Genomic DNA, 217,832 nt, shown 5'->3' with positions numbered 1-217,832 from the left:
TGACCAAAGACAGAAAAACAATAATTCAAATATTCCAGATTTATAATCTGAAATGTTCCAGGAATCTTCCTGGAGGAGAAACTGACCACTTCTCCTCCCTCTGCTACTTTCTCCTACTACTCTCCATCCTTGCTCCAGGTTTTCCCTAGAAAACTTGCTGCGTCTGGTTTTCGGGGCACTAAGACGGTCCACCGTGTTTTTGTATTAAAAGAGAGGAAATGTAAAAATATTACAAGGTAATTAAATGTTACAGGAAACATCGGCAGTGAAATGCTATTTAAACCCACAACTATAGAGTCTTAAAAACATCAAATCAAAAACTACGATTCAAATGAATATCAATTATTTGCTCTTCTGTTTAATCCACAGTCAGCCTGCGGCTCCATAAGGCCCCCAGGGCTTCGGTGGCCCCAGAAATACTAATATTTTAACACAAACACATAAAGGTAACATTTGTTTATTAATCAAAGCTGCTAAATTTAATAGTTTCAACATAAATTAAAAGATTTTAACTTTAAGATGTTAAAGTTTACTGTGTAAAAGTTTAAAGAATAATATTCATAGTTAGATTGTTTTGTTCCCATGTCAACAATCTAGAGATGCTGATGTTTCTAGCAGCAAGAGGGGCCCCAAAGTCAAACTCTGCTCCAGGCAGAGGGGACAAAGCATTTGGCCTGGTTTGATGCATCGTGTGACAGGAAAAATAATAATAAATCATTTAAAACCAGCGTGATGCTGGGCTGAACCGCTTACCCAGTAATGCACCGTCCAACTGGGACCAACTGGGACCAACTGGGACCAACTGGGGCCAACTGGGACCAACTGGGGCCAACTGGGACCAACTGGGGCCAACTGGGGCCAACTGGGACCAACTGGGGCCAACTGGGACCAACTGGGACCAACTGGGACCAACTGGGACCAACTCGGACCACCTGGGACCATCTGGGACCAACTGGGACCACCTGGGACCAACTGGGACCAACTGGGACTAACTGGGGCCAACTGGGACCAACTGGGACCACCTGGGACCACCTGGGACCAACAGACATAAACTTTACAGTGCAGAGAGAGAACTGGTCACTGGGCGGCGCACCGGGCCGGGGGCGGGGCTAAAGGCCAGGGGGCGGGGCTAAAGGCCCTTTATACCAAAATAATAAAGCCCATGATAATATAAGTTTACAACATAGACAGAGGCAGGCGCCGCATGCGCAGCGTGTCGCAGAACCTCCTGCACCTCTGCATGTTCGTTGCGTATCGAACTATGTTCACACAGACTGGAAGATGCTCTTCCAGGCGACTACAATCTAAACCTTAACTATAGTCGCCATCCTGCTGTCTTGGCTCCACGCGCTCAACCCCAACAGTTGAGAGCGACTATAACTCAGCCTTCAGTCCCTGATGTCACCGCTGTTCCACTGATAGAGAGAAAATGGGATGTAATACGGCTTTTTCAAAACAAGAAAATGAAATATATTTGTTTTGTTTTCCTGGTAATATAAATAAGCAACACTTAGCCTGGCGGAGGAGCCAGTAAATCCTGGCGGGCCTCCAGGCTTATCAGACCCTGGGGGAAACCCTGCTTGCATTTTCTGCAGTTATTGCTGACATCAGGTTTATGTTCTCTCTCTGTTTCTTCTCTTCATAGCAGCAACACCTGGGCTCAGTTCTGCTCAGCAGTGACTCCTTCCTGCAGGGAAGCTGAGCTGCTGCTGCCAACAACATCAGGTTCCCCTTCAGTGGATGAAACACACCTGGATCCACTCCGCCACTTGCAGAACAAGCACTGACCTAAACACAGGAACAACAGAGACTGGTGAAAGCCTGAATCCCAGTAGGCCCAGTATGAGCCCAGTATGAACCCATCTTCACCATGAGCTCCTAGGAAGGAGGCGTTTTCTCTGAAAGCAGCCAAAGACGTGAACTGTGACGTTCAGGAAGTAGCAGATAAAACAGCTTAAAGTAGGAAGTCTTCAGAGTCTGGAGCCTCATCCTGATCACATCAAGAGACGAAGCTTCGCTCCACATTCAGAGGAAACATGGACCAAACAGCTCTGATGCTGCTGCTGTGTCTCTGCAGCTCAGGTAGGACTCCACTTTCACACAAAACTCTGATATTCACTGGAGTTCAAGTTCAAAACGATCGACTGATAAACATGTTAAATTTTACAATCAAAAACCTGGAAACTGTTTCTGGTCTCAGATCGTAGAGCTGCTGCTGCAGTTAGTGATGTTTATATTGTCTACTTGCTGCTAAGGAGCCAATAACATCAACAGTTGTTGGTTTCAGTGTTTTGATGAAGTAAAGCACTTTGAACTGCCTTGTTGCTGAAATGAGCTATAAAATTAATCTGATTGATTGATTGATAAGGAGAAGCTGCAGAAACTCTGCAGCGGCGCTGAATCTGCGCAGTAAACAGGTGGAGCCGCATAAAATGGCTCCTTCTGCATGAATCCTCTCATCTTCCTCTTGGCTCCACAGGTTCTCTCTGAGGTTCTGGTCAGGCCCGTTTGCTGGCCAACCGAGCCCAGTAGCACCACGGTCACTGGACCAGCTTCTGGTGCCGCTGGTTGTGCTGGTGAAAACGTTTGGGCTCCGTCTGACGTGGGAGCGTCTCAGGCAGGATGTGGATCTGGCCTGCTGCAGATTAGAATCAATCAACCAATCAATCAAGTTTATTTGTAAAGCACATTTCAGCACCAAGGCGGTTCAAAGAGCTTTACGTCATAAAAACACAAAAATAAAAAAAGACACCAGTTTACAGTAAACCAGTAAACTGTACATTTGGTCAAAGTGTCGTCGTTACACATCAAATGTTGATCAGTTTCATTGATTATGTTTCTAAAGCAAATCTGACCTGCTGGGTTTTTAGTCCAGATTTAAAGGAACTCAGTGTTTCGGTTGTTTTGCAGAGTCAATTATTGAAACGGCTTTTCAATCATTTTGCCGATGAATGAAAGGTTGGAGATCGGCCTGTAATTCTGCAGCAATGATTCGTTCAGATGGTTTTTATATCAGCGGTTTGAAAACTGCTGGGGGAAACACCTGATGAGAGCGAAGAGTTTACTATTTGAATCGGATCAGATGAAATGACAGGCAGGACTTCCTGAAGAAAAGTTGTGGGTGTGACATCAAGACAGCAGGAAGAGGAGCTTCATTCATTTATTATGTCTTCTGAGTTTTTAGAGTTGAGTATTTAAAATTGAGTCGTTTTTTCTGCATTTGTTATGTTCAGTATAGCATTGATATTGGATTTAGAGAGGATGTGCAGATTAATCCTCTAATTGTGGTGATTTTCTCTAAAGAAATGTGCAGGCCCAGTTTGGCTGCAGCTCAGGTGGTTTGTGAGTCTGTCAGCTGTAGCAAATGAAGCTCAATCATTGTTCATGTTCTGCTTTATGAGCGTTTCCCTGCAATGTTAGTGCAGACGTTGGAGATTTCACCATAAACGTGACGTTGAGTTTCACTCCGTTGACGTTCGGCCCCAACAGAGTCGTCTTGCAGATCTATAATATACATCTGTGGTTTCAAAGGTAACAGTGAAACAATCAGACGGGGCCACATCAGTTACAGAGACGCTGGAAATATTCACAGCCTGCCTGATAAGCAGGTCCATAATGTGTCCTTGATGACGTGTTGCTGGGTTAACATGTGAATTAAAGCAAAATGATCAACAATATCACAGCTTTTAATCCCCTCTGTCTTCAGGCTCGTCAACATGCTGTTGAAATCTCCCACAATTATTTAACTGTCGGAATCAATGAATATAACAGATAAAAACCCATTAAAGTCAATAGAGATGTTTTTCCACATATGATGGGATTTTGCATAGAGTTAGCATCAGAGCTCATTTATGGACTTTTACACAAAAACAATAAATTTGACTGGTTGGTCTCAGTAAAGACATAAAGTATAAATGGGTAGAAAAGTAGAATAATGGGAAACATTTCAGGGGTTACTACAGAGTGTACATAACATTTCAGTCTGGGCTTTAACTAGGCCACTCCACTGCTTCCAACTCCACTTTAAAAATATTCTCACTTCCAGCTCAGTCTGGGCTTCTTCCCCTTCACCTGGATTCCCTCTGGTAGATTTTCTACTGGATCAATCAGTGAACAGAAGAAGTTTGAATGTTCAATCAATCAAATCAATCAAATTTTATTTGTATAGCACATTTCAGCAGCAAGGCATTTCAAAGTGCTTTACATCATAAACACAAGAACACAAAGTCATGCAACATATAATAGACAATACAATGTTACATATTACATTTCAAAAACAATTCTAAACAGGTGTGTTTTTAATTGCGATTTTAAAAAAGTCAGCGTTTCCGCTGTTTTACAGTTTTCTGGAAGTTTGTTCCAAATTTTTGGTGCATAGATGCTGAAAGCTGCTTCTCCTCTCTTGGTTCTGGTTCTGGGGATGCAGAGCAGACCAGAACCAGAACCTGAGAGTCTGGAAGGTTGATACAACAACAGCAGATCTTTGATGTATTGTGGTGCTAAACCGTTCAGTGGTTTATAAACTAACAACAGTATTTTAAAATCTATTCTTTGAGCTACAGGGAGCCAGTGGAGAGACTTTAAAACTGGTGTTATGTCTCTATCTTCCTGGTTTTAGTGAGAACGCGAGCAGCAGCTTCTGGATCAGCTGCAGCTGTTTGATTGATTTATTGGACAGGCCTGTGAAGATGCTGTTACAATAATCAATGCGACTAAAGACAAATGTATGGCCAATCTCCCTCCTTCAGTCCTCCAGGGGGCGCTCTATGGAGAAGCAGAGGCTCCAGTGGGGAGCAGAGAGTTCCTGTGTGAAGGCAGTGAGTCTGCTCTGCTGAACTGCAGCAGCAGGAAGAGTTCAGGTAGAAACAGCTGCTCACCTGGTCAAGCTGTTGGACTCACCTGTTCAGGTAGAGGAGGATCTACAGACCTGCTGCTGTTCACTGCTTCACTTCCTTCATTAATCAACTCTCTGTCTCTGCTCAGATCAAGACAACATCAGGTTGGTGGGAGAGGCCAGTCGATGTGCCGGGAGACTGGAGATGTTCCATCAAGAAGAGTGGAGACCAGTGGCTGTTTTCTATCATTACTGGGACATGAACTCAGTTGCTGCAGTTTGTGCTGCACTGGACTGTGGTTCTGCTGTTTCAGCAAGAAATTCATTTGAAGCCTCAAAGAGAGCAGTTTGGGGGATCAGGTCTGACTGTTTGCAGTCAGGATCTGCTTTAAAAAACTGTTTACCTGATGATAAAACCAGTGTTAAAAGCCATGAGATCATCTGCTCAGGTAAATCTGAACTCATATTTATATATTTTAAAATGTTTCTTCCATCAGGTTCCAGATGTCTGCAGAGAAACCGTCACCTTTAACTCAGAACCTGAAGTCTTGAGGGAAACTAAAATACTTTAAATATCCAGATAAAGTTCTCAGTTTATTTCAATTGATAAACAAAAACTCATCATTTTAATAACTTTTAATCTCTGCTGCTTTGAAGTCGATGCATAGAAATCCCAGGAGTTCAGACGTGTTTAAAACCTGAAAATCAACAGGAAATGACTTTTGATCCAAAATGGTGGACTTCCTGATTTTAGTGGAAATGGCAGAAAAACCTTTTGTTCTATTTCATCCCTACTGTCCACCAGAGGCGGTGCTTCAAGCACTGAATGATCATTCTTGCGCATGCGCAGGTCGAGTACTAATGACAACAAAGTCACCTGTGACCTGCTGGGGACCCACGTGACTCTACAGTCATAGGCACCTGGCGTTCAATCCCTTTGTTCTTCTTGCACACAGGTGTGTTGAGAACAGGTGTATGGTTGCTTTTATGTACCACTGTTATCCTAGCTGCTTGTTGCTAGTTGCCCCGTGACCGAGTTTGTTTACAGCTGCAGTTAAGTCTCCCCCTCCAGGGGCTGCACAAGCTGCTTCAGCCCTTTACCAGATCTGCGGTTGCCGCTGCGATGACTAGCAAGTTCTTTGTGGTTCCTCCCTCGGAGGAGTATATTAGGGAACTACATGCTTGCTGGTCGGATACCAAGGCACTTTCACGTCTGACAACAGATGGCAGGGTCCTGGTGTTCTTGCAGGAGGCACCCAGGGTTGGCTTGGGGCAGATGCCTGTGGTGGAACCGGGCATCGCCTCTCTTATTATCCCCCCTGATGAGGCTTTGCGGCCCAATGCTCGTTGACCACGGTCTCAGTGCCGTATTACTGATGACCTTCTCTGCAAGGCCTATGACTCTGGGGCCATCATGGGCCGGATTGGGAGCTCTCTCTCCCATCTTTTGCTGGCCCTGTCTTCCTCATTGGAATCTGTTCCATTGGACCACACCACGCAGGGCCTGGTTGATGCGTCTCTGCAGGCCTTTGCTCTCATGACGAGGGAGCTTGGGCGCACACTCTCGACACTGGTTCACGCTCGCCGCCAGGTCTGGTTGGTGCAGTCACCACTTACTGAGCCTTGTAAGAGGATCCCCCGGACCCGAAAAGTTTCTGGGGAACTTTTCAGCTCTGTGGCACTGGATGCCTTGGACCGAACGGCTCAGACCTCTTGAACACGGCAGCAGCTGTGAAGCAGAGCTTCACAGACGTGATCGCCTACGGGTTGGGTTGGCATTTCCGGGTCCTTCACGGAGGTCCTCGCGCCCACCTCCTTCCTTCATTGAGTCCCAGGGTCTGGTGCCGTGTCAGGGATCCGTCCAAAGACCTGCTCCAGATCAGGGGAACCGGGCTCGAGTCCGACCTGGGTCTGGATCGTCTCACCCCTTTTGAGCCACGCAGTCTGGCCACTGTCCTCCCAGGCCGTCTAAGGGCCGGGGGGGCCCGCAAGTAATGCCTTGGGGCCGGCGGTCGGTTATTTTACCCCGGGACAGCTCGACTACTGGGCTGCCCACACACCGGACTTGTGGGTGTTGTCCACCCTGTCTGAGGGGTACCATCTTCAATTCCGCCGCCGGTGGCCCATCCCTGGCCGGGTCAGGATGTCTGTGATCCACAACCTGGTGAAAGCACAGGCACTGAACCAAGAAATCTGCACGCTGCTGGACAAGGCTTCCATAGTGCCTGTGGAACCCCTGCTGGACTCAGGGGGCTTTTATTCCATGTATTTTCTGGTTCTAAAGAAGACTGGGGGTCTACGTCCGGTCTTGGACCTCAGGGGCCTGAATGTGTACTTGAAGGTAATGCCCTCTCATATGCTGACCACCAAGGAAGTGTTGAAAGCAATTTCCCTGGGCGATTGGTTCACTTCCATAGATCTCAGGGATACTTATTCTCATGTTCTCATTGCTCCGCCCCATATGCGGTTTCTTCGCTTTGCTTTTCAGGGGAGGCACTTCCAGTTCAGGGTCCTCCCCTTCGGACTTTCACTTTTCAGGCACGGCATGGGACCGCCTCTTGTGCGGTATCTTCGACTCCTAGGCATGCTTATGGCGGCATCCGCCGCAGTGCCCTTTGGGCTGCTGTCATTGCGGCCCCTCCAGATGTGGTTGAACACCTTGAATCTGGACTCCACAAGGTATGCTCATCATTGCAGGAGACTTCGGGTGGGCCCTTGGTGTCTTCTGTCTCTGTCCCAGTGGAGGGTGAGGTTGTTTATGACACAAGGGGTCCCGCTCAGTTCCCTCCCGTGTCATCAAAAAGTTGTGTTAACGAATGCATCCTCCACGGGCTGGGGTGCAACATGGCAGGGTCAAATGGCACAGTGATATGGTCCCAGCAGAAGGGCCAGGAACACATCAACTTCCTGAAATTGCAGGCTGTGCTTCTGGCTCTCTGGAGCTTTCTTCCAGGCTTAAGGGGGAAGCATGCGCTGGTGAGGTCAGACAACACCTCTGTGGTTTTTCACATCAACCTCCATGGGGGGGACCAGGTCCAGGAAACTGTTTTACTTGACTCAGCGGCTCCTGACCTGGGCAGCTCCATGCTTAGCCAGCCTCAGGGCAGCCTACATCCCTGGGCCACAGAAGGTGCCGGCCGATTTTCTATCCCGTCAGAAGCCAATTCCGGGCAAATAGAAACTTTACCGAGAGGTGGTGGAGTACATCTGGAAGGCTTTCGGCAGGACGAATGTGGACCTATTTGCCTCGAGGGACACGTTTCACTGTCCTCTTAGGGTTCTCCTTGGATGACAGCGGTCCTCTGGGCCACGATGCACTGGCACATGACTGGCCACAGAACCTCCTATATGCCTTTCCACTGTGCAGCCTACTTTTCCAGACTCTCCTGAGGATTCGTCAGAAAGAGCACAGGGTTCTGCTGGTGGCCCCCTTCTGGCCAGCACGGACTTGGTTTCCTGTCCTGCATGAGCTCAGCTCGGGCTCGCCAATGCGTCTCCCCTCCAGGAGGGATCTTCTTTCCCAGATGGGGGGGTCGGATTTTGCACCCCAAACCGGACCAGCTCCAACTCCGGATTTGGCCCCTGCAAGGCCGGGATCCACTTTCTCCAGATACACTGGGTCGGTAGGGCGTACAATGGCTAATGCATGGGCGCCATCCACGCGAGCTTTCTATGCTAACAAGTGGGCGGCCTTTGCAACTTGGTGCCATGATAAAGGGCGGGAGGTCGGTTGCAGTATGTCAGAGACTGCAGTGTTCAGTCGCTGACATACTGACCTTCCTGCAGGAATTCCTGCATCGGGGAAGGTGTCCATCTACCTTGAAAGTGTACATGGCTGCCTTTTCCTGCTGGCATGTCAGGCTGAATGGTTGTTCGGTGGGCCGGGACAAGGATGTTGTACTATTTTTGAGAGGTGCTTGGCATTTGCACCCACCCAATGATCCTGTGGCACTGGCATGGGACCTTTCTCTGGTGATTGACACTCTTCGGTCCCTCCCATTTGATCCCTTGATCCCTTCAACCTCAAATGGCTCTCAATGAAGATGGCGTTCCTTTTAGCGATGGTTTCCGCAAAGCGTGTGGGGGAAATACAGGCTCTCTTGATAGCTGAGCCCTGCTGCCGGTGGAATCCGAATGGCTCAGGTGTTACACAGTGGCCTGATGTAGCATTTATTCCTAAGGTGCCACTGGCAGCAGCCAGTACCCAGCTGCTCCATCTTGCCCGGTTTCACACTGGTGGCTCCTGTGAGCCACTGTGCCCTGTTCGTGCCCTTGAGGCATATATCAATGCCACGGCATCCTTCCGAAATACTGATAGCCTTTTTGTTTGCTATGCTGGCTCACGAAAGGGTCAGGCACTTTCTAAGCAACGACTTGCACACTGGGTGGTGGATTTGATCTCCAAGGCTTATGCCTTGCAGGACCAGAGACTGCCGGCAGATGTGACGTGCCACTCCACTCTACGAGGAGAATGTCGACCTCGTTTGCAGCCATGACTGGGGTGCCATTGTACGTTATATGCCGTGCAGCCTCGTGGAAGTCACCTAGTGCCTTTACTCAGTTTTAAAGGGTGAATGTGGCTGTGCTCCATCCCGTTCAAGGAATTCTGGAGCAGCGTACCCCTACATCACATTGAGGTGGGTAGTGCGGTGATTATCCCTTTGATGTTACCAATTCCTTGTGACCATGTTGATATGAGCCATTCAGTGCTTTAAGCATCGCCTCTGCCGGTCAGTAGGGATGAAATAGAACAAAAGTTAATGCTGTAACTACGGTTCTATGAATCCCGGATGACCGCCAGAGTACTTAGTCCCTCAGAATCCTTGCTCTTCGTGGGAGATTGAATGCCGGGTGCCATGTGACTATATAGAGTCACGTGGGTCGCCGGCAGGTCACAGGTGACTGTGTTGTCATTAGTACTCGATCTGCGCATGTGCAAGAATGCTTGAAGCACCTCCTATGGCGGTCATCCGGGATTCATAGAAACGTAGTTACAGCAGTAACTTTCGTTTGTTATGGTTGTTGGTCTGGCTGAACTAGGGGGCGCTGTTCAGCCATATTGCCACATTTATTTGTAATTCCACAGAAATAGTAACATTTTCACAGAGATTAAAGTTTGTTAGACATTTACTGAGTTTATGATCATCTTAAGGCCCAAAAATGTGATGAATTCAGCAGAAATAATAATGAATTATAAACTTGCAGGGACAGTCGGTTTCACTTCACTTTGATGCTCTGAGTTTTTCTAGTTTGGTTTTTTTGACATTTATTTTTATTAAACTCACATATGTTTCCATGAGTATCCAGAAGATAAAGTTCTGAAATATTTTACAGCTTTTTTCTTTCTGCATCCACAGATTCAGTCAGGCTGGTTCCAGGGACTAACCGGTGCTCAGGCAGACTGGAGGTGAAGACCAACCAGTCGTGGTCCTCAGTGTGTGAAAAAGACTTTGACCTGCAGGATGCACAGGTGGTCTGCAGGGAGATTGGCTGTGGGCCTCCTTCAGTCCTCCAGGGGGCGCTCTATGGAGAAGCAGAGGCTCCAGTGGGGAGCAGAGAGTTCCTGTGTGAAGGCAGTGAGTCTGCTCTGCTGAACTGCAGCAGCAGGAAGAGTTCAGGTAGAAACAGCTGCTCACCTGGTCAAGCTGTTGGACTCACCTGTTCAGGTAGAGGAGGATCTGCAGACCTGCTGCTGTTCACTGCTTCACTTCCTTCATTAATGAACTCTCTGTCTCTGCTCACATCAAGACAACATCAGGTTGGTGGGAGAGGCCAGTCGATGTGCCGGGAGACTGGAGATGTTCCATCAAGAAGAGTGGAGACCAGTGACAGTTTGGAATCCTTACTGGGACATGAACTCAGTTGCTGCAGTTTGTACTGAACTGGACTGTGGTTCTGCTGTTTTAGGAAGAAATTCAAAAGAAGATTCAAAGAGACCAGCTTGGGAGATCAGGTCTAGCTGTTTTCAGTCAGGATCTGCATTAAAAATCTGTTTACCTGATGATAGAACCAATGATCAGAGCCATGAGATCATCTGCTCAGGTAAATCTGAACTCATATTTATGCATTTTAAAATGTTTCTTCCATCAGGTTCCAGATGTCTGCAGAGAAACCGTCACCTTTAACTAAGAACCTGAAGCCTTGAGGGAAACTAAAATCATTTAAATATTTAGATAAAGTTCTCAGTTTATTCCAATAGATGAACAAAAACTCATCATTTTGATAACTTTTAATCTCTGCTGCTTTGAAGTCGATGCATCAAAATCCCAGGAGTTCAAGGAAATCAGACATGTTTAAAACCTGAAAATCAACAGGAAATGACTTTTGATCCAAAATGGTGGACTTCCTGTTTTTAGTGGAAATAGCAGGAAAACCTTGTTTGTTATGGTTGTTGGCCTGGCTGAACTAGGGGGCGCTGTTCAGCCATATTGCCACATTTATTTTTAATTCCACTGAAATATTCACATTTTCACAGAGATTAAAGTTTGTTAGACATTTAGTGAGTTTATGATCATGTTAAGGCCCAAAAGGTGATAAATTCACTTCACTTTGTTTTCTTGACCTTTATTTTCATCAAACTCAGAGATGTTTCCATGAGTATCTAGAAAAATAAAGTTCTGAAATATTTTAAACCTTTTTTCTTTCTGCATCCACAGATTCAGTCAGGCTGGTTTCAGGGACCAACCAGTGCTCAGGCAGACTGGAGGTGAAGACCAACCAGTCGTGGTCCTCAGTGTGTGAAAAAGACTTTGACCTGCAGGATGCACAGGTGGTCTGCAGGGAGATTGGCTGTGGGCCTCCTTCAGTCCTCCAGGGGGCGCTCTATGGAGAAGCAGAGGCTCCAGTGGGGAGCAGAGAGTTCCTGTGTGAAGGCAGTGAGTCTGCTCTGCTGAACTGCAGCAGCAGGAAGAGTTCAGGTAGAAACAGCTGCTCACCTGGTCAAGCTGTTGGACTCACCTGTTCAGGTAGAGGAGGATCTGCAGACCTGCTGCTGTTCACTGCTTCACTTCCTTCATTAATGAACTCTCTGTCTCTGCTCACATCAAGACATCAGGTTGGTGGGAGAGGCCAGTCGATGTGCCGGGAGACTGGAGATGTTCCATCAAGAAGAGTGGAGACCAGTATATGTTAGGGATCCTTACTGGACCATGAACTCAGGTCCTGCAGTTTGTGCTGGACTGGACTGTGGTTCTGCTGTTTCAGCAAGAAAATCAATGGAAGCTTCAGAGAGACCAGTTTGGTTGATCAGGTCTGAATGTTTTCAGTCAGGATCTGCATTAAAAAACTGTTTACCTGATGATGATGGAACCAGTGATCAGAGCCTTGAGATCATCTGCTCAGGTAAATCTGAACTCATATTTATATATTTTAAAATGTTTCTTCCATCAGGTTCCAGATGTTTAGAAACTAAAACTGGTTTAAATATTACTGACTTTACTGAATCATAAAGTTGTTAGTAATCATGTAGAAACATGCTAGTAATCATGGTAACCAGTCTAGGATCAGCCATCTTGTTTTCCACCTCAGATCAGATCCAGTTGTCTCTGTGTTTCCTCTGCGTTGCCAGGTCTGCTGGTTGAGCCGCTCATCTTTCTCTCTTCCTCCACTGACGGGTCTCCACAGGCAGAAAGCAGGGGTCTGAGCTCCTCATTGGCTCAGAGTTCAGCATCATGTGCTCCATCAGGCCTCAGTATGCAGGCGGCTCCTTCCAGCTCATCTTCAGCACCTCTAACTACACTCAGAACCAGACCCTGCCAGCTGTTAATCACTCCGCCCTCTTCCTGTTCGCTGCTGCTGGCCACGCCCACCAAGGAACCTACCGCTGCCTTTACCACGTCTACGTTTTCTCCCATAACTTCTGGTCTATGAGCCAGCCTCTCAACCTCACTGTCTCAGATAAACTCATGGAGTCCATCAGGAGAAGTTCTGCTTCAGGTGAACCAGCAGCTGTCTGCCTCATTCATGAGGTCAGAGAGGAGGATTGATTATATTAATGTTCATGATCTACAGGCAGCATGAAAACCAGGGTCTATATGATTATTGTACATTTCTAGCTGGACTCATCTGATGAAAGCTGATCCTGAATCTGTTTCATTCATTTTCAGCCCATCTCACTGCTTTGATCATCAGACTGGTTGTCGTCCTGCTGGGAATGCTGGGATCCGTCCTGCTCCTCTACTATAAGGTACTGCATGTATCATGCATGATGTGTTCAGTTGGGAAAGTTGTTGCCTTGCAGCTGAACCATCCTCTGTTTCCAGGCCAGGAGAAACCAGAAGTCTGGACCAGAAAACATCATGATGAACGTTCTTGATGAAGGATCCAGAGCTGAAGGCGGCTTAGAGGAGGAGGCTGCAGTCTGAAGGAACCAGGAGAAAATCATCTTGGTTTCACATCCACAGGAAGGAGCAGAGACACGTTTCAGACTCCTGGGAATCTGTCCGTCTATGTATCTATAATAAAATGTCTCTGAGCTCCTGCAGCAGGAAGGAAGTTCAACATTCAGAAATTTGTATCTGGACTAAACCTACAGAAGTAAAACTTATATAAGAAGGGAAAAGAAAACATCCACCAAACAAAATATAACAGAAACCCACTTGATCAAAATCTGATCATCAACCTTGCAAGGATAGCATATGATAGGACATTTGGGGTCAAAGGTTAGGCAGCCATTTCCATTCAGGCCCTGAATCCAGCTTGTGTCCTTGTCTTGGTTGGGGTTATGAAGCTATGGCAAGCCGTTTCAACATAAATTTGGTTTCGTCTGACTATCCGTAATTAAGTTCTAGATATCTAAAAATGCATTTTGACTATCCGGAATAATAATTCTAGATATCTGCATTTACATTCTGACTGGAGAGAATAATAATTCAAGATATCTTTAATTACATTCTGACTGATCAAAATTCATTTCAAGATATCTCAAATTGCGTCAGTGGATCTGTAATTTGATGAGACATGAATCCGGAATTACGATTTCAGATATCTGAATTAAGAATGACGGAAAAGACCCTTTGTGGTGTCCAGACAGTTGCCTGCATTATTTTATATTTCCTGCACAAAATTGTCCATAAATGCCACAAATTAGAAAAAGCTCAGCAATGTTGGAAATGTGGAGAACATAAAACTTCATAAACTATAAGACTGCTAATGATATCTGTAAAAAAATCCTGTGTATTTATTTCCGACGAACCGAATTCACTTAAAAACAGCTTTGAAAAGCTAAAATTGCTGTCAATCCATTTTCAAACAACTTTTTTCATTTTTTGTGTTTTTTATTGTTTCATTAAACTTTCAAATTTCCACGTAAATCAGTGACATTTTGACTAGACCGAATGTTCATTTAAGATATTTTAAATAGAAAAGTTGAATAATTCAAGATTTCTCTAATTTATTTACTTGTAAGATATCTAGAATTTAATTTCCTCTAGTCAAAACGACATTTCTTCTATCCAAAAATACATTTAAGATATCTTGAATTATGGACTAAATAGAGATATCTTTGATTTGAATTATGACTAGTCAAAACTACAATCCAGATATCTTGAATTTACTTTTTTGACTAGTCATAATTAAATTGTAGAGATCTGAAATGTGTATTTCAGATAGTCAGTAATTCATTGTAAATATCTTGAATTGAAGTCTCCATACATCTCAAAGGTAAATCTGACATAATTTCTTCTAGTCAAAATATAATTAGAGATTTCTTAAATTGCTAAAACGTCTAGTCATAAAACTATTTGAGATATTTGGAATGAAAGGCTGGAAAACTGAATCTTCTTTAGCTGTTTCTCTGAACTCTGTATAATTATAAAGTTGTAGAATATTTTCTTTTTTGCATTCTTATGACATCCTTAAATGTTTAATATGCTTTATGAAAGAAAATGCGTTTGCTTGCAGTCTGTTTTGTAGCTCAGTAGATTGTTAAACTGTGAGGATGGAATGAAACCTTTCCTATCAAACAGTTTGCTGTGTTTTGCTCGAGGCTCTTTCTCCTGACTGTGTTCAGTGAGCAGAGACTCCAAATGCTGTAAAGCCTTCAAATAAATATTGACAAAGAATTGATATATTCTCTCTGGTTTTTGATCGTTTTTCCTCAGTGTGTTAAAGATCATTTCAACCACATACAGGATCCAATGAGGTTGAGGGCAACAGGAGATCAGATGCATCGACCAGCCTAAGTAGTTAAACTTCAGTCCACTTCCTGGGTCAGGTGTGGGCAACTCCAGGCCTCCAGGGTCTCCTGCAACTTTTAGAGTTATCTCTACTTCAACACCTGAGTCAAACAATGAGGTCATTAGCAGGATTCTGGAGAACTTGCCTGCACTTAGGAGGTGATTGGCCCATTGGATCAAAGTGTGTTGGGTGACGTCTAAGAGTTGCAGGACACCGGCCCTCCAGGACCAGGATTGCTCATCATGTCCTGGTTGAATGAGGGGAGCCTGAAGTCTCGTTCCCAGACCTTCTGACTGACAGGATCCATAAGAACCTCAATAATTTGCATCACTGGGTGAAAAATTGTTTCAAACTTTTACTGGGATCAGCTAAATGTATTATTTTTACAAGGACAGGGTCAGGCTGTGGTTGAACCAAGAGAAATGTTAAAAGTTAAAATAAACTCCAGCTGGGGAGCAAAATATAACGATCTAAAATGTAACTACTGGCTGGTTTTAGCGTTTCTGTACCTTTAAGGAAAGAAAGCTCCTGGAGAAACATAAAAGAGCCTTCCATTGGGCTATAGTGTCAAGATTATAAGAGGAAGAACTGGATTTTGCTCATTGATTTAATCCTCTCTTTTCTTTCCCGGATTCTTGAGTCTTAGCGTGCGCAGGGAAAAAGAGCAATCATACGACATCAGACTTCAGATATCTAGAGCTTTATCCAGAGAATTCAATGCATACAGAATGTTACAATAAGCATCTCTCCCAGAAATCAAAAGTCCACAAAATGACAAATAGAAAATACCTGCAACGAGTTGAAAAGAGAGAAAGAACAGAAATTAAGAACAGAAAATGCATTTTCCGGGAATTGCGGACTCAGGCAGAAAGCAACTCGTATTCTCTGTTTCAAACAAATTTTTTTTTATAAGACTGTGTATTTAAATATTATGCATTAGAAGGTGTTGTAGCGTCCAAAATCCTCTATTTTAGAGCTACTGGTGGTTGCCTCTGGGGTAGTTTGTTTTTACGTGCGTTCAGATTAAGTTTCAGAATACCGATCTTCTTTTATACCGATCTTCTTTTATTATAATTGCCATTTACAGTCATATGAAAAAGTTTGGGCACCCTTATTAATCTAAATTATTTTTATCTCTAAATATTTGGATGTTTGCAATAACTATTTCAGTTTGATATAACCAATAACTTATGGACACAGTAAAATTTTAATATTGAAACAAGGTTTATTACACTAAAGAAAATGTGCAGTACACATAAACACAATATTTGACAGGTGCAAAAATATGGGCACTGTTAAGAATTAAAGAGGAATAACTTGATTTAGCTCGTTAATCCATTCCTTTGATCCCGGACTCTTGAGCCTCAATATGCACAAGGAGAAAGAGCAATCATACGACATCAGACTTCAGATATCCAGAGTTTTATCCAGAAAATCAATGCAAGAATGTTACAATAAGCATCTCACCTAGATTATTAAAAAGTCCAAGACATGACAAAACAGAAATAATTGCACGAGTTAAAAGAAATTAAAGACAGAAAATGCATTTTCCGAAAATTGCGAACTCGGGCAGAAAGCAATTTGAATTCTTTGTTGCAAACAAAAACTTTTATAAGCCTGTCCCTTTCTCTAAATTTTAAATATATGCATTAGGAGGTGTGACTTGCCTCCGTGGGGCCTGTCTTAATGTTACTTTTATTACCTCTGCTAAAGAGCCCCAAAGGCAGATATATGGATTGTCAAAATGGGTCTTTGCCATACCAGGCATCTCCTGCAAACTCTCCATCATCTAAATTTATGACCTATGTCTGTTTTGGTTTTCTGCCTCAATGATTGAACTAGAACGTATTTATGTTTCACTGAAACAAAATTTAATTCTAAATACTAACTATAAGTTTGGATCTAAAACTAACTAATTCAAAACATGCTTAAAGAAATAGATTTAATTCTAGTATGGATAAAATTATTTATAAAAAGTTTTAAGATCCTAGTGAACTTTTGAACCACACTAAGGAATTTGTTAATTGCCTGGCAGACAGACTTCCTGTCTATAGAGATTTAAGGAGTCTAGGTCTCTCTTTTTCTGTAGAATACTCCCTATAGAATTTATGTAAGTTCAGAGAGTGAGCAGTTGTTTAATTTGGGATCTTTATCTAAGTTTGTCTTAACATAAAGGTTAGCCTGTGTACTATTGTGCTAATTTAAAATTATATTTCAACAAACTCTAAACAGGTGTGTTTTTAGTTGAGATTGAAAATTGTCAGTGTTTCAGTGGTTTTACAATTTTCTGGAAGTTTGTTCCAAATTTTTGGTCCATAGATGCTGAAAGCTGCTTCTCCTCTCTTGGTTCTGGTTCTGGGGATGCAAAGCAGAACCAGAACCAGAAGACCTGAGAGGTCTGGAAGGTTGATACAACATCAGTTGCCACCACAGGTTAGTGCTGTAGTCATGTGGATGAGACTGGGGGAAGAATGTGTCTGCTTCTCTCCTTATCTTGTGGAGACTGAGGCAGCTACCACTCCAGAACAATAGACATACTGCAGTTACAGTGCAGCAGAGATTCCACCTGGCCTGTCAGAATCCCATTGCTGCTCAGATTATAGAGATGTCAGAATTTACCTAGGACTCTATAGAACAGGGGTTCGATGATTTCTTCACCACCTTTGAGATGAATGACCTAGAAAGTCAGACCACATTCATCACCTCATGGGGGAAATCAAAACTCCAAGGAGGGGGTGTCAAGAGAAGTGGAGTTTTGATGACTTTACTGAGACCTTCGGGACAACTGAGGATGAAGAATCTGCATTTTCACATCCCAGCATCCCAGATGAACCTCTTCTTCTCTCCAGGGAATGAGGACGCAGAAATGCAGGAAGGTTTTGGACACCAGCATGGGAAAGGTCTGACCTCGAGGAGGGGGTGTCAAGAAAATCCGAGATCATCCCACTTCCCCATGCTGGAGAGTTTAGTTAAAAGTAACAACAAATAAAGTTACCTTTAAAATTAGTCACACAAGTGACATCTAGATTCAATAGTAGACCCAGACTGCAATAAAATAAACCTGGTTGTGTGTGTTGTTTTTTTCTCCTGCAAACTTAACTTTAATTATTCTTATTTTTCTTTCTAATCATAAGAAATCATAGTCAGAGAGAAAGATGAGACAGGAAGAGCAGGTTTCCTGGAAAAAGAGGAAGTAAGTTTCCAGCTTGCAGCTGTATAAAAATAGCTGAGACCAGTCCTTGTTTCAAAGCATGAAAGTTTTAAAGGATGAAATCTAAACATTTTGAGTAATTAGAAAAGATTTAAAGTAAAGTACTTATATTAGTATTGGTTTACTTATAACAATCCTTAACCTCACTTGAGGGAAAACCTACAAGTAAAACAATTAACTAACTTTGGTATCAAATAATAATTAAAGAGTAATAAGTTGTGGTTATCATAAAATTATAAATTAATGCTAAATCATAGAAACTAAAAGGGTTATGAATGTGATTTTGACATTGAACTTGAAATGGTGTAAAACATATAACTGCTATTAAAGATCACTGTCATGTTCTATGTTCTTCTGTGTTTATTTCTGAGTTTCTGTGTCCTGAGTTCTTCTCATTGTCCTTTCTTCCCCTTGATTACTCCCAGGTGTGTCTTGTTCCCTTGATTACCCTCAGTGTATTTAGTCCCTCCTTTGTCCTTTGTTCCTCGTCATATTTTTGTCATTGTCAGTTCTTGTCAGTTTTCTGTCGTCGTGTGTTTCTGCCTTTAATACCAGTTGCTACCGGTGTGAGCCCTGGCTCAGCCATGCTGCCTGGCCGCGGACTACTGTGTTTGACTGTTGTTTTCTGGACATTATCTTTAATTAAATTACCACTATTCACTTTACCTGGAACTCTGCAGCTGAAGAAGAGCTGGGGCCACAGAGCCGAAGACTGTCCTGCGCATGGGGACCACCCCATCAGCCCCACAACATATGGCTTCAAATCGCACTTCTCTCATCGGCTGGGTTCGATGCCAAAGACAAAGATGAAGACCCCAAAGGAAAAGATGAGGATCAAGGCAAAGATAAAGACCCAAGTCCTGTGTGACCTCACCATCCATGCAGAGATGGCAGCTCATCAGACCAAGAGAGATCCCTGCCTTCATCAATCAACCTCCTTCTCCTGCTGCCACACCTTCTTCATCATCGATCCAGTTCTGGGGTTCGAAACACCAAACTTCGTCTGTCTCTCTCAAAAGGTTCCCTTTGTAGTCCTTAGTATCAGCGTTATGAAATGATAGGCTAGATGATTGATTTTACTTGTTTGATTATTTCTGCTACTTAAGCTGTACTGACCCTTGCAAAAGTGCTTTACTAATAAAAATATTTAGCATAAGAACATTTTTTAATGTGTTAATATGTATCTTTAGTTGTCAGAATCTTTTTTAAGTAATGTATACATTTTAAGAGCTATCTCAGATGTGTTGGAAACCAGCCACAACTGAATATCCTGCTGCTGAAACACTTCACCCCATTTCAATAAAATGTTGATTCATAACTGTTCAATTTAACTGCAATTAATATTATTTCATTTATTTCTTATTTATTTGTTTTTAACATTCAGATATATTTAATTTTAAATCCGCTCTAGCATGTATTACCAGGATAGTCCTTTAAAAAAGGGAAAATGAAACTTTTGCAAATCATTATTAGTTTAGAATCTTTAATAATTTTTATTTGGTGTAATTTAGTGGCATAAATTCCGTTAGTTCTGTGCTAAACTTTTAGCGATTGCAGTTTTCCCTTCACGGTTTCCCAACCTGTGGCTCATGGACCCTAAGAGGATCCTTAGCAGTGGTCCTGCTGTTCAGACTCAGAGTTAAAAGGCACAAACTGGAGAATGTGTCTATCATTGAACATAAAAGCCGCTAAGACTTTCTTTTCTGGCTAGATAATATGTGAACATAATATGTGAACATAAGATGTGAACAGGGTTATAAAGCAAGCAAGTCTTCATTGCAGTCGCAGTGTATAACATGTGTATGTGTATAACACTTATCTTGGAAGAGCTCACTTCTAATAATAATACATTTTATTTGTAACGCACCTTATATTTCAAAGAAATCTCAAAGTGCTACAGAGACAAGAATAAATTGTAGAGCTTACAATAAAACATACAAAATACATCTCACATCAAGTGGTACAAAAATAAAAATCTCCCTCCTCCTGCTGCTGCTGGCGTCGCTGCAGCGCAGTCCTCTCCTCCTCTCTCTCTGCAGTTGCCTGTCAGTCCAACTGGTTCTGTATTGGATCTTTGAGTTGTTTTTAACTGTCCCTCACTCAATGTCCATGCTGTCCACAAATGAAACAAGCGTCAAACATTTCAGTTTGTTGTCTCTGAAGCACAATATCCTTCCTTCTCCAGGCTGATGTCAGGGAGAAGACCAGCGGAGGTTGTAAGAGTTCAGTTGCATCCAAACACAGGAATGTAGTTTCAGTCCAAATGTCCAGCAGGACTCCATGCAGTAGTTGCTCAATGACAGTTCCTGGTGTCAGGAAATGAGGATCAGCAGATCTCTTCTTTGTCTTTCTGATCTTCTTTGTCTTCTTGATCACTGTCATTAGCTGGTGACAGGGGAGGGATGTCATCTCGGCCATGGCAAGACAGGTTTGAGTTGAGGTCAGAGGTCAGACTCAGCGCGAGGCTCAGACAGAGGAAAACGAAAGAAGCAAATAGGATTCAATTAGAGTTTGTCTTTCTTTCTGTATTTTTTTAAAATTTCTTCTAATTATTATTATTAGAATTTTTTTAAATTTCTAAATATATATATATATATATATTTCATGTCTATATCTCTTTTCTCTCTTAAGATTGTATAGTTTTAGCCACTTTTCACCCAACATTTTCATTTAAAGTCATAAGTCATTTACTTATTCAACACATTTAAACATGAAACATGTTCAAACCCAGAGTCTCTTTTATCCTTTGTCATGTTAAATTTGAATGTAAGTCAATTTAAATTTAAATGAACTTAGTCTGAGTAAATATCTTATCAGAGGTCAATGAATTACTTGAAGTTTGTTGCTGAGGTGTGAAGTCAGCGAGCAGCCCTCCTCTCATTTTAAGCCTAAGTGAGATATGAGGCTGGATGATCTCCAGGTCGGTACCAAAACTCTGATCACTGACCCCCAAACATAGAACCAAAGGATCACAGCACCAAGTTGGTGTCATGTACTTTTCATCCCTGTGGGATCCTCAACAAGTCAGGAATTACAAGAATTTTTATTTCCCATCATTTAAGTACTCTGCAATTTAGCTTTAGAAATGACTTGATATTTTGTGCTCTCTGTCAAGTAGGTGCTGGAAGTCAGCGCTTCGTGTCCCCTGAAGAACAGGCTTCTGACGGAGACTCGCCTCAGTCCGGTTCTTCACTTAGGATTCTAATTCCGAGGACAGAAAGTTTTACTCACAGAGAGAGATGAGCACCACTCACACACACACACACACACACACACACACACACACACACACACACACACACACACACACACACACACACACACACACACACACACACCAGAAGCAATGACAGCAATAAAAATCACAGCAACTAACAGTTTCCTATCAGTGCGAGAATTCTTCCTTATGGGAAGTCCTCATAAAAACAGGGGCTCTAAAAACATCTTTCTTGTAGGTTTTAGTTGAAACAACTGGGATTCTAAACCCTCTGGGACTTTAGTCAAGTTGTTCTGACAAGGACTCCAGCCTGGGAATTTAGCAGAAAACCTCAGCTGGGCCTCCAACCCAAAAAAAAACAAACAAAAAAAAAACACTGATTACCTCACGCCTCTGTCGGCTCGTCCTGTCCGGTCGGATCTCGGCAGTCCCGCTGCTGGCAGACAAAGTCGGACCAAAGACGCTGGCCTGGTGAGGAATTCACTTCCCAGGGTTTTGTTTTCTCTTTCTCCGACCGGGCACGGGTTTCAGCGCGTCGTTCTTCATCTGTCAGCGAACAAAACGCGAGATCTGGGTCACGGAACCAAGATGATAGGTATTTTCTCAGCCTACATAAAAAGAGAACCACAGACAATGTTTGAGTTTTCAAGCAGGTCTTTTGCAAAAGGAGAAGGCATAGCAGACCACTTTCTCAAGGAGTGTGCCATGAGTTCTGACTCTCTGCATCAGAACTGGTCTTTTATTACAAAGCATAGCAGGAAAGGAATGTGGAGGGAGGACGAAGGAAGCTCTACACACAGGCCGTGTAAAGAATATCCCAAGATAAGAAATGGCTGCAGCTTCAAGGTCTGACAAGCTCCTTTTCTCAGGAATGTGAATACTAAATCTATTAAAACTACAAATGTAAGAATGAGAACAAAACATAATTATTCTAACAAAGTTTACTCTGGTTTCGAGGAATGTTTGTGTTTTATATCTGCAGCTTTGTGAAAAGTTAAATAGGATTAAAGAGAATTTAAAACAACAACATGAAGTTTTTGGTGTATTTTCTGTTTAATGATGATGTTAGTTTTAAAAATCAGCATCAAAAGCAAATATTTTGTTTTGGGTTGTTACTTTTCTTCTGCAGAGCATCAATGCCCCTCCCCCACCTAATGCTGTAAGTCAGGTTGACTGATTAGAAATATTTAAACTCAAACAAGAAAGATGATCTTTTCTTTTTTGTTTAGCTTTAATGTTAAGCTAATAATTAGCTGGACTAATAGATTAGTGGAGTTAATTATTACAGAAAAGAATAAAAATTCATCTCAGAAGTTGCAGTTTAATTTATTTGGGGATTTTGAAGAGTCAGTGGCTTTTTGCTTAGTGACGGATATTTCATCATTCAGTATATTGAGTCGGCCAAAGCAGATGGAAACTGTGATACTATCAAAAGATGATAAACATGCAAAAACATGTTTTATGTGAAATTATGAAGGTAAAAAATGTAATTAGATCTAAAGTTTAGATTCACCCTGAAAAACCTGGTTATGTTGCAATAAAGCTGAAAATGTTGCTGATGCTTCAATCCAGATTAGCATCACTCAGCAAGCTCACGGCAGCACACAGAGGCTGAACACCCAGATTAATGTCTAGATTTCTCTCTGTTTCTTCTCTTCATAGCAGCAACACCTGGGCTCAGTTCTGCTCAGCAGTGACTCCTTGCTGCAGGGAAGCTGAGCTGCTGCTGCCAACAACATCAGGTTCCCCTTCAGTGGATGAAACACACCTGGATCCACTCCGGCCACTTGCAGAACAAGCACTGAACTAAACACAGGAACAACAGAGACTGGTGAAAGCCTGAATCCCAGTAGGCCCAGTATGAGCCCAGTATGAACCCATCTTCACCATGAGCTCCTAGGAAGGAGGCGTTTTCTCTGAAAGCCAAAGACGTGAACTGTGACGTTCAGGAAGTAGCAGATAAAACAGCTTAAAGTAGGAAGTCTTCAGAGTCTGGAGCCTCATCCTGATCACATCAAGAGACGAAGCTTCGCTCCACATTCAGAGGAAACATGGACCAAACAGCTCTGATGCTGCTGCTGTGTCTCTGCAGCTCAGGTAGGACTCCACTTTCACACAAAACACTGATATTCACTGGAGTTCAAGTTCAAAATGATCGACTGGTAAACATGTTAAATTTTACAATCAAAAACCTGGAAACTGTTTCTGGTCTCAGATCGTAGAGCTGCTGCTGCAGTTAGTGATGTTTATATTGTCTACTTGCTGCTAAGGAGCCAATAACATCAACAGTTGTTGGTTTCAGTGTTTTGATGAAGTAAAGCACTTTGAACTGCCTTGTTGCTGAAATGAGCTATAAAATTAATCTGATTGATTGATTGATAAGGAGAAGCTGCAGAAACTCTGCAGCGGCGCTGAATCTGCGCAGTAAACAGGTGGAGCCGCATAAAATGGCTCCTTCTGCATGAATCCTCTCATCTTCCTCTTGGCTCCACAGGTTCTCTCTGAGGTTCTGGTCAGGCCCGTTTGCTGGCCAACCGAGCCCAGTAGCACCACGGTCACTGGACCAGCTTCTGGTGCCGCTGGTTGTGCTGGTGAAAACGTTTGGGCTCCGTCTGACGTGGGAGCGTCTCAGGCAGGATGTGGATCTGGCCTGCTGCAGATTAGAATCAATCAACCAATCAATCAAGTTTATTTGTAAAGCACATTTCAGCACCAAGGCGGTTCAAAGAGCTTTACGTCATAAAAACACAAAAATAAAAAAAGACACCAGTTTACAGTAAACCAGTAAACTGTACATTTGGTCAAAGTGTCGTCGTTACACATCAAATGTTGATCAGTTTCATTGATTATGTTTCTAAAGCAAATCTGACCTGCTGGGTTTTTAGTCCAGATTTAAAGGAACTCAGTGTTTCGGTTGTTTTGCAGAGTCAATTATTGAAACGGCTTTTCAATCATTTTGCCGATGAATGAAAGGTTGGAGATCGGCCTGTAATTCTGCAGCAATGATTCGTTCAGATGGTTTTTATATCAGCGGTTTGAAAACTGCTGGGGGAAACACCTGATGAGAGCGAAGAGTTTACTATTTGAATCGGATCAGATGAAATGACAGGCAGGACTTCCTGAAGAAAAGTTTCTGCATTTGTTATGTTCAGTATAGCATTGATATTGGATTTAGAGAGGATGTGCAGATTAATCCTCTAATTGTGGTGATTTTCTCTAAAGAAATGTGCAGGCCCAGTTTGGCTGCAGCTCAGGTGGTTTGTGAGTCTGTCAGCTGTAGCAAATGAAGCTCAATCATTGTTCATGTTCTGCTTTATGAGCGTTTCCCTGCAATGTTAGTGCAGACGTCGGAGATTTCACCATAAACGTGACGTTGAGTTTTACTCCGTTGACGTTCGGCCCCAACAGAGTCGTCTTGCAGATCTATAATATACATCTGTGGTTTCAAAGGTAACAGTGAAACAATCAGACGGGGCCACATCAGTTACAGAGACGCTGGAAATATTCACAGCCTGCCTGATGAGCAGGTCCATAATGTGTCCTTGATGACGTGTTGCTGGGTTAACATGTGAACTAAAGCAAAATGATCAACAATATCACAGCTTTTAATCCCCTCTGTCTTCAGGCTCGTCAACATGGTGTTGAAATCTCCCACAATTATTTAACTGTCAGAATCAATGAATATAACAGATAAAGGCGGTTGCTCCCAGTTTCAATGATTGGTCATATTAATATTATCAAAATTGTTGTACTCCCTTAATTTATTTATCTTTTCCAAAATATTCCAATTTTTATTCCTTCTTCCTTTTTAATACATTGGATTTAATTATTATGCCATTCATTTGGGCATACAAACCTTCTCGTATCTGAAGCGCATTTGCAGAAACCGAGAGGGGAGGGTGGCTTGGGCCTACCGATTTTTCGGCACTATTACTGGGCTTGGACATTCTGGACGTCATGCCCTGCCGAGGCGGGGACTCCTTCCTGTAAAACTCCTCGACGGTGTAACTCTAAATCCGCGGATGTGTTTTGGATCAAGCAGGAACCACATGTCAGTTTAACCAATGAACAGCGTCGGGCATCGGGCTGCCTTCAGGGACAGTCGGAAATTACAGTTTTCCTGGCAAATCTTGGCCGATCTCATAAGTATTATATTTTAAAATTACCATTTCCAGTGGGGTGGCAGTAGGGGTGGCCAGGGCTCTGTTGGGGGTGGCAAGTGCCACCCCGGCCATCCCTCTGGCTCCGCCACTGAATAAAATATTTCCAAGTCATTCAAGTGTGACAAGGAAAAAATGTGACAGGTGTGGGCACCCTAAGGCTACTCTTGGACATCAATGTTGGCGCTGCCATTATTTAACCTTTTGGTCTGACGTATTTTGTCTCTACCAAACTGCGTAGAAACAACAGATACCCTCGGACTGTCTTCTGGCGCTGTTCGGGGCGTCTGATCACTGTTCTGCTCTGCCCTCGTCCACTCGAGAGGCTCTTGGTTTTGGGATGGTTGTGGCTAAACGTGTCATTCTTACACTGCCTCACCTCCCTCCTTTAAATGTTGGCTGAATAACATGGCTTCTTGCTTACACCTTGAAAAAATTCGCTACACTCTCAATAATAATGCACCCAGATGTAACCCAGTGTTAAAAACACAAGTGGAAGTTAATTATGTTAATTTGATGGGGTTTTTTTTTTTGTTGTTGTTGTTTGTTTAACAAGATTGGAAAGTATAAATAGATTTTGTGTTTTATTTTGCTTAGAAAGATATATCCAAACTTGCTAAAAAAAATCATTAAAAACTGTGAAATAGGCCTTTAATGTTTGTTTTGCTGATGGATTAGGCAACCAATGGCTGGCGTGGTCTGACATTACATCAGCCAATGGGGTTGATTGTCCCGCCTCTTTCATTCTACTCAGAAGGCGTCAGACGCGGTTGAGACTCACAGCTGACCGTTGTTTTCGTTAGAGCCTGAGAGAGATTATAAAATCTGGACAAATGTTTCTTTGAGAACAGCTGAGACTGGAAAAAAAAATCCCCGGTAGAGTCAGACATCGTCAGAGCTTTGATCAGGTTTTGTTTTGTGTTTTTAATTACGGTACACTTTTGGCCTGAAGTGCCCTGAGACTTCAAGACCCACTTCTGAATTTGGATGGCGAGCCCCAGCCCCGAGAACCCAGTGAGATAGTGACCCGACTGGTCACTATCCTTGAAATACTGAGAGGATCGACTGACCCATTGGAACGACTGTTATTTATGTTATTTTCTGTTTACAAAAAAAAAAAACAAGCTATTTTGTTACAATTGTATATGTGGATCCACAATTAATTATTGGGAACCAGTGAAGCATTGGAAAAAGAACTGGACCTTTACATCAGCAGCTGGATTTTGCAGACAGCTCCACTGTGGATCTGTGGTGTCAGTACGAAGAGTTGAGAGCGGCAATGTAGAGATCGTCTGTTCAGGTGATTTCATATCCTGGCCAGTGTCTTCCTGTTCTGCTTCCAACTCCACTTTAAAAATATTCTCACTTCCAGCTCAGTCTGGGCTTCTTCCCCTTCACCTGGATTCCCTCTGGTAGATTTTCTACTGGACCAATCAGTGAACAGAAGAAGTTTGAATGATGACCTTGATTTGCTGTTATTGTAGAAACACAGTCTGTCTGTAGTTTAATCAATGGCAGTGGAGGAAGTTCAGTCCATGTTGGTCACACTTTCAAATATTGAATGAACATCAACAGTCGCCTCATTGGGCTCTTCTCTGTTTTATGGTGGACAAATTATTGTAAGGTAATATCTGCTGGTTGTATTGTCTTCATCCTAAATGCCAGTGAACTCTCACCAAATGAAGCTGTTTGGTTTGCAAGCACAAGGTTGGGAGATGTTTTCCTGCAGCTGCATGAGAACCAGCCTTGGTATAAAACTCCTGTTGTCTCTGCCTGGGGAGTTTTCAATGGGAAATGTTTCACTATAGATCGTCTGATCTGCTCTCTGTATTGAGCACAATGTGCCAATAAACCTGATTGAGTGATTTCATATATCAGTGCTTGGTAATTGATTTTATCTGCAACATGTTTGCAGCCCAGAAAACTTCCAGTAAACTTAGTGTGGATCTGGTGCATTGCATGTCATGGACAAACATTAGACACTGGGTGAAATTTAAAACCTCAACACAGTCCAGACTCTCTGGATGAACCAAAGTGTGGAACAGAGCGGCTGGTTTTTACCAGGTTAGTGACTGAATGAAGTTTGATTAGATTAAAGGGGAACCAGTGGAGCAGATTCAGGGCTATAAAAACCTCAATGTCACTGAGAAGAAGCTGATCAAATGTTGCACTTCCTCCACAAATTAAGTTCAGAGAGTTAAGATGATAGTTTTCTATGATTCTGTGATTAAATCTGTCATTTGCTTTGTAGAAAACAATGATAAAATATTAATAATTGATCATTCATAGGTTCTTTGTGCTGTTCTAGTGTAATTTTCTCTGTTTGTCTTCAGTTTTTTCCATTCATCTCCAGGCCTGCAGTAAAGGCAGATGCTAAAAGTGCAAAGAATATTAAACATGAGATATAAAAATAATAAACTCTTCCCAGCCCCCCTCTCCGCCCGTTCTCCACTAGTTGGTTTGTTCCTCCACAGAGTCTGAACTGGATTGTAGCTTTGCTGAACAAACTGGAACCAAATTCAGTGAAAATGTTGAAGAAACTTTTTTCTTTCTGCATCCACAGATTCAGTCAGGCTGGTTCCAGGGACCAACCGGTGCTCAGGCAGACTGGAGGTGAAGACCAACCAGTCGTGGTCCTCAGTGTGTGAAAAAGACTTTGACCTGCAGGATGCACAGGTGGTCTGCAGGGAGATTGGCTGTGGGCCTCCTTCAGTCCTCCAGGGGGCGCTCTATGGAGAAGCAGAGGCTCCAGGGGGAGCAGAGAGTTCCTGTGTGAAGGCAGTGAGTCTGCTCTGCTGAACTGCAGCAGCAGGAAGAGTTCAGGTAGAAACAGCTGCTCACCTGGTCAAGCTGTTGGACTCACCTGTTCAGGTAGAGGAGGATCTGCAGACCTGCTGCTGTTCACTGCTTCACTTCCTTCATTAATGAACTCTCTGTCTCTGCTCACATCAAGACATCAGGTTGGTGGGAGAGGCCAGTCGATGTGCTGGGAGACTGGAGATGTTCCATCATCAAGAGTGGAGACCAGTGGATGTTTGGGATCGTTACTGGGACATGAACTCAGTTGCTGCAGTTTGTGCTGAACTGGACTGTGGTTCTGCTGTTTCGGCAAGAGATTCAATGGAAGCTTCAGAGAGACCAGTTTGGTGGATCGGGTCTTACTGTTCTCAGTCAGGATTTGCATTAAAAAACTGTTTACCTGATGATGTAACCAATGATCAGAGCCGTGAGATCATCTGCTCAGGTAAATCTGAACTCATATTTATATATTTTAAAATGTTTCTTCCATCAGGTTCCAGATGTCTGCAGAGAAACCGTCACCTTTAACTAAGAACCTGAAGCCTTGAGGGAAACTAAAATCATTTAAATATCCAGATAAAGTTCTCAGTTTATTCCAATAGATGAACAAAAACTCATCATTTTAATAACTTTTAATCTCTGCTGCTTTGAAGTCGATGCATCAAAATCCCAGGAGTTCAAGGAAATCAGACATGTTTAAACCCTTAAAATCAACAGGAAATAAATTTGATCCAAAATGGTGGACTTCCTGTTTTTAGTGGAAATAGCAGGAAAACCTTTTGTGTGTTATGGTTGTTGGCCTGGCTGAACTAGGGGGCGCTGTTCAGCCACATTGCCATATTTATTTTTAATTCCTATGAAATATTCACATTTTCACAGAGATTAAAGTTTGTTAGACATTTAGTGAGTTTATGATCATGTTAAGGCCCAAAATGTGATAAATTCAGCAGAAATAATAATGAATGATAAACTTGCAGGTACAGTCGGTTTCACTTCACTTTGTTTTCTTGACCTTTATTTTCATCAAACTCAGAGATGTTTCCATGAGTATCTAGAAAAATAAAGTTCTGAAATATTTTAATTTTTTTTTCTTTCTGCATCCACAGATTCAGTCAGGCTGGTTCCAGGGACCAACCGTGCTCAGGCAGACTGGAGGTGAAGACCAACCAGTCGTGGTCCTCAGTGTGTGAAAAAGACTTTGACCTGCAGGATGCACAGGTGGTCTGCAGGGAGATTGGCTGTGGGCCTCCTTCAGTCCTCCAGGGGGCGCTCTATGGAGAAGCAGAGGCTCCAGTGGGGAGCAGAGAGTTCCTGTGTGAAGGCAGTGAGTCTGCTCTGCTGAACTGCAGCAGCAGGAAGAGTTCAGGTAGAAACAGCTGCTCACCTGGTCAAGCTGTTGGACTCACCTGTTCAGGTAGAGGAGGATCTGCAGACCTGCTGCTGTTCACTGCTTCACTTCCTTCATTAATGAACTCTCTGTCTCTGCTCAGATCAAGACAACATCAGGTTGGAGGGAGAGGCCAGTCGATGTGCCGGGAAACTGGAGATGTTCCATAAAGAATGGAGACCAGTGGCTGTTTGGGATCCTTACTGGACCATGAACTTAGTTGCTGCAGTTTGTTCTGAACTGGACTGTGGTTCTGCTATTTCAGAAAGAAAAACAATGGAAGCTTCAGGAAGACCAGTTTGGTTGATCTGGTCTGAATGTTTTCAGTCAGGATCTGCATTAAAAAACTGTTTACCTGATGATGATACCAATGATCAGAGCAATGAGATCATCTGCTCAGGTAAATCTGAACTCATATTTCTATATTTTAAAATGTTTCTTCCATCAGGTTCCAGACGTCTGCAGAGAAACCGTCACCTTTAACTAAGAACCTGAAGCCTTGAGGGAAACTAAAATCATTTAAATATCCAGATAAAGTTCTCAGTTTATTCCAATAGATGAACAAAAACTCATCATTTTGATAACTTTTAATCTCTGCTGCTTTGAAGTCGATGCATCAAAATCCCAGGAGTTCAAGGAAATCAGACATGTTTAAAACCTGAAAATTAACAGGAAATGACTTTTGATCCAAAATGGTGGACTTCCTGTTTTTAGAGGAAATAGCAGGAAAACCTTTTGTTTGTTATGTGAAAAAATTAGAACTTGAACTTGCTGGTGTGAATATTCAGAACACTGTGGTGAGTCGGTCAGAACTCCAAAGAACGCAGAGTCGTACTCCAGGTGATTCAACTCGTACTTGCAGTTTATTTCTTTATTTAGGTAATTGTGTGTGGTTCTAGAAAATAAACAATACAGCATCAGTGTCTGTATAACATGACTGAAATAACATCACACATACTGAATAACTGCACTCTCAATGATTCTAAACACGTTTCTACAGACACGCCACAAAACCCATCGTGTATAACTCTAAAGTGTGCACGTGAACAGAGCATGCTATTAATTAAAGTTAAATCTGAAATACTCCGCTAAATATTATTGACAGCTAACATCACTTACTTGTATTTCCACGCACACACATCAAGGAAGGTAACCATAAAAAACAACCGGTTAAATAAACAAATGCGAAGGTAACTATACTCCTTTTTCACTCTCTTTTTTTTCTCTTTCTTCGTCTGCATGCTGCAGCTGCTCTAAGCCCCGCCCCTTAATGGCTCAGCATGACAGTTTGTTATACAGCCTTTTTCACATTATGGTTGTTGGCCTGGCTGAACTAGGGGGCGCTGTTCAGCCATATCGCCACATTTATTTTAATTCCACTGAAATATTCACATTTTCACAGAGATTAAAGTTTGTTAGACATTTAGTGAGTTTATGATCATGTTAAGGCCCAAAATGTGATAAATTCAGCAGAAATAATAATGAATGATAAACTTGCAGGTACAGTCGGTTTCACTTCACTTTGTTTTCTTGACCTTTATTTTCATCAAACTCAGAGATGTTTCCATGAGTATCTAGAAAAATAAAGTTCTGAAATATTTCAAACTTTTTCTTTCTGCATCCACAGATTCAGTCAGGCTGGTTCCAGGGACCAACCGGTGCTCAGGCAGACTGGAGGTGAAGACCAACCAGTCGTGGTCCTCGGTGTGTGAAAAAGACTTTGACCTGCAGGATGCACAGGTGGTCTGCAGGGAGATTGGCTGTGGGCCTCCTTCAGTCCTCCAGGGGCGCTCTATGGAGAAGCAGAGGCTCCAGTGGGGAGCAGAGAGTTCCTGTGTGAAGGCAGTGAGTCTGCTCTGCTGAACTGCAGCAGCAGGAAGAGTTCAGGTAGAAACAGCTGCTCACCTGGTCAAGCTGTTGGACTCACCTGTTCAGGTAGAGGAGGATCTGCAGACCTGCTGCTGTTCACTGCTTCACTTCCTTTATTAATGAACTCTCTGTCTCTGCTCAGATCAAGACAACATCAGGTTGGTGGGAGAGGCCAGTCGATGTGCCGGGAGACTGGAGATGTTCCATCAACAAGAGTGGAGACCAGTGAATGTTTGGAAACATAACTGGGACATGAACTCAGGTCCTGCAGTTTGTGCTGGACTGGACTGTGGTTCTGCTGTTTCAGAAAGAAATTTAAATGAAGCCTCAAAGAGACCAGTTTGGGGGATCTGGTCTTACTGTTTTCTTTCAGGATCTGCATTAAAAAACTGTTTACCTGATGATGATACCAATGATCAGAGCAATGAGATCATCTGCTCAGGTAAATCTGAACTCATATTTATATATTTTAAAATGTTTCTTCCATCAGGTTCCAGATGTCTGCAGAGAAACTAAAACTGGTTTAAATATTACTGACTTTACTGAATCATAAAGTTGTTAGTAATCATGTAGAAACATGCTAGTAATCATGGTAACCAGTCTATGATCAGCCATCTTGTTTTCCACCTCAGATCAGATCCAGTTGTCTCTGTGTTTCCTCTGCGTTGCCAGGTCTGCTGGTTGAGCCGCTCATCTTCCTCCCTTCCTCCACTGACGGGGTCTCCACAGGCAGAAAGCAGGGGTCTGAGCTCCTCATTGGCTCAGAGTTCAGCATCATGTGCTCCATCAGGCCTCAGTATGCAGGCGGCTCCTTCCAGCTCATCTTCAGCACCTCTAACTACACTCAGAACCAGACCCTGCCAGCTGTTAATCACTCCGCCCTCTTCCTGTTCGCTGCTGCTGGCCACGCCCACCAAGGAACCTACCGCTGCCTTTACCACGTCTACGTTTTCTCCCATAACTTCTGGTCTATGAGCCAGCCTCTCAACCTCACTGTCTCAGATAAACTCATGGAGTCCATCAGGAGAAGTTCTGCTTCAGGTGAACCAGCAGCTGTCTGCCTCATTCATGAGGTCAGAGAGGAGGATTGATTATATTAATGTTCATGATCTACAGCAGGGGTGTCAAACTCCAGTCCTCAAGGGCCGCTGTCCTGCAGTTTTTCAATGTGCCACAGGTACAAAACACAGGAAAGAAATGGCTTAATTACCTCCTCCTTGTGTAGATCAGTTCTCCAGAGCCTTGCTAATGACCTAATTATTCTATTCAGGTGTGGTGCAGCAGAGGCATATCTAAAAGTTGCAGGACGCCGGCCCTCGAGGACTGGATGTTGACACCCGTGATCTACAGGCAGCATGAAAACCAGGGTCTATGTGATTATTGTTCATTTCTAGCTGGACTCATCTGATGAAAGCTGATCCTGAATCTGTTTCATTCATTTTCAGCCCATCTCACTGATTTGATCATCAGTCTGGTTGTCATCCTGCTGGGAATGCTGGGAATGCTGGGATCCGTCCTGCTCCTCAACTATAAGGTACTGCATGTATCATGCATGATGTGTTGAGTTGGGAAAGTTGTTGCCTTGCAGCTGAACCATCCTCTGTTTCCAGGCCAGGAGAAACCAGAAGTCTGGACCAGAAAACATCATGATGAACGTTCTTGATGAAGGATCCAGAGCTGAAGGCGGCTTAGAGGAGGAGGCTGCAGTCTGAAGGAACCAGGAGAAAATCATCTTGGTTTCACATCCACAGGAAGGAGCAGAGACACGTTTCAGACTCCTGGGAATCTGTCCGTCTATGTATCTATAATAAATGTCTCTGAGCTCCTGCAGCAGGAAGGAAGTTCAACATTCAGAAATTTGTATCTGGACTAAACCTACAGAAGTAAAACCTATATAAGAAGGGAAAAGAAAACATCCACTTTTGAAAATGGACTTATTTTGGCGGTGTGTATGTCACTTTAAGAGCTTAGGGAGCCATATAGGTGGGCTTCGCTCTGATTGGTTCATTGTTGTTATCGCAAGCTACAGTTAGTTGTCGACAGAGCACATGTTCAGTTTTCGTTGGAAAGTAATGTTTTGAAGCCGTTCTGAGCTGTTGTTTCAGAGATTGGAGTGCGTAATAAATAAAAGTAAGTTGAATCATTATTTAATCAAGATTTGTTTATCTGTACACCTTAAACATATACATTACAGTAGTTTAAAGAGTTACGGTTATGATAATGTGATTTGTAGTTTGTTTGTTATCATTTGCTGCCATCTACTGGACAAATTCGTAATAGCCGTTTGTGATGAGCGAAAATAATAGCTTCTATTTGTTTGTCCTTTGTATTTTGTAGACCACTCTCATCTCTATTAAAGGAACTCAAGACCTGAAACGTTTTTATCATTCCTTACCGAATGCTCGTGGTGGCTGTCCTATTTAAAGAACAACAAGTACAGGGAGCACAACATCCACCAAACAAAATATAACAAAAACCCACTTGATCAAAATCTGTTCATCAACCTTGCAAGGATAGCATATGATAGGACATTTGGGGTCAAAGGTTAGGCAGCCATTTCCATTCAGGCCCTGAATCCAGCTTGTGTCCTTGTCTTGGTTGGGGTTATGAATCCGACTTTAGCTGTTTCTCTGAACTGTGTATTATTATAAAGTCGTAGAATATTTTCTTTTTTGCATTCTTATGACATCCTTAAATGTTTAATATGCTTTATGAAAGAAAATGCGTTTGCTTGCAGTCTGTTTTGTAGCTCAGTAGATTGTTAAACTGTGAGGATGGAATGAAACCTTTCCTATCAAACAGTTTGCTGTGTTTTGCTCGAGGCTCTTTCTCCTGACTGTGTTCAGTGAGCAGAGACTCCAAATGCTGTAAAGCCTTCAAATAAATATTGACAAAGAATTGATATATTCTCTCTGGTTTTTGATCGTTTTTCCTCAGTCTGTTAAAGATCATTTCAACCCCAAACAGGATCCAATGAGGTTGAGGGCAACAGGAGATCAGATGCATCGACCACCCTAAGTAGTTAAACTTCAGTCCACTTCCTGGGTCAGGTGTGGGCAACTCCAGGCCTCCAGGGTCTCCTGCAACTTTTAGAGAATCTCTACTTCAACACCTGAGTCAAATAATGAGGTCATTAGCAGGATTCTGGAGAACTTGCCTGCACTTAGGAGGTGATTGGCCCATTGGATCAAAGTGTGTTGGGTGATGTCTAAGAGTTGCAGGACACCGGCCCTCCAGGACCAGGACTGCTCATCATGTCCTAGTTCAGACCTGGGCATCTTACGGCCTGCGGGCCACATCCGGCCCTTTGTGAGTCCCTATCCGGCCCGCGTGAGGCCAATCATAAATTACAAAATACATTTTAAAAAGTATCTATGTCGAGTGTGCAATACAACGGTGCCGCTTTTGTTTTGAAAAGCGTTATTTGCATTACTTCCGTGGACGTATGCTCATGCATGATTGTGAGTTAAGGTCAACAGCAGCAATCACAAATTACAAAATAAATTTTAATAAACATCTATGTTGTGCGTGCAATACAACTGTTCTGCTTTTATTTTGAAAACTTATTTATGGACGTATGTCTGTGCATAACTTGTGAGTGACAAGTGATGCTTGGTTAGCCCCAAGATGTCCGCTCACGCTAAAAAAAAGAAAAGTTGATGAGGAATGCCGTGTTTTCAATAAGACATGGACTGCCAACTATTTCTTTACAGAAATTAAATGTAAAGCCGTGTGCTTAATTTGTGGTACACAGATTGCTGTGTTTAAAGATTATAATTTGAATCGCCACTACACGACGAAGCACGAGCCGACACACCGGAACCTGTCTGATGAAGAGCGCGCGAGGAAGCCTGATGCATTGACGGTAAAACTGCAAACCCAACAAGGACTTTTTACCAAACTCCATACATTCAGAGATGCAGCCGTCAGGACAAGTTTTGTAATTTCTCACAAAATCACCAGAAAAAGTAAAGCGTTTTCTGACGGAGAATTTATTAAAGAGTGCTTATTGGACTCTGTCGCGCTGATATGCCCGGAGAAGAAAGGTGCATTTGAGAACGTGTCGCTCATCGCTGGAAACCTGGAGCTTCAGCTGAAGAACAGAGCGGCCGACTTGGACTGTTTTTCTCTGGCTTTGGATGAGAGCTGCGATGTACGTGATGTACGTGACACCGCCCAGCTGCTAATCTTCTTAGGTGGGATAACTGCAGACTTTCAAGTCACGGAGGAGCTGGCAGCCATGCAGTCAATTAAAGGGACAACCACAGGTAGTGACTTGTTCACAGAGGTAAATGCGTGTTTGGACATGTTAGGACTGAAATGGGACAAACTGGCAGGTGTGACAACAGATGGTTGTCCAAATCTGACGGGGAAAAATGTTGGACTTTTAAAGAAGATGCAGGATAAAGTGACAGAAATTAACCCAGTGCAGAAACTGATATTTTTGCATTGTATTATACATCAGGAAGTATTGTGTAAGACAGTGTTAAAAATTAACCATGTTGTTGATGCTGTAACTAAAACAGTTAACTTCATCAGAGCGAGAGCATTAAATCATCGACAATTTGTTGCACTTTTAGAGGAAAATGAGAGTGAACATGGTGACATAAGCTACCACAGCAACGTCAGGTGGCTCAGCCTGGGGAAAGTACTGAAAAGTGTCTGGGACCTGAGAGACCAGATTCAGGATTTCTGTGGGAAGAAAGGACATGCCATCCCAGAACTTTCAGATGAAGACTGGGTGGCAGACCTCGGATTCGCTGTGGATGTGACAGCACTCATGAACCAACTGAATGTCAAACTGCAGTGCAAGGGCCTTTTTGTGCACGAGATGTACAGTGCAGTGACGGCTTTCATGAGAAAGTTGCAGCTTCTTTCAAGCTAAGTGAAGAACAACATTCTGATCCACTTGCCAACACTAAAGGAAGCCACAAGATCAGCCGATCACCTCCACAAGTACTCAAGCAAGTTAGAGGGACTTCATGGAGAGTTTTCGAGACGATTTCAAGATTTCAAAACTATTGAGTGAAATGCACATGGTTTCTTCTCCCTTCAACTGCAGTGTGGATAATGCACCAAGCGATGTTCAGATGGAGCTCATTGACCTGCAGTCTGACCTGTTTCTGGCAGAGCACTTCAGGTCAGTCTCACTGCTGGACTTTTACTCCTCCCTCAAAGAGGAGAACTTTCCACACCTGAGGAGGCATGCTCAGAGGATGCTGGTCCTCTTTGGATCCACCTATGTATGTGACCTGACATTTTCAGTGATGAAGTTCAATAAATACAAACACAGATCCTCTATCACTGATGAGCACCTCTCAGCTGTCCTTCGCATAGCCACCTCAGACATTCAACCAGATTTTAATGCTCTTGTTCAGGCCCAGAACAGACTGGATTATTCTCACTGAAGAGGTAAAATGAGGTGGAAAACATAAGTTACTGTTTGTTGTATTGCAGTAGTTCTATTAACTTGATAAGTTGTTTGGTTGTTTTTTTCTTGTTTGTGGAACAAAGTTAAAGTGTGAAATATTTTTCAATGTGGCCCTCCAGCTGTGGTCGGTTTGCTCATTCGGCCCCCGGTAAAAATTAATTGCCCACCCCTGTCCTAGTTGAATGAGGGGAGTCTGAAGTCTCGTTCCCAGACCTTCTGACTGACAGGATCCATAAGAAGCTCAATAATTTGCATCACTGGGTGAAAAATTGTTTCAAACTTTTACTGTGATGAGCTAAATGTATTATTTTTTACAAGGACAGGGTCAGGCTGTGGTTGAACCAAAATTAATGTTAAAAGTTAAAATAAACTCCAGCAGACTTCCGGTTTGCCATGCGGTCAAGGTAGACGTAGCAACGGACGGCTCCGGTAAAATCCAACCTTTTAATTAAACTCACCCCACAGAAAGCTAATCTTACGCCTCCAATTAATATAAAAACATTTTGGCTAGTGTTTTGATTATTTATCCACTAGTAATGGCCGGTAAGAGCATGAAAGGAAGTAAGAAAGAGGACGCTAGCTTAACGCTAGAAGCTATCACCGCACTACTTCAGCAGCACGGTGAGGATCTGAAGTCTGAGTTCAGGTCCTCTGTCAACATGTTAAGCTCCAAGCTGGATCAGGTGCGCCGTCTGGCAGCGAAGCGGCCCGCAGGACGTCCACCTCGCCCGGTGATCCTCCGCCTGCATCGGTACCTGGTCAAAGACCTCATCATCCGGGAAGCCAGGAGGAGAGGAAATCTCGACTACAAAGGCGCGTCTCTTCGTATTGTGGAGGACTACAGCCCAGACGTGCTGGCCCAGCGGGCAGAATATAAGGACGTCATGGCGGCTCTTCTCTTCCCAGCCCGTCTTCGCATAACGCAGCCCAACGGTGTCAAGAAAACTCCTCGGTTCGGTGGAAGAGGCTCAACAGTTCATCAAGAGGCCAAAACCACAGGAAGTCCAATAAAGGAGCTACACTCTGCCGAGGGTTTACTCCAGAAACAGGGTGGGCTGCTTATCTCGGGGCACAGCAGGTACTGTAAATATAGCCTGTTGTCATTTAACCCTACTCATAATGGTGGTTTGGGGTCTGACCACCGTTTAGCTGTTGCTGGACTTTATGAATGGAGGTGTAGCTTCATTAATACCTGTTTGTTATGTCCCAACAGTTTTCAAAGCCTTTTTTAATACCACTCCCTGTGGTTATTTAAGCCTTAAACTTTATTGCATTGCTATTTTTTATAGTGTTCATGGAGGCCAGTGAAAGGTGTCTTCAAAATCTTCATCACTGTGGGGGGTCTACACCTACTCCATGCCTACTAGGAGCAGGGGTTAGTTTGCTATTGTTAACTCTGTTTTTTCTAGTTCTTATTCTGAGGTTGTTGGCTACTGGAAGATTGGGTCTTTGAGAATGTTAAGTTTGAAGAGCTTGCTGCCACATTGTTGTTTTTTGTTTGGCAGCTGTTTAGGTTTGGGGGGGATGTTAAGAGGGAGGTTAAGGTCACCATCAGAGGTCTTGCAGGTTACTGTAATTTTTTATTTTCTTTTTCATCTCTTTTGTTCCATTCTCTGCCTGCCATATTCTTATCGTACCTGTCGAAGGAAGGTAACACACAAACTTTGAAATCATGAGTCAACACTTGCCATTTTTAAGCTGGAATGTCAAAGGTTTAAACCACCCAGTGAAGAGAAGGAAGGTTTTTTCCCATATTAAACGATTTAAAACGGATGTGGCGTTTCTGCAGGAGACTCACATCAGGAGCTCAGACGGGGGTCGTCTCCTGACATGTTGGAAGGGACAATGTTTTCACTCCCATTTTCAGGTAAAGGCACGGGGGGTCTCCATGATCAGCCAGAATACTCCATTCGAGGCCGATAATGTGGTAGCTGATAAACAAGGCAGATTTATTATAGCTTGTGGGAAACTGTACAACACCCTGGTCGCCTTGGTCAATGTTTACGCTCCTAATACAGATGATGAGAATTTTTTTAAACAACTATTTTCTTCCCTACCTGACCTTAATAAATATTCATTGGTCCTAGGGGGTGATTTTAACTGTTGGCTGGACCCAGTTTTGGACCGCTCGTCTCTTAAAAGTAATGTCATAAGCAAGTCTGCATCAGTCATCCAAACCTTTTTATCTGAATATGGGCTGTGTGATGTGTGGCGTACTTTAAATCCAGACAAGAGGGAGTTCTCCTACTTCTCACATGTACATAAAACTTATTCGAGAATTGATTATTTTATCACAGATACTAAATGGCTACAGCAGATCCGTTCCTGTGACTATCAAAGCATAGTTATTTCAGACCACGCCCCACTTACTCTGTCACTGTCCCTTCCTCACTTCCCCCTAAGAACTGGACCTTGGCGTTTCAATTCAACCCTGCTGTCGGATGAAAACTTTATACAGTTTATTCATGATGAGATACGTTTCTTTTTGCTACAAACTCCTCCCAAGAGATCTCCAGTCTTGTGGTTTGGGATGCTTTTAAGGCCTACATCAGAGGCCAGATTATTGCCTATTCAGCAAAAAAAAGTCCACCCATGAACAGAACAACCTAATTCAACAAATCAAAGAGATTGACGTAAAATACGCTCTGAATCAGTGTCCTGAACTGTTTAGAAGATGTATTGAACTTAAAACAAGGCTTGACCTACTGACAACACACTCAGCTGAACGCCTGCTTTTACACAACAAATCCAAATTTTATGTGCATGGCGACAAACCCGATAAACTATTAGCAACCATGCTTAAGGGCTCTAGAGCAAAGCAAACTATTTCTAGAATTCGAAAACAAGATGGCCATGTAGTCACAGATTATTGTCAAATTAATGATGCATTTAGAAACTTTTATGAGGAGCTCTACAGCTCACAATCACAAACCAATGCTAACATGACTGATGATTTTCTAGCTAAACTTCACATTCCAGGAATTTCACCAGAACTTAAGAACAGGTTAGATGAACCCATTTCCCAGGCAGAAGTCTCCCTAGCAATAGCTTCAATGCAATCTGGTAAATGCCCAGGACCGGATGGTCTTCCCTCAGAATTTTTCAAACAATTCTCAGACTTACTCTCAGTGCAGCTCAGCTCCACTCTTACTGATTGTTTTAAACACGGATCCCTCCTTCAATCATTTTATGAAGCTTGTATTACACTGATTTCAAAAAAGGCAAAGATCCTGTGGAATGCGCCTCATGTAGACCAATCTCTCTCCTAAATACAGATGGTAAAATTTTAGCCAAAATTCTTTCCCGTAGACTTGAAACTGTTCTACCATCAATTATTTCTAAAGACCAAACAGGATTTATTAAAGGTCGACACTCGTATTTTAATGTTAGAAGGTTGCTTAATATCATGTATTCCAGTGCCACCGATTCGGATGAGTGTGTTGTCTCCTTGGACGATGAAAAAGCCTTTGACCGGGTTGAGTTTGACTATCTTTTTGCTGTTCTTAGTAGATTTGGCTTCGGAGGAAACTTCATTTCATGGATTAAACCATTATACCCGCAACCGTCTGCCGTGGTTCGTACCAATTTTCAGACTTCAAAACCATTTAAATTACAGAGAGGCACCCGGCAGGGCTGTCCTCTTAGCCCCCTGCTTTTTGATCTGGCTATAGAGCCCCTCGCCATTGCACTTAGGACCAGTAAAGAGATATCCGGCATTTGGAGGAACGACATGGAACATAGAGTGTCGCTTTATGCAGATGACCTTTTACTTTTTATTTCCAAACCATCAACCTCACTGCCTTTTGTTCTGGATGTATTAAGCCAATTTGGTCAGATTTCTGGATATAAGCTGAACCTTACTAAAAGTGAACTTTTTCCCATAGGTAATAAAGCTAATACGTCAGAGTTGTCAAATCTCCCGTTTAGAATTGAAAAACAAAAATTCACATACCTTGGCATCACAGTGACAAAAAAACATAAACATTTGTTCAAGGAGAATTTGATCCAACTGTTGAACCAAGTGAAGGGATCCCTTACAAAGTGGACACCCTTTTCCATGTCTGTTGTGGGGCGTATTAACTCAATTAAAATGAATATACTACCCAAATTTTTATACCTCTTTCAGGCATTACCTATTTTTATTCCTGGTACTTTTTTAATGAGCTAGACTCAACTTTTTCGTCCTTCATCTGGCGGGGTAAACGCCCAAGGCTCAATAAATTACAACTCCAAAAACCTAAACAACAAGGGGGGGTTTGTCTTCCCCAATTTCCGGTTTTATTACTGGGCCGCCAACCTTAGATGCTTAGTGTTTTGGTATTTTTATCATAACCAGGGTGACTGTCCTGACTGGGTGGCTATGGAGCTGCGCAGTGGTAATGATATATCCATCCCGGCTGTGCTCTGTTCCCCACTTCCACTCTCTTCGTCTAAACCCATTTTAAACCCTGTAGTGAAACACTCACTGAAAATATAGGCCAGTTTAGAAAATACTTTAAACTGCATGATTTTTCCCTCCTAAGTCCACTTAACCACCTTTTTAGACCTTCTGTTCAGGATGGGGTGTTCTTGGAGTGGCACCGGAAGGGGCTTACTCATTTTAAAGACTTTTTCATGGAGAAGAGTTTGGCATCCTTTGAGGAACTTGGCAATAAATATGGTTTACCTAAATCTCACTTTTTTAGATATTTGCAAACCAGAAACTTCATTCAGTCTCACTTATCAGACTCAGTTTCCCTGCCAGAGGACACTTTATCGGAAACTATCTTATCATTGAACCCGACTCGTAAAGGTATGGTTTCGTGGCTTTATAGTAAAATGTTGAGTTTGACGGAGACCTCCTCATCTAATCTTAAAACTTCATGGGAAGAAGACTTGGATATTACTATACTGGATGACACATGGGACTCTATACTTAAACTAGTGAATACAACATCTTTGTGTGCACGCCATTGTCTCATTCAGTTCAAAATAGTACACAGAGCCTATCTTTCCAAAAGCAAACTATCTCGTTTTTTTCCAGAAGTCACCCCATACTGCGACAAATGCAAAACTGCCGTAGCCACACTGGTTCATATGTATTGGTCCTGCCCCGCTCTGGGTCACTTCTGGACAGATGTCTTCCGTACGATGTCTAGTTTGGCCGGAGTGGTGGTGACACCTGGCCCTCTCTTGGCCCTTTTCGGTTTTAGTGGAAAGGAGTTGCCTTTACCGGCTTCTAAACAAAGGCCACTGGCATTTTGCTCACTGCTAGCGAGGCGCACAGCTCTGACCAGGTGGAGGGGTGCTGCTCCTCCTACTCATAAACAGTGGATATGTGACCTTATGTCATGTCTGAAACTGGAAAGAATTAGATGCTCTCTTCAACACTCAACTGGTAAATTTGAAGAAACATGGGGGCCCTTTCTCAACTCTTTTCAAAGTATGTAATGATGTTCCAGATCAATTAGGTAAACAAATTTTATCAAAATTTGTTCCATTCTTGACAGGGATGGGAACGTAGTGCATTGGCCTTCTGAGCAATGACCTGGGTGGGCTGAATGGGATTAAGTTGAGGGATTAATTAACCTTTTTTTTTTCATATACTATTCTATGTCGGATAAACACTTCTTTGTATTCGCAAACTGTATGTATGAATGAAAAGAAAAAAACCTCTAAAAATACAGTGATTAAAAAATAAACTCCAGCTGGGGAGCAAAATATAACGATCTAAAATGTAACTACTGGCTGGTTTTAGCGTTTCTGTACCTTTAAGGAAAGAAAGCTCCTGGAGAAACATCTCATGAAATAAAACAGCCTTCCATTGGGCTATAGAGACACAAATGAATAAGCATTTATTTCTATGGCTCTACAAACTGGTCAAGAGTTTGTTACTCCTCTCATTTATCAACAGCTATGTTTGTGCTCCAAACATAGGAGTTATACATCTGGGAGACCAAGTACATATTCCTGCTCATTTCACATGATGCAAGTCATCCCTGCTTGGAGCATCACCTGCATTTTGTACAACCAATGCACACATAAGTAATGACATTTGTATAAAACAGAAAAGTGAACTGCTCTAGAAGACAACTCTTTCACTGCACCAGAGAAATACAAGGAAGCAGATTGTCACCTAATGGGGGAACAATGCTGCACTTTTATTCCTGTAACAGTTTGAGCAACATTCACCACGAATTGGGTCAATTATTAAAACAACAACAAAAGAATAATTCTAGTTCCACTCTGTGGGGACGGTTTTGGTTGTGATGTTGTCCTTGTGGTTAAATCAATGGTGACCAATCTGATTTCAGCCACTATGATAAACCTGCTGGTTTCTCCATTAACCTCATGAAACTGATGATTTTCTCAAGGAAGATGAAGATAGTTTCTAGGAGTAAATCCTCTGAAGTGATGTGAAAACTTAAACTGTGAGGAGCGTTTCTGCTGATGAATTATATCGGCTGTCATTAACTATGGTGTGGTAACTACATCTGAATATTGTTTTAAGTCTCATCACATTAAATCAGTGGCTTCATTGTTTGACATTTGATGATTTTCCTTGATTTGTGTTTCTTCAAATAAAAACTTCCCCGTTTATTTGGCAGATTATTGTGCATCATTTTCTTGATCCTATTTTTTATCATTATTTTAGGTTAAACTTTTCTAATATGAAACGAGGGGAAATATGCATCAATGCATAACAGTTTTATGATTCTCGTGTAATACAGGCGTATTCTCCAGCGTTTTCTCTGACCTCTACATGACAATCAGCTTATTAAATTGCTTGTCTGTGTTGGATGCTGGAGTTGTAGGGAGCTGTTTTGTCCACCAGAGGGAGCCATGGGGAGCCTTCTGGAGAAGGGTGGTTCCCCGCGCCACCTGTACCTTGTTGGCCTCATCAACGCCTGCATTAGAGGAGCGGGTGACCGGTTCTCCAGCGCCCGAGTGTTTACCGACTTTGGTACCCAGAGCCCACTAAGTCTATTTTCTGAGAAATTATCTCCGTTCCCTGCTGACTCAAGTTTTTTGTTGTGATTCTCTCTGACCTCTTGCAGCATCTGGAGAAGATCCGCTCCTGACTGCCAGCCCGCCCTCCGACGGGTGATCTGTCACCCCTGATCCCTTCGGCTCCCAAAACCCGGACTGCACCTCTTTAGTTCAAGAACCCAGGCTCCCGCATCCCAACCTTTCCCTCCATGGCGGATTCACTTCATCTCCCCCAGTAAACCCGTTCCAGTTCTCGTTTCTCCTGTTCTCACTCCCCACTGACCTTTCATCTTCCCCAGCCCTCAGATCACAGAGGATCCAGATCCCGTGGCCCTCAGAGAGACATACTTTCACCCTATCACCACTCTGTCTTTTAAAAGAAAGAAAATAAATTTTTATTTATCTGATTCCTCCCTCTCTTGTTTGTGTTTCTGCATGTGGGTTAAGCGAGTGGCCTCCAACATGACAGTCTGCTATGCATCTTCATGTTGACCTTGATTATTTAATTTGCCTTATGAAGGAAAATACATATATTTTCAGTCAGTTTTTTTTTGGACTAACTAGATTGTCAAACTATGTGAATTGAATGAAACCCTTCCTATAAAACTGGACCCTGTGTTCTGCTCCAGGCTCTTTCTCCTCACTGTTGTTAATTTCCACAACACAAGGAATAAAGATTATTTTACTCTCCCACCATGCAAGAGGAAGGACAGAAAAATATATATTTTTAAAGAAATAAAATGTAGAACTCATTTCCTTAATCTGTTATAAATATTAGAGCTTTTAATAGTTTAATTATTTTATTACATAGTCTTCTAATTGTGCATTTATGAAATAGTATGCTATGTTTCTAATATCATGTTAAATGTGTGAAACCATTCTTATTACATACATTTTCTCTTTATCATGTGGCTTTAAGCAAACATTCAGTGTGAGATTCTCTGCCAGGTGGAGGTTGAGCGGCGGTCCAATAGCGAGAGCAGATCCCAGCGTCTTGCACTGCCAGCTCAAACACTGAGATTATTAATTCAGATTATTTGCTGAGCTTTCTGACCGTCTTCCTGTTGAGTGTTTGAGAAAAAAACAACCTCCAGATGTCTTTTTTTCCTGCATTGAGCCTCGATGTTGCAAAACTCCGTCACCTGTTTGTTTTTTAAATGCTTCATTAGATTCGTTGTGTTGATGCATTTTGACCTGCTTCACCCCAGAGGTAATTTTCCTCATTTACTCAGAGCGTTAAAGTTTCACACGACATCGTTTAGGACTTGCTGCTGCTGCTGCGCTTCAGCTGTGTGAAGGAAAGAGGAGATAAGCTGAACACGCAGGCTGCAAAGTGAGATAAATGTGGTCAGTTTTGCTGATCGGCGATTATACACACGGAAATCGGCCGATTATGATCGGTGGCCGATCGACTGGCTCACCTCTACCTTACACTCTTATGTGAGCATTTCTCCCTGATCATCCAAACTGAGATCAAAATGGCCGCTGTCCTCTACAAGTAAGATACTGACTGCTCATTAGTACTTAACATAAACTCAGCAGTGTGTTTGCATTGTTCTGAATGTTGTGATGATTATTCTGTGTTTTCTGCTCCTCAGTCCAGCCACCTGATGGACAGTCGAGGCCTGAGCTGCAGCACGCAGAGCCTGAACAGACGGGGATCGCTGGGTGGGACCAGCTAACACAAAATAACACAAACCATTTAAATACAAGAGAAACTGATGGATTGTTTAAAAACTGGACTCCAAAATCAGCATCAAGAAGATTCCCCGCCATGAGTCTCCAAACGATGGTCGCTGCAGAGTGTGGGGTCCAAGGTCGACTTATCCTGATCAGCAACAAGGTTTAAGTCTGTCTGCAACATTTCTTTTTCTTGCTCCTGTTTTCTGAATTGTCAGAATCAAGTTTAACAATTTTACATGCTAAATCTCTAAAACAAAACAAAATAATCTATTTATTATTTTTATAACTAAGGAACAATCTAGAAATCTCAAATAGTTTCATGAGAAACGTCCAACAAAAAGAAAAAAAAGTACAAATTTGATGTCTATAAAGTAACATATCTAAGAATTATCAAGTTATTTTTTACCTTCGATTTGGGAGCAAAATTGCAACATTTGTTCCATTTCCAGCTGGTGCTTTTCTTTTTCAAACTGCACTGAATCAAACCCTTTGAAAAATCTGTTTCCCTCCTGGCCTGTGGGGGCGCTGCACCAACAACCACTGAAGGAAACGACATAAAAACCTCTGCAGAAGACACTGAGCACAACTTCCTTCGTCAGGAAACGTAAACAGATGGAGTAGCGTCAGATTTAGAGGTTGGAGGATTTCTCTTGTTTTCGGCTAAAGACCTCGAGCCGTTTCTCCTGCTAGCGCTAGGCTAGCATGTTTGTTTTGGCTGGATTTACCCAGAATGCCCTGCGCTGTTGTCCACTGACTAGGCAAACAAACTGGAGTAAATTACAGCGGATCAAACAGGACTGGTGTGAATGTTTAACATTGTATTTTATTTGTTAAACACTAAAAGGTTGAAACACAGCTGGTTAATAGTTTCTAGCAGGAATGAATATTTGAAAAAGTTCCTTAAATTGTAGCTTTATTGTGTTTTAGTGAAGTATTTAAAGTTTAAAGGTCTGTTACGGCCCGGCTCGGAAAGCCGCAACAAAATTAGAGGGACACGGCATTAAGCCCATGAGAGACGCTTATTTTTAAAAGAGTCAAGTTGTCTAGGAGACATCAAATGGACGGCCCAAAGGATGATCAATCCGCGCCCCTTCAGTCTGGTCCCTTCACACCAGGAAGCCCTGGTCTCATCCTGGACTGGATCTCAGGGTCGTCTGCGCATGGTGGCTTCTGACAGTCTCACACACGAATGGAACGGCGCTCCTTATATACCATCCAGGTGTCTGATGGAAGCGCCTCCCACATTGAGGACCTTAATTGATAGTAAATCACATGACACACAGGACTGCACAGCAGGGCCGTCACAAGGTCAAACATGATTTTCTTGAAGATGGAAGTATCTGAACTCCATGTTCTGATTGTCACATTTCTTTTTTTTGAATGATTGTATATTTGCTGTTTGTTTGGGGAGTTGAAGTCATGCTGTTGGTTACCATAGAAACCCTATTCTTTTGCGTATGCTTACTGTGTGCCACATTTTTGCCTGTGAGCTGCTGGTAACTATAATTTCCTGAGGGAGTCTTCCCAAGGGATCAATAAAGTCAAGTCTAAGTCTAAGTCTAGTCTAACAAAATAAAACACATTTAGGGTTAAAACTGAAGAAGTTTACTCTGATTTAGAGGAATGTTTGTGTTTTATATCTGCAGCTTTGTGAAAAGTTAAATAGGATTAAAGAGAATTTAAAACAACAACATGAAGTTTTTGTTGTATTTTCTGTTTACTGATGATGTTAGTTTTAAAAATCAGCTTCAAAAGCAAATATTTTGTTTTGGGTTGTTACTTTTCTTCTGCAGAGCATCAATGCCCCTCCCCCACCTAATGCTGCAAGTCGGCTGACTGCAATGCAGTTTTTCAGATTGATTGTAAATATTTAAACTCAAACAAGAAAGATGATCTTTTCTTTTTTGTTTAGCTTTAGTGCTAAGCTAATAATTAGCTGGACTAATAGATTAGTGGAGCTAATTATTACAGAAAATATACAAAATTTATCTCAGAAGTTGTACTTTAATTTATTTGGGGATTTTGAAGAGTCAGTGGCTTTTTGCTTAGTGACGGATATTTCATCATTCAGTATATTGAGTCGGCCAAAGCAGATGGAAACTGTGATACTATCAAAAGATGATAAACATGCAAAAACATGTTTTATGTGAAATTATGAAGGTAAAAAATGTAATTAGTCCATCAGAGCAATTAGAAATGCCAGAAAACCTGCTGGTTTATTAAAAATGCACCGCAGAAGCCCGACCCGACTATCAAACTCAACTTTGGACCAACCGGCTCGAATTTTGGCTCAGAGCTGCAAAGGTTGAGATAATAGTTTAGATTTTCATGCATGCATGTTGCTGCAGCAGCATAAAGGGCTGGTAGTGTTTAATATGCTAAATAATAAATGTTTTGAGTTAAATGGGTCTAAAATATCTCAACTCTTTGAAATAAACAACTTTTTCCAGCTGAAGATCTAAAGTTTAGATTCACCCTGAAAAACCTGGTTATGTTGCAATAAAGCTGATAATGTTGCTGACGCTTCAATCCAGATTAGCATCACTCAGCAAGCTCACGGCAGCACACAGAGGCTGAACACCCAGATTAATGTCTAGATTTCTCTCTCTGCCTCTATGAAGCCTTTCTGCTCTGATGACCAAAGACAGAAAACAATAATTCAAATATTCCAGATTTATAATCTGAAATGTTCCAGGAATCTTCCTGGAGGAGAAACTGACCACTTCTCCTCCCTCTGCTACTTTCTCCTACTACTCTCCATCCTTGCTCCAGGTTTTCCCTAGAAAACTTGCTGCGTCTGGTTTTCGGGGCACTAAGACGATCCACCGTGTTTTTGTATTAAAAGAGAGGAAATGTAAAAATATTACAAGGTAATTAAATGTTACAGGAAACATCGGCAGTGAAATGCTATTTAAACCCACAACCATAGAGTCTTAAAAACATCAAATCAAAAACTACGATTCAAATGAATATCAATTATTTGCTCTTCTGTTTAATCCACAGTCAGCCTGCGGCTCCATAAGGCCCCCAGGGCTTCGGTGGCCCCAGAAATACTAATATTTTAACACAAACACATAAAGGTAACATTTGTTTATTAATCAAAGCTGCTAAATTTAATAGTTACAACATGAATTAAAAGATTTTAACTTTAAGATTTTAAAGTTTACTGTGTAAAAGTTTAAAGAATAATATTCATAGTTAGATTGTTTTGTTCCCATGTCAACAATCTAGAGATGCTGATGTTTCTAGCAGCAAGAGGGGCCCCAAAGTCAAACTCTGCTCCAGGCAGAGGGGACAAAGCATTTGGCCTGGTTTGATGCATCGTGTCACAGAAAAAATGATAATAAATCATTTAAAACAAGCGTGATGCTGGGCTGAACCGCTTACCCAGTAATGCACCGGCCAACTGGGACCAACTCGGACCACCTGGGACCATCTGGGACCAACTGGGACCACCTGGGACCAACTGGGACCAACTGGGACTAACTGGGGCCAACTGGGACCAACTGGGACCACATGGGACCAACTGGGACCAACTGGGACCACCTGGGACCAACTGGGACCAACTAGGACCACAGACATAAACTTTACAGTGCAGAGAGAGAACTGGTCGCTGGGCGGCGCACCGGGCCAGGGGGCGGGGCTAAAGGCCAGGGGGCGGGGCTAAAGGCCCTTTATACCCAAATAATAAAGCCCATGATAATATAACTTTACAACATAGACAGAGGCAGGCGCCGCATGCGCAGCGTGTCGCAGAACCTCCTGCACCTCTGCATGTTCGTTGCGTATCGAACGCGCCGAATTACGTTCACACAGACTGGAAGATGCTCTTCCAGGCGGCTACAATCTAAACCTTAACTATAGTCGCCATCCTGCTGTCTTGGCTCCACGCGCTCAACCCCAACAGTTGAGAGCGACTATAACTCAGCCTTCAGTCCCTGATGTCACCGCTGTTCCACTGATAGAGAGAAAATGGGATGCAATACGGCTTTTTCAAAACAAGAAAATGAAATATATTTGTTTTGTTTTCCTGGTAATATAAATAAGCAACACTTAGCCTGGCGGAGGAGCCAGGAAAGCCTGGCGGGCCGTCAGGCTTATCAGACCCTGGGGGAAACCCTGCTTGTTTTTTCTGCAGTTATTGCTGACATCAGGTTTATGTTCTGTCTGTTTCTTCTCTTCATAGCAGCAACACCTGGGCTCAGTTCTGCTCAGCAGTGACTCCTTGCTGCAGGGAAGCTGAGCTGCTGCTGCCAACAACATCAGGTTCCCCTTCAGTGGATGAAACACACCTGGATCCACTCCGCCACTTGCAGAACAAGCACTGACCTAAACACAGGAACAACAGAGACTGGTGAAAGCCTGAATCCCAGTAGGCCCAGTATGAGCCCAGTATGAACCCATCTTCACCATGAGCTCCTAGGAAGGAGGCGTTTTCTCTGAAAGCAGCCAAAGACGTGAACTGTGACGTTCAGGAAGCAGCAGATAAAACAGCTTAAAGTAGGAAGTCTTCAGAGTCTGGAGCCTCATCCTGATCACATCAAGAGACGAAGCTTCGCTCCACATTCAGAGGAAACATGGACCAAACAGCTCTGATGCTGCTGCTGTGTCTCTGCAGCTCAGGTAGGACTCCACTTTCACACAAAACACTGATATTCACTGGAGTTCAAGTTCAAAACGATCGACTGATAAACATGTTAAATTTTACAATCAAAAACCTGGAAACTGTTTCTGGTCTCAGATCGTAGAGCTGCTGCTGCAGTTAGTGATGTTTATATTGTCTACTTGCTGCTAAGGAGCCAATAACATCAACAGTTGTTGGTTTCAGTGTTTTGATGAAGTAAAGCACTTTGAACTGCCTTGTTGCTGAAATGAGCTATAAAATTAATCTGATTGATTGATTGATAAGGAGAAGCTGCAGAAACTCTGCAGCGGCGCTGAATCTGCGCAGTAAACAGGTGGAGCCGCATAAAATGGCTCCTTCTGCATGAATCCTCTCATCTTCCTCTTGGCTCCACAGGTTCTCTCTGAGGTTCTGGTCAGGCCCGTTTGCTGGCCAACCGAGCCCAGTAGCACCACGGTCACTGGACCAGCTTCTGGTACCGCTGGTTGTGCTGGTGAAAACGATGTGCAGATTAATCCTCTAATTGTGGTGATTTTCTCTAAAGAAATGTGCAGGCCCAGTTTGGCTGCAGCTCAGGTGGTTTGTGAGTCTGTCAGCTGTAGCAAATGAAGCTCAATCATTGTTCATGTTCTGCTTTATGAGCGTTTCCCTGCAATGTTAGTGCAGACGTTGGAGATTTCACCATAAACGTGACGTTGAGTTTCACTCCGTTGACGTTCGGCCCCAACAGAGTCGTCTTGCAGATCTATAATATACATCTGTGGTTTCAAAGGTAACAGTGAAACAATCAGACGGGGCCACATCAGTTACAGAGACGCTGGAAATATTCACAGCCTGCCTGATAAGCAGGTCCATAATGTGTCCTTGATGACGTGTTGCTGGGTTAACATGTGAATTAAAGCAAAATGAACAATATCAAGCTTTTAATCCCCTCTGTCTTCAGGCTCGTCAACATGGTGTTGAAATCTCCCACAATTATTTAACTGTCAGAATGAATATAACAGATAAAAACCCATTAAAGTCAATAGAGATGTTTTTCCAGATATGATGGGATTTTGCATAGAGTTAGCATCAGAGCTCATTTATGGACTTTTACACAAAAACAATAAATTTGACTTTGGTTGGTCTCAGTAAAGACATCAAGTATAAATGGGTAGAAAAGGAGAATAATGAGAAACATTTCAGGTCTTACTACAGAGCGTACATAGCATTTCAGTCTGGGCTTTAACTAGGCCACTCCTACATAAAGGTGCTTTGATCAGAACCATCCATGACAGCTCTGCCTCTAAGAGAAGATAAATAAACACCATCAACAGGATCCTGTCATCACATCCTAAATCAATCTGTCTTTGCTTTTTCTAACCCAACATGTAAATGTTGTTTCTTCCAGCGCTGGCTGATGAACTCAGACTGGTAGCAGGAAGGAGTCGCTGTGTTGGCAGACTGGAGAAGAAGGAACTGGGAGACTGGGAACCAGTGAAGTTTTGGAACAAGAACTGGAACTTTACAACAGCAGCTGGATTGTGCAGACAGCTCCACTGTGGATCTGTGGTGTCAGTACGAAGAGTTGAGAGCGGCAATGTAGAGATCGTCTGTTCAGGTGATTTCATATCCTGGCCAGTGTCTTCCTGTTCTGCTTCCAACTCCACTTTAAAAATATTCTCACTTCCAGCTCAGTCTGGGCTTCTTCCCCTTCACCTGGATTCCCTCTGGTAGATTTTCTACTGGACCAATCAGTGAACAGAAGAAGTTTGAATGATGACCTTGATTTGCTGTTATTGTAGAAACACAGTCTGTCTGTAGTTTAATCAATGGCAGTGGAGGAAGTTCAGTCCATGTTGGTCACACTTTCAAATATTGAATGAACATCAACAGTCGCCTCATTGGGCTCTTCTCTGTTTTGTGGTGGACAAATTATTGTAAGGTAATATCTGCTGGTTGTATTGTCTTCATCCTAAATGCCAGTGAACTCTCACCAAATGAAGCTGTTTGGTTTGCAAGCACAAGGTTGGGAGATGTTTTCCTGCAGCTGCATGAGAACCAGCCTTGGTATAAAACTCCTGTTGTCTCTGCCTGGGGAGTTTTCAATGAGAAATGTTTCACTATAGATCGTCTGATCTGCTCTCTGTATTGAGCACAATGTGCCAATAAACCTGATTGAGTGATTTCATATATCAGTGCTTGGTAATGGACAAACATTAGACACTGTGTGAAATTTAAAACCTCAACACAGTCCAGACTCTCTGGATGAACCAAAGTGTGGAACAGAGCGGCTGGTTTTTACCAGGTTAGTGACTGAATGAAGTTTGATTAGATTAAAGGGGAACCAGTGGAGCAGATTCAGGGCTATAAAAACCTCAATGTCACTGAGAAGAAGCTGATCAAATGTTGCACTTCCTCCACAAATTAAGTTCAGAGAGTTAAGATGATAGTTTTCTATGATTCTGTCATTAAATCTGTCATTTGCTTTGTAGAAAACAATGATAAAATATTAATTTGATCATTCATAGGTTCTTTGTGCTGTTCTAGTGTAATTTTCTCTGTTTGTCTTCAGTTTTTTTCCATTCATCTCCAGGCCTGCAGTAAAGGCAGATGCTAAAAGTGCAAAGAATATTAAAAACAAGATATAAAAATATAAACTCTTCCCAGCCCCCCTCTCCGCCCGTTCTCCACTAGTTGGTTTGTTCCTCCACAGAGTCTGAACTGGATTGTAGCTTTGCTGAACAAACTGGAACCAAATTCAGTGAAAATGTTGAAGAAACTTTTATTCTTTCTGCATCCACAGATTCAGTCAGGCTGGTTCCAGGGACCAACCGGTGCTCAGGCAGACTGGAGGTGAAGACCGACCAGTCGTGGTCCTCAGTGTGTGAAAAAGACTTTGACCTGCAGGATGCACAGGTGGTCTGCAGGGAGATTGGCTGTGGGCCTCCTTCAGTCCTCCAGGGGGCGCTCTATGGAGAAGCAGAGGCTCCAGTGGGGAGCAGAGAGTTCCTGTGTGAAGGCAGTGAGTCTGCTCTGCTGAACTGCAGCAGCAGGAAGAGTTCAGGTAGAAACAGCTGCTCACCTGGTCAAGCTGTTGGACTCACCTGTTCAGGTAGAGGAGGATCTGCAGACCTGCTGCTGTTCACTGCTTCACTTCCTTCATTAATCAACTCTCTGTCTCTGCTCACATCAAGACAACATCAGGTTGGTGGGAGAGGCCAGTCGATGTGCCGGGAGACTGGAGATGTTCCATCATGAAGAGTGGAGACCAGTATATGTTTGGGAACTTTACTGGACCATGAACTCAGTTGCTGCAGTTTGTGCTGCACTGGACTGTGGTTCTGCTGTTTCAGCAAGAAACGCATATGAAGCCTCAAAGAGACCAGTTTGGGGGATGTGGTCTAACTGTTTTCAATCAGGATCTACATTAAAAAACTGTTTACCTTATGATGTAACCAGTCATCAGAGCCGTGAGATCATCTGCTCAGGTAAATCTGAACTCATATTTATATATTTTAAAATGTTTCTTCCATCAGGTTCCAGATGTCTGCAGAGAAATCATCACCTTTAACTAAGAACCTGAAGCCTTGAGGGAAACTAAAATACTTTAAATATCCAGATAAAGTTCTCAGTTTATTCCAATAGATGAACAAAAACTCATCATTTTGATAACTTTTAATCTTTGCTGCTTTGAAGTCGATGCATCAAAATCCCAGGAGTTCAAGGAAATCAGACATGTTTAAAACCTGAAAATCAACAGGAAATGACTTTTGATCCAAAATGGTGGACTTCCTGTTTTTAGTGGAAATAGCAGGAAAACCTTTTGTTTGTTATGGTTGTTGGCCTGGCTGAACTAGGGGGCGCTGTTCAGCTATATTGTCACATTTATTTTTAATTCCACTGAAATATTCACATTTTCACAGAGATTAAAGTTTGTTAGACATTTAGTGAGTTTATGATCATGTTAAGGCCCAAAATGTGATAAATTCAGCAGAAATAATAATGAATGATAAACTTGCAGGTACAGTCGGTTTCACTTCACTTTGTTTTCTTGACCTTTATTTTCATCAAACTCAGAGATGTTTCCATGAGTATCTAGAAAAATAAAGTTCTGAAATATTTTAATTTTTTTTTCTTTCTGCATCCACAGATTCAGTCAGGCTGGTTTCAGGGACCAACCGGTGCTCAGGCAGACTGGAGGTGAAGACCAACCAGTCGTGGTCCTCAGTGTGTGAAAAAGACTTTGACCTGCAGGATGCACAGGTGGTCTGCAGGGAGATTGGCTGTGGGCCTCCTTCAGTCCTCCAGGGGGCGCTCTATGGAGAAGCAGAGGCTCCAGTGGGGAGCAGAGAGTTCCTGTGTGAAGGCAGTGAGTCTGCTCTGCTGAACTGCAGCAGCAGGAAGAGTTCAGGTAGAAACAGCTGCTCACCTGGTCAAGCTGTTGGACTCACCTGTTCAGGTAGAGGAGGATCTGCAGACCTGCTGCTGTTCACTGCTTCACTTCCTTCATTAATGAACTCTCTGTCTCTGCTCACATCAAGACAACATCAGGTTGGTGGGAGAGGCCAGTCGATGTGCCGGGAGACTGGAGATGTTCCATCAAGAAGAGTGGAGACCAGTGGATGTTTGGGATCGTTACTGGGACATGAACTCAGTTCCTGCAGTTTGTGCTGAACTGGACTGTGGTTCTGCTGTTTCAGCAAGAAATTCATATGAAGGTTCAAGGAGACCAGTTTGGTTGATCTGGTCTGAATATTCTCAGTCAGGATCTGCATTAAAATACTTTTTACCTGATGATAGAACCAGTGATCAGAGCCTTGAGATCATCTGCTCAGGTAAATCTGAACTCATATTTATATATTTTAAAATGTTTCTTCCATCAGGTTCCAGATGTCTGCAGAGAAATCATCACCTTTAACTAAGAACCTGAAGCCTTGAGGGAAACTAAAATACTTTAAATATCCAGATAAAGTTCTCAGTTTATTCCAATAGATGAACAAAAACTCATCATTTTGATAACTTTTAATCTCTGCTGCTTTGAAGTCGATGCATCAAAATCCCAGGAGTTCAAGGAAATCAGACATGTTTAAAACCTGAAAATCAACAGGAAATGACTTTTGATCCAAAATGGTGGACTTCCTGTTTTTAGTGGAAATAGCAGGAAAACCTTTTGTGTGTTATGGTTGTTGGCCTGGCTGAACTAGGGGCGCTGTTCAGCCACATTGCCACATTTATTTTTAATTCCACTTAAATATTCACATTTTCACAAAGATTAAAGTTTGTTAGACATTTAGTGAGTTTATGATCATGTTAAGGCCCAAAATGTGATAAATTCAGCAGAAATAATAATGAATGATAAACTTGCAGGTACAGTCGGTTTCACTTCACTTTGTTTTCTGACCTTTATTTTCATCAAACTCAGAGATGTTTCCATGAGTATCTAGAAAAATAAAGTTCTGAAATATTTTAAAACTTTTTTCTTTCTGCATCCACAGATTCAGTCAGGCTGGTTCCAGGGACCAACCGGTGCTCAGGCAGACTGGAGGTGAAGACCAACCAGTCGTGGTCCTCAGTGTGTGAAAAAGACTTTGACCTGCAGGATGCACAGGTGGTCTGCAGGAGATTGGCTGTGGGCCTCCTTCAGTCCTCCAGGGGGCGCTCTATGGAGAAGCAGAGGCTCCAGTGGGGAGCAGAGAGTTCCTATGTGAAGGCAGTGAGTCTGCTCTGCTGAACTGCAGCAGCAGGAAGAGTTCAGGTAGAAACAGCTGCTCACCTGGTCAAGCTGTAGGACTCACCTGTTCAGGTAGAGGAGGATCTGCAGACCTGCTGCTGTTCACTGCTTCACTTCCTTCATTAATGAACTCTCTGTCTCTGCTCAGATCAAGACAACATCAGGTTGGTGGGAGAGGCCAGTCGATGTGCCGGGAGACTAGAGATGTTCCATCAACAAGAGTGGAGACCAGTGAATGTTTGGAAACATAACTGGGACATGAACTCAGGTCCTGCAGTTTGTGCTGGACTGGACTGTGGTTCTGCTGTTTCAGAAAGAAAAACAATGGAAGCTTCAGGAAGACCAGTTTGGTTGATCTGGTCTGAATGTTTTCAGTCAGGATCTGCATTAAAAAACTGTTTACCTGATAATAAAACCAATGATCAGAGCCATGAGTTCATCTGCTCAGGTAAATCTGAACTCATATTTATATATTTTAAAATGTTTCTTCCATCAGGTTCCAGATGTTTAGAAACTAAAACTGGTTTAAATATTACTGACTTTACTGAATCATAAAGTTGTTAGTAATCATGTAGAAACATGCTAGTGACCATGGTAACCAGTCTATGATCAGCCATCTTGTTTTCCACCTCAGATCAGATCCAGTTGTCTCTGTGTTTCCTCTGCGTTGCCAGGTCTGCTGGTTGAGCCGCTCATCTTCCTCTCTTCCTCCACTGACGGGGTCTCCACAGGCAGAAAGCAGGGGTCTGAGCTCCTCATTGGCTCAGAGTTCAGCATCATGTGCTCCATCAGGCCTCAGTATGCAGGCGGCTCCTTCCAGCTCATCTTCAGCACCTCTAACTACACTCAGAACCAGACCCTGCCAGCTGTTAATCACTCCGCCCTCTTCCTGTTCGCTGCTGCTGGCCACGCCCACCAAGGAACCTACCGCTGCCTTTACCACGTCTACGTTTTCTCCCATAACTTCTGGTCTATGAGCCAGCCTCTCAACCTCACTGTCTCAGATAAACTCATGGAGTCCATCAGGAGAAGTTCTGCTTCAGGTGAACCAGCAGCTGTCTGCCTCATTCATGAGGTCAGAGAGGAGGATTGATTATATTAATGTTCATGATCTACAGGCAGCATGAAAACCAGGGTCTATGTGATTATTGTTCATTTCTAGCTGGACTCATCTGATGAAAGCTGATCCTGAATCTGTTTCATTCATTTTCAGCCCATCTCACTGCTTTGATCATCAGACTGGTTGTCGTCCTGCTGGGAATGCTGGGAATGCTGGGATCCGTCCTGCTCCTCAACTATAAGGTACTGCATGTATCATGCATGATGTGTTGAGTTGGGAAAGTTGTTGCCTTGCAGCTGAACCATCCTCTGTTTCCAGGCCAGGAGAAACCAGAAGTCTGGACCAGAAAACATCATGATGAACGTTCTTGATGAAGGATCCAGAGCTGAAGGCGGCTTAGAGGAGGAGGCTGCAGTCTGAAGGAACCAGGAGAAAATCATCTTGGTTTCACATCCACAGGAAGGAGCAGAGACACGTTTCAGACTCCTGGGAATCTGTCCGTCTATGTATCTATAATAAAATGTCTCTGAGCTCCTGCAGCAGGAAGGAAGTTCAACATTCAGAAATTTGCATCTGGACTAAACCTACAGAAGTAAAACTTATATAAGAAGGGAAAAGAAAACATCCACCAAACAAAATATAACAAAAACCCACTTGATCAAAATCTGATCAACAACCTTGCAAGGATAGCATATGATAGGACATTTGGGGTCAAAGGTTAGGCAGCCATTTCCATTCAGGCCCTGGATCCAGCTTGTGTCCTTGTCTTGGTTGGGGTTATGAAGCTATGGCAAGCCGTTTCAACATAAATTTGGTTTCGTCTGACTATCCGTAATTAAGTTCTAGATATCTAAAAATGCATTTTGACTATCCGGAATAATAATTCTAGATATCTGCATTTACATTCTGACTGGAGAGAATAATAATTCAAGATATCTTTAATTACATTCTGACTGATCAAAATTCATTTCAAGATATCTCAAATTGCGTCAGTGGATCTGTAATTTGATGAGACATGAATCCGGAATTACGATTTCAGATATCTGAATTAAGAATGACGGAAAAGACCCTTTGTGGTGTCCAAACAGTTGCCTGCATTATTTTATATTTCCTGCACAAAATTGTCCATAAATGCCACAAATTAGAAAAAGCTCAGCAATGTTGGAAATGTGGAGAACATAAAACTTCATAAACTATAAGACTGCTAATGATATCTGCAAAAAAATCCTGTGTATTTATTTCCGACGAACCAAATTCACTTAAAAACAGCTTTGAAAAGCTAAAATTGCTGTCAATCCATTTTCAAACAACTTTTTTCATTTTTTGTGTTTTTTATTGTTTCATTAAACTTTCAAATTTCCACGTAAATCAGTGACATTTTGACTAGACCGAATGTTCATTTTATATATTTTAAATAGAAAAGTTGAATAATTCAAGATTTCTCTAATTTATTTACTTGTAAGATATCTAGAATTTAATTTCCTCTAGTCAAAACGACATTTCTCCTATCCAAAAATACATTTAAGATATCTTGAATTATGGACTAAATAGAGATATCTTTGATTTGAATTATGACTAGTCAAAACTACAATCCAGATATCTTGAATTTACTTTCTGACTAGTCATAATTAAATTGTAGAGATCTGAAATGTGTATTTCAGATAGTCAGTAATTCATTGTAAATATCTTGAATTGAAGTCTCCATACATCTCAAAGGTAAATCTGACATAATTTCTTCTAGTCAAAATATAATTAGAGATTTCTTAAATTGCTAAAACGTCTAGTCATAAAACAATTTGAGATATTTGGAATTAAAGGCTGGAAAACTGAATCTTCTTTAGCTGTTTCTCTGAACTGTGTATTATTATAAAGTTGTAGAATATTTTCTTTTTTGCATTCTTATGACATCCTTAAATGTTTAATATGCTTTATGAAAGAAAATGCGTTTGCTTGCAGTCTGTTTTGTAGCTCAGTAGATTGTTAAACTGTGAGGATGGAATGAAACCTTTCCTATCAAACAGTTTGCTGTGTTTTGCTCGAGGCTCTTTCTCCTGACTGTGTTCAGTGAGCAGAGACTCCAAATGCTGTAAAGCCTTCAAATAAATATTGACAAAGAATTGATATATTCTCCCTGGTTTTTGATCGTTTTTCCTCAGTCTGTTAAAGATCATTTCAACCCCAAACAGGATCCAATGAGGTTGAGGGCAACAGGAGATCAGATGCATCGACCAGCCTAAGTAGTTAAACTTCAGTCCACTTCCTGGGTCAGGTGTGGGCAACTCCAGGCCTCCAGGGTCTCCTGCAACTTTTAGAGTATCTCTACTTCAACACCTGAGTCAAATAATGAGGTCATTAGCAGGATTCTGGAGAACTTGCCTGCACTTAGGAGGTGATTGGCCCATTGGATCAAAGTGTGTTGGGTGATGTCTAAGAGTTGCAGGACACCGGCCCTCCAGGACCAGGACTGCTCATCATGTCCTAGTTCAGACCTGGGCATCTTACGGCCTGCGGGCCACATCCGGCCCTTTGTGAGTCCCTATCCGGCCCGCGTGAGGCCAATCATAAATTACAAAATACATTTTAAAAAGTATCTATGTCGAGTGTGCAATACAACGGTGCCGCTTTTGTTTTGAAAAGCGTTATTTGCATTACTTCCGTGGACGTATGCTCATGCATGATTGTGAGTTAAGGTCAACAGCAGCAATCACAAATTACAAAATAAATTTTAATAAACATCTATGTTGTGCGTGCAATACAACTGTTCTGCTTTTATTTTGAAAACTTATTTATGGACGTATGTCTGTGCATAACTTGTGAGTGACAAGTGATGCTTGGTTAGCCCCAAGATGTCCGCTCACGCTAAAAAAAAGAAAAGTTGATGAGGAATGCCGTGTTTTCAATAAGACATGGACTGCCAACTATTTCTTTACAGAAATTAAATGTAAAGCCGTGTGCTTAATTTGTGGTACACAGATTGCTGTGTTTAAAGATTATAATTTGAATCGCCACTACACGACGAAGCTCGAGCCGACACACCGGAACCTGTCTGATGAAGAGCGCGCGAGGAAGCCTGATGCATTGACGGTAAAACTGCAAACCCAACAAGGACTTTTTACCAAACTCCATACATTCAGAGATGCAGCCGTCAGGACAAGTTTTGTAATTTCTCACAAAATCACCAGAAAAAGTAAGGCGTTTTCTGACGGAGAATTTATTAAAGAGTGCTTATTGGACTCTGTCGCGCTGATATGCCCGGAGAAGAAAGGTGCATTTGAGAACGTGTCGCTCATCGCTGGAAACCTGGAGCTTCAGCTGAAGAACAGACTAAGTAGTTAAACTTCAGTCCACTTAGAAATACTCATAAAGCTGCAAAATCTGTTAAAAACTGTGAGCTACACTGAGGCAAGTAAAAGAGACAAGTTCAAAGACATGCCGAGAATAAAAAATCCTTCCTAAACATGAAGATATATTACTGATTTCACAAGAAAATAGAAACTGGAGGCCGCGGATACTATAGGAAATAGCGCCCCCTTCACTTCCGGAGTGCAATGGTTCCATTTCCAAATAAGGTATGTGACAGACAGCGGTGCATCCCCGCCCCTCTCCGTTCAATACCTGGTTTTTGACTTGCTGGAACTTCATGAAGCTGGAAGTTTAAAGGAATAGAACCGAAACCAGAAACTTTGGCATGTTTCTGTTCAGTTCGAGCTCATTTTACTAGCAGTGTTCCTTCATTCGGGCCACGGCTTTCAGGTAAGTTCTCTTCCTGTGCTCTCATAACTGCCCTTCATTTTAAACGAGTTTCCCTGTGGACGTGGACGCCTCTTCTCTTGCTTTTCTTTTTAAAAAGCATACAAAGTGGGTAAGAAATTACTCATTTTAACGATATTATTTGTTTCTTTTATGTCATAAATTATAAATTGTCCTGTGGTTAATGTATTGACTGACGCCATTAGGTAACAGTATTGGTGGTTTTATACTGAAGTCCGACGGAAATGCCTTTTTTTGTGAGATGGCGTAATCATTCAGGAATTACTGTTCTGCGAATGACATCATATCCAACTCTTTTTCTGGAACAGTGACGATTTAACGGTTTTATAAACAATATTCATATTAACACTGATGCTGTTCCTTGTATAGGATGAGGAAGTGTCACCTTAGCTGGTTTTGTAAAGGAAAAACTCATCTGGTGAAATGTTACGCAACTAAACTCCATTACCCAGAATGCCTTTCGACAGCCAGCCTCCAACTGTAAAGCGACTGGCGTGAAACTCAAATCCCGGGCGGGAGCTTGCCGTTTTAGTTCCAGTCGACTCCGCGCTCCGGCACAGTTTGAACGTTTTTCCACCCCCAAAAGAATCCCCATTTAAATTCCCTTTCATTTTTTTTTATCTTTGGTTACATAAAAGCGAAGTTTCCCCGGTCGTCCTTTTAGCGAAGTGAAAAATCGCGACGAGTTTAAAAGTTAAACGGCAGCAACGAAACTCGCCGAGGGAGGAGAGAACTACTCAAACAGGTCGGTTTAACTGTCTTTTTAAACTGCTTTACATGTTCACAGCTGGGGTTTCCGGCCACTTAAAGTGGTAATTTCTAAATAAAATGTTAAAGTTGTTAGTTTAAATGCTGCTATGAAGCGTTTAGCCGGTTAACTTTTTTCCCTCCCACACGATGAACCAAACGTTACATCAGCAACCATCTTGTGTCTCAAAGCAGGAGCTCACAGAGGGTCAGAAATGTCTCTAAAAACCCAAATAAAACAAAAACAAACGTGATTAAACCACAATTTATAATCTGAACTGTTTCTGCTAGCAATCCTTTTCAATTCTGAACTTTAGGTTTTACCTGTAATTAGATATAATGTTTGGTAAACTTTCACTTATTTGACACTTTTCAAATTAAATGATCACAACCATTAAAGTGTTTCCGAATTAGCTTATATTTGTCCTGAAACTTGAAAACCTTAAGAAAAACGAGACATGAAGAATGTTGATTAGGAAGAAACCAACAGATGACTAATTTCTGTCCTCCATTAGGTTGATGGCATTATTTAAAAATAAGAACATGTGATACTCTACACCAATTGTTTTATTTCCTCCATTCATCTGCCCTGAGAAGAGGGTTTTTATTTTATTTGTTATAAAACAGTGTTCAGTCTTAAAGTGTTTGATTTGATTGTTTTTCAATTTTTCTAAGCAAAAAGCAAATAAAATCAGAAAACCCAAATTTAGTATATTTGGGTTTTTGGGTATATTCTTATTGTCCTGTGGTTAATGTATTGACTGACGCCATTAGGTAACAGAATTTATAAAAAATTTAAAGCTTTTCCCATCGATTTTATGTTAAGGAAATGATATTTCTGATCTTAAATGGCAAATTCAGAATCTTTTTTTGATCCCTTTCAGTTTCTGTTAGTGGATTAAGTTTTCCTGACACCAGAAACAAAACAAAAAACAGCTTTACTTCAGAATCCCAAAGGCATTTTCAGCTCAAACACCCAAAATATCACAAAAGCTGATGGAAAAATCTGAATACATTTAGTCTAGAAAACCAAGAAATGCTAACATGGAAAATTAGCATGTTATAAAAAGGGTGTAATGATAAAAAAAAGCAAATTTTTGTTTTCACAATTGGAGACAAATGAATATTTTCTGAAAACCTGTATTCAGTTGCGTCCTCAGGTGCTGGTGTCCCACATGTTTTCCAGGTTCGACAGGCCTGGCTCAATTAAAGGCTCCTGCACATTTTAACCATTTGAAAACATGCTAGGGACCGGTTCTGTTGGACTGGATTTCAACAGCCCTGCTGTCATCAGAAACTCCAGTCCAGGTTTAACAGTTTATTTAGACACAGACCTGCAGCTTTTGTCAAAGTGAGATCTCTTGTTTTACAAACCAGCTTTGTTGCTCTTCTTGAAAGAAACTAAAATTTTTGGCAGATTTGATGTTGTGATCATGTTATTCATAGGTGTAATTGATCATTTAAACATTCGTCAGATAATTTGGTAATCAGGTAATCAAACCAAAAAGACAGTTTGTTAATTATAAACCAAAACAGGTCATGTGATATATTTCTATATTTATAGCTCCATTGAAATTAAAAACACTTTAATCTGCAAATGTGTTTTAGCCAAAACTCCTCATGTGTAAAGTTTTAATAAGTTGAGAAGCTGTCTTGTTGAATTTTAGGAAAGATGTTTTTTGTGTAAATAAGCTGAAGTAGTAAAATGAAAATTACGATAGTTGGAAATATTATCATTAACCACAATAACTTCTGGGACAAATTAGGCCTGAAGTGATCGCGGTGAATTTCTTATTGTGTCAGGTCTAGTTGGATCTTGAACCGTTTCTGCTTTCCTCCGCAGCGTGAAGATGATTCTGAAAGGTCAGAAACGGAAACTGGACCCGGAGGACGTGGAGGCGTCGGACCGCAGCAGCCCGACGTGGGAGAGCCAGCGGCAGTTCGTCTTCTCCATGTCACTGAACAAGTACCAGCGCGGCCAGGAGCTGCCGGAGCCCAGCCTGCGCCGCTCGGTTCTGATCGCCAACACGCTGCGCCAGATCGCTCTGGAGAAACACGGCGAGTCGCCACCGGACTCTGCCTTAATGTCCGGAGAACCTGTGGCTCCGCCCACAAACCGCGGCCCATCAGAGGACGAGGACTGGGGGTCAGCGGAGTCCGACTTCTCCCTTTCAGCCGCCATTTCCTCCATCCTCACTGCGCTGGACTCCACCATTGACGGCGGCCCGCAGGCAGCTCTGCGGACGCCTCTCCGGGCCCTGGAGAACCTCCCAGAGAGCGCCGGCGACGCGGCGAAACCCGGCTATGTGAACGACGTCAATATGGCGGATCTGTTCCAGGAAGTAGACGCGTCCCTGCTGGGAAGAGTCGGCTCCCCGGCCGAAGAGGAGCTGATCTGCTACCTGCCGCCGTTCTCCTCCGCCTCCTCCAACTTCAGGTGTTTGCCTTCGTTCTCCTCCTTCAGTCCGCTCTCGTCCTCTTCCTCGCCTGACTCCGCCTCCTTCTCTGGTCCTAATCAAAACAGGGAAGCGTTTGAGCTGGAGCACCTGATGGAGATCTTGGTGGAGTCTTGACGGCTTTCTCTAAAATAAACAACAAAAAAACTATCATAAGTCAGTGGACTGAATTCAGATGAAAAGAAATGCTTATTTTTTTACATTTTCTACACGAACTCAAAGAATAGTGCATTATGGGGTTTAGAAAGTCAGGAATGCAAATGAAACGTAAAAACAGGGCAGGAGGAACTTCAGCAGCTTTTGGTTTAAAAATAAAACGCAGTCACAGTAAAATCTGTTTGCAGAAGGAGCCGCTGCAGGTTTACGTCTCTAAAGCCTGAGCAGTTCCAGGGCCGGACCAGAAGGTGGCGCCAGATGTCGGTTCTGATCATGTGGCTGAAACACTAACATTACGGCTCGGATCTTCTGTGAAGAAGTCGGGAAGTTTTGTGTTTTGGGAATATTTCAGCTGTTTTTTCCTAAACATGTCAGGCGTCTGTTACATTCAGTTCCTGTAGGAGTTCAACTTGAAGTTGTTTTGTCTTTTCAAAGTCTTTTTAATTCAAAGAGCAATCACAGCACTGTATTTAACACACTGCTTCCTCATTGGATGATGGTCGGCGCCCAGCAGCAAAGTTTCAGCCATATTGGCTCTGAGAATCCAAGCGGTGCCGACAGGTTTTTATATGGTTTACATTACATATTTGCACTTTTGTCAATAACACACATTTGCCTCAACCATGTTAGTATTTTCAATTGGCAGTGTCGAAACAAAAAGTCCTGTTTTTGTTCTTCAATGTTCTGTTATCGTTGGGCATTTCATATTTAATTGTTGAGCATTTAAATGGTTTGAAGAAACAGGAACGTCTGAAGTTTTAGCTGTTCTGCAGACTATAAACAGTTTTTGTTGCAAACAAAATGTTTCATTTAAAGTTGTATCATATGGACAAATCACTAATAATGTATTAATGTACCACCTTATAAACTTTTTAAAATTTTGATGTACTTTCAATTTTGTTTTTATTTGTGCTTTTATTGTTTTATAGCCCTTTAGTTTTAGAAATACAGACGTTCTTAATAAAATGTCTGAGTGCAAATTGTGATTTTTAAACATTTAGCAGTTGGAAGCAACTTCAAACCGTTTTAAATGAGATTCTTGTTGGAGTAGGGGACATGATCCTTTAACGCTGATAACACAGCATCCAAAACTAGAGGTTATGATTATCCAGACAGTTGAAAAATAGTTTACAAAGTTGCTCCAATTTGCTGCAACCACAGCAGCGCGATTCCAAGACTAAATCTGCATTTATAAAACTGATTGTAGCTACATTTCTAAATCCTGTTACCAGACATTATGCGTCAGACATTAGGTCTCATTTAGCCCTAGATTTGCCATTCATCCTGGTATCTTCCAGTTTTCTTAAAGGTTTCAGTTTCCATGGCAGAGAATTGATGTGAAGTTCCTCCATTACAGTAAACAGTTCCTGCTCAGGGGTTCAGTGGTTAAAGCACGACTTGCTGTTGAAACGTTGTGGTTCAGGGCGTCGCTTCCTCCTGTCCCACCTGCGATGCAGCTGGTGAGGAATCTGCATGAATCATGACGTTTGTGCAGCACAGCAGAAATGATACGTTGCTGCAGATAGAAGAACCAGGCGGGTGGTGAGTTTCACCTCCACTTCAATAAAACAATCTTTGTGCTCCGCTGGTCATGAGACGACGATGGCATGGAAACGACTGCTTCTTGTGTCAGACCCAGTTTCACGGTCCAGTAATGTCATTCTGCAAAGCCGCAAGGCTTTTAATCAAAGATCCTTTTCAATCCATTTTTATCCTCAGTGCAGCAAACAAGAAACTTCTGGAGAATCAGGCCATTTTCAAAGAGCCGACAGGATCTCGTTCCTTTGGTTCCAAAGTCTCTTTCCGTCAGTCGCTTGAATCCAAGGTTTCGTTCCTTCGGTCGTTTGGATCCAACCTTTCACATTTTAGTAACAGTATGAATGGCAAAAATAAAAAAGTTGAGAATCAAGACCTGTTGTTTGAACATAATCCTCTGCATCCGATTCAGCAACGCGTCTTCCGTCCTGCAGAACTGTTCAATCGAGACAATAAAACGTCAATGTTAGTCTGCTACTAAAACATGACAAGGATCCTCATTTTCAAGTTCATTCAGAAAGTATTTAACAGACTAGACAGGAGCAGACTTAAGGAAAAACACATTTATTTAAATATGACTAAGGCACAAGCTAAATTATTACAAAACAGTCATTATTTCAGCACCACAACATCTGCATTGATTTCACTTATTAAAGTGCATTTCAAGTATTTAAACTGAATTATACCGAACCAGCCATGGATGACTTCAGCCTCTTCATTCCCTGTGTTGAAACCTTTTGCAACAGTTTTGAATGAATCCCACGAACATGAATTACAACAAGACGCAAACAGTAACAGCGCCCCCTTCTGTTTTCTACCACCATGTACTGGGACCATTGTAAAAAAAAAAAAAAAAATTAATTTCTGGCAAAAATAACCCAAATTTTGAGATTGATATCAAATTTTCTGGAAAAAAAAACGGACATTTAAATCTGAAAAGTCGAATTTAAATATTTCTGAGCTGAAACTGATAATTTGTTAGAATAACTCAAATTTTGAGGTCTCAGAAAAATTTCATCTTCAGCAGCTCAAATTTCCAAAATGAGTTCTTTCTCACGAACGCTCGACTTCAAACTCAAATGTTCAAGTTTTCTAAAAGAAATTTGGAGATTAATCTCAAAATGTAATATTTGGTTTTGGCAGAAATTCCCTTCCACCCCCATCTACAGAGCAACCATCATAGCATGTTGGTTGCACTGAAGATCTGACGCTCCAGTCACATGATGAGCAATCCGGCATTCATTTAGTCCAAAGGTCAAACGGACGGCCGTCGGTTCCAGGGATCCGGATGTACGTGATGCTAAAATAAAAACGTTACTCGTTAGTTCTGTATTAGAAATCCAAACTTGACAAAAACGTGAACAAATGGACCAAACAGAGTTAGTTAAAAAGCTGCAGACCGACCCAAGTCTTGTGCCCATTTAGACTGTAAACATCAACACCAGTGTTGAAGACGTATAAACAGCTTCCTGTGCTTTTTACCAAGTGTTTCTGTTCCAACTTTGGCTTTAACACTTCAAATCCACCAACAGGCTGAACCATAAAGCTCATGTCAATTCCTCTGGAAGGAAATTAAAACAAGAGTTCAGATTCAGCCCAGCAGTTCTCCAGAGGTAAATCCTTTCCCCCCGCCGCCGCCTCAGCCTTTGTTGATGGAGTTGTACGACGGTTGGGATCCCGGATCCAGAGGTTTGGTGGCGGCCTTGTGTTTCGGGCGAGGCAGAGTCGGGTCGTTGCTGATGATCGGCTCCGTGTCGCCGTCCAGCAGAGACGCCTCGCAGCGCGGCAGCTGGAAGAACGTGGTCAGGCCGTGGACGTCGGCCATCTTGTGGAAGGTCCGCAGTAGGAGGTACATCATCATCAGACCAATGAACAGGTAGACTGGAAAACCCAAAACAGAAAAAGTCTTCACTGGGTCTCACCTGAAAAAATCTGATATTACTGGCCAAAATATGTTGTTTAAAGGGGCAGTGTTGTGTTTTTATAGCAAAATAAATTGCCTTCAGTTATAAAATAATGTTCATCAAATATGACTTAAGAAATTTGGCTTTGTAATTTAACGCTTTGAAATTGGGCCTCTGTCTCTTTAAGAAGCTCCTGCTCTTTCTGAAACTCCACCTACAGGAAGTCATCCCAACATGGCTCCCATATTAACCCTTTAACAACATTCTTACCAGCGTTTCACTGAGCAGCAGCTTCTATAAGCAGCTCAGCAGTTCGACTAGGCGCTTGCTAATTGCTGCTGGCTAGTCTGAAGGAGCCGAGTGGGGGAGCCCCTGTGGAGGGGGTTGCTCTGTGAGGCAGAAGCTTGGAAACTGCAGCTCAGAGGAGGAGGTTTGTGCTTGAAGGCGGGGCTAGGGCCAACCAGGCATTTTGCACAGCTCAGTGGTTGCCATGGAAACATGTTAGCCTAACGCTAGCGGGAGAAACGGCTCATGGCGTTTTACCAACGACAAAGAAGAAATCCTACAACCGCTAAAATCTGGCGCACATTCCATAAAAAAGTTGCTCTCAGTGCCTTTGTCTCATTTGCTTCAGTGGTTTTTCGGTACAGCGCCCCCACAGGCCAGGAGGGGAACAGCTTATTCAAAGTATTTGCTTCGTTTGACTGGGTGTAGTAGCAATTAAAACGTCAACTTAATTTGTCATGTTCTTGAGAAATTAAGTGCATGTTTAAAAACTTTCTATTAAAATCTAGAATCTTAGGAAACACTCCAAACTCTTAAAAAAAAAATCTCAATTGGTCCTTTTTACTAGTTTTAAACAGATTTGCTTTAACAGCATACATATATCCTGCTCTCATTTTTTTCCTCCCTAAAAGAAGAAAAGAGTTTTTCCTCCATCACTCCATCTTCCTGGAAAACAGGGGAGGATTAAATTACTCAGAAACCGAAGAATCAATCTACTTTGTTGTAAAGGATTCCAGAAACGATACAGCAGCTGATAAGTTTCAGCACTTTGACTGTTCAAACTCCACGACTCGTCCTAAAAATATTTACTCAGCAGCAAAACCCAAACAGCCGTTCAGGAGTTTTAAAATTCCTCCCAGACTGAAGCAAAAGTGTCTCAGAAATCAGGTCGTTTTGCAGCTCAAACGATGCGAAAGTGGAACCAACAGCAGGTAAATACATTTTAACTCCAGTGGCTAAAGGAAACCGTCATGGCCTCCAGAGCAGCAGGTCACATTCTGCACTTTCTAATCCTGTTCAAAGTTAATCTGGCTTCACTTTTTCTGATGTTGCGTAATCCCGCCGGTCTGTCTGTCGGAACCAGCGCCGCCGCTGCGTGCGAAGCGCTCGGCTTCCCGCCAAAACATGACGGAGGAAAACGTTGGTCCTGAGCAGCTGATGCAGGAAAACACAGGAAGGTTCACAGGAAGTTCGGAGAGTTTCACACCGAAAAAAGTCATGGATTCATTTTCTGAAGAAACGAACGAGTGAAAGGAGAGAATAGAGATTCATTAATCGCACCACTTCATATTGCATTTATATTGAATTTTAATTTTTATGTTGGTACGTTTTGAACCGTCATACAACTTTATTTTCATGACTCGGTTCTTTATTATTTTTCCACCTGAACATTACTTTTGTTTGGCATCATAAAAGAAAAACCGATTCCTAAAGTTGTTCTGTTTTGCCTCTCTAGAGTTAAAAAAATAAGTTGACATTTTTTAAGGAAGGCACATAAACCTGCATCAACAGTTTCTTCTTAAAATTGAGGGGGGGAAAAATCCAAACTGCTTAATTTTAAACGGCTTCTGATGAAAACAAAACGTTTACGAGGAGGAATGAAGTAACGTCAGGGGAACTGGCAGTGAGAGCAACAGTCAGATTAAAGTTTCAGCGAACAGGAAGTGACCGTCCGACCCTGATGAGCGGCTGAGGGGAAGGAGAAGCACAAAGGCGCCACTTCTCACCTCTGAGGTCAGAACGAAGCCCATCTGCAGCAGCCAGCTTCACACCGAGGCTCAAAGCAATAAACGGCTGCTAAACATAGCCGTCGGTCTTCAACGTCCACGACTCGCTCTGGGGATTTTCCACCAAACCGCTGATGAACTGGAGCCTTCAGGTTAAAAGCTGCAGCTCCGGTCGGTAAACGGAGCAACAGAATCCTCAGTGAACTCAAACCTCATGTCTCCGGATGAGCGCAGGTTAGCAGGAAGCTAACGACACAACGAGCATTTATGACCATTTCCACCATAAAATCCAGAAAATGTTCAGGAAACAAACTAAACCGTCTGGATTGATGTTTGTATCACTTTCTGCTTCATTTGTTCAGTAAAAGCGCCATTAAATCTGGGAATATATTTACAGTGAGCTGTTCAGCATTATTCCCAGGGGGGTTACTGTGGAAACCATTTTAAATTTTTCACTGGGTTTTAAATTTAAAACTTCCAAACTTCTGCTCCGTTTGTTGACCCTGAGCTCAGTGAACAGCATGAAGCTCCTCCTCCAGGATGAGGCGGCGCCTCCAAACCAAACCGTCTGAAACTTCCTCCCACACTGCAAACAAAAACTCACCAGGTAATTAACACCGGTTTGGTTTTTTAAGTGTGAACATCTCAGTACACTGGAAATAAGACTAAAGTAACTTATAAGTAACTTTTAACCAAGAAATAAGTTTGTTTGTTTGTCGTCAATAAATCCTCAATATAAAAGTTCCAGTTCTGCTAGGAGGCGACTTCATTTCTCCCAGGTTAGAAGTGAAATAATCTGCAGTGGGACTGGACTGGGTTGCTAGACAACAGCTTTAAAAGAAGTGATTGATGTTGCTAAACATGAGATTATTTTGTGACTAGAGCTAAACAGTCGAACTCACCCATGACGGCCACCTGGTACAGCGCTCTGTACGGCTGGCCGGGCCGCGCCGCCGGGACAAAGTCCCCCAGCCCGATGGTGCACAGCGATATGAAGCAGAAGTAGACGCTGTCCAGGAACGTCCAGGACGCCTCCAGCGCGCTGAAGGCGGCGGCCGGCGCCAGGAAGCAGCACAGCACCACCGCCAGCAGGAGCAGCAGGAAGTGGACGACGGTGGCCGGCCGCGGCTCGAGGCCGGCGCGCCGCAGGAGGCCGACCGGCGCCAGGACCAGAGGCTGCATGATCCTCTGGACGCAGGCGGTCAGCACCAGCATGGTGAAGGGAACGCCTATCAGCGCGTAGACGATGGAGAACGCTTTCCCGGCGTCAGAGAGGGGCGCGGGGTGGCCGTAACCTGCAGGGACACCAACCGCAGCGGCTGCTTACGTTCACTGGACCAACAGCTGAACACCCCGACTTATTTTTACAACAACAATGTTGAGCACATCCACTTTCACCTGAAACATGTAACCAGTTACATTTACATGTTCTTCATTATGCACTTTTAGGACAATTTTAATATTCTGCACTTTGAGTAATTACATTATGAATCATTTCCATTCCTACATGAGGAAAGTTCCTGATTTTCTACCCACTGAATGGAAAAAAAATTCACCAAGAAAGGGAAAGAAATACCCAAGTGAATTGTATAAACAATATTTATATTGTCTATAAGTTGGATATGAACGAGGCCAGAGCTGGTGGCTTGTTGTTGTTGTCATACCAACTGCCTACCAAGATGGCTCCCAGAAGTTTGACGTCACGTGACAATTATGCATTTCGAAGTCAGGATTAGAGCCCAGACCTCCAGCTGTTCTGCAGGTCAGAGGTCGTGTCCTTACGCTCAACGTGCGGATGACAGTAAAACTGCAGAGTCGCTTTTAGCTGCACATTAGTGCAAACTGACTGCACATTTCTCCTCTACATCCAGAGTCCATGGCAACCGGCAGAAACAGGAGAATCATAACGGAAAAACAAAAATCACGCGGCCGCCGTCTGATCACCGCGGGTCGCTGTGACTCCGCTTTTGTTCTCGTCTTCATTTAAAACGCATAAGACGAAAACGTAGAACTGGGCGGACAAAGACCGTCTCTGTTCTGCTTCATGCATGAATTTGCATTTCCTCAGTGAGCATGTGAGCGTTCTACAGCGGCGCGTCTGTGACAGCGACTATCTCAGCTGCACTTCACAGAGATAACGCTGCGTTTTGCAACGAAGAGCAAAACATACGGCGGCGTCTCTGACTTCACAAAGCACAGGAAGCTGAAACAGGAACTACTTTAGTCAGTAATGAGATATTTCAGCTTCCATCCAGCAGATGATTCAATATTTCACAAGCAGATACAAGAACTGAACTTCTTTTTTTTAAATCACAAAACAATTTAAAAATGAACAAAAATGTTAAGTTAGCCACTGAAAATTTTAATTTAAAACAGAAGCTAAAAATGTTAATAAAAACCTTAAAAAAAGGTTGACACTGAAAATACAAAAGCAAAGAAATAGTCAGCAACTGAAATAAATTCATGAAATTTTTTTTTAATTTCAAACATTAAAAACTAAAAAAAATTATTTTTAAAAAGTTGCCACTGACAAATAGAATAAAATAAAAAAAAGTTAAACAGAAGCTAAAAATAAAGTTAGCCACTGAAAAAAATTAAAAATGTAAGTAATAAAGAAAATGTGTTAGTTGATAATTGTTTTTAAATAATTGAAATAATGTCAAACTTTTCTCTTATCCAGTTTCACTGAACATCTTTAAAATCATTTTTAATCAGTTATGAGTCAAAACTGGAATAAACTTTAAACTGCTGCTGCGCAGTTACCCTGCAGCTTGTTGCTAGGTAACCAAAGTTGGGTGGAGGGAACTTCAGACTTTTACCCAGCAAGTTGTTGCTAGGTAAAACTTTTATACATTTACTGAACCAAACAGATGTTACAGCCACTTAACGTTACATGTTGGGTAAAATTATTAGTTTTTTTCATAGATTAATGCTGAAATATTCAGAGGTGAATCACTGAAGGCGTTCACTCCAGTTTCTCTGCAGTTACAGATAAATTTCCATCAGTTTATTTTCAGAATGAAACTTTCGTTTGGAGGGTTTTTTACAGCTGAAACTTGTTTCTAAATTGTTTACAAAGGGGGTCGGTTGCTTTCTGTCCCGGCAGCACGGAAGCAAAAATATCGAACTATTCTGCAGCCCATCTTATCAGCAGCTGCCTCAACTTCCTGTGGAAACAGGAAGTGCATTGAAAACCAGGGCCAAAAGTCCTGAAACACAAATGAAGTCAGCCGGGTTTTTTTTACCCGTTTTCTAAATGCATCGTGTTCAGGAAACTCTTAACACTATGTGAGATTAAATTTAACACTATGAGTAACTGTGAGTTGCATTAATTCAAGTTCAGCTCATAGTTTCAGTTATGAAGTGAAAGTATAAACAAAAAGAAACAAATACAAAAAAAAAACAAACAAAAAAAGTACATTTCTACCAAAAAAAAGAAATTCAATAAAAAATCTAAAATTTTTTATCAATACCAAAAAATTTTTAGAAATAAAAAAATTTGATGGCAAATGTCAAAAATTCATAACTGAGATTTTGATTGATATCAGTATTTTTCTAGGAAAAAAATTTTCAGAGTTTCAAGAGTCAGGAATTTTAAATTCCTTAAACTGAAAGTTTTCTTCTAAAAAAAAAAAAAAGAGTTCTTTTTTCTAATGGATTTTCAACTTTTCCAACTCAAATTTCCATTTTTTTTTCTAAATTGATCATTCTCAAAGTATCTGAGTGTTAAATTGTACGCTGAGCTGGAAGCTAAAGAGTGACCCATATCTGACCTCATCTTCAAAACAAAAGTGTTCAACCTCAATATTTGAGACGTTTCACTTTAAAAATCCGAGCCAGAAAGTCAAATTTACCTTTAAATTTGCTCTACAGCTCAAAAATCAAACCTTTGAAGAACATTGTAAATATTCTGCTAATGTTGAAAGAACTATTTCCCCAACCGTGTTGTTTCTATTAAACAACAAAATCACAAGTAATTAAAAAAAAAAACAATCCTCCAACTGCTTCCTGTCATCTTCTTTGCCGTTTCTGCCAGTAGAAGCTTCCTGTTCATGATCAAAATTTCCATCACAGTTTTCCAAAATAAACAAGTTTTTCAATTTGCTGAATTTTATGGTTAAAATAAAAGCTAAAAACTGAGATTTGATACAACTTCATCAATTTAATGAGCCCTTTGGACCAAAGTTTAAAACTTTATGTCAAAAAGACACCAAGTGTTTCCATTTTTGTCACTTTCCCTGCAATCTAAGGAAGCCCTCTCTTAAATGAGATATTGACTTTCTAAACTGGAGCTAAATTGCCCCAATTAAGACAATAAACTTTATAAAATACTGGAATTAAACACTAAAAAAAAAGCCAATCATGCCTTAAATTGCAACCAATTAGAACAAAAACAAAAACTTTGGTCTGTGTTGCACCAAATATCATCTCTGCTGTGTTTCATGAGTCCAGGCTGAAAAACGTGACATGAAATTACTGCGTTTAGTTACAAATATCAGGACACGTGGCAAAAAAAAAGACCTAAAACTGCACTGCAAAAACAGATGATCCAACTTAAACATTTAATGTTTACCCAAGTAAACATGTTGATAAAAGTTGTCATTTGAAACAAACTTAATTTGACAGGTTAAATTAACTCATTATATCCGCCGTTTGTCTTGCGTCACGCGTAAAACCCGCAGAGTTTTGCGGACTCACCCACGGTGGTGACCAGCGTGTTGGCGAAGAACATGGAGGAGGCCAGGTCCCAGTTGGACCTGGCGGAGGAGTTCTTGAGGACGGACACGCCGTGCTTGTTGGCGGCCAGGACTCTGCTGAGGAACAGCTCCAGGGTGGCGGCGCTGACGCAGCTCTGGTTCAGGAAGGCTTCCTTCAGCCGCTGCGTGTCCAGGCGCAGCTCGTCCTCCGCCGGCCGCTCGATGCTGGAGAAAACCAGCGCGCCGAACAGCAGGTAGATGATGTAGAAGAGCACGAAGCCGCACAGCAGCAGCCACGACTTGCTGGCGGAGGGCATGGCGGGAGGGCGGCGGATCCGCTCGGACTGCTTCCCCTCTGCGCCGCGCGGAGGCTGAAGCCTTCAGGGGGCAGCCTGATTGGTCCAACGCCTCCCACCGGCGGGGAGGGGGCGGGGCCAACATGGCGGCTGCACAGGTGCGTCCTGATGGCGATCCTAAAGTAATGAAACAGCTCATTATGACAGCAGCGCGTTCTGCTCATTGCAAATAGGAAACTAAAAAGAGAAGGACATTGCTGCCAAAAACAGCAAGACATTCTGAGATTTCTAAGTTTGTTGAAAATTTGCCAGAAAACTAAACTTAAATTTTTTTTCTATCTTCTAGAAAAAAAAAAAAAACAGGGAAATTTATGGAGTTAAAAAGAAAAAAAGTCAGAATTTTTTTCTAGAATAATTTTGAATATTCAACCTTTGAAATCATTTTTTTTTTCTAAAAATGTTCTGAGTGTTTTGTATCAAATTTTAAACAACTTAGAAAATCAGATTTTGTTTTTCACATATTAAAATTTTCAATGTCAGATTTTTTCAAGTTTTTATTCCAAATCTCTGAGATGAATCTAAAAATTTTCAGAGTTTTATTCAGCATAATTTTATTCCACTTTTTCTTTTCTATCTTTTCTATGGACTTTTTGAGAATTTGGACAGTTTTGGAACAAAATATCAAAGTTTGTACAAACTCTAGCTGGAGCTACAGAAAAACTGAAAAGAAAAAGAATCAATGTAACTTTTTCAGCTTCAAAAATATGTTTTAATTTCAAATAAATGTTTTTATATTTTATTTTTAACCAAGTTTATGGCCCCAATTTAGCTCCATAGTTTGTTTACTTTTCTCCTCCATCTGTTTTAAAAGTTTTGATTTCGCCTTTCAGTTTTTTTTTTGTAGTTTAAAAGTAATTTTTCAGTTCCTTATTTTTCCCTCTTCTACAAACTTTTGGCCCTGATTTATCTCCATAGAGAAACAAAACTTTGCCACCACGCTCTGTTAATTTCTCCTGCCAGAAATCTCTGCTGTTGGCCTGAAAAAGTTTAAAAAGTGACTCGTGGAGTGAATGTGAGGTCAGGGCAGCTTGTTTTCTGCAGGGAATCTTTTATCAAGATGGCGACTCTGACTGAGCAAAGAAACGTTTCACAAAGGGCTTCATTGATCAGAGATGCTGCCAACAATCACTGGAGATAAATAAATCTGTTTGAGTAGTTTCAGACAGTCTAATTGCACCAGATTCTTCCCGGTTTTGAAACTGAAGGAGGAGAAAACACGTCGACATGTTCGAGATGACCCAGTTGAAAAGGTCACTCTGGATTTCTGTCTATTTGCCTCCAGGGTTCAGAAAATCAGTTTGTTTATGAGACAAAGCTTTAATCTTGTGACTTGGGATTTTCCAGCTATTTTTAAAAGGAAAAAAATACTTTTAGTCACATTTCATCTGAGATTCCTGCTCTAATAGATTAAAAAATATGTTTTCAATGCACTGCAAACATATAAATGGCGATAATAAAAAAATGTCAGTTTAATTTGAATTTAGCATCAAACTAAAGTGAATTTATTTCACTTTAAAGGCATAAACCAGGTAATATTATTGTGCTTTTAAGAGGCGATTTCTTTTTGTAACCTGAGAAATCATTTTATTTTATGGGATTTATGCCATCTAGCCTGCTTAAATGTACTTTTAACTTAATTTGATATGCAAACAATTTAACTTGGAGGTTGTTATAAACCTTTAATAGCCACTTAGCTTTCACCCTTTGAACGTAATTCTTCCTCAATTCCCCAAAAGTGGGCGGAGCCTGGAGCCACATAGGGGCGATGAACAGAGGGAGTAATCCGTGCTTTAGTTAGGACAAAAGAAGGACTTTTGCAAACTTAGTGACAATTCTAGCAATTTTTTTAGTTATTTATTTTTTATGTAATTTTGGAAATTTTTATGGTGACATGTGAAACAATGTTATTACAGTTAAATAAAACTAAAAATATTGAGAAAAATTTAATTGAAATAAATAAAAACATACTGGCACTGGAAATTCATTAGCCAATTCCTTTACAAACAATCACAATCCTTTGATATTTTTGAATTCTGCACCTAAAAATTTTACCAAAGTATAAAAAGAAAATCAAAACTACGATTAGAATAAAACCTAAACAATATTATATAACTAACAGTAACTAATAAACAAGCAAACTGGCAAGAACTAACTGAATTAGAAAAGCAAAAAGTTAAAATGAAATAAAACCCAACAAAAGAAATCTATTTTAACCCTGATGTGAAAGGAATATTAGCTGCATGTCCCTTACTAATGTCTAAAAAGTACAATTTTGCAATTACGCGTTTTAAGCAAGAAACATAATTAACATCACATGTGAAGTTTGTTCACACAATAAGGCATTAAAAAACTTGCCATGCCTTTGTCTGCCTACCACTTCCTGTCGGCTTCTTCATGGTTTCCAGCAGTAGTAGCATCCTGTTTCTTGATCATGTGTTCCTTTGCAGTTTTGTGAAACAAACTAATTTCAATACGCCCCCCGCCCCTAAAAAATAAATCTCTTTCCTGCATTTAGCCAAGTTTCAACAAAGCAAATAAAAGCAGATTTGTGTGAACTGAGAATAAAACAATGAGTAGTTGCCATGACGACAGAAAGAAAGCAGAAAATTTGGAAAAGATTATCACTTTGTGTTGAATCTAACATTAGATTTCAAATTAAAAGTTTGAAAGTTTGCCCTGATTTGTTTTATTCATTCTTGAATTGCGGTTGGGTCGGCCGCACAAAGTCAGTCCAGGGGCTACAAACGGCCCCCGAACCGCAGCTTGAACACCAAAGTTCTCTAGCGGTGACCCATTAATTAGTGAATACAAACAACAGACATGCAGTATCCTTTTTTTTTTATTACATCAGTTACCGAGCCGACAGCTCCGCCATCCCGACTGGAACAGATCAGAAAATATTCATATTTTTCAGGATTTTAACGGCTGTACAAATGGCACACAAGCGTGATTGTTTGGGACTTTCATCACAAATGATTGAGCCTTCAAATAACAGAATATGACAAATTATCTGCATGACAAAACTTAAAACGGTGCAGTCATAAAGAGGATGGGTGTTTTTAGCGTTTGGCGCAAACTGGAAGACAAACCTTCAACCTTGTGTCGTTATCTGGAGATTAAAGGCAGGAATATCACATGCATTTGAAAATAATAAACAGTAAAACGAGGCTTTAAAAAGTGTTTTCATACATTAAATGCCACAAAATGACGCTCAGCTCCACTCTTCAGTAGCTGCGTTTCCATTACAAACATGCCCAAAACTTCATTAACATTTTGATAATGTCGAAAAAACCCCGCAATTTTAGAAAAAAAATAAAAATCCCACAAAACTCTCTGTCTGCGTGACAACTTATTAAAAAAAAAAAAACATGCCGCACTATTATTCTCCTACCACTTCCTGCTTTCGTCTTCGTGGTTTCTCCAGTGGCAACATGCGGTTGTGGATCTCGTGACTATTGGATCCAAACACAAATCCGAGTTTTTTTCGCCTTCCTTCCCACTAAACTAATTATCTGATTAAGCTAATTTAGTTTCAAAAGTGCACAATTATGTCATCAATGGAAACGCAGCTGGAGAAAGTGCAGCATTTTTTCAACTGTGAGGAATCCAGAAGATGGAGATCAGCAGTTCCTGCTGCGTTTAAGGAACAATGAGAACGGGGGAAAGTTGTCAATCAGTGCATTTGCATAAGTTTTACCAGCTTCCACAAAGGATCCAGCCACCATGTTATTACAGGAACCGATTTAATATTAATGATTTTAAATTGGGAAGAAAAAACATTTAATCTGGAGGGAATTGTTTGAAAACTATTTGAGTTATAACCAAAACATCAGATCTGATTTTGTTAATTGTCTAATGATAGACGTTACAATTTATTTATTTCCACTGGGAGAAAATACAAAAAAGTCAAATAAAAAAAGTTATCTGTATGCATAAAATCACAAAATAAAATATACATTTATTTATTTTATTTTTAATTCAATTTATGAAAAAGAAAAATGTACATATGTATAATTTTTTTTTAATTAAATTAAAAATAACTAATAAAAATAAAACATGACTTTTTTTCATTATTTTTAAAAAATTATTAATTCATCTTTTTAATTAATTCATGTATTTTCTCCCACTGATGTTGCAGTTTGTGATAAAACAGTAAAACATTTTAAAAAGTAGCAACATCTTCCATAAAGATGTTTTTTTAACGATAATTTAGATCCATAATGGAGAAAATCCCATCTGCTTTATTGTAATTTTGTTCAAATTCCCGGTCGTCTGTTTTGTCAGCATGGTGGCGAGCCCCGTGGGCCTGCTGGGGTCAACAGGTCACCTCAGGATGAGGAACAAGATGGCGGATGGAGGGAAATAAAAAGGCTCCGACCCAGCCGCTCCGTTGTCCGGAGCGCGTCGCTCAGTGCTCTGGGCGTAAATTAACTGGAGTGCAAACGGGAAACATGATCCTTAAACGCGCTGCAGCATCACGCCGCAGCGTCACGCTGAAACGTCACGCCACGACGTTCCTGTTGTAGTCGTAGGACAGCCGGCGCTTGGCGGCTGCGTGCTGATTGGCCGAGGAGACGCCGGGGGACAGGCGGCGGTTCGTCGTCCAGGAAGTAGATCTGCTTTCCTGGGAAGACGTCGACCAAAAGAAGGAAATGCATCAACTTGCTTTATTGGTTAGATGATATTATTACTGCTGCTACTAATAATCAGTTACTCAGTAACTTTTTACTCTTGAGTATTTTCTTGCTACTTTTTCTTGAGGGCTATTTTTTATTTACCTGTATAAGCACAAAGTGATTTCACCTTAGATTTAATTATGAATAAGCAGAGATAAGTAAAATCTAATTAAATTGATTAAACTGATGACGCAGCGATGATTTTACTCACAGGAAGCGGCGGCTGCAGCTGCAGAGTTTGGACCAGTAGGTTCTGAGACGCGCTGCTGGATCTCTTGTGGCTCTGGTCGATCATTTTATTCAGATCATGGAAAGAGTCCAAAAGCCTTCAGAGAAAAAAACGACGACAACATGCAGATTAAATGGGCAGAAAAACAATATTTACCCGTAAAATAATCTAAAATACACTTTAAAGAGATAATAACTTGAAAATAATATTCAAATTATTAATTTACTTGATTATTCCACCTTAAAAACAAATGTTATAAACACTGTAATCATAATTATTACAGAAATCAAATAGTCATACTGCAGTTCAGTCAATTCACCACGCGGGGGCGACATTCTACTTCCTTTTACTTCCAGCTCAACTGATTTCCATGTAAAAATCTTATTTTCGCGTATAAATGCTGCCCCCTGTTGGCACCGGGAAGCATTGAAACAACCTTTTTTTTTTCATTAAAACGAAGTATTTTAAGAGAGAATGGTCCATAATATGAAATATAAACTGTTTATAATGTAACTATGTAAAAGAAAGCATATATCTGTAAAACTAAATCAAAGCTAATTTAAATAAATGGTTCTCAATGTACATATTTTATGTAGATAATTTGCAAAAAACATTTGAGTTTATTAACATTAAAGTGGAGAAAAGAGATATATTTAAACAGCAATCAAACTTCCATCTTGATTTATTTTTTCATACAAAGGTTTCAGCTTATATTCATAATTTATTAGAAATGTATGAAAAAGAAATGAAGACTTTCATTTACCTTTATTTCAATAGAAATACAGAATTAACATTTTTCTTTACTTTTGACAAGGAATGCTAATATATTAGCATTAGCACTTTTAAAGCATCAACCTGAGAAGTAAAAGTGGACCGATTACAACATCCAAGGTGGGGTCGATGGCCTACCCTTGATCCTGTCTGGCTCGGCTGCGGAGGAGCTGCGTCAGCGTGGGAACGGCTCCCAGGTCACAGGGGTCGCCAGGGGAATCGCTGGGCAGCGCAGGGAAGGCTTCAGCAAAGACTGCCACCTGCAGGAGAAACCAGAAAACCTCAGAGGCAAAACATGAAACATAATCCAGAGAGAAAGAACCGAACCCGCACGGCAAAAACACAAAATCCAACTATTTTTGGTCTATTTTTAAGCAAACATCTTAGTCAATAATTCCTTAATAGTGATAAAAAAGTTATTTCACCCATAAAAAGGCATTTTTCCCATAAGTTTGTTCATAATAAAGAATTATTGACTTTAAATATCTGGATGAAGTTACTTGTAAATTAGTTTTGTCTTAATTCAATACGTTTGCTGAAGAAACCAAACCAAAAATACTTTAATACTTGGTGTTTTTGCAGTGTTGGCGTCATGTAAAGTAGAACGTTATGCAAACACTTGATATGCGATAAAAAGAGCGACTCTTCCTGGCGGTTTGAAGCATTTAATTTACCGCCTCTGAGGCCGAGGCTCATTTTTCATCTGCATCTTTTTCCGTGTGTTTAACGTCCACAGAGGTTTTCCCCCGCAGCTTCGTCCTCCATCTTTTATGACTGACGGCTCCAAATGTTGCTGCACAACATCCACACTTATTTCTAAACTAAAACGGGAGGGAAACCAGGATAAAACCTTAAACTAGAGCTGAGATCAGAGATAAACTATAATATTTATCGATGGGTTCCCCCTGTCATATCAATAAACTTTCAGTTTGTAGAAAACACCAAACAGCAGAAGATATAAAAAGATCCAAAATAAAAAATGACGACCAAAGAAAACGGAAACAAAAACCACAAATATATAGATTATTAAGCCCCTTCAGATGAAATTACCCTTCAACAAACATCAATTAGAATGGAAATGATCAAACTCATTCTAATTGATGAATTAGTAAATTAGTTTATGATCATTTCAATAATCAATTAATAACAAATAATGGTGTTTTTGAGTGTCTATTCTACTTGATTAATTGTTGACTTAATCAATAAGTATTTCAATAATTGATTAATTATGATTAATAGTTTTTTTCAATGTATACTCTAGTAAATGATGAATTGATTATTTCAACTATCGATTAATCACGATTAATTGCAGTTAATCACCATTAATCAGGATTAATGGCATTTTTGGAGCCTGTACAGTTTAATTAACAACTAATTGACATGGAATAAATCAATTAATCATGATTAATCGTGACTAATGGAGGTTTTGGTGGCATTAGTTAAAGGTATATTATATAGTGTTTGGTATCTTTTTAAAGAAAATCCTCTTGGCTCCATCTGATTCAACTTTTGAGTCTTTGACCAAAACAGAGGTCACTAGAGTTTGTTAAATTAAAAAATAATACACATTTCCCACACTTTTTGTCCAAACTAGGTAGATTTATTTTAGCCCAGTGATATTCGGGGACATATCAGTTATTACCTCAGACTCAAAACATTCAGAAAATGTCTAAAATGTCTGTTCTGTCTGTCTAACTTGAATCAGTGCTGTAAGAGATTCAAAGCTTGGTGGCCAAGAGTGGACCAGAAAATGGCCCAACGACTGGTCTAGCCAAAGTTTTGAAGCCAGAGTCGTACCAGGCTGTGATTGGTTGGCGGTCCATCTCTCCTCGCCTCCACGGCGTTGGCCGGCCACCATCGCTCCTCGCCGTCTCCGTTCCCACCTGTCGGCTCCAGAGGGAAGGCCGTCCAGGTGTCGCCACCTGCTGTTTGAAGACACAAACAGCTAATTCACAACCTGAACTCACAGCTGAAGTTGGTTCTGGACGTTTTCTTATTGTGTTTCACGCTGCCTGTTCCTTTTCCCCTCACAGCCACAGTTTCTCCTCTGACTTCCCCCCCGGTTCAGACGAGGCATGAAGGATCCACCTGACTCTTCCTCTGTGCGAATGTTTCTCCCGATAACCTGAGGCTAACAGGAGCCTGGAGTCACTTTTCCTCCTGCCCTCCACCAGCCCAACTCTAAAAGATTAATAGCATGTAGAGGGAGCAGCCGGCCAAAAATCCAGGTCAGGACAGACTAAAATACTGTATTCATTCTGCAAGTGCTTTCTAAAGAAAGACGTTACCTAGATTTATAGAAGGATATTTAGAATATTTTAAATTATGATCTTGTTAGGCTACAAGCCAGTTATCGATTAACTGAAAGGCCGTAAAACTTAGTTTTCTGTTATATCAGGAGAAACGGCCGTCTTCCCGCAACATGAAGGGAAACTTTTTCTGGTAGTTTGTGTTTATAAAATGCTGAATTAAAAAACCGAAACGCTACATTTGTTTTTCAGAGCCGCTTAAAATTCGTCTCAAATCTCCGTCTGGACCGTTTCCCTCGTCTGCTCTGGTTTAACCGCCGCCATCTTTAATTGCTGCGTCAACAGCTGCGCTTACGGAGGAAAACCAGCGGCGCCCCCTGCTGGACGGCGGCCGAACTACAACACTTGAAAAAGGGGATTCATTTTAATCTAACAAATCATCAGACGACAGTTAATCTTAAATTGATTTATTCTTTTAACTGTATCCTGCACCAATTCTCCAACTTCTGACCAATTTTCCATTAGTTTCTGTTATTCCAACCAGGTCAGAGGTCAACTGTTTGGCGTGTTTTTCTCCTTTGAAGCCATTAAATATCTTCTTCTTTCACATAGAAAAGTTCTCCTAGCTTTTGTTGCGTTTACTCACAACAAACAGATGTTAGGAATAATTTGGAATGAGTGTAATTGACTTTTTTCACTTGAAGCAACATTAATGAACTGGATTCAGCTGAAATAAGGGCTGCAACTGAACCTTATGTCTGTTATCAATTGAAATAACTGAAATTTCAACATTCTGCAGATTATTTTTCATTTAACCACAAGCTAATTTAAAAGTAACAATAATACAATATTAAAATGGTGAAAATATTACATAATAAGGCATAATAACATTATTATGATCCAATTTAAAGGTTATTTAGACACTGAAAGGTTTGAGTCTCTAGTATTGATGCACTAATGTGAAATTTAAAAACATTGTAGTGACAATCAGAATAAGTTTGTAATTCTGTACATTTATGTTTGCATTTATAGTTGCAGGCAGAAACTGGGCTGAAAATGTTTGTTGAGGTTTAGTGTTTTTGCAGCGCTGCATTCCTGAGGGATCAGAAAAGCTTCGAAAGGCTCCTAATACTCTGCACAAGTGCTGCTGGTTTTGGTCGGGTTGGTAACTTTCACTCTTTGGTTTTGGATTTAAAAAGAAATGAGGATGGAAAAAAAACAAACACAGGAGAAAAAGATAAAGTAATAAAGTTTGGGACTCACCAATCCTCGCTCTGCTCCCAGAGGTTTCCGAGGCGGACATGTTGACCCCGTCGCTCCAGGCCGGGTCGCCCTCCGCCTGCATGAAGACCCCGAACTCATCCTCCTCTTCCTCCTCAGTGGAGGAGACCCTCACCTCCTCTGCTCTCTCCTCCAGCTCTCCACTTGGACTCCTTCTCCGGTTTTGGCCGCCTTTCTCCTCCTGCTCCTCTTCCTCCCCACCGGTGGCCATGGGAGCCAGAGAAGGGGCAGGATTAGAGGAGGCATTAAAAACCAAGGTTGATGTGTTTTCCTCTTCATCCTCCAGCTTCCCGCAAATGCTCTCATCCTTCAGTTTCTCTGATTTCTCAGAAAGTGAGAGATTTTTCTGTCTGACAGGTGAATAGAAAAACTCTTCGTCCTCCTGAAAACTGTCGTTTTCCTCACCTATTTGGAAAACATTTGGTTCTCTGGTTTCCTCTTCATGTTCAACTTCACGTTGGTTTCGGTTTGAATAAACCTGGATTTTGTCCTGATCAGCGCCCCCTACAGGAATGGAGGACGATACAGAATTCAACTGTACTTCCTGCTCCGTTTCTTCTTCAGCGCTCCCAACAGGATTGGAGGACACCACACCATCTAACTGTATTTCTTCTTCTGCATTTGGTCCAGCGCCCCCTAAAGGATTGGAGGACTCTACAGAATTAATCTCCATTTCCTTCTGTGGTTCTGCTTCGTTCTGTTTGGTTCTACAGTGAGGAATGGGTGAATTTTGCCTCTCCTGAAGTCTTCCGGGTTCTTTCGCTCCATCAGCAGCCGAGTTGTTTTTGGAGTCCATCTCCTCGGCTTCCTTCCCGTCCAGGTCCAGCTCAGTCTCCGTTCTTCTTGTCGGACCTTCGTGTTCCTCTCGATCGTCCCGGCTGATGTTTTGAGTGCGGGTTTCGGGTCGAACATCGAATGGCTCCGCCTGCTTTCCTTCAGCCGTTTTGCAGCTCCTTTCCTGGCCGATGCCGGACTTCCTCCACCTCCGGCCGGACCGCACCCTGACCCGGTTCGCAGCGGCCTCAGTCGGCGGCGGCTCCGCACTTCCTCCTAATCCTTCTCGCTTTCCTCTCAGCCACTCTCCGACCGTGCTGGACGTCGAACCGGGCTTGGCGGTTGAGTATAAGCGGCTCCCCCTGTCTGTCTGGAGGAAAAGGCATTGCGTTTGCGTTTTTCCGCCACCTTCCGACGTCTTCAACGTGGCGACGGTTACCAATGCGCCAATCCCGGCCTGCCGGGCGTTGACGCCCAGCGGCAAACCGTACCCGCTCGGATACACGTCGGCAGGCCTCGGGCAGGACGTTGACGTCCCTTTACCTCCCGGCGGCGGGGCAGCCGGGGGTTTCCCTCCACCGAGCAGACCGCCGGCTTTGCGGCGGTTCCTGGAGCACAGCGCCCAGGCTCGGAGGCCGCGGATCAGCGGCAGGTCTCCCAGGCCCAACTCGACTCGGCTGGGGAAGGCCAGCGAGGTTCTGGAGCACCTCTGGATCATCTCCCGGGGGCAGTCCGACATGCCCAGGCAGGGGTAGTTGTTGTTGTTGTTCTGCTGAAGCATGGCGCCTGTTGTTGGCCTCATCTAAGTTTTATGGTTGTTTCCTCGCTCCAGCCTGTTCAGTTCGTTTTAATCAGTTCGTTTGTCTGAGGAAGGACCGAAACACCTCCCCGGTTTGGTTGGACGTGTCTGAATATGTGAACACCAAGCGGACCGAAGGCCGCTCCAAAACCAGGAAGTGGAAAACAGAGCAGGGCATTCTGGGGACTCTTGTTTGTTTCAACCACTTTGTGAAGAAATAAGCTCCTCTTCAGAAGTTTTTTGTGTCGTTTCTGTCAGTCATTCTTGGTGCAGCGCCCCCACAGGCGAGGAGGGGAACGAGTCTGTCAATTAATCTGGATTGTTTGACTCAGTGCAGTGATTATCAGGTTGATCTGAATTCTCATTTGTGAGAAGAAACGCTGGCAGACTAAACAATGAGCTGATCTTTATAACCTAAAATCTTAGCAGTTCCCTCTGATGGTGGAAAAGCTCCAGTCTCTGAGTAAAAGCAGAGGAACAAGCAGGTCACATGTCCTGCTGTCTCTGCAGCTGAGAGCGAAGGTAATGAGGATTTTGTTCTCTTCCACTCCGATGCGCCGTGACGCCGTCGCCTGACCTCTCTGTCAGCTGGACTCGCGTCTCTCAGGGCCGATCGGGCCGTCAAACCAACGAGGCTGCAGGGACAAAACGGAGACGGTTAATGCTCTCAAAGGAGAAATAAACGCGCATCGAGAACAAGAAGGACATTTCAAGATTAAATTGAGTCTCACTTACAAACTGATTTACTAGAGTTTACGGAATGGAACAAAATGTAATTTGGTTTCACTTTCATTTTTGCCAAAATCTGACATATTATTCAAACTTTTTACATCTTGTGACATTACAACCAAGAAACTTTAGTTTAGCCTAAAATATTTAGGCAGTAAATCAATTAATTACATGATTAATTAATATTATGACTATATGATCATTTGCCACAACAAAGCTAATGCAAAGTTGCTAACATCATTTCAAATTGAAGTTATGTTTATGCTCTATAATGCCTTATTATTGTATTTGTTTATATTATGTTTTATATTGTCTGTATTTTATTCTGGTCCTATGTTTCTTGTGTGTAATAATCAATCAATCAAATTTTATTTGTATAGCGCATTTCAGCAGCAAGGCATTTCAAAGTGCTTTACATCATAAAACACAAAAACATAAAGTCATTCAACATGGAATAAACAATAATTACATTTCAAACAAAACTCTAAACAGGTGTGTTTTTAGTTGCAATTTAAAGGAAGTCAGGGTTTCCGCTGTTTTACAGTTTTCTGGAAGTTTGTTCCAAATTTTTGGTGCATAGATGCTGAAAGCTGCTTCTCCTCTCTTGGTTCTGGTTCTGGGGATGCAGAGCAGAACCAGAACCAGAAGACCTGGGAAAAAAAATAGAAATAGAACTGAGAAGAGGAAACGGAACTGCTAATTAAACATTCTTCACCCACATCAAAATAAAAGCATGATTAGCTAATTGGAGATTTTCTAGCAGCTAAAAACCAAAATAAATGTCAAACTTCTCCCAAAGGAAAGTTTACAAAACAACCAAGTTAATTTAGAATTAATGTGGAAGAATTCAGAGGAAGCTAAGTCCGCTAAAGGTTTTCATAGTTAGCTAAATGAAAAATGATCTCGCATGATTCACACATTAGTGTAAGTGTGTCCACCATTTAATTTCAATATGCAACTGTTTTAACCTCACAATGTGGATTTCGGGCAACACACCTCTAAGTATTGGTGTAAGGGAAGCTAAGTGCGCTAAAAATGTTCAATGTTAGCAAACATGCTAACATTGAATGTTATTAGCGTTCAATGCTAATAGCATTAGCGCATTAGCTGCCGTGTGGCCACCACTGGGTGTGAATGTGTGTTTGTAACCGTTTTAACTATTTGCATGTGGATTTAAGGCAACATACTTATTTTAAGGAAGCTAAATGTGCTACATGTTTTCAAAGTTAGCAAAAAGCACTAAGCCAAAAATTAGCTTTCCTATTCGCGATTCACTGAAACTCACGACCTTCTGATTGCAAGACGACTATGACAAGATTAACCCCATCCATCCCTGTCCATGCTGAACACATTCCCTTAGCATGATGCTGCCACCACCATGCTTCACTACAGACATGTACTCGTTTCCCCTCCACTCACAGCGTTTTGCATGAAGGAGAAAATGTAACATTTTGGTCCCATCTGGACAAAGTTCAGCCAAATCCAAATCCTGGAATATTGTTTTAGAACCACAACTTTCTTCATGAAAAATCCTGCCAGAATTTTATGTTTATATTTCTACGAATAGAATGAAATCTTCAGCTACTTTCTTATGTAACACCCAAATTAAAGTAGTCTGAATTTTACTGTTACTTGGAGACAAAATGTGGAGAACTTGTCGTTGGTTCTGTTCAGGTCTGAAACAAAGAGGCTTTAATTGCTTTAATTGACACTTTGCGCATCCTGGTGCCACTGAGATCAGACGTGACATCAGCAGACGCGTAAAATCCAGATTTTATAACATACAGCATCGGAGACAAAGGCAGGTGTTGGCCACGTATCAGACCAGCAGCAAGTGTGTTAGATGAGCCACCAGTAAAACCAGTAGCTCCCCCACCAGAACATCCAGAACGGAAGGTTCCCCCGAAGCGGATTTCAGTTCCTTACCTAATCAGATGTTCGGGATTTTATTCCAGGTCCTTCCACATCTTATTGTTTACAGGGAAGCTGCTGGAGCATCCTGAACTGATCGCATCATTTCCAGACGGCCTGCGCCACTGACGCCACAGAATCAGTGAAATCTGCGTCCGGTCCGGTCCAGTCCGATCCGTCAGAGAGCGGGGTAACCACACACCCAGGACCCGATCCTCCGGTTCCTGCGCAGCGCATCATCCGCCGCGGCTCTGCGGGGCGCATCGACGCATCTTTCCGCAGTCAGTCCGCCAGTCGCCTCTGGAGCCTCAGCCAGCCGGATGACGGAGAACGAGGTGGACCTGCAGCCCACTCACTCACCGAGGGGAGGAGAGATGGAGCCACGCAGCGCAGGGAGAGGAGAGGCCAGAGGAGGTATGGCGGGTTGTTAGTGCCAGCGGAGGTATGGCGGGTTGTTAGTGCCAGTGAAAGTGGAGGCTCTTTATATTTTATAGGGACGTTAAGTCAGAGGAAATGGGTTCATGTCTGACAAAGTCTAGAGCTTAATCTCAGAATTGTTGTGAAAAATAAATACATTTACAGGTGGTTATTAATCTAAAAAAAATTCTAGAATTTTTTTTTCTAAGATTAAAAATTTGAAAACTTTCCAAAAGTCGCATTAAAAGAAAAGAGGACATTTCTGAGTTTCATGAGTCAAAAACCTTCAAATATTTCAAACTCAGAGAAACCTCAGATGTCTTGAGTTTTAAATGTGAAAAATTAGATAAAGAACAACTCAATTTTTGAAAAAAAGGGGAAATTTAAGAATTTGAAATGTTATAATTGGAAAAAAATATCTCAGAAATTTTGACTAATTTTAGAAATTTTGATATTAATCTTGATATTAATCTCAGATTTTTTGAGACAAAAATGTGAAAATTTCTGAAAGGAGGAAAAAAAAGTTCACAAATTTAACTTATATTCCCTGTATATTGTTATATTCTTTGGATGCCAGTTATATTTCCAATCAAAACTTCCATTGCTGAAAGAAAATAATTTTAAGTGTAAATTTGCCATCATGAATAATTTCAAACTAAACATCTGTCAGAAAATCCAATACGCATGTATATAAAGTGACGTAAAAATCATAATTACAATAGATTATATTCTAACATTCCTATGTTGGTGTTAATTTTAAATAAAAAAATGGGTAAAAATGAAGCCATCTTGGGTTTTTCATGTGGAAGAGCAGCGGGTGACACTGCAGGGACAAATGCTGTCAGTTCCATCCTGACTGTGGCACTGTTTGCTCCTCATAGATCTGTTTTTAGCCTCCTCACACACATTGGAGATACGTTTTCACTGCGTCATCGCTGAAGATGACACACTGCAAAACTGCAAAACACACACACCGCCAGAAGACGTCATGCATCCGCGTGTAGTTTTCCATGATGAGACTTTTTATCCGAATCCTCATTCATTATGTCACTAATTTCAAAAACTAAAACACATAAAATATTATAGAGGGAAATACTGCAAGTTATTTATTTTAATTTTGATTAATAGGTTTTTAAACAGTATATATTTTATATATATAAATATTAAACTGTCATTTCTATGCCTTCAGTACTTGGTTTGGGCTCCTTTTGCATGAATTACTGCATCCATGTGGCATAGCCTGGACGCCAGCACGTCGCCTTTATGGCAAGCCATTTTAAGATAAAATCAGCTTCACTAATTACATCCCAGATATCTAAATTGGTTTTTGGCTAAACCTAAGAGTTGTGACATTTCTGAATTTTCAGATGAAATAAAATCTGTTTTAATGGAAACTTAAATGTTTCTTCCCCTGAATCTTAGCTTTGCTACCTTGACAGTAATTGTTCACCAGGAAGATGGCAACAAAAAAAACAACAACAAAAAGAGCAAATAGTATTTTATTGTCGTCTTTCCAATGCAGCTCTGGCACAACACTTAGTTCTGAAAATCCTAAAATCCAAAAAAAAATGTGATCACCTCATTCATCCAAAAAGGTAAAAACATCTGTACATACAGTGGAGCCCACGCAACGTTATCTTGACTTTACTTTGCTTTTTAAAAAACATTTTTCACCTGCTAGACGTTGCTTCCTTTCAGTTACCAAAGGAAAACTAAACAATCAAAAGCACAAATTTGCTCTCAGATGCTTTCAATATTTTGCAGCTGACATTTTGAAAATCCCTTTCTCAGATTTTAACCTGCATTTCCTCAATTTAGAAATGAAAATGGTGAAAATATTGATTTACTGGCAGACAGTTTTATAGAGGTAATAGTTAAAGGCACTTCTTATATTATTATGTAGCAGTAACAACACAAATCACATTATGCTACACTTGGGCTTCTGAGAAAATTAAAGCTTGCCACTCCTTAATTAGTTTCATTGTAGCAGCCAAAAAAATGTGTAATCATTTAAAATTTACAATTATTTTTGTGTTTAAAATGTTAAATTAAATCCCTTAGATTCCCATTGTCTCATTTTTACATTTTTGCAAAAATAAAATCTCCATCGTGAGACTGTTGAATAATTTCCAGGCGATGCAAAGTGAAAATATAAACAGGCTAGCAGCATGTTGGCCTACATGTTTGAGAGAATCCGCCTCTGTAAGGTCAGAGGTCACAGAGCATCCTGCGTACACACAGCAGTAAACTCTGGGACGTAGCACCAACGAAAGGCCTTCAGTACAAGTCTTACGTAGAAAATAACAGCCTATCATCTTTATAACCTCACACTTTTCCTGCAACACCAACAAATGAGATCATCAGATAAAAAAAAAAAAATTAAACTCTGGTGAATATGAAAATAATTACATTTTGCTTTGAAGGGACAACGCTTAAAAAAAACAAAACGCTATAATATAGAGATATTTACATAAATCTATCCAGTATGTTTTTTTGATTGATCAGTATAAATGATTTTAAGTTTCTTGAAAACAAAACTGCGACGATGTACAGTTCTCATGTGACTTTGCTTCCAGGAACTTTGTAGCTGACGGCCATCTTGGTAGGTAATGTATCTAACTGTCATGACAGTTGCTATGACAACAATAAACAAGCCACAAGCTTAGAACTAGATTCCTTTCTAACTTATAAAAATATAAGAACATTAAAACAGTTATTCGAGTAATCTGCTCTCGTTCTGTTGGTCTTGAAGCCGTGGTTCACCTGTGCTTTGTGCTGGACTTGCCTACCAAGATGGCGGATCAGTGGCGCAGCTCGGACTTGTTGGAACTACATCGATTCTGCTGGTGAGCGTAAAGATATTCACACTTTGAATAAATAAAAATAAATATTTGATGATTACTGTTTATCAAAACTGGACAAATAATTAGGACAAACCTAACAAAACTAAATGAACAACAAAAATAGTCAAAAGAAAACAATAAAACTAGTATATATTACTCTTTAGTTGCAATACTGATAGTAACGCTGGTTGATAAAAAGACCTTGTATTTCATCATGCCTAACCTGATAAAATATAAAACATAAACTTTAATTTTGCCCCTCATTAAAATAACACTGCAACCTCATCAGTCTAAAAAACACAAAAACAATGAAAACCAAAAGTTATTTAAGATATCAATACAGCATTCTCAGTAGTTAAAAGTCTGATGCTTGGTGAGTAGTTACTGAGGATTCGCCGGTCCGAGTCTCAGTGGCAACCAGGTGTCTGGTGATTCTCGTCGTCTTGGTGACTGTTGTGACGGTTCCCTCCTCTGTGGAAGAGACTTGGTGCTCTTCGGACATTTGCTGGCTGGCGAAGTCGAGTCCCGAGGTGTGGAGACAGAAGGAACCGGAGACGTCCACCTCCCCTCCCAGCTCGCCCCTGCGCTGGGCCTGAGGGGAACCCTCTGGGGTTATCTGGAGGAAGCCTGGGGTCAGGAAACAGGGACAGGCGCAAGAGGAAAAGAGGAAGAGTGCGGAGGGTAAGTGAAGAAATCAGGACTGAAAGGAAACTTTGTCTTCAGTAAGAGAAAACAAATCAGGAAGAGAGATGTTAATGGTTGAGGAACATCCTATAGATACTACAAATGATCATTGCTGGTGGGTCTGTTCCTACCTGTGGAATGGGGCTTCAGAGTGAACTTAGGGACCTTGAACCAGGAGGTAGATTCCTTTTCCTCTCCCTCTTTGCTTCTGCTCTCCACCTCGCTCCACATCTGAACCTTTGTTGATGTGAACTCTGCACCAAAACCCAGTGGAGACTCTGAACTGTCCCTGTCCAACATCTCTGTTCGGGCATGAGATGACACCACTTCCTTTAAGGCCATTTTGTCTGGAGTTTCAACCCCTTGGAGGTCAACTTTTACTTCTGATGAGGAGTCCTTTCCCATTTTATCCCCTGATGCCATCTTGCTGTACGGACTAGTAAACTCCACCTTTGGAAGTTTGATTTTGCCCCCGAATGTCCCTTTATTATCCTTGTGATGAGCTTCAGCTTTTTCTCCGTTGAGACTTGAACTGTCTCCCTTTGTGACATCAGCAGACCCTGATTTGCCTGATGAAAATGAAACTTTGGGCATTTTAATCTTTGCTCCCTTTGACTTTTCCTCTTCCTCTGCTTCTCTTTCAGATGATTTATCTTTAGACTTCCCAAAGCTTGACTTCTTTTTGATTTTGGGGATCTTCACTTTGACATCTTCTATCTCAGTTTCAGCTACTGTCTTCTTGTTTGGGGGCGTAAGGCTTGCAGATGCCTGCTCTGTTTCATTTGGATTCACCAAAACAAAAACAGCTTTCTTTACTTTGGGCATTTTAGGACCCTCATACCGGATTTCTGGTCCATGGACATCCATCCTTCCTTCAGGAGAAGAGATGGAGGGTAATGGGACCCCAAATTTGGGGATCTTGACTTTCTTCTCCATCTCTGTTTTGTCATCATCTTCATCTTGTGATGTACCAATATCAAACTCTATATCAGGTATTCTAGGTACTTTGACTTCTTTACCGGAAGATGATGGGCCTCCTTTGGTACCTGAGCCTGTTTGGAGACCAATGCTTGGTAACGTCACCTCCGGTGCTGTGATGTTAACTTGACATTTATCAGTTGCATGGCCATTGTTTTTGACATCAACATCTCCACTGTGTTTTACTTTTGCTGTTACATCTTCAACACCTTTCATTTTTGGCACCCCGATCTTAAATTTTTTGCCCTTCTTAACTTTCCCGTTGGCTCCTGATGTGTTTAGATCTAGGTCTGGTAATACAACTTTTTTCTTGTCGATCTTAACACCCTCTTTTTGAAATCCTATGTTCAGTTCTACATCTTCTTTTGGACCTACAATATCTATTGTTGGCATTTTCATCTTTAAACCTTTGCTCTCTCCCTCAATATTTAAATCGCCCTTTAGATCTGGTGTTACCACTTGTAACCCAGGCTCAGGTTTGGGTATTTTATCCTTTGGCATTGATACTTTCCCCTTTGCAAGTTTGGCATCTGAACCTGTAACTTCCATCTCCATAGTACTGCCTTTACCTTTAGGAAGGGAAATATCAACTTTAGGCATCTTTATATGGGATAGTTTGATAGTTCCACTTTCTACCTCAGTTTTCCCACTAGATTTGTCAGTACTTGTTTTTGGCTTCTTGAGTTGTCCTTCTTTCTTTATGTCCATCTCTGGATCTTCCATGGAAGGTTTTACTTTGGGAAGAGATATATCAACTTTTGGCAACTTGAATTTTCCTCCTTCACTCTTAATGCCAGCATTGGGGCCTGCAATTTTATCTTTTGGCAAAGAAATGTCTCCAGAGGGTACTTCTGGTAGGCTTCCCTCTACTTTTAACTCTGTTCCTTCAAATTTAGCAGCATTACCTTTGGGTAAAGAGATGTCAACATTTGGCTGTTTCAGGTGAGGTATTTTTATTTTGCCCTCTGTACCTCCTATCTCAATATCAGGACTCTCAATTCTTCCTTTGGGTAATGATATATCAACTGAAGGCATACTAAAGTGTGGCATGTTAAGCTTTCTACCTTCACCCTCAATTTCCACATCTGGACCATCTTTTCCTTTGTTGACTGAGAAGTCCATATTTGGCATTTTTACATGAGGCACTCTAAATTTTTCACCCAAATTTCCTGTAATTCCAGCATCTGGGTCAGCAGTTTTTTCTTTAGATACAGATGTGTCAACTGAAGGCAATTTTACGTATGGCATTTTGAATTTTGCTCCTCCATCAATGTCTAACCCTTCAGCCTTTCCTTTGGGAAGGGCTATTTCAACAGATGGCATACCAATCTGTGGCATCTTAAACATTCCCTTTTCTCCTTTGAGCTCTACATCGGGACCTTCAATCTGTCCCTCAGGCAGAGAAACCTCAACATTTGGCATTTTATATTGAGGTAATTTGATTTTGTCTTCAGACGTGCCCTCTATCTGAACATTTGGACCTTCAACTTTTCCTTTAGAGAGTGAAACATCAACAGACGGCATGCTGATTTGTGGCATCTTGAATTTTCCCCCTTCTCCTTTGATTTCCACATCTGCACCTTCAATTTTTCCCTTGGGGAGAGAGATATCAACATGTGGCATCTTTATGTGAGGCATTTTGATTTTGCCTCTTTCTCCATCCATTTCAGGTGCCTTATTCCCTTGGAGTTTACCCTTTGGAAGAGAGATGTCAACCCCGGGCATTTTAAACTTTTGCTCTGTAGTCCCCTCCATTTCAATTTCAGGGGCTTCCAATTTTGCTTTTAGCAGTGAAATATCAGCCTTTGGTACAGTTATATCAACAGTGGGCATTTTGACATAAGGCATTTTAAACTTCCCTCCATCACCCTCTATTTCAGCTTTAGCTATATTGAGATCTTTAGATTTTCCTTTAGGAAGACTCACATCTAATGTTGGCATTGTTACTTGAGGCATTTTGAATTTTCCGTCACCTTTAAGTTCCATTTTTGGTCCTTCAATCTCTTGGGATTGACCTTTTGGGAGAGACACATCAAAGTCTACTTTGGGAATAGAAACATCATTCTTAGGCATTTTGGGAATTTTAAGATTTCCTTCGTAACCTTTAATATCTGCTTCTGAAACATCAACTTCTGTTTTAGGGAGAAGAACCTCCATCTCTGGTGTTTTAGCTTCTGGGAGTGACAGCTCAACGGAAGGCATTTTCACTTTGCCCTGGGCTTGAAGTTCACCACTTAGTTTACCTAAATCTTTTTCCTTGGAGCCAAATCCTGGGATTGAGAACTTTGGTAACTTGAGAGTGACATCAGGTGCATGAAAGCCACTCTTTCTATCCACTTCAGCTTCCCCTTTAGCATCAACCTCTCCTTCTGGAAGTTGAATCTTTGGAGATGACATTTTGAACTTTGGAAACTTTACTTTATGTTTTGCCTTGTCTGGGCTCTCAGTCCTGAAATCCAGGTTAGGAAGGTCCGCTTTTCCTTTTTTCAGCTTAACATCAGCATCGGGACAAGACACTGATACATCTGAATCTTTTTTAGATATTCCAAATGATGGTATTTTTATTTTTGTTTTCTTTATTTTGACTTTTCCATCTCCATCAAATTCCACTGATGGTGCCCTCATCTCTCCTTCGACATTTGGCGGATGGAGGGAAATATCTCCCTTGAGTCCGGATGCCTCCAAATCACCACTCTTTGACTTTACACCAAACCGGGGGAAAGTGAAACTAGGCACTTTGAGGGAGACATCAGGCAAATCAAAGCTACCACCAGAAGAAGGTCTTCCTCCCTCTGCTTTCAAAAGTTCAACTTCAACATCATCACCTTTAGGTTTTTTAAGGCCAAAGTCTAGATCCACTTTTGGAGCTGAGATGTCAACTGTTGGTAGCTTGACTGAGGGAAGTTTCAGTGATGCACCTGGACCTTCTACAGCTTCAGTCTTAACCTTCAATTGGGCTGGTTTGAGATCACCTTTCAGACCCGACATCTCCAAATCTCCAGATACATCAGATCCACTGATGTTGACTTTAAGGCCTTTATCCTTTGACCCAGATGGAAGGCTTAGGTCCAGATCAAACTTGGGCATATTTATGTCAAGAGTTGGCATGTGGAACTTTCCACCAGTTCCTCCTTTTACATCTGCACCCTTGATATCAACATCGATTTCAGGACCTTTTATGTTGGCTTGCGGTTCCTTTGCTTTCATGTCAGGAAGATGCACAGAAGGTATATGAAACTTGCCTCCTTTCTTACCATAACCATCAGTGTCAATTTCCCCATCAACCTTTGCTTTTGGAAGAGATAAATCAATGTCTGGCATCTCAATGTTTCCTGCCTTGATGTCCGGGCCTTTAATTTTAACATTTCCTTCAGGAAGGCTCACCTTCGGTAAAGACACATCAATTTTTGGCATTTTAAACTTCCCCCTCTTACCTTCAACACCCTCAAACTCATAGTCACCATCAACTTTTCCTTTGGGGAGTGAAATATCAACAACTGGTAAGTTAATTTTTCCTCCTTCAACCTCTGGGCTTTTGAGGTCGACATCTACTTTTGGAGATTTGATTTTAGGAAACGATAAATCACCCTTGATTTTAGGCCCTTGAATATCAACTTCTCCCTTTCCTTTGATTTTAGGAAGCGACAGATCAACCGAGGGAATGTGAAACTTGCTGCTTGTACCTGTATTGACATTCATTTCTACATCTGTCTTTGCTTTTGGAAGTGAAATATCAGCAGCTGGTACTTCAATTTCTCCTTTTATGTCTGGCCCTTCACCACTGGCATCAGCCTTGGGGAGAATAACCTTCGGTAAAGAAATATCAAATTTCGGTAATTTAAACTTCCCTCCAGTCATCTCAGGGGGCTCGACATTAAGGTCAATATCAGTCTTTCCTTTAGGGAGGGAAACATCAATGCCAGGCATTTTGATTTTTCCTCCTTCAATTTCAGGACCGTCTACATTTACATTAGGTCCCTTAGCTTTTATTTTAGGAAGAGTAATGTCAATTGAAGGCATGTGAAACTTGTCTTCTTTGTTGGAAAGCAATCCAGTTTCAATTTCTCCTCCTGCTTTACCCCCTGGGAGTGATATGTCAACATCTGGCATGCCAATATTTCCTCCCTTCATTTCAGGACCTTTCATTTTCAGCTCACCTTCTGGAAGTTTGACTTTGGGCAACGAGACATCAAATGTGGGCATTTTAAGTTTACTACCTTTAACTTTAGGTCCTTCAACATTTAAATCACCTTCAAATTGTCCACCTTGAAGTGATATGTCACCTTTGGGTTTGGGTACTCCAATATCCATATCAATTCCTTTTGTTTTTATTTTAGGAAGAGAGATATCTATTGAGGGCAGTTGAAACTTGCCTTTTTTGTCACTTTGTCCCTGAATATCTATATCCCCCTCAACTTTTCCTGTTGAAGTTGAGATATCAGCAGCTGAGATTTCATGTTTTCCCTTGACATCAGGTCCTTTGACTTTGACAGCACCCTCTGGTAGACTAAATTTTGGAAGAGAAATATCAACTTTGGGCAGATTTACTTTTCCCCCTTTTAATTCCGGACCTCCAACGCTGGGGTCAACATCAATATTTTCTTTTGGAAGTGAAATGTTAGCTTCAGGTATGTTGAATTTTCCACCCTTAAATTCTGGACCATCAACATTTATCTCAGTTCCTTTGGTTTTCATTTTAGGAATAGAGATGTCAATATTTGGCATGTGAAATTTGCCTCCCTTTCCAGCATGTCCTTCAGTTGCAATCTCTCCTTTTCCTTTTCCTTTTCCTTTGGGAAGTGACAAATCAATGTCTGGCAACTCAATTTTTCCTGTTTTGAACTCTGGGCCTTTTATCTTCAAATTACCCTCAGAAAGATCAACCTCTGGTAAACACATGTCCATTTTTGGCATTTTAGGAAATTTACACACCTTCATCTCAGGGCCCTCAACTTCTCTGCCACCTTCAAGTTTCCCTTTGGGCCATGAGATGTCTGGGGTTGGTTGAACTATCTTTCCTACTTCAGCTTCTGGGCCTCTAAGACTGATATCTACTTCTGGACACTTCACCTTAGGCAGAGACAACTCACCCTTAATGTCAGGTTTTTCAATCTCAATGTCAGCTCCCTTTGCTTTGAACCGGGGGAGAGAGAAATCCACTGTGGGCATATGAAATTTGCCCCCTTTACCACTTTCAACATTTACATCTACATCTGCTTTTGGTAATGAAATATCAGTGGTCGGCTTCTCAATTTTCCCTTGCATATCTGCTCCTTCAACATTGATGTCAACCTTTGGGACGGAAATATTTGGAAGAGAAACATCAAATTTTGGAATCTTAAACTTTCCTCCTTTCACTTCAGTTCCTTCTGCCTTGACCTTACCTTCTATTTTACCTTTGGGAAGTGAAACATCCACATTTGGTAGATCAACCTTTCCTCCTTCAATGTCAGGGCCTTTGATGGCAATATCTATGTCTGAAGACTTGATTGTAGGGAGTGATACATCACCCTTGATTTTAGGTCCTTGAATATCAACATTGGCTTCCCTTCCTTTGATTGTAGGAAACGCGATATCAACCGAGGGCAAGTGAAACTTGCTTTTACCACTGCCTACGTCAACTTCTACGTCTGTTTTTGGTTTGGGCAGTGAAATATCAGCAGATGGTACTTCCATTTCTCCTTTTATGTCTGGGCCTTCAACACTGACATCAGTCTTTGGGAGAGTAACCTTTGGTAAGGAGATATCAAATTTTGGTAATTTAAACTTCCCACCCTTCATCTCAGGGCCCTCAACATCAAAGTCACCATCAACCTTTCCTTTAGGGAGGGAGACATTAACTGCAGGTATTTTGATTTTTCCTCCCTTAACATCAGGGGCCTTGAGACTAGCATCTATAGCAGGACACTGTGTTTTGGGAAGTGAAATATCAAGAGATGGTAAATTTATCTTCCCACCTTCAATTTCAGGACCCTCAAAATTGATCTCTGGTCCCTTAGCTTTTGGAAGTGAAATATCACCAGCTGTCATTTTTGTTTTTCCTTTAATCTCTGGACCTTCAATGTTGGAATCAACCTTTGGAAGCGTAATCTTTGGTAAAGAAACGTCAAATTTTGGCATCTTGAACTTTCCTCCTTTTATGTCCATTCCTTCAGTGTTAACATCACCATCCACTTTAAATGATGATGGTGAAATAGCAACATTGACATCCGGACCCTGAAGACCAACATTTAATTCAGGAGACTTCAGTTTAGGTGCAGAAACATCCACCGAAGGCAAATTTACCTTTCCACCTTGAACTTCACCACTCAGCTCTGGTCCTTTACCTTTTATTTTAGGAAGAGAAATGTCAACAGAGGGCATTTGGAATTTGCTGCCTTTACTAGCATGTCCTTCGGCTTCAATTTCCCCTTCTGCTTTTCCTTTTGGGAGTGATATATCAAGGTGTGGCATCTCAAGCTTCTCTCCTTTGATATTTGGGTCTTTCATTCTGATATCACCCTCTGGAAGACTTACTTTGGGCAAGGAGACATCAAATGTAGGCATTTTAAACTTTCCACCTTTTATCTCTGAACTTTGAACATCAAAGTCAATTTTTTCTTTGGGAAATGAGATGTCCACAGTTGGCAAGTTAAATCCTCCTTTTACATCAGGGCCTTTGAGGCTGAGATCACCCTCTACTTTGCCTTTTGGTAGAGTGATGTCGCCTTTTGGTTCTGGACATTCCATGTCAATGTCAGCTCCTTTTGCTTTTATTTTAGGGAGAGAAACATCAAGAGAAGGCAGCTGAAACCTGGCCTCTTTGTCCATGTGACCATCAATATCAACTTCTCCTTTTACTTTTGGTAGAGAAATATCAACATGGCCCTCTGGAAGGTTTGTCTTTGGAAGGGAAATATCAAATTTGGGTATTTTGAATTTCCCTCCTTTTCCTTCAGTACTTTCAATATTGAGGTCGATATCAGCTTTTCCTTTTGGAAGAGAAATGTCAATGTCAGGCATGTTGATGTCTCTTTGTTTAAGTTCAGGCCCTTCTATATTGACGTTTGGTCCTTTAGCTTTTATCTTTGGTAGAGAAAAATCAACTGAGGGTATGTGAAACTTCCCGCCTTTCCAGCCGTGCCCATCAGTTTCTACATCTGATTTTCCTTTAGGCAGCGAAATATCAATGTCTGGCATCTCAATCTTTTTGCCCTTGAAGTCAGGACCCTTTACTTTGACTTCACCTTCAGGAAAGTTTACCTTTGGCATTGAAATGTCAAATGTTGGCATTTTTGTCTTTCCTCCTTTTATTTCAGCGTCTTTAACATCAATCTCAAAATCAGCTTTCGGTTTTGGAAATGAAATGTCAACATCTGGACCCTGGAGGTTGACGTCTACCTCTGGAGATTTTATTTTAGGTGCTGAAATATCCATTGATGGCACATCAAGTGTTTTTCCTTCACCTTTAAGCCCTTTAACATCAATACCAACTTCCCCAGATTTTATCTTTGGAAGGTTAATGTTCAACGAAGGCATGTGAAATTTGGCTCCTTTAGCTCCATGACCGTCAATGTCAAGATCTCTTTCTATTGTTGCTTCTGGAGGTGAAATAGCAACAGCTGGCATTTCAATCTTTCCTTTAATGTCTGGTCCTTGCACTTTGACATCTCCCTCTGGTATGTTCAATTTTGGAGCTGAAACTTTAAATTTGGGCATTGTGAGTTTTCCTGCTTTTTCCTCCGGTCCTTTAATATTTACACCAAATTTGCCTTTTCCTTTAGGAAGTTTCGTATCATCAGAAAGTATTTCAAAGTTTCCATCTACTCCAGAGTGGATGTCAATATCAATGTTTCCATGTTTTTTCCCTCTAGGCAATGAGAAATCAATTCTGGGCATTTCAAATTTGTCACCCTTGACTTTTGGACCTTGAAAGTTTACATATCCTTCTGGAAATTTAACAGTGGGTAAGTCAATGTCTACAGATGGCACATTGAATCCAGCCATTTTACCTTGATCATCAAAATCAATGTCAGCTTCCAATGCTCCTTGTGGTGGGGAGATGTCAATAGTTGGTGCTTTTACTTCTCCACTTATTATTTCTGGCCCTGCGATGTTGATTTCACCTCGTTTTGATTTTATTTTAGGTAGGGAAACTGAGGGTAAATGAAATCGCCCTCCTTTAGTTTTGGTTCCTATGTCCACATCTAATTTTCCTTTTGGAAGTGAGATGTCAACAGTCTTTCCTCCAATTTCAATGTTTTCCTCGGGCATCTTCACTTTAGGAAGGGACACATCAAGTGAAGGCATCTTTAACTTCCCTCCTTTTCCTTCAACAGTTATCTTCCCCTCTACTTTTTCTTTTGGAAGAGAAATATCTTTTGCAGGCAAATTCATTTTTTCTTCTTTGATCCCGGTTCCTTTCAAATTGACATTAGCTGTAGGTGATTTGATGTGAAATTCAGGACCTTCCATGGGGATGTCAGTTCCCCCTTCAGGTGGTTTTATTGTAGGGAGCGAAATGTCAAGAGATGGCATGTTGAATTTTGCTCCTCCTTTGATGGCAGGTTCTTTAACATCTAGTTCTCTGTCTTCAGTTTTTCCCTTAGGCAATGAGATGTCAAATGTTGGCATATTAAATTTGGCCCCGCCTTTTCCCTCCAGATCCACACTGCCTGGTTCCCTTGATGTCGGAAGAGAGAGGTCGATCTGTGGAAGATCAGGAGCTTCTAGTTTCACATTTCCTTCAGGAAGTTTCATTTTAGGGAGAGAAATGTTTACAGAAGGCATGCTGAACTTGCCTCCCTCGACTTTTCCTTCAATCTCACCCCTGGGTTTAGGTACAGAAACATCTGCTGATGTTTCAACGTCAACCTCAGCCCCAGCTGTTGCCATTTTTGGGAGTTTGATGTCTCCTTTTATTTCTCCTTTAGGCAATGAAATACCAGGCATTTCAAATTTGCCACCTTTCACTTTTTGGCCTTCAGTGCCAACTTCCACCTTGCCTGCCTTCAGGTTAGGCAGCGAGACATCAACAGATGGCAGCTGAAATTTTCCCTTTCCTTCCCTGTCAGCTTCTCCTGCGTTGCTTTTTGGGAGAGCTAAATCTACTTTGGGCAATTTGAATCCCACTTCCACGTCTCCTTCTCCATCTGGTGAATTCATTTTAGGAAGAGTCACGTCAAAATCAGGTAGTCTGAACTTTCCGTCACCACCAACGTAATAGTCCATGTCCACATCCGCGCTGTCTGATTTCATCTTTGGAAAAGAGACATCAACAGAAGGTGGGTTGAACTTTCCTCCACCTCCTGGCCCTTTAATATTGACACCAGGAGCTTCCATCTTTGGTAAGGAGACGTCAACCTTTGGCAGAGAGATTTTGGGCCCTTTCACAGTTCCTTCCACTTCATCGGGAATTCTCTGACCTGAATCAAAGTCCAGGCCAACATCGGGTGCAGAGATATTGATAGCAGGCACGTTGATCTCTGACTTCCCTGCTCCTTCAACCCCTTGGACTGAATAACTTGTGCCAGACTTTCCCTTTACCTTTGGCAAAGAAATATCAACTGAGGGCATTTGAACTGAGGCAGCTTTTCCTGATACGTCTCCTTTAATTTTTGGTTTGGTGACCTCCACTTTAGGAACAATAAATTCTCCATCACCTCTAATTTCAGCTGTTGGAGTTGTGATGTCAGCATGAGGTACTTTCATTCCCTCCGCTTTCACCTTGGTTTCACCGTCAATCTTGTGCCAGTCCGAGTGGCGTGAGAGTCTGATTTTGGGTAGTTTCAACTTTGGTATTCTGAGTTTTGCATCTTCTTTGCCGACATCAGCTTCTCCTCTGACGTCTACTTTAGGAGCCTTGATTTCCGCGCGTCCCGTCACGCTGGGCACAGATGCCTCAGCTTTTCCTGAGGGGAGGGCAAACTCCACATCTGGGGGGCTAAACTTTGAGCCTCTCTTCTCCACGTTTTTGTCTTTTTTGCCAGACAAACCGGCCTCCATGGACGGCGGCTGGACGCTCATCTCTGGAGGCCTGAGCTCCACGTTTCCTGTGGAAGAACCCGACTTTGCGTGTTTCGTCTTGGGAAATACGATCCCAAACTTATGTCCCTTTCCTTTGGCTTTCACGTTAGCTCCAGGTATTTCAGACGAAGGGACACGCTCATGTCCCTCAAGTTCCAGTTTTCCTCCCGCACCACTGCGTCCCTTCGCTTTCATATGGGGGAACCTGAAAACACACCCACAGTCCAAACTGTAAGCAGAAACCCGGATATGAATTTAACATCCAACCACAACAGTATTTGTTGGAGTCAAACTAACCCGATCCTCCTTTTTGCCTTTGCAAAGCTTCCTGTTCCTCTGACCTCTACGTCACTTTTCCTCTGGTTGAACTTAGGAAGTGAAAACTCCACGTCAACTTCAGCGGGTGGAGGCGTTCCCTCGATCACCAGCTCCTCCTTACGCTTCTCTTTCAGCCTCTTCAGACCAAAACGACCCCCTCTTTTCTTCTGGATCTTGAACGGCTTCATGCCTTTCACACTCTAGATCAGAAAAGCAAATTTTCTGAATGTGGCATTTTAGCATATAAACACAGTTTGAACAAGTTTCAAACAACTTTTTTTTGCTGAACCTATCTAAAAGGATATTTTTGTTGGATTGTTTTGGAACGATATTGTAGTTATAGTGGAGTTATTTCTGAAAACGCAGCCTGTTGAATGTGACACGGAGCCAATCAGAAAGCGAGGAGATGCAAACATGGAGGGGGATCTAAAACAACTGGAACGGTTCAAGTAAAAGTCAGGAGCAGTAGAGAGAGAACATTTAGTTATTTCTCTCCAAGTTTGGTTCGAAAACAGAACTATTAGGTCAACCCGTTACTCCTTACCATTTTAGCCATCTTGGCCTTGGGACCTTTGACCTCCAGGCTGGGAACTCTTGGCCGGACGCTGATGTCAGCTTTAGGAACGGTCCTCTTGACCTGGAAGCTGACCTTATATGGCTCTGCACACTGAAGGATCTTCAGCGCGTCCTCATAGCGCACGTTGTCAAAGTAGACCTTCGCACTCAGCAGCTGGTCACCTTCAGAGAGGAGATAATAAATCAATCAGTACATCAGAAAATACCAAAGTATTATAAAACCAACCTTTATTTTGACACAGGCATGAGGAAAATGAAGACAAGGAGTCAGTTTCTGAAGATAATTGAATTGATAACTCACTTGCAGCCTGTAAATTTGAATTCAAATTTCATTTGAGAAGTTAATCGGTGCTGTAGGTTAAAGTTCAGGGGTGTCCAAACTTTTTGTTTGTAAAAAAAACAAAAACAAAAAAAAAAACCTAAAATCAGGCAGCTAAAGTAGGCCAATGTTTATATTACATACAAAACACGAGAGGGATTTTTACGACGGAGTATTCGGGTCTTTGTTGATAGGAAAAAGGAGAAAATTTCTAACAAAAACTCAGAAATCTTGTGATTAATCTCAGAAATTTTCTAGAAAACTTGAGAGTTTTCAAAAGAAAACATGTTGACGTTTGAAATTCAGAAATTTCCAGTAAATTTCTGAGATTGCTCTCAACATTTTTGGCATAATCTCACAAACTAATCACACGAATGAGCTACTGGTCGCAAAGCATTCCCTGTGAATCAGCAAAAATTCACCAGTTTTGGTGCAGAATTTGACATAAATCTGAAGTTATGTTCAGTTAAGATGCATTTTAACTAGTTTTCCTGTTGTTATACAAACCAGTGTTTCAGTTATGAGCTGTGTGATAATCTTGTGTGATTTTATTTCCTGTACTAAAACACATTCATTGTTATTTATGTTAAAGATGGGATTATTTATGTGGATTAATGACATGAATTTATGTTAAATACCACTGCACAATATTTTTCCGTTGCTGTCTGTAACTGAAGCTGCTGGACTGAAGTTAGCCAGCAGCTTTATTTCCTTTTTTGTTAGAATAAATACAGTAAATCTGAATCAACCTATTGGACCTGAAGGGTTACAAACACGCCTCACAGTCCGGATCGCTTTATATATAAAAAAAGATTGAAAATAGACTATTCATCGAGGGCGTGCCTTATAATCCGGTGCTCCCTGTAGTGCGGGGAAAATGGTACCTTGCTGCAGACTCAGGTGTTTCGCAGCCGGAGAGTCTTTGAGGACGTCTTTGACGAAGATGCCGTGCTGTCCTCCACCCGTCACGCTGTAGCCGCTGGCTCCGGCCTCCGCCTCCGTCTCCACCACGATCTCCACAGCCTTGGAGATTTCCTCCACACTCTGACAAACACAGGAAAAACAAATCCTCACGTCCAGATACGCTGCAGATGTTTTTATGTGGGTTTGGTGTTGCAGGGTTTCCACCAGACCGAGCACGGTTTATTTTTAATATTTGCTGTTTTTAAAGACTTTATTGCTGGTGTTTTTGGATTGTTAATGTTTTCCAAGAACACATTTACAATGACAGTCATATTTTCACATTTCTGCCTATTTTAAACTTTTTTTAAACTCAAAAACACAGACCTATAACTGGATGATTGTTGAAAACCCATTTATGAATCAAAATGTGTGATTAATGTTGCCCTGCTTACTGTCTGTTCCTCTGCAGACTCTGAATCCATCTCTGCTTCAGCCAGTTTGCAGGTCGACTCTCGTAAGTTACTTCTTTTCTGACTCAACACCTGCTTCAGCTCTGCATGTAGTTTCTCCTTCTGCACCTGCAGACAGAAAATAAAAATCACACTTTATGGTCGACTGAACGTAGCATTTATCTTAGGCGATCAATAATGTGAAAGTAATGGCTTCGTCAAAGGAAAACTGGCACAAATTTAAGAAAAACTGCAGTTTTCAGAAAGTTTGTTCCAGATTTGTGGTGCATAGAAGCTAAATGCTGCTTCTCCATGTTTGGTTCCGGTTCTGGGTGCAGACCAGAACCAGAAGCAGAAAACTTGAGAGGTCTGGAAGGTTGATACAACACCAGCAGATCTTTTATGCCTTTAAACCATTCAGTGACATATAAACTAACAACAGTATTTTAAAGTTCATTCTCTCAGTGTAGAACTGGGTTTATGTGCTCCATCTTCCTGGTTTTAGTCAGATTACCAGCAGCAGATTCTTCAGGTGACAGAAGGTCGACTTTATAACTGTCTTTATGTAGCTCTGAATGTTCAGACCCAGATTTCAGGCTGATCTCTAGTTTCCTGCTGTAATAACTGAAGCTTAGTCATTTTCAGGTACTTTACTCACATCCGTCTGGGCTTAGGAACCTTGAATCTGTTCGTTTGTTCGTAAGAGTGGTGTAATGTGTCTCACCACTCTCTCTGGACTCTCCTGGTCGTCCGCGGTGCCGCTGTGGTGAGGGTTGCGCTGCGAGGCCGATGGCGATCTGTTGGAGGGGGGAGACCGACGCTTGTCTTTCACCTATATGCAGAAATCCATCAATCAATCAATCAAGTTTATTTGTATAGAAAATTTCAGCAGCACGACCGTTCAAAGTGCTTCACATCATGAAAAAAAAACATCAGATAATAACAGAAATCATATTTTGTTAGCGCCATCGTTAAAATGATCAATAAACACCAAATATGTTGGTGAATTTTCCATTTATTATTAATCAAATTAAACTCTAACCAGATGAACTCAATGTTTCAGCAGTTTTCTGTAGTTTACTCCAGATTTATGGCACATATATGCTTCTATAGAGCTGAATGCTTCTCCTCCATACTTGGTTCTGGTTCTGGGGGTGAAGAGCAGGCCAGAACCAGAACCAGAACCAGAACCAGAAGAGTCTCCAATCTTTGGAAACTCAAACATTCTTGGTGTGATTGAAATGAAAATCCAATCACAATGTCTCACCTGTACAGATCAATAAAATCAATAAAACGTCAACCTGTTGATTAAATGTAGATTGAAGAGTTCTGAAAATAAAACTATAAACTCCTGCTCTGGTTCCACTGGGTTTGCTGCCTTTCGGCTGAGCGGGATTCGGATCGCTTCACCTCTTCCTCCCGTTCTGGAGGAAGCGTGTCATGACCCCGTCTGCCATATCTCCTTCCACTTTTTGTCTCATGAACTCGTACACAGTAAATCCTGTGAAAACATTGCGTCGCGACACGTTGCTGGTGTGACCGGCAACGCGGCAGCGGGTTTCCTGTCCTAAAATAGTGATCCTGTTAGAATTACTCCTGCATGAGACGCAGAGTTCAGCCCAGTTTCATCCACTTTGATTTTCTTTCTTTTTCTATAACTGCTTATTTGTTGACGCCACTCTTCAACATGCAAGAGAAAAACAAAAAGCTAACCTCGTGTGTGTTCACCTAATTCAAACAACAGCTACATTTTCTAGACCAAAATTGGCACAAAATTTCAATAACTAGATGATTAGAATGAGGTAATTTGCTAAGTGCCAGCTGCTAGCTGTAGTGGCTAAGCTAATTAGCTAATCTGCTAATTTTCCATTTAGCTCTGTTGCTTTTTTGCTAACTTGAAAATGTTTAGGACATGAACCTTCCCCTTAAAAATCACCCAAGTAGATGTAAGTAGAGTGGGGCAGTAACTAGTTACATTAACTGGAGTAACTTTTAAAAAAATGTACTTTTAAGACTATTTTACGCTGTATTTTAAGAAGAAATTAAGTATTTCTACTTTGGGGTAAAATTTCTGGATTTTCTTCCCTCTGAATGAAAAACAAACAAATTTTAACCAAAAGTTCACCAGATCCAGAAACACACCTGCAGTTTCTGTTAAAGTTTCTTCAGTTTTTTAATTTCATAAACAGATTTGGAAACATTTCATTTAGCCTGATTTTGTTACTTATATAAATTATTGTCATTTTCATCCTTAAAATACCAAAATTTGCATTTAACCTTCCATCTAATCTGTCTGATGATGTAATTTTTTTAATATTAAATGACAGATAATTTGACCAGTTACTCAGTTCTTGAGTAGACGTTTTACTTTTAGGTGAGTAAAAATGTGATCCGATCCACTTCACCTTCAAACATTTCCAAAGCAGATCTAAATTAAACTCCACCAGTTTGTCCTGGACTGCACACAAGAACCAACCTTTCTGATTAAAAATGTCTCCAAAACATCAATACTTGAGTCCAGATATTGTGAGTCAATGTGTTTGTTTACTCACGGCTTGATTTCTGGCCTGGCTGTAAACATGGCTGTCCTCTTGGTCAATGTCAGAGTCTGAAACATAAAATAAAACGTCAGAAAAACTCGAGAGGAGTAAATAATTATGACCTAATAAAACAGTTTAGCAGTAATTGGCTCCCAGCAGAACTCTGAAGACTGTGGTGTTCATGTCAGGCTAAGCATGTGAAGCTAAAGGGTCTGATATAGAAGCAAGGCCAGCAGCTTCAAGCTTCTGGCGGTCTTTACATTCTTTCCGTAGCGTCGGTCATTCCTCTGAGTCGGCTACATGAGCCTGAGCCGTTTACACAACTCCTCCAACAAGCTAACGCAGCTCACATAAAGTCTGGCTGATAAGAAACAGAGCAAACAACCAATGGGGAACGGCGACCTGCTCATAAAAAATTATCATTTGGACATGTGGGCAAACAATAAGGCGTGATAAACAAAGCCACTGCAGATAAAAACTGCAAAAATTTGTCTCACCAAGAGAAAATTCTTACTGAGTCCAAGTTTTTTTTACTTAAAAAAGTGAAGAGAATAATTTAATTTCTATATCTGCATATCAGACAATTCATTGCATTACTTTAATGCAATTAATCACCTTTTCTTTCAGTTCTAGCAAAGCGGAACCTTTGCATCCACACGTTTCTAGTGCAGCCGTAACTTGGACGCACAAGCTTCTTCCGCTAACAGCGAAGAGCAACCAAGCCGCTCCACTCGGCTCTCAAAAACGTTCTGCCTGGACGATTGTTGTGCTCAAGTTGTGCTAAAAGAAGTTAGCCTATAATAGCATCTCAATGCTAAACATGTGGCACTTGCATAGATGCTAATGCTAATGTTAGCGTCCACAGTCCATACATCTAATTAAGTTTAATTTCCACCTGAAAGCTAAATTAGTATAACAAAACCTTGCACCAATTTGATGGTTAAATAATCCAAATAACAGAACAATAAATATTTTTGATTAGCTCATGTTTATTTACTCAATAATTTAGCAGCAAAATGGATTTAGAATTGAAAATATTGCTTTTTTGTGCATTGTGTATGGAAATATTTGGACAATTTAGCTCTGAAAAACAAAACTTCAAAAGGAAAAGTGTTTTTTTTTCTGATCCTTAAACAAAATCATTATAAAATCGGGTTTGATGTAAATATTAGAAAGTTATGAAGAGGTTTAGCTGATGTCTGAAATTTTTAACTTTGGAAATTTCCCAATTTTTTGAGAAAATTTTTTAGATTAATCTACATTTTTTAAAGCAAATTTGGAGCTTTTGGAGCTCAGACATTTCTATGTTTCTTCTAGAAAATTTGTGAGAAAAATCTTTTTTCTTGCAAATTCTCAGAGATTCTGAGGTCAGAGATTTGCACAAAATTTACCCATTTTTTATGAACCATGGCATTAAAACACCATCATAGTTCATAGAAATCTCACAATTTCAGTTTTATCACAAATATTTGACTTTTTTGACTCATAAATTGTCCTGTTCCTTCTAGAAAATGTCTAAGATTCAGCTCAAGATTTCTGAGTTTATCTCACAACTTTCCAATTTTTCAGTATCAGAAAATGTTCATGTTTTTTCTCTAAATTTTCTGGGATTCATCTCAAGATTTCTCAGATTTTTGGAGAAAATGTTCTCGTGTTTTGGCTCTGATATGCTGTCGTAGTTGCAGCTCATGCACTGCATACATCTCATTCTTCAGAGTCCTGTCTTCTTCATGTGATCTCTTTTTTAACTGCCTTAGCTCTGCTATGTGTGTGAAGAGGAAAACCGATCCGAGTGTGTAAATTTGTGCGTATATTCCAGCGTGGTGTATCAGCTGGAGATACCAGGAGTCCAACACTTAAAAAAAAAAACAACGCATCACATTTACTGCAGCCGTCAATGCAAAACAGTAAATTTATCTTAAAGAATGAAGCAAAGGAACAAAAAATATTAACGTTTCTCAGAAAAAGAGTGGAAACAATAAAGTTGAGATGGGAGATTTATACATGTTTGCTGCTGATTTGCAGGCAGGACGGACAGCAGCAGGTGAAGGAGGCGGCGCCCCCTGGGTGCAGCTGAGGAACGGTGGAGCGGCGCAGGACGAGGCGATGATCTGAAATGCCTCACATCTCAATCTTATTATAGATCCGACTCACATCTGCAGGCCTGAACACACCCAGCAAATGCCAGAGAGAGCTTTGACCTCCGACCTCCTGCATATTTCATGCAGATGCAGCAGCCGTGACAATCTCTAATCAGCAGGAACTGCAGATATTTTCCACCTAAACTCACTTCAGTCATTAAAAGCAGGTTTCACTCAACAATTTCCTCATTTATTTCTCTGTCTTAAGATATTTACACGTCCACTGATTTGAAATAACTCATTTATTTTAGTTTGGCAGATTTTCTGTTTCTGCACTGATGGAGAAAATCTGTTGCAAATATTTATAGCTGCCTTTGTTAAGTGAAGCTTAAATTATGATGATGTGTCAGGGCCATTATAGATTTAAAAAAAGAGAAAACAAAATCTGAAAAAATATTAAAAATAAAATATTATATCAATAAAAAGTGGAACTTTTTGACATGTCCCAAATCTGCTGTAAAAAAAAAACAACTAAAGTTTTGATATAAAGATTATTCTGGAAAAGTTTTCTTCCACAGAAGTATTAAAAGTGGAAGATTTGCTAGAAATCAGTCATTTTCTTATTGATCTGAGATTTTTTTAGGAAAAAAGGGGAAATTTCTGAGTTTGAAAGGTTTGCAATTCGAACTAGAAAAACATTTACACCAAAATCCTGTTATAAATTGTTGAGAATGGTTTTAAAAATGAATATGGATCTTCTTCATCTTTCCTTCCTCACTTCTCCCACAGAAAACAGAAGAAAAACATTTGGAAAATAATCTGACATGTTGACGTTACCGCGACTATTTCTGCAGGCACATTTTCTTAAACTGAAATTTTTAGAGCAAAAAAGTGTAAAACCTTCTTATGAGTCACGCCGGCGGCTGCGACATGTCGCCGAAGCCCGGCTGCTTATGAAGTTGTGAACCTGAAGATAAGGAAGGCGAGGAGAGCTGGAGCCGCAGTTTGTCTAACTGCAGCAGGATTAACTCGTCTGCAGCAGGTTTGTTATTGCGGCTGCTTTTATTAGCAGAAAAGAGTTTAAAAAGCCCTGAAGCGACTCAGCCAGTTATTCCTCATAAAGTCTGAAAGAGGAAACATTTCCGTTTGTGTCAGCCTCCATCTTTCCCTCTGTGAGCTTTCAGTGTTTTAGAGGAAGGTTGTGAATGACAAATGACATTTAATGGATTTTGTTCAATCAGCTGATTTGATGTCTTCAGTTTGAATTTCTAAATGATATTTTCCTGTTTTACTTTGGTAAGCCATTCTGCTCTGTTCTTTTCACTTCCTGTTTGCAAACAGGAAGCTGAGAGAAACTTATGACAACGTGCAACATAATTTTGGTAAAAAATATTTTCTAAAAGAATTTCTGATTTTTCTTCAAAAAACTGAAAAAGAAAAGTTTGAAAACTCAAAAATTTGCTAAAAACATAATTTTTTAGCTTAAGAAATTTTGTAAAGAAAACCCCCCTAAATTTACAAAAATGAAAAATTTTGACTTTTGAAATTTGGAAAATTTTCAAACATTTTAAAGTTTTAAAATTTGAAAATTTCCCAAAAATATTTTTTTTTTACTTTTGAAACCAATTTTTAAAAAATGTTTTTGCAAAAGTCAATTTTTTTTTTCCTCTGAAACTTAGAAAAGTTTCAAACATAAAAGTCAAAAAGTTTAAATTATTAAACTTGAAAATTTTCCAAAAGTTGAAAAGCTTTGAATTTTGAAACTTGGACATTTTCCATTTTTATAGAACATTTTTGAGATTAAATAAAGTTTCTGGGTTTGTTTTTTTCTATCTACAATATCTCTATTCCATCATGTGTTTGCATTCCACGATTCATGTCTCTTATAATGTCCAAACAGATGCTCCCAAATTCACCCTGTCACTTCACGAGCCGTCTTCTCTGTTTGCCTGAGCAGAGGTCAAACCAGAGGTCATCTGAATAAAGGTCCTGACCCGTCTCTGAGGTTTCTCCAGGTCTGTGGACCCGGCAGAGACGCCTGGTTGGCTCAGCTCTGCCTGAACTGGAGCGACTGGAGCTGTCGGCCCAAAGAAAACAAGCCCCACGCTGAGCTTTAATCGGTTGATAATAACGCCTCCTCCAGCGCATGACAGACGGCTGAGGACATGTTTGGGATTTATTTGTAGAGCGAGGCATTATCAGCAGAAACCAGATAGCAAACACAAAAATGTTTTCTCCTCTCCCACGTGCGCAGGAGTTCACACTCAGGAAATACTGTTGAACTTTCTCACAATTGGTGGCAGTCTGGGCAGATAGCACAAAAAGTTGTTTAGTTTTTTTCTTTTGGATCTAATTTTAGGACAATCACACGACCGGAGGAGGGGAAGCTGTTTCTATTCCGGGCGCTACGCTAACTGTAAACACATCAGATGGCTGAATGCAGCTCTCCATGTTCCCAACACGTCTCAGAGGAATCATTTATCCGGTAACGTTATCTTTCAGACTCCTGAACTCAAAACTTAAGCTGAAGTCTCTAAAATATCAGAGAAGACTTGGTTTAAGTGAATAATTCCGTAATATTGACCAAAAAGTGACAGATTATTTCACTTTTGGGAAAAATGTAATCCAAAATGCTGAACAGATATTTGTAAGTTAATTTTGTGTTATTTCAACTTTAAGAAGATATTTTTGCAAGAAACAAGTTTGTTTTTGTCATTGTACTGAAATAATTTGTAGCATGAAAAACCCAACGTTTTGAAATCTCAGAAAAGTGACAGAAGGAAACCTTTTCCATTTTCATGAACAAAATCTGCATGCAGTATTTGGGTACAAAAAGACATTATTCATCCAAACACACAAAATCTTACCAACTATTTTTGATTTTCGGTCAGTTCTAGGAAAATAATATTTTTATACACTTAAAATAAAACACAACTCATTTGTCAGCAAAATACAGAAACTCATTTTAAGTCAATAATTCATAAATTTATTTATTTTTTAAAGTACCAGTTTGTCTGGCAGATTATTTCACTGCTAACGAGTGACATCATCTAATGAGTGACATCATCTAACGAGTGACATCACCTAACGAGTGACATAATCTAACGAGTGACATCATCTAACGAGTGACATCACCTAACGAGTGACATAATCTAACAAGTGACATCACCTAACGAGTGACATCACCTAACGAGTGACATAATCTAACGAGTGACATCATCTAACGAGTGACATCATCTAACGAGTGACATCACCTAACGAGTGACATAATCTAACGAGTGACATCATCTAACGAGTGACATCACCTAACGAGTGACATCACCTAACGAGTGACATAATCTAACGAGTGACATCACCTAACGAGTGACATAATCTAACGAGTGACATCACCTAACGAGTGACATCACCTAACGAGTGACATAATCTAACGAGTGACATCGCCTAACGAGTGACATAATCTAACGAGTGACATCATCTAACGAGTGACATCATCTAACGAGTGACATAATCTAACGAGTGACATCATCTAACGAGTGACATCGCCTAACGAGTGACATCATCTAACGAGTGACATCACCTAACGAGTGACATCATCTAACGAGTGACATCACCTAACGAGTGACATAATCTAACGAGTGACATAACCTAACGAGTGACATCATCTAATGAGCATCACCTAACGAGTGACATAATCTAACGAGTGACATCATCTAACGAGTGACATCGCCTAACGAGTGACATAATCTAACGAGTGACATCACCTAACGAGTGACATCACCTAACGAGTGACATAATCTAACGAGTGACATCACCTAACGAGTGACATAATCTGCTGGTGGAACTAAAAGTGGGTTGCTAGGTAACGGGCTGGGCTTGGCCAGGGTTGCCAGGAAACGGCACAGCGCCATTCAATTTGAAATAAGTGGAATAATCTACCAGTACAATCAATATAACCAGTAATCTACCAGTACAATCAATATTACCAGTAATCTACCAGTACAATCAATATAACCAGTAATCTACCAGTACAATCAATATTACCAGTAATCTACCAGTACAATCAATATCACCAGTAATCTACCAGTACAATCAATATTACCAGTAATCTACCAGTACAATCAATATTACCAGTAATCTACCAGTACAATCAATATTACCAGTACAATCAATATCACCAGTAATCTACCAGTACAATCAATATTACCAGTAATCTACCAGTACAATCAATATTACCAGTACAATCAATATCACCAGTAATCTACCAGTACAATCAATATTACCAGTAATCTACCAGTACAATCAATATCACCAGTAATCTACCAGTACAATCAATATCACCAGTAATCTACCAGTACAATCAATATCACCAGTAATCTACCAGTACAATCAATATTACCAGTAATCTACCAGTACAATCAATATCACCAGTAATCTACCAGTACAATCAATATTACCAGTAATCTACCAGTACAATCAATATTACCAGTAATCTACCAGTACAATCAATATTACCAGTAATCTACCAGTACAATCAATATTACCAGTAATCTGGTAGATACTAAGGAGTGACATAATCTATATCACCAGTAATCTACCAGTACAATCAATATTACCAGTAATCTACCAGTACAATCAATATTACCAGTACAATCAATATCACCAGTAATCTACCAGTACAATCAATATTACCAGTAATCTACCAGTACAATCAATATTACCAGTACAATCAATATCACCAGTAATCTACCAGTACAATCAATATTACCAGTAATCTACCAGTACAATCAATATCACCAGTAATCTACCAGTACAATCAATATCACCAGTAATCTACCAGTACAATCAATATCACCAGTAATCTACCAGTACAATCAATATTACCAGTAATCTACCAGTACAATCAATATCACCAGTAATCTACCAGTACAATCAATATTACCAGTAATCTACCAGTACAATCAATATTACCAGTAATCTACCAGTACAATCAATATTACCAGTAATCTACCAGTACAATCAATATTACCAGTAATCTACCAGTACAATCAATATCACCAGTAATCTACCAGTACAATCAATATTACCAGTAATCTACCAGTACAATCAATATTACCAGTACAATCAATATCACCAGTAATCTACCAGTACAATATTACCAGTAATCTACCAGTACAATCAATATCACCAGTAATCTACCAGTACAATCAATATCACCAGTAATCTACCAGTACAATCAATATCACCAGTAATCTACCAGTACAATCAATATTACCAGTAATCTACCAGTACAATCAATATTACCAGTACAATCAATATCACCAGTAATCTACCAGTACAATCAATATTACCAGTAATCTACCAGTACAATCAATATCACCAGTAATCTACCAGTACAATCAATATCACCAGTAATCTACCAGTACAATCAATATTACCAGTAATCTACCAGTACAATCAATATCACCAGTAATCTACCAGTACAATCAATATTACCAGTAATCTACCAGTACAATCAATATTACCAGTAATCTACCAGTACAATCAATATAACCAGTAATCTACCAGTACAATCAATATCACCAGTAATCTACCAGTACAATCAATATTACCAGTAATCTACCAGTACAATCAATATCACCAGTAATCTACCAGTACAATCAATATCACCAGTAATCTACCAGTACAATCAATATTACCAGTAATCTACCAGTACAATCAATATCACCAGTAATCTACCAGTACAATCAATATAACCAGTAATCTACCAGTACAATCAATATCACCAGTAATCTACCAGTACAATCAATATTACCAGTAATCTACCAGTAATATTGATTTTTCTTAAAAAATCAATATTAAAAGACTTACTTAAAAGAAGCTCCTATTTCTTGCTGAAAAGTTACTTGTAAGTTAGTTTTGTCTTATTCAAATGTAATAAAATATTTGCACTAGAAAGTAGAACAAAAATACTCTTAAAGATTTTATGTTGTTCCAGTGCAGGACCTGACTGGCTGCTTAGAGGCAATTTAACATTTCGATTAAGGTGAATAAATGTTTAGTAACGATAAGTTGGGTGAATGGATGCTAAAACAAGCCACGATGCTCAGCAGCTCCATCCAAGATGGCCGCCCTCAGGGGCCGCAGGAGCAGAACGTTTCGGGAAGCCTCCAGCCTCTTTAGATAAGAGCAACCTCCGAGCAGCACAATTTCCAGATCTGTCAGAGATAGATCAGAGGGTGTTCCCCCTAATCTTAAACATCGGCACACCCGCAGGCGTCTGCCTGTGGACAGGAAATGCCTCCATGTAAACAGGAAACAGAGTTACATTTTACCGATTCACATCTCGCAAACAGCTTCTGTTGTTTGATGGGATCAGATGCAGAAACAGAAGCTAGAGTTTTTTTCAATATAATCCTGAAGTGAGCTGGGTTTGTTGGTTTATTTAAGTTTTCCTTCCTTGTCTGAAAGAAGTTCACGCTCCAACGTACGTCAGGCGGCGTTTCCTCATGAAGTAAACTCATGACACCACTTGACCCGTGAGTCCTGGTCCAAACCCAACCGCCGCCCGCCGCCCAAAGTTTGTCGCCAGGAAACTGATGATCATCCATCATCTCATTTCTGAAAGGATTTCCCTTCTACTACCTGCTGCTCTGCAGAATCAATGCATATTTCAACCAATGCCAAACAGTAGCAGTTGATTTGACAGCATTACAAAAGTATTAATTTAACTTTTTGTTACAATACAAACCACAAACTTTAAAGTGTTTTATTTGGATACAGTGTGTTGTATAGTATACAAATAACTGGAAAATGTTAAAAACAGAAATCACCTTATTTGCTCTGCAAAATTTCAGTTTTTGGCAGAAATCTGCCTCCTCTTTTTCTACCCGCAAAGGCCCCAATACGCTGCTGTACGTATTATTGGGATACAGCAGGAAAATTAAAACTAATCATCTGAAAAGTGTGGAGTGCTTTTGTATTCAGCCCTCTGAGTCAACACTTTGTGGAGCCATGTTTCATTTAAATCACAGCTGCAGTTTTTTTGACGTATGCCTCCATCAGTTCTGCACATCTTTTGTAAAAACAGGTCAAGATCAGCGGGAGATGTTGAACAGGCCATTTGTAAAGTTAAAATCAAAAATTGGCAAAAATCATTTGTATTATCTGGCCTGTCATAAAAAAAAACAATTAAAAAGTGGAGGTTCATTTGTCAAAGTTTTGTCTTTACCATGTTATTAACTAGTAAGTCACATTTTCAATCTAAATATAAAACAAACCAAATTACTTAGCTTTCTCTCTAAATATATAGTTAGCTAAACATTTAGTTTGTCACATAGATGTTTGTCTTGCTAACTAGTTACTTTGAAATTAAATATTTAGCTTTCCAAGTAAATATATAGATTACAAACTATATATTTAGATTGCTAATTAAATAGGTGGGTTGCAACTAAATACTTAAGTTAGCAAACCAAATATGTATTTTGCCAACAAAATACTTAGTTTGTTAGTTAGATATTTAGCTCACTAATTAATTATATTGTTCTGAGCTTAGTATTTGTTGGTGTGCAAACTATATAATTAGCTTGCTAACTAGTTATTTGATTTGTAAAATATTTAGCCAGTTAATAAAATATTTAGTTTAAAAATATATAAATTAATGAATAAAAAGTTGAAAATATGACTTTGATAAAAAGCTAAATAACCCAAACTATTGCTGTTAATTTCTAATTTAAATGAACAGATAATTCAAGACAGATTATCACTGTCTTAAATCAGGTTTTTGCAGCAAATAAAAGCTGCCAGCGGACGCATCAGGTCACACGGTGACACAGAAACGTCGGAGATCCTCTGCAGCAGAGAGAGTGTTTTGGCTGCTGCGCCCACTTTGGGGCGTCACGCATACCAGGCTGAGGGCTTGAGCTGGAACTGGGGCCCAAACAGATCCTATGACCGTCATCCTGCAGCTGCTGCCGCCGTTTAACATTCAGAAAGCAGCTATTTCACAGAACGACACCCAGAAGCGGCGCAGCTTTTAAAACCAAGTAAATATATTTTGACTATTCAAGTGGCACATAGCAAAAGACACAAAAAATAATCATCAAAATATGAAACATTTAAACGTCTGGAGTGTTGCTTAACAAGATTCCAGTGACATGTCACGCTGCAAATAAACAGCATAACCCTGAGTGAATGCTGGAGTGTTTGTACCCGGCCACTGGCATGTTGCAATAAACACAGGCGGCAGCTGTCTAACTAAAACTGTCTTAGCATTTAAACAGCACTCCATTGTTATGCTCTCCAAAATCAGCAGAGTGGAGACTCCTGCGTAAACCGTCCCGCCAAAACGCAACATTAAATTAAACAACCTTTCCAGAGATTAATGAGTCAGATGAAAATGTTTGAATGTTTCTGCTGCTGCTGCTTTGTTAAATTAGCTGAAAAATCACAAATAGATAATTACCTTTACTTCCCAACCTCAGTGTGTTTCCTCCAGAGGTTTAAAGGTGAGACACCTCCACCTGCAGCAGCAGAAAACAGTTTTCCTTCCTCACATCACTCTGCTGCTTTTCTCCTTCTTGTTATAATTATTACTATTTAAATCATAAATATGTTTCCCCCCTCTCTCTGCTCCCCTTTGCCCCTTCAGCCAGCTTGTTGCTCCCCTCACTGAAACTCAGGCCCGGCCCAAACCCATGGCATCTGTTGGAGGGACGAATCCAGGCAGCTGATTGGCTGGAGGCCGGACTGACACGCCCATATTTGGGCAGGGAGAGGCGGAGCAGCCTTCCAGCGATTAAAAGAGGGAGGAAAGCAGGAAAAAGTTTGACGAAGCAGCAGAACCAGGCTTGTTTAGAGAAGTGCTCATCATCATTATGAAGATGTTTTATATCATTAAAAAGAAATTAATGAAAATTTAAAATGTCAATTTAAAGGAGCTTTAGTTAATCATGCTTTTATTTGCACAAACTGCTGGATGTTTTCCAGCCACATTATGCTATTTTATAGCAGAATCAAGTAACTATGTTAACTTCAGTTGTTATAAAAATATTTTTACACACACACAAACACACACACATATATATATATACAGTATAGTATATACACCTTTGAGAAGTCATCTCAACATGGCTCCTCTATTAACCCTTTAACATTACCAACGTTGAACTGAGAAGTAGTTCCTATGATGAGCTCAGTCGCTCTACCAGGTGTTTGCTAATTGCTGCTGGCTAGTCTGAAGGAGCTGAGTGGGGGAGGAACTTCATCCTTGAAAGCGAGACTATGTCCACCCAGGTGTTTTGGTTAAATGGTTGTGATGAAGATTAAAGAATTTCTTAAACATCAAATCAAAACTCCAGGATAAATTTCAACTAAAATTCTACAAATTTTCTAGGAAAGATTTAGAATTTTTTGACTTTTTCAATATTAAAAAGTCAAAGCTTTTTTGGTGTTTGAAACTCAGAAATGTCCATGTTTTGTTTTAGAAAATCTTTTATATAAGTTTCAGAAATTCTGCAGAAAAATCTTTTCTGTAGAGAAATTTTTAATAGTCGAAAATGTTCATGTTTTTCCTAGAAAATTTCAGAGATTAATCTCAAAATTTCTGAGCTTTTTCTCTCAAATGTTCAGCTTTTTTTCAAAAAATAAAAAAATAAATTTGAGTCAAATATTGTTGACATTTGAAAATCAAAAGAAAAAAAAATCAGAGATTAATGTCAATATTTCAGATTTCCCCCCCCAAAATGTATGACTTCCAGTGCCAGAAATTTCCATGATTTTTTTTAGAAAATATTCTGAGTTTTTTTTTTGGCAGAAATTTACTCCTTCTTTACTATGTACATGCTGTCACAGGAATTCATGCTGATGATGAGTGTAGATGAATATCTGTTTATTTTACAGTTGCTGTAATCAGTGATACCAGTCATCTCTAGATGACTGGTATTTTTGTCAAAGAAGCCATTTTATGTTATGGATTTGTATAAAATAATAAAAAACTGATTTTACTGAATTAGCTCTGTTTGAGCACACGGCGACTCTCTGGTTAAGAAGTTATTTTAAGGCTAATAGCTGGAAATAGAAACAGCAGGCCTTGGATCTTATTTTAGAGAAAGTGTGATGCATTTAAGGGAGGCAGCTGCAGCTGCAGCTGCGAGCTGAATGATTTATTTTATGTGCTTAACTCTAACTAAATTTCTGCTTGGCAGCGTGAATCCTTTTGGATCCAAGTACCTCATGTGACCCAGAGAGGGAGTGTTATTTTTCCTAAATTATTTATTCAACCAGAAATGGAGCCAAGCAAAAGGAATAATGTTGCTGTTTATTTGTTAGGAACATTTAACGGCACACAGAGACCACACTTTTGAATCAAACTGTGAGAAAGTCTAATATTAGGGAATGAATGGCAGTTGGAAACAAATAAAAAAGGAACAAATTTCCACCCAAAAAAAAAAAAAAAACTACAATTTTGAGATTAATCAGAGAAACTTTTGAGAAAAATGTTGAACATTTTTTAGCTCCAAGTTTCTAATTTGCAAAAAGAAAAAAAAATGTAGCTTGAAATTAATTTACATATTTTCTAAAACAGACTTGGAAAGTTTCTGATTATTAAAAGTCAAATACTTTTCCCTTTAGGCAATTTTTATTAGTTTTATGAGCTCATCACTTACGAAACTAATAAGTGTTGAACTCATATTGATATTGAAAAGCTGATTCGCCTGATTTTGCTTTTTTTTTTTTGTCATTTTTGTCCTTAAAATGCCAAAATTTCCACTTAACTTTATATTTCATCCATCTGACTGTGTAATTTTTAAATAGTAAATGATGGATAATTTGATCCGCTACTCAGTAACTGAGTAGACTTTTTACCAAATTACTCTTAATTGAGTAAAAACATGTTGAAGTAGAGCTACTCTTGCTCTTCTCTACCTCCTCTGCTGGCCATTTCCTCTCGTTTTAAATCCGGATAGCAGCCGGTTTGTGAGGGAGGAGATGCTGTCAGCACAGATCGGGCCGCCAGCTCTCGGTCAGCTAACAGGGTCATTGTTTCAATGCAGCTCCCACACAAAGCCTGGATTTACAGGCCTTGGACCCGAAACAAGAGCTGGGAGTCACAGGGAGGCAGAGACTGAGAGTCTGATTGGTGTAAAACATAATTTTGTCATTTTTGATTTATAGTTCAATTATTTTGATGATTTCACACTGCGGTGACCTATTTTTACTGCAGGTCTCACCAGAACACAACTCTGCCGCCACCAGAACTTAAACGAGCCAGAAAATCAGAGCTGGCTGACAGCATGCAGCTCACACTGTTTACACTTCCTGTTTTCAACTGGGACCACTAGATGTCGCTGTAGAGCAGCAGTCAATTAACCTGATGAAAAATTGATAGTCACCAACAACTGGTGCATTTGTTCCCAAGCAAGGTAATTATAGTAAACTAAACTAACAAAATAACAACAACTGAAATTGATAAAACGGTAATTAATGGAGAAAAACAATAACTAACTGGAATTATTATATGTGTTTATAAAACTACTTAAAACATACTGAAATTATAGATATCATATCCGTAATTTTTCTGCTTATAAATATATGTTAGTCTTTTGAATTGATGTGGAATTGATTTTTATTTTTCCAACCAGTTTATGTCAGCTGTCGGCGCTAATGCTAGCACATAAAATGGAAAAGTTTGTTGATTGTTGTCAGTAAATGGATACAGTCTATTAAAATAGTATCTTCTGCTGAGTATTTACAACCCAATCAATGTAAACATAATCACAAAACAATACTTTTTGAATTCTGCACCTAAAACTTAACCGATGTATGAAGAAACTAAAACTACGACCATAACTATTAAAAGCTAAATCAAAACAATATTTGACTAACAAAAACTAGCGAGCACTGTAAAAACTAATAAAAACTAATTGAATTAGATGAAAACAAAAAGTCTCAACAAAATGAAACTAAACTATAATAATAATATAAAAAAACTGAACTTGGGAGTGTTTCAGCTCCCAAGTTCAGTTAATTTGATCAAAAACACAAAATGTTAAACTCAAATCCTCCACTCATCTTCAAAGAAGTTGCTGATGTTGATGCTTTCTCCAGAAGCAGTCAGTCTTTCAACCAATCTGAAGAGGCCTCTGACTGAAGACTGTTGCTGTATGTCTGATTCAACCGTCATGACAAGCTTACAGCTCATTTTTAAATTTTGATGACACCATCAGTTGTTATCAAGCTCTGCTCACCCATTTCATTGGCTTTAGATCTCTGACTGGCACCCTGGTTAGAAAGCTGCGCAGAGAGATGTTGGAGTAGGGGATATGATCTGTGATGGATGGTAGGGAAGGTTTGAACTTCCTCCTCCTCTCTCTGCTTTGCATCCATAAAGCTTCCTATTCAAGTTCTCTGGGAACTGGGGTCAGAGTTCAAGTATTATTTGAGCTTTTCAGATGCTAATCAGCTAATCCCAATTGTAAAATACATACCTTGTTGCCACGGTTACACATTGTAACAGCTGATGCTCCCACACCTCTCTCTTTTTTAAAGTAACAAAATAATTTATTCAAATTAAACAGTTGAGCTGTAACAATTAGTCAGATTAGTAGTGATTAATCGATTATTGAAATACTCATCAACAAATTTAATTATTGATTACAAGATTATACAAACAGTACATGAAGGCCGTTCCTCTAAGAAAAACAACATACTCAGAGCTGCAATTAAGCCCAAACTGTACAAAACAAGTGTTTACGAAAAGAACATTGGATTGTTGCATTTTACTGGTCATGATGTGAGGCTGTTTTCCAGGAGTTTCCCTTGGGAATATGTGATAGTTCAATATACAAATATGTTTGGTCTATTTTCTGCTCCCAACTTTCATTTCATTTGTGGGTTTCATTTCCTGACCCCAACCTGCACTTTGGAATGAGGTAGAGCAGATACTGTAATACAGGCCTTATTGCCCAACATCAATGTCTGACCTCAGAAATGGTCAAAAACTAAACAAATCTGCTGAAAGAAACAAGCTACCATATCCTTACTTTCTGCAACCAGATTTCTTTGGTGGGAGCCGCTAGAGATTTACTAACATAAATGCAACCACAAATGATAGGAGAACAAATACACAGGACAACTGGAACACAAACACTCTTGAATCATGAAGTAGTTGTTGTTTTTTTGGCTCCTGACAAACAGGAAAATACTTCAAATGTCCAAAGTTCCCTAAATTTGACATTTTACAAGATTTATAATGCCATTTTTTGCTTTAATAAAATATTAGCTCAGAGACTTTTATTTTGATAGTCCACTAAATATTTAGCTTACTCAGAACTAAGCTAATTATTTAGATATGTACTAAATAGCTGGGAAATTAATTAGTTCCTAGCCATTTAGTTGTTAGTACACTAAGTAGTAAGTGTGGACCTACCTAAACAGTTAGCAGGCATGCTATTAACTATTTAGTATGAAGCTAAATATTGGGATTGTATATTCAATAGTTAGCTTGATAATAAAATACTTAGTAACAAAGCTAGCCATTTAGTTTGGAGCTAAATAGCTAGCTTGCACACTAAATTGTAAGTTCTGAGCTAAGTATTTAGCTTGCAAATTAAATATTCAGTTGGAAACTGTTACTTTTATAAATAAATGAATTACAATGCAATATAAACCAATATTTTTTTGTCTTAAACAATCCTAAATGTTGTTGAAATCCTGCTTTGCATTTTCCACCAACACAGAAAAAGTCAGGTTTTAACAACAATATCGGTTGGATGAACAGATTCTTCTAAACATTTGTTTGTTTTTCAGCAAATAAGAAAACAGATCACACTCTTTTACGCATCGATTGCTTTGAATGCTTTTTAAATGTTATCTAAATATAAATCGATACTACCTGTATCGGAGGAAGGTGTCCATGTGACTCTGAATATCCCACGCAGACAGTCGCACATGGTCCGCAGCAGGAGGCCCGAAAGGAGGCGATGAACCGGGGGAGCAGCCCGCGCAGGCTGGCAGAGCTGTGGGAGGCCGGTGGGGCTCGGAGGCGATCAGAGGGTCGGTTTAACTGTTTGGGTCAGAGTGACACTGAGCTACAGCGTCAGCATGGACACTGAATAGCCAGACGATGACAGAGGAAGAGGGAGGAGAGTATCGTGGATGGAGGGACGCGGTACCGGTTCAGAGGCGGGCAGACTTAGCCAAAACCCGAACTCAAGGAAGATTAGCTCATGGTTTTACTCAAGAAGTAAAAGTAGAAAGTACCACCCAAGAAATTACTCAAGTAAGAGCGAAAAAAATGTAATTAGTACAGAGTAACTGTAACAAGTAACTGATTCCGGAGTTTTCTTCCAAATTTAGCTGCCGCCATTTTGGGGCAGCGGGGCGCCGCCAGACGGAGTGCCGTAATTTGTCGAGCGCTGTCGTAAACAGCTCTCAGGGGAGGAATTAATTTCACATCAGTTCAAACAATTCAAAAGGATAAGTAGATTGATAAACACAAAAATGACTCTATCTCTCTCTATCTATAATGTCGGAATGTTTTAGTTACTTTTACAGGTAACTTTAAAAGTAACTAGTTACATAGTTCTGCTAGCAGAGGAGCCAAAAATTGTACTCAAGTAAAAAAATCATTATTTCAACAAATTTTTACTGAAGGAGAAGTAAGAGTGAAACAGTATTTAGCAAAAAGTCTACCGAAGTACTGAATAACTGATCAAAATACAAATCATTCAATATTTTAAAAATGCATATCTCGGCAGACAAAAATGTAGATATTTTAAAGATAAATTTACAATAACTAATTCAAATAACAACAAAAAATAACAAAATCAGGAAAAGGAAATTTTTTCCAAATCAGTTTATTTCATTAAAAACTCACGAAACTTTCACAAAAAACTGCAGGTGTGTTTCTGGTGAATCTTTGGTTGAAACATGCTTGTGTTTCATTCAGTGCAGAAAATCTAGACATTTTACTCAAGTAAGAGTAAAAATACATCATAATAAAATTACTCAAAGTACAGTGTAAATGTAATTGAGTAAGTCTGCTCATTCATTAATAACGAATAATTATTTTCACTTTTCTTATCAAATCAGCTGACTGAGGTACGCAGTTTGCTTTCATATGTGTTAATAAGTGTCTGTTTGTTAGACATAAACAAATAAGTGTGTATAAAGGCAGAGCAGGAGCGTATTAGCAGTAGTGGACAGTCAGCAGTTTGAGGTGACGTTTTGCCAAAGCCCGGCTCCATTGTCTGCTGCTGCCGGGGGCTTTATCTGCGGCCCAGCAGGGCCTTGTTTCTGGGCTTAGAGCGGCTGGACTCTGGCTGTTATTCAGACAAAATGACTGCAAACTCACCACAAGCATGGCTGCTCAGCTGGCTGATCATTTGTGATGATTTAAGTCTGAATTAGGAGGGGAACCGAAGACTTAAACTGTTTTATTTTTTGTCTTATGTGGACTACAGCGGTTTTTTTAGTTATTTTTTTGTAAATAAATGGTTGTGTTAGTGCACGACCAGCAAAGCTAATTTCTCAACTTTGAACACTTTCAGCACTTAGCTTCCACAAAATTAATTTTTTAAAGCGCACATTTTTTTCGTCAGTTTTGTAATCTTGCAGATGGAAAACATTCAACATTTGTGTTGAAGTTTTGTTTCTTGAATGTTGAGGATTCAATAAACAAACATTCATGCTCTTATTTTGAAGGGGGTGATGACAGTTTACATAGCAGTTCAGTTTTTTCTCCTGATTGTCTAAAAAAGGTGAAAGATCATAATTATTGATTTATTGCAACCAGAGGACATACAAAACGTAAAAAGTGTTTTGAAAAAGGATTTTCTTACCTAACAAACTTTATGCTCACAAACAACTGTTGTGGTCTGGCTATTTGCTCCCTGCTCAAGCTATCAATAATAGCTGTGTTTAGCTTTGTTGTGTCTTTTTCCCTCATTTTTGTTTTATTTTGTGGCATAAATCTGAGTTTTTGGTTGTTTTTTAACCTCAGAGGAAAGAAAAAGTTTATAACATTTTGTTTCTTCTTCTGTTTATGTCCAAAAGCTCGTAGACAAAGTTTGTAGCAAAAGTGCTCAAAATGATTACTTTTGGACACAAACCTTCATTTTCCGCTTTATTTTAAGACTAACTTTCAAAATAGTTGTATTTTAATAAGAAATTGAAGGGAATAAATGAGGATTGATCTGTGCAGTTTGTGTGCAATAAGCCTCAGATAATCTGACTGCAGAGCAGCTGGTAGCTGAGTCATGTGCGAATGTTTCCTTTCTGCTGAAATCCTGAAAATCCTGTGGGTTTAAGAGACGGTGGCTCGGATGGATCAAACGGCGTTTCTTCTCATCATTCACAGCTTAAACGTCTCATCTTCAGCTCCTTTCTTCTCCCCTGCTGCAGCTCAGAATCGTTTGCTTGAAGATGCAAAATCGTTAGACTGCCAAAAATAGGAGCACAAATGAAAAACATGTAATGGAAAGCTTTATTGTTTTTATTTAATTCATGTGGAAGATGGCAGCCGCTCAACCACTGACCTACACAGATAAGTGAGAATACAAAATGGGAGGAAGGAAAACAAATGTAAATGGCTAAATTTTCACCCAAAATATTTCCATAGAAATTTTCAAGAAAAAACAGAAATTTCAGTTTGAAAGTAAAAAAAAGTTTGAAAAAACTCAGATATTTATTTTAATTTCCAAAATTTTGTAGAAAAAACAATTAAATCTCTAAGTTTGGAAAATTGAAAATTTGCTATAAAAAATGCGGGAATGTCAGAGTTTGAAAAGCAAATATTTGCTAGAAAAAAATCCACAAATTTGGAGAAATCTCAGAAATTTTCTCAAAAGAAATTCTGGGAATCCCAGAAATTTTCCTAGAAAATATTTGGGTTTGAAAAGTGAAAAACATTGCTAGAAAAAAAACTGTCATTTTGAGTTTAATGTCAGAAATCTTTGAGAAAAAAAGATATTCTGAGTTTGAAATATCTTTTCTTTTTTTTTGACTTTTCAAAGTCAGAAATGACTTTGTTTTTAAATTTCTGAGATTAATCTCCAAATTTCTTCATTTTTCTGTCAAATTTTCTAGTTTGAATTAAAGTTAGGATCTTAGCATCAGCTTCTACCAAATAAAATGCTGTGGCATGCAGTGCGTTAGCATTAGCAGAAGTGATCTTTTTAGGTAACTCCACTGCAAATTACCAAAATAAAAGCATCTACTTTGTAACTTATTTCCAGCTCAAAGGAAACAAAATGTTTTCATCCTTGGAGTCTTTTAACCTTCATTTAGTTATTCTGTCATGTTCTCCAAACTGCAAGGCTGAGATAGAAATCTAATCTACGACGGCAAATTTATGACTTTATAATTTTATTCTATAAAATTTGAAAATTTGCCAGAAACAAACTCAGAAATGTTGACATTAATCTAATAAATTTTCTTGAAAAAAATTTGAAATTTCAGATTTTGTAAAGTTGTCTAGAAAAAAAACTCAGAAATTACTAAAAATGTAATTTTTTTCTAGCAAATGTTTACATTTTCAAACTAAAAATGTCCTTATTTTTTCTATTAAATTTCTGCAATTAACATAAAAATAAGAAATTTTTCTTGCAATTTTTTAAATTCTTTAAAGTCTAATTTTTATTTTTTCTAGAAATTTTGACTTTTTCAATTCCGAAGTTTCTTACTATTTCCTACAATGAGCTTCATGTCAAATGAAACTGAAATGATTCATATAAGTCTTTTCAGTTCACATGTTACCTAAAGATGAAGCAAAGAGATTAAATAAATCCCCTAACAAAAGGTTGTTGTTTTTTTTTTCTCAAACTTTAAATGCATTAGAATCAGATGGAGTTCAGTTTTTCAGTGTGGTGGAGTTTGTTTCACCTCCAAACCTCTGGCAGGTCAAAGTGTGAGCGAGTCAGAGAGGAGGAGCCACCGGTTGCTGTTTGCACCCTCGTCACCGCGTCTGTCCACCAGCAGAACGGAACGGCAATTAAAGTGCAGAGAAAGTAAAACAACGAATAAACTGTAAAATGGGTTTATTTTGACTTTCTGTGGATGTTAGCCAATCAGATTTCAGGGTCAATTTAGCTGAAATTGAGTCTAAAATAACTGAATAATATAAAGTATTGATTTTAGTTTAAGTACTTTTATTTCTTACCAGTTTTGTCTTAATTATTACCTGTTAACAGAAGACTTTTCATCACTTCCTGGAAGAATCCTCCACACTTCCTGATGAAGGAAAATATTAATTAAAAATGTAATTCCTCTCATATTTCTTTTGTTTATTCATCTTTTATTAGAAAAATCCAACTTTTAATTGGATCATGTTCATCCAGTGTGGGATAAATGTTAGCTGGCTGCTTAAATCTTGAGAAAGCACCAACGTTTGTGACGTAAGCTTGTAGAAAACCTATCAGAACATTTGCAAACTTTCCCAGAAATAACTGGTTTGTTGAGACAAGATGGCCGAATGTTGGCGTCAAAGGAGCGTTTTATCTTTGGCTCGGCGAATTTAAACCCCGCTTTGCTCACCAGACATGTTTACTGGTCTGCAGTCAGCAGAGACTGGGTGGGCTGAGGCGATTAGACACACCCAGAGCCAGGGGTCAACAGCTGACCCTCCAAAACGTCCACAACCAATTACAGGCAGCGACTGGGAGTTTAAACTCCGGCAGTGATGTCACGACTCCGGGGAGTTTATTCACAGGCATTTCTAGTTTATTCTCTTAAATTTCTAACATTTATCTGTCAAACGGGCACAAGGGAAAAATAAACCTGTAGCAACAGCGCCTACCAGTGTTTGAAATCTGCTACTGCACCCAGACACAAAGAAAAGTAACTGGAAACTATAAACAGACTCTGGAAAGGATTATGTAGGATTTCCTTGAACGTGAAATGTGAAATAATCTAGAACCAGAATATTTTCATCAATATTAAATGATTTATTGACTTAAACTCGGAGGTCTTTCTGAAAACTTGAGCATTAGTTTTGTCTTATTTCCAGTGTTATAAGACATTTACCAAAAATATTTTAACCAAAAGTACTTTGTTTTCCCAGTGAATAACGGTTGACAGCTCTGTTTCAGGTCTGTCTGTATTATTTACTTATTGACTGGGTAAATCATGTTAAGAAACCATAAACTGTTGATGGATTTTGATTATTGTGCTAAAAAAAATACCTCATTTATAGCTGATGAATTAACTCCTTCAGGTGTTTTTTCTTGGAGAAACTTGGAGAGTGACGGTGAACACAATGTTTTTTACGGTGTTCTTCACCGTGTTCCCAGCAGAGGCGGTTTCAATGAGAACACAGCCCCTGGACGGAAACATTTAATTGACAAAACCTTCCAAAAAGCGTTAAAAGTGGTTTAAAAACATAAAATTTTTTAAATTCCAGGCAATCTTTTTATTGTGAATCCATGCAGTTTGTAATGATTTACCTTCATGTCAATGCAAAAGCCGTCCTGCTTTTGGAAATCTATTTTGAAACGCTGCAGCATCGCTTCTCTCCAAACATGGCGATTTTATCGAATAATCGGAGGAAGTGGGTCCCCGGTGGAGCGGAGCGGCGGTCGTCCCGGGCTGCGCGCCGCCATGTCCGCCTCCTTGTCGCTCCTCCTCAGGCGGAGGTTTGGAGGCAGAAACACCCGGAAGGTCTGACCGACCGCAGCAGCTGCACCGGATCAGCTGCTATTTCAGGGTCTCTTTACCACAACAGCCGCTGTAACTTGATACAACCGTATGTGATGCATTCAGATGAGCAGGAACTAGTTATAGTTAGCCTCTTACCTTCACTTAATTTGCTTAAATATACTAAATATTTAGTTGGGGATTTTGGTTGCGAACTGAACATTTAGTTCACAAGCTAAATATTTAACTTACAAATAAGATAGTAAACTAAATGTTTAGCTTACAAACAAAATATTTACATAACAAACTAAGTATTTAACCAAATATTTATTTGGTTTGAAAAGTAATTTCTTATTTTTTTAGCTCAAAACTAAATATTTACATGGCCATTTAAGTTTTTTTTGTTGTTTTTGAAATTCATCTTAAATATTTAGTTTCCAACTAAGAATTTAATTTGAAACCAAAACATTTGCTGGAACTAAATGTTCAGTTTACAAACTAAACAAGTAGTTTGAAGCTAAATAAGTAGCTCACTAATTAAATATTTAGTTTTTAAGCTTAATAGCTTGTGGCTAAACTGCCATTTGTTAAAATCTGTCCTACAGATTTAGTAGGAATCTGTTTTTAAAAAGTTTAAAAAGTTTAGTTTGGAGCTCAATATTTAGCTTACAACTAAATATTCCGTCCATCCATTTTCGAACACCCTTGTCCCTAGTGGGGTGGGGAGGCGGGGTCACCCTGGACAGGTCGACAGTCTGTCACAGGGCAACAACTAAGTGTTCATTAAGCAAATTAAATATTTAGTTTGAAATTGTGACATATATAAAATAATGAAAAACATGGTGAAAATATGAATTTGAAAAAAAAAACATTCTTCAGTCAGACTAAATAATCCAAATTATTGCTGTTCAGGTTTGACTATTGGTACTATTGGCACTCCATACTTTTACCTACATTTTAGCTTTTTTCTAGCTGAAATCACACATCGCAGGTAAAAATGACAACACAGAAAATAGTTTAAGAACTTTTATTGAAATGATTTATTGATCACAGGCTGCTGCTGCAGATAATTCTTGATATTCCCAGATATTTTATGAGATTATGCCTGGGATTATTTGCTGTTTCAATCACGTTACAACAAATACGTCAAACAGTAAAGGTGGACCAGAGTTCAAACTGCTCCTGAAACTAAAAACTCTTGCTTTGCACGGTTAATTTTAATGTATTTTACTACTGTGAAGTTGTATAAAGGAAAAAAAAATGCACTCAGGTCCTGAAAGAAAGTTTAAAAATCTCAGAACTGGAAAATGGCACCAGATTAGGAAATAAAAACGCTAATTTCCACATTGATATAGTAAAAAAATAATCAGATTTTAATCCCTGAGTTGGAAAAACTCCCAGTGATGGTGAAGCTTGAAATGCTAAAAAACTAGATTATAAAATCCAAGTAACAATAAATTGCTTTATTGTTATAAAAAACAAAAAACATTGTTCTGTTACTAAAATTCATAAAAGCTACAAAATGTTTGAAAAAGAGACACAGGATAAAATGTTTGGCCAAAATGCTTTGTCAGCGTTTTACAAACTTCAATGTGTTTTAAGTAACAGATCAGCTAAAAGTATCACATAACTGAGAAATGGAACGAAAATAAAAGTATGATGAAAGTAAAGATGTAAAAACAGAAACTTGTTAAATCCATCATCTGAATATGGAGAGAGGATGGACTTTCTGCACTGGAAAAACTAAACCTGTGTTTTTTGTCGTTTCTAGTGCTAATATCTTAGTGCACTTTAAATAAGACAAACCTAACTTTACAGCGAAATATAAGAGCCTGTTTTAAGAAAATAATTCCTTAATATTGATGAAAAATGACCAGTTCTATTGGTAGATTAGTTCACTAATGAGAAATTTTCCCCATTAAAGTAGACCAAAAATACTAGGTGAGATTTTATGTTTTTGCAGTGTACAGATGTAATTTGCAGCATAAATACCCAAAGTTTTAAGGTATTTTTGATTTACTATAAATGACCTTACAAACAACTTTTCAGCAAATAATCGACTTACTGGGGCTGAGAAAAATGCACGCCACACTTTTCAGATTTTTCTGTGTTAAAAAAACCCTTTTTTTCTTTCCCTTTCACATTTATGCTCTTGAAATCCCAGTGAAGTTTGTGTAAAACCTCCACAAAATGTGGAGGGGAAAAGTAATTCAAGGAGTAAAGATTGTTCTGTGCTTCCAGCTCACCAGAACCAGCGTTCACCCGGGTCCAAAGCCCAGGAGAACCAGAACGCCACACGTGTGCAAACGAGTTCTGGAGCGAGGGGATCAGCAGACGTGTTTGAGGTTTGCATCGTGACTGATGGGGGCGCTGTAGGCCGAGTCCCAGTCCCGCTCGAAGACGGCCTTCAGCTGGGATTGGACAGTCGGGTCCGGCGAGTTTGTCTGGTTCACGACCAGCGCCGACCCGGCCGTGTTCAGGAAGTAGTCCCCCGACCAGTTAGACGTTCCTGAGGACAAAACACACATATTAATATACTTCATTTCATCATTTTAACCCTCTGTAAGAAAATGAAATCTCTCTGGGCATATAAAAATAAAATCACTTTTTCTTCTTTCCAAATTCGATTTCCAGTTTTAAATGTGACTTATTGTCCTTGAACCGGTCAAGGCAGATTTATGGTCTACACAAAACATGTTCATCACATTTGTTTTGCCCACAATCATTCGGAGTAAATGAAATTTCAGCTGTTTTGGGGCGTCCTGTCACTTTAAATCTAGGTCAGCTGCTGCTGGCCACACCACCGAAACTCAACGTTTACACTCGCTTGGAGTTATGCAATCTTCATACGTGTTTGAAAAGCAGAAGTTGAGCCTCCTGCACAACCAATAAAAATACAGAAAGTGGTTTCTGAATAGTAAGTCAACAACAAAATACTTGTCTTGTCAAGTATTTATACTACGCTGTACTTTGTGTAATTATATTATTAAGTAGCTTTACTTTTCCTTGAGTAAAATTTCTGGGTTTTCTACCCACAAAACACGTTTTAACCTAAAAATGCACCAGACTCAAACACAAACTGCACTTTTTAAAGTTTCATCAGTTTTTTTATTGAAGGAAACTGATTTAGACAATTTTTAATTTGCCTAATTTTCTTATTTTATGTTTAAACTTATATAAATTTCTGTCATTTTTGTTTTTAAAGTACCAAAATTCCCACTTAACTTTATATTCTGGTCCATCTGATGATGTCATTTTTAAAAGTTAAATGATTGATAATTTGATCAGTACTTTTTATCAAATACTTTTTTACTCTTTATTTTAACTCCAAATATAAAGAAGCTGTAAAACAAGATGGCCGCCCTGTCGTCACTCTGAAACCCAAGTGAATTGGTGAATTTTTTTTTTTTTTTAAATCCATATTTTCCAATAATTAAATCATGAAAACCAAAGATTAAATCAGTGGATGTGCCACAGGTCTTACCAATATACGCCACTTTGTCGGTCACCATGTACTTGTTGTGGTTCACTCTTGCGTAGGGAATCTCTTCCTGCCTCGGGTCGGCGGGAACCGTAAACAGCCTCTGAAAACCCGACACGGTTACTGTAGGAACCAGCCCAGCGTCCCGCGGCTGTGTTCTTCAGGAGGAGGCGCCACTCACCACCTGGACGTCCAGCTTGGTTCTGTAGTCGTGAACCGAAGCCAGAGACTTCAGGAAGGGCAGCATGACGGGCGGAGAGTGAGGCCAGCAGCTGATCAGCAGGCGAACTTTGACCTTCCGCTCGTACGCAGACCGCCTCAGCTGCGTGTCGATGTCGGCCCAGTACCTGCACACAGCGCAGAATATCACACCGAAAATGGATATTTTGTGAAATTACAGAAGGGAGACGGAATGATTTTTACATTTATCAACTGTAATGAGTTTTAAAAACTAGACGCACAAGTTTGCATTTATTCATAAGATCAAAATTACGACAAAGTATTAGCTAACAAAAAACTTTAATACCAGAATAAAGACATAATATTACACAATAAAGTCCTGAAATCAAAAGAATTATATTTTTAACAGAACCAAGTTGTAATATTACAAGGATAAAATTTTTATACTTCAAGAATTATGTCGTAATATTGACAGAATAAAGTTGAACTGTGGTAAAATTAGGAATATTGTGCATCTTATTTAGTTATACTTTAGTATAGGTTTTATGAATAATTAAATACTAAATTTGTTCACACGTCATCAGATTATTATCAGCATCAGTTTGTGTTTGCTGCTGATAATCTGACTAAATTTTGGCTGATCTTAGCCTTTCAATTTGATCGATTGGCTTAAAAACTGAAGACATGGTGGATCAAAAGTTATCAAAATTAAATATTCTAACTTTTATTTACTTTATTTACCTTTTTTTTTATTATTTTCTTCTTTTTTATTTCTTATTGGCTAACATAATCCACATGATGCTACCGCTAGTGTTGCTAAAATCCACTCAGCTTTACCTTTTCGGATGCGTATACTCTGTGGTGGGCAGGTAGTTCATGACAGCGATGTAGATGAACTCCTCTGCGTCATCAATCACGCTGAGAAGCGACTGAAGATCTGGAGTCCTGCCGGCGGCGCAGAAGGACAGAGGAGAGCTCTGAACGGCAGAGGAGAGTTAGCAAAACAGGAAACAGGAAGTAGGGGTCTGGTGTTACTGGAATAAAAGCTGATCCTCACAGAGAGGTAAACGCTGGACGGCGTGCTGTTCAGCGGCAGCTGGAGCGGTGTGTCTTTGTTGTACAGCGTGGAGAAGGTGGACGGCCACGGCGACGGGATGGACTCGGTCCCTCCAACCAACCAATAAGCTTCAAAGATCTTCTCCAGGTCTGAGGCCAGGCAGCTGCAGTTGTAGACGACGGCTCCCAGCTCCTTCACCTGGACAACCGTGGAGCCAAAATGTTTCACGGGAGAATCTGGATTAAACAGGGCTGGTTTATACCAGCCCTGTTTAATCCACTTTAATCCAGCTCCTGTCCGTTTGTCTAGAAGGTCCGGTTCGGTTGTGGAGGCCTGAATCGAACCAAAGAGCGAACTCTGGTTCACCTACAAACCCCAGTCTTGGTTCAGTTGAAGTGAACTCTAGTTCGGTTCAAATGCACATGTGAATGCCAAGCGGACCAGAGACCGCTCCAAAAGCAGGAAGCGGACTATAGGGCATTCTGGGTAAATACACCCAAAAGAAACATGCTAGGGTAGCGCTAGCATTCGAAATAACTTTTGATGTTTAACCAAAGACAAAAGAAAAATCCTACAGTCGCTAAAATCCGATGCCACTCCATTTCTGTTTACATTTCAAGAAGAAGGCAGATGGGCTCGGCGTCTTCTTCAGAGGTTTTCTGTGTCTTATCCTTCAGTGATTCTTGGTGCAGCGCCAACTTAAACTACAATACAACAATAAAATAAAATTTCAAGAAACTTAAGTATAAATCTTACCACGCTAATATTGATCGGATATTGATATGGACTTGGTATCAATATTATTGATATTTTGTATTGATCCAACCACCTTCACTACTTGGTTGTGCAGAAGGCTCTACTAATGCTTTTTACGAAGATATACAGTTGTATAATTGCAGCCATTTTCTCTCTAAAACAGCTTAAGATAGGCAGAACTGAGCAGAATGAAATCTCAGTATCTAAGAATGTTTTAGTGGAAAAATGTAATAAACATGTTTTGTATAGGCCACAGGCCTATCCTGAGCATTTCAGGCAGTCTGGCTGTACCTGCGTCAGGGACCTCCAGTCCATGTTGGCGCTGCCGATGTAAATGTGCTTCTTGTCGACGACCCAGAACTTGGTGTGAAGAACCCCGGTGGTGAGCGCCCTCATGTTGACCGTCCTGACGTCGGCGCCTGAAACACACCTGGGCTTTAGCAGGCGCTCTTTGGTGATAATCAGATTACAGCCAATTATTCTTAAGATACGCCAATAGATGTGAAGTTAGGGGAGCCTCGGTTATAAACTGATTTTTCTGTGAAGAGAAACTGCAAAGTGATTGCAAAAAGTTGTCCTATGTGTGGATTTTTTGTTGTTGAAAAAGCTGAAATATTCGAAAGAAAATGCAGCAGGAGAATCTGAAATACCTGGGAGAAACGCTAGCACCATTTTGTTTCGCTTTGGGCTGATTGGCTGAACGCACAAGAGAGGAAATGAGGGAAAATGTGGAGCTAAGCGCTAAGATGGTTTCCAGAGAGCATCAATGCGTATCAAAGAATATTTGGTGTTTTAACTATTAAATTAGACAGCTTTCATCATTTTTTAGAGTAAATTTTAAATATTCACAAGCCTTAGATATTTCTGTATACTGAGAGTTCACTTCTGAATAAATATATGATTTATAAATGTAATAACATATAAAGGCATACTTTATAAATCACAAAAAGGCCAAATTGTTTTAATTAGTGGTTGGACTCAATCAAAATTTTAATTAAGTTAATAGCAAGATTTCTAATGAATTAATCACGATTTAATAAAGCTATATATCAACCACATTTAGTTTATTCCAGCGTCTTTATGAGCTTTTCTATTGACTTATCTGTAATCCCTCTGAGATAAATATCCAGAAAAGAGTTTGCTGCTTTGATTTTCATAATGTATTATTATTATGCATAACAAAGTGACAGTACAATTAGCTTGTGCACTTTTTTTCTAGAATTCAATCTCTTAAAGGGAAATCGCCAAAAACGTTGCACTTCAATTAAAAAGCAAACATTAACTGGTTTTTAATGTTTGGTTAAAACCAGTTTTGCAGCCGCTGAAGGTAAATGAATCACCTGAATCGTTGAGCAGTTTGAGGTCAGCTTGTGGTTTTCCCTCCTGCGAATCGACCGCAACCCGAACGTCAAGCTTCCCGGAGAGTTCAGCCAGCCGCTTCAAAACTTCCTCCCCCTGCGCAAACAGGAACCGTCGTCACACACGACACTGCAAAAACCAGGAAATCCTACCAAGAGTTTTTTGGTTTAATTTCTAGTGTCACCTAGAAAACTTGTCATCAGACAAAGCGCACTTAAAAAATAACTTCATCGAGAAAAAGGAGCTTATTTTAAGTCAATGTTTTCTTAATATCGATGAAACGGTTCCAGTTTCATTTCTAGAATGATCCGCTGAGCCGTTACCTAGCAACCCCAGCCAAGCCCAGCCCGTTACCTAGCAACCCCAGCCAAGCTCAGCCCGTTACCTAGCAACCCCAGCCAAGCTCAGCCCGTTACCTAGCAACCCCAGCCAAGCCCAGCCCGTTACCCAGCAACCCAGTTCTAGTTCCACTGGCCGATTATTTCACTTCTAACTAGGAGAAAAATGTTTTATTATGCACTAAGAAATGATTAACTTAAAACAAACTCTGATATTATGGAAACATTGACATTTTGAATGTTTTTTTATTCACTATTCAATAAATATTACATCAATTTAGCATAAGTGCTAACATCATACCGACTCATTTTAGACGGTGTGGGAGAACATTTTATCATCAGATAATATCTTTTTTCAGCACAATCTTCTCTTTTTATTATAAGAAAATATTTAATATTTTACATTAATTACATAAATTACATTTTTTCCCACAGTTCTTATGTTTTTTTTTTTTTGCAACAGATCGTTTTTTTTTGTTTGTTTTCTTTTTGTCTTTTCTTGCTATGCGAGCTTGAGGAGCAAAGCGGCTTGATGAATTTGTCTAGTGGCCAATCAGAGAGTGAGCATGAAAATAAGATTTAAATAAATTATTTTAACTTGTATTTTACTTTTAAAAATTATGAGGAACATTTTAAGATTAAAACAGGTGCCACAGCGCCCCCTGGCGGGATCCACTTTGAAAAACACATTGCCATTTATACTAAAAACAATATAAAGTTCTGTGTAACATTTAGTGTTTTTGCAGTGTAAAGAACCTTGGGTTGGCTCTGACCTGAGAGGCTGAGGGTTCCTGAGTGCCGGTGTCCTCGTTAGTGAGCGTCCAATAGAAGGAGGCGATGTCGACGCTGCTGCGCGCCTCGCTCATCAGGCGGACCCACGCCTGGAAGATGGAGGGGTTGCTGGTGCTGGAGTTGAACTCCATCCCCTCTGGGATGCTCTCCACCAGAACGATCCTGATGGGGTGAAGGACAGGAAACAGCCCAGAAATTACAAACCGTCACAGAGTTTTACAGAAACTCCAGGTAAAGGCCTTCCACCTGCGAAACTTTACATGTTTTCTAGCAAACTTAATCAGGGAATATTGAATTTTTTTTTGTATTGGAAATATGTAAAATTAATCTCAAAATGTAAGATTTTCTTTGGAACAAATTTACTCATTTTTCTTCCCATTCATCTCTAATTTTAAGTAGTAAACACAAAGCTTTTTTTGTGTTCATACTAAACTTTTCCACTTTTGTCAAAACTTGAAACTTCAAGGCGTTCTATTTGTATTTTAAAATACAGACAATGTAAATGTCAATGTAAATGATTTGATGTTCTAATTAAAATGCGCTACACCAAAATAGCATTAGCGAGAGGAAGCTAATGCTAAAATGCTAAAGTCAGACAAGTCGACTCCCATCACTTCAAAGATGTTTGTTCACAAAGCAGCCAAGTAAATTCATTTAGCAGAAGCTAAGTGTGCTAAACGTTTTCAAAGTTAGCAAAAATGCTAAAACAAAGGACAGGATGGCTAAAACATATCATGACATAAGCTTTTTATATGGTTATTGATAATCATCGATTAGGTTTTTTTGTTTTAAATATCTAAAATACTAACAAACTGGTGGGATAAAATCCTTCCTGTTTCATCCCCAGTTTTCGCTTCATATTGTTGTTTTGTTTATTTTGAGGGATGGTGACAAAACCCTAAACGAGTCACTCAACAGGCTGTTGCCAGGCAACCAAACAGCGACTAAGTTAGTTGATTCCACCAACTTAACTAAACATTTCAGCTAGCTTGTCCTCTGCCTACATCTCCCAGAATGCCATGTGGCTCTTTGAATATCCTATTATCTACTGATATTTATGCAATCGTAAATATATCTTTATTGAGTTATTTTCCAGCATTACTAAACCGCTAAGTGAAAAAGTAGCTGCGCTCCTAGCGAATTACTGCTAATGTTAGCGTCTTTGCTTACTTGCAGGGGTCTGAGCAGGACTCCACTGTCTCCTGAAAGCGGCTGCTGATGGAGGCAGGATAGTGCAACGTTGACCCTGCCGACTTCACTGACCCCGCTGACCTCGCGCTCAGGATGTTGTAGAGCGCCATGGCAGCCAGAAGCACACAGGCCACGGCGGCCAGAGCGATCTGACACCTGGCGAACTGACGGAGAAACGGCTGCAGTTATTTATTTGTCTATTCTGTCCTGAATCAGAGCAACAGACTGAATCCGAGGAGAAACTCACCAGCTGTGCTCTGCGGGAGAATTCCTGCCGCCGTCTCTCCGGATCCACCATCTGCACACAAATTCACTCGATTACACTCAACTGTGTGGGATTTTCATATGAAGCTGGGTCTGGAAACTACTATCAACAATACGGGTTAGATGACACTTTAGCTTTGTGAGAAGTGAAAACAGTTACGTGACTGAAACCTCCCGTCATTTCACATTTTCATAATTTATCAAATCAATAACTTCCTGTTTTAGCAGAATGATCTCATGACTCTTAATGAAACATAAAATACACTTAAAGAACAAGAACTAAGAGGTTTAAAATGCTCTAATACACAGAATTATTAGCATATTAAAATATTTTAAATGATTTACTGAGACAGATCGAGATTTTAATCAACAGCAGCTCATTAATATTCATTTAGATCAAACACATTTTAGAAAGTATAATATAATATCTTGTACTAATATAAATCGAGGAACAAAACTACAATCATGTTCAATAAATTAAAAATAAGTCGTAGTGTTTGTCATATTAAATACTTTTTAATACTTAAGCAAGTATTAAAAGTAATTAATCTAATCAAGGCTACATTTCTGTTTTTAAAGATACATATTTTGAATGGCCTGATACAATATTACAATTTTAAATGCCACGTTTTTATTAGCCGAAAGTGAAAAATTATCACAATTATCTGAAATAAAGGCTGTCAAACATAAATCTGTGTGCATTAAATCAACATAATGTGTTTTAATAACTGATAAAGTTAATAACATATTTTTTTTCAGTAATATTCTAATTTATTGTAATGCCTGAAGAACATGGTTACCTGGTTATAGGTGACGTCCAACTTCATGTTTATGTTTCTGTCCAATATTTCCCAAAGATTCCGAGAGAAAACATGAAGAAAATGAAAAATATTTCACATTTTTCAGTCAAACAACAAAAAAAACAATAAAAAAACCCAAAGAGAGTGAGAACAAAACAGAAGCAGTTCTGTTCTTTCCAAACACGACAAACAGAAGTTTCCAGGCGTTTGAAACAGAAAGACGATCAACAAAGACACACAGCTTGTTTTGTTTTTAGATTTTCAGCCACAGTCATTTTTTTTAACACAATGAAGTAACCATATTACCTGGCGTTGTTGTAAAAGTGCTACATAGAAAACATGACTTAAAAGAAATTTGACTTCCTGATTCAACACCTTGAAATTGGGCCTTTGTCTCTTTCTGAAACTCCACCTTCACTATCACTATAGCGCTCCTGTACGAAAGCTGCAGAATGTACAGTTTGTAAAACAAACATATTTTTAAAACTGTCACTATGTTATGACAGTATTGTAAGTATAATCTGTGAAAAAATTGAACTCCTCAGTCTTCTCTGAGTTCCAACCAATCAGAGCAGGGAGGCGGGTCTTAGCGCTGTCAGTCACTTTCTGTGCTACACTACAGCTAGCATAGCTTGTTGTAAACGCTATGCCATCTGTTACCATAGCCACAGACGGCAGCACATAAACGGCTTTTCTGTAAGTTGTTTCTTTACCATTAGCACATTTAGCAGTGAGTACATGAGGATGATTGACAGTGTTAGGCCCCTCCTCCTGCCTCTGAGCTGCTGTTGGCTAGTCTGCAGGATTTCTTAAATATGCAAATGAACACTTCAGGTTTGTTTTTGATTATGTGACATTGTAATATTATGTGAAGCTTAAAAAGAGTTAATTTGACATAATTCTGCCCGGTTTAAGGAAGTGGGGAAGTTCAGATGCTGACAGCAGGAATGTGCCACTTTAAAAGCCCTGAGGCGGCAGTCACAAGAGAAACATGTGAGGCATCTCTGCAGCTGGAACAGGACTACTGCAATTAAATCAAACTGTTGTTTCACTTCAAAAAACAAACATCCCGCCATCCTCCAGTTATTAAAAAAAACATATTATGATCCAGCTTCTACTTCTGCTAGAATCTAATGTTCTACCCCGTGAACAGATTCAGTGAGAGGAATCTGTTCTCCTTTAATGTGTTTATCTAAACCACTGATGTGATGGAAATTTTTTCAAGTTTTGAAAATGCACTAAAAAAAATATTTTACCAAGTAATTTTGGTCTAATATCTCGAAACACTTGAAATGAGACAAAACTAACTTACAAGTGAGATACAAAGGTTGTTTAAAGTAAACAGTTTCTTAATATTTACGATAAAGGTCAACTTCCACAAGACGTTTTTTTCCCGTAAGTGGAATAATCTACCAGTGGAAACAGTACTTTAAAAAAAAATCAATTATTTACCTTAAACAAGTTCATATTTCTTGCTGAAACGTTATTTGTAAGTTAGTTTTGTGTTATTTTATTGTACTAAGACATTTGCACCTGAAACTAAACCAAAAATACTTGGTAAGACTCTCGTGTTTGTGCAGTCTGCAACTTTACCTTGCTGCCCGTAACCTTAATTGTAAGTCTTCCCTGGGTAAAACCACATGTCTGTATCTGTTGAGCATAGTATAAACACTCAGTCCTGTGGCAGCTATTTGCTAATTCATTGAAATAAAAAAAAAATGCTTTATTCATTCTAAAATAATAACTCATTTGATCTTCAAAGAGTTGCAGTGGATAGTGAGAAGTATTTCCAGTAGCAGCCAATGGATCCAACTGAAGACTGCTGCAGTATGAGTGTCTCATGACTGTCATCACATGCTAACAGCTCAATTTCCAAGCAGAGGAAATCATATTTTACTGTAATAAGTCCTGAGTGACGTCATCAATTGTTGACGAGGACTTTATAATCTTTGTCTGGCTAAAAATCTGAAATTAGTTTTTGAGTACTTAATCTGGTAAGTATAACTCCCAACACATTGTTTACGAACTGGAACTAGAAAATCCCAATTTATAATAATTAACATGTTGTTTACATTGAATTGAGGAACGAAAATAAAAACAAAGGAACTATGACTAGAGTTTTTCTGACTTGTGATAATGGGCTGCGAATTGACTCAAAGCTTACTGCATTTGGCAGTAAGTGAGAAACAATCCGGTTTACCTTATAGCTATAAATTAATCCAAAGTGAGGAAAGCAGCTTTCATTGTTTACTTGAGATCAGAGGAACGAAAGTCGCTGACAGAGCAAAACCATAAAAAAACATTCACTTTCAGTTGAAAATAATGATTAAAAACTCCCAACTCACCGGTTAAAATGCGTTAAAAGTCCTTGGATAACTGCGTCTATGTGTTCTCTTTAAACACAATGACGGCTAAATGCGCGTTTAACTGACAACACATTGAAAAGACAGAAGTTAAGCGCTGTATCTGTCACAGTTCACTGCTAGCTTCATACAGAACTGACAACAGAGAGCTGGGCAGGTGGTCATGTGAGCCGGCGAAGCAGCCAATCAGAACTGAGACTGCACCGTGACGTAATCCACATTAACTATATCACTTTTGACCACGTGAGGCCGCTGTTTTACACTACTCGATCTTAGCTGCACTTTTGAATAGTGAAAGGTGGGCTTTAAATATATACATATTTACATGAAATAAAACGAAATCAAATGAAATATTTATAAATTCTGAACATAATGGTCCTTTTTTTCACAGGGGAGGGTTATTTTTAAAATCTAGTTTCCAGCAGTGGAAACTAATCAGCTTTTTCCAAAGCATTATGTAGTTTTCCACAAAGTATATGTAAATTTTCTCTTCTTTCTTTCCAGAAAGAAAATATCAAAATATAGTTTAAGTGCCCAAATTGTCAAAATAGAAAATATTTTTATCATCCCCTGGAAAAATATGGACGTTTTTCTTCATTTTAAAGGCCAATAGTACAAAATAAAATGGCACTTCTTTATTAATGACAACAAATTTCTGGTAGTAGATTATAAATTGTCTTTTTTCAAAGCGCATGTAGTTTTTATACGTCAATATGTTGAATTTTCCTTCATTCTGGAAAAAAAAACATCTAAAAATAAAACTATTTTTTTCAATTTGTAAATGTTTCAGTGACCAAATTGTCAAAATAGAAAATATTGCCATAATATTTTTGCAAAAGATTTATGTTTTTCTTTATTTTAAAGTATTTACAAAATAAAACGCAATTTTTCTTCTTTACAAAAGAAAATATCTGACAATCCACATAAATATTTACATTTTAAATGTTGAATTGCCAAAAAAGAAAACATTTCCATGATCATTTGCAAAATAATTTTCTTATTTTAAAGGGCAACAATACAAAACAACATGAAGATTCTTTAAAATAACAACAAATGTTGTTTTTTCCAAGCTTTATGTGGACACTTATGAAGCATTATTGAGCTTAAATGAGGGCAAAAATCCACCTTTATTTCCAGATCAAACTGCAGAAACACGTCACTTCCCGTGGCGGCCAGCAGGGGGCACCAGAGCGCAGGAATAAACCGCTGAACCTGGAGATGTTTCGTCTAACAGATGAGGTCATTTCCACCAGCAGGTAACAGAAACATCCAGGTAAAACAGAGGAATGCGCCTTTATTTAAAGGTGATGAATGGCCAGTTTGCTTTTGTTGGCGGTGAAACCAGCAGATTGATAAGAAAGAAAGAAGAAGAGAAATTCCAGGTTCACACATGCAAACACACCTGCTTCCTGTCAGCTTACAAACCAATGAAATATCAAGCTGAAGGTGTGTAGCCACAGAAACCAGGTCAGAATAAAACCTAGACAGTTTTATTATTTTACAGCAACACAGACAGACTTATAGTGAGGCAATAAAACACCGGCAGGTTTCTCTTCTGCTGCACATTCATTTTGTTACTGTTATTATCCCCATTGAGTCTCATATTTTCTGGGATAAATTTGACGTGTTTGTTTCCATCGTTTTGTGAGTTAAAGCGATTTTTTTCCTTCTGTTTTCCTGACAGCGTTGCTTTCAGGTTGTAGGCGTGTTTGTGTCCCTGTGACTCTGCCGAAGGATTGATCCAGAACTCAACTGTGGCTCAATTTTTATTACCAACCCAACTTCCTGTTTTTTGTTTTTTTTTTGTTTTATCCATTTCTGCTTCTTACGATGCGTTTTTAAAAGTTTACATGGACACAAAACGTCTTTAAACACAACCAGAGCTAAAATAAGACATTAAGATGGTATTTTAGCACCGTCAGAGGCGTTTTTAATAAATAAGCGTCGGTTGATATTGTTTTATTTCTATTGTGTGAGGATTATTTATGGCTGAGATGGCCATAAAACCCTGTGACATCACTACAGCAGGCTGTAATGGCTGGTGACGGTGTACATGGAAACAGGAGCTATTTTAGGCCACCGCTTTGTTGTCCCAAGGAGATAATACTTTTCTCTTTCTTCTCATTTTAAACCTTAAATAAATGCTTTAAAGTAAACATTTCTGATCTGAATGAATGCTAGGTGAGACAAGAAATGTGGAAATTAAGATTTTTTACTCTTTTTCTGTTACAATAAACCCCAAAATGTCCATAAGGAGAAGTTCTGAGCTGCTGCAAACAGAAAATAGGAATTTTTCCACTTAGATGATAAAAAAATGACGGTATTCATGCTTTTACTCTCAATCAAAAGTATAACTGAAGTGCTTTTTGTTTGTTTAGTTCAATGACGGAGTTCTTTTTTGGGGTGTGGCAGCATAACAGCTTTATTCAGTTATTTATTAATTACTTTATATCAAATGAAATCAACTGAAATGACCAAAGTGTTGCACAAAAATATAAGAAAAAAGACAATCTGTGCATAATTTTACTTAGAAATAAACCACAACTGATTAAAAATTAACAAAAATAATTCAAAAGCAGGTTTCCTGAAGTTCTACTCTAAAAAAAAAGTTAAAACAACATTTGAAATTTGTTTTGGTTTTTAATGAAAAACCAAAGCAAAGAACTGCTTGAGTTGACATCAAATTTTAAATAGATGGAGAAAAATAAAACCTAAATTCCTGGTTTGGGTCTGAATAATGTTTCAACGGTTCGAAACGGGATTAAAAATGTGTTGACCAAAAACAGGCGTCTCTGATTTAAAAAAATAGATTTTACAGTGCGGAGTCGTCAGGACTCAAATAATAAACAGGACAAAACAGATTTCTATTTAAATTTGTTTTAAAATTTTAACAACTTTTTGTAAGTGTTGCATTCAAATATGGCAGAAAACAAATCAGAAAAAAACATTGAGTTCTGTTGGTGCAACTGATAAAAATGCTTTAATTTCTCAAAGCCACCTACAAAATGTTGACAAATATCTAAAAATAAAACAAATTTTTAAATGTTTAAGTACCCAAACTGTCAAAGTAGAAAATATTGCCATCATCATTTAGCAAAATATTAATGTTTTTCTGTATCTTAATTGTCAACAATTCAAAATAAAATGGCAGTTTGTTAAAAATTGCAACACATTTTCTGTAAATTGTCATTTTTTCAAAGTGTTATGTTGGTTTGCACCATAAATATGTAGATTTTTTTCTTATTTCTGGAAAGAAAAGATCTACAAAAACACAAACTTTTAAATTTTTACATTTTTAAGTACCCAAATTGTCACAAAAAAAATCCCAATAAACTATTTCCTCCAGTAATGCAACTTTAGGCCGGCAGCGTTGTCCCGGACCAGTTAACAGGTTTAGTACCTCTGCTGTTAACTAAACATCTTGTATGATAAGCCTCTTAAAGCAACATGCGTTCACACCCACATCAGGTAACACTCTGACTCATGTTCCTGTTTAGGGGTGGAGACAACGGAGGAACAAAGAAACATTAGTCTTCAGCATTGATCCGTTGTTCCCTCTCTCTCTCCGTCTTTGCCTCCAGGATCTCCGGAAAGCTGCTCACCTGTGCAGTTAAAGGATGCAGAGACGGAAGCGGAGCGCGCCGCTATAAACCGGAGCCGCCGCCCAACTGGCTGTCAGGTGTGCCTCCGCATGGCATTCCTGGATGATGTTCCACAAGCGGCAGGCGGCGGCTCGGGTGTCGTAAACACCTGTTGCTACGGCGCCGTGCGGCTCCAACACACAAGATCCACCACAAAAACCGATCATTTGAATTTGTGAGTGGATTTAAAGTGGCAGCATTTAGTAAAATTGACTTTTTTTGAGCTTTACATCAAGTTATAATGCAACAAACACAAAGTTTGATTCTTTCGTGCGTGCTTGAGAAATCCTTTAATCTCCATGGCAAACATTCAGTTGAGCTAAATGCCTGGTTGGACCTAGCTCCTTTAGACTAGCCAGTAGCAATTAGCAAACACCTGGTGAATATGCTGAGCTCATTATCACAGCTACTTCTCAGACCCTGTTTACATGACAATGATCCAATGAAAACTGAATTTTTGTTCCATTTCTGTAAACACATGAAGTGTGTTTACAGAAATTAACACATGAAGTGTGTTTACAGAAATGGCTAGCGCTGGGCTAGCCTAGCGCCAGTGCTAGAAATGGCTTGTGGTCTTTAGCAAAAGACAAAAGAGAAATCCTAAAACTGCTCAAATCTGACACTACTCCATTTTTGTTTACAGTTGTGTGTTCACTAGCTGCATTTCCATTGTCAATATATTTAAACAATTTGACATTTTGAAAATAAATTTGCTTCATGGAACCATGCCAATTTAGAAAAAGAAAACCTCGTTTTTTGATCAAATGTTTTGGCATGACGATGAGGCAATTATATTGGCTGTACCCATATTAGTATATTTCACAAAACTGCAACGGCAATACTTTTTTTTGTACTATATAAGTCACATAATCAACAACAGGATGTTACTGACGGAAATGTCAAAGAAGACGACAACAGGAAGTAGTGGGATGATGGAGAAACATGTTTTTTACTGACTTGTAACGTTTATTTGTAGCAGTAGAGAAATATGCTGGTAAAAAATTCCTTGAAGTTATTCCACAGTTAACAGGTGTGACGATATTATCCGGTTTAAGGTGTAAAAGTTGCTGTTTCTCCTTTGACTCACCTGGACAAAAGCAGGTAAAAAGCCAAAACAGTGAGCAAGCTGGAGCTGTAACGTACAAGGGTCGGACTCTGGAACACAGCCGATAAATTAGAGCCCAGAAATGATGACATCAAATTGATTTTGACAGAGGGCCAGTTCGTTCTGTTCCCCTTCAACTCACGTCTGCCTGGGCTGGACTGCATGACCAGGTGTGGGCGATCCTGGTCACAGAGTGTGTGGATGTGGATGTGGGGGTAGAAAAGGGCAGAAGAACAAGCTGTTTGCCCAGAGATGAACTGCTGAACCACAGACTGGGTGAACTGTAAGGTGATAAAACGTTTAAAAGTCCTTCATAAATAATTTAAGCCTGAATCGACCAAGAGAGCAACTTAAGGTGACCTATTACGCTTCCTGCCAAAGGTTAGTGGCGATACAGAACATGTTCATTACACTTTTTGCACAAAAGCGTTCTTACAAAATGAGAGTCCTGCTTATTCCTGCCTATTTTGAGCTGCTTTAGAGAGTCTTGTCTCTTTACATCTAAATAACCTGATGCCGGCCACGCCCCCCAACATTTACACTCTCTGCAAACAGAATTATTCATCTCCACTTCTTGAAAAGCAGAAGTGGAAACTCCTGCACAACTAACAAGAATGCAGGAAATAGTTTCTGAATGGAAGTCAACAGCAAAATATTTTCTGTCGAAACATATTGTCTGCATTTAAGATAAAAATCTGGAAAATGTGCCAATACTTTTACCCAATTAATCAATTAATTGTCTGAATAATGGGCTACTAAAATAAATGCTGGTTACAACCTTACATTAATTAAGGTAAATAAAAATCAGGATGATCATATTTCTCATATAAAATAAGCTTAAGTGGTTGAATGAAAAATCTGCACATGTCAAAGTTTCATCTGATTAATTGATTAATCGTCAGAATAATCAATTACTAATACACAAATACTTTATAGCTGCAGTCTCACATTAACTAAGGTAAATAAAAAGTAAGGTTAATGTATTCTTAGTATTCCATAAAATAAGTTTAAGTGGTTGAATAAAATTGCAGGCAATATGTTTATTTGACGATTAATCGATTAATCGTCACAATAATCGACTACAAATATATAAATAGTTAGTAGTTGCAGTCTTATATTTTTTAATGTAAATAAAATGAATGTTACATCTTGGTCATAAGGAGTTTAAGAAACCTTACTGAGTAAATCTAGAAGCTTTTAAAAGAAAACATTATTCATGAGTCACACAGCTGCTGCAGCTGCTGCAGCTGCTGCTGCTGCTGCTGCTGCTGCTGCTGCTGCTGCTGCTGCAGAAATGTGACGAACCAAGTCAACATGAGGCAACATTTGAATAAGGAAAACACATGTAGTCCTTTAGTTGTGGGATGTGACCTAATCACAGATAAAGTACAAAGAAAAGCATAAAATTTTTGTGTGAACCACAAAAATTTGCATGCAGTGTTAGCAGCCGGTTGTATTTGTTTTAAGGCTTTTACAGCAGAAGGAAAAATGTTGATTGATATCTAGAGTGTCTATAAAACACATTCCAATGCAAAAATAACAAAAACTAACCAAGATTTTTACCTAAAAATACAGAAATGAAAGTTAATGTCAATAGACCTCAGAAAACATCACATTTTACCAACTATTTTTGGTCTAGTTTCTCCTGAAAATACTTTAGTTCACATGAAATAAGACAAAACTAACTTACAAGTAACTTTTCTGCGGTTTTAAGTCAATAATTCCTTAATATTTATGAAAAAGTTCTAGCTCCACTTTAAGATTATTTCACTTATGACATTATATTTTTCTCATGTTATAATTGAAATAATTTGCCAGAACATTTTCATCAATATCAGGGAATTATTGACTGAAAACAATCGCCTGTATCTTGCTGAAAGGTTACTTATAAGTTAGTTTGTGTTTTTGCAGCATTTTAAAGTAAATTATAGCATAAAAGACCCAAAGTTTTGAAGTAAGTATTCATTTTAATAACACATTATTCTGAAAGAAAAGCTAAAATCTCAAAATCAAACACTTCATAGCAGCATTTTCCATTTTTTGGAGCAAAATGTTTTGGGTAACAGTCAATAATTCCTTACCTTTTATGAAAAAGTTCTAGTTCCACTTTTAGATTATTTTACTTGCAACAAGACATTTTCCCACATTATAAGTGAAGCAATCTAAAAGTGCAACGACGACTTTTTTTTTACAAATGTCATTGAATTATTTACTTAAAACAAGCTTGTGTATTGTGCTGAAAAGCTACTAGTAAGTTAGTTTTGTGCCACTTCAAATGTACTAAGATACATGCAGTGAAAACTAGACAAAAATACTTAGTGTTTTTGCAGTGAGGATTATAATCTCAGTGCAGAACAGCGGTGAAGCCCTGTGGCTGTGGCCTTGATTTGGCTCCCGTTGGTGTTTGTGCTCTGTGGGCAGCGCAGGTCAGACAGAGCAGGTAACTGATTACCCAGTCCGGTCGAACCGGGTCTGCGTGCGGGAAGAGGAGGGGACAGCGCCGGGGAGGAGCAGCTCTCTGTCCTCCCCGAAGCGCTCATCCCCAAACTTTACACCCTGACCGTGAAAGCCGGGGATTTGACGACGCATTGTTGCACCCAGAGCCGCCTTTTGTTCCCGCGAGGACTCAAGGAAAACAAACAGGCTTCCTTAAGAGGGGGAATATTCTGCATTTGGGACGACAAGAGGTTTCAAATAACAGCAAACTCACTGCAAAAACACAAAACCTTTTTTGTTTATTTTCTTCTATTAAGACAAAACTAACTTAAAAGTAACTTTTCAGCAAGATGCAGCAGCTTGTTTTAAGACACTTCATTAATGTTGATTTTAAAAAAAGTTATAGTTTAACTTATAAAAAGACATTTTTTCATGTTTTTAGTGAAATAAACTACCAGCGGAACCGTTGCTAGGTAACGGCCTGGGCTGGGGTTGCTAGGTAACGGCCTGGGCTGGGGTTGCTAGGTAACGGCCTGGGCTGGGGTTGCTAGGTAACCGCACAGTGGAATATTGTACAACTGAAATGTTTTATTACGCAATAATCCAGTTTTGAAATGAGAAAAAAGTTTTTTTATGAGGGAACTAAAGAGCCGGTGGAACCAGCTTTTATTTATGAATATTAAGGATTTATTGACTGTAAACCAATAATCCATATCTTGCCGAAAATTTACTTATAAATTAGTTTTGTCTCAATTCAAGGGAGCCAGTATATTTGCACTGGAAACTTGACCAGCATTTTGCTTGGTAAAATTTAGTTTTTTACAGTGCTTCCGCTAAGTCAGGTCAAAATCAGATGTTAATTCAAACCGTTTGACGTAGATGCAAACAACTAGACGTGGCCACTTCAGTAGTCAAAGTAAATTAAGGTTGAAATGTAAATTTTCTGGAGGAAAGATGAGCTAAAATCTGATGCTAAACTATGAAAAAGTAGAGTTTAATCTCTAAATTCCTGTTTCCAGCCCCTCCGTGTTCCCGCCTCGCGGCCCAGAATGAGGAAGTGAGACTAAAGTGCTGAGGTTAAAGGTGACCTCTGTTGTCAGGGGGTCTTATCAGCGCTCGCTAAACTTCTTTCTGCCTGAAAGAGATCAATGCGAATCAACTTCACATTCCAGCTCCGTCTGTTCATTCAGGTCTCCGGTTGAAACGGAGAGAAACCGTCGTTTGGCCGGCCGGATTCGCTCCCTGGCGGATCCGGGATGACCCGAGCCTCGGCTGCTGTCTGCGCCGTGTCCGTCGTGCATTTCAGCACAGCAAGGAATTTCCCGTTTTCAGATCAATAAAACCCAACCTGACAACCGCGGCAGCTTGTGGCGCTGGGGCTGCGCCGGCGAATACAACCTCACTACTTCTGCTGCAGGTCGTAAAAAAGCAAATACTTCCTTCTGCCGCAAGATCAACTGCCACGTTCCTGGTTAGTAAACCCTGCATTCAGAGCTGACCCAAAGCATACAAGCTTTGCAACTGCTTGGACTTACTTCACAAAAGTTTCAGTTTCACACAGTGGCGGATTTTCATATGGGTCATATGGGCAGATGCCCAGGGCGGCAAAACATGGAGGACGCCCAAGAAACAGAATATAAAATTCTGTCTGAAATGATTAAACCAATTAATTGTAATTAATCAATTATTTAATGACTCGATTATTTCATTTCATAGAAAACGATTATTTCGAATCGATTGTTGAAATAATCTCACATATGTTCGCTCAGAACGTATTGGCTGTTCCGCGCTTGTACGGAGGCCTGGAGGGTCAAAAAACACAAAACATTACATGTGTCTTTCACACACAAAGTAAGTTTTTAATGTGCAAACACAACAGTTGTTTCACGTCGAATCTGTGTATTTTTTGAATGAAGTAATCCCAACCAGCAAATCCACATGGAAACAAGTAGCAGGAATTACAATTATCAACGTTAATATTTAAGAAACAAAACTTCGACATCAGTTTGTAGCCTAAGAACATGTGATCAATGGAAACACGGCTTATGTAATCTCTAATTGCCTCATATGTGATTTTTAGAGATCATACCATATAGGTGGGACCTATAAGGGCTAATAATATGGGTCCCAAAGGGTTTTGTCCTCGATTTCCACACTGCAAAAATGCAAAATCTCACAGAGTATTTTTCGCCTGCTGTCCAGTGAAACTATCTCAGTACACTTGAAATAAGACAAACTAACTCATAAGTAATTTTTTTAGCAATAAATGGAGGCTAATGTTGAGTAAATAATTCCTTAATATTGATGAAAAAGTTCTAGTTTCTTTGGCAGAAAAATTAACTTACAATATGGGAAAAAGTCACGTTGTAAATGAATTAATCTGCCAATGGGAGTAGAATCGGTCGGGGTTGCTAGGTAACAGTCTGCCAGTGCAACTTGAACTTTTCAACATTAAGGGATTATTTACGTCAAACAAGCTCCGAGATTTTACTAAAAAAAGTGACCTGTAAGTCTTATTTCAAGGTATTTGCACTGGAAACTAGACCAGCAATACTGGGTTGGATTTTGTGTTTTTGCAGTGCATGGTGGGTTTAACCGAGATATCTGAGCAAACCCACATCGTTTTGCCCTCATTTACCCCACCTGGCTGGGATGCTACGCCACTAGCATGTTGTTTTATGTAGCATTTTTCCCAGCCTAAACGCAGAACTTCACTTTCTCCAGGGTTTTATCCAAAAACGTCAAACAGGTGCATGAACCTGGACTAAAAACCGGTAGTATGTGTTTTATTCGTCCAGTAAGGAAGGTGGGATCCTTTAGCTTGTTATTTATTCCCACTGGTTCCTCTGCTTCAGATGAAAAACTCCACATGCTTGAAGGTGTATAAAACAAAGCTGCAGGCTGTTTTCTTGCTGCCCCCACCCACTAAAACTCACCTTCTCTTATCAGTATGTGCTGCTGCCAACCCCCACCCACACCACCTGTAGCGCCAGCCACATCGCCAGGCTTACTGATTAACCAGGACTTCCTTTTATCCAGGCCAGACGCCCCGAGGTCACTGCCCGACCCACAGCGCTCGGCTTCAGGCGCAGCGCCGCCGATCTGATGCCGATCGACACAAAAAACGCTCCGACTGTTTCTAAAAGCGAAAAACAATCTTAATTTGGTGACACTAATTTACAAGCTTTAGTGTTTATTGTTTTCTTTACTGCACTGTATGAGACCAAAGTGTCTTAATGTCGTATTTATCTCCTGATGTTGTTTAATTATACAAGAATAAATTCATAATATTATAAAAATGAGATTAAAGTCATGACATTTCGAAGTTAAAGTGTTAGTACTATGAAAATAAAAGTCAAAATTACGATTATAAATTTATTTTACAAAGAGTTGTAAGAGAATGAAGTCGAAATAACACAAGAAAAAAATAACAATACGAGAATAAAGTCAGAATATTTTGAGATTTAAGTCATAACTATGAAAATAAAGTCGTACCAGCATAAAGTCAAAATAATGAAAGCATATATTAAAAAATATATATATATATGTATATTTCGAGAAGTTGTAATGGGAATGTTTCTCAGAGCAGTATTTGTGTTCATGGGACTACAATTACTGTGACACACAGTCACAGCCACATAGTTAGCTAATAAATTGATACATAGTTGTTATTGTCACTTTTATTGTTATCACAGTAGTATGACAGTGTATCTGGGCCAAAATCACAAAAATACAATCAGAAAATTAAAAGAATAACTTCAAAAAAATCTGAAAATAGTTAAGAATATTAAGAATGAACTCGTACAACAACAAAGTCGTGATATTACGAAAAGTCGTTCGAGAATAAAGTCGAAATAATGACAAAATGAGTTGGAGATTAAAGTCGTAACATTAGGAGAATAAACCTATACAATAATAACTATATAGTTTACAATTAGTCCAACTTTAATAAATCTTAAATAGCATGAGAATAAAGTCATAATATTTGGAGATCAAAGTCGAAATAATGTGAGAATAAATTCATAAGAGAAAAAGACAGAATATTTTGAGACTAAGGTCACAATATTGCGAGAAGTCATACCTGAAAAAAGTTGAAATATTATGACTGTTATCTTGACTGCATTCTCAAAATGTTATAATTTTATCTCCTTGCTATAAAGCTAAAGGTCCACCCTCGGTAGTTGAGTGCATAATTTGGTAAACCTTACAACCTGATGCTTTTTATGTCCAAATTTAGTCCAAAATAGAGTCAGCTACCTAACAGCTGCACGCTGCGCAGCGTCCTTGCTGAACAAATTGAACTCTTTGGTAATGGCGGTCGCCGAGTCAGAGACCCGATGAGGTCGGCTGCAGCGGCGGCGGCGTGCGCGGTTAGCTGTGCAGCGACGCGCAACACGCCGCCCAGGATGAAAGGCCTTTCCTCCATTACTGCCAGCCGCCGCCACTGTCCAGTGAACTCCGGTTTGATCTTAATGAGGTCACGCAGGTATGGCTGCACACGCCATCAGATTCTGCTGCCTTCACGATTTCAACTGCTTCGTCGAATGAAGGCAAAGCAAACATTGCTTCCTCCTCCTGCTCCAGCTGCAACTCTGCTTCAAACTTCTTGCTGTGTTTCTGTCTGCAAGCGATGATGAAGAAACACGATAAATTTCAGAAGCTGACTGAAGCCAGAAGGCATTTCTGACCAATCATTAATGCGGCCAGATCCCAACAGGAGCGGCTCTAGGGAAGGATTCAGGGGGCCAAGCACTGAAACTGCAAGTTCATCTAGATTCACTGAATTCACTTAATAAACAATTGGAAACTATTTATTTACCCAAAGAAAACACATTAATAAGTTTACCACAAAAACTGCAGTAGATTTGTGTGTTGCATGATTAGCCTGTTTTGCTTAGCATAAAAAAATTGTTTTTGGCTTCGTTTCTACTGCAAATTTCCCAGTACACTTGAAATAAGATGAAATTAACTTAGAAGTAACTTTTCAGGTAATAAATACGAGCTTGTTTTAAGTCAGTAATTCCTTGATATTTACATATAAAAAAGCACAATTTTGTTTACAGAGACTTCACAGTTAATGACATTTGTTTTTAATCATTTAAAATGTCTTCCTGTTCCAGTGTTAAATGCTCACCAGAATTTAAAGTTCATTGACATTGTGAATGTGTTCTTGCATTATTCCACTACTGTCTGTTGAAGATGATCTCAGAACAACAACATTATCGTTTATCGCGGTAACTTCTGAGACAATTTGTTATTGTTAGAGGAACCAGTGGCGGTTAATCAGATTACACTGTTGATTTGAATTACAGCACTACCTTTATTTAAATTCCTCAGTGTAAATTGTGGGTTTCTGTAAACTGTAAACACACTGATGACAAGCAGATAATTATAACAAGGCATTAGCGACAGACTCCTGTGTTTAACCTGTCCCATCAAACCGGAGGCCTTTTCAACATGATATAAACTCCGACCCCTTTTCTTCTTCTTCTTCTTCTACTAACGCTGTCGATCAAACATGGGAGGGTCGCTGTGAGGCTTCTCACTGATCCCACCAAAACCCATCAACTGTGTCTCTGTCTGTTTGCACAGTAGTAAACCCTAAGAGAGCCCCACCCCCCACCAACTTACTCTGCACCATAAACCCGCCCTGTTTCATGCACAAAGTCTTTAAAAGATATAGAATAAGGCATCCAAAACAAATAGTTTGGAGAGTTTGGAGTCCTGTTCTTTGTGTGTGTGTGTGTGTGTGTGTGTGTGTGTGTGTGTGTGTGTGTGTGTGTGTGTGTGTGTGTGTGAGCCGAGACCCTCGGCAGTGACATATAGAGCCGCTGATGTTAGCTCAGTGCCAGGTGAGTCTGTGAGCAAACACAGCGAACAATAGCTGCAGCCCATCTCCTCCTGTTAGCCCGGCGCGCTCAAAGGCAGCCATTGTTCTGCTCACACACTCTGCGTGCGTGTGTGTGTGTGTGTGTGCGTGCGCGTGTGTGTGTGTGTCACACACTGAGAAGATACCCCAACTGTGTACAGGTAGCACATCAACACATCCACTGACTCATATGCAGATGTAGTCAGGTGGAGTTTGTCGTTTAATGAATATTTTTTTTAATGTCAAAAGTAACTTAATAATTAAACAACTTCAAATTGGGCCTCTGTCTCTTTAAAATCTCCTGCTCTTTCTGACGCTCCGACTACAGGAAGTGATTCCAACATGGCGACGTTTTTACCAGCGTTTCACGAAGAAGCAGCTCCTGTAACCAGGTGTTCCACCAGGTGTTTGCTAATTGCTGCTGGCTAGTCTGAAGGGGCCGACTGAGGGGAGGAGCTTCGTCCACCAAGGCGTTTCACAGCTGAATGGTTGCCATGGAGATGAAATGATTTCTCAAACTTTAATGAAAGAATCAAAGCAACACTCCAGGTATGTTTTAGTTGCGGGAATAACATGATGTCCAGCTACAAAAATGTGATTTTACATAATACTGCCCCTTTAAGGATTCTCCAAGTAAGACATTTATATTCATGCTCTTATTTTGGAGTCTGTTTATGCAGCGTTCTGTTTCCTCTCTCTCTCTTTTTTCACTATTATAATTTCAAAAAAGAAACATAAAGAAACAAAATAAAACAATAGATATAAACATATATAACCAGGTTATCACAGCTTTTCATGTGTTACATACCCTGCACTATTTTATTTATATGTCAGATTTAATTTCAAAAACACTTTCTAAATGATGTATCAATTTTTTATTTTTCATCACAAAAGTTTGTCATTTTCCTCAGGCTCTGAAGACAAGCAAATATTCACCACACAGTGCATCTAAAGCTCTGATCTAAATCCAAAATGTACACCTGTGGGAGTATCGATGTTCCCATAATCATAACAAATGATAAATGCATAATAAATGCGATGACTAGGATCACCTGCAAAATGCAACACACCTCTGGTGTGACACACTCTAACAGCAGATTTACGTCCGGATCCCAGCACAGTATTTCTGGTTGCGTTCTGGACTTTGGCCCATTGCAACATCTTATTATCGCTCTGTTTTTTGGCCATTCTGTTGCAGATTTGCAGCTACATTTGAGATAAATGCACCACTGTGGAGTCCAGTTTGGTTTAAATTTTACCTTTCAGACACAGAAACATTTGACTGAGCAAAACCTCAGCTTGGAGACAGGTTCTCCAGATTTTGTCTCAATATTGCTGCAGCAGTGTGGTTTCTCCTGGCAACCTTTCCAGAAACAGAACCAAAATTTGTCAGCTTTTTATTCTTATTTCTACACATTAAATATTTAAATTAAATGCATTAAACCTGTTCTTGGGTGTTTGCATTTTTATCTAAAGTATACAATTGACATCAAGGTGAAGATTTATGCCACTTTACTGAAGACTGGATGCATTTTTAAAATATATTTTGACTATGATTGAATCTTAGGATTACAGATTATTTGTTTAAAATGTTCTGAATATTATCACTTTGATTGTTTCACAGCTTTCTTAAAGGTGAAGAAAAAGTATTTGGATCAAAAAAGTAGGTATTTTTCACCAATATGTAAAAAGAGGAAAAAAAGCAAAGTAAAAAAGAAATGAAACAAGGAAAAAGAGAAAGAAACAAAAAAGATAGAAAATAAAAACAGTTGAGGAAAAGGGAAAAGAAAGAGAGGGAAAGAATAAAAGAGAACAAAGAAAAAGGGAGAAAGAAAGAAAAGAAAGACATAAAGAAAGAAAGAACAAAAAAGAAAAACAAAGGAAAGAAAGAACCAGAGAAATACAACATATGCTAAAATCTGGTGCGTCTCAATTTTTGTTTACATTTCGTGAAGAACAAAGTTGTGTTAAGTGTCTTCTTCAGAGGTTTTTGTGTCATTTTCTTCAGTCGGTCTTGGTGCAGCGCCCCCACAGGCGAGAAAGGGAACAGGTTTTTCAAATTGTTCGGTTGGTTTGATTCGCTGCAGTGTGAAATGAAACCATGGCAGGTGAAAATGTAACAAATGTTGCAACTTTTGTCCCCAATCAAAATGAATCTACTGGACTATCAGGTGAGAAAAAGGCCTAAATATACATCCTTAATTACAAAGATATTAGACCAATTCACCAAACCTTATCCTTCTGATCTGCGTGTTGAAAACTCATCTGGTGTTTTTTAAGGTTTGGGATAATAAAATAATAAAACTTTGGCGACTGACAGTTTTTTTTTCTTGTTTGCAGCCGTCTAAGCAGACAAGGCGAACATCCTTGCTCCTCCTTAGCTGTTCTCCCTCCTCCCATCCAACATATTGTTCAAACACACCAGGTAAACAGCTGAGCAGCGCATGCGCGTGTGTGTGAATTCAAGAGAAAAAGCATCATGGCAACGAAAAACAGGGAAGGAAAAAGTCAGGATTTACAGGCAGAGATAGCAGGGAAGAGACACAGAGGCCTTTGTCTGCCTTATCCTCTCCTCATAAGTGTCTCACATTTTAACCCCATGACTTCTTCACCTCTTATTCCCCCCAATCATCCCCTTCACTTCCACACCCTGCCCCATTCATCCCTCCGCCCTGCGCTCCATCCCAGTGCAAACACTTCTCTGCGCTGCGGGAACAAAGCAGGGATGAATAATGGGAGTGAAATGTCACCGTTTCTTCATGACGGCCGCCTCCTCCCCTCGCTCCCCGCCAGCGCCGAGCCCAAGGTTATCCATTAACCAGCCGCCGCAGCACCTGAACCTGAACAATGGGCAGAAACACGGAACAGGGAGATGGAGGACAGAGGGAGAGAAAATGCTTTATCTTATTACTTGAACCCATTCAGGAATGCTGTGGAAAAGTTAACTCTGGGTGCAGCAGCTCACTTCAGTCTGAGTTAGAGCAACAATTTCTACAAACATGGTGCTTTCTGCAGAAAAAAATCTCAATTTCTGACCACAAAAATCAATAATAGAACTGACGGAAGAACTTTAGTTAATCTAAAAATTTGCAGGAAATCTTTCGATTCAATTAAAATATAACTTTAACATGGAAAATTTACGCTCTACTAGCCAGTAGCATCTGTAGCTAGCTAAATTTCTAAATACAGTGGAAGATCAGAAATTATATTTTTTCCCGTGGTTTGACATGAACATTTTAGACGGAATTAAAATATTTTTAGTTTACCTATGATGTGTAAAATTTACCAGCTAGTAGCATTTATGGAAATCACATGTGAACATCACGTATGAAATATACACGTAGTTCACACACATTTTCACATGTGAACACATGTGATTTTGGAACGTTTTGTGGTAAAACCTCACATGATTCACATGTTTTCACATGTGTATCACATATTTTGTGTGTGATACACATAAAAACTTGGTAATCACATGGGTTTTTATGTGTGTGTTCCAAAATCACACACATACATGTGCTTTCACATGTGTTTCACATCATGAAAAATGTGGTCCATACAAATTTTTTACATGTAAACGATATGAAACACATGTAAAAGCACATGTATGTGTGTGATTTTGGAAAGTTTTGTGGTAAAAACACATGTGATTCCCAACTTTTCACATATTTAATATGGGACACACACGATACATGTGATACACATATTTTACATGTGTAACACATATATCACATACATGTGATTCACATGAAAATGTGTGAAACATGGGTACAACATGTGAAGGGTGCACATGTGTGATACCCATGTGAAGGGGTAGCATTTTCACATGTGAAATCCATGTGAAAACATGGGAATCACATGTGTTTTTATCACAAAATGTTCCAAAATCGCACACATACATGTTCTTTTACATGAGAAAATTTGTCTGAACCACATGTACAGTTTTCATGGTTTTCACATGTGACTTTCACATGTGAATTTTTTGTAAGGGCAACCCCCTTCAGATAAAGTGTTGCTGCTAAATTTTGAGCCGAGTTGTCGGTGCGCCGCCGGGTTGTTGATGAATATATTAATTTTTCACACTAAGTTCTTTCAGTCAGTGAAACTAAAAATAGCTGCTTATGAACCCTGGTTGTTTATTTGTTCTGTTCTGTAGTTTTTTCCCCGTTGAGCAATCAGAGGGCTTTTTGAGCCACGGCGGTTTGGTAGTGACCCGCCACGGTAACAAGAACCTTTCGGAGATTTTGACCCGCTCGCGTACGAAGGGGAGGCGTGGGAGAGGCGAAAGGTCGACGAGCGCGTCGGTAAATAAGACGTTTGATTCATGCAGCGGATGTTTTGAGGGAAACAGGCCTGAGGAGGTAGCGGCGCTAACTTTGGGTCTTTTCCCCTCTCTGTTTTCAGGGGAGGAAATGAACCGAACTGGACCCGTTCTGTTTGCCTTGCACTGGACCCTCACTGCATCTGGAGAAGTCCTCCATTGATTCATTTTACGTCTTTCTCTGCATCCAAGACGTACCGGCGCTCTCCCAGAGCCGCAGAGACGTTCTGGTTTCTGTTTGCACAAAACATCACTGAAAAGATGAGGAAACGCTTAAATCTGGTTGGATGTTAGCAGCGCAAAATGCTCAATGCAAAATGTCAAACTACCCTTTATCGGCCACTAGGGGGCAGTAACACTAAACATGACACCTCAAAATTCAAAATAAGAAAATGTCTAGTTTCACATGTGTAACTTTTTCATTCGAGAATATTGAAATTCTCAAAAAAAAAAAAAAAAAAATCAAATTACCCTTTACCTGCCACTAGGGGGCAGTAGCACTAAAAATAGAAGGTTGAAATTCAAAGATAAGAAAATGTCTGGAAAATTGGCCATTTCAAAAACCTCCTGAATTTGAAATTTCAGCCAAGAATATTAAAATTCTCAATGAAAATAAACAAACTACCTGAGACTGGGCAATAGGGGGCGATAGTAATAGAAATATTGGGTTTCTACAAACAAACAAAATCTTAAAAAGATGATATTTTGTGTCTGGAAAATGAGCCATTTCAAAAACATCCAGAAAGTAACTTTTTCAGGCAAGAATACTGACATGTTTCATTTATAAAATATCTATTTACCTTTGACCAGCCACAAGGGGGCGATAACACTAAAAATAACAGTTCAAAATTAAAAAAACAACAAACAAATTTCACTGGAATTTAAATGAGAAAGACCGACACAGCGTGGAATACAATTATGAAGTAGAAAGAAAATTGTACACGATTCAAGACATGTAAAAAACTGAAAAGTGGGGTGTGCAAATGTATTTAGCCGCCTTTCTCTGAGTGCAACCAATTGCCTTTGGAAGTTGCTTGTTGATGGCCAATAGTTTAACAGTATTTAATCTGGTGACAGTATAAATAAAGGAAGAAAATTTAAATTTAAATAAACATGGCGGAGGAAAAGAAGGAAGTAGCAAAGACTGAAGGAAATATAAAAGTATGTTTGCTATGATAAATTTTGCTAAATTAATTTAGAAAGTGATTAACTGATTTATTGGTTATTATGAAGGACCTGAAGGAAGGAAGCAACACTAGAAGGATATTTAGAAGATAGCATGGAAAAACTATTACTATTTAACCAGCGTTGGATCTAAACCTGGAACTTCTGGAGTTGCTTTTCATCTGCATGTTTTCTCTGATTTCTCAGCAGGAGAAGGGAAACCAGCTGCGGAAAGAAAAGTGAATGAATGGTGGTGTTATTTATTTGGTTTGGTTGACTGAAAAATTACACGCCATGTCGCTAATTTTGTCCCGTCTGAGCAGCAGACTCCAACAGGGAGTGTGTGTGTGTGTGTGAAAAGTGTAAAAAAACCTTGTGTAAATGACTGATTTCTGCGTATTATCTATTTATGGCATGTTTGTGGGAAATTGTGTGTGTGTGTAGCAGAATTTCAGCAGCCACGTGTAAACTCTACGAGTGGACCAGCTGCACGGCTCAGGAAAAGGCCCGTCTTTATCTTTTTATATACAGTAGATCAAATTTACTGTATATGAAATTTAGGCGCAGAAAAACATACCGGTATTATGTTGTAGGATTATAATAGTTTTGGGTTTTCAATGTGGTTTAGTTTTATTTCATTGTGACTTTTTGTTTGTCTAATTTAGTTCATTTTAATACCTTCTTGGAGTTTTTATCAGTTAAATATTGTTTAGTTTTTGTGTAGTTCTTATTAGTTCTAGTCAGGGGTGGAAATTAGCACCTGCCACTGGCCTAATGCGGGTAAAAGCCTGAAGTGGTGTTTAAATTGGAGCAACCATGGCAGGTTGACAATTTGAACAGGGAAAAGTTTGTCATAATTTATCAAAAAAATATATGAAATATAATTTTTATCCTCTGTGGCAGTCCATTGGTTGATTTAATTGACGGACATTGGGCTCATCCAATGAAGTCCCTCGGTCCTCTTTGGCCCGCCCCTCTCCATCGAGGTTAAACATTTTTAATTTCTACCCCTGGTTATAGTAGCGGTTTTTAGATTAAAAAGGTGAAAGTATTGGGATTTTCAATTGGTAATGAATAGTCAACACACCCATTTTCCGAAAAATTATTCAATTATTGTTGAATATAAAATATTCATATTAAATGTTTCATTTAGATTTTCCAGCCTCATTCAGAAAAGATAGCTGCTATTAAAGTGATAAACTGTTCATTTGAAAAAGGCTGAATGATGGTCCCTGTCATCTTCTCTTTGTAAATTTGACATTTTATTATTGAAGATTAACCATACCTGTTGGCTTTACTACAGTGAATTCACAAAACATCCTGTTTTTTATGGCAGCAGTTCTGTTGCCCTCTATCATGGATGACAACACAAACTCAGAAATAAAACCTCCAGTTGCATCTCGGTGTTGCATGAAGCATCACCGATCTTTAAACCAGTCGGACCAGTTACATCCCGGCTCTGCTCTGTTTGTTCTGAACCGGCGTTCCGCTCGCTGCTCACAGCTGCTTTAACCGGGCCAAACGCCGCAGTCGCTGGATTTAAGTCCAGCTCAAATGGCACCACTACATCGCAGGGTTCAATCATTCACATCAACATGAAGCTATCTGCAGAGCAACGTACGAAAACACAAAATCTCACCAAAGTAATTTTGTCCTAGTTTCTCATGCAAATATCTAAGTATACCTGAAACTAACTTAAAAGTAACTTTATTTTGATTTTAGTAGATAATTCCTTAGAACTTATAAAAAAGTTCTAGTTCTATTGGCAGATTAATTCACTTAAACCATTGGAAAAATGTCTTAATAGTACATTAATCTTCCTAAGGAACTAATACTTTTCCATTAATTCAAAGGAATTATTGTCTTATTTAAAATTTACTAAGACATTTGTCACATCCTTGCAACTCAACGCTTACATTCACACATAGAAATAGCTGCAAAACACATGCCCAATTATACAACCGTACGTCTTTGAAAAGCAGAAGTGGGGCCTCCTGCACAACCACCATAGATGCAGCATGTGGTTTCTGGATGGTAAGCCCACAACCAAACACTTGTCTCTTCCACTTGTCTCTGAGCTTCACTGCAGTTGCGACGTGACGGAAACGAGCTGCTGATTTGTGATGCTACATTCCAAAAGTTTTTGAAGCGACTAATTTTCCAGACACTAAAAAACATTACCTCGTTAATAAAAATGGTTGGGGGGTTTTCAAGCTGTCAGTCTGTTTTTAGAAGAGGAATAAAAAGCATAAAACAGAAAATGTTCATTTTTTATCATATGTCCACTTTAAATTCCAGATCATAGAAATTGTTTAAACCTTTTTTCATTAATTCTGCTTCAAATAAAGAACTTTATGTTGACTGGATTAATTTATGATTTACAGGTTAAGATTACCTGAATTGGACAGTATATTAAATAAAATAAACCTGTAGTAAACCATGGAAATCAGTCCAAAAAGTTATTCTCAAGCCTTGCGGTATTTAGTTTCTGTCAAGATACATCTTGTTTATCTTCCAAATGTTGACACTGATAGGCCTGATTTTATTTTGGTTAAACGCTCGTTGACTAGAAGCTTCATTGTGAAGGAGATCAGAAGGTTAGGGTTAAGGTTAAGGGTTAACCCTAAACTCAGAAGCAAGTAGGATTCAGCAAAAAGCAGCTTTCATGACAGAAACACTTTTTCGTCTGATTGGTGTAAACGATGAGGTTTACACAGAAAGCAGAAAACATTTCAGTTTGGTTAAATGTTCTGGAACAAACCAGGCGAGGAAACAAAAGTCCCAGCAGCAGACCGTGCTGAAGAGACAAGATCTGCATCCTTGTGTGGAGAGCAGGTACATAATTTCAGTCTGCCACATAAGACAACAAAAGAGGCAAAAGGATGGGGAAGGGAAAAAGAAGTTACATGAGGTTAATGTTTGTATGAGTCATGCATAAGCACACCTTGCGAACACCATGAAAATTCTTACAGGTTCCTGGAAGGAATTAAAGAGGCTGACGTGAAACCAGGATGCAAGGCTGCCCTGCAGGGCTGGCCCCGCCCAAATGGCTTCCCAGGTCAGTGTTTTTACCCCGCAGCACGTCTTCACGACTGCCTCAACATGGAGGAAATTGCATAACGGATCTGAGAAGTGGTGCCTCTGAAAGGGATTCACTTCCACTCACAGCTGCACTGTTACAGTTGTTGAGTTTTGCTAACTCGCTCAGCAAAACAGAGTTTTGGTCAGAAAACACGAAGGACATCAGAAACTTTTAAACAGTTTACTGATGCATTGTGGGTAAAAATAAACATTAGCTTCACCGCGTCACAGATGGAGAAGGTAAGGAGAGGAAACGAACTTCTGCACAGGCAGTCACTTCAAAATAAAAGCATGAGCAAATGGCTAAGTACTTAAAATATTCTTAAAAGTCAAAATTCAGAACTTTAACGCAGGTGTCAAATTTTACGAGACAGCCACGTAATTTAGTGCGTTAGAATTCATCATTACAAAAATTTAAGGGAAGTGTGCTAAACATTTTCAATGTTAGCAAAAATGCTAAAGAGCTAATAAAGAAGAATAGCTCTGCAATTAGCGAAAATGTGTCCACCCTGAATTTAGTCTATAAACTACATACTTTATGTTACTAACAGTCAAATAAAACTGTTTATAATAGAAACAATGAGTAAAAATCCAGTGTTATCCACTGACGCTCCTTCCTCGAGAGATTTTTAGACTTTGACATTTAAATATCTCATTGTAGAGAACTAAATGTAAACACGCTGATGGGAATGTTAATTGGACTGAAGGATTTATTTTGCTTTTTATAAGTGAGTTGGCACAGCAACTAGCAGCAGATAAATAACATGTTTATGCTGATGACACTTTAATTTACATACAGCAGCATCCTCCTGAAATCAAGCTTTGGAGCTTTTTATTGAACCTTTTCAGTTACATTCACTCTTAATTGAAAGAAGACTAAATGACTTTCAGGTGGTTGTTGTGGAATGTTTTATTACACTACCACTTTAAATTTATGGCATTTTAAACTAGGATTATCTTAATTGTTTGTGATTTGTCGTAAAGAACAAATAATCTAAATAGGCAAATAAGGAACACGATTGCCACTGAATGTTTGGTAAAACTACATGTTCAGTTTGTACTACGGAGATAAATTTCTTATTTCAAAGTTGAAAAGATAAACAGAAAGGTTTTCCGAAGCCAGGAGTGGAAGTAGGAAAGTCATAGGGTTTCTCACTAACCCTGACCTTAAGATCCAATAACTGCAGAAAGTTGCTGACTTCGTCTTCCTCAGCATTCGGTGTTCCCACTCTGTGATTTAACAAGCCTACCACTTATTAGCTGAATTGCAGTTGTTCCCTTTCCACTTTCCTAACAGCTGATCGTGGAATATTCAGGAGCGAGAATGGACTTATTGCACCGATGACATCTTGCCTCCAGCTCTATACGCATCTTGGATTCGATGATTGTCCGTTGCTTTGAAGCTTGATTCACTACCTCAAAAACCTGAGTACGGGTTGATCGTGTTCAGGCACAAAAGTGTCTTTGAGTCATTAAATTGTGTCTGCTTTGCATTCCTGCAGCTTGACAAGTTGGAATCAAACTTGTTTGCTTTTTGCCCGTTTTCATTCAGTTTGCACTTTGAAGACTTGCTCTGTGATGTTCTCCCAGGATGCCCATAAATTCTCCAAATGTTTGAAACGGTGTTTAATGTTTTTCACGTCCCAGGTTGCCCTTACCGCTGCTGTCGTCCCTCTGAGCTTCCTCCACGCTGATTTGATCTTTTTTTGGCCTTTTTACAGCTGCTCTTTGAATAAAGCTACTCACCACCCTTACGGGAAGCACACAACTCAACATCACAACTGCGCCTCTCATGCCTCCAAACCGAGCCTTTCCAAATCGGTCTTCACAGAACTTACTAATGCAGGGTCAAGTTTAGAAAATCTCTCTCTCGCTTTCTCCTCAGGACGGCCTCTGCTACAAGCCGCAGCTCAGCAAAGGTGATGCTAATTTTAAACCGTGAAAAGGTGGCTTTGTTGACCCACAGGGAGTGAGATCTTGAGGAGAAAGATGCGGGGAGGAAATTTGCAGAGATCAAGGAAGGAAAACAAAGAAAGATTATTAAGAAATTGGGTTGTCTTTGCTAAATTACCTCAGCCAAATCTTTTGAACCTATAAAACATTAAAGGTGCAATCACACCAGCTGTGATTGGTCCACTTTAATCAAACTCCAGTCCGTTTGTCTAGAAGAATTAAAGCAATTTGAACTGGTTTGTTACTGAAATGTGTGATGCAAACAAATATGACTGATTGAACGATAAAAATCCAGTTCTTTTGGGGAGGTGTTGACATGTAATTGACCAAAAAAGCAAACTCTGGTCTGCCTAAAAACCTCGGTCTTGGTTTAGTTCAAGAGATCTCTGATACAGTTCGAACGCCGATGTGAATGCAAGTGGACCGGAGAACCCTCCAAAAGCAGGAAATGGACTACAGCTCAAAGCGTTCTGAGTAAATACATTCAAAGTAAACACTCTGGCAGGAGAAATGCCTTGTAGTCTATTGCCACAGACAAAAGAGGAATCCTACAACCGGCAATTTTGTCTCCATTTTGTGAAGAAGAAAGTTGCATTCGTTCATTTGTTTCAGTGGTTCTTGGTGTAGCGCCACCACAGGAAAGGAGGGGAACACATTTCTCAAATGGTTTGAATCGTTTGACACAGTGCAGGGAAAATATATCAATTGTTGGTCAATCAAACCGAGTCTACCAGACTATCAGGTGTGAAAATACCCTTAAAAAAAAAGAGATTCTCGATCCGCTTCAAAAAAACTACTTTCATCTGAATCTAACTGTGGTCTGCCTCCTTTGAGAACCCTTCAAGACTTCTTCCTTTGTGGCCAGGGATATCTTTGAAAGTCATAACATGATTTAAGAATTCAACAAGTTGCAAAAGAGACTGAAAATGGAGCAAGAGAGGGTCTATGAAAGGAGAGAAATTCCCTGGCCTAGGCCTGTCTGCCGGCGGATGGGCGGCGTTCTCTCTGGCCCATGAAAGGTGTGATTGTCCAACAGCTTCCACGAGCCAGGAAAGTTCCCCCAGCAGCGGTTGACGGCCCCTCTATCTGGCAGGAACGGAGAGAAAGCCAGCGCCGTTTATGTCAGATACCATCATGGTACCGAATGAGGAGGAGGAAGAGCAATGGCAGGTTGTGAAACAGCTGCGTTATTTTCAATGAGCGTTATAAATACTACAAAGGTACACGCAAACACACATACTGGAGGACAGTGGAGCCTGAAATTAGCCTTGTCGACCTGCAGCGTCTGAATGAAAAGAAGGCCAGCTCTCAGCGTGTTTATTTTGACAGGGGGGAGCGAAGTGGGAGGGGCGATAGGTCTACAGAGGGACACAGAAATGAAGAAATGAGAAGGTAAGGAAGAAAGACCCCGAGAGGAGAAGATATTTCAGATTCGGACATTCCTCCACGTTCAAAAACAAAGTGCCAGTCTGGCCTGACAAATTGCTTTTCCTTTCTCTGCGTTTTTCAGGAGACTTGAACCGGCCAGGATGAGGAGAACGATTTCAGATTCTTCTGGCTTTGGGTTTATGAGTTGATGACTTAAGAGTCGACAGAAGACATTAGGAGCTATCAAAATCCAAGCATCAAAAATAACAAATAGTGAGCTCAAACCCGACTGTTATGCTAATTGGTCTCTCTAAATTACCCAAAGGAGTGTGATTGACTGTCCGCTTGGTCATTTGTCCTGTGACAAATGGTTTGGTTTGGTGACATATCCAAGATGACAGAGGATGGATGGATATATTCACACCTGATAGTCTGGTAGACTTGGTTCGATTGGTGACCAAAATTTCAACATTTATTCCAAGGTTTATTGTTTTATTATCCTAAACCTTAAAAAAAAAACAATGTGTTTCTAATATGCAGACTGGAAGGAGAAGGTTTAATGAACAGGTGTAATATTTATCTAATTAATAATAGCACTGTACCTTTAGGGTGCTTTCAAACCTGATTGTCCAGTAGTTTCGGTTGGATTGGGGACCAAAAGTTGCAATAATTGTTACATTTTCAGCTGCCGTGATTTGGTTTCACATTGCACCGAGTCAAATCAACCAAACCATTTGAGAAACCTGTTGTCCTCCTTGTGGGTACACCTCCTTTCAACTCGAGGGTTCTACATTCAAAAACACTTTACAGATAAATTGGTGCTGCTGTAATAAAACAAAGGTGAAACCTGGAGAAGGTACAACTCCTGATTCAGTTGCTTGTAGAACCATCTATAGTACCGATGACTCTTTACAGTAACATTTACTCTGGTTATTTGCTTCTGAATCGTAACATCTATCTCCGTGTGCCATCTCAATAAGGGTTTGGACTTTGACTGGGCCTTCTGATATGTTTACTATCAATGTCCTGTTACTCACCAATCTGTTGGACAAATGATTCATGTTTGATTCTTGGATACCTCCTGTAAGGCAGTGGTGTAGTCTATGTGATACATGAGATTTACGTAAAACTACTTAAAATAACCAGACATGATTCAAGACACAAGTTTCATTATGATAAATTGTGTAGCATAATACCCTAATAAGCTAAATTGACTGATAAAAATGTTCATATTATGATACGTTTTTCAGCCTTAATGTCACTGAATTCCTTCAAAATATGTTCTGACTGGTCTTACAAATAAAAAAGGCTCCATTGAATTGCAGAAATAAATACAGCGTACTGTGCAAATGCAAATGTATGGTATATGTCATGGTTGCGACTCCAGAATCGGAAGTGGTCACGGCAAACCTGCTTCCAAAAATTAAGACTCCAGCACAACTGCTTGGTGCCCACAGTTGGTTTGGGAAGTTTCTCCAAACATTGTGCTCTCCATTCTCCCCAATTTTTCCGTTGGACATTACTCCAAATGTCTTCATTCTGGTTAACTCAAGAGTAAGGTGCCTTTCTCACTGAAACATAGCTAATGAGATCTGAGATGTGCCGAACAAAATGAAAAGAAACTCATTAGGATGAACAGGAACAAGTGTCTCTGAAACTAATAAAGTCCTTTGTCTCTTTGTGATGTTAAACTCCTTGAATCCAACAGATTGAACTCTTCACAGCCTTTTTCTGATTTCCTACGGCGTCTGCACTGGACCAAACTGAGCAGCAGTGTGTTTTTTTCAGACTTACGCAAAAATAATCGCTGCTTGTCCGCATGAGCGTGAGAGGTTGTCGGCCTCTCCTCAAGGAGCCCCGTTCAACCACACACACACACACGCATACACACACACATGTGAACAGAGTCTGGAGCCAGAGGACATAGTAGCTCTCATTCATCCTCTGGCTGCAGCTGCCTCCCCCTCCATCCTTCTACCTCTGGTCTTCAAACCTTTTTCATCCCTCCACCTTCCCACCGTGTCCATTTTAGGTTCTGGAAAGGTACAAAAACAGTCTTTTGGATGAACAGTCGAGATGGATGTGTGCTCATAACACCAATTTGCCCAGAGACACACCAGCACAAGCCAAACCCTCGTAATCTGTGTCCAATCTGTCGCCACAGACCTACCCTGGCGACTTTCTAGTTTCCAGCTGGAAGGACACATTCCTGCACCTCCCCAAACAGTGATGAAGATGCATCGTGTTGTCAGAGTTTGGTCTACTGCAACCCAATCACTTTCACTGTTTTGACTGGTTCTCCTGGCTTTTATTTATCTCCTTATCTGCCTTAAGTCTGCTACAATCCAACGCTTGTTTGTCTAGAAAGATGGGATTTTAGGAAATCTCTAAAAAGTGCAATCTTCATGTTGGTTATTGTTCTGGTGACTTCAGGGACCTTCATTGTCATCGTTGGATTTCAAGCAACAACATAAATCCTGATCAGCAGCAGCAGCGGGTGAAATGTGAAAATGCACTTGAACTCTGATTTGAACCAAAACATGAAATCTAGCCCAAGTACAAATCTCGGTTTCGGTTCGGTTGACGTGAACTTTAGTACGGTTCAACCAGACACTGTTCCAATAGCAGGAAGTGGACTGTAGTGCAGGGCATTCTGGGTAAATACAACCAAAACAGACTTGCTAGTTTAGCACTAGTGGTGAAAATGACTCCTGGTCTTTTACGAAAGACGAAAGAGAAATCCTAAAACCGCTCAAATCTGAAGCCACTCCACTTTTGTTTACATTTTGTGAAGGAAGTTCCTATCATGCTTTTAGAGACTTCCATGTAATTTCTTTCAGTGGTTTTTGGTGCAGCGCCCCCACAGGCGAGGAGGTGAGCATGTTTGTCATTTAGTTTAGACTAGTACAGTGTGGAAATTAACTGCACTAGATAAAAATGTGACAAATGTTTCAAATTTAGTCTGTAATTGATCAGAGGGAAAACACCCTAAAACAACTTTTGTTAATTTTCTGCCACACAATGGCTTAAAAGAGTGAAATTACATTTTCATGAGTATCTTCTCCCGTACTTTTAAATATTTCAAACAACAAATAGACGTCAATCATCCTAAAAAGCTCATCTTGTGTCTAGTTTGACAACTTGATGACGAGACCAGGATAAAGTTTTCATTAATAAAAGTCAGTTATGCTAGCTTGACTTTGACATACTTAACATGTGGATGTTATTTGTGTGTGAAATATGTTTGCATGTTTTTTATCGTTGTTCTTAATCAGTTGCTATGGCGACAAGTCTGTAAGTAGTTCAGCCGAGAAAGAGAGAAAAAGGTCAAATATGTGCAGTTTTGAGCTAATCAGTTGTTGCTGCGGTGCATCGCACTAGATCACTATCACCCACATCTCTGGGTTTCATGCTAACATAATTGTTAATAGAGAAAGGTGAATATTTACCCTCCAGCATTTTGCACGTGTGACATTTATGCAACGTCTCAATACACCAAACTGACTCTTTAAAGGGTTGTCCTCTTTTTTTCTTTAATAATACTGTATATCTTTTGAAAATTAAGTGACTCCATTATTTAAACTGCTGACTCCTTTAAGCAAAATCAAGGATTTCCCTGCGGAAGGGGTGCCACTGTTCATTTGACACTTGGCATTAAAAAGTTTCCCATTTTCCCCCCCGTCACTTCATGGCTCATATAACTGAATTTATCGTTGCTCTGAAGCAAATTCAGGTTGAATTTATGTTCATTGTCGTCATTAAAACCAAATCAATTTCCATGTCCCCAGGAAAACAAAAGTTTTCAGTCACATCTGAAACTGCGATGGGGGTGGTCTTTTCTCATGTGTGGCTGTTAATTTAAAGTCCCGGTAGCACAATGGGTAGGTGGAGGGCCACTAATCTGGCCCAGCTGGATGCTGCTGAGGTGTTTTACTGGATGTGAGTGTTTGTTGCTGTTAATTGGTCCTGGCTGGGGGGTGGCTGCGATTGGAGGCTGTGGAAAAACAAATGAGCTACAGTAACAAGTCAGTGAAAGTGAGCAGGACCTTCATTCCTCTGCAGCATGTTAACCAAAGGTCATCAGTCATGCATTGTCTCAGGAAGCTGATCGCGGAGGGGCTGGCTGTCACCGATGCAGCTTTATTTTAGGTTTCTATGCAGTTTCTACTGCTAAATGAATGCTAAAGAGAAACATACTGATTCTGCTTTTAATACATGTAGATCCTTGAAGTATAGATTTTATTTCTATTTAAGTAAAACCAACAAATTTTAAAATGATGGCTACAAACTTAATTACATTTAATTAACTGGATTTTGCAAGTTAAGTTCAGCTACTTTCAGATATAATTTAATAACAACTTAGATTACTTCAGGTAGTATAACTACAGACTTATTGCAGTAAAATAAATATTAATAATTTTAGTATTCCTGATGCTTTCTAGACATGTTCTTTAAATACTTGAATAATTTTTATTTTCTCTGTGGGTGGTATATTTTACCACTTTTTTGATACGACACACTTCACTTTAAGGGTTTTCAGCCTAAGTTTTAAAAGAGCAGCATCACAAAATAGAGTTTATAAAGTGTTTGTGTATTAATAACATCCTGGTTTCGTATTCTTTTTGAATCCTTCTGTAAATGATTTTGTTCTAGAATTTGCACCATAAATTTACAGGACAACTATTCTCACCAATATATTAACCTTTTTATATTTTTTTAAATGTTAAATTAATTTGTCAGTCATTTTAATATGAATTATAAAAAGTAAAGCAATTAAAGTATGTTTGCATGCAATTTAATACACAAAAAACGTAAACAGTTCACTGTGAACCAGAATTTAAAAAATAAATAAATAAATGAAATGATAAACTTTTAAAAACAAGCAGAAACAACTACTGACCGGGTTTTGGGAGCAAAATGTAGCTTTCTCTCTGTCAAACCTGTAGAAAAATAGGTTGTTATTAAATACACACACTATCACTGGGCATAATGATGTAAACTATGACAAAACACTTTTTACGATAAATATCCATCTTTAAAATGCATATTGTAAATGTCTGTGCTACAAATCGAAAACGTCATAAAATAGCTAACAGACGTAAGCTAACCGAACGGATTAGCTTGCGCCTGCTAACAGTTAACCGAACGGATTAGCTTGTGTCTGCTAGCAGCTAACAGTTAGCTGCTCTACATTTAGCATGTTTACTTACCTTTTATGAGCTATTTCCGTGTATTAAGTAATTACCCGGACTTTGTTCGACATAATTGATCGACTTCAAACAAAACATTGGAAAGTAACGGTTACCTGTTGTTACAGCCGCCGATAAAATCCAGGAAGGCTACTTGTCTCATTCCTCCAGGAAGGCTACTTGTCTCATTCCTCCATGCTAACAGGGACTGCAGGAGTTTTCCTTCCAACACATTTAATACAGAGTAGAAAAAATGTCATCGCTATTAGTTTAAGACCTGCTCTTTTTGTCTGCTTGAGTTTATTTTAAACTGGTATCATAAGATTAGTTATCAACATAGCAATGTATTCAGACAGCATTCTCACTTTATTATGGAAGGAATTTAATTTATTTTAACTATTTATGACAAACCATTGAATAACTTTTATGTATGTTACAGATATAAAGATATGGCTCTAATAAAAATAGAAAAAAAATCCTTGTCTTAATTGAGATTCGTTTGTATTCCAATTATATTGATTTTTGTTAGTTTATGGAATGTTATTAATGCAAAACTATACACAAGACAAATACAATTTGCTCGTAATCCAATAATCTTTAAGTAAATAAGAAAATATATGAGCAATGCAATTCAAGACAAAAAAGAAGTTTAAATTTAAGAATATGGACGTAAAAAGAAGTAAAATGCTAATTCAAAGCCAATAACATTGGAAATGACCTTCTCTGTGTGGGAATATGTTTTATTTTAAGTTCATAGAATGTAGAAGATTTTTTTTTTCAGTTTGAATAGTTATTGCTTTGTCAGAAAGCAGATAAAAACATATAAAACAAAACAAAAACACTTGTTTTCCGGTTTCCGACCAGAACAAGAAGGAGTTCTTGTGACTTTTAAGACCAATGAAATGCACTGTTGGCCTTACTGAGTGTAGTCGAGTGTCTGGTGGCACATAAAAGTTTGTGTCATCACCCGAGAATGCTGTAAAACTCTCTAATCTGTGTTTTGGAGCAAAGCTAGTGACTGAAAATAAAGCATGTCAGAGAACAAAGCCCTGGGGAGCACCGCGTGTGATTTTTGTTCACAAAGAATTAATATTGTTTAGTGAACTCTTGTTCCTTGTTTTAACATGTTAAGTTATGTTGAGTTATCTTTATAGTTTTTCTGTTCTAGTTTCAGTCAGTAGACTAAACTTAGAGCTTTTTCTTCTACTACTCTCCATGTTGCATTATTTTTGTTATTTCAACTGTTAATTTTATGGGAGGTTTTTTCTCTCAGAAGCCACACCTGGTCTGGTGTTCTGTTTGTTTACTCCTGGTTCTGGTTCTGCTAGAGGTTTCTTTCTGTTAAAAAGGAGGTTTTCCTCTCCACTGTTGCCACATGCACTGCTCAGAAAATGTATTTTTGACATGTCAAATTGCGCAATCATATTGTGAATGGAAACAAAGTTGACATAATCCTGATGTTCCAAGTTATCGTGTAACTAAATTCGCTTTACACAAGAACATATAAGCAGGTGCATGATGGGACATCTTTAGTTTCTTCATCCTACAATAAGCTACAGCGGCCATTTGCTTTTGTTTTCTTGGCTCAGTCTCATCTGTTTGATATTTTCCATCGGTTATGTTATGACATGAGAAGTATTCAGATCACATATTACATTTGCACGCCCTGACGCTGAGAGCAGTCGTCTTAAATTACCTGTACATCTGTTCCAGCCCACAGACAGGTGCATAAGGAGCTCCACACCTGCACAGACACCAGCTTCACATTCAATTGTTGACTTTTTCTTCTGTTTTTCTCCCATTTAAGGCCTTAATTGTGTACAAATTGTTAAATTGAAAGCCTTCTTTTGCTAAATAGTGTTTTTTGTGACTCGGGTTTATCGATTAGTCGCAGCAGTTGCTGTGGAAATCCTTTTCTCACAGCATATCTGCAGATTCAAACCTCCTGCTTTTGCCTCTGTTAATTTTATCTCCTCGCTATTGCAGGTCACAACTGCAGCTGTTATATTACCGCTGCTTACATGTGTGTGTGCGTGTGTGTGTGTTTGTGGATCCAGCTGTACACACACAGCTAATGAACTAAGTTCCTGGATGCAGTTTTCACAGTGGTGTGACTGTCTCAGAGTCTCTGGGCGACGAATTCGGTGTTACTCCATCCTGATTTGAAGCTGCAAAGAAAAGTTACTTAATTTTTAAATCTTGTAGCTACAGTTATAGTTTCCACCTGGAAAGGAAATAAACAAATATAAACATCAACAGGGTATTCCATGGCAAAAACAAGTACATCTGTCTAGGTTTTAGAGAAAATTAGTTAAGATTATAAGTGAAAATAAATTCACTATTCAAGAATTGCTGCAAATTTTGTTGAAAAGTTACTTGTAAGATAGTTTTGTCTTAATTCAAATGTACAAAGATATTTACACTGAAAACACGACTGTAAAATTTTGGTAAAATTTTGTAATTTTGCACTGAAACAGCAGCAAGAAAAAAACTTTTAGTGCAGTTTATCCAGCTGAGTTCTGGCTTCATGGCACCGGAGTGAAAATTTAAAAATTTGAGATTTGAAAAGAGTTCAGCTTTTCAGAGATGGGGTTGCATAGAGTAGTAATCAGTATCTTACAGAGATGTGAACTTAAGTCGCTGTAAGCTTGACTAGAAGAAATCAAAGAATGTCTTGGAAATAAATTCTAGTTCCTTGAAAATGCCTGATCTCTTATTAAACAGAAAACTGCAAAAAATGTGTTTGTGCTGAAATCTGGACTCAGACCTGAACTTTCAGAATCACATAAAGACGGTTACAAAGTCAGCTTTCTATCAGGATGAGAGGACAAATGTCTCAGAAAGATCCAGAGAAACTCATCTGTGCGTTTATCGTTAGTCGCTTTGATTACTGCAACAAATCAATCAATCAAGACAGCATAAAATACTTTTATCCATCACTGAACGGCTTAAAGATCTTCTACTGTTGTATCAAACATGGAGAAGCAGAATTCAGTTTTTATGCACCACAAACAAACTTCCAAACTAAAAAACATCCGAAACACTGAGATCCTTTAAATTAAATCCTTTAACACGTCTTGAGCTGCTTTTGGATTAATAATAACTGGAATATTTATCGATTCTGGTCTACATTACAACTTTTCATCACTCCTCTTTATTCTGGCTTTGTTTTGTCATGTTAAGTAAACTTAAGCTTGTTTTTAAATCTGCTAATATACATTTTATAAATTTCATATTTCTTGACAAAACAGCGAGATTTCAAACAGAGATTTTCTGCTGCACACAAAGATCAGATCTGATTCGCTGTAAATATTTGCAGCAAATAGTCAGAGTGTTGAGGATATTTAAGGAAGTATTGACTGTTTCTTTTCCTCTGTGAACCGAGCCGCTGTATTAATATTTGATGTTTTATTTGGGATTATTTAGTTTTCACTTGTCTTTCCAAAGACGCCGTTACTCAGCTGTTCATCCTCGTTTCTTCATTATTTTATGTTTGCTTCAAATTTGGTAAAAAAAAAATATTTTTCCAGGTTTTGTTTCATCTACCATTAGATGAAAAGGAAAAGTAATTTCTGCAGCCAACAAATGTGTAATTGTTTAATAAATGTGCAGGATGTGCATAAAATATTAATTCTTTTAGCCAATCAACATAAAACCCAAAGAGTCATTGCTCCATTCTTAAACAAAGTTGGTCATTAAAAAAGGTTTATTTGCATTTGCGGAAACATTTGTGCATTAATTTAATCTTATTTTTATTATTATTATTATTATTATTATTATTATTATTATTATTAGAAGCAATGATTTTCAATTTTCTCAAATGTCCAGATGAACTTTCACAACTTTTTTGTTGTTTTGGTAGAGAAATGAGCCCACAGCATCACTCCGCCATGTTTGTTTTACAAAATAAAAAAAATAAAATAAATCACAGTCCTTCTAAAATGGGGGCGCCAATGTTTGCTTTTATACTGATTTTCTTAAAGCTGCAGAATGTAACACTCATTAAAACATATTTTTTAACATATTTCTTGAAACAATCTATTTTCTGAGCCACTATTGTCTGCAGAAATGCACCAAAAACAACCAATCAGAGCCAGGAGGCGGGGCCTAGAGCTGTCAATAAATGACGCGTACTCCCTGCTAAGTGTGCGAATGACGAAGAAACAAATTCCTGTACAGAAAAACTATTTAGCAGCCGTTGTTGGCAGTTGTGCTAACTAGCATTAGCATTCATGACAGGTTGTCAGAGAGCATAGGTTGATTGACAGCGCTAAGACCCGCCTCCTGACTCTGATTGGTTGTTTCTGGTCTCATACCACACTCTCATAACTCTCACCAAGTATGCAAGATTTTTTTTTATTTATTAAAGCTACATACTTTGCTTTAATGTAGAATTGTATTCTTGAATTTATTTGAAGTTTTTCAACACATCTTTAGCAGAAGAACTATTAAAGTCCAGTTGATTTTACCCATTCACAAGCATTTTGTTGACTTTACAAACTGAATGTATTTCTATATCACACACACACACACACGCACACACACACACACACACACACACACACACAGAAATACCAATGAGCACATCGTGGACAACGTGGGGTCAGTATCTGCTCCTGACGGCATTCTGACATGCAGACTGAAGAGTCAAACCTTTCACATTCCAGTCGGTGCCTCCTGACTCACAGCCGACCCCTGGAATAAAATAATCAATTTGTTGTTACGGCAACTGCACAATCATGCCAAAAGGACATAGCCTCTGTGAAGGTACGCTGTTCCTCCGGTTGGCTACTTTAACATATTCTTCCTACAAACTACTTTTCAAACATGGATTTATGACATGCAGCCACCCACAAAGAGGTGTTTTCATTTGCACTTAATGGGATAATTGTTTATGAAGGTAAACCTTCATGAAAGCAAATCATTAGCAGAGTAGCAAAGGTTCAGTATTACCAAGATTAATGGTTCATAAATTCTCTGGTTTCCAATTGTTGCCTGATCAATTAAAAGCAATTTAAAATGGACCCGGGTGGCTTTAAAGGTGTTTATTTTTTGCACATTAGGGTAAATTGAAAATAAATATTTCCTATTTTTCCTCATTCGAACTGGCTGAAAATCAAAGCAAACTCATACGTTTCCAAAGTCTGATTCATGGTCCTGCTTGAACATGGTGGTGTGAGTAAATGTTGACGTCGATACAGGCAGAAAGATGGAGCAAATTTTATATAACAATTGTAAAGTCAAAGAGCTTGAAAGAAACGGAGAAAGAAAAAGAGAGAAAACAAGTATAAACAGTGATAGGGTTAGTTCTGCTAATGCTAAGAGCTAGCAACATGGTGTTTAGCAACAGCTAATGCTAAAGTGCTATAAATATTCAAAAAACACATAATCTTACTAAGTCATTTCTTAATAATTTCTTTGTATTGATGAAAAGGTTTTAGTTCCCTTGGTGGATTATTTCACTCATAGAAATATTTTCCATGTTATAAGTGAAATAATCTGCCTGTTGAACTACAACTGTGTTGCTAGGCTACGAGCTGGGCTTAGCTGGGGTTGCTAGGTAACCCCAGCTAAGTGGAACTACGTTTTCATTAATATGAAGGAATTATTGACTTAACGCAAGCTACTATAGCTAGCCAAAAATGTTACTTGTAAATTAGCTTTGTGTTAATTCAAGGGTGCGAAGATGTTTCCTCTAAAAACTAGACCAAAATTACCAGGCAAGATTTTGTTTTTGCAGTGAACAAAATGTGAATTTTTACAGTTTACAGCCATTGTAAGTGTTAAAGGTTGGTGTGAGCAAATTGTGTCCAAGCACAAGGTAGCTAGGTGTTTCTAACAAAATGGCTGGTTTAATACGTAGAATACAGGATTGTTGCAACTTACACTGCAAAAACAGAAAATCTTATCAAGTAATCTTATCAAGCAAATGTCAGTACACTTGGAATAAGACAAATTGACGAGCTTTTCAGCAAGTTGGAGGAGCTTGTTTTCAGCCCTGGACATGTCCTGTGTGTCTCTGTTTCTGTGTCCAGATTATGAGTTGTACGGCCTGAGATTTACAGCAGGCTGTCACTTCAGTTCAACTGGTGTTGTCCTAAAGTCTAGCCGCTAGCGCGCACTGGCAGTCCGACCAACACATGCCTCCCAGATGTCGGCCAGCATTCCTGAAGGTCTCATCACACTTGCCTCCTCACACCCTCCTGGACCCACAAGTGGACCCACCAGTCTGCTTGTGGGTCGGCTGATTTACAGCAGCGACGGAGAAATGTGACACCTTTGACCTCTGTGTTTTCTGCGTTAATCATCTGATTTCTGAAATTGTGGCGGTTTTTATGACGGCAGTTTCCCAGGGCAGCATCAAAAAGGGGAAGGTCCATCGGAAATGAGTGGAGAGGGACTTTTCAAACTTAAAACAAAATGGCTTCCTTTTAGCTTTCCTGAATATAAAACCTTGGAAAACTGAGAAACTTCAGACATATTTGGCTTGAGACAATAAAACACTTTTACGGTGGCGGTTTTTGATATGGGCAGTTGCCCAGGGCGGCATTAGAAACGGGTGGAGCACCTAAACACTAGAAAATAAAATATATCTTATGAATCAGTTGTCCTGTGAGCAAGTTTGCTAATACTTGCATGCATGTGCAGCTGCTGTTTAGTACTTGGAGACAACATTAAATCTAAAAAACAATTACAGCAATTTTACAGAATTTGAACCAGATGAAGCTACAACTGTCACTTGATGAGTTTTGGGAAGAATATGTTTACATATAAGTTTTTTTCTAATATCTCAAATGCAAACTGTAGATATTTTTGTATAGATTTGGCTTAATTACTGCTCTGAATAGGTTGTTCTTTCCACAAATGGCCTTTTTTTGAGTTAACAATCAATTGCTAAACGATTAATCAATTACTAAATCAATTGACATTCATTTCAATAATGGTTTAATCACAATTAATCCGATTAATCATTTCAGTATAATTTTGGCTAAACTATGAGTGCACTGATCTTTAAGCAAATTACTTTTTTAAATGAATTCCAAATTAGTTGACAATTATTTTCATAATAAGTAAATCATAATTAGTTAATAATTTGAAATGCAAAAATTTTATATTTTTGTACAATTTTGGCTTAATTGTTGCTGTAAACATTTTATTTTAGAAAATTGCCTTTTTTAATGAATTAAATTACTAAAAAAGTTGATATTTTTAAATGAATTAATCCCGATTGATCCAATTATAAGTCATTCCAAATGCAAAATCTTGATATATCTTGTATATTTTAGGCTTAATTGGTGCTCTGGGTAGGTTATTTCAGAAACTGATGGTAAGGCCGTGTTTGATTGATCCATCACTAAATTAGTTGATTACTTTCTAAATGAATAAATCGATCACTCCTTTCAGAAACCGTTTATTGAGTCCATATTCAACAGAACACCGTCAACCAGACGTATCATTTTCTTACTTATCACTCCATGTTTGCCATTATAATTGTTGTGGAGCGGTTAGAGATGATCTCTTTGATAATTCTGATAATTTACAGTAAACTGTGTGTAGCACTTGTTTGGCCTGAGGCGAAGCGCAGCGGTTGTTTGCTTTTGAATGATCGAGTGAGTTTACGATGGAGATGCAGAAAGAGGCGCTGATCTCCTGGATTATTTGATGAAACAAACAGCACCCTGGGGGTTTCCCCTTCGTTTCAGTTCCCTCTCCCAGCGCTTCATAAATGCAACCCGAGGCCTTCAGAGGGATCTTCAGGATGTGACACCCTGCGTTTTGTACTGCGCACATCCAGTCATCCTGAAACAGGAGGAGACGCAGGTGTTGCATATTAATCTGCGACATGACAGTTAGATTCTTATCTCCGTTCATTCTTGGCAACAAGTTACCCCTTTTTGGAGAGATGAAGACCATGTTGCATGAACTGACTTGACAAAACCAGTTTTGGTTTTTTTTGTCACAACTGCGTTTCCGTTACAAATGTGCGCAAAAATTTTGTCATTTTCAGCGGATTTTGCAAAAACACAATTTCGGCAATTGCTGTGTTTTCATTAAATAAGGAACGAAATTAAAATCAGTAAGTTTGTTCACGTGACAAGTCAATAAAAAATATGCCATGCCATCATCCTCCAACAACTTCCTGTCGTCTTCTTCGCGGCTTCCGCCAGTAGCTGCGGTTCTATATTGATCATATAATAAAGCAATTTGATATCAGGAAGATAAATTCATTTAATGGAAACACAGAAATTTTGAAAACAAAAACTTTTTTTGCTAAAATGTTTTGGTGCTAGGATGAGGTGGTTGTTTTTTTATTTTTCAGCTTTATCAAAATTAGTTTTATATTGCAACATTGCAATGGAAAGACTTTTTCTTAGGTGATAACCCATCGATGGTGAAAAAACATTAACAGGTCATTAAAGAAAGTAATTAAAAAACATTATCTTCCAACTGCTTCCTGATGTTGTCTTCTTTGTAATTTCTGTCAGTAGTAACATCCTGTTCATGATCATGTGACTACTGGGATGCAAACAAAGTGTTTGGATTGCAGTTTTTGAACTAAACCAATCTTAATGTGGCCTAAAAGACCACCTCACTTTACTGCCGAAAACTTCTTATGGAAAAATATGACAAATTTTTGTGCAGATCAGTAATGGAAACGCAGCTAATGTTACTCTGAGTTAAACAAAACATAAACTTAAACCATTTTGCCAAACTTTAAGGAGGATTTAGTCTTCTTTATTTCCTTTTATTTTAGTTTTTATTTTTCTGAGCCAACGATGCAGTTTGGATCGATAACCTCCATTGACACACACACACACACACACACACACACACACACACACAAATCCAGCGGCAGCAGGTTAAATGCAATCAGCCTCCCTGTGCTGCGTTCGTCTCTCAGGCCAGCAGTTTATCTCAGGCCTCTTTGCAACACCCACGGCTGCCGGAGCAAAGTCCAGCCGCTTATCGGAGCCTCCGTCAGTCTGACTGAACGAATCCTCTCTGAGCTGCTCTGAATCCAAACCAACCTCCAGATCCGGTTCTCCTCATAACCTGCAGCTTTATCCACAACAAGAACAATTCGTTTCATTTTAATCTGCTAGCATTAGCATGTTTTGGCTGAACTGTGTTTTAATTACGTCACACAGAGAAAGAGCCACAGTTCTTACCAAGTACTTTTGGTCTAGTTTCTAGTGCAAATGTCTAAATGTCACTTTGATCAGACAGAACTAATTTTTAAGTAACTTTTCAAAAATATATAGAAGCTTGTTTTATGTCAACAATTCCTTTATATTGCTGAAAAAGTTCTAGTTGTGCTGGCAGAAGGCATTCTGCTTGAAGATTTTGTTCCTAGAAACAATAAAAAATGTTCCTATAAAGTCTTTGATTCTGACATTTTTGACGACTTTGTTATTAAAATGAATACTTACTGAAACATGCTGGATATTTCATATTTCTACACATCAAAAACATAAAAAACCTACCAACTACTTTTGATTTCTTTGGTCTATTTTCTAGAAGAAAAACTTAGAACACTTGAAATAAGACAAAACTGACTTATAAGAAACTTTTCAACAAAATAAACTAGCTGGTTTTAAGTCAATAATTCCAGATTATTTCACTTACAACATGGGAAAATGCCTTGATATAAATGAAATAATCTGCAGATGGAACTAGAACTTTTTCATCAATATTAAGGAATCATTGCCTTAAAAGAAGCTCTCATATCTTGCAAAAAATGTTACTTCTATGATTTATTTATAATGTACTAAGATCGTTGCACTAGAAACCACATTATCTAAATGTTCAAACCTGGCAGAAACTGCAACTAAATGTGTTTCTGCAGAGCATCGACTCAGGTTGTTTAAATACAAACTTTGTTCTTAACGTTAAAACCTTTAAAAAGTGCATCTTGACTGAAACTAATTTAAAATACATGACTTTTGCGCCAAAAGTGGTGCATATTTGCTGATCTACAGGGAAGACCTTGTGACCCAGCGGCTCATCCGTGTTTGCAAGATCAGGCTCAGATTACCGGCCGACTTGATGACTGACTTACATATCGCTTTCTCATTGCACCTATTTATTTTTCACAAGAAACAGAGTTTGTCCTCCGGGCTAAACTGAAAGTATCTCCCTCCCTTCGCTCTTTCTTTCCTCAGGCAATGACAAGTATAAACAGTTTGTCCCGCTAACAGGATCCAGGATGCACGGCCTCATTTGCATTGCACTCCTTGAAACGCACCTCCCTTTCCCTCTTTGTTCCTTAGTTTTCCTTCTTCATTCATGTTCTTTGGTGAAATTAAATCATCAAAGCAGCAACTGGAACTCCTGCAGAGTGAAACTGTTCTTCATTTTGCAGTGAAGTGAAGTTTTTTGCAGCTTGGAGGTTCTTCTTCAGGTCTGCATGCTGGATTTCTGGTATTTGCCCCTCATGGAAAAGCCTGCAGGCAGCATCAACATGTCTCTAATAGAGCACAAGGCCTCATTTAACATGCTTCACATCCTCCTTGATGATGACATGCTAATTAGACAAACATCATTTTAATCCTCACAAACTGTAATTTGTTTCCAATCATATTTGCTTGCATAAAGTTAAATTTATCCAAAATCATCCAACCAAGTGATATGAATCTTAAAAGTAACTTTTGAATGAGATTGATAAGCTTCTTATTTATGAAAAACATTGTTTCAATAGATTGATTATTTTTACTTATAACAAGACATTTTTCTCATGTTATAAGAGAAATAATCTGCTAGTGAAACTAAAACTTGTTAATAAAAATTAAGGTACTATTTACTTAAACTCTTAAATCTTGCTGAAAAGTTACTTGAAAGTCAGTTTTGTCTAATTTCAAATGTACTAAGGAATTTGCGCAAGAAACTAGACATGAAAATCCAAAACACTCAAAAAAGAAAAAGAAATATGCTGCAACTGCAGAGAAACAGTAAAATGCAAACAGAAAAATGTTGCAAATAGCAAAAATAACAAGTTGCAAACTGGCTCCACAAAACAGAAGCCCTCCAACCACTAGGGGGAGTCGACCACCACGAAATAAGACAGAATGCCATATAAAAGAAAGTTCATGTCTTTTTCAAACAGGATTTTTGAGCAGCAGTATATTTACATTGGTAATATCACTAAATCCAGACTCCCCCTAGAGGCCAGGAGGACTTCTGTTTTGTGTTAGCAGTGTTTAAACTTTTCGCTACTTTTGGCATTTTATTTTTTGCTTCTATTTTCTGCAAGTGCAGCATTTTTCTGTTGCCTTTGTTTTTGTGTTTTGGCGTTTGCATCATTCTTGTGTTTGCACCTTTCAGCCGTTGCAAAAAGTAGTTGGATTTGCAAGCTGTTGGTCTCTGTGACCAGCCAAGCACTGTTAGCATGCTGAAGTATTTCTCCCCATTTTATACATGCAGACAAAGCAGCAACAAATAACATTGCATGTTGAGGTACTTTAATCAGATACAAACCGTCAGAAGGTCAAATCTATCGATTTGTCTAGGGAACAGGTTTTTCACAGTATTTGGTCTGTTTGACTTGGTGCAGTGAGGAAGAGAACTGCAGCAGCTGAAAATGCTTCAGTTTTGGTTACCAATCAGAAAGTTCAATTTCTGAATATGCAAGCAAAGCAGCCTGCAAAGCTGTTTAATTTTGTATCAACAAAGAGCAAAACATAGTAATAGATCTGAAAAATATTTATTAATTTAACCAAAAAATATGACAGGAATTATTATCAGAATAGACAAGATTATGTAATGAGGACAGTTTATGTTTTATTGGTGAAAAAGTGCTGCTTCCACTGGCAGACATTTCCCCCCAATTTATATTAGTGAAATAATCATCAATGTTATTATTGACTTAAAACAAGCTCCTATATCTTGATGAGAAGCGATTTGTAAGTTAATTTTGTCTTAAGTCAACTGTGCTGACATATTTGTACAATAGACTAAACAAACCCCTTGGTAGGATTCTGTGTTTTTGCAGTGTGTTATGTTTTTACCCGGTCATTTTGTCTCAGCTTTTGGATGCAATTCAATTTGATTTAGTGGGAAATAAAACTAAATACAAAAGCTTGTTTGGTAAAAACTAAATGAACCTATAAAAATGAATAATTTTTCTTCCACTCTCCAATAGTGGACTAGTTTGTGTTTCAACTAAACAAATGTGACAAACAAGGTAGATTTCCAATAGAGTGGATTTATTTTATGATGTAAACAGTCAGTAACAGAAAAATGCGATAAACATGGATTTCCCCACAAACTAGAAGCTAAATCATATCTTTATTGTGGCCATCCAAGCCTTTATCAGAGCCTCGTATCTGTTTTGCCAGATTCTCACGTTCAGAAAGTGGGTCAAGCGTGGGTTACAGATTACAGGAGAGGCTGTGGAAACTGTCGCCGTTTCAAACCCCACGCCGAGTCATTCCGTGTAAATAGTTTAATCTAGTTTCTCCCCGAGGACGGAGTCGGTCAGGTCGGTCACATCTGGGCCGACCTCCGGTGTGTGTGAGGAACATAAGCGCTGGTTTATCTTATCGAGCTAACCGCGCTAACGCTAGCTGTGGGGGAGCTAGCCGTGGGGGAGCTAGCTGTGGGGGAGCTAGCCGTGGGGGAGCTAGCCGTGGGGGAGCTAGCTGTGGGAAGCTAGCCGTGGGGGAGCTAGCTGTAGGGAAGCTAGCCGTGGGGAAGCTAGCGGTGGGGGAGCTAGCTGTGGGAAGCTAGCGGTGGGGGAGCTAGCTGTGGGAAGCTAGCCGTGGGGGAGCTAGCTGTGGGAAGCTAGCCGTGGGGGAGCTAGCTGTGGGAAGCTAGCCGTGGGGGAGCTAGCTGTGGGAAGCTAGCCGTGGGGAAGCTAGCGGTGGGGGAGCTAGCTGTGGGAAGCTAGCCGTGGGGAAGCTAGCGGTGGGGGAGCTAGCTGTGGGAAGCTAGCCGTGGGGAAGCTAGCGGTGGGGGAGCTAGCTGTGGGGAAGCTAGCTAGGTGACCCTACGTTGCCATGGTAACTGAAGACAAGGCACCATTTTCTGAGGTATGAGTTACAATATTTTGCCAAAATATTGTTCTCTTTCACTTCCAGGGAGACTTTACTGCTTTTAAATTGGATTCAATTGGTATTTACTGAAGTTTAAGAAGTTTTAATGCGACTTGGTTGTTAGTTTGAAAGTTAAGTGAAGGAAAACTCTGGGAAATTTTGGGTTTATGTGTTTTCCAGTTTAAAGTATTTTTGTGGATGAATACTGAAAAAAAGATGGAGCATAAAAATATTTTCTGTCCATCAAATTTCTCAGTTTTAATCCATCCATATATAAATCCTTGTTTCAATCCGTCTCTTCCTCAGTGGAAATATATAATTTAATTAGGAGATTTGTTGTTTAAAATGCAAAATTGCATCCAGATATATTTGAAAAACTTAATTTTTTTTTTACATAAAAACCTGTAGGAACCTCATCATAAAATATAATTTTATAGTATGATTAAAAAGGGTGAAGAATAAAGGGAGAGATAAACTTTTTTCATTTTGAGTCTTTAAACTTACTTCTAAGTAACTTTTCAACAAGAAATAGGAGCTTGACTTTAGTCAATTATATTATAATATTGATGGCTGACTAACATCCACTGGCTAATTATTTCATGGGAAAATTGTCCCGATTAATCTGCCAATGAAACTAGAACATTTTTAATCAACATTTATATATTTATTTAAAAAGCTCATATTTATTGTTGAAAAGTTACTTGTAAACAACTCCTAACTCCAAGTGTACTAATATATTTGCACTAGAAACTAGATGAAAAATACTTGGTAAGATTTTGTGTTTTTCAGACTGTCGTGTCTTGTTTCTTTTAAACAACATCTAAAAATCCCAATAGGTTTTGCTAATTTACAGTTCCAACCTTTCAGAATTTAATCTAGTTTTAATAAGAAATAAAGTCATTTTAAAGTCTTGTTAAAACAAAAATTAGTTCTGGCAGTTAAGTGCTTCCATAGAAACTTTGATTCCTTCCGTTTCCTTGAAATGTTGCATTCCGGGGAGACGTGTGTGCATGCCACACTTTTCAGAGTTTTATTTTTTTTTTGAATTTTTAATTATCTACACTGGAAAAAAAAACTCAGAATGGAGCTCCAATTTAAGTTGCTGTTTGTAATCGAATTGAAAATTTGTCAACTTAATAAATGTAATATTTGGGTAAAATTAATTTCATTACAAATAAAATCTGTTTTATTTTTTTAGTGAACTTAGTGTAGCTGAATTTTAATTTTCAATTTACTGCTGCTAAGCTTGATACTTTTAAGAGATTCACTTAAAAACCTGCTTCAAAAAGCAAAATTGCAACATTTAAACTTTTTTAACAAATTTCTGCTTGGTTTCAACTTCATCTGCTGCGTTTTCCTTTCTTTCTCTGTTTTTGTAGTTTTTTTCTGTTAGTTTTACTTGTGCAGGGTCAACAGGAAAGGTCGTCCGTTTCCGGAAATCTTCGGTCTGACTCGGAAGGGAAGAGCTTTGAGTCTCTCAGCGGGATCTGAGCGTGTTTAGTCTGACATGTCGCACTCCGCAGTCATTTGGTTTCAACAAGCTGCTAAACGCAGCCAGACTGATTGACTGGACGCAAGAAAAGAAAAAAAGAAATCCTGTTTTCATTTTAAAAGAGAAATGAAAAAAGCACAATTTCTTCCCCACATTTTTGCCTTTTTTAATAAGAAAAATGAATCATTTTAATCACATGTAAAACCACCAACAACAGAAACAAAAACAGAACAAAAAAACAAAATATATATTATATCAGCACACTTTCAGAGTTCGTAAAGCAACATAGCTTAAATAAAAGACATTTCTGTTTGAAACTAAAACATCATGTGACCTGAAACTTCTGCAAAAAAAACAAACAAACAAAAAAATCCTTCAGCAGATCGATCTCTTATCAGATCAGCAGGCGTTTGAAGAAAAGGCACTTTTTGGACGTTGGAGGGTCACTTGACACCTCCAGCCCCCGTTCCGACACAAGGAGGGCGTTGATGTAACACACACACACACACATGCACACACGCCAACACACACGCCAACACACGCGCTATCAGCTCACCTGGCCTGTGGGAGCTCCAGAGTGCAAAGTACTGTATGTAAATCCTCCTCTTAGTGCATCTCTTCCTCCGTTTTTCGGTAACTGTCTGTTCGCTGCCATATTTACGGAACAACATGAACATCTTGGGCCATGAAAACAACTTTTCGTACACTGTTAAGTCTATTTCTTTTTCTTACCACAGTTGCTTTGTGTTATTCTATCAGGACTGTAAGGTTTGCAAAACAAATTGCTGTAACGCTGAAATTACTGAAGCAGTAACCTGAAAATTGAGCTTTGGGTTGTAACCGACGCGACTTCACTGAAAAACAAGAGAACGGAGCTCCAGCTCAAAAAAACTGAGTTAATTTGTTTCACATCGAAATAAGTTTACTTTATTTACATCTGACAACTTAATGAACTTCATATATTTACTTGGATAAACTTAATTTGATTACTTCTAGCAATTTAACTCATTTTTTAAAAGTTGGATTACCCGTTTTCTTTTTTCAGTGCAAGATATATTAAAATTTATTCCCTTCATAAATAGACACAAATCTCATCCTCTCATCCCCTGCATGTTCCCTTTATTTACACTGCGTACAGGTTTAATTTTCGCCCTGCAGAGACAGAATCTGACGCAAAAACACAAAATCTCATCAGGTATTTTAGCTCCGAGTCAGAGCGCAAATATCTTATTACACTTGAAACAAGACAAAAGTAACTTTTCAGCAAGATGTAGGCGCTTGTTTTAATTCAGCAATTCCTTCATGTTATGAAGAAGCAGAAGATTACCTGGCAACGCGGTTCGAGTTCAACTGGCAGATTATTTCACTTACAAAGAGTGAAATAATCCCATGTAATAAGTAAAATGAACCGGAGCTCGAACTGGGTTTGACTGGGTTTGCTAGGTAACGATGCAGTGGAACTTTATCCTAAATATTTAAAAAAATTGTTGACTGAATTAAGCTCCTATTTCTTGCTTAAGATTTATTTGTGAGTTAGTTTTGTCTTATTTCAGGTGTACTTACATATTTGCACTATAAACTAGAAAAAAAACAACAACTAAGCAGTAGGTAGTAAGATTTTGTGTTTTTGCAGTGTAGGGGTGCCACTTAGAGCGGGCGCCACAAATGGTGTTGGAATAACTCTGCCTATAATGAAAGTAGTTAGCTGCGTCTTCTTCATCGCTTCTCGTGTAACTACATAGTTTCCTTCTTTGAGAAAAGCAAACAGTTTGTTTCCAGTTCCTCGAAGAGCTTCGGTGTCCATTTTAGAAAGAGAGGCCTCCATCTTGGTTCACCGCTTGCAGAAAGGTGTGTGTGTGTGTGTCTGTGTGTGCGTGAATATGTGTGTGTGTTTGTCCTTATTAGGAGGCGTTGAGCACCGAGCGGCTGCACAGCGTTTGGTAGTACGCTCCGGAGTCCATGGCGGCCGGGCTGGAGCTGTCATAGATCTGCTTGACTCCCACCGGCGAGCTGCTGGCGTAGCTGTTGTAGGCCATGAACTGGTCCTGGTAGGACTTGAGGTCCATCTTCTGTTCGTTGGACATGAGGTTGGTGATGGAGAACGGGTGGTTGAAGTTGTAGTGGGGATCCAACGACTTGAGCGGGTCGCTTTGTAGGTCCATGTGCGGCTGCATGGCGCTGGGCAGCAGGTGGGAGCCGCCGGCCAAAGTTTGGGAGTGGAGGAGAGAGTTGGAGGTGGGGGAGGATCCAGAGAGGGACATGGAGGAGGAGGCGGAGGAGGCCGGCGGGCTGTGGAGGTGAGAGGAGGACAGCGGGGGGCAGTCCAGGGAAACCAGGGTGTTTCTCTGGTGTGGCTGGTCGTCGGAGGAGCTGGGGTGGGAGTTGTCCGAGTGGGCGGACTCCGCTCCCTCCGAGCCGCCGGTCGGACTCCGATCCTCCCCCAGGCGGTCTCCCTTCCCCGACGCCCCCTCCTGGTTCTTGGCTCCCTTCTTGGCCGCCTTGTCCTCGATCTTGAAGCGCTTCTGGCGCCGCAGGTAGCAGCCGTTCTCGAACATGTTGCCGGACTGCGGGTGCAGAGTCCAGTAGGAGCCTTTGCCCGGCTTGTCCGGCGAGCGCGCCACCTTCACGAAGCAGTCGTTGAAGGACAGCGAGTGGCGGATGGAGTTCTGCCAGCGCTGCTGGTTCTCGCGATAGTAGGGGAACAAGTCCATGATCCACTGGTAGATCTCATTGAGGGTGAGCATCTTGCTGCTGCTTTGCTGGATCGCCATGGTGATGAGGGAGATGTAGGAGTATGGCGGCTTGGCGTGCGTCAGGGAGCGCCGGTACGGCTTCGGCGGGATCTCCTTGGGGCCGGCCCGGCTTAGGGAGCCGGCGGAGGAATACCCCAGCTGGCTCATGGACTGGCTCATGTTTTGGTAGTGGGACAGGGAGCCCAGGGAGGCCGGGGCGGTGGAGCCCAGCGGGGTGAGGCCGCTGGAGGACAGGGAGGACGCCACCGGGGACAGAGACATGTGACTGGGCCCGGTTCCCATGGAGGCCAGGGAGGAGCTGCTGAGGCTGGAGCTGGGGTACGCCATGTTCATGCCCGCCGGGGAGGCCGTGGCCGGGTTCAGGTTGATGTAGCTCATGGAGCTCATGGAGCTCATGGAGCCCAACCCGGGGTTCATGGTGCTGGGAGAGGAATACATCTGAATATGGGAAACATCCAGTTAGCGTCAAAAAGTTCATCCAAAGACGGTTTTCACCAACAAATCCAACCCAAATGGACTGTTTGGGTTGCTAACTAAAATACTGGTCAACATAATCAATGATGGTAATCGACAATACGTAACATTTGTCACTCGTTTCTCAGTTGGTGACAGTTTATTGTTGCGTTTTTCATGATGTAAAGCACTTTGAACTTTACACTGCTGGAATTATTTATAAAAATTACCTAAAATGATCCAGATTTTCACATTTATTGGAAGCAAATGTGAACATTTTGCTTCCATAAAACGCTCAAACTTCCTGAAAACTGCAAAACAGCCGAAAACAAACGAACTGGACAAAAATAGTCAATGATGGCAATCGACAACTGGTGTTTGTTACTTTATATGACTTTTCATTTTTGTGTTTTTATGATGAAAAGCAATTTGAACTGATGGTTTTGTTCAGAAAATCATCTAAAAATTATCAATATTTTCACACTTGTCAGAAGCAAGTGTGAAAAGTTTGCTTCAAATGTTCATATAACTGCAAACCTGCCGAAACACTGACTTCCTTTAAAACCCACCTGTTTATTTTTAAACCATAATAACAGGAATATGTAACGTTTGTTACTGGTTTCTAAACTGGTGACTCATTCTTGTTTTTATGACTTAATGTGGTTTTTATGATTTGAAGCAGTGCCTTGTCGTTGGTTATATTTATAAAATGACCTAAAATTATCAATATTTTCACATTTTTTCAAAGCAAATCTGACAATTTTGCTTCCATAAAAACAGAAAACTGCAAACCAGCCGAAACACTGACTTTCTTTCAACCCCACCTGTTTGGAGTTGCTTCTAAAACATAACATTCGATGTGTTTTGATGATGGCAATCAATAAAATGTAGTATTTCGAATTTTTATAAGTGTTTATTCACTTTGTCCTGCCTTTTTTGTTGAAATTACACAAATAAACTTGATTTGCTGTTTGGTTAAATTTGATTTTACGTATAAATGAGTCTAAAACTCAAGATTTTCACACGAATCAGAAGCAAACTGGATAGAAGCGGCGATTTGAAACCTAAAAGTCTCTCTTATCAAAGCACAATGAGTCTCTCAGTGCTTGGATTTCACACCGCCGTGTTAACCTGAAAATGCGTAAAAAGACGCGTCATGGTGCCTCCTCCTCTGTCGCCATGGAAAAACAAATCAAATACAGAGAAAACCAAAAACACCCCAAAATATAACAAAAACACAGCAGACTAAACTTAAACAGGTGGCTCTGGTTGCTTTAATGGAAGCTGCCGGTATTTCTGGAAAGTGCGTAAATCTGCCGCGGCTATCGCAGCCCCGCTTACCGATTATTGGTTAAATATTAGCAGGTTCTTTCTTTCTTGGTAATTTCATCAAGCTGCTGATGGGATTAGCAGTAATTAAATTAGCGGGGAAGAGAGGAGAGATGCGTCATTAACACCTGGACGGTCGCGACCTTTCAGCCGCATCGGAAACGCAAAACAAGGCGCTATTGAAGCGCAAATGTTTGCTCCAAATGAAACATTTGACCTTAAATCAGAAGTTAAAAACATCTCCGACGTTTCTAAAAGCAGGTTCATTATTTTTATGGAGATATTAGAATACATTTTTACCGTTTAAGACATTTATCTTGACTTTCATCTGAAGTAATGTTGTTAAAGCATAATTTAGAACACATTCAATTTAGTTTTTTTTTTTACACGCAAGTATTTTTTTTTATTAAAGCCGAATGCTTTTTTTAGTCGAACCAAATGTTCAAGATCTGCTGCCCAAAAAGGCTCCACGTTTTATAAAAACGAAAAATAACAATAAAGTCAAAAAATAATTGATGTGTGCGGTTAAAATGTGAGTCCATGTTGTTACCTCGCTGGGCTCGCTGTAAAAGGTATTCCACTCTGGTAAATCGTGCGCTTCCATCTTCACGGAGCTCAACATCCCCAACACAAGTCTTCAGAAAGCAGAAAAATGTCTAAAACTGTCGTTTATGTTTTTTTTTTTAAAAAAAGGGAGAAATATATTTTTTAAAAAAGAAAAGAAAAATACAATCCTCAGCAGGCGGAAAATCCGGGCAGAAAGTTTCCTCGGTGCGTCGGCGACGTTCCTCTGAGGAATTCACTGGATGTTTCTGATTTTTTTTTCACTCATCCATTGTTTCAGAATCGTGTTAATTAATGACAGGGGGACGCTGGGTTCTTCTTCGAGGCCGTTTGTCTTCGCTTCCCGCCGAGGAGCCGGTTGGGACGCAGCTCTGGATAGGACGGAGGCGCAGCGCGCAAACAGTGAGGAACTGCGCGTCTCCTCCTGCGCTTATAAAAGCCGCCTGCAGGTTCCGCCCCGACCCTAACGCCGCGTCGGGATCCAGGAAGGGCCGCGCGTAAAGGCCGATGTGGCCCCCTGGCGTGCTGTTTATTGGCCCGGCGGCTGCAGCGGCCGCGCGGCGGGGCCAGATGTCAGCAGGGGAACCTTCTGTTACAGAAGAAACCTCAAAACTAAAAGTTCACCGACTGATACATAAAGTGAATTATTGCCTGTTTGCAGAGCTGAGGACTAATCACTTACATTTTTATTAACTAATATTACTCTGAAGTATTTCTGCTCTTACTTGAGTAAATTTGTGGATTTTCTTCCCACTGAATGAAAAACAAACATGTTTTAACCAGACAGACTCACATCTGCAGATTCTGATAAAGTTTCTTTTTTTTAACTGATTTGGAAACATTTTCTTTTGCCTGATTTTATAATTTTAGAATTGTTGTAATTTTTGTCCTTAATATACTGAAATTTCCACTTAACTTTACATTTTGGTCCTGCTGATGATGTATTAAACTATTGATCATTTCACCAGTTTTACTCTAACTTGAGGAATTTCTCTACTTTTAATTGAGTAAAACTGTTGGAGTTGTTACTCTTCAGTATAGATTTAGTTTTTTTTTTTTTGCCTCAGGTATATTATGTTGTTCTGATTCAGTCTTATGAAGTGGAATAAAAGCCAAAAACACCCCAATATTCTCCTATTTCCACCTGGCACGCGTCTTTTCTCTTTATGAGACCCGATCATAAAAATCTTCCCCAGAGTTTTTGGTTATGCTGATTTTTTTCCCCTCACGCGCTAATCCCGTTGGCCTCCCGCATGCGCACCAGCGCCATCTCCATTCAGTCCCCATTAAGGCCGAGGCATTGACATTCACGGGCCTCCGTCTGCTCCCAGGCCTGATGTGTATTCCGAGTCTGTGCGTTACGCAGGGCTTTCCTTCATATCCGCCTCCCTGCTGCAGCTGCAGCTGCGGAACAAAACGCAGCAAAAATGGAAGAGGAGAAGAAGAAGAAGTCCAATACGCACATCAGCTGAGAAAGTTGGAGCGTGTTCGTTCTTTTTACGCACCATCCCACAGCGAGTGGATCATCTTTTGTTTCTGACATCAGTCGTTGATGTTTTAATTGTGTGGGCAAATATTTACCAGGCAGTGAAATCTGTTTATCTGCGGGATATTTGACGATCTGGATGGAGGCGCAAAGTGTGAGACTCCTGCAAACCGCACCGTGACAGCCGGTGGAAAAGAAACGCGTCCACGCACCATTTAACTCCATTCTGGTCGCTTCTCTCAGTCGCCATTTTGCACCTCCTGCCGTCGGGTTGTTTCGTACCGACGTTTTGTCGGGAACCAAACGGATTGATCTGACAATCTGTCGATTTAAACGTGTTTAAAATGAGACTCTTACGAGTAAAAACCGGTTTGCTTCTATGGCCGGTTCCAACTGGGATTAGAACCAAATTACAGAGTGAAATATGTGAAAAATAAAACATTTTACTCTAAACCTTGATTTCCGTATCTCGAAATGAGACAAAACGATCTGAAAACCAGATTATCAGCAAGTGATCTGATGATTCCTTAATATTGATCAGAAAGTTCTAATTGATCATTCAACTCATTTCACAATCAACGGACGTTACCTAGCAACCCCGGGCAAGCCCAGCCCGTTACCTAGCAACCCAGCTCCAGTTCCGCTGGCAGATTATTCATGAAATAATCTGCCAGCGGAAGTTAGCGCTTTAAAACACTAGATTAAGAAATTATTGACTTAGAACAAGAGGAAAAGTTACTTGAAAGTCAGTTTTGTTTTACTTCTTGCGCTTTAAGTAATTTGCTAAAAACTAGACTCAAACGACTTGGTAAGATTTTATCTTCACTTTTAATGTTTATAAATTTTAAGCATTTTCATAGCGGCTTATTTGCTATAAATCGTCAAAATTTAACGACTTAAAACTTATGGTCGCTATGCCATTAAGTATTTTTTTTTGTTGTTTTTATTGAAATGTCTCAGTTTCTATGCAACTCCTCTATATTTCCTTTGGCTTCGTGTCTCAGCGGGTTGTTCTTCATGTCAATAGGGGCTCCATGCCGTCCATTATCACCTCTCCAATTGGCTTAACAATCGCAGTAATGAGCTGCTGACGCTAATGGAGGAAACGAACCAGAACCAGAACCAGATCAGCATTCAGGCGGATTAATATGCACCAAGCTTCTAAAGAGGCTCTGAAAGAGATTAGTTAGGGTTGCAGCCGCTCCTCCAGGCACTAATTGATGTATAGCGCCATCTTGTGGCAAATACAAGACATTTGTAAAATTCACCAAAATCTAAGATGGATTGAAGCCAGTGGGGCCCAAAGGCATCCTGCATGTTTTAGATCTGTGGATCCAGGTTTAACGCACCTGAGAAGGACCTGCAGGATGCCGGGTCTGCAGGACCCATCCTGATTTAGACAATAAACTCAGAGTTACTGAAATCCAAGTTAGTCGAATTGAAATAATTAATTTATTTCACAGAAAAATCCAGTTGAGATTAAAAATCCATTTTACAGCAGCAGAAAAAGTTAATTTTAATTAAAATATTAAAAAAGATAAATGTTTGTTAAAAACATTTAATGACAACTAAACTGAGTTACTCTTTATGTGTCAATGAGTTAAAGTCCCATAACATGGATATTTCTATTCGTATTCACTTCTCCGCTTCCTATTGGACGAAAGCGTACCACGTGGTTTCACGTAAACCCGGATATTTTCCTTTATTTGCCTGATTGAGTTTAATATCCCGCGACATACTAACACTAACATTACCGGGTCATCGTAAAATAAAGTTCCTGTTCCTGCTGAAGCTTTAAATTAGTTTAAAAGTTTCCGAACCGCGAGTTAAACTGAGCTCGGACTGGAAGAAATGGTTTCTCCCCCAGTCAGGAGGCATCGCTTCTCGGCCTTTTGGCTCAGATCAAGTGTAAGTTTCTGTTCTTATCAGTTTAATATCTGATAGTCCTCGACATGGGGACCAAATATTAAATTGGGTTTTGGAACAAGGAGCTGGAGTAGAGGCTTGCCTTCTCCAGTTCACTCATTGTCCTGGTATTGCAGTGTCTCCAGGAGCAGTGCACCTCCATTATGCTGTTATATGTAAATGTCGTACAGTTTTAAATAAACAGGCTAATATTGAACCTTGTAGCTTTAGCGATTGAAATTCATTTGCAAGAAAAAAATATTAAACTTTTGGCTATCTTATGATCTGTAGTTTTCTCTATTTATTATTTATTTCATATTTACAAATTTCCAAAATGTTCTCTTAGTTGCCTAAAAATGTATTTACTGCTCTGAGCTTTCAAACAACAAAGTTCATGAGCAAATATGGCCGCCATGGAAAACTGCAGAAGCCGTTTAGCTCCAATGGTCTCTTATCATCAGTTGTCTAAACTAGGCCCTTTGTAACCGGCAGCCATCTTGGCAGGCAGCTGCCATGGCAACAATAAACAAGCTTAGAACTAGCATTCCATCTAATTTATGAACAATAGAATTACAACTATTAACCAATTAGTTTTCGAGTACTCGACCCATCTGTGTAATACTAAAATAAATAAGTGATATTTACTGAACAAGCAAAATTAGCTTAGCTAATGTGGCTTTTAGCTGTTAGCTAAAACAAAGCTCAAGTGTTTCTCTACATGTAACATTTATTTATTCCCAATAATGAAATCCTTAGATGTCTAAATGTCAAAAATACAAAGACAAACATACAAGTTTCCATCCAGTTTATTGATGGTTTCTATTTTGTACATGAAGTTGCAGTAAAACCAAAAGCTCTACAAAAACAAGAACATTGATAAAAACAAACTCCAAACACAAAGGGGGACGAAACTGCAAAACAAAATGCCAGCTGACTTTACAAAAGCTTCAGATAAAAAGGAAAAGCGTTGTGATGGCGTTTGGAGGGAAACTGATTCAGGTTTTTCCAACAATATCACAAAGAGTCCATTGCACTCCTGCTTCCCCTGAGGTTCCCACACAATAAACAGATGGTAAACGGTTTTAAAAAGGCACTTACCGAGGGATTGCATTACGAATCAGTGCATATTGTACTTGATATCAATTTCTCTAAAGACATTTCTCCCAAAACAGCCAATCTGAGGGATATTACATGTTGAACACGATTAATTATTATATCCCATTACATAACAGGAGAGATAAAAACTGAAGAAAAGCATCCGCTTGAATCCTATGAGAGTATTAAGGCTGTTCTAGTTTGAACTTAATAAAAAATATAAATTTGTCAAATTTCACGCATTTACAAGAAAAAAAAAGTCTCTAATGTTAAAGTCACACGGCAAAAATGATACTTTTCCATGACCGAAAGCTTAAATTTACAATATTAAAGCAAGGATTTAAAAACATTCAGAAATCTCAACAAATAAAAACTCTGAATTTATATTTTAAAAAAAAACTATCTGAAGTTTAATATTTTCCATACTTACAATGTTAAAGCTGACATTTTGTCTAACATTGGAAAATTCAGAAATTCAGATGAAAGAACCCCTTAAATTTATGAAAGCATTTCAATATTTTCCACCTTTTCCTTGAACAGAAACATTTCCTGCATCCAGACTCGATGCAGCCATGTTCCTCTCTGACTCTGGTGTTTCTTCTGGATCCAGGAAAAGAGCCCAGATCCATAGCTTACATTAAAACAGATGTGGATCCAGATGTGGATATTCTAAACTTACCACTTCAACTCAAGAGGATTTTGGTCATTTTTGTTCTTAAGTTTTAATGTCACAGATTTATGGTTTTAAATTATGAAAAATTAGCATTTTTTCTTGCAAATTTATGACTTTTTAATCAAAAAAATCTTATGTGTTACTGATCTAGAAATTTTGCTGGAATAATTTTGTGATATTCTAAAATCTACAACTTCTGTTTGAGAAGATTTTGGTCAAAAATGTATGACTATCTGTCATAGAACATCTTAGTTTTAATATTGTAAATTTATGTCTTGAAATGACAACTCTGTATTTTTTATGCAAATTTATAATTTTTCAACACTTTTGTCTGTTAAACACATGACATTAATCAAAAAATTATCTTTTTTTATTGAAAAATATTTTCCTTTCATCTAAAGTGGCATTTATGGTCAAATTTATGACTGTCATTTTAGTTATATTATAAATTTGAAACTTTACTTAAGTCATGAAAAATAAGCATTTATTACTGATAATTTTTCTTGTAAATACATAAATTTTTACCTAGATTTATTGTTTCTCTGTCATCTAAAATGAGTCCAACACTCCATCGCAAGGGAATCCAGTTCAACCAACAACTAAATATAATTTTTATTCAACAGTTACATCCAGAAACATGAAGCTGGGCTGAACATGACCTTTGGTTTGTGCGTGCGTCGTGCACATAAAGGGAGAATCGACCCAAAACACAAACTCAGTTCGAATGTTGGCCCCGCCCACTTTAGTTTCATCAAACATTTTAATTCATAAAATAAAATCTGGCCAATGAACAAATACATTCATCATATGTGGGGAAACAAAACTTTATGAATAATATTTTTCAGGTGGATTCTCCCTTAAAAAATAAAAGTAAAAAAAAAGATACGCAATTATATTTCATAATATATTTCAAACTGTTGCATATACTAAGACTAAGGGATTGCACATACATACTATAACAGATTTTTACAGTATATAACATTTAACATTCTAGTATAAAATATAATCCTAGGCCTATCAATAGATATCTTAAAATATACATTCGGGGTAAAGCGTAGGCTGGGCTGGATGTGAACGTAAAGCAACGTTAAGGTCGAGTTTGACGCACCAACGTTCTCCGTTTTTCGGTTTCACCAAGAGTCACGTAAAGCTGGCGTAAAGGAAAAAAACAAAAAGCAGAGAGAAATGTGGTGGCCTGTCACCTGCTCACATGGCGCCAGTTTCACAATTTCTTTCAGCTATGGCGCTAACGTTTTTCTTTTTCGGTTTCACCAAGAGTCACGTGAAGCTGCCGTAAAGGAAATAAAGACTGGGAAAACGTGGCGGCTGGTTACCTGCCAACATGGCGTCAGTTTCTTGACTTCAAATTTAACAAAACTGGTGTAAAACCTCTGCGCAGCAACAAAGTTCTGTTTGTGCCGCTATCATCTTAAAGAAATTAACAAATGTTTTCAGAGGTCACAAAAGGTCAAACAGCTGCCGCAAATTCTTTTTAAAAAATTATGTTAATCAACTAATTTGTGCAGCAAAAATTTTGTTTGTCCTGCCTTTGTTTAGAAAATATCAATGACCCAAATATAACAAAATTTGTGTCAAATGTTTGTGGGGTAAAAATTTTAATTTGTGCTGCTATGTAATAAAGATATTACATTTACAAATCAAACAAATTTGTTGCCAATCAACTCAGCTATGTTGTGAAGCAAAGATTTTAGTTTGTGCCGCTGACATTTTAAGGATATTAAAAAATATTTCCAGATTGTGAAAGGTCAACCAGCCACCACCTAACTTTTTTAAACAATAGCAAAATTAGAGTGTAACGTTTATGCAGCAAACCTTTTTATTTGTGCTGCTTAAAGGTCAAAAGGTCAACCACAAAATGTTACATTTTTGTGCTGCCTTTGTGTAGCAAAAATGTCTTGTTTGTGCTGCCATAATTCACTACATTTACACAAACAAATAGTGTAAAAAGCTTAGTAAAATGTTTTGTTTGTGCTCCTTTTGCTTTGAAGATATTAATGATGACCTCAAGAAACTTTTATCTTATTATCTAAAAAAATAGCAGCACCAATGAAAATTTTTGCTGCACAAATGTTTGACACCAAGAAGGTTTGGAGGGAGGGACTTCACTCAGGGTTTCTCAGCAGAGTGCTAACGTATAGCTGGCCTAAAGTAAATAAGAACAAAAATGTCGTGGCCTGTTACCTCCCAATATGGCATCCGTTTCAGATTTCTCAGCCAATTTATTGCAAGGGGCTCCAATTATACCGACTTCAGTTAACAGCGTTAAAACCTGTAGCAAAGGTAACATCCAACAGCGTGCAGGAGTGAGAGGTCACTGTAAAACAGTGTTTTACTCATTTGATTTCTGCCATTTTAAATTATCTTTACTTTAGCTATTAGCATGTCAGATTCCCTACAAAACGCCTAGTTAGGTTTCCAAAAGGCTCCCAACCCTTTAAACTCAGGCAAAAGGCAGTTTTAAAGTGTGAAACAGAGCAACTTCGCTCCAATATAATCAAACTGTTTGATAACTTATTAATTCAGCCTCTGGACAGTCTGCTTCTCCTTCAGTTCAATGAAATGTTTTGAAGGCAGAAAACAAAATACCAAGTCCAGTTCTCTGTGCTTCCTGCAATAATAACTTCCACACTGAAGAGTGTTGTCAGCACGATCAGGTGGTATTTCTGGATCGCTAACTGATCAGAAAAGAACATTTTGAGCCTCTTGTTGCAAAAGTATTTCTGTTTAATTACAGTTGAGGGAAAATGTGAATTGTTGGCGTTTTAATTAGCGTTTGACTTCGTTTTGCTCAAGAGATTAAGAAAAATATTAAACTTCCCCTACGTGAGTAGCGACATGTTAGCATCTTAGGCTCGTTTCTGAAACAAATATTAAAAATTAATTCAGAAACAGTTGTTTCTTCCAACTTCCACACAGTAAGAATAATTTGTTTTCACGTTTTTATCATTTGAGTTCAATTAAAGATTAAAACGTTAAGCTTGATCCATTTTTCTTTCCTGTTTTCTACTGCAAAAGTATGAAAATTGCTAAATTTCTCTACAATGCACAATTATTGTTAGCTTTGTTGTGTTTCTGTCGAGTCCTTTTGGTTTCTAGGGGACGATCAGTTATAAAATTCAGAAAAATAAACAATATGCAGTTGTGTACAGAAGAAAGACGGTCAGGTTAGAAGGCGAAGAGTTTTATCTGACTTTCGTCTCCTAAACATTACTGAATTAATTGATTTTCGGCCACAGAGCAACTATAAATCTGGTGTGTTGGTGTGATCTCAGTCACTGAGCCAGTGCAGGTTAACCTTTTTTACTTGAGTTTATCAAACAGAAACAAAGCCAAGCACTTGGATTGTTATGTTTGAGGCTATGGAGACATAAATCAACATGCTGTGGTGCTTTTCTAATGTGACGTTTAGCACCTTTGCATCACTGAGGATGCAGCAAAAACTCAATTATAATGTTATAATGTTTAGATTGGGTCGTTTGACCTGTGCTGGAGAGTCGACTCGGTCAGTAGAAATGTAATTTCATTCGTTTTAAATGAGGACAACTAATATATCAAGTCCTTTTCAAGTGAGAAAATTGATCTTTAAAGGGAAATTATGGAGAAAAACAGAAACTTCTGAACTGTTCAAACTGAAGTTAGAGGAGTAGGAACCTGTGTAGTGGAGGATTTCTGGTTTTGTTGGTTGTTGTGTTTCTTTTCTGGGTCCCTCAGCAGTCCAGTGTAGACATCTCTTATACTGATTCCAAATCTGTAGAAATAAAAAGAAAACCGTAATTATGGCATAAAAACAACAATAATTACAGGTGAAACCAATTTTATTCAGCAATATTATCACATTTCCATTTGCATGGTTAACAGTAACCACTGTTGCCAATTTAGCGACTTCGTCAATATATTTTGCAAATTTTAAAACCTCTTTAGCAACTTTTTTCTGAAAGAAAAAAAAGCAACAAATGTAGCGGCTTTGGCGACATGTGAAAAGGCAGCAGTCGTACTGCAGTTTAGAAGCAAAATACAGGTTGATGAATTGGACCTCTGTCTCTTTAAATAATTCCTCCAGGAAGTTGACACAACATGGCTCCTCTATTAAGCCTTTAACAAAATTTTTAGCAGCGTTGCTATGAGAAGTAGCTCCTATAATGCGCTCAGAAGATGATTAGCTCCTCCAGATGTTTGCTAGTTGCTGCTGGCTAGTCTGAAGGAGCGAAGTGTGGGAGGAGCTTTGTCCTTGAAGGCGGAGCTAGAGCCACCCAGATGTTTTACAGCTGAATAATTGCCATAGAGATTAAAGGATTTAATCTCCATGGCATGTTTTAGATGAGGGAATAATGATGTAAGGCAAAAAAATGTGAATTTTACACATTACTACTCCTTTAATAAATGTAACATCTGTAGTTGAAGCTGTCGGTCTGAAACCTAAATGCTTTATTCTGCAGAGATTTTAGGTGTGAAATGAACCCGCCTGCTGCTGCTGCTGTTCGGTCCACGTCACCATCACGTCTCTCTCTCTTTCTTAACAGTGACGTCTCCTCCTCCTCCTCCTCCTCCTGCTCCTCCTGATCCACCTCCACTTGCGCCGCCAGCTGCTCCGCTCCCTGATCCAGACACCGGAGCACTTCCCGACCCCGAACCGGCTCCAGATGCCGCTGCCGACGCGGATCCCGCCGGAGCCGGAACGGCGCCCAGGATGGTAGAGACCTCTCCCTGCATGAAGGCCCAGGGTGGGCTGTTGGGGGAGTTATCCAGCGGGCAGCGCTCTCCGCTGGGGCAGTACACCTCGCCGTCGCCCCGCCGGCTCTGGATGTACACTCTGGTGCAGGGGAAGCAGAACCTGCATTTGAAATGAGAGACAGGAAGAATTTATAAGAGTACAACTGAGCCGTTATAATTTCCATCTTCCTTCTGGAGGGCAAAAAAGCTACTGCTAGCCAAGGATTAGCATTGGTTTTAACAGTTTACCTTAAATGTATGCCTGATATATAAAAGAAGCTTTGCTACCAATTGCCAACACTACAGATAACAAAGGTCAGGAAAAAGTTTTTAAATAAGAAACAAATAGCAAAGGATGCTAGCTTGACTTTGACAACTTTAGCATGTAACTATGCTGTGGAATTCAGTAAAATAAAATGAAATGAAAAAATAATAAAATAAAAATAACAAAAATGCAAATAATTTAAGTCTTTTTTTAAAATAAAAAAAAAATAAGCATTTTATTTATCTAGTGAATTTGAACCAGGAGAAGCAAAAACAACTTCAGGAGTTTTGGCTGAAACATCTTTACAGATTTTGTTTTATTTTTTATCTAGAATGCAAATGTACATTAATACATAATTGGCTTAATTACAGCTGTTTTTAAATTTATATATTGAACTTAATGATTAATCAATTACTAAATTATTTGATAATTATTTCAATAGGTTAATTGTGAATAATGGGAGTCATGATTTCAGCACCAATTGAAATAATTCATTAATCAATTCTTTAGCTATAAATGTTCAAGCACACACTAAAGGAAAGCTATATTATGCCATTTTATCAATAAAATTATTTCTTATTTAAAGAAAAAAATGTCTTAATTTGCAATTTTAAATGTATACCATTAATCAAGTTCTATTATTTAATTGGAAATGTTTCTTTTATTTTCTTAATTTAAAAACAGAATTGAGTTTCCCTGCATTTTTTACTTTCTAACATTCTATTATTATGCGCCACTTTTTGTATCGATTAATTGTCTAGAAGTATCGATTACTAAATTGTTAATCGTTAGCTGCAGCACTAATAATAAAAAAGCCGCAGTAAATCCAGATAAACGCCAAAAAACAAACCTGTGGCCAGGCACTGATGGACACTGGACAAAGTGTGTGTCCTCCAGCCGCTCGTGGCACAGCGTGCAGGACAGCGTGTTTCCGGTCGGATGGGTGTTGCTGACAGATGCCGATCCCAGCTCGGAGGCACCGTTGTTGGGTAACGCCGCAGCAGTCGTGGCTGCCTCCGCGGAGCCCAGAGGCTCGGCTCCGGACCGGGCCGTCGGGGGCCGTTGCTGCCTGGCCGGGGACGAAGCGGGCTTCGGGCTCGTCTGGCTCACACCTCCAGCCATGCAAAAAGACGAAGAAGACAGACTTGTGCTCTTGCTGCCGCCAGCCTGGGTCTGAGTCTGGGACTTGGCCTGGGAGGAAATGAGCTCCCGCTCCAGCTCCGGGGTGATGAAGGAGGAGATCCCGATCCCCAGCTGTCTGCGGCTCATCTCGGCCAGCACTGGCCCCGGGAAGATCATCGGGCTGCTCATCGGCGCTGTCCTGGCGGTCAGACCCGCTGGCATGCTCGCTAGCAGCCCAGGCATTCCCGCAATGCTTTGAGACACCAGATTGGGCGGGATGGCGGCTCCGATCATGGGTCTCCGGCTGCTACTGGGGCTCTGGCGATTCACCTCTTGGGGCGGCTGTCCGTCGCGGTGGAGCCCGTTGGGCGGCACGCGTATCGTCGTCCCGCCGCCTTCCCCTCTGCCTCCCCGCTCAAAGCGCTCGGCGTGCTGCCTGCCGCCGTCCGGCCCCGGCTCTGCTCTGGCTAAGGAGCCGTGTTTGTTGGGAGAGGGGCCGGGCGACCTCACGTTGCCGTCCTGCATGCCGTGACTCCGCTTCAGCTGGCGGGCACTTGCTATCAGGAACTCGATCTGGTTAGCCCCCTCGTAGTTAACGCAACCGCGGCAGACCACCTCGCTGAAGTCCCACACCACGGTCCACGGCATCTTCGGCAGGTCGCACAAGTAGCACCACTGGCGCCTGGACGACGACGAAGGGGAGGACATGGCTGCCTGGCGGGCCACCTGGCACACCTGCTCGGGTTCAAACAGCCAGCTAGCACGCTAACGTGCTAACGCAGGTTAGCTTCGTTAACCTATTTCGGTTCGACAGGTGTACGCCCTCTTTTCGACAAACTTTCCGCCTTAACACACCCAACACAACTTTAGAAAAGCGCTACTCATTTTAAACATGAAAAATAATGACAAATATTAAAGTCGTCTAAGCTCTTTTTCATATATTTGCTTTGTTTATCCTATTCGGCCTACTTCTCGCTCCTGTCAACTGTTTTTCCCCCGACAGACGCTGGTAGGTTACGTAATAGTTCGAGGGGGATTGTGGGAGCTTGAGTTGTTTTGACCGGCGCTACCAACTCAGACACTACCATCATACCGGGAGGTGGAACTACAATCCACGGCGACCCGGAAGTACTCCACGTCTGAGTTCACTTTGTGTCGACTCATGCTCTGTTCCACCTCAGAGCCATGTGTGTTGAGCTAAAATACGTAGTGAGTTACATCGTTGGCAGTTATTTCTGAACTATAAAACATGCCGAAGGACATTTCTTCGTCTTCGAGCGAAGATGAAACGGATAATGTTGCCACGGAAACAACAGAGCGGCAGGAGGAACCCGGTAAGCATACGGATGTAATTTAAGCTAAGTTGGTGCAAAAAGAAATGTTGTCTCTGACCAAAAACGTAATGTTACCGTGTATACTACACTTTCAATAGGCATTAGAGATAACTAGTTTGATAACTAGTTTGTATATGCTTGTTGTTGATCAACAAAGTTACTTAACAAAAGACAAATAGATGATTTATGTATAAAATAATGCAGTTTGAGACCCACTCCATGCCACTAGATGGCGGTAATGCGTTCCATACATGTCTTACCAAGTGGCACTTGTACTTTTTCATCATCTTTAAGAAATTAATGACTTAAATTAAAACTAGCTCTTACATGTTGCAAAAAAGTTACGTTTAAGTTTGTCCTTATTCAGTTGTTTGAACTGGAAACAGGATCAAAAATATTTGGTGAAATTTAGTGTTTTTGCAGTAAAACATGTCTTTTTGTAACAAAATACATTTTATGTAGACTTTGTTCTTAAAAAGAAGTGTTTTATTATGAGATTTTAGCTTTCCTTCAAGACTAATTTGTTGTTAAAGTGAATACTTCAAAACCTTTCACCCTTTATCCTAAAAATTACTTTGGTACACTGCAAAAAAGTATTTTGGTCTAGTTTCTTGTGCAAATATTTCAGTAAACTTGAAATAAAACTAAACTAACTTACAAGTAACTTTTTTTAAAGTCAGTAATTCCTTGATATTGATAAAAAAAAAAAAAGTACCAGCTCTCCAGTCTATTTGTTTCACCATGTTATAAGTGAAACAAATAGACTTGTCACAATGTTTTATGTGAATGATAAAGTGTCCCAGAAGTTACTGCAGTAAACAATAATATTGTTGTTTTTAAACCACTTTCAAGCAGTATAATGGTATTAGATTCTAATGATCATTTAACACTGGAACTAGAAGACATTTTAATCATCCAAAATAAATAAAACAACAGATAAAATGACTTATGAAGTCTCTGTAAACAAAATTGGTCTTCAAAATAAGGGCTAATTGAGACCAAAGCAACAAACTGAAGATTTTTACCATCCAGTTTCTGGTAGGAAAAGAAAAAAAAGAGAAAAACAATAAATCGTAGAAACGATTGATGGCGTTTTAATTTATCATGGGATTAAATGATTGATTGCGACAGGCCTAGAAATAATCTGATTTTTCATCAACATTGAGGAATTATTAACTTAAACTAAGCTACTACATCTTGCTGAGAAGTTATTTATAAGTTAGTTTTTTGTTATTAGAAGTGAACTAGAATATTTGCACTAGAAACTATAGTAAAAATACTCAGTAAGATTTTGTGTCTTTTGTGCATTTTGACACCATAATTAAATACAATTCCCTCACTTTTCAGATTTTTATTTGTGTTTGTCCATCACAAAACATCCCAATAAAAACAAAACAAGAACACGTGGAAGCGTTTTCCCACATAGTGCTAAGCCGACAGATCCTCCGCTTTCTAATTCTTATTTAATGAAGAATGGCTTGTTTGTTTCTGCAGCGAGGAAGACCGCGCGGGTGGAGTGTCCTCAGGACTTTGTGTCTTTCTGCCACGTCCCCTGCAGCAGCACGCTGGCAGACAATCTGAGGAACAACGAGAACGAGTTGTGGCTCATTAAAGCTCCTGCCAGCTTCGACCCCCACTGGTGGGTACGGCTTGTGCTCCTTGCGTCTGTTATCATGCATTCCGATCTTTACAAGAACTTAAATGGAAATTAAGCTTTGTCCTCGCGGTTTTCTCTCACTGTTGTTCCATTTCAGCAGGAACGTGAGGTTGAAAATCCTCTCAGAACTCAGTCAGGGATGATTGTCAGTTTTTCTGCCATACTTTACTGGCCAATTTGAGATTTTATAGAACAAAAGCAGCTGGTGAGGAGATCTTGGTTCAATCCAGTCCACAAAGACGTTGTGTCCAGCAAGTCTTTTTTTTTCTAAATCCTCATTTGTATGAAGACATTATTAAAATAAACCTCAGTTTCCTTCCTGTTTGTCATCTTCTCAATTGGTTTCATTTCAAATGAATAAATTCCACCCATAATGTCCATCTACATTTATTGGATTCCCAGGATAAAGACATGGATGACCAGAACTTGACTGGTTTAATCACATGTGGCGTTCCACAAGGTTCAATCCTGGGACCCCTGTTATCTACATGCTGCTGTTAGCTAAGGCAGAGCTAGCCCAAAGCTTTTAGCATATTGTCACTTTTGGAACCCTTTATACCAACATGTCACCACCAGATGCTTCATCGATCCAAAGCGACTCTATTGCTACTTTTAGCGTCATTTGTACCTAGCTTACATCATGCTGGCATTGTAATGACTGTTGATTTTAACCTTACAGAAGTAGCAAACAACAAAATAGTAATTTGGATTTTGAAAGTGTGACATCTTATTTTAATTATTTGAAAGTAACAGCAGCAGAAAAACATTGAATTTACAGTGAACAAGTTAGGAAGTTTAAAATAAATGTGACAGGAGGAAGAGTTTAATCTGTTATATGTGTACCGTCTATAAAAATAATATGGAACTAATTTTTCCGTTTGTAATGGCATTTAATTTGTATTTTTCAATGTTATTTAAAAATCTTCATTATAACTTCGTGTTTTAGGGGCCCTAAGCAGCCATTTAACTCGCATATGCCTTGGGCCGGCTCTGAGCTCAGGTTATGTCAAGAAATTAAAATAGTTACTATAAATATACAGGTGATACACAGCTCTGCATTATGATGTCACCAGGTGACCATTGAACCGTCCAATCAGTGAACAGAAGTTAAAAACAGATAAATGTGTTGATGTGCCAAAATGTTCTCCAGCTGAACGGAAACAAAACTGAAGTTATTATCTAAAGATCTGGAGAAAACGCACAACTTCAGTTACTACAGCTGGAAACTGGAGATCAGGATGAACTCTGACCTGAACATTCAGAGACACATAGAGACGGTTACGAAGCCGGCCTTCTATCACCTGAGGACATCTCCAGGATTGGAGGGCTAATGTCTCAGCATTACAGGAACTCATCCATGTGTTTCTGTGTTTGCATTGATTACTGCACCAGGTCTGCATAAAAAAATCAGTCAGAATGCTGATTATTTCACTTATAACATGGGAAAATGTCTTCTACTCTACCAGTGCAACTAACTACAACTTTTTCATCAAAATTAAGAGATTTAGTTATCTTCATAAAAGTATTTCAGGGTATTTGATATTAGACTAAAATTACGTGTTAAGATTTTGTGTTTTTACAGTGTGTTCCAACTCTCCACTTGTTTTTCCTGCAGCTTCAGCGGCGTCCAGGTTCCCCTGTCGGGTCGCCGGACCCTGAAGGTTCCGGTTGGACCGGTCCAGCAGCGCTACAGCGTCCTGGCGTCGTCCCGACCCATTGACCTTCACCTGCTCACCAGCGACAGCCGGACGTCGGACGGCTTCGTCGTCGCTCCGGCCTTCTCTAGGCTGCTGAACATCTGCGAGAGCTACAAGGACGCGGGCGGCGGGCGGGCGCCACACGTCGTGCCGGCCGCCCCGGCGCCCGCCGTCCCAGCCGGCCTCAAGCAGCGGTTCCACCCGTTCGGCAGCAAGACTCCAAAGCTCACCTACGTGGCGGAGAACGAGGCGGACGGAGCCGCGTTCGGGCCGTCGACGACGACGCTGCGGCCGCTGGTGGTGAAGCAGTTCATAGAAGATGGAGGCCGAGTGGATGAGGATGACGAGGACGAAGGCAGGAAGAGGAAAAAGAAGAAGAAGAAACAGAAGCGGTTAAAGTCGGAAGAAGTGGAAGTGTTGCTGCAGATGAAAGAGGAACCATCTGATGAAAATCTGGATGAAGCGACGGCGGTCCAGACGATGAAGAGGAAGAAGAAGAAGAAGAAGAAGGACAGGGAGGAGGGGGACGAGGAACTGGAGCCCAGCGTGGAAGTTAAGGTGGAACCAGTTTCTGTGAAATGTGAGCCGCTGGACGTTTCATACTGTGACGCAGCAGAGGGTTCAGGGAAGAGGAAGAAGAAGAAGAAGAAAAATAGAACTGAGGAGGACGTTCTCTGCTGATTCCCTCCATCTTTAAATGTCTTCAGACATAAACGCTTAAAGCTGCAGCATGTAACTTTTATTTTAAAAAAAGCTTTTTTTCATGTTTATGAGACCAATAATCTCTGAAAAGATTGATCTCCTCCACCTCATCCCTGAGAAGAAATGACCAAAAACAACCAATCAGAGCCTGGAGGCGGGGCTTAGCGCTGTCAATCATCGTAATTTATCATTTATGCTGCTAAAAGTGCTAGAGGCGGACATTAATATTTGTCAATGGAAGGTGATTGACAGCGCCAAGACCCGCCTCCTGGCTCTGATTGGTTGTTTCTAGTTAGTACTGGGAGAAAAGAGATCAGCTTTTTCACATGTTCTCAGCCTAAAACCATAATTAGTTTGAAAACATTTCTTAAAGACGGTTACATATCTCGTAACTGTCTTTAAAGAGACAGGTAAAAACAGTTTAAACAGTTTAAGTATGTAAAAAGACAGTTGCGTACTGTCTCTTTAAAGACAGTTTCCCTCACAGCAGCTGGACGAGGCGGCAGCATGGGAAACGGGGAATCATCTCCTCGTTCTGGTCCGGTTTCTGTCGACTCCTGGTGGATTTCACAGCCTTAGATACGCTAAAAAAAACAGATTTACTGTGGGTTTTTTAGCCAAAGCTTTGAGGACTGATTTGGGCCACAAAACTCTGTAAAGAAATTAAAGAAACTTAAAGAGGAGAAAATGTGTTTGGTGTTTTTATTGTCCTGCAGTTTTGAATTCAGACCAACAGAATTTCCTTAAAGTTGTGATTTCATCCTGGAGGAATGAAAACCAAATTTGCTTCACTGATATCCAACAATAACATGGATGAAAGAAGATTAAAGAGCTTTTCTGAAGATCCGAGTGAAGCAGGATGCTGAGGTAGCAGCTGAAATGTGGGCTTATTCCCAACAAAATAACATTTAAGATAAATAAATCCTTCATGATCACAGATTGAGGAAATTCATGTGCACCAGCAGCAGAACGTAGATTCAAACTATAGTTAAAAAATTCCAAAAACAGGAAAATAAGTGTGAATTTAGACCATATGAAAAATAAAACAGCAGGTTATTGTAGCACAGGTTAAAACATGCAACTGAAGACTAAAAATGGACTGAGTAGTGAAAATCCTAAATAAATAACATCTAAATAATGTTTTTAATTCAGTTTTCATTACTCTGACTCCTCAATAAAATCCCCTGCAACAAACTTTTTTATTCAATTCAGTATTATATATGAAGGTTTGGAGCAAAATATAAAAGTAAGTGGAACATTTGGTGTTTTAGGGATCAAAATGATAATTTAACAAAAAAATAATATCAGGCAAAATAAATTTTATCCAACTCTTTCAATATGAAACTAACAGAAACTGCAGGTGTGTGTCAGGTACATTTTTGTTTAAAACATCTTTATTTTTCATTCAGTGTGAATAAAATTCAGAAGTTTGACTCAAGTAAGAGGAAAGATAATTCATAATAAAATTACTCAAAGTTAGTGAATGTAACTAATTACTACCCAACCCTGCATTTGATAAAAAACTTCAACTTCCTCCTCAAATTTTGCCATTTTTTCTAAAAACCTGTCTTTCAGGACGCAGCAAAGGAGTCCCTGCTGTGGCCGGTAGGTGGCGCCAGAGTCCGGCCTGTGGGCCACACAGCTCAGCCTGCAGCCTCAGATCAACCTCTCACCTTTTAAACACTTATTTCTCCCGACAGATGTGAGGGAGGACCTGCTGCTGACTGAACGCAGAGGAAGGATTTGCAAATGTAGAGGCGGCTGATGGAAAATCATCGCATCTTTGACTCTGAGGTGAAACATTTCAGGCTCGGCTCTGCATCACCCCCACCCTGCTTCTCTCTGCTCTGCACCGGAGCATGGTCCTGCTTCCTAATGAGCTCAGGCACCTCTGGTGCTTTCACAGCCTCACCATCTGTGCTACGCACACACACACACACACACACACACACACACACACACACACACACACACACACACACACACACACACACATATTCATGCTCCCATGCATGTCTATCTGACCAGATTTTGCAGCACCTTGCAGCACCAGGATGGCGTATTGGGCCACTGCATTCACAAAAAATTACATTTTCCTCTAAAAACCTCAGAAAAAACAACCAGGAAATTCCTGAGATTGAAAAGTTTAAATTTGCTACAAAAACTCAGAAATTTTCCAGAAAAAACAAAGAAATGTGTCAGTTTGAAAAAGATCTAAATTTGCCAGGAAAAACTCTATTGGATATTTTCAAGAAAATTTTTTTTTAAAGTTAGAGCTCAGATTTTTTTTTCAGAAAAAACAAGGAAATTTCTGAATTTGAACAAAGAACTTTCTGGGTTTGGAAAATTTTATATTTGCTGGATAATTTTTGATTTTTCACATTTGTGTTTTTTTTCTGGAAATTTGTTTTTAAAAGTTTTCACAAATTTTCCACTTTTTAAACTAAAAAAAATCTAGATGTTTTCCAGAAAATCTTTTAACCTCAAAATGTATGTGTTCCTAGCACATTTTTTACTTTTCAAACAGAAGTAGCCATATTCTTTCTAGAAAAATTCTGAAATGTATTTCAAGCAAGATTAAAATTTTTGGAACTCAGAAATTTTCTTGTTTTTTCCAAAAGATTCTGAAATTAATCCTTTTTTTTCTTGCAAATTTTTGACTTTCGAAAATGAATTTCCAAAAGTCAAAACATTTTTACTTCAAATAATTCCTAGTTGTTTCTAGAAAGGTTCTGAGATGAATCTTAGAAAAATTGTGAGTTTGTTTTAAAGATCATTTTAGATTTTTCAAACTCTGAAATTTCCAAGTATTTTTGTAAAATTTTCTGAAATCAATCTCAAAATCTCATATTTTCTTTTAGCAACATTTTTGACTTTTCAAACTCATAAATTTTATTATTTTTACTAGAAAATTTCTGAGATTAAACAAAAAAAATAAAATTTGGGGGCAGAAATTCACTCCTGCTTCTTTTTTTATCCACCATGGCGCCAACAGCTCAACCTGCAGATTGTGTTGGTTTAGCTGCCAGCCAGTAAAGCGGAAAGCCAGAAATGTCAGCGTCTGGGTGAAGAGTCTCTCTGTGAGTCAGAAATGGTGCCAGTTATGTGTGTTTCCTCGCAGGTATGTTGAAGGTGTGTGAGATTCTGCTTTCCCTCTGCTTCAGATGAATGTTGTGTAACGGCAGAAGCGTATTATGCAAAATTCACATTTTACACAATTTTATACTTTAATTTGGGTTTCTACTGTTTTACTGCCAAATGGGTTTTGCAGTAAATTAATATTTTTTGGTGTCTAGAAAACAAACTGTTTTGAAAACCTCCAGAATGTAATGTCACAAATCAGCAGGCGCTGCCCCTTTACCAAGCCCCACCCGTCACCTAGCAACCCTACCAGAACTTTACCAGTCACCTAGCAACCCTACCGGAACTCTGCCAGTCACCTAGCAACCCCCCCGGAACTCTGCCAGTCACCTAGCAACCCCACCGGAACTCTGCCAGTCACCTAGCAACATCCGGTTGTTGATTATGTGGCTGTTGTGATGTGAAAAAAGTGTTTCCACTGTAGTTTTACAAAATACACTAATGTTGATGCAGCCAAAAAAATCCACCTCGTCTCAGCGCAACTTTTTCTTTTAATTATCTTTTAACTTATTCTTTTTTCTTTTAATCAAAAAATACAATTGTGTTAGAAATTGCTGCTTTTCCATCAAGCAAATTTATTCTCATAAATCCAAAATGTGCATTTTTAAGGTCAATGGGGACACAGCTACTGTTGCAGTAACCAATGTGACTAAGGAGTCTTGCAGTGACATTAGTCCTTTAATCCTGGAAATATTCTCCAGGTGATAGAAGACCGGCTTTGTAATCATCTTTTGTGTCTCTACACGTTCAGGTCTGAGATTTACATATTTTGTAGGAGTACAGTAAGTACATTTTACAATTATGTTTCCATAAAATCTCCAGCCAGATATTTTCACCCACATTTATTAGAATGAATAAATTCAACACAAACAGCTTCAGTAAAGTTCAGGTGAACTGCACAAAACTGGATCTAATTCCATGGGAAAAAGATGATTTGGTCTTTTTTTTTTCTGTCATTGTTGTTGCATCAGTAGAAATCTGTGTGTCTGGATGTGTGTGTGCAGTAATGCGATCAAGAAGATGTGTCAGATCTGTATCTCATTTCCGCCATATTTATTCTGCTGTCAGCAGATCATCGGCTGAAACAAACATCCGAATGGAGCCCCAGAACTCAGGATTCTGTTCATGCATCCGTCAGTGACTCTGTGTGTGTTTATCTGTCTGCGCTGCACAGAAAGACGAGCTTTAACCGCTTAAATATGTCGCCCACAGCCAGTTTTTGTTCTGCATTCACTGCAAGTAGCTGCGTTTCCATTACAAACATGTGCAAAGTTGTCTAAATAGTCTGCCATGTTGAAAAAACAAAATCTCACAATTGCAGCGTTTACATAGAAAAAGGAATGAAATTAAAGTCACATGTGAATAATTTTGTTCACTCAATAAATCAGTAAATCATGCCGTGTCATCATTCTCTTACCTGTCATCTTCTTTGTTGTGGTTTGCGCTAAAGGTAGCATCTGGTTGGTGATTGTGTGACTCGTTTGATGCAAATTAAATGTTTCCATTGCAATTTTGCAAAATAAATCAATTTTTATATAGACAACAAAACCACCACATGCTTCCGGCAAAACTTTTGATGAAAAAACAAGTTGTTTTATTTTCAAAACTGACATGTTTCTAATAAGCTTATTTGATTTTATATAATCAGCAGAAATGCAGGTAGCATTCCACGAATGTTGGAAAACCATAATTTCGCAATTGCAGTGTTTCCATTAACTAAGAAACACAATTACAATCAAAGGTGAATACGTTTTTTCATAAATCAGTAAAAGCATGCATTTTTCTGCTACTTCCTGCCTTCTTCTTTGTGGTTTCCACTAGTGGTAACATCCTGTTGTGATACCCAAAAATTGTTTCCATTGCAGTTTTGCGAAATACACCAATTTTGGTAAAGCAAAAAATAAAAAACAAAAAGCAAACAAAAAAAAAAAAAACTCCACCACATTTTAACTCCAAACCTTTTATCAAAAAATGAGAAATTGCAATTTTTCTCATTAAGCAAATCTATTTTCAAAATGTCAAATTGTGCAGATATGTTTTCAATGGAAACTCTGACAGTGTGAAGCATTTTCTGTGTTTCTGAATTGTGCAAATTGAAATGACCAAAATAAATGTTGCATTTTGATTTTAAAAATCTTTCTTTGCCCTGTTGTTTGGACTAAAATAAATGTTACAGTAATTTATTTATTTTTTTGCTATGTTGGAACAATTCTGCAGGAACTTATACGGCTACCAGGTGTCAACAATGATATGATGATAAACTAAGAAATATGAGCTGCAGCTCACACATCTGAGAATACACTGGAAAAATCTGGTGAACAAAAAAGCAAAAGTCAAAGTTTTCTATTTTTAAGTCCTGATTGAAGTAATTTAAACAAATGCAACCCGATGCTGGAGCATGCTGTTGCTAAGCGATTTAATCTTGAAAGAAATAGAGTTCCTCACGTTCTTGCTTCACTTTTCATAACAAGACAAGAAACAAAACATAAAGATGCAGGAAGTTACATTTAAAATGAACTTTAAAAAGTCAGAATATGGAGGATAATTCAGCTCCATGCCGGGTCTCCATGCATGCAGGTTCACACCTGAATGGCTTCGTTCCTTCAATGCACCGCGGTCGCCGCTCAGAATGGAGGCCCCGGGGTCAAAAGGTCATTAGAACAGGGTCATGTTCATGTTTGAGGAGGTCAGGTTGACATCTAATGTTGAAGGAGAAGCTGCAGAAAAACAACTGTCAGGACAAGAAGAAGCTTAAAGAAGCAGCATTATGTCAAATTTTCTCTTTTTTAACTTTACATCAGATTTTAAAGTTATTCCCACATCAAAAGAGACAGAGGCCCAATTTCAAGTGATCAAATCAGAAAGTAAAACTTCTTTTGAGTCACTGGCAGATTATTTCACGTTTACCATGGGGAAAGTGAAATAATCTGCCACTTTTCTTCAATATTAAGAAACTATTTATTTGAAACAATCTCCTTTTTTTTTGTTTGTTTTGTCTTATTTCGAACATACTAAAATATTTCCACTAAAAACTAGATCAAACATAAAACAATACTTGGTGAGATTCTGTTTTTTCCAGCATTTATTTTTTTTATATAACAAATTATTCTTAAATAAAAGATAAAATGTAATCATAGAACATTTTTTAGAAAAATTTATCCAGTTCTAGGATCAAAATCTACATTTAAACCACGTTAGCAGCACTAAAAAAGCAGTTTTATGTAAATAATTCCTTAATATTGATGAAAAAATTCTGGTTCGACTCGCAGATTATTTCAGTAACAACACGGGGACAACGTCTTGTTACAGATGAAATAATCAGCAAGTGGAACCAGAACTTTTTCATCAATATGAAGAGATAATTGACCTTCAGCAGTGTCTTGTTTGTTGCTGAAAAGTTACTTTTCAACGTATTGTACTAAGATATGTGCACTAGAAACTAAAGCTAAAGTACTTGGTAGGATTTTGTGTTTTTGCAGTGTAGAGCAACAGAGCTGCATCTGAACACAGTAATGATGCCGGGGAGAAATAATGATAATAAAAAAAAATAAACAAAAAGCTTGTCTGAATTTGGCAGAAGACAAGATGAAAGTCCACATGTTTGGGTGAATTGAGGCGTCTCCTTCTGCAGGCGGTTATCATCAGCAGGCTGATTCTGCACTGTAATACATGATATCTGAAGGCAGTAGACTGATGCAATTTATGTTTCTGTGTGTGTGTGTGTGTGTGTGTGTGTGTGTGTGTGTGTGTGTGTGTGTGTGTGTGTGTGTGCTCGCTTGCAGAGCTGTCTGCCGTGGAAGAAGACGGGGATGAATAATAAATGCAGTCTGAAGTTTAGATCCAACGTGTGTGGACTACTGAGCAGCGCCGAGGCCTTTCTGGCGGGTCTGAGGGGGGATGGTTCCTGCTTTTTTTTTTTTTTTTTGGAGTGTTTTTGTGGGGGGGTCTGGTGTCGGGCTAATGAATTGGAAAACATATTCTCGCCCGTTCCGCCCCGCCCTCCGCAGTGATCCGTCTCTTTCCTTTTCAACCCGCGCGCCGCGCTACAGCCAGCCTGCGGCAATGCGAGCGCTGCCATGGCAACCGAGACGTGCTGAGGACCGCAGAGAGAGAGAGAGAGAGAGAGAGAGAGAGAGAGAGAGAGAGAGAGAGAGAGAGAGAGAGTCAGAGAGAGAGAGAGAGAGAGAGAGAGTCAGAGAGAGAGAGAGAGAGAGAGAGAGTTAGAGAGAGAGAGAGAGAGAGAGAGAGAGAGAGAGAGAGAGAGAGACAGAGAGAGTCAGAGAGAGAGAGAGAGACAGAGAGAGTCAGAGAGAGAGAGAGAGAGAGAGAGAGTTAGAGAGAGAGAGAGAGAGAGAGTCAGAGAGAGAGAGAGAGAGTCAGAGAGAGAGAGAGAGACAGAGAGAGTCAGAGAGAGAGAGAGAGAGAGAGAGTCAGAGAGAGAGAGAGAGAGAGAGAGAGTGAGAGAGAGAGAGTCAGAGAGAGAGAGTTAGAGAGAGAGTTAGAGAGAGAGAGAGAGAGAGTCAGAGAGAGAGAGAGAGTCAGAGAGAGAGAGTTAGAGAGAGAGTCAGAGAGAGAGAGAGAGAGAGTCAGAGAGAGAGAGTCAGAGAGAGAGAGAGAGAGAGAGACAGAGAGAGTCAGAGAGAGAGAGAGAGAGAGTCAGAGAGAGAGAGAGAGAGAGAGAGTCAGAGAGAGAGAGAGACAGAGAGAGTCAGAGAGAGAGAGAGAGAGAGAGTCAGAGAGAGAGAGAGAGAGAGACAGAGAGAGACAGAGAGAGAGAGAGAGAGAGAGAGAGAGAGACAGAGAGAGAGAGAGAGACAGAGAGAGAGGAGGGGGGAGTGGGGGGCAGATTATCACCCCCCCTACACACACACTTCAAATCAAACCAATAAACACACAACCGCACTCTTCAGAAGAAATAACAAAATTAAACAAAACAAAAAATTTGAAAATCTGCAGCAGAGGAACTGAGACTCGTTTCCCCACAAGAACCGCCATCTTGGTAAGTGTCCGTCTTAGCTAGCAGCTAAAAGCTACATTAGCTAAGCCAATCTTGTTAGTTTGGCAGTAAGTACTACAGTAAATATCTCTGGTGTTTATCTTAGTAGCGCTGTAGCGATTTGAGTATTTCAGTTATTAAAATAATTTAGAAAAATTAACCTGCCTCGAAGCTTCGTTATATTATGTTTTATTATTTAGTGCACCGACTTCCGGCCGGTCATTATTCACTTCCGCCTGAGTTGTTGCTAAGCGCTAGTAGCATAACGTTCAGTTTTCTCCGTATTTATCGTTTTTTGTTTTTCTTGAGCGACCAATAATAAGCATCCTTCAATTGATTGACGTGATTAGATTTTTTTGATTACTTGATTAATCGTAACAATAATCGATAAAGCACTCGATTACTAGAATATTGTTGTACAGCTGCCCTAATGCAGATATTTGTGTATGAAAAAATACTGCAGTCAAAGTAAAAGTTTTGGAACGTACAAAAATAATGTTCACCTTCAAGAATACAAAACGACTTAAGTAATAAGTGTAAAATACTCAAAAAGTTGTAGTCATACAAAAATACAGTGTTTCTAAAGTTAGTGCGAAGAGCGGCCATTTTGGATCGAGGAGTTCCTCCCAGTTTTCCCTCACAGATTAGAAAAAACTGATATCTTTCTTACAGCAATAACTTTCTTCTCACGTTTTCTTCCATAATGGCCATGTTTGAGTTCGATAGGTTTTAATTAAAGAAGAAAATGGGGAGAAGTTCAGGGGTTGTG

At 39.7% G+C, this 217,832-nt stretch overlaps 8 protein-coding genes, 2 long non-coding RNA genes, 1 other non-coding gene and 1 pseudogene across 13 annotated transcripts; 5 read left to right on the top strand and 7 right to left on the bottom strand.

The window, feature by feature from the left end:
* Positions 1–1,950: 1,950 nt before the first annotated feature.
* LOC129358879 (scavenger receptor cysteine-rich type 1 protein M130-like) lies at positions 1,951–57,553 on the top strand (annotated as a pseudogene).
* A 3,688-nt stretch (positions 57,554–61,241) lies between these two features.
* sertad3 (SERTA domain containing 3) lies at positions 61,242–65,145 on the top strand. Its single transcript, XM_055027776.1, has 2 exons — positions 61,242–61,649; positions 63,495–65,145. Exon 2 carries the CDS (start codon positions 63,502–63,504, stop codon positions 64,222–64,224), a length of 723 nt encoding a protein of 240 aa, XP_054883751.1. The 5' UTR covers positions 61,242–61,649; positions 63,495–63,501; the 3' UTR covers positions 64,225–65,145.
* A 1,202-nt stretch (positions 65,146–66,347) lies between these two features.
* On the bottom strand, positions 66,348–74,748 carry kcnk6 (potassium channel, subfamily K, member 6). The gene is made up of 3 exons (XM_055029000.1): positions 74,414–74,748; positions 70,618–71,010; positions 66,348–67,680 (listed from the first exon to the last, which is right to left on the bottom strand). The coding sequence occupies exons 1-3, from the start codon at positions 74,727–74,729 to the stop codon at positions 67,439–67,441; spliced, it is 951 nt and encodes a 316-aa protein (XP_054884975.1). The 5' UTR covers positions 74,730–74,748; the 3' UTR covers positions 66,348–67,438.
* A 2,841-nt stretch (positions 74,749–77,589) lies between these two features.
* si:ch211-14c7.2 (uncharacterized) lies at positions 77,590–88,543 on the bottom strand. 3 transcript variants are annotated; one of them, XM_055027858.1, is made up of 6 exons: positions 88,203–88,543; positions 83,957–86,182; positions 82,242–82,369; positions 80,583–80,704; positions 79,656–79,770; positions 77,590–79,392 (listed from the first exon to the last, which is right to left on the bottom strand). In XM_055027858.1, exons 2-6 carry the CDS (start codon positions 85,548–85,550, stop codon positions 79,270–79,272), a joined length of 2,082 nt encoding a protein of 693 aa, XP_054883833.1. In that variant the 5' UTR covers positions 85,551–86,182; positions 88,203–88,543; the 3' UTR covers positions 77,590–79,269. The 3 variants fall into 3 exon arrangements, with proteins under 3 accessions (XP_054883833.1, XP_054883831.1, XP_054883832.1); XM_055027856.1 differs by having other exon boundaries at positions 77,590–79,387; XM_055027857.1 differs by lacking the exon at positions 88,203–88,543 and having other exon boundaries at positions 77,590–79,387; positions 83,957–86,361.
* LOC129358747 (uncharacterized) lies at positions 82,267–83,138 on the top strand. The gene is made up of 3 exons (XR_008605833.1): positions 82,267–82,356; positions 82,478–82,672; positions 82,946–83,138. It is a non-coding gene; the product is annotated as an uncharacterized LOC129358747 (long non-coding RNA).
* Positions 88,544–90,087: 1,544 nt separating the features above from the next.
* prx (periaxin) lies at positions 90,088–121,338 on the bottom strand. The gene is made up of 10 exons (XM_055028108.1): positions 121,224–121,338; positions 118,762–118,788; positions 108,232–108,287; positions 106,404–106,511; positions 105,683–105,808; positions 105,212–105,371; positions 103,977–104,170; positions 103,412–103,632; positions 92,263–103,319; positions 90,088–92,074 (listed from the first exon to the last, which is right to left on the bottom strand). Exons 1-10 carry the CDS (start codon positions 121,336–121,338, stop codon positions 91,803–91,805), a joined length of 12,336 nt encoding a protein of 4,111 aa, XP_054884083.1. The 3' UTR covers positions 90,088–91,802.
* Positions 121,339–125,142: 3,804 nt separating this feature from the next.
* Positions 125,143–129,956, bottom strand: LOC129358744 (uncharacterized). The gene is made up of 4 exons (XR_008605831.1): positions 129,740–129,956; positions 129,479–129,615; positions 128,479–128,528; positions 125,143–126,738 (listed from the first exon to the last, which is right to left on the bottom strand). It is a non-coding gene; the product is annotated as an uncharacterized LOC129358744 (long non-coding RNA).
* A 986-nt stretch (positions 129,957–130,942) lies between these two features.
* On the bottom strand, positions 130,943–142,658 carry pld3 (phospholipase D family, member 3). Its single transcript, XM_055027864.1, has 12 exons — positions 142,493–142,658; positions 140,148–140,184; positions 139,331–139,381; positions 139,063–139,247; positions 137,874–138,054; positions 136,744–136,858; positions 135,695–135,822; positions 134,648–134,845; positions 134,428–134,567; positions 133,592–133,757; positions 133,414–133,513; positions 130,943–132,438 (listed from the first exon to the last, which is right to left on the bottom strand). The coding sequence occupies exons 2-12, from the start codon at positions 140,172–140,174 to the stop codon at positions 132,257–132,259; spliced, it is 1,473 nt and encodes a 490-aa protein (XP_054883839.1). The 5' UTR covers positions 140,175–140,184; positions 142,493–142,658; the 3' UTR covers positions 130,943–132,256.
* Positions 142,659–187,202: 44,544 nt separating this feature from the next.
* Positions 187,203–192,647, bottom strand: foxa3 (forkhead box A3). Its single transcript, XM_055027865.1, has 2 exons — positions 192,246–192,647; positions 187,203–190,351 (listed from the first exon to the last, which is right to left on the bottom strand). The coding sequence occupies exons 1-2, from the start codon at positions 192,315–192,317 to the stop codon at positions 189,062–189,064; spliced, it is 1,362 nt and encodes a 453-aa protein (XP_054883840.1). The 5' UTR covers positions 192,318–192,647; the 3' UTR covers positions 187,203–189,061.
* Positions 192,648–195,621: 2,974 nt separating this feature from the next.
* Positions 195,622–195,812, top strand: LOC129359469 (U2 spliceosomal RNA). Its single transcript, XR_008605904.1, has one exon. It is a non-coding gene; the product is annotated as a U2 spliceosomal RNA (small nuclear RNA).
* Positions 195,813–196,440: 628 nt separating this feature from the next.
* Positions 196,441–204,542, bottom strand: irf2bp1 (interferon regulatory factor 2 binding protein 1). Its single transcript, XM_055027866.1, has 3 exons — positions 203,265–204,542; positions 201,902–202,270; positions 196,441–201,187 (listed from the first exon to the last, which is right to left on the bottom strand). Exons 1-2 carry the CDS (start codon positions 204,242–204,244, stop codon positions 201,934–201,936), a joined length of 1,317 nt encoding a protein of 438 aa, XP_054883841.1. The 5' UTR covers positions 204,245–204,542; the 3' UTR covers positions 196,441–201,187; positions 201,902–201,933.
* Positions 204,538–209,604, top strand: polr1g (RNA polymerase I subunit G). Its single transcript, XM_055027869.1, has 3 exons — positions 204,538–204,870; positions 206,365–206,509; positions 208,143–209,604. Exons 1-3 carry the CDS (start codon positions 204,786–204,788, stop codon positions 208,903–208,905), a joined length of 993 nt encoding a protein of 330 aa, XP_054883844.1. The 5' UTR covers positions 204,538–204,785; the 3' UTR covers positions 208,906–209,604.
* Positions 209,605–217,832: the final 8,228 nt, after the last annotated feature.

Source organism: Poeciliopsis prolifica, unplaced genomic scaffold (genome assembly GCF_027474105.1).
Source record: "Poeciliopsis prolifica strain line A6 unplaced genomic scaffold, Auburn_PproV2 SCAFFOLD004, whole genome shotgun sequence".
Taxonomy (NCBI): Eukaryota; Metazoa; Chordata; class Actinopteri; order Cyprinodontiformes; family Poeciliidae; genus Poeciliopsis; species Poeciliopsis prolifica.
Note: the sequence above shows the minus strand (reverse complement) of the source record. Positions and strands in the feature narration are given on the sequence as shown.

Bases quoted from the DNA above. Each gene is read 5' to 3' on its own strand.
- sertad3 (XM_055027776.1), top strand. From the start codon at position 63,502: ATGATTCTGAAAGGTCAGAAACGGAAACTGGACCCGGAGGACGTGGAG.
- kcnk6 (XM_055029000.1), bottom strand. From the start codon at position 74,729: ATGCCCTCCGCCAGCAAGTCGTGGCTGCTGCTGTGCGGCTTCGTGCTC. The intron at 71,011-74,413 runs GTGAGTCCGCAA...GTGTCCCTGCAG, and splicing joins CACGCTGGTCACCACCGTGG to GTTACGGCCACCCCGCGCCC. The intron at 67,681-70,617 runs GTGAGTTCGACT...TGGGTTTTCCAG, and splicing joins GTACCAGGTGGCCGTCATGG to TCTACCTGTTCATTGGTCTG.
- si:ch211-14c7.2 (XM_055027856.1), bottom strand. From the start codon at position 85,550: ATGAGGCCAACAACAGGCGCCATGCTTCAGCAGAACAACAACAACAAC. The intron at 80,705-82,241 runs GTACGACTCTGG...TTTCTCCTGCAG, and splicing joins CGCCAACCAATCACAGCCTG to GTGGCAGTCTTTGCTGAAGC. The intron at 79,771-80,582 runs GTAGGCCATCGA...TTTTCTCTGAAG, and splicing joins CGAGCCAGACAGGATCAAGG to GCTTTTGGACTCTTTCCATG.
- prx (XM_055028108.1), bottom strand. From the start codon at position 121,338: ATGACCCTGTTAGCTGACCGAGAGCTGGCGGCCCGATCTGTGCTGACA. The intron at 103,633-103,976 runs GTAAGGAGTAAC...TTTCTGATCTAG, and splicing joins AGGCCAAGATGGCTAAAATG to AGTGTGAAAGGCATGAAGCC. The intron at 103,320-103,411 runs GTTAGTTTGACT...GTGTGTTTTCAG, and splicing joins AAGGCAAAAAGGAGGATCGG to GTTCCCCCATATGAAAGCGA.
- pld3 (XM_055027864.1), bottom strand. From the start codon at position 140,174: ATGAAGTTGGACGTCACCTATAACCAG. The intron at 138,055-139,062 runs GTAAGCAAAGAC...TCACCCCATCAG, and splicing joins TCCTGCTCAGACCCCTGCAA to GATCGTTCTGGTGGAGAGCA. The intron at 135,823-136,743 runs GTGATTCATTTA...GGTGTGTTTCAG, and splicing joins CAAACTGCTCAACGATTCAG to GCGCCGACGTCAGGACGGTC.
- foxa3 (XM_055027865.1), bottom strand. From the start codon at position 192,317: ATGTTGAGCTCCGTGAAGATGGAAGCGCACGATTTACCAGAGTGGAAT. The intron at 190,352-192,245 runs GTAACAACATGG...TCCCATATTCAG, and splicing joins TTTACAGCGAGCCCAGCGAG to ATGTATTCCTCTCCCAGCAC.
- irf2bp1 (XM_055027866.1), bottom strand. From the start codon at position 204,244: ATGTCCTCCCCTTCGTCGTCGTCCAGGCGCCAGTGGTGCTACTTGTGC. The intron at 202,271-203,264 runs GTTTGTTTTTTG...TTTCAAATGCAG, and splicing joins CCATCAGTGCCTGGCCACAG to GTTCTGCTTCCCCTGCACCA.
- polr1g (XM_055027869.1), top strand. From the start codon at position 204,786: ATGCCGAAGGACATTTCTTCGTCTTCGAGCGAAGATGAAACGGATAAT. The intron at 204,871-206,364 runs GTAAGCATACGG...TTGTTTCTGCAG, and splicing joins AGAGCGGCAGGAGGAACCCG to CGAGGAAGACCGCGCGGGTG. The intron at 206,510-208,142 runs GTGGGTACGGCT...TTTTTCCTGCAG, and splicing joins GCCAGCTTCGACCCCCACTG to CTTCAGCGGCGTCCAGGTTC.